Source organism: Falco biarmicus, chromosome 1, assembly GCF_023638135.1.
Source record: "Falco biarmicus isolate bFalBia1 chromosome 1, bFalBia1.pri, whole genome shotgun sequence".
NCBI classification, from domain to species: domain Eukaryota; kingdom Metazoa; phylum Chordata; class Aves; order Falconiformes; family Falconidae; genus Falco; species Falco biarmicus.
The window spans coordinates 87004133-87226130 of NC_079288.1; the positions used below are offsets into that span (position 1 = coordinate 87004133).

The window sequence follows — 221998 nt, forward strand, 5'->3', positions numbered from 1 at the left end:
CCCCCCTCGGGCGAGGAATGGGATCGCCCAGCTTATGCCCCTGCACACACACCCCCGGCTCAGCGACCGTTCTACTCCCCCCCCCCTCCCCGGGCCGCTCATGGGCGCGTCCAACCCCCAGCATCTTCCCCCCCAGGCCCTGGCGTGGGCTCGTCCAAGCACTGCAGCCCCATGGGGCGACGTGGCACGGAGCCCGTGGGACGGTGTGACACGGACCCCACGGAACCCCACAGGGAGGTGTGGCACGGAGCGCACGGGACGGTGTGACATGGACCCCACGGGAGCCCACGGGGCGATGTGACGACGACCCCACGGAATCCTGCAGAGAGGTGTGGCATAGACTCCAAGAACCCCCTGAGGCAGTGTGACACGGACTTCACAGACCCCACGGGGCGGTGTGACACAGACCCCACGGATCCCAGGGGCGATGTGCCCTGGCCTCCCCCGAAGTGCTGCCCCCATGGACATGTCTGAACCCATGGGCATGCCCCGGCCCCCCACGCCCCCACATTGCACCCCCGTGTCAACCCCTCCGGAACAGCCATTCCCTGCCCCGCCGCACCCCAGGACCGCGGCACCCCGGTCGGGCACCCCTTGGGGGGAGCCACCGGCACCCCCATCTCCCCCAGTCGCCCTCTTGTTACGCCCCCCCACATAACCCCCCCTCCGCCCAGCATCCATCTGCGCATTGCCGCATCCTGGTACCAGCACGGCCACCCTCACCACCCTTACGGGCACATTTTATTCGGTGTACACGCAAAATTCACAGCCCCCAGCCCCTCCCGCAGACCGAATTCTGCCTCCTCGGTCCTGGCTTGCCTTGCCCCACTGGGAGCTGCACCCCGACACCCCTGCCCCTTTATTTCCCCATTTTACTGTTACTACATCTTTCCCCGGCCCCTGGGGCTGTGTGTTGCATCACTGCACAAAACCAAACCAAACCAAACCAAACCACCAAAAACAACAACAACAAAAAGAACAAACGAAAGAAAATCAACTGTCTCCAAAAAAAGACAAAACAAAAAAAACCCAAAACCTCCCTTAAAAAAAAAAATCAAATCAAAACAAAACAAAAACAAAAGAAGCACACCCAGCTTCCAGCACCAGGATGCTGGAGCAGGGATTTTAGGTCCTACACACGAACACCTCCAAGTATCTCTAATTAAAGGGCGTGATGCAGGAAGGATCTGGAGCCAGGGTTTAATGCCACAGGGTTTGAAAGCTATTAACCGCACATCCTTCCGCTGCATCCTCCTGCCTCATCATGGCAGTGCGGGGAAGAAGGCAATAAGCCCCATGGCGTGGCACGCGCTTGAGTAAGCATTAAGGAAAACCCAGTTTGCTATTGCTGCTCTCACCCCCCCCCTCCATGATGCTCCCCCGCACCTGACGTCAATCTGTGCCAGCCAAGCTCCCTGAACCCATCACTGGCCCCGTTAACCACCCAGGCTCCTCATCCCTGGCAGAGAGCAAGATAGAACCACTTGTATACATCTTATTTTAATGACGCTGGTATTTGCCCAGAGTGGCATAAACCCGCAGCCTTTAGGTGGGATGGGGGCATGGGGGATGCCAGCAAACTCCAGTTTGCTTTGCAACGGACCCCAGAGCAAACTGGTGTGGGCACACGCAGGGGGTTCGAGAGCTCCCACACACATCTTGCTTTTAACCCGCTGCAGATGAGAATGCATTCCAAGTCTTATTTATTTCCCCCACACCCCCCACGCCCCCCACCCCCCCCACCCCACCCCCCAATCAAATTGGACTTTGCTCACTGCTGCAGAGCAGAGGAGACAAGGTAAATATGCTGGGCCATGACCCAGCTGCCCTGAAGCAACTGGGAATCATTTTAGCTGGCCTCATCGACAAAGCTCAGATGGGTTTGATGGGCAGGTGTCCCTAAGCCATGGGTTACACTACCCAGCCCTGTCCCATTGCTGCCGGGGAGCTGGCACCATGTCCATCCCCAGTTGTATTTGTTAAGCCCTTGACCATGCATTGAAATGAGCTTGCTAAGGCGGCATCAGCAGTGGGAACTGAAGCACCAAAAGGAAAAGTGGACGCCTTTGGTGTTTGTCAGCATTGCTAGAAACCCCTTGGCTTCCCTCCAGAAAGACCCTAAAATGCATGAGGGTGCTGAGTGGGACAGTCCCCTGCAGAGCTCCTGCCCGTTGCCCCCATCCCAGTCCGTGCACCACCAGCCTCCCAAAGGCTTTCGTGGAATCATAGACTCACAGAATGGTTTGGGTTGGAAGGGACCTTAAAGCCCACCCAGTCCCACCCCCTGCCACGGGCAGGGACACCTCCCACCAGCCCAGGTTGCTCCAAGCCCCGTCCAGCCTGGCCTGGGACACTGCCAGGGATGGGGCATCCACAGCTGCTCTGGGCAGCCCGTGCCAGCGCCTCGCCACCCTCACAGGGAAGAATGTCTTCATAGTGTCTAATCTAAATCTCCCCTCTTTCAAGTGTAAAGCCATCCTCCCTTGCCCTGTCCCTACACACCCTCGTGAAAAGCCCCCCTCCAGCTTTCTTGCAGCCCCTTTAGGCACTGGGAGGTGCGCTAAGGTCTCCCCGCAGCCTTCCCTTCTCCAGGCTGAACCCCCCCAACTCTCCCAGCCTGTCCCCACAGCACAGCTGCTCCAGCCTCTGACCATCCCCGTGGTCCCCTCTGGCCCTGCTCCAACAGCTCCACGTCTCCCCTGTGCTGAGGACCCCCGAGCTGGAGGCAGCGCTGCAGGGGGGTCTCACCAGAGCGGGGCAGAGGGGCAGAGCCCCCTCCCTCGCCCGGCTGGCCACGCTGCAGGGGATGCAGCCCAGGGCACGGGTGGCTCTCTGGGCTGCGAGTGCACAGTGCCGGGTCATGCCCAGCTCCTCATCCACCAGCACCCCCGGGTCCTTCTCAACAGGGCTGCTCTCCATCCATTCTCCACCCAGTGCTTGGGATTGCCATGACCCATGTGCAGGACCTTTCCCAGGCTCCCTCTGCACCTAGCACTCATGTAGGGAAGGGGATATGTCCTAACAGTATGTCCTTGTTGTTCTTCCCCCACAACAAGCAGTGTCCTTAACATCTGGGTGCTGGCTCCTTCCATCTTCTTTTTGGCATGCAACCAAGACCCTGATGGCCATGATTCACTGCCATCACGGTGTTCTGTGCCTTCCCAGGGGTGTGCAGAGCTCCAAAGACCCAGAAACCCAGCAAGGCTATGGTGAGAGAGGAGAGGGAAAAAGGATATTCCCGTGACAGGAGTTTGTGCAATTTTGCCCCCAAGGCTCTTCTTTCAGCCAATGATGGAAGATGTTTTACGCCCCTGGTGCATTGCATCAGGCTGTTACCTTCAGCCTTGCATTTCCCTTGGGTGCAGAACGATGGAAAAGCAGATCAACAGCCTGGAAAACACCCAACAGAGAGGTTAGACTTCCTGGAGAAGGGGGGATGGGGAAGGGGAAGGGGTGTCTGGCAGCACGGCTGGGAAAGGACACAGCAGCAACTATTGTTCCTGTTCCTCGGCTTCCTGAGCTTCACTGTCCCACTATTGTTCCACATTTTGAAGGCTGCAAAAGCTGAATAAAATCCGTAAGAATTGCCAAAGGAAGGAAAAGGAAAGCAGAGTGCTTTGGAATAGGAGGAGAGCTGCTGGTGGTGTTCCTTGGTGGGTCCTCCCGACCTAGATCTTGTCCAACAGTAAACCACCAAATCTGGGTTAAGTCTCTGTTTGTGTGACCTGATAGGGCTGGCTCTCGCGGTGCTTTCAGCATGGGTACCTCAACATTGGCATCGATGGAAACAGCTGCCTTCACACCCTCTCCCATGAATACCTGTTTATTTTTAGTAAATCCCTGCTGCACCAATGGAGAAAACAATGCTGGATAAACAGAGGCCAAAAATTGGCCCTGAGACATGCACCTAGAGAGGTCTTCCATTCCCCCACCCATGAGGAATGCCTAAACTTCTCACCTCTGGCTGGCAGCTGCTCAGGAGGCTGGAGGCTGCATTTTATTAAAAAAATAATGTATATATCCCACATTACTGGCATGTGCATGACTCCTCCCTGCAGAAGGCATGGGCAGCTGGGTTTGTTGGCTGTAGGAAGGCTTTGATGTCCCGGTGCATGCCGGGGAGCCATCCATGAGCCATCCCGGAGGACACACCAGGATGGTGGAACCCCAGGTTACCAACAGGAAGACCTGTCTCCATCCCTTGTATTCAACTGGGAAGAAGCAACCCCAGACCTAAAGCCAGAGGCCACAGCTCCAGCTCTGGCTCTCGCTGTGGTGCCAGGCACAGCTGAGATGCAGCTGGTAACTGGTAGCAGTGCCAGCACAACGCTGCAAATAAAAACAAACAGAAGAGCTTTATGGGGCACACAAATCCCCCTGTCAGCTTCCTGTGAGCCAAGGATCCATGTGTTGGGGCTTTCCATTTTTTGTTGTTCTTAGCCCCGTGTAGCATGAAGAGTACAAGGAGCCGTCTTCCCACCACAGCAGCACTTTTAAGGAAATAATTGAGACTTCTCAAAGAGAAAAAATGAAGCGTGCTGTACTTGCATGGTAAACCAACATAGTAGTCTCCTGCTGTGTTCCCTAAGAATTGTTTTTCCACCCTTCTGTTCAGATTTATGAGATCCTGTTGCATTTATGGGATCCCATAAATGTTTTAGCAGAGTCCGCCCTCCAGGCAGTGTCCTGAGAGCAGCGGATGTTCGTACCGCGGACAAACCTGCTGCCTACAGAGCTCTTCATGAAAAATGAATAGCACCAGGCACGGATAAAACAAGACTGTAACAAAAATTTCCCACTTTTCATCTTGGGAGGGAAAATTCAATAGTAAATTATAACGGCAACAAAAGAACTCCTACTCCATTTATCCAAGTTCTTCAGGCTAAAAAAAGATCTTAGCTCTTCTCAAGTGCTATTTTGGGAGGTGAGATATTAAGATTTCCTCTACCCTTAAATTGTTGGTTTATTATCGTTGCAAAAGGTAGCCAGATCGCTAAAGGCGAGTTCGTTCTCCAGCAAGCTGAGGTCTGCATGTCTATACCACCATGAATTTGGCACCGCACACCCATGAAGCGCAGGGTGGAGATGCAGGAGATGATGGAGACATGACACGCCAAGATTCTGCGAGCGCAGGAAACATATTGCAAAAATAGCAGTGCTGACCCAGAGTTACCCGGGCTTGCTTTCCTATAGCCACTGCTCTTTGTAAATGCAGAGTTTAGCTACAAGAGAGATGAAGTTGAGGATGGCTAGGAGCTGGAAGGGGTTTATGAGATGTTCTGTTTGCAATAGCTAACTCCATGCAAGTAGGGAGTTTGGAGCTCTCTCTGATCATTGCTGAAGTTGCCTTTGACTTCTTGACGGTGGTTGGAGCAAAGAAGTATTTGCTGCCAGATTGGGGAACCACCATCTCTAGGAATAATTTAGTGTCATGGCTTTTTAATTGCAACATGGTCTCGGACATCTTCAGGTGCTACAGTGTGATGCTCCTTGATAAAAAGAAATATTATTATTTCCTGGATTTCTCCCCAGCATCATTTTCGTGGAGTTACTCTGTCTGACTCCATGGAATAAAATTCAGATCTCACCTGCCCACTCCCTGTATGACCCTGGAGGTTAAAGGCAGCATTTCCTAAAGCTGTTTGGCAACACCAGATTTACCAGTGTGGGATTTTGTCTGAAAAAAGGCAGGAAATAGTCCTCTAGGGTGATGTGCTGGCTTCTTTCCCCTAACACCCTGGATGCTCTGGAAAGGCTCCGAAAAGGAGTAACAGTCTGGATTTGTCTTAGGATCACAGGGAGATTCAAGTTGGAAGGAACTTCAGAAGATCTCTGCTCCAACCTCCTCCAAGCAGGGCCAGCCTTGAGGTCAGCCCAGGTTGCTCAGGGCTGTGTTCAGTCTGCTTCTGACAGCCTCCAAGGATGGAGACAGTGCAACCTCCCTGGGCCCCATACCCCAAACCTCAAAGATTTCCATGGGACCTGCTTCCCTTCAAGGGCTTGCCCACTGCCACCACCTGCCGACCATCAGCACTACAGCTGTCCTCCCGTTGGGTGGCCACCAGCTCTGGGAGACACCCAGCCCTACACCCACCTTTTTTCCCTCCCTTTCATAATAGTTGTTTCAGCCTCAGATGAATGGTGGAAGCCACAACCTACAGCACTTGCTGTGTGGCCTCCCTGCATCTCCTTTATCTCCAGGAACAGCTTCCCACCTCTCCCATCCCGTTTCCTCAGGGGTTTGGATCCCTCTCCTCACTGTGCTTTGCCCTTCCAGGAGCCTCCTCTCCACACTGCCTGGGGTTACATTTCTTAAAACACGAATGAAGCCAACAGCTTCTGCTTTCACAACTCTCCAGCTCACTCTCAAGTCTCTGCCTGTTGGCCTCGACCATCCGGCTGGGGAGAGGCTGCAACTTCAGGCAACGCAATGTCTTCAAAAACTGGATGTGTAGGTGAAGCACATCTCTGAGCCTCTCCATGTTTGGCAGAGGTCCTCAGCCGGTGGTCCTGGAGAGCTCTGGGCTCCTCCCAAGGGGCCCACAGAAGGTGACTAAGAAAGTAAATTTGCCAGCATGCATATATTCACTTCAACTCCATTGCATCATACTGGAAACATTTTAGAGGCTCTATGAAGATAGGAATGAGCCATGCTGCGCTGGTGCACCTCCCCTCTCAGTTTTCCTCTCCTAAACAGCCTCCCAGAAGCTGTTTCTCGCTTGAGACTATTTCCCTCCATCTTCCGCCCACCACTTTTCCCAGAAAACAGCCAGAATTTCTCCTTGTCTGGAGTTTCACACTCTTGGACTCCCTGTTTCCAGCCTGCAATGGTTCCTGGCTCAGAAAGTTGTGAGCTGACATGGCCAGGGATGTCAGGAAGGGAAAATCAACCTAAGCTTTTCATCTCCTTTTGCCAACATTTCATTTAGGTGAGATATTCGTGCTGCCAATGCCAACATCTCCAATGGCCTCCCACCCACCTCCATGTTCAGTCCAGTGCTTCCCATCCCTTTGCAAAAGGAGGGAGCCACCAATGGTGCAGTGGGAGCTAACTCCTCTGACCCTCTTTCTCTCCTTTTTCTCTAAAAAATAACATTTATCTCCTCAGACTGCACCACTAATTTCCCTTCTGCAGCCACTGCTGCTTTCTCATCTCCTTTTGAACCTCTTTTATGGCAAAATGCAGCTCCCAACCAGGTTCCTCACAGAGTTTCCCAGATACCTGATGAAGCAGTCCCTTGCTGACCACTTTGCTGTGTGCTCTGTTTGTTGGATCCAGGGGAAGGAAACAGCAATGAGATCATTTGGAAAGCTATTTTTTTCCTGATTTGGCTTGCCCAGCGGAAAGCCAGGCGTCTGATCAGCAAACACTTAGCAGTGACTACCTTCACCCTCTTTGATAACTTAAATTAAACTCATTATCACTCATCCATGAAAACAAAAGTGATGACAATTAAAACCAGCAACACTCCATCCTCCTTTTTCATCCTTCTTTAGTCAGGAGGGAGGAAGGCTGAGCTCGCAAGCTCAGCCCTGTTTGGTGGAGGGGCCGTGGGAGCTGGCGGGGACCCACGGGTGGGACAAAGCCAGCAGCTGAAGCACCAGTCCAGGCTCAGCTCCCACGTTTTGTTCAATGACAGATAGGGATGAAAGCACTGTCCCCCCCCGAGCCGTTTAATTATGGATTTGATGCTCGGCATGGATCCTGGTGCTTTACCGGGCACGCGCCATAGGCAGGCTGGGATGCACTCAGCAAGCATCTCTGCGTGGCAGCATTCAGGGCTCGCCAGCCGCCGCATCCCTCTCTTACCAAGACAAATTAGAGGAATAAGGTTCATTTTATGGCTGGCTCGAACTGGGTCAGGTTTGAACCTACTAGCAAAAGGATCTGTTGTAATTCAAATACGCGATTAAGGAGATCTGGAAGGGAACGCGCAGGGAAAAATATTGTATTTGGTCAATTTGGTGCCATTCAGCGTGCAGTATTTTCCCATCTGCAAGCAAGAAAAACAAACCCACTCATTTACAAAACAATAAGCAGAGCCTAAACCCCAGCCTTGGGAAGGAAAGCTGCTGACAGCTTCCCTGTTCCCGATTACTCTTGTGAAATAAGCAGCTTGGGAAAGCACACAGCTGCAACCAGCCGTAAGTCTTGGTTTACTAATAAACTCGTCTCTCCCTACCTCTAGGACAGTTACAGCTGGAAAGTGAGACGCTACGGCCTGTTTCTTAACATGCTGGGGAAACCTCCACTGAAAATCAGAGCTGACATCAAAGAAACTCTATCCCAATGCCAGCGAGCAACCTTTAGTGTGCTTCATGAGCTAAAGAATCTTCAGAGTCTTAAGGGAAAGCATCTAGAAGCAAGACCCAGTCATGAAGAGCTCACAGGGGAGCCACAGCACTGACATTCCACACAGCCAGCTGTAGAGGCTCCCTGCAAGCTGTGCTTTGGAACCTCGTCTTAGGAAGCAGCAGCCCAAAATCTGCTTTTTGGCTGCTCTCTGCTGCAGGCCTGAACGCTGAGTGTTAGAGGGGTTGAGCTTTCCTGGAGCCAGCTTCTTCATGACCCGAGAAACTTTAGGTCTTGCATCACCCCAGCCTTTTTCAGCAGCTCCCATCAGTTTTCCTCCCGAATTACTGCAGAGAGAGCCATTGGTCCAGGCTGCAGGCAGGACAAGTGTGAAGCGCATGGGTGGAGGATTATTTCAGATTATTTCACCTTTGCCAACCTCACTGTTGTTGCACACACCATGGGTCAAGTTCAAAGATCAAACCCGTGTCTTTCACAAGACAATGAGACAGGGATGGCAGCCCTGGTTTCTCATCGCTGGGCATGGGGAGGAACTGTGTCGCTCCGACCTGGAGCACAAAAGCCTTTGTGGGCTCTTTATCCCTTGCACTAAACCGGCACCGGCCTCCACAAGACCGTGATTTACAACTTTCTATCTATCCCGTGGGCTGCCCCAGCCGGCACAACAGTGATTCGAGCAGGAGCAGCTTTCTCAGTGGGTGTTTGTAAAGCGCTAGACACAACAGAGTGACATTTCAGTGGGGAATCCCATAGACCTTAATTTATTTATTGTCATTAGGAGTAATAATACTAATGCAGCCGCAAAGAGATTAAAAGACGGGGTGTGCAGGCACAGAAATCTTGCCAGAGCTCAGTCAGCTGGCAAATGGCTAAAAAGTTTACTAGAAAGTGGTGCCACCAGTTCTTTAACCACAGAGTGACGTCTTTTTGTATTTCACCCCGAAGACAGCATCCATCTCATCGCCCACATGTGACCCGAAAGGGATGGTTAAATCCCACAGAGCCCATACGCCTGTCGCTGTCACCTAAGGTCACTGGGTTTGATGGGCGGCTGGCTTTCCTGTTCCCCAAGAAACGCAGCCGAGCCAGCTGGGCAGCCTCTTCCCAAGGGGTTTTCCCACCACTTCATTCACACTTGCCAGCTTTCCTTTGGGAAAGGGGCATTGTCAGCCCTTTCCTGGAAGTCATGTGTGACACTGGGTAGCAGCAGCTGGCTTATTTATGACGCTCTGCTGGTTGGCTGCAAATACAATGCACAAAATGGTCTCCAGTAGCTACTCGCACAGGGATGCAGGGCACACAAGCTAAACTGAAATCACAGCTCTCATTTAAGCAAAGTCTCTGCGTGCCTCTGACTACCAGGAGAGAAGAAAAAAAAAAACCTCTTTAAAAAAATCGTATGCTTTTCTTCTCAGTGTCTTATGAGCCTCCTTCAATGGGAGAGTGAAGCGAGTCAACTGCAGCTATTATAACTTTTCCTCATGCAAAACTTTTCATTCCTGCAGATATTTTAAATAAAACCCCAAAATTAATTTACCATTTTTTTTTCCCCCACCATCCAATCCAGCTGTACCTGAGGAGCAACATGTCAGCCTGTGTTCACCAGCTAAAAGCGGCGAAACACAGAACAGAGCCTTTATTGGTTATTTGAGGCTTGGAGCTGCCCATGCAAGTACCGAACATGTAAGGGAGATTTGTGGTGTGAAAGCACCTGCTGAGGTCACCTTGCAGTGCAAAACCTGGGCAGCATTCTGTGGACACATTAAAGTCAGGCTGGGAAGATAGAAAGGAGGGTGCCTGTGTGCCAGATCACAGATACAGGGTGGGTTGGGAAGCAAAAATCCATCACCACCAGCTCATGAGAGCACAGCAGGGATGTGAGACTCCTGATGCTCTTGTGCAAAAGACTCTGGATGCTCAGAGGGGCTGGTAGCAGATTTTAGGTGGGACATAGTACCACATACACTATGTTTCCCTGTTTGATCTCTGTGGTTTGCACCTTTGAGTCAAAATCAGCTTTTTGCAGCTGCCATCTTGCCAGGGGCAGTTCTGCTGCCAGTTCCCCCAGCCATGAAGCCTCCTGCCCATAGCCCTCAGCAGGCAGCGCAGAAGGGGTGTTTAGTCCGTAATTCTGTCAAATATGTAATGGAATTTCTTAGCCTTACTGTACAGTATTTTTTCTCCTACTTCACTCACAAAGAGCATGAGCCCTTTGTGAATGTTGGCTCTGAGACCCACAGGGAGGTTGGGCAGCAGCCGTAAGCCAGCGCACAGAGCTATTAGTAAGTGATGTTCCAGTCCCAGTTCTGAACTGGACTTCTTTGCTTTGGTGCTCACCACAAGACATGAATCACAGCCACGCAAACCAGCTGAGTCCCAGCACTTTAGGAAGGGATGATACTCAAAGCAGTGGGCTCAGCACCCCCAGTCCACAAAGAGCAACAGAGGAAAAGCCTTCCCCAAGAAATCAATTGCCCATTTTGGCTGTTACTGGCACTGCGGTGGCACTTAGAAGCCACAAGAGAGATGTGAGTCTGCAGCAGATGGATAAATATCTGTGCACATCGTGGTCAGTGTGATGATGCTCCTCCCTGTATCCCCAGCAATAAGCACAACGAAGGGGCTTAGCCAGGCAGGGATCTCAGCCAGGCTGGGGACCAGAGAGGTGATTTGAGACAGTGCCACGGCAAATTCCCGAAAAAGGAATGAATTAGCACCATCCAATGTCCAGGTCTCCATCCTGCCTTATGTGAACCCCCCAGCGCTTTGCTTGTGAGCTGCAAGCAGGCGGCACAGGCTGCATGAAATGTACGGGGGCAGAAAGGCAACCTCCAGTGCCACTAACGGTGAAAATAAATACATGCTAGGTGTCTCGCCTCTGCTGTCCAGTTTTATATCTGGAACTAATTTTGTTGCCATTCTGATGAGTGACGAGATAATTGCTGCAGCTGGGCTATTCAGACTGTTCCAAAGAAACTCTTTTTTTCATTAATTCAGGCGGTGATTACATACTCCAAGCCAAATTTCTTCTGCATGTAACCCCATTAAGGCAGCGCCTTTACCCTGGGGATGGGCTTAGCCCTCACTGTTTAAAGAGCGTGTTCACATTTCTTTGTTCTATGGGAGACAAAGGAAAAGCTTTTTTCCTAAATAGAAAAAAAATAAGGAGAACTGGTATCTTCCTGCACAAAACAGGACACTTCAGATGCAATCACAGGTTATTAGAAATGATCCGTTCGTGCCCCAGAGTCAGGAAAATTGCCAAATTATTGCTTTCAAAATACCTTTGAAATATTCTGTTTTCTAGAGAGCGCTTGGGCAAGGGGAAGGAGGAGCGTGCTGCTCGCCTGGCAGGGCACAGACACTGCCTTTGCATGACAGATCTGGGGACAATGATCAGAAACTATTCCTCAACCAGCTGGGAGAGATTTCCAGTCGAGGAGCGCTTTGTGCGGAGGAGGGGACTGCATAAAAGCGAGACAAGAGCTAAAAAGGGAGGAGGGGTGAAGCTGCCCGGGATAATCGCTGTGATAGCATCTGTAGAAACGTCTGCAAAGCCCTTCGTGTTGCTGCTCTGTGCTTTCGGCCACGCAACCAGCGTGATGCTCTTCCATGCTGTGCTGGCAATATAATGAAGCAAAAGAAGGTCTGAGGTCTGGTGATACAAAATGTGATTTCACCACTGCTCGTTTTCCTGACTGTAAAATAATAACATCAGGACATAGGATTGTACACTGAAGAGGGAGTATCTGCAAAATGCAAGAGGGTTTTGTGTGAATGGGATTCCTATTTAGCCAGCACGATAATATCCACTGTTTACTAGCTAAAAGGAAGCTAAAATTAGGATATAGAAGTGTCCTACACTGAGAGCGCAGAAATAAAATTGCCCTATTGTCAAGAGAAGGGTGTGGGGAATCTCCCATCTTTGACCTTGACTTTGACCTTGTCTGCCTTCTCCCTTGTGTTATCCGGAGCTTTTCATTTAGTCCTTTGCCTTGCTTGATCTTTAAAAAGGGAACAATAGGAACTGAGCTGTCAAGTTAAATGGCAATTTATAGCTGTTACCATATCAGAAACAAAGGAGTTGGGCTTTTACAGGACGGCCTCCTGGCAACACTAATTTCAAGGCAGCCCTTCAGCAAATTGCTCTCTTGCAGCCCATTAAATGAAAACGAACCACTGATCTCATTAGCAATCGCTGGTGAGGCATGGCTGCTGCTGGCACATGGCTTTGAGCCGTGCTGAAGGCAAAGGCTACCAAACCTTGCAAAGGACAAATATCCTTTTTTTTTTTTTTTTTTGTCAAAAGGGGTGTTTTTACAATCCGATGGCTTGCTGAAGACAGCTTGTGTCATCACAGAGCTGTGTATAGCCCCATGGGTGAGGAAGGGCAATGTTCACCTCACGCTGCTGTTTGGTGCAGAGGGACCTGCCTCTGCCCTGTCTCCATAGAGATTTTATGTCTACTTCCAGTGCAAATCACAGCATTTTTTCCCCCTTCCATTAAAACTGTGACAATGTCTTAGGAATCTGTGCTGAAATTCTAGCTTGCTACAAAACCCCAACATCTCAAAGCTTGCTATGAAGCCAAAAGCCCACAAAATGTACCTTCAGATAACAGCTTGGGAAAGAGGACATTCATGAAACTCATTTAATTTTTAACACACACCTTACACTTACCTCTGCAGCATCTCCATGAGCAGTAGAAGCAAGCTATGTGTCATCCCAAGTCTCCTTGTGACAATTAGAGCCAAGCAGGCTTTAGTGGTGGCTTTGGCAGTGCTGGGTTAACGGTGGGACTTGCCCATCTTAAAGGTCTTTTCCAACTTAAACGGTTCTATGATTCTATGTCATTGCAACTGACCTCCATGCAGGAGAGGACACGGCGTCCCTGTGTCCACAAAGGCTTTTGGCTGAGCTAGTTAGAACAAGTGAGGTCACTTGGTGTAAAAGCATCTGCTGACTTAGGAAACCCTTTGAGATTTCCAAAGCCTGGAGCTTTGCCTTTGTTGTGCCATCCTGGAAGAAGCCTCTGCCAGAGCTGATCAAGACAACTTTTTTATCATGGGTTTAAGAGATGAACCAGAAATATAAAATACATGGTTTCATAGAATCACAGATTCATGGCAAGGTTTGGGTTGGAAGGGGCCTTTAAAGGCCATCTAGTCCAACCCCCTGCCATAGGCAGGGACATCTGCAACCAGATCAGGTTGCTCAGAGCCCCATCCAGCCTGGCCTTGAATGTTTCCAGGGATGGGGCATCTCTCAGTTCTCGGGGCAACCTGTGCCAGTGTCTCACCACCCTCAGCATAAAATGTTTCTTCTTTATATCTAGTCTTTTTAGTTTCATGTAGGAAGCTCTCACTGCTAAGAGCTTAGGCAGAGGAGCAGGACTGAAGGTGTGGCATTTCACTCCTAACATCTCATTTCAGGGAAAAAGCCATGAAATTGCCACACCTCTTAGCCCATTGCAAAGAAGACGGTCAGCCTTTGTAAGGCTCTTGATGCAAATGAGTGAAACTATCCAAGGGCACACTGCTAGCATTGCAATTGCGTTGTAAACCTTCCCGCAATCAGTCACAAAGCGCATCCCTCAGTTCCTCCCGGTATTCAAAAGCAGTTAGAAAAACCTCCCTGGATTAGAAAAAAAAAAAAAAAAAAGGAAAAAACATGTAACACGTGAGGGTTTTCTTAGGAAGGAGTTCCAGGGGAAACCATGAACCACCTCCTGGCTGCAGAGAGCGGATAATGGCAGTGAGAGGTGAGGACAAGCTGGCGGCAGGATGGGGCATTCAAGAGCAGACACGGCGGGGGGCGTGGGGGTGGCAGATCCCTGGGGGAATCTGCTCCTCTCTATTTAACAGGAGACAAGATTTCTTTTATCCCTGAATTTCTATTTTCCTTTCTGCAGTGCGTTGAGTTTCTCTGTTAATTCCGCAGCAACACAACCCAACGAGCCAGAGCCCACCCGCAGAGCCGCTCACCGCTCCTCTCCAGCACAGACATAAATGTCAAGCACAAAGCCCACATTGCCGGGGGATGCGCCTTTGAAATATCCGGAGTTTTGAAGCTGGTGACCAGTCATTTCTCGACCATGTTTATGTTCTGAAGAAGATTCAGCCCAAGCACAGGAAAGGGCAGATGACTAGTCGGAAGGACAAGACTTGAGTGCCCACTGCATGTGCAAACCCCTCGCTTGAGCTGGGTGTATTTTCTCCCTAGACGGGCTAGAAAAGGCTTCTGGAATTAACACTCCTATTAACTTAAACACATCACATTGTTATTAACTTAAATAACACTTCAGAAATATTTACACACCTGAGAAAACTTTCCTTATATAGGAAATTCTCTGCACAGGGAAGGTTTTACCTCCCACTATCTGAATTTATAAAAAAATCCTTTCTGAGTAGGTGCACCTCTGTAGGTGGGTAAGCTCCATTTCTGAGACCCTCGCCAATGGATTCTGGCCCAGATTTCCTATCAAACAGCATAAAATACTTGAGGCAGGACATGTGCCTCTCTCCTTCACTGCCGTGGTGCCAGCACTGCGGGCACACAGAAGTGCTGCTCCAGCTTCTTGCTTTGCAGGCACCAGGAGGCAGCAAATACACAATAAAGGTGCAAAGCCAAAGTGAAAATAGATCCTGGCTGTTGCTTTGCCTCCTATTTCTATTGCTTAGCTGGGCAAGTAGCAAAATGTACCACGATGTTCCTGTTTCTAATTGCAGCAGCTTCTTCCTTCTGGGTCTGCAGAGTTTTGCTGGCTCACGACGTACCTTTCTTTTAACTCCAGGCAAAACCTGACATTTGCTTTCACCCCCAGCACAAGATGCAGCTGGATCCTGAAAGAAACCCTGTGCCACGGTGCCAAGGCTGGAAACTGCAGGAAACTCATTGCTCCTCCTTGCTTCTGAATGGACACAGAGCTTGCTTCTGGGGGTGGAAAATACAGCAGTTGTTGTGTCACTCAGTGCCTTAAATTTTGGTAATTTGGTGGAACGTGAGGTCTGTGATTTACTCCTAGGAATGCAAAAATGGCCGCGCTGGAGCAGAGGGCTGCCGTGAGCCTGTCACTGCAATGGGCACAGACCCAGTGCCCTTTCTCCAAAGACTTCCACGAGCAGGTGCTTGGACACTGGCTGAAGAGCTCTTTCTAGACTGAGAAGCCAAATATCGATGCCATCCTCAAAAAAACCCCCACAAAACCAACCAATGGTGGCAATCACAGCTGAGAAGCTTGCAAATTAAGTCATGGGATAAGAAGTCTGTGCAAAGGAATCACCACAGCCAGCAAAATATGGGTGCAGCAGGTCCCTGGGCCAAAATCACACTCCTGTGATGGTTACAGCCTCAAAGTGACACAGTCCTTTCTGGAAAACACCACCACTGAGGCCTTGCAGCAATGTGTGAGGACTCAGTGATTAATTTTCTCTGCTACATGCAAAAAGCATTTTTGCTTCTTCCCTCCTACACCAAAGAATCACCTGAAAGCCAAAAGGGTGAGTCTAACTTCAGATGGCAAAACAGGATTCTGGAGAGATTCCCATGGACAAGAGTGTACCCACCTACAGCAGAACAAACTCACGCCACCAGCTTATTTGCTTCAACATTTCCTCTGAAGCGATATAGATTTCGGTATGGCAGACAGTTCCTGCAGGCGTGCTGCAGCAGATTAAATGTATGAATTACCTGCACAGCAGATCTTTGATATTACATAGCTCCCCCATATGCCAGAGAAAGATACAACCAACACCCGATAGTCAGAGGTAACGAAGCAATATTTATATGGGAAATAAAAAGGGCTCTTGTCATACTTTTTAAACAGAAAGGGAGTTTTACTATGTGAACAGGTTGCTGAGGGGTAAGTGGGGATATTGCAGCACCGGTTTTGTTCACTGAGATGCCTCCAACCATAGGTGTGTGGTTCCACCATCAGTCTCCACACGGTGGAGGGCTGTTTGTCCCCCAACTCCAGGTCTGGCACAGAAGGTCACTGAGGTGCACACTGTGCTTGCAGCCTTGCAGCCTCTTCCCTTGTTGTCCAAGAAAACCTGCTGTGGGTATTGTGTAGCTTGGCTGGGTTTGAAAGTGATGCAGCAAAGCAGCTATTCCCCCTGAAATATCAAAATAAACCAGTTTATCTGTATTTTTATTGCTTTTCCAACATCCCTGTATGGTGTCATATCCCTTTAGACAGACCTCTGAAGGTGTCAGGGTTGACAAGGTTGAGACAGATTGTCCTCTGGCACAGTTAGACTTAAGTCCTAAAATTTGGTACTGGAATAGATATCACTAAGCCATTCCACTTGCCCAGCAAAATTCGGCATCACAACTTGGTGACCATCCTCTCCAGAAATGGTCACAGTGGCTTCTTAATCAGTGAGCAGACCATCTAGAATACGGACACACAATTCAGCCAGATGTCTAGAAATGTAGAGGAATTGTAGAAGACTGTATGAAAAGTTTATTTGTAAAAATGTTGTGATGATTGTTAAAAATATAAGGTATAAAATGCAAAGGAAAAAAAAGGGGAGGAATTGTAGAGGAATGAAGCTGGGTTAATTAACATTGATAATATACAGCTGTGGGCTGGCTTCAGGGGTGGTGGGTTGGCTGATGTAGATAAGGTGCAGCTGTTAAGTTCTGTTAAGTGGTGGAGCAGCCAAGAAAGAGAGAGGAGGAAGAAGCAGAGACAGAACACATGCTCTGGGTGGGGAGAGACTAGAAGAAGACGGCAGAGGGACTGGTATGAAGAGTATGATGGTATGAGATGGTAAAAGACCTTGTTGCAGCCAGCTAGTTTGGAGAGTGCTGTGACATAGAAACATGGTACTGGATGGACATGATCCATGTTTTTCGTATTTCTGGGCAGGAAACAGCTTGTCAGTGGTAAGGCAAAGAAACAAATGTGAAAGACCACCCTAGATTTGTAGGCAGGCATTACTGTAAGTTCAGCTTGACTTTCAAGGTTGGTCTGAACCACCAGTGAAATCTAGGACTTGGAAAAGGAGGTGGCTTCACCAAGTTTTGTTCCTGTATTTTTTTTTTGAGGTGCATATTTAGAGGAGGCTTTCTCTTCTGGACGGGCTGAGCATGTAGCAGAAGCTGTACAGTGATGCCTTGTGCCCGCAACATGAACTCTTACACTCTAGGTCCAGATATTAGGCTGAGTTCCCCTCGAGTGATCACAACATTAGGGACAGAGCTGCACGGAAACTGCAGGAGAAATAGCATTTTTCAACCAAAGTGGAGAGTCACAAACCTGGAGGAGAAGCTTTAAGTGCAGTTTCTAATGAGAAGGCGGCATCACTCCCTCATGGCCCACGGGACCAGTCCATTACACAGCTCTCAGTACCAGCCAGCAGATCTAAATAAATCACTGGTGATGCAAAGGGCATCGACCTGGTGGTTTTTTTTGGTTGGTTTTTTTTTTTCCCCTAGCTCAGGTACCTGGGGCCCCTCTCTGAAACATGTACAGCAAATACACACCCGAGATCTCTGGGTATTTGCAGTTCACAGTGCTGGGAGGTTTGCTCTGAGCAGAGGATGAAGCTCTTTCTCCATCTCTCTCTCTCAGGAGGTACCTTAACAGCTATCAACTTGGTAAAGCACAAAACGAACTAAACGGCAGCGCTGTGACATATTGGTTATTCCTCTATTTACTGTTTGGTCTCACTGTGGACCTTGAGCAATGCCAACTGCAAACAGCAGGATTGAAATAATGTTTGCTCGCTCCCCTAAGCTCTCTGCAGCATGTGCAAAAGCTCTGAGGACCCAATCCCATTTTTATTCCTGATTTATATTAGGAAAAAATTGTATTTCCACTTCCCCATGAAAATTATTACCCTTCCAGCCAAGAGCTGAGTGCAGCTCTAGGGATCCCATCAGGCCAGCTGAGTCCATGGCCGGAGTTAAGTGGGATGGAAATGCACAAACTCTTTAGGATTCTGTCCAAATTCTCCCACCATGTAATTCAGCTTGTCGGCACAGGGTAATATGAGCTTCACTAACTTGATGAATGTCTTAGATCATCTGCAGACTAAACAGATGCTGTGCTGAATAAATACACCTATAACTTACTCATTTTAGTGTGCTAAATGACATCCTTAGTGCAGCTAGGGAGGAGGAAAGTGGAGATACTTACCATAACAGGCTGCTTGAAGAGGACTGCCCTAATATTGATGCTGGATATTGAATCTAGAAAAAAAAAAAAAGTCATCAATATGCACCTAAGCTTTTAGGCCTGATACCTGTTGGGTTTTGGGTTGGGGTTTTTTTTGAGTATTTCAGCCATATTTCCAAAGCACAGCACCCCACTGGAATAAACCTCTGCAGGAGGCAGAACTGAAAACTAAAGGTGCAGTGAAGAGCAACTGGTATTTATGACTCTTTCGAATATTGCTGAGGACCTTGCAATGCATTGGATCTGTCTTCTCAACACAGATGTGGTAGAGATGCTGTCATCCCCACCTTACAGAACTGGCTCAAAGGTGTTAGAATCAAATACCAAATTTACTTAAGCTTCAATGTCTCATGAATTCCCTTGGAAATTTTGTACCCAAATGCTTTAAAGGATTAGTGCTGAGTGACCTGCTTCCCCTGGGTGGGAACTGAGCTTTCATTGCTACACTAGTTGGAAGCAAAAATCATCTGTGCTGGAGCCATACCTCTGCAGGAGCTTTGCAGGGATTGAAAATCCAATTTCAAGTTATTCAACCACTGCGAAGCCTTTAATGCTTGCAAAATTCAAGGTAAAGTGGAAAAACAAAAAGAAAGAAAGAAAAAGAAACGAGAACAACACATCATCAGCTTCTCTACTGGCATGACAGGATAAACAAATCCAACAAGGTAAAGTAATCAGGTACGTGTCTGACAGGCCACAGGGCACAGCATGTCAAAAAGACTCAGAAACTAACTTTTGGCATTGATCTTGTACAATTCCCTTGGGGTTAGAGAAGCTTTTTCCCATTCATGAATCACAAGCAGTGGCATGGACATGCTAGTGGGGTGCAGAGGAGGCGGGAACGCATTTTGCTCCAGGACAGCATAGCCCATGCTGCAAGACTGGGCAGGGATTTCACTTCTGAGGGGGAGATTTTCAGCTGCAGGAGCAAAGCAGAGAAGTAAGGACTCATTGTGCCCCACAGACACTGCAAATACCATGGGCTGGGCCAGAAGAGACATGCCCCAGGGGAGCCAGTTTGGGCTATCAAACCTGTAGGTGGTTGGGCTGGTTGGAAATACCATGGGCTTGCTCTTGAAATGCACCAGTTCACCTGAATGTTTTGTTCAGCTTTGCATCTGATGCCCACAATGAGCCTACCTCAAAGCTAAGGGCACCTCTCTGCAAGGAAAGACCAGGCTTTTGGGGAGGGTTCATGACAGCTGCCAAGTTTAGGGGCTTCTAGTTTTCCAAGGGAAAAGAAAGAGGAAGCAGTTAGTGGTTTGCAGTGAAAACTCAAAAAAAAAAAAAAAAGTTCTCTGCTTTCCCCAAAAACATCCACATCGCAGCCAGACCAACTAACTGATGTCAGCCTGGATCTTAGCTCTGCATGGATGTTCTTGCGTTGAAATGGCTCCTGTTGCTGGATGACAGGCAGAAGGCAAAGACCGACCTTTGCATCTGTCCACCACATTGTGGTGGCACCTCTGTGTGTGTGTGTGGACCTCTGTGGTGGCAGATCCAAGCTAGCCCGGTGACTCCAGCACATCCATCTCCAGACCAAATCAAGGCAGACATTGGAGCAGGAGAGTCTGCGCTGCATCCCTCCACTTGGCAATGCATTTCTGACGGGCCGTGCCATACAACAGCAGGACAACGGAGAAGACAGTTTTCTTCACTTTGGTTCACTGATACAGTTTGAAGACAATTTTGTTACAGCTCCTCCTGCAAAACAACAGGCAGATGCCTTGTCCCTGCCCTCAGCAACCCAGCCAGGAGGGACAGCCTGGCTCTGCCTTATCCCACAGCATCCCACAGACCATAATGAACTCTCATTCCCACCAAGACACGAAAAGGAAGCCTGGAAAGACAGTAGGAAATTTCTTCTGTGTACAGGTTAAGTAGTCCAGGATTTGGTTCTGAAGCTCTGCTTTTAACGGGACGTTGGATTCTTGCCTCATTTGCACTGGAGCTGGCAGCATTAACGTGGGTAATTCAGAGTCCCGCTGCACTGGCTGGTGGTCGTCTATGTGTTCCTCGCAGACACTGTCCTTTCTACCCTGACCCACGGCACTGCCTGGCTGTGAGAAAGGCAATGTTGTTTTGGGTTCAAATCACCTGATCCTGATGACACCCCAAGAGCTTGTGCACTGAGGTTTATTTTTCCTCCTTGACTTCAGCTCCCTTCATGCCATCTTTCTGTAGAGATTTGCTGGCTCTCAGCCTTAAACTACTTCCCTACAACGATGGTCCTGCAGAGAGCCCTGGGCTGGTGGCAAAGGTCGGGATAACGTGGAACAGCTCTGCCTTGAGTGGACAAGTTCAGACTTGAGTTTCTGAGGTTCCAGTCTCCTCCTGTCCCTGCTAACTGCACTACCCAGAGACTTTGCCAGGAAGCATGAGCACCCGAGCTGCACATGATCCATCACTGCATGGCCAATGCTTGGCCGGGGTCTTCAGTTTGATTTTGGATACCTGAAGGTGGAAACCAAAACCACCCTCAGCACAATGCAACGTCCGTTGATCCCTTCTTGCACTGCTGTGAGCTGGATCCATGTCCCAACCTGCAACTCCTTTTAGCCTCATCAGGGTGGATAATGAAGGCAACCGTCCTGGCTAGGTTGCCTCTTGTATGCTCCTCAGGCATCTCTGATTCCTATCTCACCACCAGGGTGCTTGACAAATCCTCATGTGCTCTTTGAAGTTTGATGGCAGGCTTGTGCGGGGATCTCAGCCATATCTTCTGCTCGGGATGGGGATATCAGGACCCTGAAGAAAGGCCTGGTCTCTGCTGGACCTGCAGAGAAGGGTTTCACCTTAACTGTTTCCTCTTGCAGGCTCAAACGTTTTTTCTGCTTGACTTTTGTCATCTGTCCATGCATTCCCTTTCTCCTCTGCTGCCAGGATCTGCACACCAATTACACACCAGCCGCTGTAGGCAGGGTTCATAACTGCCAAAACCAACGGAGGCTTCCTTTAGGAAAACAGAAGTCATTAAGATTTATAATAACCTGTCAGAAGCTCACGATACAGTGAATCAGCATTAAACCTCAGATCTCACTAGTCTCTCTGCAGCCTGGCCTTGCAGGGCTTTGAAGCTGGAAGAAACAAGTTTCAAGTAATTATGTGTTCATGCTTGAATTTTAATTATATCCACATGCAGACACCGTTTGACTTTTTTTGAGCATTTCTCTTAAAAGCACAAGTGTGGGATAACCACAGAATCCAAGGGAGGTAGGGAGTGATTTACACACTTCACTCCATCCATCCATCCACCCACCTACCCATCCACCCAGATATAAATTATGACCGAAAGTGATTTCAAGACCCTGTTTCTATCTTTATTAGAGCCAGCTCACCCCAGCCTAGTAAATCCTGCATAAAGGCAATGGGAGGAAAGCCAGCCCTGAACTGCAAGGTCTGTAACGCTCTCTCAGACAGCTGCTCTGTAAATCAGGGGACTTGTGTGATCCTGTAAATCACAACCCTGATTAGGGTCAGAGGCTGCACGTGCTACACAAAGCAATGCCCAGGACTCCTCGGATTGCCAGGCTTCTGTGGGGACAAAGCCAGCATTTCTCCCCACCGCAGATTGCAAATTGCTGGGCTTTGCAAAGTCCCTGTCTCACAGGAGTCCGGCACAGAAAAAATAAATCCTGGTCTTTTAGGGATTCTGCTCTCACCTGATCTAGACGTCTGCCTCTAGAGGAGGAAGAAAAAGAGTTGCATTGCCAGATTTAGTATCTTACAGTGGCTCCACTTGGAAGCTGCCCAGAGCTTTGCAATATAACAAGCAACCCTGGTGGAGATGGATTAGCAGTCAGAGCGCAGGTGAAGGGGGTCAGCCATGCAAAAGGAAAGTAGTTTATCCACATTTCTGCGGCCCAATAACTGCACAGAGCCATAAACTAGAACAGCTTCCATGCTAGTACCAGCCACCCGAGTGTCTCAGCATGCTTGACACATAGCACATCACTGACATGTGGCCCCCTCATCTGCCTGATAAAATTCACTTGGCTCGTTTAAGGCTAAGGAAATAGGAATGCTACAAGATTAAGCCAACTTCAGTCATGCTTTCACCTGCTCATCAGATAAACATGGCATTGCTTTCACGTCACCGTTTCTCCATAAGGCACCAAACACATCTGTGGACATCACCCATCTGATGGCACAGGGTGGTCACCAGCCACAACACAAGAGGACACAGACGACCAGAGATGCTGATGTTCCAGCAGACAAGGGAATATGCCAAGGGACTTGATTTATTTGCACAAACACTGAGCAGGCACAGCTGGTGCAGGTGTGTTTCTGGTAACTCATTTGCGGGGTTATCCTTGGGCCAGGCTCCATAGGCTATACGGGAACCAGAAACATGCTGCCTGTTTAATGTCATTACTTTCTTGTTTGTTCAACACTTTACCAGGAAGAGCTGCAATTCCCTACATTTAATGTTTGGCAGGTTACATCCTGCAGTGTAATTTCATTCGCTTCTCTGGATACGTGGAGCATGAATTTGATCGTTTCCAAGTTGTACTGTGTTCACCAGCCACATAAACAAGGAGGGAAAAATCGATCCATAAAGGTAGCAGCAGATTTGCTGTGGCTGAGTGCAAACTGACACAAACAGCCTCTTAATTAGCTAGAAAGATAATGAAATCACTTGCTCATGGAAGCATGAACACCTACACACAGAGACATATACACAAATCCTCTTTGAGGAGGTCTACCCCAGGCCACCAGCAAAAAACATGGGGTATCCTATGGATCTGCTCTATAGGTGGCTAATAATTTTGGAGGAAGGAAGATTCATTGGGGCTGCAGATGGCATTTAACCCTTTCCAGTGCTTCCTAGGTGCAGTCACTGAAGCACAGATCTTTAGTGAGCATCTGAGACCAAGCCAGAGATTTGCAGAAGACCTGAGAGCAGCAGGAACTTCATACAGAGTACCAGCACCTGCCTTGCTTGCGGGTGCTTACCCTCCCACCTCAGGCTTTCATTTTTCTGCTTATAGTTTAGGATCTGCCACTCCATGAGACAGCACCATATCCCTGCACATCTGAGCTGTAACCTAGTCTGTCCCATCTTGCCATCTGTCTCTCTTCTCCACCAGCCTCTCCCAGCCATGTCCATCTGGCAGCAGTGTAAGCTCTGAGCTAGTGGAAACAGCTCTTCCCCACACCCTCTAACCGCTGCCCAGCAGTTTTTGTGACAACATATATGACAATACATTTATATGCCAACTCTAAAGTCAAAGCTGAAATCCCCTACAACCATGTGGGTCAATCCCACAGGTGCAGCTTTCAGCCTTTTCATGCCCAGCCCTTGCCAAACATACTCCGCAACCCCAGCAGTGTGGCTCAGTGCAGCAGTGCAGGAACAGTGCAGGCAGACCTGAGCAGATATTTCACTTCAGAAAAGCTTTGCAAAACCGGCAGGGATCTTACACCGCTCCCCATCCGTGGGGCTGGGCTGGGAAAGGCTGGGCTGCTCTCCCTGGGGATGGGTGCATCCCACATCAGGTCCTGCTGGCACAGAGGCTGTCCCATAGTGATACAGAGCTCTTGGGTCTGCTAGTTGGGGGAGGCTGTTGAACCCTGCAAAACAAACCCTAGAGAACAAGCAGAACTACCTGATGTTCCGCCATGGACAATATATTCATCTTCTAATTAAGGTTAAGCATTGAGAAACTGGACTCACAGATGGATGCTTGCCTGGCAGATGAGAAGGCAAAGCACAGGCAGTGATAGGGATGTTATTCTTACTTTAACCTGTTGCATAAAGAGTTACCAACAACACAGTGGCATCACACAGCAGTAACCCCTTGTGATAGACATTGCAGGGTGTTATATTGTGGCATTAAGAAGGGACTCAGTGACTCAAGAGAAGAGGCAATGGGGCTTTCAGCTTCGTTTTGCCACTTTCAGAGCTCACTGGTGAGAAAATGAGAAAAGTGATGGTTGCACACAGCTTTTAAAGCAGGGAAATATCTAGCCAAGCTCAGCACACCCCACAGCTCCTGGGCTGGGAGGAAACTCCCACCATAGCACCAAGCTTGTCCAGTTGGTCCATCACCTCCTGCGTAGCTCACCCTGTACCTGCTCTGCTCTGCCCCATTCAAACATCCTGATGAAGGGAGTTAAAATCATCATCACACTTCGGATTTTCTACCACCAGTCTCACAAAATTCTTGAGCTGGGTGCCAGCCCGTAGAGGGCAATGAAGACTCCTCATTTATGATCATGGTGAGCTCAGGTGTTCCCAGCTGCAGGACATCTGCTTATGGCTGGAAAAATCAAGGGTTACAGGAGCTGCCGCACCAGCCCAGGTGCGTGGCTGTCGCCGTCCATACCTCTGTCATGCTGCACAAGAAGGGACAAAGTGCTTCTTCCAGCAAATTTGTTTGGTGGTGAGCCAGGAGTTTCTGCATCATCTTCCTTCCTGCTCAGCTTTGTGGAGCACCTAATCATTGGCCATCATTGGGAGGGAGACCAAAACGTGGAAGGACAGATCAGTGGTGATGATGAGCTGGCCCTAAGGGCAGCTCAGTATTAAAATCCCTTCTTGGCCTGAGGGACTTCAGCAACGTCCCTCATGGCATTTCACCAGAAGGGAATCCCAAAGTAGGGTAGAAATGACCACTACGTAGGAATCTGCTCCATCACCAGTGTTTTCAAAACTGCCTCCCTAAATCACAAAAACACAACCTCCTCTTGGGCAGGGCAGGTTTGGTACCAGCCAAAAACTGTTACACACTCATTCATGGTCACAATGTAGAGTACCATGTCCAAACCAAGCCACAAATACAATTTATATCAAAGCTTTTCAGGATCTAAAGTCTAAATTTAACATCTTAAATCAATACATTGGAGTCCCTGTGGTTTTCCAAGCTGAGATCTGACATTTCTCATCATCCTCAGCCGGACTCAGGTTATTCCAGTGCGGACAGCAGTAATCCCCAGGGCTGTGTTGCAGGGGGTTGGAGGAGGAGGAAGGATGGCAGCACACAAACTCTTCCCGGGAGGACAATGCATCGCTCATTGCAAATGCCTCACTACAAATGGTGACAGCACAGTCAAGTGAATGGGTGCTTTTACAAGACAAGAATTGCACGACAGGAAAAAATTTCATAAATGAGCAATTTTAAAGGAGAAGGCTTTTAGCAGGGTTTGTGGATGAAGCAGGAGTGGGTGCATGCACCATCTCTATGTCCCAAGCACAGAAGGGACACTGTGTGGTCCAGAACCCTTGGAGGTGGCCACCTATTAAAAAATATCAATAGTTCCCAAGGTTTCAGGTGATGGGATGCTTGCAGATCTCTCTGATATTACTCACAGCCCAGGTTTTGGTGTTCCACAGCTACTTCTTTCTTTAGGCAGAAAGGGAGCAAACCATGATGGGCTGCACCTCATCACTGCCCATGGAACGATTGTTAGATCCAATCTAACAGGGGACGGAGGAGAAGAACAGGTGAGGGAGGGGTTTTTGGAAGGCCTGACTCTTTGCCAAAAGCACCACAGGACCAGAGAAGTGAGTCAAATCTCCCTGCAAGCCCAGAGAAGTTTTAAAAACTTATTGTTTGGAGAGGAGAAAAAACATATTGTTTTGTTTGACTCACACCAGGACCATCTGCGATCTGATCACACCGCCCTGAACCACCACGCACTTCACATTGCCGGTGCCTACGGCTTTGTGAGATGCTCGGGTAGCTTTGGAGACAGGTTGTTCCCATGAGGCTAAAAGCACTGGCAAACTGGGACAGCAGCTGAGCAGCCAGCACCTCTGCTTCAGAGCAAAAAATAATCTGGAACAGGCACAGTCCTAACAGGGGATGAGAGAGGGAAATTAAATGGAAAAATGGCTTTTCCAGGCAGAGAAAGCAAATGGAGGTGGGCAGCATGCTGCTTTCCCAAAGGATGCTTGCAAAGGTCTTGCATACGACACTTACTCTCCTGCAGGATTATTTTTTTATCAATTTAAAACAAAAACTCCTCCTCAACACCTCTTTTCCGCTATTGCTCCTTCTGATACTTCAAAGCCCCTGTGCAATTTTATTGGATTTGCAACACCTTGTTCACTGAGGTCCAAGGAGGTCTGAGGGAGTGTGCAGTTCCTGGGCAGATTTAGTAAGGACCAGCTATTTATCATTGTCCTGGCTCCTATGGAATGCAGACCTCCACCCTCCAGTCAGCTTTATTTGTGGCCTTTTATGTTGCATTTGGGAACGTGTCCTTCTGTGTATTTTTGCAGGAACAAGAACAATCTTAAAGAAGCATTCAGTAATGAATTGCCCTAAATAATGGCCCTGCTGATACTACCAATGACTAGAAATCCTGTTGTCTTTGGTTAGGAGTACACAGGGTTTGCTTGTGGATGTTTTAAGCATGCATCAGCAAAACATCTGGAAGTTTAAGTCAGTGATTAAATTAACTGTTGTGCATCTTTTAGGGTGATAGTTTTAGAGAGTTACTGTTTTGGTAAATAACCCACAGACACAAAATAACGTTACATAAATAAACATACTTAATCTTTCATCTCCTATTTTTTATGCCTCTTCACTAGCTGGCACCTACAAAAGCAAAAGTGCAGGTTTTAATTCTCCTATTAATAACAGAGCATAGAACATAAAAGAAAAATAACCCCAGTACCAGCTGGGTATGAAGGGACTGATGCCAGTGTGGAATCTGGGTCGCTGTACGTATACTGAGACTTTCAAGTGAAAGATTAATTGGCTTGTTAATAACTCACTGAAAGCAGGGAGAGCTGGAGGTGTTACACTCCCCACACGAGAGCCAAGGGCTATTCTGCTCACCTGCTCGGATGCTTTCTGGGGTTGTCCCACCAGCTTTGAAGAAACGAAGGGGTTTCACATCACCTTCTGAGCTCATACCGCCTGGTTTCTCCCCAAGCCAGCTAGATTCAGGAGTGCTGCTGCTTCCAACAGCAAGCCCCCTCCCAAATAGTAGAGAATAAATGCTGGTTGCCATTATAAAAAGAAAACAGCACAGGAAACCAGTGAAGAAACTCTGAAATGAAAGTCTGAGTTATTTTTTTTATTTACATCTGCATAGGCCCAAAAAAATAATAATTGTGCCTGGTTAAAAATGTGTATATGAAGTTCCATCACAAAGCTGCTGTCATTAATTTGTGATGTTGAAATGCAGTTCAGATGATGACAGTAGCAAGATACATGGAACATAAATAATAATGTGTCCTATAAATAATCTGCAGGAAGGCCTGCTTCCCCACCTTCACGGGAGCTGCAGCAAGGAGATCTGTGCTGTAAGCATTAATCAAACCAAAGACCCAGGGAGACTGGTCTGGCTGGTGGAGTTGTTGGCTTGTGGTCCAGTGGGTGCCAACCCTGGCCATCATCCAAGGTAGATTTGGATGCAAGGTGGATTTTTGCAAGACAGGCATGGACAGGAGGTACAGGGGTGAGGTCTACTAGCCCCATGGTTCCTCTTTCCTATTCTGAGTAAATCACAGGGTGTCCCTTGCAGACAGTCTGGTGGCTTTTATGGAAAACAAGTGCTGACAGCTTTGCAGTGTAGTGTGACTGGCAACCACACTGATGAGGAACCACAGGAAAATAAAACAAGTCGGGAGTCTCTGGACTTCCAATTTAGTGTCTGGGATCTTCAGTTAGTTCAAGAGAAATGGGATGCAATTTTCTTCAGGTCCCTTGGTTTTGGCTGAGTCTCTGATTTCTGTTTATGGTGAAGCTCTACCAAATTTGTCTTCTGCCTCCCTGAGGGTGCTGAAGGAAAGAGGTGAGGGGACTGATCGCAGCAGAGCACAGTGGTGAGCCGTTAGCTGGGCCCTCCAAGGGGGGAGGCAGAAAGGCACACACAAGACACGGGCATTTCTTCTGCTGCAGTGCCTGTAGATACTAGCCTTTAGGCACCACTAAGCTGAAAATTTCCAGTCTTTATTGCATTGTCTCCAATGTATTCATTCCTTACTGCATGGTGATTTTTTGTCCACGTGAATCAACATCTTCTTCCAACCCTTTCTCTGACCTTTAGGTCCAGGAGATCCCTGACAACCTTCCCAGCCCTGTTTCTGAGCTGCCTCCCCACAGCTGATTTTCCCACCATTATCACGACAAAAGATCCCTGGCCATCTTCCCCATGCAATCATGCCTGCAAAAAAATCAGCTCCGTCTCTTTAATTTTCTTTGGTGTCAGCTCCACAGATTTCATTTTCTCTGAGAGATCAATATCTAAATGTCTGTGTGATTATTGCAGCTTCATGAGTCTATAGCTGGAGGTCACCTCCAGGCTTGTTCATAAATAAATCATAAAATGTTATTATTTATATAGTGTCAACAGTGTGATAAGTGCAACATAAGGCAAATTCACTGTGGCAGCCAACTTCCAATCTGTTTTTCTTCCTGCAGATTTCTGATCCAGCTAAATGGAGCACTCTCTGTGCAATTGCTCAGCTCCTCCAAGAAGTGAGATTTAACCCCCTTGTAATCAGCGGGCTCTCGACGTTGATTTCCAGCCCATACAGAATTCAGCCCTTGTGTCTCATCTCCCACGTGAAGGGGCTGAGAGCACCTTTGCAATCTCATTTTCCCCCCTTCAACCACCCAGCCTGAGTACTGATGCCTCCAATTGTGGTGTCGGCTGACAGTCAATTCGCCAGGCTCATAGACCCCCACGCCGCAGCCGTGAGGCTGTGTCACCGGTGGGAATCAGGGTGAGAAATAACCTTGAGACAAGAAAAGGCTTTCTATTTCTCGACAATCTGCTACAAAATGAAGGCTGCAGGCAGCTTCTTGCCTCTGGCATTGTATGGGAATGCCCAAACCCTCTGAGCCTGCACAGGCAACACAGCAACCCTGGAAAGCCAGGGTTCAAAAGAGTATTTTGCTCCCGCTGCATCACAAATATCAGGGCAAATAGAGGCTCCAATTAGGAAGAGCCTCAGCTGGCCAATTAGACAGACACTTCCAAGGAGTTTTTCCCACTGAATAAGTTCTTTCCGCTGCTGGGACAGTCTCCTGCGAGAGAGAACAACAGCAGATTGGTTATTTTAATTGCTTCATTTGGTCTGTGTAAATATTATCAGAAAGTGACCTTTATCATCTACCAGCATGGCATGAAATCCTTCCCTGCTCCAAAAAACATTTCACAGAGCCTCTGAACCATTTACCTTACATTTAAATCACCCAGGAGATATTTCACTCTGAAAGGGCAAACTGGGAGCTTCAAAATAACTCAGAAGCAAACCCGCAGTTTAGCTGGAGAGCCGGCAGTGCTTCTCCTCCGTGATGGCTTTGCACCAGGGAAGGATGAACCCAAAGAGCGGCTGCAGCCCAGATTTCACAACTCCGGCATCTCCCACGAGCAGATTGTCTCATAGCCCAGGGGACCACATGCTTCAACTCCCAGTCGATTAATATTGAGAGCTGCTCTTCCTCTGTGGCTGCCTGCATCCAGCTCTGCTTGTCCCCTTATACTGAAAGCAGCAGGCTGTGATCCAAAAGCACCAGGACTTGCAACCTCTAGCAAGATGAGAGCATCTCCAGAGCAGAGCTTGCTTTGGTCCTGTTGGCTTTGGAGGAAGTGCAGAGAAACTGTGCCTGCAGTGGCCTTTCCCTCAATTTGGAGGAATAAAAAAGCAGCCTAAATCTTCAGGATACAAGGGAAACCCTTCACATCCACATTTTCTACAGCTAGTAGTTCTTAGTGGACCAGATTGAAATATTTGCCGAGGCAAATCAAAAAGGTGAGTTTCCCTGAGACTGAAGATTTAATTAAAACACAGCTTGGGAGAAAAAAAAATATCTAAAAAGCTCACAAGTGGTTTAAAGGTATCAAACTAGAACATTTTAACATTCGAGAGTGAAGCCTTTTCATTTTCCATTTCAGAAGGGCTTTTTATTTCAGTGTCTTATGTACTGAAAAAGAAAACAGTCAAAATAGAAACAGAACATTTTGATTGACCAGAAGGTTTGGGGGATTTTCAGTGGTACTCTCCAGGAGGGGTTGCAATGTTTTCTCTGACTCAGAGCAAGAACCTCATTTGGAAGTGTGGCATCTTTTCATGCTGAAATTGTGCCCTCCCTGTAACTCACCGGTGATTAGAGATGATTTTCCTACTGGGCTTGAGCAAAACACAGTAGACGAACACCACCCAGCCATTCAGGGCAGGAAATAGAGAATATTTTATGCAATCTACACAATAGTGAGCTGGAAAATCAGGCTTCTCATCTCCAGCTTTCGGAAACAACATAGAGATCTGTCAGTGCTGTCAAGCTGTCGAGTCCCCAGCTTCATCTATATGCAGTGCATCCCACAGCGTCCCTTAACACAGCGCCCAGGCCATGGACCTTCCAGGGGTGCCCAGCGGCAGGACAAGGGGCAACGGGCACAAACTGCGACACAGGCAGTTCCATCTGCATGTGAGGAAGAACTAATTTACTGTGAGGGTGGCAGAGCCCTGGCACAGGCTGCCCAGAGAGGCTGTGGGGTCTCCTTCCCTGGAGACATTCAAACCCACCTGGACACGACTCTGTGCAGCTGGCTCGAGGGGAACCTGCTGTGGCAGGGGCTGGACTAGGTGATCTCCAGAGGTCCCTTCCAACCCCGACCAAACTGAGCTGTACAAGCTGAGGGGACACAGGGCAAAAAATCTGGTATCCCAGACTGGGTTAATGGGACAAGTTTTCTCCCCTCTTCCCTCCATTGACTTGCTCCTAGGGCTGCTGGCAGCCATGAGATGGTCCCTATTAATTTTCCTCCTATAAGACAGCTGGATAGAAAAACAATTCTACAGCACTGACATTTTTTCATTATTTTTTTTTAACAATCTCAATGCTACCTGCATTGCAGTCCTGCAAATTAATCTTGTGGATGCTCGCACACACACAGTCAGTATCGGTACAGCCTGCACATGAAAACAAACCTGCCATGCAGACGGCTTGAGTCACTGCCGGTCAAAAGGGAGGCTCGGGGGGGAGCAAAATACAGACAGGGAGATCAATATGTTTGAGTCGGTGTATCAAAAGTGCTGGAGACAATCCCATCAATAAAATATAAATCAACCCACAAAACACCTTTACCTCCTTCCTTCCCTCCCTCCCTCCTCAAACATTTGATCAGTGAATATAAAAGTACACAAAGGTCACGGGAAGAAAAGCAGCTGTAAAAGGTGTTTGGCATCTCTGTGGTGTTGCTAACAGGAAAGAGGAGCAGAGAAAGCAGCGACGGGGGAAGATGAGAGGGTTGTCAAAGAGCCTTCAGATAAAAGAGAACCTCCTTGGCATCCTTGATAATGAAGGATTACCGTTCACACTTGCAGGGACCTACACCTATGGATGTGAGCAGGCACCTTCATCGCTTGTGCTTCAGCTTTGTGGCTCCTGTTCAGCAGGGACATGATCTTTCCAAAATGCAGGGGGCCACAGAGGGGCCACAGACCTGGGGGCTGGGAAGGAAAAAGCGAGAGGTCCACTTTCTGGCCTAGAGGAGAGTAGGTGAGCATTTTTACAACCTCCTCATCTCGATCACCCAAGAGAACAGCTGGGTTGAAATCTGTAGAGTTGGCCCTGCCTATGGAGATGATTACAGCCAATACGAATTAAAATTCAATTACTTCCCATTGTTGATGCTGCTCATCTGCTGCTTGGCACGTCGTTCGGCAGAGACAGTGAAAAGACACAAGAGTTTTTGAGCCTTGTTGCCTCTTCATCAGTGCTACCAGGAGGTTTTCAGCCACAGACCTGACTCTGTTGGGATTTGGTTTAACGTGGAGGAGAGCTCTTGGATGTCGCAAACAATACTTACGTCAACCAAGACTGAAGAGGAATGATCTGAGAAGTGACAGGTGGCAAAGGAGTCCTGAAAGATTTGGTCCTGAAAGATGAGGAAGACACATGAAAAGTGATAAACAAGAAGCAAAAAGCTGATGAGCTGGGTGACATATTTGGGTGAAAACCACAGCGACAATCCCTGTCTGTATGTCAGGCAACTGACACTCTCTAGGTGAGAAAAAAGGGATTAAAATGGAATTTGAATCAAGTAACTGCATATTTTATCTCCTGTTTTCAGTTTTTCTTAGTTCAAAAGGAAAAAAACACCAAAAAGCAACAACCTCCTTTGCCTTACCATGCCAAATATTTTGCCTTCTCAAAGCAATGAAAATGGAATTCCTCTTTCTTCTTCAGTCCTCTACCAGCTATTTTGTGTCCTGTGCAATAAAGGGCTGTGAATACATTAACATATAGATGCATCTGATCACTGCCCAAGCTAAAGACAAGGAGCACCCTCCGGAGCAGGCTTCACTGTGCACCTGGAGCAATTAGCACTTCACCAGTCTTGGAGACAGTAAAATTGGTCTGGGACATAAAAAAAGGGAAAGGAAAAAAAAAGGAGATTAATGTCTTTGATTTAACTAGGTGACAGCTCTCAATTAACACAGAACAAAGGTTTCTTGCGATTTCAGCTTTATTCTCCACACCTCTCCAATGCAGAGAGTGAGCAGATCAGAAGAGAGAAATTCAAGACATGTACTTGTTGTTGTCCAGCTGTGTTTTGTTCTTCTTCAGTTCCTGGAACTGGGGTACTTTTTTAGCCAGGCAGTTAAGTGAGAACATCTCATGTTTGGTTGCATTTTATACAAAGATGCCTCATATCTGTGATAGCTCACCCTTTTCCTCATGGGACTGTCGTGGTAGCACCAAGGTTACATCAGCATCACAGATGCTATGCTAAGAGGTATTGACGCTTGGGCACTGCTCCAGCAGCTGGGCCCAGGGCTGGAGCCAGTAGCCCATAAAGTAGACATAATGATGATCTAATGATCTCGTACGCAAGGGAATGGACTTGAGCTGCAAAGTCAAGCGGACAGGAATGAAACCATCTTCGGCATCATCCCCTTGTGCATCCTGCCTGGACATCGAACGAGGGCTGTGGAATAGGTCTTTTTGCAAGATCCTTGTAGATTTTCTGATGGGTATTTTTTATTTGTTTGTTTCAGATGAATACAGGGAGTTGTACCAGGTGAGAAGAACCCACTGCCTTCTCACAGCCCTTGATGGCTGCAGGCTGTATGGTTGCTTTGGAGTGGGGGAAAGGCTTACCCCAGGGTCACTGGTCCATCTGAGACGCTCATCACTAACACAGGCACCAGCCTGGATGTATAAAGGCACCACAGATGAAGCTCTCTCCCTTCTCTTTTTGTGGGAATTTGGCAGCCTGAGTGGGATGCTAACCGCAGTATCTGTCACTGACTCATTGTTTATATCACTTAAAAGCCAATAAAGCTGCTACGCGGAGGGAAAGCCACCCCACGCACTGTCGGTGCCATGCGGCTCTTCAGCTGCATCCCGAGCCACAGCAGAGGGTGAATGCCTGCTGTCAGGGCCAGTGGCACAGGGAGGCAAGGGGACTTCATCCTGTCCCCCTGTCCCCACCCCATCCCTTCCCCTCCTTGGGCCATGAGGGCTTCTTCCATGGCCAGTGGTCCTGAGATGCTCTGGCATCCTCTTCACATCCTTGCTTGATAGGGGATTCAGCCTGAGCCTGCACTAGGGGTTCTCAAGAGAGAAAAAATCAGGAAAACCATGAAAATAAGTGGACAATGGTGGTTTTTACCCTTCATATACCAGCACGGTTAATGTGAAGGGAGTTTGCAGATCTGGACACAAAGAAGAAGGTTTAAATAAAGACTGAGCAGGAGGAACCTCTGTTTTAATGAACAGGTTTAAGAGATGCTGCAGAATCAGACTAATTAATCAAATTAATTAAATGACTGCAAGATAGACTAGTAGCACGGCTCGGTGAAACAAAGGGGAAGAGAAGAGAGACTGGAAATTGTCCTTTGTAGAAAGATGCTGAATGTAGTTTCCCATGCCTTGGTTCAGCCAGGCAGGTTTTAAATGCAACGTGCCCAGACCTGATGAGAAATCCCTGTTGTCATATAGACACAGCAGCCTATGTTTATTTATCCAGGATTTTTTATAATATACAGAGTTCTTGTATATTCTTTGGGCAAACCCTTCTTTAGGATTTAAGCTTAATTTTTAATGGATGTTTGAATGCATGCTGGAGAGATCTCACCCTGACTTTTCCCTTCCCTTGTGGAAACAAGAAAGGCACTGTGTCATAAATTAGTTAATTTTCCTTCACAAAGAGGACATTTACTATTAACTGTCCCTGTTAATATCTTGCACTGCCTGGTAATGAAATATTTAATGCCAAGGTCTTTATGCCACCCTTCAACTTGCCAAGGCCATGAGGATGTGAATGAGGATATTAATTGCAGTAGAAGAAAGAAAAAGCCCGAAGAGGTCAGGGAAGCGTCTCAGGAGGAGCCCAGAAGCAGCAACAGCAAAACATTTGTGATGAACATGCTATTTCCATGGAAATGAGGTGGGCCACTGGAATAATGAGCAGTTTCATAGCTCAGCTTTATCCACAAGCACTGGCCTTGCCCGGGAGGGGGGATGTGCTAAGACCTGGGGTCCTTGTCCATTCCTGGGGGACATTAGGGAGACACCTTCACAACCAGCTCAATGGCACCACTTGACGCGTGATGGCAATTTGGCCCCTTTTTTTTGCCCTCAAAATTCCTCTACATGGCAGTGTAAGGCTTCAAGTCAGTTTTTCCTGGCTCTGAAGGTAGCGCAGCCAAGGATGGGATGACCTCTCAGTCTTGCTCTGCCTCCCAGCATTTAGAGGATCTACTTGGGCAAGGCTACACTTAAACAGGTTGATACGTAGGTGCAAAGTCTAAGGATCTCTTTTCATACAGGTTTCTGCCCATGGAAGGAATGTTATTATTTTTTTCTGTTGATCTAATCCATCTGGTTTTCCCCTCAGTCAGCTGAGCTTGTGAGTCACTTGTAACTCAGCAAAGGCAGCTGTGGCAAGCCATGCCAACCCAAGCCCAGCTTCAAAATGAACCTGACCCAACCCTCCTCCCAGAGACTTCAACCCCCTTTCGTCAAAAGAAGCCTTGCTCTTTGCCTCCTCCACTGCCAAGTGGAACTAGGGGGAAAAAATCATCTTTTTTTACCCCTGTGTCCTGTCTAGTTTCATAAATTATTCATATAATTTCTGGCTTATTTGAGCTGAAGCAGTCTCAATTTAAAGCAGTTCTTATTCTCTGTGGGCCAGATCTTCCACAGATAAAAGAGTGGCTCTTGTTGGCTTTATTCACAGATTTTGAGGCTGAAAGGGATCATTGTGTTTGTGTAATTGGACCCCCAGAATAATTCAAACCATGGGATTTGGCTGAATTACTTTGCATTTCAAGCGTGGAGGTTTCAGAATGGAAGATCCTAAAAATGGCCATAGTGAATCAACTGAGTACTTCCCTTAGCCCCAGATCCTGGCTGCCCCTGGCTAACAGCAGAGTATCCCAGCAAGCGCAGAGCGGTCCTGGCCTGGACACTCCCCGGCCAGCAGCTCTCCATGGCTCAGTGGATGCCAAGGATAATCTGGATGGTCCTGTGTTTAAAAAAGAGTTGGCTGATCACTTTCTGAACCCATGGAAAGTGTAAGCTTCCATATTAACCTACAGAAAGTAACTGTACTGCTTAACCCTCTGTGCTGGTTTTGGACCAGTCAACCTATAAGCTGACTTGATGCCCCCAAACTGTGACACCACGACGATGTGGATGGCCGTTACCTGCTCCATGTGCCTCTTCTCAGGAGCACAGCCTTCAGGAAAAAAATGCCAGCCTTGACTTTGATCTTAGAGATGTCATCACACCTATGCTGAGATACAGCTGGTGGTCAGGGGAGACAGGTTCTTCCTCTCAACTGCAAACCTGGACCTATTCATGAACCCACTGCAGCCCCAGCCCTGGAGCAGTGGGGTCCATCCTGCCTGAGGCCTGATGTGGTCTCCTCCTCACTCTGTGGCCAGTCCTGCTCTGCTGCCTCCCTGAATAGTCACCAGCACATCCATGGGATCCCAAGCTTCTACCCCACTGGTGATGAGAGGGGTCCCTGGTGCACCTTATTCATGCCAGCTGCCATGCCCCTCCCCACCACTCCCAGAGCATCCCTTCCACAGTTCCTCCAGGCCAGGAGACCTCTTCAACCCTCAGCTTTGATCAAACTGGACAAAACGTGCTGGGGAAACCTGAGGGTCAGCATGGGAACTGCTCCCATCTCCCGGAATGGTGCTCAGCTTGGTCTTCCCCCAGCGTATTCACGAAGCCCTTGGCCTTCACAGCCCTTCCTGCTTCTCAATATTTTAAATTTCATTAATTTTCTCCCAAAAAGAGAAGGACAAAAGATCCCATTCCCCTGGCCAGCCCCACTCTGCACCTGCTTCTCCTGAGGGAAATGACAGATGCCAAACAGGACTTCACCAAACCACCAGTGCCCCCACAAAACCGGGTCTGCCAATCCCCTCTACGACGAGTGCTGCTGCAGCATCTCCAGCCAAGGCAGGATGACCGCTTACCCCAGGCACATTTGGGCCGAGTTCACTCCTTCACAGCAATATCCTGCTCTCCGCTTTACAACCAGGATAACATTTTTAGAGGAAATGCCTCCAATCATAATAAACCACAAAATGCAAATATAAGGTGCTCTAGGCTTCCTTGTAAGACACTTCTATTTTTCTCCCCACCTTTTCAGCCCAGTGTCTTCCCCTTCCACTCTTCCGTCCTTCTAGGAAAACTTTTCTTGGGTTATTTTGGCTGATCACCAGGTTTGTGGCTGTAAGTGTACAAGATCGTGTTGAAGAAACCAAATTCCTTCTTGCAGGAATTGCCTGTAAGGCACTGACATCCAAAGAGGCAACCCCGGACAGATGTCCAGCCTTCTCAGTGCCACAGAACGCAGGGCTTTGTAGCAAATGAGAGTCCTGCAGTGCTGCGCCGTGCAGTGTTTTGGGCTCTATTTCAGGAAATCACTTAGGTACATGCTTGGTTTTAAAGACATGCTTAACTCCTTCCCCTGAGCAGGTTTTCTTTCCCCAGCAAGAGGCGAGGCAAACACCATCTTTGATTTCCAGGGCATTCATCTGGAATTTTTCATAAGCCCTGAACTCGGTAAAAGTGCTTTTAATTTCTTACCAGCAAAAAAAGTTTCTTTGGTTAATAAAATATAACTCCACCTAGAAGGATTCAAGGCATCAGTTGATTTGTGCTCCATGAGCAGGAATCAAGCTGCCTTGAGTCGTCCTTGAAGAGGAGCAGTGGAAGGGGACAGAATAACTTTATACAGCTGCTGGCAATAAATTATTAAAACCTTTATGAATACAACACATTATCTGTCCCAGTGCCTTCAGGCGTTTTCTGTTCCTTTTGTGCTTTCAAAGCAATTAATCTTGCAACTGCTCATCACTTTCTGAGCCAGTCTTACAAGTCTGGAGAATGTGTGAAAATCGAAGAAATTGCAGACAGCAAGCAGTGGATGGGCTCAGGCAGCCGCCCTGCCCACCAGTGTGGGTTTGCAGGATGGGACCATCCTCAGCGGGACATTTTCTGGGGTTGTGCCTATCAGAAATTGCAAGTTCTGCATGCTGGGACTCTCATCCCTTTCTTGGAAAGCCACTCCTGGCTGCTAGAAGATGCATCTTCCTCACCAGTTTGTTCCTCCTTCTTATATTAATCACATTATTCCCAGCTCTCTCATCTGCGTGACCCTTGAATCACTTATTTCTTGTTGGCAGTCCCTGCCTACTTCCCATGTGCCAAATAGAAAATTGTGCTGTTTTTTTTTTTTATTATTATTTCTTGCCATAACCCCAAAAATCAAAATCTCCATTTATTTCTATGCTTGTCAGGAATGTTTCACTTGATGTAAAACCACATGGGCTCCTACACAGCACGCACAGAACTCAGGTCTTTGAAGTCTCCCTCTTTATGCAGCATCTCCCAGTGGGAGACATGGACCAGGGTGCTGCTCTAGAGCCCTGTCCAGGGAGATGCCCCAGCTCCCAGACAGCCACCGGAGCTGAGGGATGCTCTTCTCCATCTCTTCTGCTGATACGAGGCAATTTTGTGTGAGTAATGAAAGAGAAAAAAGAAGGATGCTTCAGTTGTCTCTGTTCTGGGAGAATGTCCTACACTATCATCGAGAGCTGTTCCTGGCATCACCTTGGTGAACACTTAAGTGCTTCACACTTGGCTGAATGGTTCAATCAGGACAGACCACGAAAGAGCCCTGATCCATGTCAAGGTACCAGTCAGCCTTGGTTTTATGGCACAGGAGAAGTGGTTTAAATTTAAGCACTGCTGCGTGGATTGTAGGGACCCTAAGACTGCCCCTTTAGACCGTAGCGTGGGGTTGAAGGTGTCCTACAGACCCACAGGGACAGGCTGGTGCAGCCACCACTGACTTTACCAGTAAAACAGAGCTCCAGCAACCTCTCTGCCCAGATTCTGCAGAGGTTTTGCCTGCCAAAAATAATTTGGCTCAAATGTGTAAAGAGTCTAAGAACCTAATTTTGGCAAATTTATTCTTGCTGAGAGAGCTTCTCCTGGCTACAGCACAGCTTGTGGAAGCTGGTCTCCTCCAAGTGCTGTCACAGTGGGTTGCAAAGCTTCCTTCCAGCAGCAGGGAGGACAGCCCACGCCTCGGCCAGGGCTTCTCACCAGGGGGAGGTTGGAGCCAAATGCCCTGGAGAGCTGAAGATCGGCTGAGCTGGAAGGTGCTACAAATCCAACCTGATGGGTGAAGTACGGGGGGATTATATCCAGCTCCGAAAGGTCAGAAGGGAATGAAATGGAGCCACTTGGTTTACAGCAGGAGCACGTCCTGGGGAAACCCCTGGCAACTGGGATGCGCTTTGACAGCTCTTTAGGAAAAAGACAGGCTGCAAAGCATGGCTGCATGCAGAGCGGAGAAGGTGGTGGCGGCAATGCCTGCCCGGCTGGTGCTGTCCTTGCTGGGAGCTGGACTGTGCGCAGCAGCAGGGCTGGGGGTGGTGGGGTTTGCAGAGCAACCAGGAGATGGAGCCCACATACAAGGCACCAGGGATGGAGCCTGATCTCACCCCTGCCAGCTCACGGTGAATGAAGACCAGCAGTGTGGTGGGATGCTCTGGTGAGAGCCGGCCCTGGGCATCCTCACATAAAGGGGGTTACAGAATGTCTTGTGCCACCTCCCCATCTTCTCAAGGGTCCCCCTGGTACGAGCAAAGAGCCACCGACGGCCTCTTCTTATTGATGGTCTCAACACCCCTGACTGTCATACGCATTGACCGACATAAGTGTAGCCCTTGCACACTGTCACAAGCACACACCAAGTCATGGATGGGGCTCAGCCTGCACGTCCGAGTGAAAGGAGAGATGGGCAGCTCCTGTGTCAAAGTAGAGGGTCCCTCATGTGTGGCCATGTCCCACTTGTCTTGTGACAAGAGGGCTGGCATTGGGGGTAGACTTTGTCATGAAATCAAGGGAAGAAGGAGGAAGAGCACCATTTTCCAGAGCCCCTTTGGGGTTTGTAGCCTCACGCTACAGGGTTTGTGGTCCAGCACAGCTAGAAGGTTCCCTGCTGCTGTCATCTCCATGGGTTGGCACTGGCCTGATTTTTCTTCCTGGTAGCTAAGTAGAAGGAGTGTCTCTGCCTCTGCTCTGAGTCTGGCTGCAGAAGCAGCAGTCCTGGCTGTGGTTGCCACATAAACTGACCTCCTCCTCCTCCTGAAAGGCTTGTTTGCTTGCACCACTGACAAGGTGATGTGTCCTTCCTGTGTGACAAGCACACAGACAGGATTTGGGAGCTTCCATGTCGTTACCTCCTGGCTCAACAAGACATCCCAAGATATGGAGACAGAAGAACAGCCCTGACTTTGAAACCATCTTTCCTAAGGAAACCTGTAGATGCTGGGTGACGCAGTTGTGCTATGTCAGCATCTCAAGGCAGCTGGTCCTCCAGCAAGAGAGCCAACAGTGGGAAACCATGTGTATAAGGCTGGGATGAAGCCATCTTTATTTTATTGTCTGTAACATACTCATGCCTTCCTCCAGAGAGTAGTAATTCTTGGCTATTAGACCTTACACATCTGTCAAGTGACCAGAGATAAGGAAAACCCTTTCCAGAGCCAAAGGACCTGATTTGGGGTTGGGGTACAACCACTAATATACCATTAAGCAACAAGGACTGGATTTCACCAGGTGGTCCTTTATGGTTTTCACAGGAAAGCAGGATTTTCTTGCTGTCAGACATCTATCTGAGCAGTGCTGCTCAGATGTTCTGCAGCAGAGCAGCCCAGGACCCAAACTCCTTCACCCCTATCTCAGCCATTACATGGTTATACTATGGTGGGTTTCAGTGAGGCTGTTCAAGTTGGATGGCCCAGATTGATCACTCAGCTTCACAAACAGCTTCTCTATTGACTGGGAGGATGTTCTGAGCAGGGAGGTGGCAGCAGTGGTCCCATCCCCAGCACATGGGAGCCTGGGTCCAGACCAGCTCCGGTATAAAACATCTCCTGGAGATTCCTGCTTCCCGCAGCTCCCTCTAGGGAGGACCGCCCCGGCACATCCCGCCCGCCCGTGGGGCCCCCCGCTCATAATGCCCTTTTATAAGGCTTCACAAAGCCCTTCTTGGTTCATATCCAGGCTGCTAAGAAAGGTTGCCAAGGGTGTCTCTGCAAACAATAAAGGGGCCTCTGTTTGTAAGGCGGCTGCAGTCACAAATGCTTTTTTTGTGACCTCCAAACGAAAATAGCTTCTTCTTTCCCAGCAGAACTCCTTCTTCTGTGTCTTCAAGTCACATCTGATTGCTGAAGCATACAAGGGCCTTTCTGCTAGCAATATGGCAGCAGCGATGCTGCTTGGGGGAAGCAAGCTCTCTCCCTTTGCTAACATCCTGGCCAGCCGAGTCCTTGTTGCAAGCTTTTTTTTTTTGCTTGTAGAGCCCAAGACCCTCAAAGCACGGTTGGCATCACCTGGCAACGCTCTTTGCAATGTAATTTTGTCAAGAGATTCAGCGAGCTAGATGGAAATCCTGCTGGACTCCTTGTGATACAGGTCCTCCCCAAGCACGCCACCAGACCAGGCTGCTGGTGTGCCAGGAGAGGCCCCAGATAACGGCTCTCAGAGGGCGTCCAAATACATCTCCCAGTTGAGGCCACTGCTGCACAGGCACGTGGCATGCTGCACTTCTGCTGGGTGCAGCTCCTAAAATCATTAAGGCACTCAGTTGCTGCAAATCAATGCCACCAAAGGGATACTGGGTCTCCGAGCTTCTGGAAGTGCTGAGAGGTGTCATAAGGCCCTTGCAAGGAGAGGATTCACTATGCAAATGGATTTTAATTATATTCAATAAATTAAAGATTTACTATGAAATTCTTCCCTGTGAGGGTGGCGAGGCGCTGGCACAGGCTGCCCAGAGCAGCTGTGGATGCCCCATCCCTGGCAGTGTCCAAGGCCAGGCTGGACGGGGCTTGGAGCAACCTGGTCTGGTGGGAGGTGTCCCTGCCCATGGCAGGGGGGTTGGACGAGATGATCTTTAAGGTCCCTTCCAACCCAAACCATACCACGCTATTATGATTCCACAAGCTCTGTCTCCCAGAGGCCAGTAGAAAAAGTCTTACGGAAGTCACATTTCTCCTTCCAACTCAAGCAGTTATGCATGGAGCAAATTCTGAAAACCCTTCATTACTTTTTAGTTTTTAATCTTAAAAAGCCCAAAGACACTTATGGGGTGGGGCATGAGGAGACTTGGTGTTGGACTAGACTTAAAAATCCTTACCATCACAGGCAGGCCACCTTAAGAGCACAGAGAGCCAGGGCGAAGCCTCCACAGACACAGATTCCTCTCTAACCACAGCCTGCAGAGTCTTCTCTGCCTAATCACTGCCCTGCTCAGAAGGTGGTTGTTAGTATCAAGCACCATCACGAAAACAGGTAGCTGAAACAATAGCTCCTTCCAAAGCTCAAAGCACACAGGCACATGTCCCTACAAAGTGAAGGTCTACATGTGTCCACCAAGGAAGTGGTAGAGAAAAATTTGTTGGAGTGGTTTGGGGTAGGGCCAGGCAAAAATATGAGGGATGTGTGGCTCCGTCAAGGAGCTGAAGAACATGGGGACAGTTTGTGTGCCCCAACATGGTGCCAAGGCTATGCTAATGCCTGGTGAGTATAACCCATCCCATGCATCCACAGGCTGGAGGGCATGGAGCAGTCCAAGTGGAGCATAGTCAGCTCATTCCCACAAAGCATGCTCTGGCTTCCCAGACATCCAGAATCCCAAATAAATGCCACAGCCTGAAGGTGACAGAGCAGAGAAACAGGCCTCAATATATAAAATGAATTTAAATAAAAACAGTTGCAAGACAGTTGCTACAGAATAAGAGAACCTCCTCAAAGGCTATATAGAGGGAGAGTTCCTCAGGACAAACTTGCCCCTCCTCTGTGCTACTTACCAGGAGCCAGCTAAGCTCTGCTCTTTCCCCAGTCATTCCTACATGGCCTGTGCATCAATTCTTTATTTTCAGGTCTCCAGATTGAAGATGGCCTTAGGTTAACACTGACAATTAAGAGGTGTCTAGAACCGGCTGCATACAAATACATTTTAAAGAGATCCTGTAAAGCCTTCTACTATGTTGGTGGTGGGGAGAATGACAAAGAGACAGACTTCCTAGAGATGCACAGCTGCATCTGTACAAGGCAAGATGCAAGCTGCAGAAAAAAGAAATGCAACTTGATTTAAAGAAGAAATAATGCACCATGATGGTGACTAATGACAGGAACAGGAGCACAGCAAGGTGCAATCACCATCTTCATGGGCAAAACCCTAACCCTGAGCTACCTGATTAGGCTTGGAAGTTGGCTCTGCTTTGGCCAGGGGTTAGACCAGGGACATCAGGGGTACCTTCCAGCCTTGGTTATTTGATGATTCTTTGTAACGAGATGAAACCACTGATCAGTGGTTTCAAGGTTAGTGCATTGAAGGCTTGACCCACCCTAATCAATAGCTCATCTTTGGTTATTTGCACAGGTGGCCTCAATCTGACAATATTACAACCTGTCTGATCATCAAGCCAGCAGATAAAAGCTTGACCAGTCTCTTTGCAGCCTTCTCGAAGTCACCCAAAGCTCATGCAGCACTTTTTGTTAATTTGCTAAATGGCTCCCCACAAGGTCTCTAGATAAGGCTGCAGTTTCCTGCCTGGTTGCAGAGAACCTTCCCATTAGGGTCACTTCTCTGAGTTGCCGTTGCCCTGTGGTCCATCAAAGACCATCTCAGAGGACAGCACCCCAACAACCTTTGGTGTGTGGGGACAGCAAATATCCTTTCCAACAGATAAAGCATGCTGTCAAAATCCCAGCTCTGCAGCAGGTATGAGTTTCCTGGGAAGAGGGAAAAGTTCCGCCCTTGGGCTTAGAGGGAAGGGTATCAAAGCTGCTCAGACATGGAGCATCACTCAGAACAGGAACACATGCAGCTACCTGCTACTCTTCAGCATCGACTTTCTGCCAACTCACAGGCTCAGGTGGTGGATCTGAGATATAAACTCAGGCTTTGGTTTCCTTGGTTGAACTGCTAAAGTTCAGACCGGGAGGGCTGAGAACACCACTGTGCAGACAGAGTAAAATTTATGAGCACGTGTTGCTGCACACTCATCTGACCGATACTTCTCAACCCAGTACGTGTTTTCCCATCTCGCTCCCTGAAGAGCAACATCCTCTATTAATTAACCTAAATGGCTGAACACATGCTTTCCTCTTAGTGAAAGATAAACAAAACCAGATGACCTGTGAATGAAAAATAAGGTGGTGACACACTCTGAGCAACACTGCTCCATGACAAAGAGATACCATCACAGCAGGAATGGATTGTCCCACGATAAAAAAATCAGGCCCAGGAGTGATGGACTTGGCTTGCAGACCTAGCTCTTGAGCAACCTTGATATGGGCTTAAATAAATCACTGCAAGAAAGCATCAGGGCTGAGAATGGACCAGAATCCACAATGGCTGGGCAGCAACTGAGCATCATTCCCACCAGGTGACAATTAGCTTTGTGTGATGAGTTTAGTGGCCTCCCTATGCTGGACAGGCTGCTTCAGCGAAGCTGTCATAATTACCTCTTTTCTTGGTAATATTGGGAGGATTTGGTGGTAAGAGACTGAACCCCTCTCTCCTCATGAAGCGCAGAGCCGTGTTAGAAAGGCCAGGTGTGGGATGAACTGCTCAGACAGAGACTTGTTCTCCTGGCGAGACCTCCAGGGACTCATCTATATATAACATAAACTCATTTGCATTCGGAATATTTTCTCCTGACCCACAGCAAGGGGTGAGTGGGTTTTGGCATGGAGAAGAGCACTGAGGTACAACAGCTCCGTGCAAACCCTGGGAGCTCAGATGCGCCATAAATTCATAACCCTCTACCTCGAGCCGGCCTGGCATGGAGAACTTGGAAAGGAATTGGAAAGATTTGTCTTCACATTGTGCTGAATCCATTTTACTCCCATTGCTTTGTTAATTGCTGTACCCAAAGATTGTGGAGGAAAAAGGAGCACCAGCATAAGGATTTATACTCCAGCACTGTGTGCAGACGTGCCAGTCCTTTCCTCTCTGCTCTCCGTAGTTACTTGAGGTATGAGTATTTTGCTCAGGGTTCATGATATGCCTTTGATAGTCAGCAAGGAGAGAGAGTGGGATGCTGCGACTGCTGGTCCTAAACTCTGAGCCATCTCTCACTCAGCTGGGAGGTCGTGGCTGACCACTGTGACCCAAAATGTGCAGCTTGCCTTACCAGCGCCTCTCTGACAGCTCCACGGAGGGACTACCCTCTTCAGAGTGGCACAGGCAGCTGTCCTCTGCGGTTGTCACCTTTGACACTGCTGCAAAGCCAAGCCAGTCAATATTATTAATATTACTAATAACTAGTAAGAGACATCAAGCCGCCCTCACAGAGAGAAATATCTTCTTCCAGGGTAAGTAACATTTCCCGGGGTGAATTATGACTATTTACTTGCATGCTGACAGTCTCCTCTGGCCATCTTGCTAGCAGAGGGTCTTTACCAACCCCCTGAAAATCTCAGCCCCCGACTCCTACATTGTTCTTTGCAGCTGTGTCCTAAACCTGGGCTCATCAGCCTGTGGTGGCCTGTGCAGCTCAGCTGGGAGGCAGGATAAATGCCCCGTCATTTCTATGACACTTCAGAGCCTCCCGGGCTGAGGCTGGGCTATTAGAAGACAACACTCGGAGATAGGAAGCAAGAGGAAAAATTGCTGCCACAGGGAGATACAGAAAGTAATGAGGGAAAATAGCGATACAGCCGAGGTGTCTGCAACACAGGGTCCTGCCGACATTGTCAGTCTAAATGTAGGCACAGATAACAGCCCTGTGCATGCTGGAGATGAATCCCCATCTGTGGGCTGCGTGGATGTGAGATGGGACATGGGCGCAAGGGCAGAAGCCAGGAACTGATCCTTTCAGCTGTGCCAGGACATTGGGCTAAATCCAATGTGCAAGAACATTTCCAGTAAGAAGTTGTAGGACGTCCCTCATCAGGACAATCCCTGGTATCATGTACCACCATCTGCTTTCAAACCAAAAGCCTGGGTTTTGAGCTTAGACAGGTCTATCAATATTTGTTCCCAGACACCAGGAAGGATGCTTTCTTCCATACAGCTCAGCAAGCCATAGGTGCCATCATTGCTACGTGGGTCTCCATCACAGGTCACTATACAGAATCACTTTCAGGCATTTCAGGCCCCAGGCATCACTGGCCCCCCTGCCCCCTGGGCACCTTGACACCGCCTCTTGCAAGACCTCCAGAATAACTGTGGGACGCCCCACAGTAACCACTGCTGCTCCATGGAGAAGACTCTCTGCCTGTGCTGTCATTGGGACAAATATCCCAGAAACCCATGACATTCTCACCAGTTTTCTTTCACCAAATGCATGTGAAATACACTCAATTCTGATGGCAAATGATGCCAAGGGTGGTGTGGGTGCCAGAGATGGGGAGGAGGATGGAGTCACCAGCACTTGCAGACATTCAGGGTTGGAAGAAACACATGAAGATCTCCAGGACAAGTAATTAAAACCCCCCCAAATGTACAGGTCTTGTATTAATCCTGCAGTTAAGCTTTGGAAATCCCTGCCTTCAGGGTAGGAGAGGGTTAAAAGAAAGCTCTGAGGCAGGCCTGCGCTCTCTGACTACATGGGATGCTCTGAAGGACAGCTGAAATCTCCCTGAAAGGCCTCCTACCCTTTTGATCAGTCTCGAAAGAGAATGTCTCTCATCATTTAAGTCAATTCTTCCAGGATGGCAAGGAGGGGTATTTTCATGGTTGATTAGCTTTGTAAAGCTCAGGCCAATTCAGCTGTTATGGAGAGATATACTGTGCTCCTGCCTGGCGTTTGCTGGAGCAGGCAATCAGCGGTGCTCACTGCGGTGCACGGAGCAGGAGCCACTGCACCAAAAATACCGCACTGGGGACCAAAGAATGTAACAAAGCTTCAAAGCTGGATTTGAAGCCCTGAAGTTTCTTGCTTGCTGTTCTGGCCATGGTTGTATGTTAGATGTCTATGTTCAACTAATGCTGAGGCCAGAGCCCAGTGAATGCTGTGGAATAGGACAGAGAAGTGAGGTACTAAGATGCTGTGCTCTGGGGAGCATACAATGACTTCAATAAGCTTTTCCTTTTCATTCCCTTCTTCTCCTCTTCCTTCCAGCTACGCCAGAAGGGAACCAAATCCCGTATGACACATTTCCACCGGCCTCCCCATCGCACCTCCCATTCAGAAGTGACTGAACTGCCGCTTTGGGGGAGACAAGGGCTCTGCCAGATGCTGGGAGTCTGTGAAGGCGGTGGGAGCTGATGCCTTTTTGAGGTTGTTTCCTGCTGCAAAAGGCTTTCTTCCCAGTTACTCATGCACTTGATTTAAACACTGCACAAAAAACCCCTCTCCTCCGGGAGATACAAAGAGAAACGGCTTGAACTTGTCTGTGGCTGGGGTCAGCTGGGGAAGGTTAAGTGCAAGGCACAGAGGGACAGATTCCTGGGTGCAAAATGGGAGATTTCTAGCTACTTGAGATGCTGTACTCTTGCTTCACGAAGCTGGAAAGGAGAGGAGGTCGCTGGGGCTGTAGGCAGCCTGTGCAAGCCGGAGTGGACTTCAGTGTGCTTCCACTGGCATCAGAGAGCTGGGATACATTGAGAGTAAGCAGGAGGAGACAGGAAAGCACAGGGCTTTATCCTGTCTCTGCAAGGCCTCTTTCATCTTAAAAATCAGACATGAGAAGCAGATTTATAAGAAAAGCCACAGGACTGCGACACACAATATGCTGTGCCAAGGCAGGTGAGCTGCGGCATTCCTGGAAAAGCTGCCTGTGGGACTGGTCCAGGCACTCAGTACAGAAACAGAGCAATGCTGGTGGGATGGAAAAGTCCTCTGGGTAATTACAGAAGATGTGAGGGACACAGAAAATGCCATGCAAATGCTGTTTGTGAATGCTGGGTGCTGGCAGAGCCACTGGGATGCTCCCTGTGTATCTGCTCATGTGCAAGCTTGGTTTAACTCAGCAGTGAAGAAGCTGGAAGGCAGAGAGCTTCAGAGGCCAGTTTCTGGCCACCTGCATGTTCGCGATCCCAGTTCTGCCACCCTATAGTAGGACAGGCCGAAGTGATGGTGGCCTGAACTGTGTCTGGGCTGAACTATCCCATCTCAGTGGCCTGTGTACAATGGCTTAAGGCAGCAAACACACATGTCAGGGTATCCCAGGCTGAGGATCTCAAGACTCACGTATTAGAAACAGGTCCTCTGCCCCAGCACTGATTTGCAGCCCCGGTGAGGAAGACCACTGGCACTGTAAAGAGCTTTTCCAGTCCATACTTCAAGCCTTCCCAACAAGTGGTTGTCAACCCTGTGCCTGGTCATCTCCAGTGACGTTGCTTTGGTGGCTTCGATATCAGAGCTTCGTTATCCTGACCATGTCCTAAGAAATACTCCTCCACTGACTAACTCCAATCTCATTCATTTCAGTTCAAGTCTGTTTGTTCTGTCAGCTGGGGCATGGAGGACAGTTTCTCCCTAAGGACAAGAGGTGGCCAATGATCCATGAAATCTCACGGCTTCTCATCCCAGGGACCTTGTCCACCACTGTCTCCTGAGTTTGGGCTCATGTAACAGAACTAAGTCCTGGATGACAGAGATTAAAATAAGTTAATTATCTCGGTGTCTACAGAGTTAATTTCCCTGAGAGAACCTGACTCCTGAGTCACCCTCATCCAGCCTCCTGCCTTGCCCCCTTATCAGCCATCAGTGCTTTCTAGGTAGATGGGTAACTTTTACAGCATCATCTCACACAAGGCAAATCCTCTAAAAACAGTCAGTGGAGCATTTAATCGCCATCTCCAAAGCAGTGCTCATCCAAACACAAGACAGGCTCCCCTCTCTAAGCCTTTTTAATCCTTATGCCTCTAAAGCAGAGATACCAGTCTGAGGAAAATAAAATCAGCAGTCCCAATTCTTGGATTAGGTGCTCCCCAGCAGCTTCTGAAACTTTTCTAACCATCAGCCAGGATTTTGTCATACTCTGTAGGCTTGTGCAGAAGAAGAAGGTATTTTCACACTAGGAGAAATAGAATATAGAAATGGGAACAATATATTAACATCCCTCACAGAACAGCTCTTGCAGAAATAACCACACTCCAGGGCAGAGGACTCCCTAAAATGATATCAGGAACACATCAATCACAGCATGGTACACATGGGCAAATTAAGGAGCTTGGGGTGTTAAAGATATGGCAAAAGATGTGGAAAAGAGGTTTGCATCTGGATATATGCTGTAAAATACTTCCTCTTCACCTCTGTGCTGACATTTTTATAAGACAATGTAAAAACTTTTATATCCAACAATGCCATTTGCTGTTTATTTAAGTAATAACAATCGAGCTTGCAGGCATTTCCTGGAGATAACCTTCTGGCGAGGAGCTTTCGTGTTGTAACTGCTCATTAATCCCCCAGTGAATATCCTGGTTTGACACCATTATCGAGACTGCTATATGATCACTGTGGAGACTATAATGTGATCAGTTAATGGTAGGCTGTTATTTTTCAGCACTTAATTATTGCAGGGTGCTTGTTGTCTGTCATTAAAATTACTCCACCGTAAAAATCCTTGTTCTTAACCCCCTGTTCCCACTCATAACTCCCCGTGTCGCCAGCTGAGTTATTTCCCCCTTGTCCTCCTCACTCCTTAGCTTGATATCTTATGCAGGCAAATTGTCTATTTTTTGCTATTTTTGCCCCAAAGGTAATGCATTCATTTCTGAGCAAAGGGAGAGCGAAAACGATAAAAAAATAAAATAATTCATAGGTCTTGTTATGAAAAAGAGCCACTTTACATGGTCATGAGGTTTCTGTGCAAGCCAAAGGGGTGAAAGCTGGCCTGAGGGGTAGGGTTATTTATGGCACCTCTCCACGAGCATGTTGGGACTCCATAAAGCATCACTGCTGGGATCATCTTCCCAGCTTATCCCTCAAACACATTGCCCTTGTGCCTTCATCCTCCCACTGCCTCACAGTCTGAGCCTACACCAAATAACAGCTCCTTCTTTTTTACTTTAACTCACTTCTCCGTGTAGCTGCACCCTTTTGCAAACCCCCAAAGTTTGACATTTTTGTCTGCTTTTTCCTTAGCTGTCTCCCCAGCCTTGCCCATGGAACTCCCTTCTGACACGTGGAAAGCCACTTCTTGCTGAAGTCTGCAAAACACAGGCTAAAAGTCACAGCTTTTCAATGGGATACTCATCATCCTGCTCACCCCCTTTGCTTGGCTCCTCCACTTGCTGAGTCCTGCTTGCCACTCAGTCATGAGCTTTCTGCAGAAGAGATGTTTTGCTTTGCTTAACATCCCACGTGCCAAACCTCTAATCCTCACCTGAGGCCCTGACAACATGTACAATATTCAATTGACACAGGAAAATAATATTTAGAATCAAAATGGAAGTGAAGAAGTAGTAATGGGAAAATGCTGAAATATCGGTATGGAAACATGAAAATGCAGCACATATTGTGTCTTTAGTCCAGAGAACGCTGGAGTGCTGGAGTATTTTGGTCACCAGATGTATGCATAAACCATGCTTGATAATGGAAAAATTAAACACTTTGTTTACTAATACATTCCAAATACATGTTGATCTTTTTGAAAATGCACATATTCTCATCATGGGATCTGATTCAATACTATTTTCAAGAAAACATGTAATTATTAGTCAGTGAAAGTTACACAGGAGGATCTGACGATATGTCAGACTGGCAGGCGCTGGTAGGGCACCTTTCTGTGTGGGGCTTCAGGCCAGTACCAGGACTGGTTGTAAGCATATGGAGCATGTGGTAGGTTAAAATATTCATGTACGTAATTCCACAACATGCTGAAGTGCAACGGTAAGCTCCACGCCTGAGAGACCACCACTGCCTGCTGGCATGGCAGCTCTAGCATCTCCCAGAGCTCCTTCTCAGGAGCAGCGGATGAGCCCCCTTCCCTAGCTCCACACAGCCATGTACAAGCCATCAAGAGCTACCTTGGCTTCTGTATCCCCCGTATGGGCTCACCTCCAGCTCAGACAGCAAGCAACATTTGCTTTCAGTGAGCAGTAATGGAGCAAACTGATGTGTCCCAGGTTTGCAACAGTGCAACAGCCTTGCCATGGGACAGAGGATGGGCTAGAGACCTCCCAACCCCCCTGACAACCATACAATTTTAAGATTGTGTCTTGGAGTTGCTGAGGAGCATATGCAGATCTACAGCAGTGATCTTGCTGTATAGGTAGAAGTAGTATTGGAGACAGCATGCCCAAGGGAGCATTCCTCAGAGTCCCCTGTTGCACCACCACAGTAGTGGGACGTTGCATGGCTAAAGCACCTGAGCAAAATCATCTGAACCCAAACCCACAGGAGTCTGCAGCAGCCGCTTTGAGGGTTGCAGAGACCAAGGTCCTCCAGCCACGAGGCCTAGTAGCCCAAGCAGTGCAGTGCTGAGACCTGAACCAGGAGCTCTGGAGCTTGGGCTGTGCTATGGGGCAGATGTAACAGGCTGCCCTCACACAGGAATGAGTGTCCCTGTATGAAAGCAAAACTCTGCCATGCTTCGGTCTGCAGATGACTGTGAGTGGGAGCCAGGTATCTGTCATGTTTAGGCAGCCTTTACGGTCCCAGGAGAGGGTATGTGCCACAGGGTAGACATCCGTGTAAAGCAGCTCAAGGAAAACCCATGCTGCAATGTCTACAGTTCTCTACTGACTGCAGAAAATACCTCTGGGACTAGCTCAGAAGGAGACATCTGTGCTGTCAGTGTCTTAGGCAGCTGAGATGAGTCCCACCCTTTGAGGCAGAGGCAGTGCTGCTAAAAAAATATCAAATAACCTGGAACCCATGCAGAACTTCTGGGCTAGAGCGAGGACAGCATTCATGGCTTCGCAAAGGCCATTACCGCCTACTCATCTCTGGAACACAGTTCAGCCAAGGAATGCGTTTTCTTGGCTCTCCCTAACTGTTAAGGGCTTAACCACAACAACTTCTTAATGCTGATCTCTGTGTGCCGTTAGCAAATGTGCTGGTCATATCGATTGCCTGAGCTGTTCCTTCGAGATGGGTATTATTCTATGTGCTTAAATAGCATATTTATCTTCTGGTACCAAACATAATCTGACTCACAGATCCCCAGATAATACCTCTATTTAATGTTGTTTCTAAAACACACAGTACTGCTATAAAGACACCTCTTGGGAGCATCTTGTTGCTGAAAAGCCCGCTCTATTTTCATCTGCATTCTCAAACACAACCGCAGCAGTGGCTACCTTTGCTGTGCTCAGAGTAGATCCTTTTAGCAAACAGTTGCTGCACAAGACAGTTCCACTCTTTCCAAACCAACATTTCTTGTTTTGGCAGGTGTCTCTTCGCCTCCCAATAGTCTTGAACATGCACTTGCACATCAAGGGGAATGTGGTGCCCATAAGCACCTCCAAGCCTGCTGCCTTTGCTGGCGAAGCATCCTTGCAGAATCCCTGTGCAGGGATGTGCAACAAGTAACGTGCTGAATCGGGGTTGTTTTTTTCTCATTCCTCTGCCCCTCACCTTTCCTCCTCTGCTGCCTTTGCTCAAGCTGAGCACTCATCAAGTAGTTATGCTGAGGAGAGCTCAAAACAGTGGGAAAAAAAGCTGAAAAGACTTTTAATATTATTTCTTTTCTATATCACAACACATTTTACATTTTAGTTATATTAATTAAAAATGGAAAAAAACACCAACCAACCAACCCCAGCCCCCGAGACTTTTCTGGATTGTAGTGAGACACTGTTTCCTCCCAAGAAGCCCCAGGGATTACAGAGCAATATTCTTCTTGAGCCAAACGTTATGCTTCCTTGAAAAGCTGCACAGGGCTCAAATTGCAGTGGCAATCGCCCCAAATTGTGCCACAGAGCTGAGCTTTTACAGCAACACCTGGAAGCCCAGAGATATGAGACCCTCTGGGGCTGCAGATGGGGTGGGAGTACAACTGGCACCCTGGGCAGGGGCAACAGGATGGAGCCAAACAGCCATAGATGCAGGAAGCCAGCCTTGATGGTTCCTCCTTGCCACTGAACCCATGAACCATCATAAATCCTACACAAAACAGATCCCTTTGGTCCCATCTGTTCCTTTTCTTTTCACCTGCCCTCTCCCTTCCTGCGTGACCCCTCTCCCCTCACACCCTGGATTTTGCAGCAACTCACCCCGCTGAGCAAAGGCTGTTGCAAGTCTGCTCCCAGAAGTTTATTCCTCTTCCCCATGCTGCCCAAAAACCATGCCCTGGTAATACTCCTCTTGACAGAGTTACACTAATTTAAACACGTGAGGAGTGAGCATTCTTCTTCCCAAGTTTCTTTCACACCTAAAATTGGTTTAATCCTTTGTTAAGCACTATAATATGTAGATATCTGTGGCTGTACTGGAGTTAAGTAGCATGAAACTATTAATCTTGCTTTAGTGGTCAGAGGTGTTGACTAGCCATTTATTTTCAAGCCCCAAATATTTCTCCTAGGTGGTTTGAGCTGCTTGGAGGAAGGGGGGAGGTTTGGACATGGTTTTTTCCAACCTAAGTTTTTATGTGATTCCACATCTCTCCTTGCTCTGTCCATAAGACAATTCATCTCTGCGTTTTGTGTGTGCTCCAGATGTAATTGTGCATTCCCCTCTTTTAGGCATTTCCTGCTCTCTAGTGCTGTTCATGCAACCTCTAGCAAAATACCTGTTCCGATGCTATTATTATCCTAGGCTTTATTATCCCAATTATACTTTGCACAACTATTTTGTTGCACTGAGGTGCAAGAGGCATTTGAAGAACTGGTTTCAGTTTAAAATCAGTAACTCCTTACTGGTTTGGCCTGTCACGATAGCAGGAAGCAAAATGTGTAGATGTAATCTAAAATCCAAGTTCCTTATGTGCTGTTTCAACAGGGCATGAGCAAGCCCATGGGGAAGTTTCACTCTCGTTAAGCTGCGAGCGCAAGTTTAACTACGTGTGCAGCCACTCCCACGGAAGTCAGCCTGACCATTCACCCTCTTAATTACAGGTCCATGTGTAAAAGTTTGGATGAAATGTAGTTTAATAAACTTTGTATAAATGCTAGGCTGTGGACCCCAGAGGAGCTATATTTGATAAAACCAAATTAGCCTGGGGTGGCTGCACAACAGGGTTTACATCTGTTCTGCAAACACAGTCCCCAGCTAAATATTAAATTGATTTAAACCAGCATAATCTCACCCAGAGAAGCCAGCAGCAGAGCCCATGTCATTATTAGGCACTGAATGCCGCCGCCCCAGTTCTTTTTGTTTACACTATGAAAAAACAGCAGTTCTCCTACGGCTGATGGTGTTAGACTGGTATGAAACAGGAGCTACCCTCAGGCAGGTTCTTCCAAAGCTTGGCAGGCGATGCTCCGAAGCCCAGTCTTCCCAGTGCCAGCGTGCTGTGCAGTCTGCACATCTCAAGGATGAGACCTACGAAACCCAAGACCACATAACTTAACACGTAACTCCATTCCTCAGCCCCAAAGGTACAGATTCAGTGCCCTTCTGCTACAACAGCCTCCGGTGTAAATCTGGCTGATGGTAAGCAAGGTGCATGAAACTTCAGGGACATTACCACTAAGAGAGTGGTATCAAAAAAAGATAGTAAGGCTCTGAGAAGAAAGGTGCTTCTGATGGAGAAGAGCCCAAATGCTAGTCTTGGGTGTTACTCTTCTTGTAAAAGTCGGGATGAGGGCATTTGTACTTTCAGAGACTTTTTTTTTTTAACGGTCTCTCTTTTCTCCGGCACAAAGCCAAGTTCCTAATAACTACTATCAGCTCTGCATGAGAGCTAATGGAGAGCTTGTGGATCAGCAGCCCAGCGCTGCACAGCAAGGTCCCCAGACTGAGTGCAGCAGAGCTGGCGATGTGGAGCCCCAGGACTGTTTTTGTCAGGAATACTTAGCTGTGGAAAGGCCCCACTGGCTTTTTAGCGGGGTGCTTTCATGTACAGCTGCATCAGGTCTTCAGCAGGAGTGGCTCTCCTGAGAGCTATTAACAAACGTGCAGGATCGTTAGCCTCAGTCAAGGGGCTGGTGCTTAAACAACCACAGCCAGCCCTGCTCCGTCCCCCTGGGAGCTTCAGCAGGGAGATGTGAGCATGCGAGGCTTGTACACTCCAGCGGTGATTTTTGACATGGGGTCAGCAAAACTGCCCTGAAGCCTAAGGCTGGTGTCTCCTGCCACTGCTGCTTTCCTGGCCATAGCCAGGGAAGGTGGTTAAGGCTTCAAGCAGCTGAGAAAATGGACATCAGCATCCTCTCCCAAACAGTGAATAACATTCAGTTGTCTTTCCCAAGAGCTACAAAGGAGTCAACCTGATGTGTGAGCCAGAGGAAGAAAGAGGGAGAACTGGTAGCAGAGCTAAGAGACATAAATAAACCTAAGCAGTGTCTACAGGTATGCTTATGCTTCAATCCCTCAGTTAATTACTGTCTGTTAGTGGAATTGCACCCAGCAGACCCGCACTGGGTCTGTCTGTGCAGCAGCCAGAAATGCACCTGCATCCCTGGAGCGGTGCCTGACCTTCCCGTAGTCCCTCTGATGGAGTGACTCCAGTTCCTGGGTGGTAAAAGCTACCATGGGGACAGCGGTGCCAGGGGCTGATTAGGGAAGGTGTTTCCATCCCGGGTATGTGAGTCAGCCAGAGGCAGCCTGCATGTCAAGGGCAGCAATTGCGTTTCCTTGTAGTAGTGTCAACGAGGGTTGGGCAGCACTGTTTGACTCCCTCCAGAAAGGGCAAAGGCAAGGAAGTGGTGCGCATGCAAAAGCCTCTGCAAATGAGCTGGGGAAGAGGAGAGGATGGGGAGGTCGAATGTGATAGCATCCCCTTCCCTTCCTCCTCTTCCTCGCAAATCTGATCTCTCTATGACAGGTGAGACCTCGTCAAACACACCCAGCACCATCTGCCTGCCTGCCTGCTGATGTGCCCTTGGGACAGTGGAGTTACTGTAAGAGTCTGGCACCCATAGCTGGTGAGGCTCTCACTCAATCAATCCCCCACGGGTGCCAGCTGCTCCTGCAGCCCCAGTGTCGGAGGAGAGAGTCGTCGAGGTCAGGCACAGCAGAGATGCTTCTCGTGGAGCATCTGGCACAGCCCCTAACAATATGCAGCCCATCTTTGCTGTTTTGTTCAGGTTTTTGTTTTGAACATACAAAACTGCCTTGCTTCCCTTTATTCCTACCAAGAATACCCTGCACAATGACGGCAGCTCCTCTCTTTTCAGCCCCTTCCCTCCAGCTGAATGTGCAGGGGGTCACATTATACTGGGCTTCGGCGGCGGCTCTGAATGCCTTTCGTTATCCTCTTGCCGGGCTCCGATTCGGAAGGAAGGAGGGAAGACAGAGCTATTTTTATTGCATCTAGGCTCTCCCCAGACTGCATCTAACTTGCTATTGTTGGTCAATGATCTTTCAATTACTTGCTACACTTGGGACTTTGCTCTGTTCTTGCAAAAAAGGGCTGATGTATTCAACACGCTCTTTCCAAAGAGCAGGCTGGAATTGGATGATTAAGCTATGCAGAAGAGTTGCTTGCAGACAAACCCTTTCTTTTTGTAAGTATCAGAGTTTGAAAATGCAGTTCGCTTTTTTTTTCTCTGCAGCAAGTTTACCAGCTTTTGGTAGTTTCCAAATAATATGTCAGAGGTGGTCCGCTGAAGTGATTTTTCTGGTCCCAAGAAGCGCAACTTACTTTCTTCTGACTTTTTTTCCCCTTTTTCCTCCTTACTCTTTACACAATACTCTGATTTTTGTTATGAAGCTGGAGGTTACCTCAAAATACACCAGGATTTCAGAGGACTGGCTTTACAGAGATTACGTCTCTGGGCTGGGAGCCACACTTTTTACAGGTTTAGACCTAATTTTAGTCCCTAGTCTACACAAATCAACATTTTCCTAAATAGACACTCTGTTTTCACAGCTACCCAACTTGAGGCAATCAGATGCTGGTCTTTTGAGCCTGCCCACCTTCCCACTAAAACCAGATGGAGATCTAAGGGTCAGATCTTTCCATAAAGCTCCTTCAAGACACGACCTGAAAATAGAAAATCTACAAGAAAAACAGAAGCGGAGCAGATATACAGCAAGTTAACTTGGCCACTGTGATGCTTTTTGCTGAACCCAGATCGATCCAGCAGCCTCTGTGGTGCTACAGGATTGTGCAGTATGAAATATGGTTTCTTTTGAATTAGATATAAAACCGAGGTCCTAACATTTGTAATCACTAGAGCTCTTGCAGGGTTCTGCACAGAGACAGATGATTTAACCCAGGTCCATGGGGGCTGTTCCTGTCTCACTAACCACCATTTCCACAACAGCTCTGGAAGGGTGCAATGTTCTTCATTTGCTCTCCTAATTTCTCCAGTTCAATGAAGTTTTATTACTAATTTCCCCCTATCCTGAAATTGAAAGATCTAGAGCTACTGTGCAGATGGGGAGGTATTTCTCAGCTATTCATCATTACCGTGCCTGCAAATCTATCAGACCTTTGTTCCTGGCAGCACTTCAGTTACTGTATTTCATTCCTTATTCAGTGTATTTTTGAAGGACCTTTGTTCATTACATCCACGTCTAAATGAAGGAAAAAGAGAGGTCAAACTAGACTTCTAGCAAACTCTGAGCTTATGCCCAAATGTGCTTAATAATTGGATGTGTGTTGTTAAACAGGCTCACGGCAGGATTTCCAGGTGGGTGGGTAGAAAATAGAAGGTTTCTGTGCTTACTCCTGCTGCTCTGACACTTGTATCAGCTGGAGACCTTCGGTGGAAAAGCACCTGATTTGCATGAGAGAAGGAGGACTTGTGCTAGTGTGAGGTCTGGGACATGATCAGAGAAACCAAAGGGAAACAAGGGTGAGTTGTTTGCAGGAAGTCTGAATTCTGCAGAGGAAAAAACCCCCAAAAAAATCCCAAAGCAAGCCCTTCAAACGACCCAGAGAGTGTTTTGAAGGAAGATCGCATGGCAGTTGTTAAGTGTGGGGCTGGCCCACACACCTCCCCAGACAGCGACGAGCATCTCAAGTGAATATATTTTGGTCTGGGTCTGACCCTGTTCAGACTCAGACTTCATGGGTGCTGAAGGAAGAGGAGCTTTGGGGAAAACAGGTTTTTGAGTCACCTCAGTTGCTCGGCCTGAAGTTGCATTTAATGAGAAGGGCTTTAGAGCTATGTGTGAGCTGCTCTTTGCAATAGCAAGAATTTCTTTCTTGCAGTTTTCTTCAGCCTGGAAAGGCGAGGAATTTCGAGTGGAGTGCAAGGGATGATGACAGTGCTGGATGGCAGGACATCCTTTTCCTTCTTCTTGCTGTTTTTAGATCATGGAGGAGTTTTTGGATAGGGAGCAAGGACATGCTGCTGGAGCCATATCATCTGGATACAACTAGGGCAGCTGGGAGTACCTTCAACAGAAGGGACAGGGCTGGGAGACACTAAGGAGTTGGGAACATGGGCAAAGGTTGCAGTGGGTGGAAACGGCAGGCTGGGTGTGGAACAGAAAAACTGGTGATGGTTATAAGCTAATTGGAAATGGCTGGTTCCAGGCCCTTGAGAAGGGAGTTACTTCAGGAGTTTAGGGCTCCTGTGAAACAGCTCATCTCAAGGGAAGGAAAAAAGCATGTACAATGCAGCATTATGGTTATGGCTTCAGTTGATTTTTGACCCCAGGTATCACCATGACTTAGCCATTTTGAGTTGTTTAGATAAACAGACTGAGCAACCAGCTTCCCAGGGCAGCTCCATTGTTAACACATCCGTGATATCCAGCTCAGCTGTGACTCAGACATCAGCAATGATGTTCTGACCTTATTAATATCAATGGGAGTCTTCTTAACGAGGACATAATTTCACCCCAGAGAGCAATTCATTAATTAGCATCTCTGGCTATCCTGTCATTTGGCATATGAAGTGGGCAGTAACTTATATACTAAGCAAACATGCGCTGAGTAAATATGCATTCAACTACACGTATAACGACAACATACAGGGTCATAAAAGTCTGGCAGCAAGAGTGAACAGAGGCAAGTGTAGCTCCTCACTCCAAACATAACTCAGTGTTGGTGGCACTTGCTCATTGTACAGCCTTGTCTAAAATCAATGTCCAAGGAAATGCTTGCTTAATTAGTTGTTGATTTCACGTGCTGCATGAAGTTGTGCAAGAATCACTCAAGTGCTGCTCTGATGGCATTATTTTTTTTCAGCCATGATAACTGGGACTCCTCCATCCCTCAATGCAATACCCTCACAACATGCGGTTTGCAAAAACACCATTGTCCTGCTGCGCCTGTTGCCAGGAAAGAGTGTTTTAATCATTCTAGTAAGTCTATTATGAAATATTTCTGTTTTCCAAAATAAAAATAGCCTAGCCTGCACTCTGGGCTAAACTAACTCCTCCCTTTACCAACTGCTTTTTCATGTTCAAAAGTTGTCATCTAATTAAAAAAAAAAAAAAAAAAGCAGCAGCATTTTTTAACATTCTTTGCATGTTAAAATTGAACAGATTAAACAATTTAACTATAATGATCTCCCACAGTTAATGTTTCGTGCAGACAGCGACAGGGTACAGTGTGATCACTAACAAGGTCAGGGAAGGATTTCTTCTATTGTGCAACACCCACAGATGTTAGTCGTCTCTGAAGTATTTGAGATTGGCCACTGACAGCTGTTAACTGGACTGTCGGCTTGTCATGATGTGAAAACTCTTTCCCTACTTTGATTTGCTGGATGATCTTTTCCAATTCTTCATTTAAGAGAGTTAAAGTTTGCTTGATGAAAAACAACCATCAGCCACTGCACAGATCTGATTATTTTAGTTATGTGCTAGAAAACATTTTCATTTACAAATTTTAAGGAACTACTATAGTAAAAAGGGTGGGGAGAGATACAAGGAAAGATGGCATCTTGTATTTTTTCACCTAGCTGGAAAAAAACCCACACAAATTGCTGAGCACACAAGCAGTTCTTCAAATCTGATGCCGATGCAGAGATGTTCAACTGAAGCCCAGGATGGGAACCATTTCTCAAAGTTTATTCTCACCAATGTTTTTACTTTCCATTTCTTGTGCAACACCTAGCTGTGCTTGGGAAGGAAGGGGGGAGCAGGTGTTGTGAAAATGTAAGTATTGTTATCTCTGATAACTGAAGCAAATACGAACATGTGGGGAGAGACAAAGCAGAGGACGGAGGCAGTATTTGAGAGCAGATGCCAACCCCAGGCCTGAGCTGGTAATACCAACACGCACCAGCAGTACAGAAGCCGGTCCAGAGGCGTTTCCACTGGTGGGAACCCTTTGGCTTCAGTTGGTGGGAGCAACCTGTGTGGGCAGCACCTGCGTGACCGTATGGGGCCTGCGTGGCCGGGGCCTGTCGTTGTGGGCTGCCGGGCGGCTCCTGTGAGCAGGTGCCAGCAGGTTCCCCCGTGCCCGATGGCGCCAACGCCAGCCGGCTCCCAGCCGGGCCCGCCGCTGGCCACGGCCCAGCCCAGCGGCCACGCTGGCACCGCCTGGGGGGCGCCGCTTACACCGGGGACAAGGGACAGATCCTGCGGCAGCGCCAGGCGCCGGAGCAGAGGTGCCCCCCACCCGCGGGGCAGCCCCCGGCCAGGCAGCCCGTGCCCCCCGGCCCGGCCCGGGGAGGTCCGCGGTGGAGCTGATCCCCAGCTGCAGCCCGTGGGAAGGACTCATGGCGGAGCAGCCCATGGAGGACTGTCTCCTGTGGGAAGGCCCCCGCGCTGGAGGGGGGAAGGGTGTGAGGGGGCAGCAGTGGCAGCGGCAGCAGCGGCGTGTGAGGGACTGACTGCAGCCCCCATTCCTCATCCCCCTGCACCACTGGTGGGAGACGGGAGAGAATTTGGGAGCAGAGTTCAGCACAGGAAGAAAGGAGGGGCGGGGGGAAGGTGTTTTAAGATTTGGGTTTATTTCTCATTACCCTGCTGTGATTTGATTGGTAATAAATGAAACTGTTTTCCCCAAACTGAGTCTGTTTTGCCCGTGATACTAACCGGGGAGTGATCTCCCTGCCTGTATCTGCACACTTTCGTCATATTTTCTCTCCTGGGTCTAGCTGAGGAGGGGAGTGATAGAATGGCTGGTGGGCACCTGGTGTCCAGGCAGTGTCAACCCACCCCAGTGACACACAAAGGATAATCCAGAGAGCAGCATCATGTGCTGGCTTTATCTTGAGCTGGGTGAGTCTCAGAGCCAGACTGGCTTTTGCTGGTAGCACCTTGGATAATGACAGCGGAGGGTACCTGAATCGGCAGATTCAGGGCATGCTGGCAGGTGTTTGTGTCCCAGGAACATGCACATATATAGAAATACACCCTCTCTGTGTCTCCAACTCTGCGTAGCCTAGAAGGTATTGGTAACCCATTTCTCACCTCTCGCATCTTTTTGGTTTTACATTTCCTTTGGATACCAGGCCAGGCCAGCCCCGCACAGCATTTTAAAAATGAAGTCAAGATTTCATTCTTCTTCTTGGGGCCTCAAGCAGAAGAGGCAAAATGCATAAACAATGATTTTGTTAGATTCTTGACTGACAAGAAGACAGAAACTGGTCTTTAGACTGTTTTCTTTCCTATCTGCTCAACACCCTTCATTATTCCAGGTAACTCACTTAGAAATCACCAAGGCTCCCCCTGAAGAAACCTCCTTCAGCTCAGACAGGTAACTAATATTTTGATTTCTAAATACAAATTAACTATTTAAATACGGTGAGTTGGCTATTTCCATCTAGTCTCTTGTCTGTCTTTGCATTACTGTACCTAAACCGCAGTCACCCTTTTATATAGGGAAAAATGTGAAAAGTGTATTTTTTTGCCTTTCATTTAAAACCTGAAAATTTCTCAGCTGTTGACATCCTTCCGCATTTCAAACAAGGAGTAATTCCAGACACAAACAGATCAATGGAGACAGACCAAAGGCAACATTTACCCAAGAACACTAACATCATCAACTTTCTCACTCTTTCACCCCACTGAAAATGAAAGGTCTGAGAATTCTGAACAGCATCTGTGTTTCTGCTCCACCCTTCCCGCCGCACATGACATCCTTGCTGGTGTGCATAGAAAACAGCCTGCTGCTTTGCCCGTGAACTCAGAAGAGGACCAATGGTGTAATTGCTTTGCTTCTTCCTCCCTCAGTCTTTGCTGTTACTGATTAAAGCCTAGAAGACCTCAGAGATCTTGTTTTCCAGGATGGGGAGGTATCCCTTTTTGCAGATCCCTGCTTTCTCACTTACACAACCAACTAGTAAGGCACATTCACCTTCCTAATTTTAAACAGGAAACCTTTACTACCCAGCGACGATAAACATGCCTCTGTAACTCTCGCATGAACTGCCTGCTTTGCTGGAGCCAGACCTGATGATGGCAGATCTCAGCACAGATCCAGCTCTCAGTCAGAAAACCCCGAAGCATAATCTGAGCGTGAACAACTCCAGCTTTAACTCCTCCTGTTTCCAGCCACAAAGACGTGGCATCCCTTCCCATCCCGTTGTCCCCATCGCCGCAGCATGCTGGGCCTCGCCGTCCATCCTGTAAATGGGGGAGGCTGCTCACCGCCTCAGTGCTGCGTGGGGATCCACAAGGCTGGTGCGAGGAGATGGTGGGTGGCATGAGGAGATGGCGGGTGGCAGAGCTGCAGGCCCTGGGTGAAAGCCCCTGCAGCAAACGAAGCAAACCCACCCCAAACTCGGTTTTTATTCAGTCTTTTCCCTCCTCTTCAACCTCGAGGCCTCCCACACACCTCAGTGCCACCCTCACCCGTGGCATGAGGGGCAGTCTGGGGGTGGCTGAGGTGTCAGGCCCTGAGGAGAGGGGTCAGGCCCTGAGGCAGGGGTCAGGCCCTGAAGGGGGGAGTCAGCCCTGACACTGGGGTGGGGGGGTAACCCCGGCGCTCTATGCTCCCTGGGCGGCAGAGGTGCCCGCAGCGCGGCCGCTCTGTCCGCCTCCCGCCGCCCCCACTCGGTGGCAGGAGGCGGGGGAACCCCGCTGCCCGTGGCCGGCGTGCGGGTGACGTCATCGGCCGCGGCCCGCCGGCGCCGCCTGGCTGCTGCGCGCCCGGCCCGCCGCCTTCCCGTCCCCCTCCCCGTCCCCTCCTCCCCGCTCCGCACCGACACCTCGCGGCCACCGTAGCGGCGGAAGCCCCCTCACCGGCCACCGTCCCGGGAGGCGCCGCGGCGGATGGTCCGCGTTGTCCCGCCGCCCCCCGGCCGCCCCTCACGGAGTCGGCGGCGTCGGCGTCGGCAAATGGAGCGGGCGGTGCGGCGGGGCCCGGGCTGGCGGGGCGGGAGGCCGCCTCGGAGGCTGCTCTTGGCGCTGCTGTTGTTGTTGATGCCGGCGCTGCCGGGGTTAGGGCCCGCCGCCGCCGCTGCCGCCGCCGCCGCTGCCGCTGAGGAGGCGGCGGCGAAGGAATGCGACAAGCCGTGCGCCAACGGCGGGCGGTGCCAGCCGGCCAGCGGGCAGTGCGAGTGCCAGCCCGGCTGGGTGGGCGACCAGTGCCAGCACTGCGGGGGGCGCTTCAGGTGAGTCCCCTAAGGGGAGGGGGGGGGTGGGGGGCTGAGGGTGTCGCCGGAGGGGGGCTTGGGGACAATATGGCCGTGGGGGTGAGCGGCTGGTTTCGGGTACGGGGGATAAGCAAGAGAGACAGACACAGCAGGGACTTGGTGGCCCTGGGTTAAGCTGGCCAAGGGGACGCCTGGAGGGAGGGGGATAAGGAGGTGGGGGGTGTGAGGGTGGTCTGGGGCCTCAGGAGGGGTGGGAGCCTCCGCCGTGGGCCCGAGGGGCAGATCAAGGTGCAGGTGGGAGGTGAGGAGGGAACAAGAGGGCCTTGGGTGTCCCTTGGTTGGGTCTGCGGAGGGACCATCCAGGGGACAGTAGGGGGGGTGGGTGTGAGGGGTTGATCCAGCGGGGTGTAAAGGTCGGGGTGGGAGCCGGGTGGGGGGACAACAGGGGTTTGGGTGCAGAGCAAGGGGTTCTGGGCGCATGTGGCTGTGTCTGGGGAGGCTTGAAGGGTGGCAGGAGCACGGGTGAGCGTGCCCGAGGCCAGGCCTGAGGGGCTGCAGGGGATGGCAGCGGTTGGGGCTGGGAGGCGGGGGGGGGGTGTCTGGGATTAATGGGGTGGAGGTGTCAGGTGCCCCTCAGAGCAGCACTTGGGAGAGTGGCGGTGGGTGCGTGCAGGGCGTTTGTAACGCAGAGAGGTGCCTCCGGGGGGGTGGAATTTTGGGTGTTGGTTGCTGGGCTGGCACAGGGGCAGCTGGGGAGCAGCTGGGGTGTGAGGGGCTGTGGGGCTGCAGGAGCAGCAGGGCGGGCGCAGGGCATTGTGTGGGTGGGATGTGGGCATGATGGGGTGCGCAGGGCCGAGCTTGGGAGGAGCTGGGCTGCAAATGCAGGTAACTGGGTTTATGAGAGAATGTAAGGCTGAGGGGGGGCTTTTGGGTAGGGGGACATGTTCATACAGCCCCCAAACCTACCCTTGCTTCCCTAAGTAGAAGTCTGAAGGATGGTGTGTGAATGGGGGATGGTTTTGTGGGTGGGGGTGGCTGGTGTTGGAGCAGTGGGGAGCAGGTGCTGTGGCTGGAGGACAGCCTGGGTGTGGGTCGAGTTCCTGGGTGGGGGCAGATACGGACTGACGTGGAGGTAAGGGACTGGATCTGGCTGGGAGCAGGTTGGAGTGGGAGAGGAAGGGCATATGAGCAGGTGTTAGGGCTGGGTGGAAGCAGTAGGGGTGTTTGGAGAGGGGGGGATGGGGTTTAAGCAAGCTCATCTTGGCAGATAGCTAAGCAGGTGTTGGTTTTGTTAAGGTTGAATTTGGGAACAATATGGGCGGGGGAGAGAAGCAGTGTCTTAAAGGGGGTAGCTGGCACGTGGGGAGGCTCAGCTCTTGGGCAGGGGAGCACGTGCGGGAGTGATGCTGGCTCTTGGGGAGGGACAGTGGGAATAATGGCCTGGTGGAAGGAAGCTCACATGTTTGCTGGGGGACAAGGCCAGCGCTGGACAGCTGGAGAGGATCAAACAGGACAAGGGGTGGTGTGAGGTTCCTTCTTCTGCGTGGGGTCCTTTTTTTTTTTGAGAAAAAAGGCTAAACTGTGTTCTGAGGGGGGGGGGGGGGAGATAGACACCCCCCCACCTTCCCCCGGCTCTGTGCTTGTCCAGGCCATGTGTATGTGTTTGTGAGGGATGGCTGTACAGGGGAAAGGTCATCTTTGGGCTGTGCGGTACTGGAAAGCATGTTGCCTGCAGTGCTGAGGCCAGTGCGGCTGGTGATGGGATCCTTAGTTGGGCTCTGTGTCTAAAGTCTATTCCATTGGATGAGAAATCTGAAATCTTCATGGGAACAGGCTGGAAAGGCACCCTGGCTTCTCTGCATAAACTTAAGTTTTCAGTGGAAGAGGTCTCTGTGAGATGGTTACCTGCTTTGGTTTCATCAGCAGTGGTAGCGATAGAGGCAGCATGTGTGTCTGCTTGCGTTAAGTGAATTCCCTGGCAGGGCTTATTCTTGGAAAAGAAGGAAATAAAAAAAGGATGGTCGTTCCAGGCAGCAATCGCTTTTTCAGGGAGCTTCTTGTGGAAAGTACCAACCACCCTTTGATGATGCTCCCTGTAGATCTGGGTGAAGGGAAGCTATTCATATAAGCTGAACTCATGGAGGAAAACCACTTTGTGTGCTTTAAGAGTTAATTTTGTATTTTTTTATTTGTGTTTTTTTGACAGTCTCATATATGGGTGTGTGATGCAACTAATCTGAAAATGGTTTTGTGTGGAAATGATGGCCAGGCTAGGCAAGCCCTGGAAGCTGAAAGCTTCCTTTGCAATGTTTTTTGCCTGTCCTGATAAGAATTTTTTTCTAGTTGAGAGAGTGTGTTGTGAAATAGCCACTTACCTGTTACTTTGCTCAAGTGGTTTATTGGTCATTTTTAAGAGGACTAGATTTGGGTAAAGGCAGAGGCTTCTTTTCCAAATGGCAAAACTGGTGCTGCTGAGTAAAAAAAAGAATTTGGATATATCCACTGCTAAGGGCCTTTTTTTTTTTAACCTCTTGTTTATTTTGATAAAGCTTTCTTCTTTTTCACACATAACTGATCTAAAATTTTGACTGAAAATATAGTGCATGGTTTTTTCTCTAGGTGTCTTATTTAGCTGTTTATTTATTAGCGACTTGAAGTTTCTAGTAATATTTTTTAAACTGAGTTCTGAGAAGTGCAAACAAGTGTTTTTAATGATATTTAGAGCTATGCAGTTGCAACTTTCACACGTCTTGAATTTGCTCTGTCTCCTGTCAGAAATGGCACTGCAGGGGTTTATTTATTTTTGTTTTTTTGCGTGGCTGTCAAGAGCTTGGCTTTAAAATACTCGACATGTTATTAGATGCTGTAGGTACAAATGGGAAGTAGAAGGGCAGGTGAAAATTATTTTGTAAGTGTGGTATATTCCACACTCTTATCTGCTTGACTGAGAGGTGTAATTAAATTTGGCATGTTAATCTTTCTGTCCTTATCTAGATGTATATGATGACTGTATTTGTGGCCTTGACTTCTTTGTTTATGTTGAACGCTGGGGTTGTCATGATAAAACTTGTGCTTCACTGACCTACTAATCCCTCACATCTTCCGGTGTTAGCAGTGAAGAACAAACATCGTAGCTTCATGTTGCAGTCCGCTAATATTCTACTTGCCTTCTTCATGGGGAAAGTCTGTTTATTTAGATTGTGGTTAGGCATGTAGGTAACAAACCTTGGGCGGATGATTTTCTTTCTTGTTTCACCCAAGCCACAAAAGGAGAGATGGTGTGCAGTGCGTTACCGTTCTAATGCGGATGTATGGGTTTTTTTTTAAGGATGGGTGGCGTGCTGTGTCTTCTGAAAGGAAAGGGCATAGTAGAAGTGTGCCTGTGTGTGGTGTTATTAGTAATCGTTCTTAGTTGTGGGATGGTTTCTGAGAAAAGGCCGATTTATGCACAGGTCACTGATGCTGTTGGGGTGTGTGTGGAAGACTGAGTTATGAAGGACTTCAAGTGACTCTTTTTTTTTTTTTTTTTTTTAAGATGTGGAACAAGCCACTTGAGTTCTTTAAAGATAAAGATCTTGGTTTTAAAGGAAGCTGAAATAGAAAATATAGGACGTGCCTGATGTGCCTGTGTTTTCTATTTCTGTACAAACCTCACTGGAGTCTGCTGCAGGCCAGTGGCTTCAAGCTGCCATAATTTGGGCAGGAGAGGACTACTGCTGTGAGGCTGTCTGCTGGGAGGGATGAGAAATCTCCCAGTCACAGAGGGCTGCAGCAGCATGCTGGAGGTAACGTTTTCAAGCAGTGGGAGCTCAGGAGCACCAAACTCTGGAGAGTGAACTCGCCAGCACTGGGCGTTGTACAGTCAAAAGGGTGCTGCAAGCTTTGGGACCAGATACTCTTCAAAGTGCTTCCTGGACCTCAGTGACACAACCTCTTGTCCTGCTTGAATTGAATTGTTTTAGCCAGCTGTCTGATAAGCAGACAGACAGGGGCTGATGGGGGAGGAAAAGCACAGGTTAAGAAAAGACCGCTATTGTACGTAGATTTTTTTGGACCAGAGATTGTGGAGGGTTGGTTTAACAAATCCAGGATGATGCTTGGCTTCTGGAACAGTAGTTGTCCAGGGATTGTGTATATAGGCACACTGATGGGCAATTTGATGTATGGTTGTAGCCTCAAATATGAACAATCTATATTTTGACTATATAATGAAATACCAAATCATTCCAGAAAACTAGGTTTTGTATGTAAATGCATTGGTTCTCTTTTCATGATAATGCTTTCCCTTCCCGCACCTCCCTTTTTTTTTTTTTTTGAGGTGGGAGATGGAAAATGCTGAGCAGTACTTAACAGTGCAACGTGACAGTTGGAGGAAAAAAAAGGAAAAGATTAGAGTGTATCTTTTAAACTACCTTTTTATTAATTTAATGGAGGCAGTTATGGGCTGCTCATTGAACATTATTAAGGAGTTGGTGGTAATACAGTGTCCTTGGCCAAAGAATATTACAGTGAAGAGGAATTTTATCTCTAGAAGATTTGGGTAAATTGTAACTTGAGAGAGTGGCTAGCTGGCAAAGAGCTATCACAGTTCCCATTCTTAAACAAACGGGAAATTTTGGTCAAAAGCTAGTATACAAAACCATTGTTTTTAAAATGCTACTTGAGGCAGTTTAAAGCTTTAGGAAAGTCAGGAGACTAGTTGATATATCTAAGGATGTTGGCAGTTTGAATCAAATCAGTTTAAGTGCTCAAATTAGATTTGGGTGCTGCATTTGTGCCTGATCCCATTCTGTTTCTCTCTTTTCATTAGTGCGTTACTGTGCTTTAAAATGATTTTCTCTTTCATGTTGCTGTGCGAGAGGCTCACTCAAATGTTTTGCACTGGTAATAAAAGAATAAGCTATTTTAAGTAGGAAATACTTAAGCATTATCAATTTTAAAGGATACACTGGGGGAAAAAAGAGCTTTTATGTGCTTTTATTTAGTTTTTGGAGGCATTATTTTCAGCTCTGGATTTATAACTTTGCTAGGAAGTGTGTGTGTATATCTGTCTACATATGCATATACATATCTATATTTCTGTCTATCTATACATGTATTTAAATGGCCTGTTCATTGAGAGATAAACTCATGGCTAATATTTCATCTGAATTCTCACTGTTTTATTGTTACTCTTGCTGTTTTATTGGACAGTCTGATGTTTTACTAGGGCTGTTTTAAGAACAGAAAATTCCTCTGTGAAATAATTCAGTATTTCTGAAATATCTGAGATGTTCTACGCTTTTTGCCTTGTACTGAACGGCCAGCATAAATATTTGACTTGTGTGAGGTTTTGTTAATGCTTGCAGTAAGCTCACTTCTTATCATTACTTTTCAGTCTGCTTTATAGCAAGGAGTCAATAGTGGAAAATTCAGAACAGTAAGACAATGCGGTACAGGCTAGATCCTACCTGTCATCTCTGCTTCGTGCGCATCAAACGCCTTCACCGTTGGAGCATTAGTTATTGGAATTACTGAACAGTTCATGGTTTTAACCTGCGAGAGAGAGGGGAGTAAGCAGTGTTCAGCTGCTGCCTTCCTGCTAAGCATGTCTGAGTGTTGAGACCTCCAGGAGTGGTGCAGGTAGAGCATAATGTTCTTCTGCTTGCCAATTCCAGGAACATACCACTGCCTCAGACTTGATTGCTAACGCCTCCTTTTCTGCAGTGGTCAACATGAAAGACATTTCTGTCTCATTTCTCTATGTCTGTTTGAATATCAGGGAATAGCTGCCTGAGTCAGCTTAGCAGAAGTTGTCTGACAGCGCTCTAGATTTTTCTGTTATTTCCCAGTCTCAGTTGCTTCTTTCATTATGGATCCAAAATAAGCTGATGTCCAACTGGGTGTTCGTTACCATCTTAGTCAATTTACATTTTACATAAATGACTTCTGTTGAAATACCAACAAATGACTGAGGTTAGCACTGTCTGAGGTTAGCACTGTTTTCACAGAAACTGGTTTTTTGTTTGTTTGTTTGGGTTTTTTTAATCGAGCTTTCAAAATAACCAGGACCCACAATGTTTTTATCATGTGTCCCGATAAAGTTAAATAACATTTGGAATGAATGTGATGGATTTTACTTTCCTGGCTTGTTCCTCTGAAGCTTTCATGAGCAATCAAATTTTAAACCATGAGCTTACTGTGACTAACGTGTCCATGAAGATCCATGCTGAAAACCCTTTGTATATTGAGATAATGCTGCTACTGACCAAACTGTTGTATATACTGCGTTAATTTATGATACCCTCGGGTGCTCTTCTCTTAAACAGCCAGTTTCCTTGAAGAATTTTTTTCCAATTTGAAATTCCAAGCACAGTGCCTGGAATTAGCTCCTTGGTCTGGTAGAGCTTTGCTTTCTTCCCTGCACTCAAAATGTTCTCAGCAAATACTTCTTTAGGAGCTCTTACATCACATGGTCTGAAGCATAGTGAAAAGATACATTAAGAAATACAGAAGGCAGGATTGAGAACTATGTGGTTTTGTAGGTAAAGTAATTGGGGTGGTGGCGGAGTGAGTTGCTATAAAGTGGAATTCACTCTACGAAGTACCACGATTTATTATTACAGTACTCTGTTCTTGAATAGCCGTGTGCTAACATCTGCCCATGTAACCATTGCAGTATCCTGAAAGCAGGGCAGGAAAATTTGATAATGAATTTTACAGCACAGAACAGAGATGATAATTTGCTTTTGTGTGTGGCTTTGAATTAAACACTCATTTAGTCACTAAAACACTGAACCAGTAATGATGTTTGCGTTTTGTTTCCTGCTTTTGTTCCCTTGCTTTGTTTGTGGCTGATCCACATGGAGTTCCTTTAGAGTCTACTTGAGACTAATGTCCTTCCCTCCCTTGCTTAAAATATTTATTTGATAGAGAGGCAGGTTGCTGTGAGGGTTTTGGTGGATGTGCTGCATGCATATGATTCAGGGCACAGTTTTGCCTTGTAGAGCCTTGAAATCCTTGGGGTTCTCAAAACGGAAGGGCTCTGTCCTGATTGTAGAATTGTGAAATCATTAGGGTTGGTAAGAGACTGTAATTGCACACAGAACAGTCTTCATGTGAAAATCTGAAAAGCTAAATTTGGTACATCAAAATAGTGGGGGATTTTTAGACTAACATTTTGAAGGAAATGGACTCAGTGTTCTGGGCTGATAGTAGCCTTTGTGCCTCTCACATGATGAAAAATTTAAATGTTTTAATGAATGGCTGAGCAGTATTCTGGCTAAAGAAGGGCAGCAGATCTCTAAATCAGATGGTATGAAATACTTCTAGGACACCCCAGGATCTAGTTATCGTTCCTGGTACTGGTTGTGACTTAATTTGGTAAAACAGGTTTCCTGTGGTATTGTCAGTTTCAGAATTTTCACTTCTCTGAAAATGCAGAAGTAGAATTAAGCTGGTCTAAGGGAGATCACGCTAGCTGAGGTGGTCTGGGCATTTGAACCAAGGGTTTTCCAATGTGTAAACTACCTTTTTTCCCCCTTGTTGTCATGCTTGCTGAGCTTGGTAGCCATAGAAGAAATAGCGTTGCTGTACACAACACTCATCTCAGACGTGCTTATTGCATGTTGCAAAAATTCAAATAAGGGCTGTTCCTTCATGTAGGTACAGGGTGTTACAAGTCCTGTTACGGGTGAAAATTATCTGTAATGACTTTTACCATTAGCCAGTGCCACTCAGCTTTTTGTAGAGACTAATGCAGGATGTATGAATGCATCTGTGAAGATCCCAGTTTTTCTGTTATTTATCTTCTTTTTCTATTCCCTGTTTTTCAGAAACCTTGGTTTTTTCTTTGCTTATTTCTGTAGTCGGAAAGGACACAAAATAAGGAAGGCTACATTAGGAAAACACCCCTTTGAAGACTTTCTTACTAGTGTTTGTATTGCATGAAAATTTAATACCCATCTCCAAGTGTAAGAAGCTTGATGAATTAGCATTTTTTGTAAACTCCTTTTATGAACTCAAATACAGAAGGTGAGAATGGTTTTTCCATTCAGAAAATTTAGGTTGGATTTAATATTATGTCATTATGAAGTGAAAGAACTGAGTCTTCAATGACCCTGCTTTTAAAGCTGTGGTAGTTTTCATCCCTGCTGTTTTTCAGTCATTAGTATTACTCTGAAAAAAAATTACACCTCTAGTGGATTTAGCTTTGGGGAGTTGCTACTGGTATAATGTGTAGCTATGTATTGACTGATTTTGGTTGTTCGCTCCCCTCACCCCCATCTTTGCGCATGTGTTGTTATAACCTTCCTTTTGAAGTTTTGTGTTGCTCTAAATATTGGTCTTGTGGCACTGTTGCCAGATACTTTGAATGTAATTGCCTTATCTGGAGAAAAATCTACTATTGAGGTTTACTCTGTGCACAATTTTTGGATTTCATGGCTTATCACAATCAAGAACATGTTTGAGTTCTTCTAAAATAAACTTTCCAAGATGGCTTTGTGAAGGTTTTTCGTAGCAGTGTGCAGCACGTTTCCTATCAAAGTTGTTCACCTGCCTTTTTAATGATTAATTTATACGACTGATACCCTATTAATGCAGAGTGGAGAGTGTCACATGAATTTTATAGTGATTTCAGAGCTTAGTATCTCCAATGCCTGCCTTTGTTACTTTGATCTTGAATATCAGCAAAGGCAATGCCAAGAAAAAACGTTCTGGCCAGTGTGAGACCTGAAACGCAAAGTAGTGTGGGACTGAAATGCTGACTGTGCGGGTCAGTGTTACAAGAAAGAAATCAGTGAAAGCTCCTGTGTTATTGCCCATCAAGGATTTCTGTGCTGCTAGAAAAAAATACTGTATCTGAATTGTGAGCAGACACTGAAATTGCTGGTCAGCTGATAGAAAAATATTGAAATCCAAATAATATACTGGGAGATAGTTACTGTTGAGGTCACTGGTGTTTCTGTGATTTTTTTATAAATGGAGAATAGGAACAGGCATGATTTTACAGTCAGTTGCTTTTATTTTTATTTTAAAATTTGGAACTGAATTTATTGTTGTACAAGATACACTGTATTTCCAGATGCATTTATTTATAGTTGCTGTCTGGTTGCTTGACAGAATGTTAGTGCACTTCTGTTAACTGATTGATTTATTGCATTCAAACATATAACAGGCAGATCTTTAAATTTGGGCAGTCAGTATCTGTTTCTCACAAGCACAGGTTGCAGCAGTTCTTTAAAGTCAGTGTTTTTCATTTTGGGAATGGTAATGGGTGTTTAAGTATGCCCTTGTTCAACTTTTGGAGTATGAATCATTTTGAGGAGGTGTTGAAGTGGTTCAAAGTCAGAAAGAGAACTTGACTTCCCGCCTATGCACATTTTTTATGAAACATCCATTCTAATGTTGCTGGAAACATATTTTTTTTTTTCTTAGGGATACTGCTGATACTCTGTTAACTTGTTTTATATGAATTTGTGGTGAGCCCAAAGAAAACTCGGAACTATGTAAAAACATAAAAATGTTAAAATATTAATTATTGGATCGTTTGCAGCTATTCTCAGTAACCTGAGCTGTTGAAGATTTCTGGGACAGCAGGCAAATGTTGTCTCAATACGTGCATAATTTCTTAACGCGAATGGCATAGGAATGATAGTTCCTATGCAGGTTTGGTGTTTGAATGTGAAAGGGTGGGGATTACATTGCTGGTGGAAAACGGGAATGTGTAATCCAGCGGTAAAAGCTGTAGTGACTTCATAGCCTGTAACTTTTCTAACAGCACCTAAGGAAAAATAGAAAGGGAATAAGGGGGCTTCTGTCCTAAAAAGGCAAAGGGAATGAATAAATGAGCTGCCCAAGGCTGGCATGCTGGCTGGTTTTATAAAATGTGCGAGTTGTTTCTTCTGAAATGTGTCTGAAGTTGAGGCTGCAGCAGGCTGGTTTGGGTTCTCCAATTCTGCTTTGAGCCCTGTCTCTGGGTGGCTGCGTGCATCCTTGGCCAGCAGACATGGGCAGCATTAGGATGTAGCGCTGGAACCAGAGCTGAATGGGAGAGGGAGAATGGTTGACAGTGTGCTTGTGCCAACTTGAGGAATGGTAGATGGCTGCACAAACTGAAATCTCTGCAGGGCTTTGGTTACTGTGAGCTGTAACAAGGCTTATGGATAAGAGAATGTGGGTTCCCTTGACTTAAATATTAGCTGGAAAGGAGGTGCAATGTGTTCTGGTAGCTTGGAGGTAGAGAGCAGCTTTTCTTCTTTGTCTGCATTTCCTGGTAGTGTCTTTTTAAGCAAAGAATCTCAGGTTTTGTATTGCTGTAAGTTCCGGGAGTTTCTCCTCTGAAAGAAGAGGTTGGTATCACAGCCCCGTGACCCCCCTCCCCCCCCCAGCCTCTGTAGTTCTGCCAGATCACCAAGTACCATCATATCAGGTATACCCTTAACATTGATCAGGTGCAATTCCCTTGAGAATAAATGACCACACAACCTACAACTTTAGGAATCAAATGGGAATATGGTCATCATCTAATCTTCCTGGTTTGGTTCCCCTATCTAAGAAACAAGGACAAGTTATTTATATGTTTTAAAGATGTTATGATGGTGATGCTATCCACATAGGAATTTGGAGGTTTAGAAACATATTTTAATGGCAGCTTTGCATGGCAACTGGTATCCAACTTGTCTGTTCTGAGACTAATACTGTCCTACAGGAGAAATGTGGTTAATGTTACTATAAATATGCCTAAATTATCTTCACTGAGGCTTATGAAAAAGGATATTGTGTGTTAAAAGTGATGAAGTTTAAATGTGATCTTAATTTCTCTATTCAGTGCTGACAGGAATTTGTCATGTGGAATTAAAAGGAAAAAAAAAATCACTGTGCAAAAATCATGTTACCTGATCACAGCTGGTCAAGGCGCCAGGATATCTTTTGTGCCTGAGATTTGCTTGTTTTCAATACAAGATGTGTATGTATGAGAGTATGCATGAGATGAGACATCGTGGTGAAGGAAGACATCTTTTGCCATTCTTCCAGCCTCCTACTGATTATTCAGCATTGCAAGGCAGCTAGAACAGAAACATGGTGAAATGTAACTGCAGACATGATAGTGTAGCGGCTTACCCTACAAAACTGTATACCTGGCCTCCTTAAGCGGTGAACCATGTAAGCTGTATTTTACCATGAAGTTCATCAAAGCTAATGAGATCTTGCAGGAGGGGTGGACTGCTGGTGATGCCAGCCTTACACACCCTCTGCTCTGGAGAGTAAGCAGTGTCCTCCAGAGCAAGTCTCTGTGGCTCAGCTGGAGGTTCTTCCAGGGAAGATGGAGGGAGATTTTTCCCTTTTTTTGTAGGTTGATGTAACTTCATGCATCTTGTTCTGGGGTACAAACATAACTACTAGGCTAAAACATGGGCTGTGCCATGGGACTGGGGGCGTGCTGTGGTCCAAATACATTTACTATTCCCATCTTCTTCTAACCTTTGTGTTCCTTCTCCATCTGTAGATCTTTTTCTATGTGCAGACTTTATGCAGCCTTTCAGGAAGGAGCTGGGTTTCTGTCATCTCTTGAAGGATTTGAGATCTTCCCTTTACGCCGTGTGTGAGGAGGAGGGAGGGATGCTCTGTCCCGTTGCTTTGCAGACACGTGCCAGTTCAGAAATGGTTGTATGAAGCGAGCTTCTGCCTCTTCTCTGTAGACCCTGATTCTGCAGCATTACCTAGAAAAGATTTATTTCTCCCTCTATTGAGACTGGAGAACAGAAGAAGGTAGTTTTTGCAAAGACATTCCTTGCTTTTACCAGTGGATCTGAAGGAGAAATTCTGTGGGAGACAACTGTGTATGTGTTCATTGATTTCTGTTTACAGTTTATTTTTTTATATGTTTCCTATTGCTTTAAAGTTGTGATGGAGTCATGGACATCAGCAAACTTGCAGAAGCCTGAGCACTTCATAGCTAGGCTTCGTGGTCTCCTCTTTGGGCATGAGGGCTGTCTTGCTTTTCTGTAGCCAGGTCAATAAATAGTAAGTGAACTGTCATTCACTGAAGGAAATCCTACTGTTCAGGTTTAGGAAGACTTATAGGATGCTGTAGACACAAGTGGAATTGCCAGTTCCTGTAGTGTCTTGTAGCGTAACGATTTTATGAATGGTGTGGCCAGAAGCAACAAATTCACACTGAAAATGTAAGAGTAGCTGGGTGAAGGCCACTGTCCCTTGATATTGGACGAGATAAATCACTATGATTTCTCTGGTATCTTTGTCATATCTGAAGAAAAAACCACTCATTTTGAGGCCAGAAAGTATTGTGGAGAATTTTTTAAGTTTTCCAAATTTGCACATATGATAAGGGTAGTACAAGGTGTCAGGCCTGATGACCAGACTCTGTCAGAAGCCCTTTGGGAGTCTGGGCTGTTGATGGGCTTGTGGTGGGCTGAAAATTAACAGCAGGTCAGGACTGTGATTTGTCACAAGATGCTTTCCCTTTATCTCCAATTAAATACAAACACACACCCCCCAGCTATAATTTTAATGGGGTTAAATATATATACACATACACATATCTCTGTCTCTTCACAGTGACTGTCTGGCATTTTGACAGAGGCTTTCCTTTCTTCCTTTCTGCTAATGACTTAGAGTGGAAATCACTCTTTAGCTAAGAGTCTTTTTATAAGCTTTTTCCCTTGGTCATACATGTTCATTAATAGCTATTGAATATATAGACAAAGTCTTTAAAAACAAACTCTGGAAAAATTTGGCCCTAATTAGTTTTCTGTTGCTGTAACTTCTGGGTGGCGTGAAAATAGTAGGAGCGGTAAGTTTCTAAATTTCCTTGTTGGGGTGTTCTTCTTTTGGCAGCTGCCTCTGTTCTTCTTAGGTGTAAAACACTTGTAGGTAAAGCTGTACAATTACTGAGGTGTGGAATCACTGTAATTATTGTGCAGGTCACTTTATGTTCCTTAATAGATAATATCCTCTTTAAGTGATGGAGCTGAGGAGGAAAAAAAGACCAGTTCAGCAATGTGAAATAGTTGTCCAAAGTAGTTTTGTTATATATAGTGTGAGCTATATTATGTGTCATCTCATCCTAATCTGGTTAAGAAAGGTCTTAGTGATTATTCAATAAAACATCTTAAAAGCACCTTTGCTGGCACTGATATAGTTTGAGATGTGTTTACATATAGAGTAAATGAAATCCAAACGTTTCATGTGTGGATTTTGAAATTAAGCCCTGCTTGGGATCTAAAAATGTAAGTAAAATGCTGTTATGAGTTGTCTTTTAAGGAACACTATCCATAGACTGCATGGGAGATGACCATGCTAACGTAGGCACTGGGTATTTTAGGTGACTGAAATTAGATGATGTCAGTGTGCCACCTTCAGCCTTATTCCAGGTCATCTTCTGAAATATTTCTGGGACTTACATGTGGAGATGAAGCTGAAGAGAGTACAGCATGCTCCTCTGCTGTCTTTGCTTCCCAGTGATATCAATAGCAAACTCAGGGCAGCAAATTGCAACAGAACTGAAAACGGGGAAAGGGAATTGCTGTGCATCACTTGGTCTGGTGGTTGGGGTTTTTTTTTGTTGTTTTTTTCCCTTGGTCCCCCTCCCTGTCCCCCCCTCCCAGAGTTGTAGTTTGTATCTTGACTTCTTCCCGGTGTTTTCAGTGAAGTTTCAGTTCAGAAGGGTGTAGCACACTTCCCTCTCTAAGTGAATTAATTCAGGATAGAATTACAGCATTGATTTATGAACTGGTTAACTGCTTTGATGCCTAATTGATTCAGTACAAGTAGGTACTTTGCAGCCCTTGGAGACTGAGGCTGGGGTGTTGTCAGACTTCTGATGCAAATCAGTCTTAGCTGTCAGTCTAAAATTGGTTTTAGAGAGCTGTTTTCCACACCAGAGTTTCAGAGAATGCAGAGTCCTTTCCCAAGTTGACTGTTAAACTGCAGAGCTCATCCTGAGTGCTGGAAATGAGAACGTGGTACATATGGATACATATCGTATTACTTATTTGTACTGAGGGAGTGTGTAGGAGTCCTAGTCATAACATTTGGATTGTGTTCCCCCTAAAATAGTCCACGTTGTACTCTGTCCTGATTATTTATACTGATGGGATTCATGTTCCTTGGTTCAAATAAAATTTTCTGCCGTTTTCATTGCTGCTCTTTTTATCTTAATGCTTTGGTTAGTTTTTTTCAGAAGTTGTGTTATAGTCTCTGTAACCCTAATTCACTTTTAAAATCTTTTCTCCATGTAATTATAATCGAATTTTGTTCTTGGGCAGGTGTACTCATAATCTTTTAAGAGCAGTTTTAAAAATAGTGAGGGTGAAGAGCTGGTCATAGAAAGTAACATAAGTTGAGCCTTTGGGCTGTGGAATACTGATGTGCAGTGTCTAGTTAAAAAAAAAAAAATTGTTGGAAAGATGATCTGTACATCTACAGACCTATCAATCTGACCTTGAGAGCTAATGGGGCTTTAGAGCATGTTAAAGGGAAGAATGACTGGAGGAAGAAATTGCCAGATAGGTTTGCCTTTGTAAATAACATTATTTTAAAACAAAATATATATTTGGCAAGAGTGATGTGAGATCCCACCTGCAGCACTGCGTCCAGCTCTGGGGCCCCCAACGTAAGGAGGCCATGGATCTGTTGGAGTGAGTCCAGAGGAGGCCATGGAGATGGTCAGAAGCTGGAGCAGCTCTGCTGTGGGGACAGGCTGGGAGATTGGGATTGTTCAGCCTGGAGAGGAGAAGGCTGCTGGGAGACCTTAGAGCAGCCTCCCGCTACTTAAAGGGGCCTCCAAAAAAGCTGGAGAGGGGCTTCTTACAAGGGCCTGTAGTGATAAAACAAGGGCAAATAGCTTTACACTGAAAGAGGGGAGATTTAGTATAGATACAAGGAAGAACTCTTCCCTGTGAGGGTGGCGAGGCGCTGGCACAGGCTGCCCAGAGCAGCTGTGGATGCCCCATCCCTGGCAGTGTCCCAGGCCAGGCTGGACGGGGCTTGGAGCAACCTGGGCTGGTGGGAGGTGTCCTTGCCCATGGCAGGGGGTTGGAACTGGGTGGGCTTTGAGGTCCCTTCCAACCCAAACCATTCTGTGATTGTGTGACTAATTCTGTGTGTGGGGGATGTTCTTTAAGCATTGTTTAGGATGAAGGATTCTGTAACAGATAAATGCTATATGGACTTCGGAAGTCCATTTGATTCTATGTCACCCAGAGTGTTATTGAACTAGAGAAGATGAGCTACACTACATGACGTATGAAGAACTTTTCACCTTTGTTGTGGTAACCAAGAAAACTGGAGTAAGCTGACAACGAAGTTTCTCTTCCATTCACTCTGTCATTTCTGTTGAGATAAAATTAATCAGGGTTCTCCTCAAATGATAGGTATGGAAGGGTAGCAGTTATGCAAATGATAGGTATGGAAGGGTAGCAGTTGATGAGGTGTTAAACAGGTGGAATTTAAAGGGGGAGTATTTGGTAAGAAGTTGGAGCTGGAACCTGATTTAACATTTTCATTCATGACCTAGGTAGAGTCCACAGATGTGCACTCATTACATCACTTTACGATGTCACTGGGGAGCCTGGGAACAGAGATCACGCTATCATCCAGGAAAAGCAGGGTGAATAAAATGACAGAATGGGGATGAACAGCCTTGTGCAGTGTGGTGTTGCGCTCATGGTGATTTGCAGATAAAGCCTGTTAAGATTAAGTTATACAAAAAAGACCCAGAAACAGTAATTAGTCTTTGGTTGTTATTTGTCAGCATGATGTATTTCAAAAGACAAAATAAAAAGGCAGTGAGGAGGAGGCAAAATGATATTATGGTTCGGAGCACTGGTAAGAGCATCTCCTGGGGAATATCACTCTGTGATCAGACGTTTTTTCTTTTAATCACCTGTTAGCAAAGAGGATTTTTAGGGGGTCTGGTTGTCATTTGTGCTTAAGTTCTTTATGTCTATTGATTAGCAAGTGCTCTTGCCTGCAGCTATTTTGTATCAGCATAAGAAACAGGTAGTATTCATTTAACAATACTTCATGGGTGCTAAACATAAACTATTACTTCTATTGCTGAAGGTGCACTTTGCCAAGGTGTAAGGCTTGTCCTGTAATTTTGAAAAATGGAACAAATAATGATTTTCAAAATTAAACAAGTCCTGATGTTTAATCTGGAGTGTTTCGTGATTCACTTCAGCACCAGTTGTTTGATGATCCTGTGCATCACTTGCTATGTAACCCAGGGTCATCTACTCGGGTGCATTACAAACTGGAAGCCAATAATTGTGAAACATTTTTGTCATGCAGTCTTTCCTTTTAAAACCTATTAAATTGTGTAACAAGTATTTTAATTTTTTATATATATTTACGTGTTGCTCTCCAGCTTACAGCTTAGACTGGGAGCAGATACAAATATTTTGTTTCCTAATCGTTACTATGTCAGTATTTTTCCAAATGGAAAAAATATTTTTATGTTACATTTTAACTATGTGAAAAGTTATATAAAGGTCTGTAACACTCTTAATATAGAACAGCAGCCTCAAATGGAAACAATTAAAACAAAATAATGTGTTTATGTTATTGTTCAGCATTGTTCAGCATGGTGAACTGACAGCAGAGCAGGCTGGGTGTTCTCACCCTGTACTTTCCATCCAAAGCTGAAGTTAACCCCCAAACCACTGTGCAACAGCAATTATATATGTTATAGTTTTTACATAAAATTTCATTACGGCATATTTGCAAATTACTCCCCCCCCCCCCCCCATGTATTTATAAAAATGATTTTGCATTTGTTGCAACTTAAGGTCAAAAAGTGATTGTTTTTAATATGATTCTGAAATGATATGTAACACTTCTCTACGTTGAGACTAATAAAATCCTCCTCTTGCCAATGCACCCATGTTTGGTAACTGGAAGTGTGACTAGGGTAGGCAGGATACTAAATGGTCTTCAGCAAATTAGTGGCCGGAAAAGGTTTTGGAGTATTGAGGCTCGTTTGACAGAGCAATATATGGTTGTTTACAAGCCACAGCGCTGCTCGTGTAGAAGTAATTCTGTCTCCAGAGAAAAAGAGGACAAAGAGCCATGGGAAAACGTCTGCTTTTCAGTTCAGTATTGAGCGGTGAGGATCACAGGCGAAAGAGAGCTCTGGACTAAACCCATAATAAATGAATCAGCTGTGACTTTTACTACCTGCTCTCCATGTGTAAATTACTTATTGATCATTATGCCAACCGACATTAACAGTATGAAATCCTCTGTGTCACTGAGGTAGTAAACCTGTCATGCAAATCGTAACTAAATTAATTTGGGTTTGGAAACAGCAGCAAACTCTGCTACATTTAACTCGCAGATTTTGTATGAGCTTGGTAAAAATGTCGTTTGCTCTCTGAAGTTAAAAGGTGCTGTTGTGAAAGGTCCTGTTCTGCATTGGATGGTTTAGTTTAATAATTGTCTTTGGCTGATGAGTCCAGTTTGCTTTCAAGGATTTTGTATGTTTGCTGTTCATGAAACACTTTCAGATTCTGCGTTAAAACTGTTGACCACAGATAGCAGAAAATGGTGGCTCAAGTCAAGCTTTTAACTTAATGGCCCAGCTCTTAAAAATGCTGAGTATTCAATATTTATCAGTTATTGCTTTTTCTGTCTTTAAAATACCTGCCCTTTCAGACAGTCATTGGGGGGGGGGGGGAGGGGGAAGAGAAAATGGTTACGTGATTTGTTATGTAGTTGATGGTAAAGATTGAAATGCTGCTGATCCTTACTGCTTTTGTGGTGTTATTACCCATTAACCTTCGTTTGAAATGGGTGGCAGTGCTAGGGCATGCTCTACCTAGGGCAGCTGCTGCTTTCTCACCTGTAATATTTAACTAATGCTGAGCAGTTAACATGCTTTAATTTTACAGGTAAAATTTAAATTTACTTATTTCCTGAGGAATAACATTTCATGGTTTGAGAATTGTCAAATGCTTCAAACTCTGCTTGTTAAACTTGCTGAGATGACAAATGCACACCCTAAGTAAAGAGTTACCCAGCTGGAGGATCTAACTGAATACTTCCACTCTCTCTAAAATGGGGATTGTAATTAGTGGAACAATTTGACTACAAGCCAGTTTGAACAGCCTGGCTTAATCTAAGTAAAGCCCAAATGCTTTGAGCAAGTTTTGTCTCCCTTTTCCCAAATCAGGCTTTAATAAATAAATTAAATAATGAGATGCAAAAAGCTCAAAATAGTACCGCAGCAGTCTTGGCAGGCGTGAAAGCATCTGTTTCTGCAGGCAGAATGAAGAGGAAAACCTGGTCACCTCTTATGACAAGGTGACCTGCTTAGTGGATGTGAAAGGCTGTGGCTGCTGTCTACCAGGACTTTGGCATCATCTCCCACAGCATCCCCTGGAGAAACCAGCTGCTTGTGGCTGGGACAGGTGTATTCTTTGCTGGGTAAAAACGTGGCTGCTAAGAAAACCCACAGCGCGGTGGGGAACGGAGTCCCATCCCGCTGGCACCGGGCACACGGGGAGTCCCCAGGGCTCAGCGCCGGGGCTGTTTAACGTCTTCACCGACGGCCCGGCCCAGGGGATGGAGCGGCCTCAGTCAGTCGCAGGGGGCACCAAGCCGGGGGGAGCGTGGCTGTGCCGGGGGCAGGGGGCTCTGCGGGGGGCTCCGGGCAGGCCGGGCCGAGGGGCCGGGGCCGGTGGTGTGGGGGTCCCCAGGGCCGAGTGCCGGGCCCTGCCCCTGGGTCACACCAGCCCCCGGCAGCTGCGGGCTGGGGGCTGGGAACTGCCCAGCGGGACAGGGCCCGGGGGGGCTGGGCGGCAGCGGCTGGGCATGAGCCCCCAGCGTGCCCAGGTGGCCCAGGAGGCCAGCAGCGTCCCGGCCGGTGTCCGAAACGGTGTGGCCGGCAGGGCCAGGGCAGCGCCCGTCCCCCTGCCCTGGGCACTGGTGGGGCCGCCCCGTGGGGCCTGGGCTCAGCGTTGGGCCCCTCACGGCCAGACAGACACTGAGGGGCTGGAGCGTGTCCAGAGCCGGGCAGGGGCTGGGGCACCAGCCTGGGGGGGCGGGGGGGTCAGCCTGGAGAGAAGGGGGCTGGGGGGGACCCGGTGGCTCTGCAACGGCCTGGCAGGAGGCTGTAGCCAGGGGGGTCGGTCTCTGCTCCCCAGGAACCAGCGACAGGACGAGAGCAAACGGCCTCACGTTGCGCCAGGGGAGGGTGAGATTGGGTGTGAGGGAACATTCTGCACCGAGAGGGCTGGCAGGCGCTGGCACAGGCTGCCCGGGGACGGGGGTGTCATCATCCCTGGGGGTGTTCAAAAACCATGTGGCTGCGGTGCTTGGGGACATGGTTCAGTGGTGGCCTTGGCAGTGCTGGGTTAACGGTTGGACTAGATGATCTTAAAAGTCTTTTCCAACCAAAGTGATTTCGTGAACAAGTTGGGTCTCCATCCTCTTGTTGCATGCCCTTGTGGCAGTCTGCCTTGATAGCTTTCCTGTGTCCCAGCTCTCATCCCAGCTAGTGATGCCCCTGAGAAGTGTACAGCACCTTTCTCTCTGCTTTCCTGTGAATCATATTTGATTTTTGAGATTGCAGCTCTGTGTATTCAAATATAAAAGGGCTCTGACATGACCTGGGCTATGGGAAGGAACCCCATTCACTGAAGTGCTCTATGGTCCTGGCACTTCGAGTGCTTGGAGGGGCTCTGAAATAGGGTGTGAGTTTTAAGATTTCTGAGGAAGCATTGTGCAGACATCATTTTTATGGTTTTTGTCTTTGAAACCACTGCATGTGAATCTTTTGAAGCCCATAGTTAAAAGAAGTCTGTAGAGTTCCACCACGGAACTTCTCTGCTGTGTTGCAGTCGTTGCAAGTCGGTTAGGTGTACCTGGCTGCTTTTAAACTGAAAAAGAGACCAGCAGCATGAGTTTTTGTTTATACCTTTGCATAGATAATTTTAGCACAAGATCAAACTGGTTCCTGAAAAATGTTGTCAGTGGATTAGTATCTTTGTATTTTTCATGTGTCAAAGAGGAATTTATTATCGTGATTGCTTTACTTCTTACTCCTTGTTCTGTAAGTTATCTCTGACAAATTTAATTGAAAGCACAGGGGATGAGAGGAAGTTCCTAACCTTGTGATGCATTGTTGTGTCTGTGGTTAGGTCTGGGAAACATTCAGCTTGAAATTTCCCCCTTTGAATAACCTGCAGTTTGGTATTTATTGGTATTAAATAGCAGAAAGGGGTACTAGGACACCAAGATCACCCTCAGTGCTATACCCATGCGCATTCATCAGCCCCACGGCAGGGCTGACAGCTGCTTTGGGCCATGAATAAAAGTGCAATCAAGAGGAAAACAGCCTTGTAGATGTGCAAGTTACACTGGCACCTTGAAATCCTTCCCACAAACACAGAGTGTGGCTGGACGGACAATGCAGCAGTGTTTGAGTGTGCTGGAGGGAAGCACTCGACTTGAAGTGGGTTATTGCTTTCTGCTCTGAAGGACTCTGCGTAAGTGGTTCTGCTAATCCTTCCTGATAGGGTACGTCAACGTATCACGTCTTAGTTTCAGCAATTTTAAGGCAGGAATGTTTTTTTTTTTTCTTACAGAGCTTAAGGGTGCTTACAGTAGGTGGTCGGTGTTTCTCTTATAAGTAGTGTTTTAAGACATCTTTGTTATGAGTAGAGGTAACTAAATGAAAATGTGAGAAGCTAACTGGGAAACTGAAACGAGGCAAAATCTTTTCCTGTCCTGTTTTTCTTAATCAACTAATGTGAACAGAGCAAAATTCTGCACAGAATTCCTTGTTAGTGCAAATGTGCTTTTCCTATGGCTTTTACTGGAGCAAGGAAAGAATTTGTGATGACAAATCCTAAATAAGATGGTAGGGTTTTTTTAGAGACAGTTAGCTGAGAGGTGGCCTGTAAATCATGCTCAGCGTGGTAGTGAAGTGAGGGGTTATTTCAAAACTTTGCATAAATAGTGTTGAGCCACCGTCTTTGTTTTTGTGGTTACAAATCTGTTGGGAGCAGATGGACTCTCATTTTTTCCCGCTGCTGTCCAAGAATAACTCGTTTCTAAGTCATTTCAGAGGCAATAGGAAAGGTGCATTATGGCAGAGGTGGAGATGGAAGCAATGATTTTTGCAGCTACGCCTTTCCTCGAGGAGTTTAGCTCTTTGCTGGGTGGCTGCAAGCTCTGCAGACCTGCCCCCCTGCACTTGAAGAACACCCACAATTGTGTTTTTTCTGGATTGACCCCAGTGTTCCTTAAACAGTTTGCCTGCTGGATTTGTTGTTTTGTGGGGTGTTTTTTGTAGTTTGGTTTTTTTTGTGTTTGTTTTTTAAGGGAGAGTTTCTTTGCTCTGTAGTGATTATTAAGAGAGCTGTATGTTAAGATGCTGCCTTACTACAAGAAAAGAAAAAAAAAAAAACCCCACATGTGTGCATATCCGCCTCTGCAACTGAGAAATCAGTAGGCTGGCGGTTGTGACCTTCCCTGCACTGCCAAACTATTTCATAGACACACACTCAAGAGCTGTGTATCGTGTAAAGAAATGCTAACAGATCTTGGATTATAAAGATATTGTAGCAAGGCTGTTGCTAAGGCTGCACTGACATAAACCATAAATTCTGTACTATGTGGCAATGAGTTTATTGTTTCCAAATTTTCAATATTTATTCCAAAAATAAAATGGTTTCTTATAGTCTTTGCTTGATTAAAATACACCCAAAAAGTCTGTGCTTTGGAAGGACTTTTTTCCTGCTGCTTCTTCCATCCCGGTAAGGAATCAAGGCTTGGTGTTTTAATAGCCAAGAATCTCTTTTGGTGGGTTAGGAAATATCTGGTATGGACTGTAAAATTTATTGTGCAGATGCATTTAATAAAGCATAGCAGTTTATAGTGGCTAAAACCACTCTTCTGATATTTAAAAATCACTGCCAGTTTTCACCTCCTTGAGTTTGGAACTGTTGAGTTTCTGGATGTCTTTCACATTTATTTTCTCAGGCTCTTAAATAAACTTTGTGGTGCTTTGAGTGGCATAGGTTTACTTCATTCTTGCAAGAAGCTGGTGGAAAAGCTTAGGCTAGGTAGTGGAGTAAGCTAAGTGCAGTTAAATCGATCTGTGCACTCATTAGAGAGTTTTCATTTAAGGAATTAAGGTGATTTACTTAAATCTACGTGAACTCTGGCCTTTTCTCCCTTTGCTAAGCCAGGCAACCAGCTGCCTATTTGTGTGTAAACTGGTACAGGGTGACTTCCTATCTCATGGGTGTGAACAGCATGATATCAAAAGCTGTTATTTCCTTACGGGAGCAACTAAATGAGGGATTTGTAGAAGATTCATGGAGTTGATCAAATTTGTTGACTCTTTCAGAGGAATTTCATCAGCCGTTTAACTTCCCCCAATAAAACTCTGTGTGCTGGAGGGTTTGCATAGATGGATTTTTTTATGCTTGCCAAATGTGTGGCTGTATTGCACTGACCTTATTAACCATGAGCATTTCTGGTGCTGAGTTGAACATACCAGGTTGGTGCTAATATATAGATGTGCTAGAGTTGTGTTTTGATAGCGTATTAATCCTTGAGGAGCCTTAGAGTTCAATATACTCTTCTTTTTTGGCCTTTTGTTTACCATTTTAATGTCAGATTTTTTCACGTTGGTATGTAACCTATTTTGGCAGCAGTGTGACTGGGTTTGGGGGCGTTTCGAGTAGATGAGCCCAGCATACTGCTGCAGCAGAAGCACAAGAGGAGTGAGAACACGTAGCTGTGTGAGCGCTTGGTATTTGCATTTTTAGTATGTAAATGTAGTCCTGCCTAAATTTGAGTCATCTGGATTATTTTTGAGTTTTGTTCTACTTAACAAAGGGGAACTTCTCCAGGAAGCTAACTCTGTACATCTGCCTTAATTAAATACTTGAAGTATTCAATATTTAGCTCCTTTTTTTCCTACTTGGTGTGAAATTGCTTTCATTAAAAATGAGTCAATTGAGGAAAATACTACTCATGCTTTTGTGCAAGGGGTTACAAATCATTCTTTTTCTCACTGTGATTAAGAATTTATCACAACAATCCATGGGATAGAGGAACAGCTGGCTTGAACTGGAAAATGTAAGGGAAGGGGAGAAGGACTGATATACTAAGTGTTTATGGAGGGTGGTTACAATTCTGTACCAATACATATATGGAAACGAGAAGTCTCTGTAAAAGCAGAAATTAGAAGACAGGTTTTTGTTCCCATCTTTCTTTCTCCTGGATATTGGCAATTGTAAGTTTTACGTGTTGGTTTTTTTACGTTACAAAGGTAGGTGCTCATTTCCAGTTGCTTCTGCAGGTGCTGAAAGATGTTCAGTGGGAGGGGGACAGAGCTGGAAACAAAACTAGACTGTAGTCAAGAATCAGCAGTGAGCTGGATTCACCTCCGTGAGCCAGCGGTCATTGTCCCTGGCTGAATGACAGTTCACAATCTTTCAGGTGTATGTGCTGGAGGGACTATTAGGAAAGAGAGCTTGTTTGGCTGGAGAGAATATGCCTGGGAGCAGAATTCACTGAAATGAGGTAAAAAATGGAATACTCTAATCAGATTTTAGAAGATTGTACTGACGCAAAAGGTTGGGTTATTTTATTATTGGTGCTCTGTGGACTTCTCCATCTCCCCTTAGTTAACAACTTGTCTGTCCCCTCCTTAAAGCCAAATAATATTTACATGCTTTTCAATTCTTTACAGTAATGCACGTGAGGAAAAGGACATTTTTGGGACAGACAGGATATCCTTGTATGATTTAAACATATATACTTCTAGGGGACCACACTTTCCTCATCCTCTCAAGTTTAATGTTCAGTGCTTACAAGGGCTTCTATGGATATTCTATTATTTGTATTATTCATGGTGTCCTTGAGAACAGTTTCCTTATTAGCATGTTTATCAAGGTATAATTAGATTACTGTCTTGCCTGAAAATTTGTTTCATTAATAAATAGGCTATCTTCTTCCAGGGTTTTTTTGGAACGCTTAGTTGTCATATGCTACATGGACATGTCACTGGTGTCAAGAAGCAGAAGAAAAAAATGTGCCACTTGTTGCATTTTATTGGGTGTAGGAGCTCTTGTGTATATTCAGTAAAAACTGTTGCAGCAACAAATTGATATGCACAAACCCAGGCTGCCCCAGACACACGTTCCAGCCTGGTTTCCTCTTTGACTATCGATTCCCTGCTCTTTGCATGACCTTCTCCGTGTCGCTTGAGTCAGAAACTTGCTTTAAAAAGTTAGAGGCTGCCCTTCTGTAGGTTCACAAAACTCTGTTGGGATCATAGGACACATTTTTACTATTTTAGTGAGCTACACTTGAGGGTCTGTGCCCAAACCTTTACACCAAGTTGTTTTCTAACTTTTTTTTTTTTTTGGAACAATTTTCCCAGCAGGTAGCACTGATATGTAGTAGCTTAGAAATTTTTGAATGTCAGGCAGGAAATAAAAGGAATTATTTCTATCCCTCTTAGGAAAGTGGGTCAGGCTGTGATAGGATGTCTCAATATTTTAATTTTCCTTTTTTTGCTACAAAAATGACTGGTCTTTGACTTGAGCTTTTCTGTAAATGCTACTACCAGGTACTGTGCTCTGCGTTTGGCCTAGAAATCAGCAGTGATGGAGGGGCACAAATCTGCAGCTAAAACAGACTTTAAGCATACTTCTTGAGGGTTCAAATGGAGAATTTTGGGGTGCAGTACCTAGGAAGAACTGGGCAGCAGTTTCACACGTAGCATTGGGAAGGGATTACTGCTGATGATTTTACTTTTCTTGTAGGGACTTGGGTTTTTGCATGTGTCTTAGCAAAGTGCAGCAGGATGATGGTCCTCTGCTCCATGGGGATGGTCTTAAACTCCATTTATTTCTGATTTCTGTTGGCTGAAAGGTTAAGTCAGCAGCTCAACCCCATTTTATTGGCAATGGAACACACATCCCAACAATGAATGCTTCTGCCTGGATATAAATGTAGGACTGGTAACTTGAAAGCTTGTCAAAGTAAATGCTCTTCAACTGGAGGAGAATATTGATGTGTCTGTCAATTCTGAGCATGGGTGCTTTACAAATTTTAATTATGATGCCTTATTTATGAGGTACACAGGTGTGGTGTACTGTAGTTTAAATGCTTGTACATGTGCTTAAAATACATTTTTGACTAATTGAGTGCTTCTAATTTTGGAAAGGTGCTGAAAAATCAGCTGACAAACTTTGTGTGCTAGTTGCAACTGAGTGTCAATCACAATTAACTTTTGAAACGGAAGGGTAAAATAACAAGTGAAAAGATGTTGACTGCTAAGAAAATGGATTCAAACTGGTAGAATTGAAGTGCATCTTGAAATGATCTGTAATAGCTTGTGTTAAATAATTTTTTGATAGATTCTTAAGCCTTTAAGCTAACAGCATCTTGAAAAAATTTGGCTAGGTATGTGTTAAGTTGGTTTAAGGTTTTGCATGTGTAGACTCTTCCGTTACAGTTACACTGATTGTATTTTATCCTAAAATGACTTGGAAATCTTTCACATATGAATATAGATGATACCAGCAGAAATTACTAAATAAGAATGTTTTGTAGAATTTGTTATATTTTTAGCTTCTAACCAGAATTTAAGTAGTGGAACACTTTATTTTTTTAAAAAGTTACTCTGACTCTCCAGAAAGGGATGATGAATTTAAATGATAAAAGATTCTGCCCTACTCCACTCTAGAAACGTAAACAAAACTTAATGATTGGAGCTAAGGTTTGTTAAATGCAAACTGGAATGTGGACACAGATTAAGAGAAAATAAATAAATGAGATAAATTTTTTTTAATGCTTCCGGGTATATTCTGAACCATTATTTTTTCTTAGAAGAAATACTGTATTTAAGCATAGGTTATAGTGTATGTCTTGTGTATTACTTGAAGTCAGGCTCAATCATCTTACGCAATGAATTTTTTTTTGATCTTCCAGTGGTAGACATTGATGGGACCTGTCTGGCTCTGGAGATCTTTCATCATTAGCCTTTGACGATCAAATAATATGCTTTCTCCTTACTTTCATCTTGCAGGGTGTTCAGTTTTGGGTGATGCTGAGGCAATTTGTGTGGGGTTAAATTTGCAAGGGATCTTGGCCAAAGGTTGTAAGGATTCATTGTGTGCAAGGGTAAGAGAGGGGTTGATATATTCCTTTTTTTTTGCTGCGAAGTTTGATGGTTTATGATATGCAAACTATTTGCTTCTGCTCTGCACTGTTGTCTCCTGCCTGGTGTGAAGCAGACAGCTTACTGCTGTAAACTCCAGCAGCTTTTCAGGACCACCAGTGAAGGATGAGATAGAGTTTTTCTAGGCATTACAAATGCTTCCAGCTGAATTATCTTTATTTCAGAGAACTAGGCCAAGATCCAATAAATCGATTTGTGAACAGATGGGGAAAGCATAATGCAACTGTTAGATTAGCTTAATAGACAACTGTTGTAGTGTACACCATTGGCGTGGCCGTTGTCTCAGGTACGGGTGTTGGATAAAGGCAGGCTTCAAGGGGACATCATGAAGTGGCCTTTTGCCATGGTAGTGTTTCTGCATGTAATAGAGGCATTGGGGAAAGTGTTTCGAAGAAAAAGAGGCGGATAATCAAGGTTGGAGTTGGTGCAGTATGGAGACAGAGATTTATGATAATATAGAGATAGTAGAGCAAAGCCACAGAAATCTGCACTCGCAAAATACTGCTTGTGTGAAGAAGATGCTCCTGTGGTGCATTGCTAATGATGATATCTTTTATTCTTTGTTTTCCCCAGTAAATATGAATGGGGGGAAGAATTTGCAGTCGTCATGGTAATACACAGTAATGTTTACATCTACACTGCAGCTTGGCTGTTTAGTTCGACAGAGATAAAGCTGAGGTTACATGGTGAACAGTGCTGTTTTGTGGTCTTTGAGATGTGGCTAGAAATAAAGAAGTAGGAGGATAGACAGGGATCTAAATCTGGGCTATTTTCAGTTTGAATTTAATAGCTGGAGAACCATAAGGACAAGAACATCAGGTGGAGCTACAGTGTGTTTCTGGGGCGTCCAAACAGGGATGTTATTAAGAAGGCAGTGTCTCTAACTGGTGCTTGTGAAACAGAGGTGAAATGCTGGTGTCTTTTGGGATCCAGCACAGGTTTTTGGGCTTTTTTCAGTGCTTCTGACATCAGGAAGTGGGGTTGGAAGAGGGAAATCAGCTTATTCTTCAGTGTTTCTGTTGTCTGCGTGTTGAGGTGGAGTAATTTGGTGTCTTGTGAAAAGATGTCTCCCTGGATATAATTTGCTTACTTGCAACTTTTGGATTTGTAGTGCAGGAGAGAGAGCAAACTTCTTCCATAAAGAGGAGCTGAAATGCATTTTTAGATTAAATGTCTTTGAAATTCCTCTCCTTCCCTAGCAGGAGAGCTGGTTGGGCAAGTGAAACTTTAAAGGAATAACTCCGGGAGGAGCTCCAGGCGTGACTCGGTTTATGTAAGCTGAGGAGGGGACGCATTTCAAGATCAGTGCTGCTGCTGATGCTGGAAGCAGCTGGCAGCTCCAGTGGGATAATGGCAGAGGCACCAGCCAGCCCTGAAAGCGACGACTTCAGTGGCATTCGTTTTCGGTGTCAGCAGAAGAGTGGGAGCTGGGACAGTGTGTCAAGATAGGGAACGTGATGGAGGTACTGGTGGCCAGCTGGAGAGGGGCAGTGTTTGAAAATACTTAGTTTCTAGCTTGTTGACTTAATGATTTTTAAGTCTGTAGCAGCATTTGCTCCTTCTGATCTCTCTCAGGCTGCCTGTGGTGGTTCAGTCTTCTTCAGAGCGCAGTGGCTTGTCAGATCAAGGCGCCTTTCAGGAGGAAAGAGGGATTTAGCAGGTTTGCCAGTATTAGTGCTGCAAGGAGTGACTCAGACAGGAGAGGCTGCGTTGATAAGTTTTTACCTGCTGAAATTTCTCTGAGCATCCTTTCTCAGATCTCGAAGGGCTTTCCAAGCTCTGCCCTTATCTCTGATCAGCAGCCAGGAAATCACTTTCCATATTTTTACATATCTCCCAGAGACGGGCAAAGCCAATCTTTTCCTTTGAAGAAACAGTGTTTCCCATATCAAATTAACTGTGTCAGTCATTCAATTTATTTAATTTTTTTAAAGTAAGGCAGCTCATTATCATCATTTCAACTGTACCATGGAAAATGGGATGAAAACAGAAGATAACTGAGCATAGAGAGTGATTGGCACTCTTTGACCTCTGTGCCACGGTGAGATTGGCACAGTGGTGCAGAGTGACCTTGAAATAACCTGATCCTCTCCGGGAGGAAAACCCTGATGAAGGCAATGCAGAGGATGGTTATGTGAGCATTGGAATAGCGGCACATTGCTGTGAGAATGGTTGAAGATGCTCTTTGCTTGCAAAGCCATCCGGTTTTCTAGGGATTTCATGGCTGTGTGCCATTCTGTTGAGGAGCATGGCAGTAAGTGGTGTTACTGTGGGAGTTCTGAGCTCTCGCTTTCCCAACTGAGTGTTTACATCAGCCGGGATTGTAGCAAACCCCTGGAGGCACCTTAGCCTGCACTTCGTGCAGCTTGTAGTAGGATGGGAATTGCTTGAGTGCTGTTTGCTGGAACTGTTGAGAGGCATCCCTGTGGGGGTTGGGACCTTCCTTCAGATCCTGTGTCAACCCACCACCACCCGAGGAGGAGCTGTGTTCCTTCTTGAAGGAGGAGAGCTGCACCATTCAGAAGCTCTTACGCCAGAGTTTTGGAGATCATGAAGCTGTCTTCAAGCCAATGCAGAAACTAGCATGATAGCACTATGGGGGAGTAACTGCAAAAAGCATTAGGGTGAACGAGGAGTGACTTTGCACCCTTAATTGTAGAGTTAAGGTGATCAGATATGACAATTCAGGGATTATGGTGGCAGTGGTGCCTTTTGCATGAGACTGCTCATCTTGAGGACTTGCTCATCTTGGTTGTGCTGGAGGCTTTTGGACATGGGAGGGAGTCCTTCTAGACACTCAGGTTAGTTCATAGTCTTTGGTTAGGTACCTATTGCTGCATAGGTTAAGTCCTTATCAAACATGCTTTTGCATTAATGTCATTACTTTCATCCGTGTGAGACCTGGCATGTAATTAATTATATCTTCCCAGCTGTACCTGTGGTGTGGCACCTAGCTGGCAGAAGAGGGGATTTAGCTGTTACACATTAGAAATTCATGAAATAGATGAAGAGATGTTGTTTATCTGCATCTGTCACCCCCTATGTGGCTGATCACTATTCCATGCCTATAAATTAAGGCATTTGCTTATAGCAAACCCTAGAAGGATATATCCTTTAAACTCAGTGCATTTATTGAGAAAATGAATAAAGCTAAATTGTTAATCAATTTAGGCTAGAATGCCATTGTTCTGGTAATAGGCTGTAACAGCCCTTTCTTTATTGGCTTCAACTTCAAATTTACCCGAAACAATGGCTTTTAATTGTGGTGTGCTTGAGGCAGTGCAGCAACACTTGGGAAGGAAGGCTAGAGAGGAGGAAAACTCGTTGTTTGCATCAGTCTCTAGCTTTAGCAACTTCAAAATTAGGATGAGCGACTAGGTTTTGGGTTTGTTTGGGGTTTTGTGTTTTGTTTTGTTTTCTCCTTCTTTTCTTGTTTTTGGTGCTTGTTTATTTTTAGTGGAAAGGCTGTGCTAAATCTCTCCAGACAATATGCTGATAAGTCTTCTGTAGCATTATGTCACTGCAGTCTTACTGAAAGCAAAGCAAACCAATTTTGAGATCCATTGATGACCTCTCAGAGGTGAAGATTGAATGTATTTTATAAACCAAACCAGCCTGCTTGCCTTTTCTGGTGAGTAATGAAGAAAAGGCAATCTGCATTTTCTCTTTTGTACTTCCTCTGATGAAAAGAAAAATATTCAACATGCCATTGCCAGCTTATAGTGTACCTTTAATGTTGCAAAGATTTGGAAGTAAGTGCTGCAAAATAATGTAGTGCTTAGTTGTAAGCTTTGTGACTTCTTGTACTCGGCTATTAGCAAGAGAATTGCTTTAAATTTGTTTGATGGTAATTAGGTAACAGCTTTTAGTCTTTGCCTAGTTGTGCAGTTCATGTCTCTGTAGGAACTTTGTCAGTGTATACTAATTTGTATTTGAAATATATACACTGTTAGTGTTACTTGTGTTATTTTAAAACACATGGATTTATCTGGTAATTTCCAGTACTTGGATTTGAGTTTTTACCCACGAGATACTGTTGCTTGCTGTCTGATTTTTCTTGTGTTAGTGTTGTGCTTTTTTAGAAGGGCTCCCAGAACTAGCAGGGAGTAGCTAAATACACAGAATTCTTTGGCCTAAAATATTTCTCTTTGAAGCTCTCCTTTGCGAGATCTTCATCCTTTTTACTGCTTCCCTTTTGTCATTGGACTACAGAGAGCTGAAATAGGCAGCATTCAGGGTTGGAGCCCTTTGAATATATTTGCTGTAGATTCAGCCCAGTAACTCCCCCTTTCCCCCCGTTTGACTCTTAGGTGCCACAGCACACTTGAAAATCAGTGAAAATTTCACAACAGCTATACATAACACTGTTGCCACCTGGTAAAGTTTGAAACAAGCCTGAAGTACTGTATGTATGTACATGAGTATATGTATATATTTTTAAATCTGAGTTTTGTAAACAGATCCTTGCAATTATTTTTCCACTCCTGAGGCTTTAAGTCAGCGTTATAGCTTTTTAGGTGCTAATTGCATTACCTATGCTTTGTGTATATTTTTCTACCTCTGTGTGTGTGTTTATGTGTCACAGAATACTTAAAGAACCTTGCTTTTTTTGTGGGTTTTTTTTTTTTTTAGGGTGTAGCAACTGCTTCTTGCAAAGTAGGAAATGTAACACCGAAGTAGTACAGAAGTGCTTCTTGTAGAGTAGCATGGTGTACTACCAAGTTAGCAAAGGCAAAAGGAATTGATACCTTTCCATACTTTCTGGTGTCTGATTTTTGCATCTGAGTGATGAAATTATAAATATGCACAAAGTGTTTCGTAGGGCAAAAGACCTCAGAGCCTGATGGCATTGGTAGCAGGTTACCTAGGGGTAGGAGTCTTCAGAGACACAGACTCACAGACTGGTCGGTGTTGGAAGAGGCCTCTGGAGATCACCTAGTCCAGCTCTGCCAGAGCAGGTTCCCCTCCAGCCAGCTGCACAGTCACATCCAGGCGGGTTTGAATGTCTCCAGGGAAGGAGACCCCACAGCCTCTCTGGGCAGCCTGTGCCAGGGCTCTGCCACCCTCAGGGTAAAGAAGTTCTCCCTCACATTCAGATGGAACTGCCTGTGTCACAGTCTGTGCCTGTTGCCCCTTGTCCTGCCGCTGGGCACCACTGGGAAGAGCCTGGCTCCGTCCTGACACTGGCTCTTAAGGTATTTGTAGACTCAGTCCTGTCTTCTCCAGGCTAAACGGGCTGGCTTTCAGCCTTTCCTCATAAGGGAGATGCTCCAGTCCCCTGATCACCTTTGTAGCCTCTGCTGGACCCTCTCCAGCAGTTCCCTGGCTCCCTTCTAGTGTACATCATGAAAATAGGCCTGAAGTATAGCCCTGTGTATGTGAAGAACATGTCCCGCATTTTTTTTCCTCCTTGAGTTACTTGTTCCTTCCTGAGCCTTTGCTCACAGCCAAAGCCGAACTATTGTGTAAACTCTGTCCTAGTCACCAGTACCACTGTCACCTGTTGCACAGACAGCAGCAGGCTGGAAGGAGCAAGGGAGTTTGTTTGCTTTTTTTACTAGAGCTGGGAGATTAGTTTAGCTTTCTCTGTTAAATGTAAAGATAAAATTCCAGCTTCGGTTTGTTTTTAGTGCTTAGTATTTATTTCTGTCTGTCTTGGAGCATGTCTGTGGGAGAGGTTTACAGGGTAACGCTGATCTGCTAATGCCCTGCTCATGCAAGGCAGTATGTGGGCTGAGAACTTTGTTCCTATTTTTCGCTTTCAGAGATGTGAAATCTGATTTATTATTTTTTTAATATCCTTTATTTGTTGGTAATGGCAGCAGCTTCTAAAGCATGGTAAGGAGTCAGAGTAACTTACAGATAAGTATTTAGCTAATAGCATATCAAAGAAGTTTGACTTTTGTTATTTTTTTAAAAAACTATATCCCATGTTTTCTTTTTACATTGCTGAAATACAATTAAATTTTGTTGATGTTGAAATGCTCTTTCCTCCCTGCTTGGAGATATGACATGGCTAGGGTTACAGTACTAATAGGATTATTATTTTTTTCCTCTCCATTGCTCTTGTTAGCATTTTGTGATGAATGATTTAGTAATTGTTTCCTGAGAAAATTGTTCAAAGAGTTTTCTGAGCAGAGGCTCGCTGAGAGCTTGGCAGATTGCATAAGGTTGTTTTTAGCTTGTGAGACTTGCTCAGGTTTCCAGAGTCTGTTTACTCTTGGTTGCATGCAAAGTGCTGTCAGTGTTGAAGTGTTGATACAGTCTGATTCCTAGCTTTTCCACAGATATTTTTAGAAAGGAAATGTTTAGAAAGGAAGAGTATAGATATTATTGGTACATCTTGGAATTTGCATCTGCTTTTGTGAATTCCTGATCAGTAGATAAGTAATTTGAATTTTCAGAGATGTTGAAGCCTTAAAATATATATGAAACTGTGTGTGTGTATATATTTATTTGTCTACATCTGTCTGTGTCTCCATAGACAATACAGATGCTTCCTGTGCTCCTGAAAACTGGAGTTGTTTCTTCACATGCTTAAGTATAGATCTCTTGCAGAACTTCAGTAACTGGCTTTTAAAAATCTTAAGCTAAATTTCTGAGGTTGAAAAGTATTATAACAAATTAAAGTGGAGGAAGAGGAAGGTGGTTTCCAAAATATGTAGGTTTTTGCCTTTTAGTTTGGATCAGTGATGAACCTTTAAATGCTTTATGGAACAGATTCTGGAAAATCATTTTGACTCAGTCAAGATATTTAAAAAAGATGAGCTGATAACATTAACAGATCACTAGGAAAAGATACAGCAAAAGGTTCTAAGATATGGTTTTATGAACTTGTGATCTTGTTTCCTTCTCTTTTCTGCCAAATTTGCTTTTGCAGAGTATTTTTGCGTTACTCTGTTTTAAGTAGGACCATTTAATTTTCCCAGAAGGCTGTGATTTGCTCCAGTCATGTGCTGACGATGGAGTTTATAACCTTTCTAGGTAGGAATCCTGTTTCAGGTGCCAGTATTTGCTCTACCAGAAAGTCGTGTTTGGGCATCTTTAGGTACTGCCTATATTTGATGTCATCCTTCCCTGGTAATTTATTTTCAATTGTTTCTGCTATACTTCAGTTATTTGTTAAAACCAATCTGGGATATTTTGACTAATGCATATGAGGAGGGAGTGTGTATCCCAATGGTTGGGCCCTTGGTTTTGTCTTCTGCCTGTGTGTGCTCCTACAAGTCTCTATGCTAAGGCAGAAGATGCAGAATTTCGGTGCCTCTTTTTTGGGAGACCAAGTAATGTATCAGATTTGCTGTTCCAGACTCTTGCTAGATCCTTCTCTCTCAGCCTTGATGAAGTGTGATTGTCTTCTCTGTTGTTCATGGTCTTTGGAGAAGACATACCTTAGTAAAATCTATGCAAAGGAGAAGTTACAGCTGCAGCCAGTAGACAGATACCTTCATTTTGTCATACAGTGTGGATGTATTTGGTTGTCACATTTCAAGTAGGAGTAATGGAAATGTGAAAGCAGGTTTTGCACGGATTTGCTCATTCTTCCCTTTGCTTGTATTCATGCTCATTACAAGTAATGAGCGTTTCAGCTAATGAGAATGAGTGTCAGTTTCCTTCGTACCACAACAAAGGGTTAAGTGTAGTTTTGAAATCAGTTGTCAACTTCTCATGAGAACACTCTTCTGAGCTCCAGACTGGGTTTGCTACTGCATGTTTGACATCCCTGCAAGCAGTGTCTAGGCAAATGCAGTAGCCTAGAATTTGCACTGTGCAGTGGTTTACAGATGTTGACAAAAATGAGTTCTTTGCTGGCTTTGATCCCTTCTCTCTTTCAGTGGCATCTTAAGTTTTTAATGGTTTTTAAGTGCTGGTGTTCAGTGAGCATCCTGGAATGAGTGATTGCAACTGTACTTTCTGCTGGTCATAGCATCATAGAACCATTTAGGTTGGGAAAGACCTTTAAGATCGTAGAGTTTAACTGTTAACCCAGGACTGCCAAGGCCACCACTAAACCCCATGCCTCTCGGCACCACATCTACACATTTTTTTGAACACTTCCAGGAATGGTGATTATACCACATCCCTGGGCAGTCTGTTCCAATGTTTGACCACTTTTTTGAGTGTTTTGCTACTGTCAAGTTGTCACCAAGTAATTATAGGCGCAAATGGGAAGGGATGTTCATAGGGTAGTCCTGGTACTGTCCCAGCAGTGGGGGCAACACAGCTCTTTGTCAGCAGTCACGTAAAATGGGATGAAATGGGTGTGGGAACATGCTACCGAAGGTGGGGGATGCCTGGAACAGCCATGCTCTGACATTGTTCTGAGTTATGTAGCCCTTGATGCATGAGGAATTAAGGTCTTATTTTGCACTAGAGGGTTATGGGGGCCAATCCTCCTTTCAGGAGGTTGTCCAGGACTTTTTGAAGAGTCAAATAGAGAATGGGTGAGAGGTCTCACCATGGATTTTATCTGAATGTCATGCAAAAATATTGTAGTTTGTCTAAATATATTTTAGGAATAATTTTAGCTTTTATTTAGGAAATTACTTTTGCTGGTTATATGATATATACATATATATGAAATATGATTTGAAACCATACCATCAATTTGATAGAGAAACCGTTATCTTGGCTGTTGTTCTTTAAAGACGGTTATCAGAAAGCACATACAGAGAGCTTAACAGGAGAATCCCAATTGCCTGATTGGTTTTTGTTGCATTGTTGTTTTGTTTGTAGTGGCTCTTAAGTAAATTACAATCTGACCATGGCCTTCTGAATTTAGGAAATCCTTCATGAATGTTTAATACCATTAGAGACCAATGTTTGTCTTTTTTATTTACAGACTCACTGGACCTTCAGGGTATGTCACGGATGGGCCTGGAAATTACAAATACAAAACAAAATGCACCTGGCTCATTGAGGGAAGGTGAGTGTAGTAAGCATCTTGGGTTTTAGTGTTGCTTATTGTGACTTCTAGGTGACGATTATCTCATTAATATTAAACTATAGTAATAAATATCTCATTAATTTATCATTGAGTATTTTTAGATCTTAAGATTCTTTTTTGCTGTTCTTAGAACTAGATAGGGCAACACTTAGTTCATAAAAATCACAGAATCATAGAATGGTTTGGATTGGAAGGGACCTTAAAAATCACCTAGTTCCAACCCCCTGCCGTGGGCAGAGACACCTTCCACTAGACCCAGTTGCTCCAAGCCCCGTCCAGCCTGGCTTTGCACACTAGTTTTTCATGGTAAATAAGGTTTTGGTTTTTTGTGCAACTGAGACCTGCAGATTGACTTCTGAATTAGAGGTTTGCTGTGTAAAATACCCTTCACGTTGAAAATGCATGTGGAAAATAAAAATAATTGCATTTGTGTAAATAAATGAAGAATTACGGATTATTTAATTGTTATCTTAGTGAGCCATTCAGATGTTGTCGTTCACTATGCATGAGACTTTTTGGCCATATGAAAAAAATAGAGAAAACTCCATTAAAGCCCTTATTCATGAAGAATCAGTTTCTATAATGATGCACTTCAGATGCTTATTTACTCACTAGGCCATGAGGACTTCAGAGAGACCATTGGCCTTTTTCGCAGAGGTATTCTATACTGCAAGAAGTCCCTCAGACCTTTTCCCCTCATTTCCCTACCCTTTCTGTATTTGATCCTTATATTGCTTATAGTAATTTCGTACAGAGATTTTTAGCAGTAGCATATTTAGTGCATATTTTCTGACTGTCAGCTGACTGATGATACAGCAGTTCAGAGCATCTGACTTGTTACAATATGTTTTTCATAGTACCAAGCTGACGCCAGGACTGTAAAATCAATTTGTTTAGTCTCTAAAACTTTACATGGTCAGTTATGAAGTTGTGTGTTAACAGCTATGTGTTGTCACATTCCATACTGTTCCCTGAATCTCTAAGCAAAGAGGTTTGTGAATTGGAACAAGTCATGTGAGAGCATGAACTTGCATTGAATGCCTGTAAGATGAGGTCTCTTGGCATCTTGGAGGATCAGAACTTGCTAAAAGCCCAGACTACGCTTTTCTTTAGTCTTCTCTGTATTTTGGTGAGGTCTGAATAGCAGGGGGGGAATTGGTATTCACTTCATCTCCTTCAGACATTTATTTTGGAGGAGTAAGTTAAATGCCTAAGCTCCCACGATACTCAAAGGTGAGGGCTAAGCTGTTCCAGAGAGCTGTCTAGAACACTGAAACTGGGAGCCTAACACTCACTGTTAACTATGTAGGCAGCCCAGTTCTTTAATGTGGTTAAGATCAGAAGTTAGATGCTGTAAGTGGCAACACTTCTTCATTTTTGTAGGTAATAAAAATACAACTGCAGACAGTTTGGAATTACAAATAATTAAAAAATGTTTTGCAAGAGTGTTATTACAGTCAAACCAGCCTCAGCCGTTCCAGTACAGCCAGTTTAACCCTCATAACTCCTTTTCCTAAAGGATAATGTGACTCATATTTTTATCAGAAGTGAACTTCTGCTTGTGGGTCCCTGATAATGCCACCATAACTGCCCTTCAGCCTTTGTTTGCTAGTGCTGAGAGGCTTCCTATAGGACTATCACTTTGTGGGGTTTGAAGTGAGCTCTTACTTGCTGTAAAGAGATGTGCAAAACCGTTCCTCCTCTGTTCATAGGCAGGCGTTTAAGTCTGTGTCCTTTTCCTGCTTCTGGTTGTTTGTACCCTGCTGTCAGAGAATGGTGGTAGCAGAAAGGAGATAATCACGGCAATTAAAACAGCTGAAATATGCGCCCTTGTGAAAATAGCCTAAGCTTTCTGCCAAAAGGGAAATTCCCAGAGAGATTTTGACTTGGAAAACAGCATCTGCAAAGCTGTTAAATTCTGCAGAGTGCCTTCACCTTGTGGCTAGCATACTGGTAGGTGGGGCTTTTGAGGTTTGCAAGTAAAGGTACAATCCAAATGTGCAATTGAAGGTGCTAGGTAAATTCAGATGTAAAATAAGTCATGTGTTCTACCCTGTACTCATTTCCTTTTTGCACCATTCCTGATGCTCCTTGGCTGGTCTATGCTGTGTCCTCATCTCAGGGGTGTCTTTTTCGTTTTTTCCAGGAGCATGAGACAAGGTAGTTGAGATACGTCCAGCCTGAGGAGCCTATTGGAGGCAGAATCTGTAGCCATGTCGATTCTGCAAATGAGTGCTGTCTGCTAATGAGTTGTTAGATGTAGCAAAAATAAGCTCGCTCTTTTTGTTCTTGGTCTAAAGCTTTTATTGATTAAGTATTTCTTTCTGCACTACAGCTGTCAGGCCGTTAAAATAAAAGCAAACCCCCTAGAATTCCATAGGCTGCTCAGTTTTGAAATGAGTACTCTTTGTACCTTTTCTTTAAGCGAGACATTGTCCTTGAGTTACACCTGCTGCTCTTTTCCAAAGACCTGGAGTAGAGACCATTATGCCTATCAAAAATATTCTTTTGCAGAATAACTCCGAAGAATTCCCCTTCTGTGGGAATTGCGGGCTCTATGGCAAGCTGACATTTTATTAATTTATTTGATTTGGATGAACAAGGATTTCATCTGAACCCAAGGGCAATGCTGTTGAGATCCTAATCACTTGCATCTATCCTTTCAACACCTACAGCTGTGGGTAGGAAAAAGCAGTGCAGCTATAGATTCTTTTTATCTCAGGGTCCAAGCAGAATGTTAGTGGTGTTTTCATCCTGCTTGAGCCTGAGTCCTAAACTAGATACCTGCTGTGGCTTCTGCATCGTTCTCTTTGCATGTATCTTTGCATATTCATGGAACTAATGGTATCTAAATGTATGTTATTTGGTTATGGCTTAGGGGGCATCTTTTGTATACGGAGTGATGGAAACACTGACCAGTTTTGGTGTCTGAACTACTGTTTCTGTCTCCGCATCAAGGAAATAAAACCTTTGTCCTGCTGATATATCTCAGAAGATCAGGCCCCTTGATGGTCGTCTTGTGACTTAGGAAGTCAACAGAGTAGATGCTTCCTGAAGGGTAGCATTAACATTGGGGTGTGCTGGGCCCACTTTATTCAGGTGGGAGGTAGCAAGTCTCTTCCCAGGACTTCCAACTTGTTCATTCTCAACTGGTCCCAATATTTTTGCATCTGCAGAAGAAAAGCAAGCACCCTTATTAGTGTTTGTAAGGAATGAGGGGCAGTGAGTAGTTAGTGCATCTTGACAGCTAGGTAAGAACTGCCTTTTGGCAGAAGTTAAAGCCTCAGGGCCTCCCGTCCTGTAAAAGATGGGTCTCCCTTGCATTCTCTTGATCTATTTATTCCAGCTCCCAGAAGGGTGCAGAGCAAGTAATTCCTTTGTTCCTTTGGTTAGCATCCACCAAAGTCGTTCCTCGCCCCCCCCCCCCCCCCCCTTTGGAGAGGCTTCCCTCAGGAGGGCCATCTGTACTGCAGAAGTAGTAAAGTAATAGAAGGATTTCTGCCAGCTTCTGGGCAAATAAATAATCTCAGGCCATCATAATCATGTCAATCTGCAGAAAATCCCTTGAACAAGAAAAAGAGCTCTGGTAAGCTCCCTGATGGTGGTTGTGATTCTTCAAATATATTGTCCATGTAGATTTTCGTTGCTTACCCTTGCAAAGCCCTATCATTAGGGGATTCAGTACCAGTGAAGAGCAGAGGACTGGCTGCACCTACTCTTCAATTTCTGCCATTGGTGGAGGGGAGAGGTTTAAGAACACAGTATTTCTGACCATAAAGAATCTGTTGCTTAACACCAGGGGAGCATGCACACCAAAAAAGAAAGCTGCAGCATGTTTGATGCTTCTACAGTTACAGTAAGTCACTCAGTTTAAGTTGTTTAGAGGAGAAGAGGAGAGCTTCACACCGGAGGAGTTTGTTGGAAGGACTTTGCCGTTTGTTGAGCGGCTAATTACAAAATTTTAATTATTTTTTTTTATAGGCCAAACACAATCCTCAGGCTTCGATTCAATCACTTTGCCACAGAGTGCAGTTGGGACCACTTGTATGTGTATGATGGAGATTCAATTTACGCGCCCTTACTGGCAGCTTTTAGGTAAGTTCCCCTTGGTAAGAATCTAGGTGTACGCAATGATATTTCTTTAACTTGGAGCCTGGATCAAATGTAGCTTCTAGCAATATAAATATGTTCCAGTAATTGAAATATTTAATACTGCAAATACAGCACATATAGCAAGTATCCTTTTGTGCAGTCATCATCAGCATAAACAATTAAGGAGTTGTTTTTGCTTTTACAATGAACAAATGATGTTTCTACACTGTAATGTGTAAGCATTATGTTTTCATTTCCAAATCCTGATTATTTGAGAGACAAAAAAATTTTTGTTATCTGGTTGAGCTTGAGATGATTTGGTATGCAGGCTCCTTCTAAAGTAGAAAACTGCCCCATTTATTAGGCTTAAACATGACTTAAGTTCAACTTGTAGTATGTCAATACTGACAGAAGGCAAAAGCCAATCAACATTGCAGGCATACAGCTCTTTTAGAGCTATGTATATCCTTATATACCTTAAACTTTACATTTTTAAACTATTTGGAACGTGTTTAGAAACAATGATGGGTCAAACAACCTTATAAAAGCACGTGTAAAAATATCTGTTCTTCTAATGGATGACTGAGTTTTGCCTCATCAGGCTGCAGTGGGAGGCCACAATTTGTGGATACTGGTTAACAGTCAACGTTTCATGAAGAACCATAGAATCATTTATGTTGGAAAAGACCTTTGAGATCATAAAGTCCAGCCTAAAAGTAACTTGTGCATTTATGTTCTTTAGTCTTGCAGTGACAAGCACCACCTTACGTTTTGTATTCTTTTAGCTGAAATTAGAAAAATAATCCCAAGTTGTGTATGGAAAAACTAATGGTTCCCTTTGGACTCTACTTGTTCCAAGTGGCTGATTAACTATCTCCAAAATTAACCTTCTGCTGTGCTTCCTTTCATTTGTGAAATGAAGTTCTAAAAATACTTTGTTTGTTGTAAAAAATCTTTGTAATCTCTATGAGAGAAGAACAGCATGGGAACAACAAGTTGATAAAAAGAAATTGAAAACACCACATGTTTTTTCTGTTCTTCAGCTGAAAATGCAGAGTAGTTTTGTAGTGTAAGAATGCTTCCTGTAAACCTTCAGACTCACCTAAGGTCAAAACAGGACACAAATGAATTTATTATGTTACTCTCACTGCATCTGGAGAAGAAACCTTCTCTCTTCTAAAAACCTCCAAAAACCTGTGAGTGTAGCTTGGAAGCCCTCTCCTGGTATCATGTACTGAATTGATATGCAGGAAGAGAAAGAAATGTCATCTTCGCTCACAATCATTTTGCTCTAATCGAGCTAATTTTTAATATACTGTTGAAAAGGTGAAATGATCATGATTTGTGCCTGCAGTTTCTTGTGTGTTTTCCAAAAATTAATAGGCTTTTTAAATTGAGGTTATAAGTAGTTCACAGCATTAACAATTACGGTTCAGATTTTAAAATCATCTGTAAATCACTAGGAAGTCTGTGCCTGAGGACAAGCAAGCATGAGCTTAATACAATAACATTTTTGAGGTAGGAAAATTATTTTTTTAATTGCTTCTTTATATGACATTTGAATTTCATCTTCATTAGTAGTGAGCTGTTGTGTTCAGTAAACCAAGTTCAGGAAACAGCAGATGCTTGTAATTTTGATGAAGTGCAAAAAAGCACCTGTTGAAAAATACCTTTCTCTGATACAAATGCACTAGAAATTTTCAAGAGCAGTGTTCATGTTTTATCTCTTTTCTTGGCTTATGTTAAGTTTTAATATTAACTGTAACTGTATTTTACTGTTCACTATTTTTGCACCATGCCAGGGGATTTGCAAGATTGAGTTTTGTATGGTTGGACACTAAACTTTCCGAGTTTGTTGATAAACACTGTAAATTCTTTCCTCCCTAAAGCTCAGGTTTTGTTGTGTCCCTGTCTTTTTACAGCAGTTGCCTGAGCCCTCACTTCCTTCACTGCTTTCCTCTTGTTTTCTTGACCTTCTGATGCTTGCTTATGTTTGTTTACAGTATGGTATTTACCCTGAATATAAGATGATCTTGGAAATCCTCAGTGCTGGACTATGGAGAAACTTTAAATTGGTTTTATCAATTTTTAACTGCGATAAATATTTGCATAATGCAAACATTTACACAGTCCAAGTGTCTTCATAAACTGTTTACTAAACTCCTCATAGTCTGAGTGCCCCTGGGGCAGTGTGGTCCTGTACATGAAGCTTTTTTTTCTGCTAAGCGGGGTTAAAAATATTTTTGCTGGTTTATATCTGTGATCATAGGCAATGTGAGACTGTAAATGTGCCACTTCAAAAATGAGATAAACACATGTGGAGGAAATGGAAATCGAGCGCATTTGTCTCCACAGAATGAAGAAATCTGAAGCAGACAAACTACACTCATCATCTGTAAACTTTGTTGGTTTTGTTTTATACTTTACTCTATGTTAAACATTTACTGGAGCTGCTTTTCCACCTTTATTTTCATTTTGCACTCGTCGGGGCAGGGTGGTTTCCTTTTCTAAACCAGTCGTTCTTGTGCAAGACCTTTGGCTGTGGCCCCACACTTGGGCTCTGGGGGCTGAGACTGCTCAGAAGCGCCCCATAGTTGCTATTGGGTTGGCTGATTTTGGCTGGGATAGAGTTAACTTTCTTCGTAGCAGCTGGCACAAGGCTGTGTGGTGCTTAGTTGCAGGCTGGGGTTAAACCATGACACGGGTGCCAGATGGTGCTTGCTGTGCTGTCTGCTCTGTCATGCCTCCATGTGAGCTCTTGTACCCTCAGAAAACAGGAGCAGCTCACCTTCCTTTCACTGTTTGCAGGTAAGCATGACACTTGTATACCCAGATTTGAGCTAGGCACAGGATGTGGGGTGAGTTGCATTGGAAGGGACCCTGGTCTGATTCCTCACTCACAGCAGGGCCAGCTTCAGAGTGGGATCAGGCCCTTGCTCAAGACTTTGCCCAGTCAAGTTGTGAATTTCTCTTTAAGGAAGGAGATCTTGTTGATCCTCTGGGCCAGTAGTCCAGTGTTTGGCCACACTCACGTTAAAAAATAACAATAATAATAAATGAATCTTGAACTAATACCTAATCAGAATTGCCTTTGCTTTAACCGGTGTCTGTTGCCACGTGTCCTTTTTCTGTAAACCTCTAGTGCTATTTCCTCTGTAATCTCTCCGTAGGTAATCAGAAAATCGTTTAGGTTGGAAAAGACCTTTAAGATCAAATCCTGTTGTTAACCCAGCACTGCCAAGGCCACCACTGAACCATGTCCCTGAGTGCCACAGCTACATGTCTTTCAAATATCCCCAGGGATGGTGACTCCGCCCCGTTCCTGGGCAGCCTGTTCCAGTGCTTGACATCCCTTTTGTTAAAGATGTTTTTCCTAATATCCAGTGTAAACCTCCCCTGGCGGAACATGAGGCTGTTTCCTCTCATCCTATTGCTTGTTACTTGGGAGAAGAGACCAAATAGATTTCACCCCATCTTCAGCCATCTCTCCTCCAGGCTAAACAAAGCTCACTCCTGCCTCTCCTCATCTGTCATATGGTTGTCCCCCTTCTGTTTTTTTTTCTTTGATCCCTCAATTCTTTGCCAGAAATTGTCACCCACAATGCTGCCATGGACACAGGCAGAGACTGTCTCTTTCTTCTGCTTCATGCTCCGTGTCCTTCCTGAACTAACCTGCAAACCCTGCTTACTCCTCATGATCAACTTGTCTTATATTGCGTAGAGCAAATGATCAACTGATAACAGCAGGGGGGATGCTAATAAGGATTAATTATAGTGTGAAAGGTACAAAAAACATGTTGCATTGGTACTATTTGTGTTACAAGTAAATCCAGAGGAGCTAATCAATTACAGGTGATCTTATACAGACCTACAGGAAGAAGTGGCCCTTGCCTCTGACAGGTATATGCAGAGAAAGAGGTGCAGGTGTACATGCTGTTGGTAAAGAAGATGAAGGGACCGTTTAATGCTTAAGGCTTACTGCTCTGTTTGCTTCAGGGTATGCGTTGGGTGTGCTTTGCTGATGCGTGTAACCATGTTTTTCCTCTGTCAGTGTTCTTACCCTCCTGTGATGGAGCCGGCACTCAGCACATCATCAGCCATCACCTCCCAAATCAGTTTTTATTCCACTTCCAAGGATAGGGGATATATTATATTACAACCCAGTGCTGGACTGTGTTGCAATACGGTCATCATGCACACATGCTCAGTTCAGTTGACTTTTTGTCCTCTAAGTATTTATTATTTTGCTCTATTTGTTTTCTTTGCATCCACAATAACTTCTAGAGCATTTTTTTTTAAAAAAAAGGGATTGGTATAAGGTGAAGAGCAAATGTATTTGGGGTTTTCCTAGAAATGTGTCTACTGAATGATGTTCTCTTGTTCACATTCACTCTGTGACCCCATCAGTGAGCCAGCTGATCCTTGGACTGTGTGAGAATTGATTAATCAAAATGTCTTTGTGATTAAAAGTCAGATTTCTTAGGGAAATGTAAATTAATTGTATCAAAACTGCTTTTGTTTGCTAAACCTGTAATCCCCTTCAAAAACACCACATCAATGTGACAAGGTGGACAAAGAGAGTTTCAGTGTAGAGTTTTAAAAAGATAAATCCTCTGAGTTAATTCAAGGCCTATAAAGGAAGCTTAGAGCAGAAAGTTTTTTCAGTTCTTCACTTTCTGGGTTCTTAAACTGTTTCTGATGGACAGAAGAATGTTATTTTTCTCTTTAGTTCAAGTATCTTGTACTGAGCTTCCTGGGTGTTGAGTGATAACAACAGTCTTAGGTTTTAAAAAAAGAAAAAGTATTTTCACCATGGCTGATAGCATGGTCTGTCTCTCCAGGACTAGATACTAAAATAACGTTTGAACTTTCAGAGTGCTTCTTCACGGTAATGGAAAAAAAAAGTTATTACTTCTTTTGAGGCTTCTCAGTCCATATTCTTTTACAGTCACACTCATCATGTGGCATAATGATTAAAATTACTGAGTGGCTAATGAAACACCTTTTAATATGTGTATGGTTTGTCCTTGTTCTACTGTCTCTGGAAGGAAGAGTATCATCTGAGATTTGAGGAGGTTTTTAGGGCAAGCCCCCTTGATCTGGAGGGCTCTGCGGGCAGGGAGCCTTCCCCTGTGCTGGGGCTGCAGCACCTGGGTCTGCCAGTAGTGCATCAAGGGGAGATGGCGTCAAAAAAGCTTGTACTTCGGGATGTTGCCAGCTCTCAATGATGAGTCTTCTTTTTTTATTATTATTTATTTATTTAAATAAGTGTCATTGTAATTGCTTTGTTTCCTTAAAAATCCATGTTTAGGAGCCATCTTGCTGCACAAGAATCACAGCTTTTCCTTTAAGGGATTATATTTGAGATGTCTCCTTATACCCCGCTCCACTCCCCCCCCCCCCCCCCCCGTCCTCCCCCCCCCCCCTTTTCTTTTTTGGCATTGATTGATTTTTAGTCTCTTGTAATTTCTGTGTTTTGGTTTGTCTTTATTCTTGTAGTTGTGAATATAGGTGAGGTACATGGACTGTTTTTTAATAAGGGATAAATGATGTTATTTTGCATACATGTGTGTCTAGATGGATGAAAATATTTAAAAATTTGAGGAGAATTGTTTTGCATTGTATTTTGATATATTGGGAAGCCAATGTACTACGGATTTTTCAGTATCACCTTTATCCTTTCACTTCTCTGTGATCTGCACTCTGTATTTTCACCCTTGCCTTTTGTGGCTCCCATCTTCTTTCTTTTTGATTGTTTTCTGCTCAGTAAAGCTTCTTAGGCTTTTGATCTCTGGCACACTAGCAGGTTGTGTCTAGGGAGAAAATAATGAATACACCATTACTATGATGCTTGCATAGCAAATCAAGGAAAAGTAATAGAGGAGATACCCTTTGTTTTAAATAATTCCCATTTTTACATGGTGTAGGGGAGAGAGCAAGGCAGGCGGTGTGTGCAGGGTGATAGAGGAGTTGGGTCTCCTGGATATTGTTTTTTACTCTGCCACTGACACTACAAATCCAGCACACAGAAAACAGAATTTGTTTCAGGGAAAAACAGAGGTTTGCCTTTCAGTGTCTAAGAAATTGTTATTGGACAGCTTAGGTGAGTAGGAGTATTTATTTACTTTGGAGTAGTGATGATTGCAAAATGTTTTGAAACTTTATAAAAAAGAAATAGAAGCAGTACCTTGTGAAATAGGCTAATCTTGGCCAGAGCAGAGTCTCTGAGAGATTCTGGTTTGTAGTTTAAAGGAAGGTTTGCATAATCCTTTATCATTCTGATTCTGCCTATTGGATTTTTTTTTCATGGCAGATAAAGTAAATTCTGTTTGTGCTGGTTTATTCAAAATGATGCTGTGCACACTGATTTATTCATGGGTTTCGAGGTTCAGCCTTTCAAGGACCTGATTGTTATTGTTGCGTTGTGTTCTCTTAATGGTTTTCTCTGGAAGAAGTGACAGTCTGTCTGTTATCAGGCTGTTTTAAATTTGTGTAGGTAGGATAATTTAGTATATTTAATATATAATTAATTAAATTAGTGTATTTATGTAGGAGTTATCAGAAAAACATGGAAGGAAAAGAGCAAATGTGAAAAGTGGTGAGAGCATCCACTGCGGGGGTACCTGCCTTCTTCCCAAACAAATCCCAAAATCAAGACTTCTAAGAGAAAACAAATCATTGTCCTCTGCTAGTCCTTAAATAAGCAAAGGTTATTGGGGGGGATTTTTGTCTTCTCTCACTACTGCTATTCACTCTGTACTTTCATTCTGTGCTGCCATTATTCTCCCCTCCAGGGCCTTCCAGTTAGATTGCCCTGTAATATCAGTGATAAGTGCTGCAAGAACAAGCCTGAAGAAGAATAAACCAGAACAAAGGAAATTTCTCTTGTCCCTGAGCTGTAGTTTGCCTTACCCTGAATTATATTCACATGTCTGTTTTCCTGTGGCAGAGATGTACCGTCCTACAGTTCGCATTACAAAGGAAAATTATAAACCAAATAGCAAAGAGAAGTTTATGAGACTTTTTGTCCTCTGGTGTTGCGTGAGATGGTCTTTTGGGAGAGGTAATCTGAAGTCTCAAATTTCAGCATGAAACAAGCACCTCTTACACGTGGAGAAAAAAGCAGTGTGGATTTTGCCTTTTAATCGCATATCCTTGACATCTGAAAGAGGAAAAAAAATTGGCTTTCTCACAGGGAAATATTTATTGAGCTACGTATCAGCAAATGTGCTGGAGTTGTTTAGCCAAATCATGGGGTCATGTTACTGGGTTTTTATGGCATGTTGGTAAACTGAAGTATATCTTTTTGTCCACAGTAAGACTTACTGTGCAGGAAGGGCCACTCACTGTACAGTTCATCTGTTACTCCTGGTACAAACACCCTCAACTTTTACAGCAAAAGCTTTTGGAAAGGATTGCTGGGTGTGTCTGTTATTCTTTGAGCACACCATTGTATTGCATCGTGGAGACAGAAAAATTCAGGTCACAAAGAATTGCTTTACAGGCGATGTGAATTGGGTTGCTGTGGATATCTGTGTTTTCCTTCAGTGTAGAAACTCGTTTACCGTGTCCTAGGGAGCTGTCTTCAAACATATGCTCATGCTCTTTCTGTTCTGAATAGATCTGAAAAGAGGAAAAGTTAAGTTCTTTTCAGGGGGAAAAATTATTTTCATCACTGCTTGTTGGTTGATGGTGCCCTCAGATATTCAGAAGTCACAGGACACGAAACCAGTCCCGGCTGCTTTCCCAGGGGAGCTGCTGCCTGCCTGCAGTCCTGGAGCTGACTTTGGTTCCCTGCCCAACACACTCTGCTCTGGGATTTGGAGTCTGTCAGAAAGCTTCGACTCAACCTTTGAAAATAGGACTGAGGCTGGGGGAAAGCTGGTTCTGTACAAGAAACCAGCTATTCACTGACTATGAATAGGTGGTGACAGACAATGCATTTTGTGTAGGTAAAGGCTTTCAAAAAAATAAATTTGATAGACTTCAAGTTTATATCTGCTCTTACATCTTTTGTATGAGGGAGGAATTGACTGTTTTGTTGTTGTCAGGCTTCTGTTAAAAGAAGAATAAACATTCCCTTTCAGATAGAAGCTATTTTGTGCAATAGGTAAATAGGTAGTAGTTACTCTTTCAAGAGACATTTAGTCTCCTTGTTGGCTTACCCCAGTTATTTTGGCAAACCATTCTATAAATCTGTACTGTGGCTGATCTCGAACACTGTAAACAGTCTTGTCCACCATCCTCGCTTCTCTCTGCTGACCCTGGAAAACTGAAAGGCAGGAGGATCTTGCAGAACCTGGAAGGGTGTAGAGGAACAGCCAGAGGTGTTCAGAAGTATGAGGCAGTGAAAGAGGTGGGAATAGTGAGTGTGACAGCCCTTTAGGGTAGAAAAGACACCAAATGTGGATGTGATGAGTCAGATGGAGCTTTATGAAAGAGTGGGTGGCCGGAAGGTGATGAGTAAATGCGATTGTACTTACAGAGGAGGAGCCCAAGAAGCAGTGGTGAGGACCCCGCAACACATGTAAAGCGAGGGGAAGAAGTCCTTTGTCATTGTGGAGTTAAACCGTGACCAGCCTTGTGCAGATTTTCCAGGTGAAAAGGATGTAAGCTGTTGAGAAGGGAAATAGAAGTATCGATGAATAGTTTATTTAAATGTGCGGACTTGGATGCATTCTCCAGGTCAAAGCACCTGAACTGTGGGTTTCTGGAAGCTGGATAACACATCACCAAAATGCTCTGTACTTGCTTTATTTGTCAGAGTCTTTCCCAAGCATTTGCTATGGCCCATACTCAGGAGGAGATACAGGTCTTAGCAGACCTTTAGTTTGGCTTGGTACAGCAAGTTTTATGCCTTTTGGACACGCTAATTTCTGTTTCCAAACATGCCACCTTGTTTTAGGAGTGGGTCCTGTTTAAATCACAGCAGAATAGGAAGGGAGGAAAAGTAGGTGTTTGGTAAGAATGAATAGAATTCTAGACAATTTCAGGTTTACTCAGGTTAAATACTTTCAGTATACATTTATCTTACAGAAAAGCCAAGTTCAGTACTTCAGGGTTTTCTGTCTGCTTTTCTTTTTGCAACCATTCCTTCTTTTAGACCAGTCATGCATGTTGCAATGCTACTCTTGATAGCCTCCACATCCCAATTTGTCTGTGCTCCTGGGTCAGTAACATGGCCACTGTATTGCAGATAATTAAGCCAAGCAAGAGAGCTTACTGAACTGGTCCTTGGAGAATGCTCTTTTATCTTTGAGAGTGTTTTGAGGGTTCTTACGCCTTTGAGAATGGGCTTGTTTCGAGGGTTGGTTGACTATCCGTACTCACAATGTAAAGACATTTTCTTTTGAATATTTAATGAGTTTTGCTGAAGAAGAACAATCTGATGACACTGCTCTATGACAATGATGATTACTTTATGCAAATGCATTACACTTCAAATAGATGCTAATAAATACCTTGAGTTTCAATTATTTTATTAATACAGGTGTATTTACTATTGTTGCTTTGCTCCCTTTTGTTTTACTTCTAACATAATTTTGTTTTTTTTCTGTTTTTTTTTCTTTTTCAGTGGTCTTATTGTTCCTGAGAAAGATAGCAACGAAACAGTACCAGAAGTTGTAGCTACTTCTGGATATGCTCTTCTGCATTTCTTCAGTGACGCTGCCTATAATTTAACAGGGTTTAACATCACATATAAGTAAGTAATACCACTCCAGAGTGATGTTGCAGGTTGAGCAAGAGGAGGTTTCCTCTTTTCTCAGTTTTGTCTTGAAATAAGCAATTGCTGTCGAAGCATGTAATTATGAGTAGATACTTTGAATTTAGATTTTTATCTTTATTATACCCTTGCAATGGCTAATAACTGTAATGTGTTCAACATCATGTTCAGTTGTCAATTGTAAGCGTAGGCAAACGTTTGCTCAAAAAGACATCATATTATTTATTTTATGTTAGATGTGATTGATAGTATTCCGTCAGCCAGAAGTGATGTGTGTTGTGCATGTGTGTGCTCTTATGCAGTCTGCGAGGTACTTCTGCATAAGCACACATTTCACTTGGGATGCTGGGCTGCACTTACTCTTGAGGAACCTCTAGCGATTTTGTTTGGGATGCTCTTTCTTAGTCCTTGGATTGCATCGCTTAATCTGGCTTCTTTTTAGTCTGGAAGGGTTTTGTTACGTTCTTTGGTTTGTACTTTAAATTTTATAGGTCCTCATTGGTAAGCTTTTTCGAAATAATTCTAGGGTACTCCCTAATTCACCTACAGCTCTTAAGAAGGGTTTTGTTTTGAAGTAAATGATCTCAGTGTGGACATAAAAGCAGAGATGGTATTTCTTGCTTCTGGTGGGGATCATAGGCTTTACATTTTTTGCTCCTATAGATAGAAAGTATGTTTGCACTGCACTGGGAGATTTTAATTTGGGTGTAACTTGCAGAAGTTCTCACCTCTCTTTAAAAAAAAATAGCTGCAAAATCCTTGGACATAACTGACTTTTTGCTAAAAATTGAGTTTTCCTTAAAATTAGGTGCTTAGTTTTTAAATATCAGTCTCGGTGCTTTCATCCTTATTAAGCACATAAATATACAGTGGATTCTTTGAAAAATGTGGGGCATCCAGCACCCCTTGAAAACTCCAGAGGAAAATGAAGAGCCTTTGCAAAGTTACTTGAAACCTAGCAGCTGAAGCAGTTATCACTTTCAGTCTGGCTGATACCATAAACCATGACACCATCTACCACCAGCTGTGGGTATTGCACCATTGCAATACAATAGAGACACTCTCTTAAGGAATAACCTGCTGTTTCTAAGTTCCTTTAAGAGATTTTAATATTACTTTATATCTTCACTGTCTTATCATTTCAAACCATTTTTAAGTGCTGTTTTGTGGGTTTTTTTTTTTTCTTCTATGTGTTCTGGTCATTAGGTTTCCTCCTAATATTTTTTTAGAAAGTAGATAAAAGGGTGTATTTATTTCTATTCAGTTTAACAGTCTTTATAGTTTCTACTGGACATAGGTACTTCACAAGCACTTGTGAAATTATGATCTTGGAGGCAGTGACTCCACCTGTCACATGACAGTGAGAATATTGGGTAGTAATCCCCATCTGTGAGTTACACTGGTTGATACACTGGCAAAAACTGAAATTTGGAACTGAATAGGGTCTTTGAATTTGGATTCTCACCAAATACAAAGGATGTATCTGGTTTTGCCTCAGCTCATTCCAGATTGTATGAAGTCAGAAATTATTCAAAACAGGCACATCTTTGGCTTGGGATTCATCTCAAGTGTGTTCCCTTAGTAAGCAGATCCCAGAATAGCACCTAATTGTGAGTAGTTTAAGTATAAATTGCACAGACACCACAAAAGCCTTATGCGCTGATTAAGTTCTTCACTTACTGTTGGAGTGTTTTAAGGCAATTCATTTGCATTACAAATGGCTAAAAATCATACTGAAAATTTTTCAGAGGAGTTTTAAGTTTAACTCGTTAACTGAGGCAGCTCTGATAAGAGAACAAATCTCTACAGATCCATCACGTCAGGTTCTAGATGAGTGACTCTCGTTGGTTTGCATGTTAACAGACAGCTGTATTAACTTCTGTTCGACATCACTTTTGTATTCATTAATAAGAGGTACAGCTTGGGCATCTGTTTCATTACTGACAAACCTTCTTTCTCTGATGTTCACAGTTTCAATATGTGTCCCAATAATTGCTCCGGCCGAGGAGAGTGCAGGCTTAATAACAGCAGCAATGCTCTGGAATGTGAATGTGCCAAATACTGGAAGGGAGAAGCTTGTGATATTCCCTACTGCACAGATGATTGTGGGGCGCCTGAGAGGGGGCGTTGCAACTTTAATGATACTAAGGCATGTTTGTGCTTTGCAGGTTGGCAAGGTAAGTCTTCTGATTAACATAGAGAAGCTCTTGGATGCCTTTTCTGTGTATGGCTCTTGCAGTTTAATTGGGAGCATTTGAGGATGTTCTCCTTGAGAAGTATTAGAATTTGGCTAGGAACATAGAGTATCTACCTTTTTCTATCAAAAGATCATACTTAATTTGTAACAAATGCTTTTAAAAGCAACTATGCTACCATACAAAGGCATCACACAAAAACTTTGAACTTTGTTCCTGTGCACCTAAGGCAAATTTTGAGCCTGGTGGCAGTAGTTAACCTGTTTGAACACACAAAATGCCTTTTTCTCATGTCTGGCTATACTGGTCAGCCATGCCAGTCTTGGCAACAGTTTGTACCAAACAGGTGTTTCCTTTACAAAGATATACTGACAGGCAAGAATTGGTCTCATATGAAATGCAACCAGCTACAACACTGGCAGCACCTGCTACCAGTACTCAGCTATGCTGCAAAAACAGACTGTGTGGAAAGAACCCAGGTTAGTAAAATGAGCATCCTAAGGAGAATGCACCCAGTACTGAGGCTAGCACATACTCTTTCAGGTATAAAACCAGCTGCAGGTAATATACTTCAGGGCTTGTACTCAGCTGGAAGACCACATCCCTTTTTGCAGTGTAGCATCTCCTGATGCTTTTCTGGAGTCTGGTTGTGACAGCATGGACAATTCCATGGGGAACTGTGAAGGGAAACCTGGCAGTGAAGAAGCTGGTTTTAAGAGCAGCAGAAATATAGGAAAAAGTGAGAAGTGAGCAGTTCACAAAAACATATTGCTGGGAAGGAAAGGAATGAAAAGAGGGAAAGATAGCTGTGGACCCTTGGGGTTTTTATAGCATGCTGCTTAGCAGGTCTCCTGAAGCTTTTGCAGGTTGTGTTGCAGCTTCTGTGGGCACACGGTAGCTAGATAAATGCGGGAAGATAGCCTCTTAGCGTGGAGTGGGGAGGGGTCTGCACTGTGCCCCCCTGTAATCGTGGAGGGGGAGAACAGAGCAGAGTGTCAGCTTTGCTGCATCCCTGAACCGCATAGTCTGGAAACAATTTTTAATTCTGAAGACAATTTAGACTTCGAAGTAGGTGCTTATGTTTGGGAAATCACACACCAGGTCCATTGCAGATTGCTGGTGTGAGCAAGGAAACAAAGATCAGAGCATCCACCTATTACCTGTCTGTATACCATCTTTGTCACTTGTGGTGCAGGGTACTGACCTCAGCTGAAATACAGGCTTTGGAAAGAATCAATTTAATTTTTAAACTTTATTTTCCCAGGTCCTGGCTGTTCAATTCCTGTTCCTGCAAACCAGTTGTTTTGGACCCGGGAGGAATACTCTCTTCCAAAACTTCCAAGAGCATCTCACAAAACCATAATCCATGACAATAAAATGTGGATTGTTGGAGGCTATGTCTTCAATCATTCTGACTCTCAGAAGGTTTTAGCGTGAGTATAAACCTAGATAATAATGTCTAAGTAGAGGAACTTAGATTTGAGAATTATTTTTAGAAAAAGCCATCTGACATGCTGTGCTTTGGCCTATGCTCCATCTCCAGGGGAAAACAGCAGTAATAAAAACTTAGACTCACATTTAAGATGTGGAAAAATGCTGTTAAGGCCAGCTTCTAAATTGTATCTGGCCTTGTATTCAAAGAGGGTAGTTCTGTTTCAGTGTTACTAGCCCTTCCTTGTATTACATCTGTGTGACTTGAGAGTGTTCGGCTCCTTAATTAATACATACTGATTATTGTGGATGTTTATGCATCGTGGATGGGGTACCAAACCTCTAAATACCATAGAGGATGATGACATTTATGCAGTTAGTTTTGGAGATTTAACAGTAACTAAGATATCAAATAATAATTGTGTACCTCATGGAAATCCCCCATAAAAACCCCAACATTTCAGGCTTCCTCTTGAGCTTGATAGTGTTTGGGCAGATCTGGGCAAATGCTGGATTTTTTCTTCTCCAGGGATACCTATATACCTCACTTTAATGGACCTAAGTGCAAGCTGTTGTTCTGCACTCATGTCCAAAGGTAATGGTTCTTGTAGGGGAAGTTAAAGAGGAGCTGAAAATGCACACATTTAGTTGCAGAATAGCTGTTGATCACATCCACAATTTACTCTTTCAAAGTCATGCCTGATTTTTCAACAGATACCTTGTGGCTTCATTGAACACTTTCTCAGAGATCATTTTATCTTATAAAGCTGTAAGCCTGTCAGGTATACGTCATTCTTTTATCTAAAAAGCCACAGGCCATTTTCAGGGCAGAGGGTTTATCTTGTTTCAGGTTCACAGGAAAAATATGCTTGAGTGACAAAGACATAATTAAAAAGTGCCTTTTAAACACTGGCAGGTTTTTTTTTCATCAAGTACTTGGAACTTATTTGAGCTTAGAGTAAAGTTGGTTTTTTTTTTTCTACTTTTCTGGGTGGATCATGTGGTGTAAGTTGTCACAGCTTAATAGACAATGCGTTAGCTGTTGGGTTTGCATGGGAAAGAAAACGCAGGGAAAAGCAAATCAATATGTGGACGTTAAGTAACAGCAGACTGGACTGGATTTTTTTAATCCATAAGTAGTCTCTGTGGGCTTTGTGCATACTGAAATCTTGGTAGGACTTTTGGTAAATGATTTCCCACAAATCCTGCAAAGGACAAGCAATAATTTATTCAATTTTAATGTCTACTTCTCAGAAAATTAATTCCATTGTTATTATATAGGTATGATCTTATTTCTGAAGAGTGGCTTCCACTGGACAACACCGTGAACTCAGTAGAGATGAGATACGGTCATTCGTTGGCATTATATAAGGTAAGTTCAGTGCTGCAGACTCGCCTCCCAGCTGATTTCCCCTTCTTCTCCCCCCCTACCCAAACCCTCTGACAGATCAGTCTTGCTTTGGGAGAAGCGTTTGTCATTCAGAGGCTTGTCCATGGTTATACCAGTCTGTTTCCTTGTACTCCAGGGCATCCTTGCACTGCTGTCCTAGGAAGTCTGTAGTGCTTTTGCTTGTGTGTTCCTTCTTTGCCCTTTTCTCAGAGACTTTAAGGCTGACTGAGGTCAGTGAGTTCATTATTTCCTTATTACTGTCTGTGTTTGCAAGAAATGCCTGATGGCTAGAGTTTGCTGGAGTTCAGCTGGTTCCTCAAATGCCGTTTGCGTAGACCACATAAATATTTTTATGAGCTCTGTTCTCCACGGCAGCAAAGCAGAGCATGTGAATTAGGGATTTTTGGAGCCTGCTGTGCTTCTGCAGTAGATAGGTGAATCTATTCTTCTGGCATCTGAAATGGCAAGTGGATTTGTCTCACGTTTCTTACCTCAGTTCTCGCCTGCATGCCCTGCTGTGGGAGCAGGCCACGTGAGAGCAGTACGGCCAAGTCTTTGAAAAGGAAATGAGCTAATCCTTTACTGACCTTTGGTTTTTGAATGTTAATTAGCTCATCACAGTGCAAGCCTATAATAAAGCACAATTATAAACCCTTGAAAAACTCCACACAGCAACGTTCACAAATAGACCACTTGAAGAACCTGAAAGGATGGAAATTCCTACCTGTGAAGGCTCAATGTGCATTCTACAAATAACTGTTCAGAAGCAGGGCACAGCAGTGGGTTTACAATCACTGATGGACAGTGGTTCTCAGGAATTTCCCAAGAAGCACCAGCTGTAGTAGAGAATTTCCCTTTCAAACGTTGGCACCTTGTCAGGAGGGAAACAGGGCTGCACTACACACTTCGGTGGATCAATGACTGACTCTGAGATGCTTGGAGAAACTCACAAAGGAACCTGGATACTTTATGGAACTTAGCTCTTACAGGATGATTACTAAAACCCTAACAGTCCTGGCTCACTTCTTTCCAATATTTTTTCAGTGCATTAACTTTGAAGGCAAAACTTTTAGTGTATGGACACAGAGGAGTTTCCCTCATAACTGCATTTCTTACCAGCTACCTTCTGCTGTTTGGATTTGCAAGCTGTGGGAGGGATTCAGGTTGCTTATTAAATTACCTGACTTAAGGTGCCCAACTTTGGGTGCCTTTGGGAGCCTCTGAGCTCCATTTGTAGGGAAAACAGACATAGTCAGTACAGGTAGTGAAATCTGGAGAGCAAGTCAGCTTACCCAAAAGTAGGCACACCATCCCTGCTTTTGATCAGTTGAATTATTCTCCAGGCTCCACTATATTTTATATAGGTATTTAGACACTCAGCTAGCATTACTGGCACCTAAATTTTGATGTCTGTCATCTGGAGGTCACTGCTGCCCTCACATGCCTTCCCCTCCATACACAGCTGTAGGGTGAATTGTGTGTGTTGAAGATATTCTGAAATTACAGACTTGGGTACGTACCCTGGCAGTCATGGTTGCTTCAATGTGCATTCAATATCAAATTCATTCAATATCAAAATATTTTCAAAATATGATCAAAATATCAAAAAAATTGCATTCAATATCAAATGTGACTGGTGAAGGAGATATGTTTCTCCTTGAGAAAAACTTAGGCTGAGAGAATATAAAGTATAATAACTTCATTATTTACCTATTAGCCGTTTCCTAAATGCAAAACTCGGCCTCACTTTAAATCAAACTTCTTTCAGGATGATATATACATGTATGGTGGAAAAATAGATGCGACGGGGAATGTGACCAGCCAACTGTGGGTGTTCCACATTCCCACCCAGACCTGGGTTCAAGCGACGCCAAAAGCCAAGGAGCAGTACGCTGTTGTTGGCCACTCGGCACACATCGTCACCCTGCAAGACGGCAGCGCCGTCATGCTTGTCATCTTTGGGCACTGTCCTCTTTACGGGTATATCAGCAATGTCCAGGAATACAACCTGGGTGAGTGGGGCCCTACCTACCAGTCGCTTCGATTTTAACAGTCAGTTTGAAAATTATTTAAATTATCCATATTCAGATAGCAAAACAAAGACAGATATGTTCTTCTCATTCTATTTATATTTACAAGAAATTCAATCTTAACTTTCATTGTTTGTGCAGCACAAACAGTGAGTAGACAGCCACGTGCCTCCAGCTTTTTACAGCTTGTTAGGTCCCAAAGACAAAAAAGCTGTAATTGAGAGACAAAGCAAGATAACTGTGGGACAATTTAGATGAATTTTCCTCTCTCCCTCTGACAAAGCAAACACTTTTGAAATTATTTTTGTATCCTGCGAATACAAGAATGGCTGAAACAATTCAGACCAAGTGTCTGCTTAGCCCGATACCTGTGTCCCCAATAGTGAATGCTTAGGGGAAGAGGCAGTGAATTTCCAGAGTCCCAGATCTCTGGTATAATCTGGTCCCTGTATCTGGGAATAGTCCACACTCTGATTTTTAAGATTCAGAGATTTCTAGTACCACCAGTGGAGAAGCTTAGGAAGCTCTCCAGATGAACTGAGCTCCTCCCTAAATTAGGTGATCTGAAATGGCTCTCTGGAGGCATGTCCCTTGCTCCGCTGACAAGGTGGAGAACATAGTTAAGCACAGGAGGTTCACAATGTGAATATGCTGATTACTGTCAGAAGTAGTGGCTCTGTCTGCACTTTCGACCTGTTATCCTTGTCCTTCAGTCATCCTGATCCAGAGGATCTACTGGAGCCAGGATCGCTGGTGTCCACATGAGCGAGCTTTCTTCCTCTAGGAGAAAGCTAGAGAAAACCAGGATGTGTGGGGCAGTGATTTGTTTTTCTACTGTTCTGGTTTTCCCATGTGTGATGTTGCAGACTGTTCAGTTCCTTTGCCTTTTGTGTGCCTGATCTCCCTGGAGTTAGGAAGCCTGTGTAGGGTTTCATTCTGCGCTTGCTACAGAGATTTGCTGTGTAATTTGGCATTTTTGTTTCAGTTGCCATTATATTATGTCTGCAATGCTTCAAATCAGTGTTATTTTAGCGAGTGAGATATAGGACCATTAATCACACGTTAGTTTTCAACTGCAGTGTTTTTAACAGTCATACTTGGCTTCAGCACTGTCTGGCTTTATATATATATATATATATATATATATATGTAAAATAAAAGTGCTCTTGGGTACTGTTCCAAATCAAGCCACAGTGCTGGCATTTTCATGTCATTGAATTACAATATATTATCCCTATACTTTTTATCTCTCATTTATTTAGCTTGTCTACAAAATGTAATAAATGACTGTAGAAGAGATATTTCTGGTCTAATTAAAAACACTTGACAACATTCTTGACAACAAACTCCTTGAAGGAGAATATTTTTGGATAAGAAGTGATAGAGGCAGTGTCTAGATCTGAGTCAAGGGAAACCCAATTTGTTTTACCATGAGATTTGTTGGTAAGTTTTTAATGGAGAGAAAATAACCATGTTTTGTCACTCACATTTTTCATTTCTCAGCCACAAATACATGGAACATTTTACAGACGAGTGGAGCTTTGGTGCAAGGAGGGTATGGTCACAGTAGTGTTTATGATCCAAATACAAGATCAGTTTATATCCATGGAGGTTACAAAGCGTTCAGTGCCAACAAATACAGGCTAGCAGATGATTTGTACAAATATGAAGTTGATTCCCGTATGTGGTAAGTAGTTCTTCTTCCTGTATACTGCCCTGTCATTTTTGTTTGTAGTGGACAAGAGGATGGTGTATTTGATAAAGACACAGTAGTACGTCGATACCTGCATTCAGGATAGATAGTGTGCTCTTTTATCTATTATTTTTATGTCCTGTTATGAATAGAGAATCATATAATGACAAATAATCAAGTCTATGAACAAGCCAAGAAATGCATTTTAATCTTTTATTGTATTAAAGCTGAAAAGAAAAATATTTGATGGGATTTTCTTGCCAGCAGTACAGACTGTGCATATGAGTGCACTTACTGCAGTCAAATGAGTGATAATTCATTCTGCAGTTAAGACCACAAAAGAATTTCTATTATAACCCCATTTTCTTCTGGCTCTGTAACTGCTTGAAATGTTCATTTCTTAAGCTGAAATCTTCTGTGATTTGTTTCTGCCCAGAGGTGAGTTGTATTAAAAAGCTATAGCAAAACTTCACAACTTTGAGCTATAGAGGTGAAACACATTTACCTCAATTTTGTGTTTTTCTTAAAGTTGTTTTTAAAGGCTTCTGACAAAAAGGAGACTATGTTTTGAATCAACGCATGTGAATTTGAATCACTATATATCTTTTTTTTGAGGGTTTAAAACAGCTTGTATTTCTGCAACAACTGTTTGTGAGTCTATACCAATGAGGAAAGTAACTAGTAACTAATTTCCAAAACCCTTCCTTCCTGCTGCCCCACTGTACAGGCAGCAATAGCCACACTTCCTTTCTTGGTTCATTTGATCCTCTGCTTTGGCCACGGTGTGGGCAAGTCTGGCTGAATCGTCAGAAAATTTCACAGATGTGACTGTATTCTTCCAAGCTGTGGCAGCACCACCTTCCTTTGGTCACGTTTATTTTGTCAGTCTCGTGAGGGCTGTTGGAACAGGCAAGCAGTTGCCTTGCAGCAAGACGTGTAGGGTTGTCTGCTCTTCTTTATCTAGATGGGGGGTGGGTGTGTGTGTCATTGATGACTCCTTTTATTCTTCAGTAATTTAGGCCCTCTCTCCCTCTTGAGATTTCATGGAAAGGCAAAAACACAGTCCCCTGATCTTTATTTTGGCAAATGTGTTTCTCCCCATGTTCCCTTGGGTGATTTGACTGGCAGCTTCGCAGTCAAACACTGTAGCGTTGGCAAGTACAGAGAGATACTCAGAAAGCCCCAGTGTGCTGTGATGCCACTGCTTCTGCATTAGAAACAGGTTGCTGGTCCTGGTCCTTGATCTACCATTTGCTGAATATTTTCTTGTGGAAGTCTGGGCTTCAGCACGAGCTGTGTTTGGCGTGCTGCAGTTCTGCAGAACTGGTGTGACAGCCTGCAAGCAGTGACACCCTGCCTGCAACACAGACACAACCACATCAGGATTTTCCTGCGATCCCACCCTCTCAAAATAGTAGGGAAATTTTACAAAGTGTGACCTTTTGCGCTGAGTGCCGTTAATCATGCTGATTAAAGATGAGGTCAGTGGTGAGTTTGATTAATGCTTCCCGTGATATAGTCATGGTTGAGGTGTTGAGTTTTGCAGGTATTAAGCTGCAGAGCTCCATTATCAGCAGCTGCGTAGATTTCCTTAAAATAGGTTTTTAGGGTTTGAGCAACAGCTCATGCCCAGTTTGAAAGAATTCTTTAGATTACTATAAAAGTAGAGTTGCTGTAAAATATTGGAGTCCTCCCAGGCAGCATCCATATCAGCAGGTTTAGCTGACTGTGCTCAAAAGCCCAGTTAGTGTGAAAACTTGATAATCCCTAGGGGCGGAATTGATGATTTTAAGATCCATAGCTTTGGAAAGAGGCTTTCATAGATATATTTCTCCTGCAAATTGGCAAGCAGATGGGAAGATGAGAGAATGAAATTACACAAGGAATTGAACAGTGTAAGTTGTTAAATACCTCATTAGGAAAAGCAGCTTAAATACTATCCCCAGACTCCCTCCTGCACCCCAAAACCTTCTGCAACTTGGATTTACAGTTTGTTTTGGTTTTGCCAGTTACTAATAATTTTCATTAATACATATATTTTTATTTCTGAAGGACTATTCTTAAAGACAGTAGATTTTTTCGCTATTTGCACACGGCTGTGATAGTGAGTGGAACCATGCTGGTGTTTGGAGGAAACACGCACAATGACACCTCCATGAGCCATGGCGCAAAGTGCTTTTCTTCGGATTTTATGGCATATGATATTGGTAAGTTCTTGCAGAAATAATAATAATAAAAAATCTTGGATATTCAAAAAGAGCTGTCTTCAGAATGACTAATTTACATGCTGGGTATATTATTCCAAATGCTACTAAGTGTACTGCAGAAGAATGTGTAATCAGGAGAGGCTCATTTAGATTTCTACACATTACCAAGCAAATGAGCTGGTGCAGTGATTTCTAGGCAAATACAGCAGCAGTTATTTGGTCAACAGTTTATACATAACCCTGGGCATTAAAAAATTATTTCTTAAATAGGAAGCATATTGTTCTAGCATCTCAGCCATAAAGCTGTCCTGATATTATGAGTGCATTTTAATCTCTGATTTATCAAAAATGCAGGCTGTTAGGTCAGTTACAAGCACTAGGCCCTGCTGACACTCAACTTGTACATTGCATGCTCTTTTTTTAACTACAGGCTGGCTGGCTTGTTTGGCTGTGCTGGTTGTAATGTCAGTTTGTTTATATGTATGCTTTATAAGCATAAATATCCCCATAAGCACTATTTAACAATAAAGCAAACAATTAGATTTTATTTGGAAGGATTGGGTTTTGTTGAGTTTGAGCAGCCAGGAGAGGGCAGCATTTATTTGTGAATTTGAAGTCTAGTGGTCCTGCATTTCAGAAGAAAAGAAGAGATGAAATTATATAAAATAAGTTGCATGAACATCCAGATAATTCACACTGGAGAAAAGCACCATTCTCTACTTGTATCATATTCTGCCTTCTGCTTTCAGAATTCCTGATATATGGGCTTTCGTGATTGATTCCCTGAAATAATCATGTAAACCTGAATTCCGTGAGTGATGGTGCACTGAGATGTCACTCTTGGTTTGTGAAAGGAATATGCAAGCAAATGGATTACTTTCAGCAGCAGGGTTTGGCATCCTTGTGCCGTTTTGCTGTCTGTTACAGGGATCATTCCCTTCTGCTTCCTGTGACTTCAAATCCTATTCCTGTGGAATATATTGTGTGCTCCTAGCTAGCTTTATTTTGAGGTTTTTCTTGAAGAATTAAAACGAGGTCTTTCGGTCTCTCAACAGTCATTTTTTAAATTTAATTGAAATTAGTTTTTAAATTAAAAGTAATTTTTTAAAAATGTTGATAGCAATCATCATAGCAAAATAGCAAGAAAAATTGTATCTTCCCTGACACATTGAAGTGTCTATTCGGTGTAAAACAAAAATTGTATTCATTTAACAAGATATGCCAATAATGATCACAGAATCATAGCATGGTTTTGGTTGGAAGGGACCTTCAAGATCACTTAGTTCCAACCCCCTGCTGCAGCCAGGGACACCTTCTGCTAGCCCAGGTTGCTCCAAGCCCCGTCCAGCCTTGCCTTGGACATTGCCAGGGATGGGGCATCCACAGCTGCTCTGTGCCACCTGGTCCAGTGCCTCACCACCTTCACAGTAAAGAATTCCTTCCTGATATCTAATCTAAATCTGCTTTCTTATAGTTTAAAACCATTCCTCCATGTCCTGTTGCTACAGGCCCTACTAGCGTGTCTGTCCTTATCTTTCTTATAAGCCCCCTTGATTCAGTTTAGTTAAGAGGCAGGTTCCTGTTACATGAAATAAGTGTTGCCGTCAACTTGCCCAGTCCTTACCAGTGTTACACTGAGAATTAGAGCTTGCATTGGTTGCACTTCACATGACAGGGATGAGAAGTGTTCTGGTGCTTGTGGGTACCCTCATTCTTTAGGGCAAACTCTCAGCTTAGAAAGAGCCGCTTTTTTTCAGAAAAAAAGACTACTTTTTCTATTCTTCTCGTGGCAGGACACCTTCTGCATGATTTGCCTATTCCCATTGGACCAGGAGCACTACTAGGAATACGTTAGGGTGCTGGCTGATCAGTAGTGTCACAGCAGAGGTACCTACTTGGTGGTTCTTTGTGCATGATCTCTTCAGTAATTATATTGATCATGTTCGTATTGGTCTCCATGGGAATAAACCTACATACTTGTGGGGAAGCATTGTAAAATAACAAAGATTGTTGTGGCCATGCCACCATAGATGGATATAGCTTTCACATCTTTAATAGTAATGTGCTTATGTGTGTGTTGTCCTTTCCTTGATTGTCCTCAAGGGTCAGGCTTCCCAGGAGAAAACCAAGCAGCAAGGTCAATTGATGCTGAGAGGCTTTGTAATGGGCTATCTTACTCCCTACTTTTATAGTGTGCTGTCTGGCTAGTTTGCTTATTTTTGACATCTTGTTGATGAAGGTAGTACCTTAGTGATTGTAGTGATGGTTGGAAGACTGGAGAAAACTGAAATTAAAATGCAGCCTTAAAACAAAGGCTTCAAAACCAGATCTTTTCTTTTAACTTTTGCCATTAAAACTTACTTCTACATCTTTATTTACCTCGTCAATTCTTTCTGGTTTTCTGTCCTCAGATTTCTAAGTAATGAGACCACATGCATTGAATGTGTTGAGGACATACGATTTTTTTTTTGTGTGTGTGTGGGGTATAAACAGATGTCACTGAGATGTGTGCTGAGATTCTTGGGGGTGTTTAGCAGATTAGGTAGGTCTGAGAACACATTAATGCTTCTTATCTTTTTATCCACCACGATATATCGGTCGAAATTACCAGGTAGTGTCTGGCTTCAGGATAGCAATCCAACTGTCTGTGTGCATGTGCATTTCTTGTTGCTTCTCAGGACAAGCTTTCAGATTGTGTTGACGTTGAAGCTGGGTGAGCACTTGGATAGAGCAGTCTCACAGTATTTTTCCTGTTCTGCACACTGCAGTGACTAGCACTTCCTATCCCCAAAATTTTGGTCTCTCTGGTCTCCGTAGAAGAGTTTCCTGCTCTGCAGCAGTTGTCTCTGGGTGAACAAATACCTCGCTCAATCCTCTGCTGCCTCCTGTCAACAACTTTTAGCAGCAGAGGAGCTGAGGGAGAGTTGCAGCACTTACGTCGCTCCATGTTCATCTCCAGGAGAGAAAAGGCAAGGGTTCTGCTTTCTCAAGGGTCACATCCCTTGCCTATGGGATGTGTGTAATAAAACAAGAATAGAACCTTCACAGTCAGATTGTCTCAAAATCCAGTTACTGTGGATTAAGTAACTGTTGTTTTCAATTTCTAAATAAGTTTTGACTTTGTGGTGTGGTTTGTTTTTTTTTTTTTTTTTTAAACTGAGCATGAAGTATTCATGTAAAGGCTATACTTATACAATGATCTTTTCTCCCCACAGGAGAGAAATTTACGATCCGCTATTTACCCTATCAAAAATTCAGTTCTGATGACAAACATAGAAAGAGGCTAGATGTTTTCATAACACATGTGTTCTATTTGAATAGTATATTTAATAAATCCTGTGCATTGTAAGTTTTAGGCTTGGCTTACCTCATAAGTCAGGAAGGAGAGGATTCTTTGTCATTTCAGAATTACTCATTTTTTCCAATACTTGGTCTTCAGTTAAAGATGGGAAAGAAGCTTAGAAAGCAAAACATTCCAGGCCTTCTATTAATCTAGAAAAATATGTTTCTTGGCCTCACATAACTCAAAACTTGATGGATAAAAAATTGCAAATTGCTGTCCAATTTTGCTGAAGTCTCCTGTTAAAAATTGGAACCATGCATGCTTGTCTCAAGAGTGATGCTGGTCTAGGTTAAATTCTTTGAAAATTGAGCAAATGACATTTAAAAATAAACTTCAAAATAATTTATCAAAGCATTAAATCCAAGCAGCTGGGTCTTATGTCTTTTATTTATCAGCACTCTTGGACAAAAGTTTCTGCTGGAGCAGAAGTTGGTTGGTTTACCCAACAATTCTCCAATTAAATTTGGTTAAAAATTAATATGGTTGTTTTTCTTTGCCCTCTCAGTTTATCTGCGTACTAGTTTGGGTTTGTGGGCTTTGTTTTTCAGAGGTTAAGTCCATGGCCCAACAGTTTTATCTTGTATTAAAGAATCTTTGTGTATCTGAGGGCTCTGTAGATTTTTACAGCAGATTGACTTTTCTACCTGAATTGCTTAAATTGCATGCATCTGCCTCTGGTTAACCCCCAAGGTGATCCCATTTACTTTACAAAGTTTAAGTGATATGAATTGGACTAACTTTTCCTGCTTTTGTTCCTTCGATTGCTCAGTGGGTTATATGTTTCTTTGGTTGGGTTTTTTCATGGTGCCTAAAGGAAGAAATTACCTGAGAAACAGAGTAAAAAATGAAGCAGAACTTATAAATGTTATGCTAATAGAAAAAGATGGAATAATCTCACATTATATTAAAGGAGAAAAACAACCACAAATCCTTAAGCTATGATGAGTGAAAAATATTTCTAAAAGTGTGGATATCTACCCTCTAGGAACATAATTGCAATGGGGGGCGGGGAGCGAAGATAAGTTTCTGTTCTCAGAGATACTAGTTTGGGGCAAAACTGCAAGTAATTCACACATAAACAGATAAAACCTGAACTTGTTACACAGTGAAAAATTCCACTGGTAAAGGAGAAAAAGCAACTAAAGCCACCGCCATTTAATTACATGGGATTGCCAAAAAACTAATAACCCCTTCCAAATGCAATGTCATGAAACTTTACTGTTTTAATGAACTATTTAGATGATAGAGCAGAGCTGTTAAATTCCTCCGTTCCCTGTCACATCGTGGCAGCTGGCATAAAGGCTAACTCTTGCATTGCAGAAGAAGATAAAGCAATGCTTGTGTAAACTGACCTGTTTCACTCAAGATTTGCATTTGGTAGTGGGTTGAATGGCCTCTCTATACAGTTCTTAAAGCAGAATCATAGAATTGTTTAGGTTGGAAAAGACCTTAAAGTTAATCATCTAGTCCAACCATTAACCAGCACTGCCAAGGCCACCACTGAACCATGTCCCCAGGCACTACAGCCACATGGTTTTTGAACACCCCCAGGGATGATGACACCCCCGTCCCCGGGCAGCCTGTGCCAGCGCCTGCCAGCCCTCTCGGTGCAGAATGCTCCCTCACACCCAATCTCACCCTCCCCTGGCGCAACGTGAGGCCGTTTGCTCTCGTCCTGTCGCTGGTTCCTGGGGAGCAGGGACCGACCCCCCCTGGCTACAGCCTCCTGCCAGGCCGTTGCAGAGCCACCGGGTCCCCCCCAGCCCCCTTCTCTCCAGGCTGACCCCCCCCGCCCCCCCAGGCTGGTGCCCCAGCCCCTGCCCCAGCCCCTGCCCGGCTCTGGACACGCTCCAGCCCCTCAGTGTCTGTCTGGCCGTGAGGGGCCCAACGCTGAGCCCAGGCCCCGCGGGGCGGCCCCACCAGTGCCCAGGGCAGGGGGACGGGCGCTGCCCCGGCCCTGCCGGCCACACCGTTTGGGACACCGGCCGGGATGCTGCTGGCCTCCTGGGCCACCTGGGCACGCTGGGGGCTCATGCCCAGCCGCTGCCGCCCAGCCCCCCCGGGCCCTGTCCCGCCGGGCAGTTCCCAGCCCCCTGCCCCCAGCCCGCAGCTGCTGGGGGCTGGTGTGACCCAGGGGCAGAAGATCCCAAGTACTGTGGGATATTTCAGGAAGAAATGTACTCTGTAAGTTGAGTTATTAATTAGACTAGACAAACTTTTCTGAAATGATCTTTTCTTAATCTTAGCTTGTGATCGGTGGTCTGTTCTTCCTCGCCCGGGTCTCCATCACGACGTGAACAGGTTTGGACATTCTGCTGTGCTGTACAACAGGTAAGGTCACAAATATGCCGGGGAGTGTTGGCATTTTTCATATTTCAATAAATGTATACATGTATATCACTAACACTGAGACCAGAGGGTTGAGGATCAGTTGCAAAACTCTCACAGTTCTCAGATCTTCACTTTTTTGTAATGTCTTCAGTATCCACCTGCTCCTGTTAGCCTTTCTTCCCTCAACTAAACTTTCTCAGCTCACTTCTTTAAAAGAATTGATTTTTTGATATTTCTATTCCTTTTCCTTTTGTATATATGTATATCTGTATTTCTCCAAACCATACTTTCCGTCATGGTTTCTCTGTCCATGTTCCAGTTTACATAGCTGATCCTGTGTGGCTGCTCTTTCCCAGTCACACAATGTATATTATTCAGGTGAGGTGATAGGTGAGATTCCTGGTGTGAAGCATTACATCACTGTATGAATGACTGTGCTTTCAGGTGAATATCTGTTGTTGTAGTTGAGTCTGCGGAACCAAGTTTGAGAAATTATATTCCTTACAAGTCTTTCATTCTGATTCCTTTATCCTCCGAGGATACTTTCTGTAAATCAGTAACATTATTTAAAGCTCAGTTTAAGCCAGGCAGATAACTGTCAGTGCCTTGAAAAGGAAGGTGTGCTTCTAGATATTCTTTTCGTCTCTTAAACTCACTCACCACCTACTTGTTTCAGTGTCTACTGAATACCAGCCATGCGTTTGCTTCCATGAAGGACGCCTAAGTGTGCATTAGTTCTTCTTTTCATCTTTAAATAGGATGAAAATCGTATTAAAAATATTCAGCCAGAACTTTTATTTTCAGTTGCATTGACTCTTCTTCACTGTCTTTTAAAATGCACATTTACAAACATGGATGCACAGGGGTTTTTGGGTGACATTTTTGTGCAAGTAATGAAATTTGATGTTTTGCCTGAAGCAGTTGCGATACTGAAGAAGGTTTAAAAAAACCACCTTCCACCTGCAAAAACTATTATTTTGTTTTGGGGTTTGGTTTTTTTGTTTGTTTTTTATTTCTTTAGGTTGACAATGACTGCTCATTTGCTAAAAGCCATGGAAATAAGTGTTTTTTTCACAGCAGCGTAGCAAGATGTGACAACACTGAATTGTTTTGTTGTAGTTTCTGAACACTGGTTTAATGCTGTGATACCGTCTCCCCAATTTTTAGCCTTCCTCCTTCTCTTGCCGCTGTCCTTTACAGGAGGACCCGCATTTCTGCAGCATTTCATGTACAGTCATGTTGATAGGTGTCACCAGCGTTCTGGCTGAAGCTGAAGGTCAGTATATGACCTTGGATAGGTTTGATTCTTCTCAACACCCATGTGTTGAGACTTTCTGGCTTCTTTGAAATGGTGGAACTTGACTGACCTTTTCTTTAGTGCCTTCCTTAACCAAGAGCTATTTCTTTGGATTTATACATGCTGGAATGTAATAAAACACTTTGCTCACATCTTAAATCATTTTGACCTGGAGCAGTGTGTGGTCTATAAACACAGGTGCAAGTTTTTACCTGTTCACTTCCATTTTGTCTAGCACTATGTATGTATTTGGAGGCTTCAACAGCCTCCTCCTCAGTGACATACTGAAGTACACACCCGAGAGATGTGAAGCTTTTGACAATGAAACGGCCTGCTTGCGAGCGGGTCCTGGCATCAGATGCGTGTGGGCTACTGCCTCTTCTCGCTGCGTCCCCTGGGAAATGGCGACAGAGAAGCAGCAGCAAAAGATATTTGAAGATTGTCCTCCTAAGCCAGGTATGTGTCACATTCTTTCCATTTCCCTTTCCAAAAGGCATGTAGGGTCTTTTTCTTTTCCACATTCTGTCTTGCCATTACCAGATCAAGTTAAAGGTGGGGGGCTGTAGCTGTGCTTCCACACGTGTCCTGGGAGACCTTCCTCTGACCAAGTGGCTGCAGCCACGTGGAGACGTTTTCATCTCTCACTCCCCCTGAAGCTGCTTGCTCATTAGATTTTTTTTTTTGCTGCTATACAGCTTGTACTTACTTTCCTATCCCAAAGAGACCCCATCAGTCAGGAATCAGGTCTGGACCATTGCTCTGTAGATGTTTACTCCAAGAACTGACCTTTTGAGAGCCGGCAATTTGCTGATGAGCACTGCAGGGCAAGGGAGTGGGATTGGGGTCCTGCAGCGTTATACTGTGCTCTTCGAGAGAGACAGCAGGAATAGTGTTTTAAGAAAAGTTACTTTATTTTTCCTTCTATGGTATTATATGGATAGGGGCATACAAAAAAAACATTTGAGGTCTGATTCCTGTGTTCTCCCTTACGATAATTTTTAAACAACTTTTCAATGCTTTATCCTGATGTATTCGTTGCTCTGAATTGAATTATGCGAACTTTGATTCTGTAATAGATGGCAGCCTTTAATTATTTAATAGAAATTGATGTAAAGGGACATTGCTTTGATGGGCTCTGAATGTACAATAAATTTTCACAAAACACAGGCGATAAGCAATTGGAAAGATGAAGTGGAAAGTTGAAGCTTTGCATGAAAATGCTGCACGTAATTGAAGGCCAGGCTTGCAGTGAAATGGGCCTGCAGTGGGAGAAGTTCACTGTCCTTGTGAAATGTCCTCTAGCATCATTTGCATGGGCATTGACTGAACATGCGTCTTGTCTTAGTTCATGCGCTTCTATGTCTTGGTGCATTTTCTGGTGGTGTGTTTTATGGCTCCTTGGGCACTAAAAATGATTGATGCTGCAAATGAATGCAATTTTCTATCAGTTCAATCCCGTGAAAATATCTGATTCACTAAGTAGTTGATAACGGAAAATCTACAGGCCCTACTGTTTGGTTGTATCTTTTGCTATATATAATCAAGTTCTTAGAGCTCTGTCAGGAAATGCCTGTTTTTGGTCATGCAGGTTTTTTTCTTTAATAGCTGTAGACAATGAAAAATGTGATCAGATTACAGACTGCTATAGCTGTACAGCAAATACAAACAACTGTCAATGGTGCACTGACCAGTGTATCTCAATACATAACAACTGCACAGAGGAACAGGTAAAGTCTCTCTAATACTTCTGTAGTTTAAATTTAGTCTTTGAAATAGCAAATGTCCAGATGGCTTCATCTGTCACTATTATTGACCCTAGTTGTTTCATTATTTCCAGTGCATGTCTAGCTCTAAACTGCTAACATGCTTGAATATTTTTTTTCAAGTTTGTCCAAGGGCTTTTCATGGGACTCTCCACTTAAGTTATGAGGATGGCTATGGGCAGAGGAAGAGGTGGAGGTTTCCTGATGGTGTGATTATTCAGTAAGGCACATAGCCATTTGGGTTTGTTCCCAATAGGGCCTTCCCTAGAAAAAAACCTTTTGTAAAAGCTCTAGTAAGGAAAATGTGTCAGATGGTGGCTTGGGGGAGTACCTTGAATATACAGTGCAAGCTATGTTTAGTGTCACAGATTTTGAATTTATCAGTTGTTTTGTAGGTCTGAACTGTGGAGTTTAGTGTGATAGGCATTGCTCTTACAAACCGACATTGGGTGGATGGGAAAAAACCTAATCTGTGCTATTTATTTTAGGTTCCTGTTACTCTGTATGACAACTGTCCTAAGGATAACCCTGCTTATTACTGTAACAAAAAGACAAGTTGCAAAAGCTGTGCCATGGATCAAAACTGTCAGTGGGAACCTAGGAATCAGGAGTGCATTGCTTTACCAGGTGGGTGTTGGTTATATTTGTGCAAATAAAAAAAAAAAGGAAAGAAATTCACCCAGTCCAAAAGTTGTGGGGATTTTTTTGTTTGGTTTTGGTTTTTAACCCCCAAATCTGTAATCTTTTAGTGCTAAAATGGAATAAATAATGTTGTTTAATCATCCCGGCTTTGGTATAAAACTTTTTCTAGTAAATTCAAAAAGTCTGATGAGGTATTTTTCAATCCTGATTGTCTGAAGAGGAGTATGATCATTTGTATAATTATTAGGCGCTCTCTCCATTTGATAAAAGCAATACTGTTGCTATAATAGGTTTCTGCAAGATATTAGATTTAATAATGCATGCTATTTAATTTTAGAAACTAGAATTGTGCAAAAGTGTAATGGCACATACTGGACAAATTAGGCAAATAACACGTGAAGTGTGTAAGGAAAATTCTCTTATTAGTGTTTCCAGTGGGAGCTCATAGGAGTTGATTATTAGTCCCCCTGCAGCAACTTTTTTTCCCAGTGACTGGGAGAGAAATATAGCATCTTCAGTGATTAACATTTGCAGTTAATAAAATATAGAGAAAGGGGAAAAAAGCAACCCAGAGACGACCTTTTAATAGGTATGGAAAGTCTTCCCCTAATAACTCTGATAGGTCTGGATGTGTCCAAGTCTGGCGTTTGCTAGTCTGGAAGAGTGGAAAAATTAAGAGACTTTGGAGAAGAGCCATGAGAGTGAGAAAAACTTCTTTTAATGAGATAGATAAAGAGCTTGGTCTGTTTAATTTGTTGTAGAAAAGAGGGTGACTTGACCATATGTGTAAAAAGCCTATCTAAAAATTTAACACTTGAGAGCTTCTCAATCTGTTAGATAAATCTGAACCAAGACGTTGGAGCTAGACATCAGCTGTGCAGAAATTCACACTGAAAATGCCCATTGGTGGTGGGGTTGTTTTGAGGGAAATAATTAACCACAGAATATAAAGAGTTCTTCAGTAGTGGGCATGGCTGTTCTCAAGATAAAACAGGGTTTAATCCTGGAAGTTTGGTACTGTGAGTGGGATTAGCCCAACCAGCCTCTTCTGTCGAAAGGTATCCTAACAACTGTTGTTGAATAAGTGGCTTTAAGCCAGGGGTCCTCAAACTACGGCCCCTCAGGGTCCTCAATCCAGCCCCCGGTATTTACAGAACCCCCCCGCGCCACCCCCCCACCCCCCGCCGGGGTTTGGGGGGGGAACCAAGCAGCCACAGATGACTGCCTGCCACTTCATCCGCGCACCGGCCCCCCGTTTAAAAAGTTTAAGGACCCCTACTCTAAGCCATCAGCAAGATAGTAATTTACTTTCCATTTCTCATTCTTCTACAGTAATTTTACTATTCCATGTAATAAGTGCTTTGACTACCTAGTGCAGTTAACTAAATGCTGATGATGCGCTTCAGCTCCCCTAAACAGCTTTCCTATTCCTCCAGTATTTTGTACATAGATACTTCTGAGCCTGCCAGTAAGTCATGCTGGTTTGGGATGGGACAGTAGGTTTTATTTTGGTGAAAAGGTTCTTTCACCTCTTTGAACATTGTGAAGGTTGCTTACATATCTGGGTTTATTTTCTTTTTTCCCCTCCCAGAAAATATCTGTGGAACAAACTGGCATTTGGTAGGGAACTCCTGCTTGAAAATTACAAACGCAAAGGAGAACTATGATCATGCCAAACTGTCCTGCAGATCCAACGGTGCATTGCTGGCTTCTCTCACGACCCAGAAAAAGGTAGAATTTGTTCTAAAGGAGCTGCAGAAGATGCAGTCTTCGGTGAGTGCTTCTCTTTTATGTCCCCTGAGTAATTAAGCTCTGACTGTGGAAAAGTCCTTGCTGTGGTATTGTATGCTTTGTACAGAATAGACATGCCTCTTAACTGAAAAGGACTGATTTTTCTTTTGAAATTCAGCATACCCGATGGGTGCTTTTGAACTGAAATTGTAGAGAATGTAAATGGGAAAGATAAATATAAACATACACGGTGCCTCAAAGCTATCGCTTCCTATAATGAAATCCCACATGATTTCTCTTGTGGGATACATGACTGCATCAGGAGTCCTCTCGTGACTTGTACACAATATTTTATAAATAAAGGTCCCTTTGGGGCACCGGAGTTGTTTAATATAAAGCATTTAAAGTTATTTTTTCTGTTCAGGAAAGTGGCTGTTTAAAATGTCGGCTTTTTGCTCCTCAGAGCTGCTTGGCTTATTTGGAGTTATTTATGTTTGATCTAGTGGCAGGTGCTTTTCTGTCAGAGCCAGTGAGAAGTGAATTGGAATCTGTCCCTCTTCATGCATCAATAAAATAAATATATATTTTTTCCCAGTCCCTGGCAGAAGTGCAGAGGTATTCAGGGCAGGTTGTGTAGGTGGTGCTAAAGCCCTAACAAAGAAAAAGATGTTGTGCAGCTTTGCTGAAATCCTAGTTTAGGCAGCAGAGCTACCGTGGCTTGATGGCACATTGGAGTAACTCTTCTTGGGTCCCAGAGGCCACTGTGGGCAGGGCTGGCAATCAAGAGGAGTTTTATATAGGAAAAATTAGATTGGAGGCAGTAGGATTGCTGCTTTTCAAGAGAAGAATGTACTTCAGTACTAGAGAGACGTATTTCCCTGTTGAAATGAGAACATTCCTGCTTTGATTCCCTTTGTAATTTTGAAATGCCATTTTAACAATTACAGTGTTTTAGAGGGGATTCAATTTAGCTAAGAAAAGGTAAAGTGCAGTTCAAGCAAGATTGTTTGTTAAATCTTTTGTAAAGAGTGGAAGCCAAGCCTGTGATATTGTAAAAGTACATGGTCTAACACCTCCAGGTGTTGCTGGATATCCCAGTAGTTAAGTGCAGTGTAAATTCCTAAAGCCACATGGCAACCCTTTCCTGATAGTGTTTAAACCCTGACACTGGGGAGAAAAAAATTGTTAATTTATGGCTTTTATTTCACCGATAGTGTCCTTTAAAAAGTAAGCTTTAGAAATCTAAAGAGATTGTTAACCCTTTTTAGTGGATATTAGTATTGAGTTCTTATAATGTGGGAAAATACCTTCACTAAAAAGCCAAGCTGTGTCTGGTACTTGAACTTCTGCCATTCAGTGGCACGCTGCTGCTGTGTTGGGGGAGGCTGTACTTTACAGTTGGTCCTTTTTTAAATAAGCTGTGTATAGGTGTTTTTTAATAATAAGAAAATGTGTTGGTGTTGGCACGTAATGCTGTGTAACCCTGTTGCTGTTAAAAGTTGCAGCTCTAAGGTTTAAGGGTGCATAAAATCAGTTTGAAGTAGGTGATGGTTATATATAGCAGTAAGGGAAGACGTGTTGTCTAAAGCCTTCCCAGGACAGCTGTGCCACCAAAGTGCTTTGATGGAGAAAAGGTTTTAACAGTAAAATAAAATGTTGTACTAAGACAGTTAAAAAGCCTCTCCCCGGAATAAAAATGTATAAAAAAATAAATGGCCAGTAGAAATATTTGTTATGGGTTCTTGATATTGAGAATTTTATTGCCAACGATACTAATTTAGATTTGACCTGCTCTGTGTCTCTACCTGTCTGTATATACACACACTCTTCAGTAGTAGAAGTCTCCTAGTCAGACTGTATAGTAGTAGGTAAGTGGATTGTATCATTTAAATTGTAGAGGGCACTGCTAGTTTTCATTCTCATGTTAAACTGTAGATCCAGATTTTTTTTTCCTGTGTCTATGCATTTGTAGGAGTCGCAAACATATAAAAAGCAACTTGCAGTTAATTTCATTGTCAGCCAGTGTGAATGTTTGACTTGTTCTCTTGGTTTAGGAAACTAGAAATGTAGTTTGAAAAAAAAATAAAATAAAAATTGGTGTTTTCTGAAGGGTTTCTCTATCTCTGTGGCATTTAATTCTGGTAGCACTGAGAAACACGTATTTTCCTTACTATGTTTTTGCAACACGTAACCTGGCAAAGTTGCTACGAGCGTTATATGATGATGTGTGTTTTCTTTTAATGCCTAAGGTAATAAAACTGGGTATTATATCTACCATTTTCCTTTATTTCTAGCCCAAATCTTTGACTCCATGGGTTGGACTGAGGAAAATCAATGTGTCGTATTGGTGCTGGGAAGACATGTCTCCCTTCACCAACACCCTCCTCCAGTGGCTGCCAGATGAACCAAGCGATGCTGGATTTTGTGGTTATTTAGCTGAGCCTTTCCAGCAGGGACTGAAGGCAGCAACATGTATCAATGAAGTCAATGGCAGTGTCTGTGAAAGGCCAGGTAACAATATCTGACTTGTGTGTCTCATGGGCAGCAGGCTGACTGATGAGCATTTGTATTTTTATATTTTTGTATTTACTGTAAATGTGGCAAGATACTGGCACAGGCTGCCCAGAGCAGCTGTGGATGCCCCATCCCTGGCAGTGTCCCAGGCCAGGCTGGACAGGGCTTGGAGCAACCTGGGCTGGTGGAAGGTGTCCCTGCCCGTGGCAGGGGGTGCAACTAGATCATCTTCATGGTCCCTTCCAACCCAAACTGTGCTGTGATTCTATGGTTTCTTAGAGAGTAAAGAGGATCCCGTTCATTAAATTTACAACTAGCTGTGTCACGACTTTGCCAAAGAAAAGTAGTTCTGAAAGTGTCTTGTGTAGGAGTTTCATGCAGGAATCGGACTTTTCAAGAATAGCTCTACATTTACACTGTTAACTGTAACATGCTTGAAGTACATTATAGTTTAATTATTTTTCTCTAAATTGCATACCTGAATGTGACATTTAGGTTAATTATGGTATGAAGCAATCTCTCATTTAAAAAAAAATAAAATAAAAGCTACTTTCCAATTGAACTCCCTTTTCTCCCCTCCCCTGTTCCGTAGCCAGAGGAGGATTTTATCAAAGTTTGAAATTAATTGGGCAAGACACTTTAGAGATATGAGAACTTTGAAAAAGAAGCTATTTGCTTTTGGGAAAAGTCTTCTAGCTTTGTTGGAACTGCGTATCTTTTGAAATGGCTTGGTCTGTTAACTTTCTATTATAGCTGATTATTTCTGAATACCAATTAGTGCCTCTTTAAGTTTTAAGAAAGTTGGCTGATTACATAAAATTTCTAAGTAAGCTACACCACTTGAAATCATTCTTTGTGTAAGTGCAGGATACATATCCTGAATGTGGAACTTCAACTCAAAATTTTAAATATTTTAACTTCAGCACTTTGAATTGGTTTAAGCTTTAATTTGTTTTTTTATGGTCTGATAACAGACACTAGAAATAGATGGTAAAGTCTTGGCCTGCACCAGGAACTTCTGAGTTAGTTCTGCTTTCAGTACTCATTTTATGTATGGAACTGATGAAATAACTTAAAACACATCCCAGTGTTTTATATAACATATAAATATGACTAAAACACAAAACATGAGGTTTCTTCCCAACACTTTGCTTGGGAGGATAGCTAAGGAATGCATCAACAGACCTACAGAGCGATAATGACCACATTCATAACACCATTTAAATTGTTTTCTGTCCACCTTAAAAAGCTTTAACGCTCGTGGAGGAAACATAGTAAGAGAGGTTTTTTTGCAATACTTACTGCATTTCTCATTCACGTTTATGTAAGATATCTCCAGCTCCATCCAGCACCACCACACCACAAATGAAGTGTTTCAGGTCTGTGATATTGAACTGTTTTTCAGCCTGAATAATAGACAGGGCTTTTTGTCTTCTGTCTTTCGGCTCATACGTATTTCTTTCTGGAAGAAAGTTGACTCTTGTCCTCCTGCCCACAGCTAACCACAGCGCCAAGCAGTGCCGCACGCCCTGCGCCCTGCGGACCATGTGTGGGGAGTGCACGAGTGGCAGCTCTGAATGCATGTGGTGCAGCAACATGAAACAGTGTGTGGACTCCAATGCTTATGTGGCCTCCTTCCCCTACGGGCAGTGCATGGAGTGGTACACCATGAGCAGTTGTCCACGTGAGTAATTGCTTCTGCATCTTGACGTGTGGGCTGGAATCTTGTAGTTGCTGACATTCGCTACGATAAGGCATCAAACTGTGCATCAGCTATACTGAATATCTTCTGGACAAAGGTAACAAGTACCTGACCCCCGTGTCTGCAGTTCGGTCCTGCATCACGTAAAGCATTAAACAGAATTAGGTCCCAGTTACGGGAACTATCAATTAAGCTAAATGGCAGATAGTGAAGGCTTTCAAGTGAGATGATGAAATCTCCACTTTTTTTTGCAACAGAGAAGTACTTGTTTCGTTATTTGAATTCCTATCCTTCAAGTTAATTGTTACATAATTTCATGTGATTAACTTCTTTTTGCCTCTCTTTTATATCTCTTTTATTCACATATGGAGCAATGTAATTTAATATTAGATTGTCTTGTGTAAACCGTAATTTGGATTTGATAGGCTGTTTTATTCTGAAGTATTGTCTGCATGTAGCCCACAGTAGGCATTTCTAACTTATTTTGAATAAGTGGTATTTTTTTTTCCCCCATTTAGGTAGATGTGAGCAAACTGCAAAAGATTTATGGTGCTTTGGAATATTACTTTTTGTTTTCAGAATGGGTTGAAATACTCTAGAAATTTAAAAAGTCATCAAACAGTTTTAGAAATTATTTTTATTAATGTTGAATTCTTTAGGAGCCAAGTGTGGACAGGGGAGTTGGGAAGGCCAGGGCTCTTGGGGTAGCAGAGGGGGAGGAGTGCATATTTTCCCCAGGAGGGAAGGTGGGCAGTTTGAGTTGCTGCAGTTGCTCTAGGAACTTTCAGAAGCTGATGATAATAAGCCTGAGTGGCTGCAGGTGTTGCAGAATAAGACATGGAGGAAATGAGTTTCAGGTAATAGTCAAACATGAGTGTGAACTTCCCATACTGCCAGAGGTCAAAAGTTGGAGGAAGCATCAGGCAGGAGATGAGTAGGCTGAAATAATGGGAAACAATATTTTTCTACTACTTTTGGGTGTTGTGTTTTTTTTTTTTTTTTAAAAAGGCAAATATTGTCATGGTAAAACATCAAGATAGAAAGTCTGCTCGTCTTGTAACATCAAGAATCTACAAAATATTTTTTAAGATGGTATGCAGAAAGGAATGGAAGAACTTTCCTGTATGTAAAGTGTTTGTCACCCCTGAAATAGGGTCCCATTTGAGAAAGGAACAGTTAAAGCATGGCGATAGTATTTTGGGTTTTTTTCCCCCCTGATTTAGCTGATTTCTGGGGCCAGGGGATCTGCATGTGGCACTGTGAGCATCCTAAGAAGACTCATTTTATTCTAGATTTGTATTCTATGCTTTTTGACTCAGATAAATGCTTGAAATAGTGGTGTGTGATATTCTAACATGTGGTAAGAAGAGACTCAAAAGCGAGCGAACAAACTGGTTTTTATCCTTTGCTTCTGGGTGGCTCATTTTATCATATGATCTGTTGTAAATCAGTTGGAGATATTTTGTAGTTGGGAAAGTTAATGTCTGATTTTAGTGGGTGATGCGTAATGGTTAGAAAAATCTTACATGTGTATTGTGAGTTATGAAACAATGCTTACTGATTAATGCAACCTTTGTTATAGCTGTCTTAGATTCTAGAATAAGTAGGCTGATAGGAAATAATATCTATGTGTTACGTGACTATCAGAATAAATATTTACAGATCTGGTGAGATAAATACTTAAGGTTAGAAAAGGTGTACAAGCCTTTCTGTGTTTGCTGTTTCCCATGTTTTGGGACAGTGATTTAATCTACAATTTGATGTTTGGGTCTTTTTTTTTTATAGCTGAAAACTGTTCAGGCTACTGTACGTGTGCTCACTGTTTGGAGCAGCCCGGATGTGGGTGGTGCACAGATCCGAGCAACACCGGCAAGGGGAAGTGCATCGAGGGCTCTTACAGAGGTCCAGTCAAGATGCCAACCCCATCTGCAATGGGGAAACACAGCTTGGAGCCCGTCCTTAATGTCAGCATGTGTCCGGTGGAGAATAACTATAACTGGTCCTTTATCCAGTGTCCAGGTAAATGAGCAACATGGAATTGTTCAAATGTTTCAGCTGTAGCAACAGTTAAATGCAAGGGGAGAGACTTTTTAAGACTGTGGTGATGTCTGTGTTCCCTCCTGTTAACGGAGGGAGGAAAAGGCCTTGGAAGACAATAAATAACACGTTTTGAGATGGAAAGAGTTATGTGGGTATCCGCAGAGGTTTGCTGTCTGAAGACTTACCTATGCATTATTTACTCCAGTGAAATTTTCCCTTTCTATCTGAACCTTTGCTAAGTTTTTAACTTTTGTTTGTTTATTCATTTTAGGGTTGCTTGAAAGAAAGGCAGTTCTTTCTTTGAAGGTTCATTTAACTGTTAGTAACACTCAGTGACTCTGAAGTAATGTTTTTGACACCAAACATATAGAATAAAATTACTCGGACTGCTGCTAAACCATTTCTTTCCTATTCCTCCCTGTAAATCCATCCCACCAGTTGCATCCAGTCCTGTCTAATATGCATGTAATGTTTTGGAATTCGGTTTCCATGTGTTGCTTTAAATTTCACATTTTTGATACACACCCCCTTTAAGTTCATGTACCACTAGCAGGACTGTGAGAACCTCTTTGGAAGGTGCATGAAATGGTTTCATTCAGCCTCTGCGGAACACAGGCTTCTGAGGCTCTATGTGAAGTGCTATATTTGAGCATAAATACTTGTCCTTTTCTGTTTTCTTCAGCCTGCCAGTGTAATGGGCACAGTAAGTGTGTAAATGAAAGCATCTGTGAGAAGTGTGAAAACCTGACAACTGGCAAACACTGTGAAACTTGCATCTCAGGCTACTACGGTGATCCTACTAATGGAGGAACATGTCAGCGTAAGTGATGCCTTAAGACTTCCTGCGTTGAAGTCTCTGATGTTTTTCACTTCTTACTCATTCCTTTGCTATCTTAACTGAAATTACATCCTGATAATACATTTTTTTTCTTTCCTGTAAGCAAGGCACCATCCTTGTTTTTCCAGATTTAATATAGAGAAACTGCTTGATGAAATTCTTTGACTTTTATTGCTAAAGATAAAGATGATTTTTTTTTTACCTCTGTAAACTTTAAATGACCACAGTGAAAAATGTGTGCATTTTAGTGTTTGACGATCCTGGGTTTTTTTTTTTTAAAAAAATTAATAGTGTTAATCCCAATGTCCTCAACAATTTTCTGCTTATCTAAATTCCATTTTCTATTACATTTATTTAATGCAGGGATCCTCAAACTTTTTAACCAGGGGGCCGGCGCGTGGATGCAGTGGCAGGCAGTCATCTGTGGCTGCTTGGTTTCCCCCCCCAACCCCCGGCGGGGGGGGGGGTGGGGTGGGTGGGGCAGGGGGTTCTGTAAATACCAGGGACCAGATTGAAGACCTTGGGGGGCCATAGTTTGAGGACCCCTGGTTTAATGTATTGTGTGTTTATTGTTACAATTGTCTGCTTCCTAAAAGGCTTGCCATATTTCACTGAGGAGTTGCCTGGATTTCAGTTGAGGATTAGGTGATCCCTGTTAAAATTGCATTTTAAGTTTATATAGTGCTTTGGGACTCTTTGTCACAAATAACTTTTTTGGTTGTGCAAGATCCAGTTATCAAACTGGGAAAAAAATCTTTTTTGAAGGACCAATACAGGTAATACTGAAAAAGGAACATGTAAGATATGGTGTTTTGCCCTTGAATCGTGCAACATTATTTTGAAGTACTGTGTATTTCGTAGTGTTGTAGCATGGGGAGACCCACTGTAAACCAGAGTCCAGTTGTGATAGGTGATATGCAGGTGTGAGGGAGGGTGCTTCATGTTCTGAAGAGCTTTAGTGGGGTATAGTTAGGGGGAGTGATATAATTAGGTACAGTGATGGAAAAGGTTAGAACAGAAATAACATAGTTCAGTGTCAGAGTAGTACCAGTACTTCAATGAAGTGAGTGTGGATGGTTTGTAGGCATTCCAGAAGAAATAGGTGAAGGCGATGAATGAGGGGACATTGATGACTGAGTTGCTCCTTCCAAGTATGGTGACAATCCAGTAGAAAATATTTGGAAAGTCATTTAGTATGTTTACTGCAATCATCGACCTTTTGGATGGAGAAGAGTCAGTTGCTGGAGCATGAACATCCTGTTTCCTAAAGCAAGAGCAAGTGGGTGACGTTTGAGGCTATGAAGAAGAACCTCCCAGCAGACAGGTTCGAGGAAGGGTGTGAAAAGATTACAGATGGGGACAGGGCTGCCTTAAAAAAAACGGTGTTGCAGTGGCTGGGATATGAAATTATGACAGCACAACGGCATGGGTACAAAGGAGAAGGTGCATCTCTGACACTTTATTTCAGAACATTATCTGAGAGATTAAATAGCACTGATACTTGTAAACTCATTTCATGTAAAGATAATTTGAAGTGCAGGAATGAATAAATTGAGGCTGAATTGGCCTGAAAAAATACATAAGTCTACTCTGAGCATTCAGGTTTAATCACTGGATCACAATGTGCCTTTTGATATTTGTTGCTTTTCTGTGCATGTGGAAATTGAGGGTAAGTTACTTTGGACTCTTTCGCATGAGGATTGTCCAAAAATAGTTTGTTGTTGAGATAATGAATGATAGACTAAAGTCATCCAGATGCCTGAAAAAGAAATCAGAAAATGTGTTGAGAGGCTGTGGAACAGCATTCATTCATTATCTGATGAAACCAGTAGCTCATGTCAAAAGTGCTTTGCTCTCAAGTGCTTTGGGCCCAGGTTTTTAATTTGCTGTGATTTAACGCCATTTACTGTGAAGGTGAAAGAATGAGGAAAACAGGAAGCTGGGCAGAAAGACCGAGGTGGATCGGAAGAGGGACAGCAAGAGGAAATGCTATCTGATGCAGCCAGAGCGACTGCCAGCCATTAGTAATTTTTGCTCAGTGAAAAGGTTTCCAGAGGGGAATTCTTCAGATAAGGATTGGCTGATGAGCCACAGAGCCAGCTGATGAGCCAGAGAGCCAGCTCCTGCTTTTTCCCTTCTCTGAGCCATGGTCCCTCCTTCCTTTCCCATTAATGATGCGCTGATTCCACTCTTTTTGTGCGTTTAGGTGTAATGTTGTGTTCCGCACTGTTTATAGAGCCTGCAGTCACATCCGTGCTGGAGATGGTTGTTGGTACACTCCATCCTGAGACAGAAACATCCGTGTGTTTGTGCACTTAGTGCCGAGTGCGAGTCCTTGTGCAGATCTAGTGTTAGCCCAATGACCTTGGCAGTGTGGGGACCATAAATATCCTCAAAATCACAAATATTCAGTGCTGGAAAAAGTGTTAGTGTTTGGTGTTTTCCATTCTGCAGAGCCAACAGGAGTTTGAGCAGCACTGATAGCAGTAGTGGTTCAAACAAGTAAGGCTATACAGAGCTGGAAATTGTAGCGCTGGGGTTCAAAAGCCAGTGAAGAATAAGAAGAGTGGATGGAATAAGATGCCTTTTCCTGCTGCTCTGTGCCAGCAGGGCAGGTGAACACTGCTATATTGCTGGCGTTGAAAAAATTTTGACAAACTGCAGTTCTTTCTCTGAAAGAATTGTTTGCATATCATCATAGGCATTGGTGTTTGCAGAGCTAGGCAGATATTAACTAAATGGTAGCTAAATTACTCCTCAGCAGTTGCTTTTAGGAAGTGTCCAATGTAGAGAGCTGTTAATCGGGAAGGGCAGGAAATGCAGCACATCAAATGTAAAAATAGCTGCAAGGTGCTTTCTCTGCATTCAGGTTTTTTTGAGTTTTCTGATTGAGGTTTCACATGAAAATATGCTAGCGGTAGATAAGAAAGTTATTTGCAAGAGAACGGAAGGCACTATTATGCCTGAAATCAGATTGCTGCTGTGGCAGTGCTTCTGAACACCTCTGTGGAGCATTTGCTGGTGGCCCACGATGAGCTGCTGGGGCCGTGGTCCTGCCTGCTCTCCCCTCCCAGGGCCGCACGGGCACCTTGGCAGGCAGTTAAAGCACTTGGCATGGAAAAAAGGTGCTGGGCAGGTGGGTGATGCAGTTGCCGTTGAGAAGCCAGACTGGTACAAATGCAGGAAGAGGAGCAATGATCCAGGCCTGTGACCGTCTCTGAATGAGTCTGTGACCCATGGTTTGTAAAGAAGGAGTCTCGCTGTAAGGTGGTTCGTTGTCAGACTGTTACCATGCTTCACAGTCACAAAGCCATTTTCAACAATTTTGGCTTTCTGCTCTAGCGTCAGACTGGAGGAGAATTTTTGGTTTTAGACTCCAGCAAGGGTGTCTTGTTAATACTTTGTTTCCAAACTTCATAGCTGTTTGAAAAGCAATGAGAAAATTTCTCTTTGTGCATATTCCAGTCCTTTAGTGAATGATCTCCAGTTATGGGGCTGATAGGAAAATGAACAAATAAATAGATTTGGTTGATTTAAATAGAGATATTTGAGTGTTCAGTCTTCTTAATAAGCATGTGGCTAAAGGGCAGGATGAGGAAGCATTAATGTTGGTGCTCAAGATACTGTTATCTGCATCTAAACAACATGAAATTTGAAATTTCTCCTAATTTTTATGTATGGTAATTTTGAATATTGATCAAATTTCATTCTGCTAACCTTTTGCAAAGCATAAGGAAGGAAGTACAGGACATTCTCAATAGTATTAAAAATTCTTTTTTTAAATTGCCACTAATAAGAAGGGTGTTTGCTTCACAGAATATAATTATTTTGTCAAATCTTCATTTAGTCTACTTGTTCCCACAATAGGCCTTTATGCTTCTTCGTATTTTGTTCCGTGTTGCTGCTAGGAAACCACTCATCCACATCAGAGAAGCACAATTAAGTGTCCCTGATACAATATAGCTTCCATTACATGCCAATATAAAGAAGACATCAAAAGGTTTCATAAAATAAGGTCCAAGGTTGGCAAGGATATTCAGGATGGGGACTTCATGTCTAAGAATCTGCTGGTATGTTGAGTAGCATATGCCATCTTAATGAGAAGACGTATATCTTCTTAATGACAAGGCACCAGCTTTTAAAGCATACTATTTCCAGAAAGCTCAGGGACCACAAATGAGGGATCTTCTCTTGGTGTACTTTTTCCAGTTTTATATTGTACACTCTTCCATGCACAGCTCCAGATGAATGCGCCTTCCCATTCATCGGTAGAAATTCTAAAAAGCATCTACCTTCTGGGAAAAGTTATTATATCCATTCTTTTAGTTATAGTGAACATTATATCAAAGGTAACTGCTTGTGTTGGTTTTGTTGTTTGTTGGTTTGGGTTTGGTTGGTTTTTTTTTTTGCAAGTACCTTCTCTACTTCTTTATGAATAAAGGTCTCAAAGTGTGTCAACATTAGCGTTTTAATTTGAATCGGGAACATTCTTTTGAAGCAAATCTCATGTGTGTTCCCCAATGTCATAACTTGGTTTGCATCTCGAGCAAGCTCAGAGTATATAAGCTGGCCTGGTTTTGGGCATACCATAAACCTGGTGTTGTCTAGGGGTGTGCTGATTTGCTTCAACCACGACTCGGTGGCATTCAGCTTATGAGACCAAGCTAAAGGTATTCTAAAGTATATTGGGGCACATGCTCCAAACCACTTACGGTATGGGCATGGTATTCTTAGCACCAGTCATTTTACACTGCAGATACACTGACATTGTTGCTAATGACACCATTTTCTCAAAAGCCTATTTATTTCTAGAAAAAGCCCTAAAAGCATCATGAGCTTTGCTTGATTTGGAAAAATAGTTTTCTCTCAAAGAGTTTTGAGTTTGACTGAAATGTGTTAGCAAGCCCAAAACTGTCTCAAATGTTGTCATTTTCTTACCAGTTATGACATCCCTAGTGCTGTCTAACGAGAGGAAGTTAAACAAATTGTTGAAGCTAAAAGGCACAGTCTGATCATGATTTCATACAAAACATCAGTCCTGGAGCTGCACTCACTCAGTTTTGACACATGGTTCTATTTTTGGCTGCCTTCTGTATCACAAAGAAACCAAAGAGTACCAAATGGGTTTTCATATGCACTTTAATTGTTGATGTGTCTCAGTTTGGCAACTAAGGGACTTAATTGCTATCGAATCTGTTTCTCTTGCTTCATTCAGCATTGCATTTTTTTCCCCCTCTGCTCAACAGCTTGCAAGTGCAACGGCCACGCGTCTGTCTGCAACACAAATACAGGGAAATGTTTCTGCACCACCAAGGGAATAAAAGGAGACGAGTGTCAACTGTGAGTTCATTTGACTTTGTTATTTGAAATCAAAGGGCCATGCACATACCAGCATGCAACCCCTACATTTGTTAATAATTGTATTTATGAAGTCTCTGCTCACCTCTTCCTGCTGACAGTTGACTAACTCATTGACGGTGCAGCTGACTGTGCTTCCCTTGGGGGGAGTAACATGAACAAACTGATTTCCTGAAGATTTCCATTTTTAAGAACATTTCAACTGGGAATGTCATGCAGAAGGGATGGGGTGAAAAAATAATGTCCCCGCCCCCCAAACTGTACATACCACTTTGCTTTATCCCTCAATAGTTTCATTTTAATTGGTAGATTTTTACTGTCTGTGTGCTCTGATGCTCTTCTGGGGGAGTGTAAATATATCTGAAATAAGTCTTGGACATTCAAGCATTTTAATGGAGCAGTTTCAGAGCAACAAATTTGCTGGAGGTTTCTCTGTAACATAACAGAAATGCTTTTAGTGTAATGTTAGTGGAAATAATTTCATTCCAAATCATTTCATTGCCAGGTTTATTTTTCAAGTGTTGCTTACATGAGTAAATGTTTATAGGGCTAGATCCTGGAATAGCCATAAATGTAAATGGAAACTTTAGTTTTTGATTGTAGTAATCCAGTTCTGTACATTGTGCAGAGCTAATAAATACATTCAAAGTGGTTGCAAAGGTTAATATCCAGAATTTTATATTTCTTTTTTACTTGATACTACTTTGACTTGTGGGAATTGTGGAATTTCTTTAGCAGCCCAGTATAGCTCAGACATGCATTTTTTATTTTTAATTCTGTACTGTTATCGGCACAGGTGGTGTTTTCTGATTTTTAGTACCTGGGAATAAATAGAACTGAAAAAAATAACCATTTTTTAAAAAAATATGTATTCTTTTTAGGTGTGAAGTCGAAAATAGATACCAGGGAAATCCACTTAAAGGAACGTGTTACTGTGAGTACTCTAGGGATTTTGTTTGGAGATAAAAAATGTGTTTGAAGTTTAAAACACCTTATTTAAAACCAGTTTTAGTTGCATCAGCATCTGTTTAAAATACAGGGGATTAAGGGAAGGACTAAAAAATAGTTTTAAACAACTTCACAAAAGTATTGTTTAAAGGGAATGAAAATACGGTTCTTGATAAGGTACGTGTGATGATTGATGATTGGATCTTTCAGCACAAACTTTGTTTTTCACATGACTTTGAAATGAATTCTGGTCTTCTGGAGAATACTCTAAAATACATACCTAATAAGTCAAAACCAAAGCATGTCTTCAGAGTTTTTGTAAGTGCAAAATACTGTTGTTTTTTAAAAAAAAAAATCCATGCCATGTTAGAATGGGTAAGGTTTCAAAGTTTCCATGTTTCCTCTGAAATGAACAGTTGGATTCCCATGCAATTTGAGAGGATACTTTGCCAAGATTCAGATTACTTAATGGAAACTCTCCAGCTTCTGTTTGCAAATATTAGCAATCAGCACACTGGCAGGCATGGATAGATTTAATCTTAAATTAGATAAAGATGCAAGTCTCAAGTAGTACTTTTGTGCAACACAGAGATTATGAGCATGCTGCTGTGTTTAGCAAATTTGAATTCTGCTAGCCTAACCAAACAAGGACACTAATGGCTTCTCCTGAATCTCTTTGCAAGGATGACCTAATTCATTGCTGCTAATGGCAGGGGTGGTTAAGTGGGCAAAAAGGGGAAAAAGACAGAATTTTACAACTCTTACAGGAACAACCTCATGCTATACAGATTCACTCACTTGATTTTCTTCCTTGAAAATTTCTTAGTGCTTCATAGGAGTTGTGGGTAGACGTCAGAAGGCTGGCTGGCTTGTGTCTATCCAACAAGTGATCTCCAGGAGGCGATAAGAGAAAAATTAACACCTGGTCTATAGATTTGTATTTATTATTGCTTGGAATATCTCTTGATAGCTTTGAGAATATATACAAGTTGTAGAAACATTTAGGTTGGACAAGACCTTTAAGATTGTCGAGTCCAAATGTTAACCCAGTCCAGTGCTTTGACAACCCTTTTGGTGAAAACATTTTTCCTAATATCCAATCTAAACCTCCTCTGGCACAATGTGAGGGTGTTTTCTCTTGTCCTGTTGCTTATTGCTTGGGAGAAGAGACTATTACGCGTACTTGTTCTCTTTTCCAAACCAGTAAGGATCAACTTTTGATTAATGAAAGGATACTGAGACTGGTGGATGTCTCTCAGAAACTGGTTGTGCACTGTTGATTAACAGAGAGATGACACCCCAGCCCTAGGCAGACATGAGCATAGGAGGGCACACAGGCAGACCAAAAACTGGTCTGGGCATGATGTGTTTCAGAGTGAGATGGCAGTTGGGTTCATTAACAAGCAGCTGCTCTGTAGAAATTCTCCCTGTAAAGTCCCGTGTTGTACAGAAGCTTAGAATATGTGGAAGTTTGTCCCTCTCAAATTTTTCTGGTATTCTTTTAGAACACAGAGGTATTGCAGTATGGAAAAAGAAAACGTCTTGGCATGTTTTTTACAATGTGTAGGTATGAACATTCATTTAGGTTAAGTCTGGAGTCTGTTGCCTGGAAAATTGAAGCTGCCTCTTTTGCCCCTCAGGCTCAACTTAAAAAGAGGGGTTTCTGCCCCTTTTACGTTGGTGTCATTCATAACAGTGTGGTGACTCCTAGTTGTGCTCTCAGTTGCAAGAAACACTTCAGCATCATCATGCCTTGCTTTGCAGAAGTTTATTTCAAAGCATGGAATAACTTTCTCTCCTCATTCCTTACAGATACTCTTCTCATTGACTATCAGTTTACCTTCAGCCTTTCTCAAGAGGATGATCGCTATTACACAGCCATCAACTTCGTAGCAACACCCGAAGAGGTAAATTCCCTACTTTTCCTTTAAACTTCATCCTTTGGGTCTATGTTTGTCTTCTCTTGGCCATGGAGATAATGAATTGTTACAGTTCTGTGAATCTCCAGACGTAGCCTCATAATGTGGCATGTGTGTCGAGTTCCATAAAACAACCAGAACTTTTTGCCCCGAGCTTGGCCATGCAGTTTCAAATCTTCGTGGTAAAATTTCATAAGGAACCACAGCTGATTGTTTACAGTTGTTGGAACAACCTCTGAGCTACTCTAGATTTGCTTATTGTTCACCCCATACTTTGTGTCTCAATTCTTCTGTTCTATTCAATGCATGTGACTTGTTTTATTCTTTATTACACTTTACTTGGGGAGGAGAATAAAGAAAATGTAAATAATATTTTTCTTGATTTATTTTCTTCGTGTAAATAACAAATGCCAAGATATTTTTTTTAGTGAAGATTTGCTAGGAAACGCTAAAATTGGTTGTCCTACAAATGGGTTGTGTTTTGTTCTTTCCTCCCGCCCCAGCAAAACAGAGACCTGGACATGTTTATCAATGCATCTAAAAACTTCAACCTCAACATTACTTGGTCCACAAGTTTTGCAGGTAAAATGAGTATAAACTAAGTTGCTTGGTAGCTTGTTTCAGTTAACAGTTTCTGACAAATGCAAATTTAGTTGGGGAAACATTTGTGTTTTTTTTTTAAACTATGAACTTGTTAGGTAATATTCTTAAATGTTGAGCCTGGGGGCAGAGGTAAAATGCTAAAAAGAACTATGTTTTTACATCTTAATAGTGTATTCTGGGAACATTGAAGGTGCAGATTTTATTTTTATAACGTAATATTTTGGCATACAGTGATTTTGATAGTGCAATGCAACTTAAAATAGTAGTGTTCGAATGAATAGTTACTTTTATAACCTTAGAATTCAGGGTGCTTTTCCCTTTTGTTTGCCATTTAAAATGCGCATTGAAACATTTTTTTCTTGCTACTTTTTAACATTTGAAAACAGCTGGCACACAGGCTGGGGAGGAAATTCCAGTTGTTTCAAGAACCAATATAAAAGAATACAAGGACAGTTTCTCCAACGAGAAATTTGATTTTCGCAACAATCCAAACATCACTTTCTTCGTTTACGTCAGCAATTTCACGTGGCCGATAAAAATACAGGTAGGAACTGTTAAAGTGTGTATAATTATTTAAAGTATTTTTTTCTCAAGCAATGTGGCAGTTAGGTGTGCTTTGTGTTGTCCCAGCTGAACCAGGTCTCAATATAATCCTGCAGCAGACAAAAGGTTTGATGTTCCTGCTTAAGAGCAAGAAGGTGCATCATCTTCTGATGTTGCCTCAGCCTAGTGGATCTAAAAATGTGCTGTGAAATGAAGTGGGATGCTTGCTTATTAACAGGACTGTGTGCTAATGAGGTCTCTGACCTTAAATGTGTATATATTGATGTTGAAGAAAACAAAGATACAGCCAAAAACCAAGCCTGGAATAAGAAAACAGAGGAAATGTTCTCAGTGTCTCTTTTTTACATCTTATTCTGAAAAAGCACAGCCTGAGGACCACCCTCCTTTCTCGTTGTGCTGCCCAAGACTGGTAGTACCTGCAGAATAAGCTGAAGCTCATTCTTTCCCTTAATGCAGTGCAGTCAGTTACACACATTGCCTGGGGAGTCACACTGACTGTGATGATAAGGCCAGTGCTGAAGAAGGAGTGGATGAAGCTTGGTGGATCAGGAAAACACTCATAGATCACAGGCTGCAATCACAGAGACTCTGCAACTGCTGCTGCAGCTAATAATTCAGAGAAGCCTTGGCCACCTTCTTGCTCTGGGCTAAGTCAAGTATCAAGCTGCAGTGTACTCGAGAGTGATAACAGGAGCCTTTTGAAGGACAAAAGTACTTCTGGGTCTGGAACAGAGCTCAAATGAGGCTCTGTATATTTAAATTCTACCTTTTTTAAGAAGCTTGGTCAAATGTGGGAACCTGAATTCTTCCATCTTCACCCTTACTCAGTCAATTATTATCTGAAAGCTCACAACTTCGCATTAATTCACTTGATACTTCAGACATATCAGTCACACAGACTCACCGTAGGGGTCATTTCCAGCAGACATAATGCGTGTGATAATACTGAGCAGGGAAATGAGGTCCACCTGGAGAAAAGGTCCTTAAGCTATAGGGTTATTTTTTGAGGTATTTCCTGAACTTTTTTTTAAAAAAACTGGAATATTTTTTAAATGTCTGTGCGTCACCTTCTGGTAAAGGTGGTGGGTTTCAAGTACTTGGGAAACTTTGTCTTGTTCATTGCAGGTTGGTGGATTTGATAAGCTGACTTTGGACTGCATTTTGTTCTTTTTAATACCATTTAAAATACTGGTAATCATTTCGGTAATCATTTCCCAGCTAGAGAGTTCTTATTTTACAAGTTGGTAAAGTCTTAGTTCATTGTCAAGTCCTAATTTTTAGATATGGGAAAGTCTGCAAGAGCTGCAAGGTAAAACCTTTATGTCATTGGATACTCAAGCAGCAAGTAGTAAGCCTCATTGTTTTCATTTAAGATAAGTACTGCTTTTGGGAGAGAAAGTAACGTCCTGCGTACAAAGGTGGGCAGTTGTCAGTGATTTCTTTAAATATTCAGGCTTCTCTTTTATCAAATTGGTAATCATGGGAGTAAAAAAAATAATTACATTTTAACTTACAGGTTGTGTTGGCGGATAGTCTACTTTCCATAATCAGTGCTGGCCTGTACCTTACTCTGGTGTATTTATTTGGTATTTTTTGACACAGAACTTTGTGTTAAGACTTTGTAGATGTTTAAGAACAGTGATGTCTCCTGTCGCTTAAGCTCTCCTGTGTTTATTCTAGTCTCTACCCTACCTGTGCTTACAGTGAATTTCTGCTAGCTTTTCCTATGCGAGCGTTATCATTGAGTTTAACTGTCCCCTCCATCTCTTGTTTGGCAGCTAGGTCTCCTGCTTTCCCTGGATGAATTTGGGCAAGTCATAACCTCTCTCAGCCTTTAGTGTGTATTTGTTTGCTTAAGCAAGACAAACCCTCATCATCTTGTCCTATGAAACAGGTTTTTCAGGTTCAGTTGCCTCATTTGTTTTTCCCCTGCACTCTCTTGTATTAATCTGGCCTGTACAGTTTTGTGCGGCCATGCATAAGGTCATGGAGATCAAGTCTCGCCATTGCTTTGTACAGCGGTATTTCTAGCTTCTTTATAGAACTTTCTAGGTCCTTTTGTGGCAGTATTATAGTTTGCTCATAGTCATAGCCACAGCAATCAATAGTCCTTATTCATTTTAATATGGACTATACACCCTGTTCTTTCACATCCTTGGTTTCCAACTGATGAGATCCCAGTCTTGATAGCAAACGTTCTTCTCAGTCCCTAACGGCATCATAAAATGTTGTCTCACTGCTGTTACTGGATGATATTGCCAGTCCTGAAGGTCATCTAGCTGTTCTCCTGTGTGGTTCTTTTTTCCATGTTTTTATTAATGATCCCCTTGAACATTGTCAGCAGATTGTGATGTTAGCACACTTCCTTTTTGGGCCTGTGTCACTAAGAAATATATCAAAGTCTGTCCAAATGCCATCTTTGAACCAACTTCTGTCCTCTTTAATCACTACGATTCTTGAAATAATCTCTGCCATCTTTATCTTGCCCAGGAATTTCCAGTGTATTGATATCCATAATGAAATTTTGATTAGCTCAGCTTTGCTGCCTGGGTCTATATAATTAATAATTTTTGCATACATAAAATAGAATCATAGAATCATTTAGGTTGGAAAGGACCTTCAAGATTATCAAGTCCAACCATTAACCCAGCACTGCCAAGTCCAGCGCTAAACCATGTCCCTAAACACCGCATCTACATCCTTTTTAAACATTTCCAGGGATGGCGACTTCACCACATCCCTGGGCAACCTGTTCCAGTGCTTGACCACCATTGCAGTGAATAAATTCTTCCTTATTTCCAATCTAAATCTCCCCTGCTGCAGCTTGAGTGTGTATCCTCTGTACTATTGCATGTTGCTTGGGAGAAGAGACCAAACCCCATCTTGCTACAGCATCCTGTCAGGTGGTGGGCTGGTGTAGCACAGACTACTGTTGTACACTCTATTGCTTGTTGATTTCAGTTTTTAATTTACTACTTCAATTCTTTTATTCAAAGCTTGTCCCAAAACTTTGCATACTGTTGAGGTCCTGGGAGCATGAATATCTAGATTCTCCCTTCTCCTCTAAATACGAGTTCTAATTTTTCCGTAATGCCATGCTCAGCTGGTAGATTGGTTTAACAGCCTTGCTACCACAGGTGTTACTTCATGTGCCATTTCTTTTGGAGTGCTGGGATGCACGCTGACTGCTTTCACTGACTTTGAACACATTGAAGCATTTGAGTTCTGTCTCCACCTTGGTTATATATCTTTCTATAACCTCATTCCCATTAGACACTTCGCCTTGCACCTGTGTTCAGTGTCCCTGTCATTAATGAAAACTCCAGATTAGTTTTAGGAATGAAGCTGATTAATTTAATTTCTTGCCTATCCTTACAGTATACGATCTTCCCTTTCCCTTTCTGGTCATCTTTACTCTTATGGCTGAAATGGCTCTTGCTGTTTTGTTTATCAATTGCTGAGGTCTAGCACAGCTTGAAATTTGGCAGTTCTTTTATCTCTGTGCTACTGGTTGGCTTCTAAGACATTGCTAATGAATCCTTTCCTCTTTGTAATACGTGGAGCCTTTAATTGTTCCTAATGTCCTTTTCGGGGTTAGTTCTGAGGATGCAGCTTTCAAATAGTTTTGCATCTTTGACCTGAGAGATAGACTTAGATGGCTGCTTTCCCATTCCTTATCTCCTTAGTCCACTTGATTTTACTGTCTTATTTAAGTTATTATTTATTCATTTAATTCATTTTATTTATTTAATTATTTAATAAAATTAAAATTAATTAATTACATTTATTTATTATTTAATAAAAGCTAAAGAGTGAACTTTTAATAAAAGCTAAAGTGTGAACTTTGTTTCTTTTACAACACTTATGTTGTTTTAGCCTTAATTTAATATGAATGTGCTTGTGTGCACTCAATCCAAGGTAATTTTATATCACCAGCTCTTTTTAATGTCAAATTATTTCTTTGCCAAAACAAAGTCTAAAATAGCATCAGCTCTTACTGGTTCAGAGACCCTTTTTGTGAAGAAGTCTGGCAGCAATTTTATATCCAGGAATACGTGTTCCTTATGATTTCTATTAGTCTGCTCTTCAGTTCATAGCTAAGAAACTTTTTTCCCCAAATTGATGTTTTTCTGTCATTTTCCTCTGAATACCTATTTCATGTTTAATGTCTCGGTCCTTTCTCATGTTTGCAATAGCAGTTCTTTGTTACTTTGCTGCAGCTTTGTCATTCTTCTCCAGGAAGCCCACCTGCACGTCCTTTTGCTGGAGATATTTTTGTAGCTCAGCATATGCATGCTTTCCTCCTTTCTCACAGGAGCCTAGCAGTGTTGTTCGTTTGAGTGTGAGATAAAACCAGTTTTCTTCTGCATTCATTAACAACTGTTGGAGACCTGTCTGCATTTTGCATTCCTGAATGTAACAAACGGTGTGGTCTGCTTCACAGAATCCCAGAGAGGTTGAGGTTAGAAGGGGGACCTCTGGAGGTCATCTGTTCCAGCATCCTGCTCAAACAGGGACCCACTTGCCAAGGGACTTGAACAGGCAGTTTTTTAAGATGTCCAATGGTGGAGAATCGACAACCTCCCTGGGCAACCTGTGTGAGTGCTTGGTCACCCTCACAGTAAAAAAGTGTTTCTTGGTGTTCAGAGGGACCCTCCTGTGTTTATGCACAGTGCCTCTGGTCCTGTCACTGGGCACCACTGGCAAGAGCCTGGCTCTGTTCTCTTTGCATCTTCCCTTCAGGTGTTTATATACATTGAGATGTACCCTGAGCCTTCTTTTCTCCAGGCTGAGCAGTCCCAGCTCTCTCAGCCTTCCTTCACAGCAGAGATGGTCAAGTCCCTTCATCATCTTTGTGGCCCTTTGTTGGACACTGTCATAGAATCATCCTGTATGTCCATGTCTCTCTTGTACTGGAGAGTGTAGAACTGGACCCAGTACTCCAGATGTGGTCTTGCCAGTGCTGAGTAGATGAGAAAGGACCACCTGCCTCACCCTGCTGGCAATACTCCATGCATGGTAAGCAAGTACCATTGACAGTCTTTGCAGCAAGGGCATGTGTCTGGCTCATGTTCAATTTGGTGTTCACCAGGACTCCCAGGGCATTTCCTGCCAAGCTGTTTCTCAGCTGGGTGGCCCCCAGCACATGCTGGTGCTGAGGTTATTACTCCACAGGGGCAGAACTTTGCACTTCCCCTTGTTGAACTTTACAGGGTTCCTGTTGGCCCATTTCTCCAGCCTGCCAAGGTCCCAATGGATGGCAGCATGACCCTCTGGTAATCAGCCACTCCTGCCAGTTTGATGTCATCTGCAAACTTGCTGGGGGTACACAGCTTCATCATCCAGATCATTAATGAAGATGTTAAATAGCATCAGACCCAATATTGATTCTTGGGGTACACCACTAGCTATTGGCCTCCAACTAGACTTCATGCCACTGGCCACTACCCCCTGGATCCCTCACCTTTCCATCCCACTTCACTGTATCCTCATCCTGGCCCATATTTGCTAGGTCTGCCCTTGTGAGGGGTGTCCTGTCTTCTTCATAAGGTGCCTGTAACCATATAGATCTGCTTTTGGCTGGTATCACACTGTACTTGCAGTCCATTCACCATCTGGTGTAACAGCTGTCAGATTTGATACCCCATGAAAGCTTTTCCACACTGGATGCTAAGACTCTACAGTTGAACATTACGCTTCTCACACCACCCAGGTGTACTGCTTTAACTAATTTCTTTTCCCTTGCCATTCTGATGATGTTTTTCAGAGCAGGTGATGAGTAGGAGATTGTATTACAAAAAGTAATGGTTCCATAGAGGAAAAAACTAGGCAAAAGTCAGTAAAAAACGTATTACTGGTCTCTAGGAGTCACTGTGTCCTTTCAGGTCTTGTGCAATCTGCCATGGTGGATTGAGCTGCCCTCAATTGCCCTTAATTGCAGTCTGTGTTCCTACCTCTCCTTTCTGTACCTCTTCCCTATTTGCTTTCTCTGTTTTTCTTTCCTTTTTTGTAAAGTCTTGGCTCTCTGTAGAAGTTTATCTTCAATAAGGTAAAATAGAAGATGAATCATGGTGTGGATTTTTGGGACAAAGACTTCCTAGCAGTGAATCCTTGACTGGGGTTCACTACAAGTTTTAAAATAGAGCCATGGGGTGACTTCTCACTTCTTGACCTCTCTGCTTTCCTGACTGCTTTCTTCAGCACTTATCTCATGCTGTTTCTTCTCAGGAATAGTTTTTACTTCGACCTTTCCCATATTTCCTCTCTTCTTTTTCTAAGTGATGTCCCTTATTTCACTGCATAAAATAAACCCAACTGCACTTGGGTTTAGTCCCTCAGGGCAAGCTGACTCATTAATTAAAACTACATGTTGCAGTATGGCTGGGATGCAGACTGGGTTTTTTATCTCAGAGACTGCATCCCACAGTTTTGCTCATTGCAGTTACACTATTAAATTTCTTGCAGCTACAGAACATGTTTCAGTTTTCCTTTTGAAGTCAGAGTGGTTTTAATATAAGTATGATGAAGTCAGTGAAACTTCGCTACTGCCAGACTGTTGGAAAATGTTCTCTCCTTGTGTGTGTGTGCGCACATGTCACCTTGCAGCTTACACATGTGTGTGGTCTTTTCCTGTGCAGTGGAGCATGTCCAGCTGGTGTTTTGGGGTTGGTTTGTTTGACTATCGTAAGCAATCATTGTAGGTACACTCATTTATCCTGGCTTATTTTCAACTTAGATACAGTTGATGTATCTAACCAGAAATGTTTGCGTATATACAAAATCTTACAACGGAAAACTTTAGAAATGCACAGTCTTTACTGCAGGGCAATTATTCTACTGTCCACTTTATATTATTTTTAAATATTAGAAACTTTGTTCTGAAGTCCTTGATTTAAATCTGTCTTGGTTTCCCTCTCTTCTTGCCTGTTAAAATCTTGACTTGGAGAGTATAAATGCTCTTTTGTGTCAGAGATAGCTGTGTCCCTGCCAGCGATGGATTCTGACATTTTTTCCCCCCCCTTGCTCCACCTCTCTTCAAAACCACTTCAAGTTGTTGGGGATTTTTTTCCTTAAGTATATTGGTTTAGGATGTCTTCCCTTGCCTGCTTTAATAACTTGAAATGATTATTTTGTAAAATAACTAAAGCTGCAAAATACAGAAAGCCTTCAAAGTACAGCACTCTGCTTCCTAATACCTCCTATCTGTGTGGTTTCTGAGTATGAAAGCTACGTTGTGGAGTTCACTTAAAACCTTAGCTTGCCAAGCTTTTTTGAAAACCCAGGTAAGGTCTTGTTGAAAAAGTCTTATTTCCATTCTGTGTTTCTTGCAGCTCCTCTCTGCTAACAAACTTTGCCTGGTGTGGCCACAGTGACTTTTAAGTGTTGTGCAAACCACAGCTGTTCACCTTTCTCTCTTGTGCTTGGAAAGTGCTGCTCTAAATACACTTTATCTTCCACCAAACTGAGAGTGCACCCTTTAGAAAAGGGTATTAGTGCATGTTGCTAGGATTGATGTTTTTCTGTAGTCATGTAAATGTAATGTGATCTTTTTCCCCACATTTTTTTCTGTTTTCTTAAACTTTGTTGCAAGTTTGCTTTGTTAGTCTTTCAAAATACATCTCAGATTAGAGAAGAGCTATAGAATACAAATAATTAGCTGTACAATATTACACTAAGAAGCAAGGAAATTCCATGCAGAAACTTTCAGAGCACTTCTCTTCATGGGTTGCAATCCAGCCAAAAGTCAGCTCATGCAGGGGTGAAACTTCAGTTCTGGAGCTGACAAGCAGTAAATGGTGAGAATTTGAAACTCCCTTTGATACTAGTGTAAATGTCAGCAGTTTTTAACAATGTTTAAACTAGCATGGATTTACCTGGAGAAGATCACAGTGAGCCACTCTGCTGAATGCACAGGGGGTGAAAATTAAGAGTTGCTAAGAAAGCTAATAACTTCAGCCCAGTTTTAATGGCTGTAAGCTTTCTGCTCCATTACAGATTAGTGTTGATGGTGTTTTCTACCACACACTAAATACAAACTTGTGTTCTTGACTTTTTCATACCCAAACTATTGTTTTCATTACCATTCTATCCCGTTTGATTTTAGATTCTCTTCTCCCAGATTCAGAGCCCTCGCAATGAAGCCTTTTGAATTGATCTCTGCGTTCTGAGTATATGTAAGACGCCTAGGAGCTGATTAAGGAAAAACCACAGTTTGTAATTGTATCATTAACTGGCAATTGCCTCCTCTCTTTCCCTCGCGTTGGTTGAAGTATTTTAATTTGAATGTGCTTAAACGTTAATTATGAGCCAAATGCTTCAAGGAACAAAAAGAGGCGAATGGATTTTGCAGCCTTCTGCATACAAAATATACCATTCACAAAATCTCACTAGATATTCACTATGTATTGTTTGCTTGGCAATTCATCATCATGTTGGGCTTCAAAAAAGTGTCACCGTGACTACGTAGCATTGCTGCACATGCTGCTTGGTGGAGAGTGGCAATGGCATTAGACAGCTTACGCTGTTTGAGGACTGGAAGTAATTGATAACTGTTGGGAAGTTTTTAAGTGACTTAAATTGTTGCCTTCCACTCTGATTTTGTGAAGATTGTAGTGGAAAAATAGCTAAAATTGCCTCTGCCGTCTACATTTTTTAGTTTCTCAAACTTCTGCATGGGCTGTTGAAGCTTTTTTTTGGGTTCGTCCAGCTGATTTATTTCAGGACTGTGGGTCTATACAGTCTCTTCTAAAGCTTTATTCCTTTCTAGGTGGAAAGCAAATGCACTGTGGATAGCTTAATTCAGTCACATAATGTGTTGCCATAACTATTCTTGATATTTCAATATACGCTGTTTACCATGATAGGAAAATATTTCTGAACCCACTCAAAATGTTGAATTGCTGTCTAGTTCATCTGCTGAATTTGTGAATGGTGAACCGAAAGGTGGAAACGATTCATCTCCCTGAAACTGATCGCTGCTTTCCAAGGAGCTGCCAAAAGTTCAAGCACAGAAGCTATAACAAATGGGATACCTGAAAACTGAGGACAGCCTCAAATGTGCTGTAATTAAATCAGCCTTTCGTTTGCAGCACTTTCTGTCAGTGACGGGCCTGGGTGAGTGTCACTAACCTGTGTGTATACACTGGCACATCGGTGGGTTACACAGTGTGCCTGCTGCTGTGTGTGCAGGAACCATAGTTTGCGTGGTCCCAAAGAATGAGATGTAAACAGTTACGTGCAAACCTCTTGGTTCATGTATCTTTAATGAACTACCTTTCATTGGGGCCCTCCCATCACTGCCTTATATTGCTTTTGTTGTCTTACTGTTGGCACAGACATTGCCAGGATGCCTGCGTCCAGGTTTTGAAGCAAAATCTACGTTTTAGTGTTCCAGTTAAGAGCTGCACTACTGTGATTGAATAAGATTTCAAATAGATAAGGGAGTACAATTCTGCTCTGAATAAAGCTTTCAGAAATGACACTTTCTTGGATTCAGGTGCTTTGTATATTAGACCTGTGACTACTGATTTTGATACATTTTTATGACCTTTTCTTCTTTCCTTAGTTGTTAGTCTAAGGGAACAGCCTAAGCTCTGTTTATTCCCATGCATCAGAAGACTTCTGCTCTGCCTCTCGTTGCAACTAAAGTGTTTGCTCTGGGATTGTATTATGTTCACTAATGGCCGCCTTTGACCTTTAAAACAGTTCCCACTGGTTTACAGTGATACACTGAAATTGTATGTAGGAATGTAAGTGAGCAGATTCTCTTCACATCTATTTGGCTTTGCAGAGCTGGCAGTAATGTTGTAAATGTGTCTTTTTTTTAAGCCAGTAGATATTTCCTGTGGTAGTATGTAGGCAAAGTTCACGAGGAGCCATATGCTGCTGGTGTCAGCTAGATTTCAGAGTAGAGATGAATTATAAACTAGACTGAGATTCTTCTAAGGAATGGCTCTGCGGCTGATTAAAGCACGCTCATTTTCTCTTATGCTGAATGTAGCTGTTTAAGTGGGAAATAGTAGCCTGTATTTCATAAAGTGCCAGGAATTACATTCCTAAAAAGACTTCACAGTCCTCAGACAAAGCTCTTACTCTGATCTTTATCATTGTTATCTTAATGTTTCATGGTTCTCGTGTCTAGCAGTATGCAAATATTGAAGTCTTCCCAAGTTCTTATTTTTCAAAGGAGATCTCCTTCATTAAAGCAGCTTTGCATTAAATTTCTTCTTCTGATACTCTTTGCCTGTCCTGCGGTTTTTATTGGCAATGTTACTCATAAAACAGGTGGTCTCCATTAGCATGAATCTTAATACCAGTTTCAATTAAGCTTTAATTTTACTTGCCATTCGGTGTTTAATGTGGTTCAGGAAGCATTTGTTTTCTTACAGAGCTAAATGATGGGTGACACTTTGCTACAGCCAAGGAAAGCTTTAGGGTACCCTTAGCTCCTGGCAGGTGAGGAAGGCAGTACCCCTAGCTCAAAAACAGAGCTGGAGGAATGCTGGATCCCACGCTTCCACCTACCTTTTATTTTCAGCTTTCAACCTCTTTAAAGTGACATGAATGTTGCCAGCAGTGATGCTCTCTAGGGTTACCTCTTTGAGGTTTACAACCTAACTAAAAAGGCTTTGATAATGCACATGATAGGATAGGGTGAAGAAACTGTACCGCGGTTAAAAAGCAGGGTCTTTAACTGACTCTGATACCCTGATTTGTCTCTGGAGGAAACACTGGGTATGTGATACAGGGCATAAATATCCCTGAGGACTGGACGTGGCCCATGGAGGTTTCCAGCCTTTCTCTAAATTAATGTTGTTCTGTAATCAAAAGCCACAGGCTAATTGAATGAAAGCTCTCAGTAAGGGTAAAGGGAAAGGAAAAAATGGCTTTGTTGTTGGCCAAAGAGAACAAAATACATATAGATAGCTAGTTATTGCTTTGATAAAATAATTGTCAGCTTGAAACTGTACTGAGGATGATGATCTTGATAGTTTTCCTGCCAGGTCCTCAGTGTGCCTCATGCACCTTTAATGAGGGATAGATGTAGGTGCGGAGATATAATCATCTGTGGCTCTCTGGGACCTTTCTGTTCCAAAAATGTTCTTTTTCTTTTGTTTCTGAAAGCACTGGAATGCCAAAGTTGTTTGCTAATGATGTCCCTTGCCTTTATTTAGATATAACTGCAGGTGCTTTTGAGCCTCTTTTGCTGCATCTCTCTTGCTGAGGCGAGAGGTTTACTTGAAACTGAACAATGAAACGTAAATCAATTTGTTAATCTGATGAAATTTGCGGTTGAATGTAATTACTTTTGGAGACATGCAATTACACGCTGATTTTTCAGAACAGGCAAACTGACATCTTCTGCTGGGGACGGAAAGATTTAAAACAGAACGGTTAAATGATACTTTAAAACATGAAACAGCTGCTTCCTTTTTATCTGCTCCTGCCTTCTTATTTTTGGCATCAAGCGATGACATTTTTCTCCTTTTAGAAGTTGTTCCCTTTCATATTAAGTAGTACTTTTGTTAACAGCTTCTGAAATCCTTAAAAATGAGGGTTTCTCTCAAAGGCAGTTAACTCTTGCTACAATGTGTTGCAACTTCAGTCCTTTTTACTGGCGGTGATGACTTCAGCAACCTTGAAAATTGCACGTTAAACTTTGCCCATGTGCTGCATTGGTGCATGGGATGTTTATCCTTTTACCCAGCCATTGAAGTTGTGGGGGTTTATATCTACAACTTGAGCTCTCCAGGGATGAACTGTAGGAATTCACGTATCTTTGTTTGTGAGGTGTATTGTCATATCTTCACACAGCATTGGAAGTCTGCTCGTGTGGCTGTTGCAAAACTTTAGCTGCATAAATGAGAAAAGTTATAGGGAGAACGGAGAGACATAGACTGAGATTCAGATTTAATAATACCAGGAGGATTTTTTAGGATGGGGTTTTTTTTAGATATGAGAGTAAGATATGTATGGATTGTCTTAGCTTTAAGGAAACTCATCTTTTTTTTTTTTTTTTTTTTTTCTTTCCTTTTAAGATGCAGGGCTGGAAAGCATAATATAAAAAAAGAAATGCAGAATTAACTTTCTATGGAAGCAAAGTCTGCGGTAGGCAATTAGTTTCTCCTGGGTGAGGCCTAGAGTGATGATGTGCTGTTTGCTTGCAGTTGCTTTACTTCTGTGCTGAATAGCTCTTGAAAATACAGTATGCCACTGCTGAATGTAAATGTAAACCCTCAAGTTCAAATATATTTCAGAAAACAAGCAATGTGGGCCATTGCTGGGAAGCTTTTACAGCTACCAAAAGAGCTAGTTATATTTCCTTATACGAAAGCTTACTTAAAAGAGTCACAAGAATAATAAGCAGAGCTAATGAAGAGGAGGAAAGTGCACTGCCAATAAAATACAAGAAGCCAGCATACTCAAATGCAACAGTAGATATAGCCTGGCTGGAACCATGGGGGAAAAATATATGCTGTACTAACATGGGGTGACAAAACCAAAAAGCCTCTGGCTTGTTTAGCTAACAGACATGAAGATGCAGCCACCAGCACTCAAGTGACAGTTCTCAGATGGCTCTGCAGGGCTGCTTTTGTTGAAAACAAACCATTCCTGGAATGCGGCTAAAACTTTTTCTCCTCTCGCTTAGTTTCATGACTTTGGATTATTAAGATTTTCTTTTCCTTTTTTTTTTTTTTAATTTTCTTTTTATCATATTTGCAAATCTTGCTCACAGCAGTTTTGGCAAGCATGGCAAGCAGTGTGGAGAGCTGGGGTCAGGGTGGTGTAGTACTATCACAGCCCTCTATAATAATGAATTTATGGGATGACTGGAGTTTTTTGTTGTTTGGGGTTTTTTTCGAAATTTTTTTTTTCTTAATTAAGAGTGTCATGTATAGTTATTTCTTAAAACAGCATTTTGCATGCAAGACTAGCACCATCCTGGTTCCTACACCTGCTCCCAAAGTATCTTTAAATTATATTAATAATTTTACTATGGAGATTGAAATAAATCACAGTAGATTGATTTGTCAGTTCAGTGTTTTACTGGGAAGTTCTTAATGACAAAATGGTGAAATACATGTTCTAGAAAGCCTTTAGTGATAGATAATAACTACCTGTCCTTTTTTGATGCTAATATAAGTGCTTATATATATGTATATACACACACACTCTTATAGGTTGCTAATTTCTCCCTACCTATCAGTATGCGGTTTTTTTCATGTTAAGATTTTTGTAATACAAATTCATAGCCGAGGCTCTCAACAAATAAAACCTTGATGAGTAAAACAGCCCAGCCTGTGATTTCTGACTTCATAACTCTTTCAAAACTGTTACTGATACTGTGTGACGAGGCAGCCCTTTGATCACAGCCCTTACACCAGCTCACATACTCTGCACTCCACAGCATCAAGCTTCCTTCCAAAGTACCTGATGTTTTTTCTTTGGTTTTATGTTGGAAAAATAGATCAGGCTGCTAGTCCTGCAGCTGATGGGTCTGCAGTGAGAAGAACTGTGTTCATTAAAGCTCCCAGCATTTCGTTTCATAACTAGGCTAGTGCATCATTTAAAAAATCCTAAAATGGGTTGAACTTCGAGTTATTGTGCATATCTTTGGGTTTTCTGTCTTCTTGTTTGTTGAAACTAAGTTTGTTGGGTTTTTTGTTATTGCCGTTTCATGTAGTAATGAGACATCAGGTTTGAAACAGCGTGTGGCTTTGGTATTGCATAATAATGTGAGAAATGTTGGTACTAAAAGGTGTTTTTATTTAGTTATTTATATAAATATGAACTTATTTTACTTTGAAGAATATATATAGTTTATATAATATATAAAAATATAAGTACTTATTACTACTTATATAGACTTATTGCTACTTTGTTAAGGATGTAAAATCCTTAGAATTTCTGTCTGCAGCTGGCATATCGTAAACATTTCACGATGCAGATTGATAAATGTTTTAAACCTCGTATCCCTTATGATCCTTAAAAGAAGTCACTGCTTCCTTGGAGAAGGAGGCAGCACTTTTTTTTTTCACTAATACCACTGCAACAGCAAGCTCTGTCTTGCATGTATTTCCAGTGTTTTGTCTGGTCAGAAGTGATGCAAGACATAAGATTTTGCCCATTTCCATCTGTCAGCTATTTTGCAGCCTAAAAAAAATTTAGAAATTGCTAATATGTATTTAGTGGCTTTACTCTTCTTTCTGTTCTTGGTTCCCTCGTGTACTTACATTGCAAACTCTTTAGGAAAACAAGTTTTATTGCTTGTACACATTTGGCACGCAAGTAATGGTAGACTGTAAAGCTCATCTTTTTGCTGGAGTTTCAGGATCTGAGGCAGTGTTTTGAGCTGTGTGCGGAAGTTTTAATTTTTTCCATGTTGAAACTCTCTAGAAGTAGTCGGTATGCTGACAAACATAACTTATCCTGCACGCAGATGGTGTCAGAGCTCTGCTCAGCATGAAGCCATAGAACTGGATCTTTCACAAATGCATCCACACAGCAGCTTCTGATACTGGAGGGAGCTACTTGAAGACCTTGCAACTGGGAAGAGTGGAGTGTTTTAATACTAGCAACTCGCTTTCTATGTCTAGTTGTGGCATTTTTATTTTTCACAGTTTTTTTCAAAGTAGCTCAAAACTGCCTTGTCTCCAGAATAACTGCTGCAGTTGCGTATAAATCAAAATCCATCTAGGAGTACAGCAGCATTTTCCTCTTAAAAGATTTCTAAAGCAACAAGAAAGCTCACTCTAACTGAAAAGTTACTTGCTGCTGCAAATTATAACCTCTTTTCTTCTTTCTGTGGTATGAGCAAACTGCTTGGTGCTTTGTGAGTAAGCTGAGCCTTGCTGCTGGGACTTGTCTCGGGGCGCCGGGCTGAGCTTGCAGTACCTGCTTCCCCTGCCAGCCACCCGCCAGCTCTCAGGCACTCAGGCTAACACGAGTGCAGTATTCCTGCTGCCAAGTTCAAGATAACTCGAAACAGCTTTGCAGCGTAAACACATCTGAGGTCCAGTATAAGGGTTGATACTTTATATAGGTTTTCAGAAAGTCTCCTCTTTGGGAACTTCAAACCAAGCAGTGGAAAATGTGCACTTTTTTCCTTTTTTTTTAATGAGGGATTTTATTGCATTGTTTTTCTCAGCTGAATTCCTCTTAAAGGAGTGAATTCCTTACCTGCATTTCATTTAATAAGCAAGACCTTTTAGCAGAAAGGGGTTTTTTTCCCCTCTAATTAAACATTTAAAGTAGAAATGGCACAAAGTTTTTGTGCAGGGGTTGAGAAGGTGCTGTTGCTTAGACATCGTAGAATTAAAACAGGCAATGTATAGAATTGGTCCAAGAATCCCTTTTCAGGTGACTTCTACCAAACCTGTAGGTCAGTCTTCAAGGTTAGGTGTGGACAAGGGTTTGTAAGCAACGAGAAATCCCTTCTTAGACAAAAAGGAGCACTCTGGTAGTGAGTTCTTTGGGGGCAGAAGCAATGTGACAACATCTCTCTTCTATACTTTTTTTTTTTACCCTTTTCCTTTTGAATTCCAGTCATAAAATTTGCATTCAAAGGTATTCAGCTGGACACCGTACCACTGCCTAGCTTTTGAGAGGCTAATGGTAAGTAAAGATTTTTGTCCACCAGCAGCATGTGAGGTTGGGAGTCTTGACCATTTGATTGTTTCCAAGCCCTTGAAATAAGTTAAAGGAGTTTCTTTTCTGTAACTGAAGTCTGTTTACTGCTAGCAGTGATTAATGTTGTTAGTCTGTGTCTCCACTTGATGATAGTAATTTGCCTGAACTTAATTGCTGTTATTATGGAATACATGATTTTTAGCTTAGTCTTAAGAGTGAGTTAGTATGTAAAAATTCACCAGATTTCAACAGGTTGAAACAATGAACAACAGTTCAGTTGTTTGCAAGAACCCAAATGAGAAGGGATTATTTGTGTGCTGTGCTCTTTGCTTTGGGGAGGGATTGCACCTGAAGCTTGGGGGAGTTGAAGTGCACCTTAGGGAGATCTTCCCCATGGAAATCTACCTTACTGAGAATTTAATTATAACTTGGCCATCTCAGCTCATTGGATGTACTACTCACCCTCTTAACTGTTGGAAGTTCTCTCAAACTTTACAAAGCCAATGGGTTTTTTTGCTGAGGTTATTTTAGCAGTGGCTACCTGAATTTTCAGCTTCACCTTGGCTGCTGTGCCTACAGAGTCGCCTGCAAGAATGGCCTCCTTGCTGCAGGGCAACACACAGGACTTTGGAGGAAAGCTACCATCTTGTAGATCAGCCTGGGAAGTTGCACTTTGCATTTCTGGGGCAGAACTATAGGTGTGAATTCCTTCTTTAACCCTCCTTAGAGGCTACTTAACTCCTGGTTGAAATTAATAGTTGGGTCAGTACCTCTTCACCCGTTGCAGTGAGGTTTATCAGAAATTCTTTCACAATTGTTAAAATCCAGCCACAAGTGTGCCGCTGTTCACAGCAGGCACAAGAGCAGGAGCTCTCAGGAAGCAGCACCCAGCGACTGACCCCAAACTCCAGTGTCAAAAGCGAGTTTACAGGGCTGTGAATTCTTGCTTCTATTTTCCTACAGCTTAACACCACCACTGGTGCCTGCACAACCTGCGGCATTCGCTACCACTGCAGTGCTACCTTTGTTGTTAACTTCAGCTGCTCCCTCTTGTTGCCATATAGGGCCTTTTGTTTTGTATTTATTTTTAGCTTCTTTTTATTTTTCTCTCCTGCAAAATTGCTACAGTAACCTCCAGCTACCTTACCACTCTTCTCTTGCATGACCATTTCCACCTTCAGCATGTGGACAGGATGGAGTGTGAATGCAGCAGAGGTCTGCGGGAATGCATGGTCTTTGGTTTTAAGGTATTTTCCTGGCATTTAGGGGAACTGGAGTTTTTTCTGTCCCTGCCTCAGGTTTCTTGTGGCATTTGGTAGTGTGTTATTGTGACGAGTAGGTTGCGGGATCTGGTCTGAGATGGCTGTTCCATTTATGGGACTTCCCAGGATATTGTTTGCTAGTGCACTTTAAATTCAGGTGGGCGTCACTGTTCAACACCTGCCTGCTTATTGAACAAATACTTCCCGTTTGTGAGATTTGTGTGGTAATTTTTCTGATGCAGAGCAGTGGGGGACTAAATCTTAAGCACTATTTTTAATTTAGAGACAGCTATGCCTGTGTTTGCTCTGCACAGCAATTCGAGAGGTCGCATGGGGAGACAAAGCATATGTAATTGGCATTTCTGAGCCAACTTCTGACTGCAGCCAATTAGCTGAGAAGTGACAATTTGTGACTACTGCAGTAAGGCAGCACAGTATTGCAATATAAATCGATTTCCATCTCGGTGTAAGTTCAGAAGTGAACTAGTTTTTATATTTGCACAGTATCAAGTGTTTGTGCCATAAAGCTCAATAGCTTAGTTAATATTGCAGCAAATGAGAAGTCATTTATCTCTTTCATTGGTCATTCATACAGGAGCAACGTGGCTCATAGTAGTAGGTTTGAAAATGAAATTTTAGTGGAGATTTTATTTTTACTTGTTGTAGAACTTAAATCTGAGCGTGTGAACCTCTTCAGCACCAAGTTGGCCAGAAGTTTTTCTTCTACGAATATAGAGCAGCAGTCTGTTGAGTGTGCTTGGATGCAGATTATTTTTTGAGCTTCTGATGAGCAATGAGCAAGTCTTTTAATGCAAGCAGGAACAGATTGATCTAGATTTAATGTCTGTGACCTTTTTGCTTTCTTTGATCTTCCTCTCCTGGACCTTTAGCTGTCAGATCAGCTGGTGTTGTGGCTGTGGATGGTTACCCCTTACTCATATTTGTCAGCTTTCAACTGAGCATCACAGGTCCTCCTGACATCCACACCTACACCATCAGGTCTATTACAAATACGCTGGGATCTCCCACCTCTGATTCATGCTCTGCTACAACTTGTTGAGTGTCACAGTTTTTCAAGTTACAAATAATTGCTGTAAGACCCTTCCTTCTCTCAAACTTACAGTTTCACTTTTCTATCTAGAGAATCTTTCCCTGCAAACAGGTTGTTCTTGCAGCTTTTGAGGACTTACAGTGCTCGTCAGCTTAAATATTCTTCCTAACCTCAAAATTTGGATGTAGTCTTGCTGTTTGCTTAAAATAGATCCATGATGCCTCTGAATGTCCTGCATCTGTTGTGTGGCATCACATTGCACAGGGGTGCAGTGGCTGTGACCAGGGTACGGATCCACCTGAAAGCTGGCTTAGCAAAGAGTAGTTTTCAGCTGCATTGGGTTGTGTGACCTGATTGACTATACAGCTGCAAATATACTGTGCACACTTGCTGGGTCATGGGAAATAAGGGAAGAAACGGTTAAAAGGAGAGTATGGGTACACACGTGGGCACCAGCAGCACTTATGGAAGGCTTAAAATGCTGGTGAAATCATGGTCTATAATAAGCTTTGCTTTGTTGCCTTAGGGATGCAAGTATCTTGTATTTTTTCAGAGTAGATGTCTTGTTCTGCACTTAACATAAACGCTGCACAGGGGCACAGAGTTGTAATGCTTCTCCTCCCTTTTGGAGGTTCAGCAGACACATTTTGCTTCCAAATTTCTTCATTCACTGACATTTGTATTCTGTTATCCATTTATTAAATTGCCAAACTGTACTTGGTACAGCCAAATTCAGATGGTTTGGGTTTAGATTAAGGTGGGGTGTAATGCTAATCATCCCTTTTCCAGGTGAAGGTGGACCAAGGGCAACTGATGCCCTTGCATCCAAAAAGAAACTGTCTCTTAGGATGCTGTGGCATAAGGCTCCCAAAAGAAAACTGGTATATGTTCTCCTTCTAGACCAGCAACAATCAGAACAAGGTTTGTTATGGTATTTTAAGAAGATCATGGTTTCTTTCAGCAATTGATCATCCTATGGCATTTGCCTGTTACCTTTTGTACCTAGATTGCTAATATAATGTTTTTAACATTTTGTGACGTGTTAGCCCACATTGATTGTCCCTAGGATCCACCATCATGAAAAGAAGTAAAGAAACAGCAGGTGTTAATGAGCTTATTGTTTCCAGGGGTGATACACAACATTAACGCAGGGGATGGGTAGTCCTGACTTAGCCTGCTTTTTTGTATTTTGTGGTTCACTCCACAGTCTGATCTGAAAGGTACAATTATAATAATGACACATTCCCTCTGTACCTATATTGTAGTGGTGGGGCACGTTGGTCAGGTCTCTGACTTGATTTGGTTGCCTTTCTAGATTCCTACAGATGAATTTATCCGATTCATCTTAGTCAAGTTTGTGGATTTGTATTTTGGGGTGGGGAGAACGGGGATGCAGACTGTTAAACCTGCTTATCAGGGTTATAGCATGAGCTTTTCCTGCGCTTTGCCACTCTGCATGAGACTTAAAAAAATTAAAGTCTACTTTTAAGCTTACCACCACATCAAAGAGGTTTGCAAGAGGGAGGCAAAGTGGTTCTTGTAAGCGCGAATCCTGGATTTTAATTTTTTCCATTCAGGGACGTTCTTCTTCCATCATTTTCCTTGAATCATCTGAGCTTTTAACACTGGGGTGTACTGACCCAGTTCCAGTCTCTGTTTCTTGACACTGAAAGCAGTTTTAGTAAATCAGTAGCCACTTCCTTTTTGTTGCTCAACATCTGGTCCAACATCCGTGTGTCTTACCAGAAACATAGCTGCATTTGGTCCAGCAGTGTGCCGTGATGCTCAATGCCTAAACATGGCCCCACAGTGCCATGCGGATGGCAGATGGGATGTAGGACCTATCTCTAGGGGCCCACATCCTTCTGGAGCAGCAGCTGGGGGCCAGGTGAGGTGTCCCAGGGCAGTTGAATGGCAATAGGTTATCCCTGTTTGGGTAATGAATGGAGCTTACAATGGAGCATCTATGAAACCAAGGGCAAGGATGCACTGTGGAAATTTGAACCATCTAAATGTAGGGGTCTACAAATAGGTGTTTTCATGGGCCAGAAGTGTTTAAGGTCCCGTTATAGATGGAGACTTAGATACAGAACTGTTCAGGTAATCGTGTACTAGACACGTACGCTGGCCAGCTGAATCACAGGTGAGATCTCCATTGAGTGTAAAAGGATGATAGGCATATCCTTCTGAGTTCCTCTATTTAGATGTCTTAAACTGTGTCTGAATCCCATAAATCTCATCTCTAGAGGTGAAGAGATACTTCCTTCTGAAAAGGTGTCCTGGGAGCTCACATCTCTGAGACAATTTGAGAGCCACCTGTCCAAACAGGGTCATCTTTCCCTGCTCCTCCCTTGGGTCGCTGCTGAGTTTGCCTCATCCCTCCATGAGCAGTCAGCTCAAAAATACCAGCCAAAAGCTGTGCATTCCTATGGTTAGCTCTTGGCTGGCTTAATGACTTGCCTTGGCTCATTACGGATGTTCACAGAACACATGAAGCAGCAGCAGCAGCATGTGGCAGAGCCGAGACCACCTTTTAGGTGGTGGAGCTGGATTGCTGGGTTGGCTGGGTTCTCCTGAAACCTCATCGCCGAGGCTGTTGGAGTTGGCTCGCTGCTGCTGTTGAGGAGAGAGCACCACCAACAATACGGGTTTTCTGCCATGTGTTTCACTGGAGCACATAGTACTTGTTTTTAAAGGAGAACTGAAAGAGGGAATGGTGTTTCTCTTAAGCAGAAGAGCAGTATTTCCCCCCCTTGCTATCATAGAGGGCAAAATTAATGTTTTGATGACTTTGACATCAGTCAAGAACACTTAAAAACCATTTGTTTTTCAGCAGGTCCTTTGACAGAAGCGCAGGCACTCAGCATTCAGGCCACACGGCTCCCTCTTACTGTTGTCTGTATTCTCCAAGGTCAGATTGAATTCTTGCCTCTAACCGTTAAAAAAAAAAAAAAAAAAAAAAAAAAAGGCAGAGGCAGTGGAGGTGCAGAGGAAGAAACAGAGGAAGATGTACATAAATGTCACCTGCAGCTTGTTTGGCAGTTGGCTTTCTCTCTTTGGAAGCCCATGGAGTTCCCAGCCTTTCAACCTTACGTGCTGCTGCTTTGTTTGTTAACTTTGCCGCTGGAGCTATATTGAAATAAAAAGCAAAGCAGCCTGAAATCTCTGAATTTCTGTGGGTTTCAGTGCTGTGTGGTCCCGCAGATTTTCAAAACACAAGTGCTGGTGCATTCTCCCACCTGCTAGGTGAGGTTAATGGATCTAGCAGTAGGGACCTTTTGATATCTTCTGAATTCACAGCAAGCACCACACTCCAGTAGCCTTCCTCACGTTGTGCCTTCTCTGTTGTACTTCTCTGGTTTCATAAGTTAATTAGACTTTTCTTTTTCTCTCCTTTAAATTCTATTCTAGGAGTATGTCCTGTTCAAAACACCATTTCCCGTTTCCCTTTTTCTCATCCGTAACATTGAAGTAGGGTTGAAAAGAAAGGCAGCACTGAAGTGAATTGAGTCACTTAAGTGGAGAAGGGCAAAAATACAGCATGTGAATAGTCCTGAATTGTTAGCAGGGAAAGAAAAGCTGTAGAAACAAAGTTTTTTGTGTTTTCACAAGCATTTAGATACCCAAAATGTACCAAATTATGGCATGAAAACGCCATACTTGAAATGTTCTTCAGTACATTGGCAGTTCTTCAGTTAACAAGTTTAGATTAGGAGTACTAATGTTATGTATAATATTGGAAATTATTTGGGTTTGGAGAGAGATTTGCCCCATCCCCATTGTGGGTTATAGTTTGGCTTCTTTTTCTGTAAAACAACAGTAACTTTCAGCACAAGTAAAAACAGTTTTGTTGTGATGATTTGTCTGTAAATCTGCTTGTTACAGGTAAGCGAGAGGAATTACTCATATTTGTTTCTTGCTGTATTTAATGAAAAAAAATATTCTGTGGAATTTCTCTTTGAGTCAGTGATAGTAATTTTTGTTAGTGCTGTGTGAAATTCAAGTACTTTTTAATCAGTTCAAAGCACTTGTAAATGAAGAGAATGGAGGCTTAAATAACTTCAGCTATGGTCGCCCTTACAGGCTTAAAGTGAACCTGTTTCGAAATAAGAAGTTGAGCAAGAGTCAGGTGGACCTATTTTTGTATAAAATTTTTCTCAAGTTTCTCTCCTCTTGAAGCGTAGACTTGGGTACTAATGCAAACCAGTTCCTGGTGTGTAATCGTCCCAATTTGTTTGTCAAAATTTATATCGGTCATAGGCTGTAGTTTAACACCCAGAAGCATTTTGAGTTTGAAATACCAACTGGTACTGCAGTGTCAATTGGGATCCAGCTGCGTTTCCTTTACTCAGAATATTTTGTGGCCAAGCGCTTTACCGTTAACTCCTTTGAAATGTATGCATACGGATTTCAAAAATAGTGCACTTCTTGATGTTGGTGGCTAGTTAGAGGTAGCTGAATTTTCTTCTTGGCTTAATATTTTATGCTAATCAAATGATAAAGAAGGCAAAGCTCTTAATTATACATTTTGTCAGTCCAGATAGCCAGCTATTTTTGTTCATCTGGAAAGTAGCCCAATTTATTTGGTACTTCAAATGATGTGGCCTTAAAAAAACGTGATAGGCTGGTAAGATTTTTCAGATCCCTTTTCAGAACAGATAAACACAAGCTTTATAATCTTCTCTGGAATTCATGTAATTAATTTTCTAATCTGTTTTGGTCTTAACTACTGAATGATTATTCCTAAAAACACACTATAAAACATCCTGGAACGGTCACGAATGTTACACGAGGTACACGCCAGTTTCACACAGTTATGCTGCTTATTCCTTTGGTACAAAATTAGGTTTTTGAGAACGGATAAATGAATCTTCTACTGTCATATAAACTTAATTAAAAATCCATACCGCTAAGAAATTTGCGCCATATTTTTCCTATATCAGAATGAACAGTCTAATTTTAACAGCTATTTCTAACCAAACTTTCTATGTAACTGAATTAATTAAGTCTTAGGAACAGATTATATTAGGGGAAATTAAGCTCTAAGTAAGCAAACCATTAACAATTATGGTACTAAATTGCCTGTGACACAGATTGGTCAGGTTTAATAGCATAAAGTGTTTTCAGCTTGTGAGAAGTAAATTGAAGAAACCAACCTACGCTTTTTTTTTTAATCCATGTATGAGGTGAAGATCCTCAGTTGGTCTTTGCAAGAGAAGAGCTTCATCAGATAGGTAAAAAACCCACCACTGGTAAAGCATTTCTAGTGCTTCTGTGTGAAGCAAACCCAAATTTTCCTTCTCTGTTTTATTTATTTCCTGCAATTGTGTTCTCAAAAACTGAGAAGCCCTTCCCTGGTGGCTGTTTAGAGATGAGTCTCATGAATCTTTCATGGAATCTGTCCTTTTTTAAAATCAGCAGATACTTGTTTCTTCTTCCAATTGGAGCAAGCTTTGGCTTCCACCACAGAATCTGGTCCTAACAAACATCTGCAGAGGACAGGCCCGTTGTGGATTTCTTTGTGCTTTTAATTTTCTTTTTCTACAAAGGGATTTTTAAATATAAGTTGTTGATACATAATAAGGTCTTTGTTTTGAAATGCATCTTTTATAGTCAGGCAGCATCACAGTTATTGTCAGATCATAATTCTATATACTGGATATATTACAAGTTTGTATTTGGGGATGTGCTCTTTTAGTAAGGAAATTCTTTGCCTTAAAGAAATGCCAGAATAGTTAGGCGAATATAAAACCACCTCAGTTACCATGCAGTGAATTAGAAAATAAAAAGTGAAATCATACTTACTCTCGTTTTTCTAATGAGAAAGCTGTGGGGAAGCACTTTATAAGGAAAAAAATCAGCAAGAAACTGTCTTTTCTTGTCTTTTGCAGGCAGTAATATTTAGGTCACAAGCATCTGGTCTGCAGGTTTCAAGTCAGCTTTCCAGCAAAACCAAAGTTGTACACTGTAAAGGAGCTTTCAGATCAAGAGCATTTCAATATATTTATAAGAAAATTATTTTGGTCAGCTTCCATATCCCAAGTTACAATGGATATTTAAAGCAAATATGATGATAGAAGGTGTTCTAGAGCAACAGAAGTCCAAGTGATAACTGATTTTGTATATAGTAATTATTTTTGGAATGTGACTGTTGCTGGGTGGAGAGATTTATATTTATGCTAATGGTACCATTTTATTTGGGGGTGGGGGGCGTGGAAGGAAATAACAAATGACACCCTAAATGAATTTAATATCCATGGAAGAATCACAGATTCATAGAAAAAATAAATCGAGCTTTCCCTAGAAAGCTTTTGTAAGTGCAGATTTCAGTTTAGTTTTGCTAGAAATTCAGTTACTTCATGAAAGAGTTAATGTCCTGTTGTGGTGCTGAGATTGATAGTCAGAGGAAATAGGAGGTACCTGGAAAGAACTTCTGATTCCTAATATTGCAGAAGTTGCCTTTCTGTTGGTTTGCCTCCCCTCTGCTTTGTTATTTTTAACCGGGCTCCCTAATCTTTCCTTTTGCCTCTAACCACCTCCCAATTTCCTGCTCACTTCTTCCCTCTGTGTTTTGTCCAAAATATTCGGTTGTTTTCCACTTTTCTTTGCAGTTTGAGTGGATTGCAGGAAAGTGAGTTAAGATGAATGCCATAGCTGTTTTTACAGTATCTATTATCTTCTGTGTTTCATGCCTTTTTGCTGCTCTCTGTGTAAGTTATTTATTCAAGTAGATTTTTATGTATTAATAGTTTGAATAGGAGCCTGTGTTTTGTATTTCTAAATGTTGTGCTTTGGGTTGCTGTGTATACAATAATTAAAGGTGCTCTGTATTTAGCTCTATGAAACTTCTGTATTTGAACTTTTTGGACTAGTGTTTCCTCCAAGGCAGTTAATGTGCACTGAAGACTGTTCCTTAAACATTGCCAGGAGAGAGAGGTGTTACTTGTTTAGGTTCATTTTTTGGATAAATGATTTCAAAGTAATGCTGTTAGTTTACTTCTTTTCCCTTAGAATATTTCACTGCTCTTTCAAAACAGTGATCAAAAATGTTAATTGATTTAACTAAAGACATATTTCATTGTAATTTTTTTATTTCAGCAACAATGCATCTGAAATATGAATTTTCTTTTCACGAAGTAATAGAAAGCATTTACTTTTCTTTTGCAGATTGCATTCTCACAACACAGCAACTTTATGGACCTGGTACAGTTCTTTGTGACATTTTTCAGGTACTTTTCATTTAAGACAGCTAAATATTTCTTCTCTAGGAAAGATGTTTGGGTTTTGTTTTTCAGTGTAGTGTTTGGTGTTTTGTTTTGTTTTTTTTACTTAAATATTCTGCTTATGTTGCAGCCTTGAAAATGGAAATCTCTACTGTATTTGAAGTATTTAATTGGGAAATACGTCAAGAAAATTGTCTGCCTGTCTTGGCAAATACATCCCGTCCCTATGCATGCAGGGAGAGGGAGATTTGGGGGTGGGGGAGGTATTTGAAATGGAGAAGTTACTTTTAAAATGGTATAGAAGGCATCTTCTGAGTTACCACATCACACAAATAATGTATAACTTACAGAAATTGCATATCTTCACATATTGTCAGGCACAAACCATAAATTAAGGAAGTGATAATGCGAAGAGTTAAGCCTGGACTAATTTCAAACTCTTTAGGTAGCACCTTTTGATTTTTAAACTGAACTCTGAAAAGATGTCAAGTTAAATACCCTTCTGTCCTTTATTAACTGCTTGGTAAAGTGCATTTCTTGGTGTAAAGCAAACTGATAATTCCCTAGGAGTTGGAGCCAACAGAAGCTATTTCAATATTTGTTTCTTCTTCCATCCTCCAAAAAAAGTATAGCACTAACAAAGGGGTTAGATGTCTCCCGAAGCAGAACAGGCCATCCCTTTAAGGTTTCAAAATCAAATGTGTTAGCCTCTATTTTAGGAACTGTTAATATTCCACAAATATAAAGCAGTACTTGATCAATAAGGAGAAGTCCCTCAGGAGGGATATACATGGAGTAAACAGTACTCCAGATCTTACAACCTGTTTTAAAGTAGGCAATATTATGCCCATTGTAAAATGAGCAGCAGGAATGATATCTTGCTTTAGATTCCATATTAAATTTAATTAAAGGACGGAGCACCAGATGGGTCCTTCAGACAAGTGGTTTATAATTTATTTTTTTTTTTACTATGTAGCTTTTACAGAGTTGAGTGTGCTTTAATACAATCCCAGATAAACAGCAGGCTTGAACCACCACCTTGTTTGCATTGATATGGTGTAAGCGTTAACGACTGGATCAGACTTAAGCGTTTGTTCTGCTGAATACATCATGGTAAAGGTCTTCCCTAAAAGTCTTTGTGGCAGAGTTAATTACTTACAAGGAGAATGAATAGGGAAGCAGTTTCTTTTTAGTGGCATAAGATCAATCCAAACTTAAAAGGTATCCATTAGGTTTTTACAGCCCCAGATCCACCTGTGTATGAGAGTTTGAAACTCTTCAATAGGAGTGATTTCTCCAGTTCCATTATTGGAAGAAAATCACAGTTTGAAGCAGGAGATATGTGTGTTGTATCTCAACAAGCACATGCAGCTGCGAGTGTGTGTCCAAAAGTTAGGTAGATTTAAGAGTCAGCAGTGGTTCTCCTTCCCTCCCTCAGTGCTGTCACATGGATCTTGAGAAGTAATGTTGCAGTATTATTTAGCATCCCAACATGCCAGACGAATAAGAACGTGTATACTTGGGAGAAGACAGTTTATTGGTATTTTCCAGCCAAGCATTTATAATGCATTAAAAATTCTTCGATTCTTTAACTGTAACTACTGCTAAGTTCCTCTCACAGCATTTTATTTTACAGTTGCTATAACTTGCTAAACAACCAGCATATTAGAACAGCATGATTCATCTCTGCTGTTTGTAGGGGAAACTCTGGAAATGCTTGCATTTTTAATGCTCTTGGGTGCGTTTCATAATTACAGTTGAATCCAAGTTAGACCATAAATAAGTAATATCTGATAGCCCCCTGTGATGTTAATGAGATAGAATTGGCTGAAAATTTGCACACTAAGTAGAGGCAATGAAAATGCTTTCTGCAAAGCCTAAAGACAGTTGGCAAAACCCCCTTTGAGCTGTAGGCCACCCCTAACTCGAAAACTGAGGTACCTGTAAACTCTTTGAGTATAATGGACACAAAAAGAGTCTTTGTCCTAGGAAATGGATGTTTAGAATGACTTTCTATTAGCACATTCAGAGGTCTTTATTTTGCTATTCTGCAGGGAATTTTGACATTTTTTTCTGTGCTGGTCATGTGGCACATTTCCATCTCCTAGAAGCCACCTTCTCCACTTCATTGTAACCTAAACATGCTCTTCTGCCATGCAGCTGGAAGAAACAGCTGTGCTTTGAGTTGCACAGAGAACCACCCAGGGAAACGGGGGTGGGTGGGTGTTAGATTTTCAGTTGCGTTGCTGACATTTGTGATGATTTAGGTCAAGCTGGTCGTTCCAATGGGCACTGGAATGCAAGCTGGATTGCCAGACTCCAGCACTGCTGAATTTATGGAGTATCACAGGCACTGGCTGGACTGACTCTGGGAAGCACACAGCATCACAGAGAAGCCAGGAGCCTGGCCGTGTGTTTAAACAACATCAGGCAGTGCGGAGCAGGACGAAACATGACTGCTGGATTTGGTTGCCATTTAATTTAAGAGCTGGGTGGGCTACTGTGGGTCAGAGACAGGGTGCCTCACATTTAGAGGTGCTGTTAGGCTCTGGGAGCTCCTTCAGGAGCTGGTATTCTGCTTGAAGCCAGGCATGTGGCTGTATGTTACCATTATTTTATTTTGCAACACGTTAACGTTTTATTTTAAGCAAAGAAAATGTCAGTGGATAAAGGTTGAGTAGAATGGTGAAGTTATGGGGTCATTAATATTGCATTATAATTGGAGCCACAGGCAAAATGATACTCTAACCGTTGTTAACCTTTGCAAAGCTAAATGAGATTCAAGCAAACTATTTTTTTCTGTTTCCTCCTCTCTGCTTTTCATAACACAGGTCTTTAATTTACAAATTTTGCTGTTGTTTTTCAGCAGATAGTTTGAGCTGTTTTGACAGTCTCTAGTAAACATTGTTCTTAGTATCTGTGGTTCCTTATCTTCCAAAAAATCTGTGTAAGCCACCACACCTATCTATAATACGTATTTCTTACCAGTGTACTTTTACATACACGAGGTGTAAAAATATTTGTGGCCTTCTAAACTCATACTGCTGCCCAGTGATCCTTCTCCCCCCCCCCCTTTTTTTTTTTTTACAAAAACCAAATGCATCTATATTTGTTCTGTGCTCCTGTGCTTTCTTGGCCAGTTCTGTAGAGGCTTACAAGAGGAGTATTAAGAACAGTTTGAATGAAATAAGGATGTGTAAGCACTGCAAGAACCAGCAGAACAGGAGTTGAAAGCACAGCTGTATTCTAGCTGGTGACACAGCTGGCTGTGAAGCAGTCAAGGATCACGCTGGTAACCTTGCAGCTAGGCAGGAGGACAGCTCTTGCACCAAAACTAGGAAGGTGGCAGCAAGGTCACAGCATGTCACTACTGCCATTCCTTTTCCTAGTGTAGCAGCCCTAAGAAACTCAAAATGAGGAGGTATTGACTAACAGACTTGCCTAGAGGGTCGGAAGTGTGAACAAAACTGAAAACATTGGGTCCTGCCAAAGAAGCTGGTGAGCCCTATGTGGTATAAAAGATCTATAAACCCCAGAAACCAGGCTTGCTGTCTCCAGGAATGAAGCCAGGAGATGTGGTGAGGACCTGCCAGCCAGAATCCCTTGTCCTTTTTGAGGAACGGAAGCAATGTTGGCCAGACCAGCTGGGCAATACATTTGGCATTCACGAGTGTGAGAGTGTGAATCAGTATAATCATTTTTTCTCTGAGATTTTGTTAAATCTAATCACCTTCAGCCTGGAGAAGGCTCTGGGGAGACCTTATTGTGGTCTTTAAATGCTTAAAGGGGGCTTATATGAAAGGTGGAGATAGACTACTCAGTAGGGCCTCTAGCGATAGGACAAGGGGTAACAGTTACAAACTAAAAGAGGGTAGCTTCGGACTAGATGTAAGGAAGAAATTTTAAAAAACTAGGGTGCTGAGACACTGGCACAGGCTGCCCAGAGAGGTGGGAGATGCCCCATCCCTGGAAACATTCAAGGCCAAGTTGGACAGGGCTTTTGAGCAACCTGATCTGGTTGCAGATGTCCCTGTTCATGGCAGGGGGTTGGATTAGATGACTTTTGCCAGTCCTTTCCAACCCAAACCATTCTATGATTCTGCAGTCTCATCCTGAGCTTTGTTACACTGATTTACCATATACCTCTGGTGTCTTCTACTGTGCTTCTGTTTTGTGTCCTCACATGCACCATTCATCCTATTTCTTGACTGGAGTATGTCTTGTCTTTCCTATCTACCTTTGAAACGTCCTTCTAGGGGGGTTCAGTGCTGACTCTTTCTGGTCCCACCGTGGTGTTACAATGTCTTAGAGAAATGGGTGTATTTCACAAATGGAACAAAAGTCGCCAGTTTTGTGTTTTCACGGTAGCACATCAAACCTCACGTGCCTCTACTAAGGTCTGAATATCAAATACTGTAATTTTAGTTTGGTACAAATAATTGGACCTGTTCCTCAGAAAAACTTTAGAGGCAGTGGTATTTGTCTCCGTGCAACAGTCAGGCAGATGGTTTAATGTGCCATGTATTATTTTTCTTGGCTGTAAGCATTCGCCCGGTGTTTTCAATAAGTGGGAATGGCTTGTTGCAATAATTCAAATCTGGAGTTGTGCTGCAGATTTTTTACTTTTTGTTTACTAAACAATTTATTATTGCAGCACAAGTGGCATCATTACTAAATATGTGCCTAAAATATAGTCGGAATCCTTTAATCCTTTCCCCTCCCCGCCCCCCCCCCCCCCCATACAGACACGCACACTGCCTCCAAGGAAGAGTTTGGCACTATCTTAGCATTGTTTCTAACAAGGTGAAGAAGCTTAACACCTCAGCATCCATGACTTCCTTCTTTCCATGTTGTCCTAATCACTCTTTACATTGTTGTCCACAGTAGTCACACGCGGACTAGAGCATTGAGGCCATTTGGTCTCTCCTCCATTAATTAGTCCTGTCATTATCTGTGCCTGTTATTCTTTTGGCTTCTCAAGTCTCTTATGGGAACATAGTGGTTTGGGCTGTGATGTAAGGACTTTGGGTTTTTAAACCTTTATAGCATGGGATTTAGTTTATAGCTTTGACACCTTAATTTAGGTTTCTGTGTGTGTTGTGTCAAAGCTCTTCTTCCAGCCAGTGCAGCTGGTAGGCACCAGAGCAGTTCAGTTGCCAGACGTAAGTGTCCACTTCAGGGTGAGCTGCATAGCTCCTCACAGACCGCTGACTGTAATTCATTTTGGTATTTCTCATGAGGTAAGTTGACAAGATGACCAGGGTAGTGCAGAGTATACAGAAGAGAACTAGGAATGGAAGGAATCTACAGGGCCAGCGCCATGCTTGGTCCCCAGTCCCACTCATAGCTACAGCCTGCTCAGGCATCCCTGCCTTTGGAGTAGCTTCTTCTCCTGCCTGAAAATAGTGTGAGGGAAACCCCCACAAAATACAGGTCAAAATAACACTGGTTTCATTCTAATTTCATCATGTGTCCCATGATTTTTGGTGTGTTTATTTAAAGCTCCGTATTCTAGACCTGCAAGATGACTTTTTGCCTTTATGTAATGTTATGCCCTTTGTGATAGCATAGGAGGACTTGCAAATCTGAACCCTGGAAAGCAAAACAAAAGCAAGTTAAAAAAAAAACACAGAACAAGCAAAAAAACCCAGACAGACTCATAACTGCTTTCCCAAAAGACCTCAAACCTCTAGTTAGGCTGATTTTCTGTTGATGGAAGCTGCCGCCGTTTTACAGGGTGTCAGGTTGGTTGTGCTAGTCAATAAGTAGAATTTTTTAACAGACATGAAAGAAAAATAATATCCTCTGCTGCAAAGAAGGTGGGTTGTGGCTTGTTAAACCTTGGTGCCATCTTCAGCAGAAAGATAAGGTCATTAATCTGTAGATTGGATCTGTTAGTTTGCTGTTGGCTGTAGATAGCTCTTTGGCAAAGGCCAACTGTGCAAACCATTTGCACTCCTTCTGCATTATGTACTTGTTCCAATTATTTCGAGGTTTAATGCATCGAGTATGTAAAATGTGTCCTGTAACTCTCCGGCATATTAAAATTTACTTTTAAATAGCACTTAAATAGCTTCCAATTCATCAAAATAATTTGGGGTGTGTTTTAGTAATCATTGCGGTGCTCCTTGAAATTATTAAGTGACCTATATATGTTAAAGCATATTAGTATTGAAGCTGCTGTATATTTTGGCATTTAAAACTGCCAGTTTTTTACTAGCAGTTCTGATGTTGATAAATATTGTAGGAGAGTTTAATAATTGAGCCCTAATATGCCAGATGGATTTTCTTCTCTCCTTGTGAGAATGCATCATATCAAAGTGCTGATGAAGTTTTCCAGCCATTTAAAAATGAAAGCATACTTGTTTGAAGAGCTTTAAGGATACCTGGAGTGGAGACAATGCCATCTCTGCTATGAAAAGGAGCTTAGAGTGCAGGATAAAACCAGAAAGGGTGTTTTAAGTTCAGATTTTTGTGTCAGTGGGAATACCCCATGGTATAAGGAGCGCTGAAGGCTTATCAACTAACAATTAATGCGGTTGTTGAGGACAACTGAGGGGAAGTTACTGATAACCATGTGGGTTATTTATTGTACATAAGTGATCTATTTATCAAATAGAATATTGTCCATAAAATGTAAATGTAACTTGTCCCTGTATTGCAGTATTAATACATAAACTTTTATAACTTGTATAGGCCAAGCATAGAATCACAGAATGGTTTGGCTTGGAAGGGACCTTGAAGGCCATCTGGTTCCAACTCCCTGCCATGGACAGGGACACTTTTCACTAGCCCAGGTTGCTCCAAGCCCTGTCCAACCTGACTGTATTTGGTAGAACCTGACCCAAATGATGAGTCATGTTCAAATTTCCTTGGGTTGAAAAATTCTGCAGGAGTGTTAGATGTCTCTAGATGTCTTTCTCCTTCTAATCTGAGTTTTTCTGGTTGCGTCTTTTTTTGATTGGAAAAATTGAACTTCTCTCAAACTGGACTCATCCGTGGCCTTAGGAAAATAGAAATCCAACAGCTGATAGTTCAGGTGCAGCTGGATGTGCTGCTTCACCTGTGTGTGACATTTGCAGGACTGCATACGGGCTGTGCTGGGACATATACAAGCCCAAGAACATTTCCATCCCCTTTCCCTTCTTTGCAGAGAGATGGGTGAGGAGAAATGATGCAGAAGTGTTGTTTGAGATGGGGAGAGGCATAGAGGGAAGACTTGAATGAACAGTGGATTTCGGGGATGAAGGAGGCTCTGGGTAGGCTATTACTTTTGGAGGAGAAAGAAGCAGAAGGAAGAGGGTAAAGCAAATTCTGCAGCGAAGGTTTATTTGTAAAGCCATTTGGAAATGGGTGGATGCTTATAGCTGGCAGAGGGATCACTGAAGCTGTTCAGGAAAAAGCAGGGCAGAGCATGCTGTTGGACCAGGACTCTGCCAGCTCTAGGCTTTCACTCCAAATCATTTCCCAACACGGCTCTCGTTCCATGCAGGTGTTTCTTTCCACTGGTTCCGTATTTACACAGTTGCTTTCCAAAAGAAGCTACGGGGGAAAGAAAAGCTTCTTTAAAGCCGCTGATGTGAGGACAGGTCTTTTTAACTTATTTCAGGATGGTTTAGGCTGAGTAAACCCAGCAGATAGATCTTGACTTCACTCTACCCTTGGGGCGCTTCCAGCCAGTGATGGACGGCAGCCCAGCAAGCAGGCACTACCTTTTATTCCTCCCCTAGTGCTGCCAAGGGGAGGTAGTGCAAGGGGGGAAATATATTTTCTTAGTGATTTTATAGCTTTTGTGGGTATTTGCTGCCTCCTTGTGACAGCATATAGATGTATGGTGCTGTTCCTCTGAAATACGGGGTACTGTGGTGAGTGTTTTAGAAAGGGGTTTTATTAGCCCTTAATTGTTAATTCCTCTCTCTGTTTTCTTCAGAAAGTCTTCGCTGTGGTGCCAGAAGTGAGGCAGGAAAGAGAAACCCATGAAAGACTGGCACGTACAGTGGGGACATACAAAGGGGATTTAATGTAAGGATAAAGGCCATCCTCTTAGTTCTCCACTCTAGCTTTCTTCTCCAAGGGAGTAAGTGAACGTGTAGGGAGACGCTGTGTTCGAATCAACCAAAAATATGTCCATCCCTGATGTTTACAACTTGCTGAGGTCACGTTTTCCCCAAAACAGAGCCATCTTCGTAGGAGTTCAGCATGTTTTGACGTGTATCTTCAGTTTGGCATGTATGTTTCTGGTGCTGTCTGATAGATAAAAGTGAATGGACCATGTATGTCTTGTAAGGGTCACCTACAGAAAGGTGGAGATCTCTTTGACTTTGCTGGCTGTGCGTGGCACAACACAGGTTCATCTGTATGCTTGACCTCCTGAGAACCTCCTGCTGAAGATAAATCTCTCTGAAATGGGTCTTTTTAGCGCAGAGGTACTGGAGATTGATGAAGCATCTGGCCTTCTTCCTCTGCCCTTTGGTCTTCCATCTCCTTTCCCCAATATCTCCAAATAAAGCGATATCAAGGAGGTGGACTTGGATAAGCCATGGCAGTAGCTGTTGCCCATAAGCTGCATCTAAAATGCTTTATCCTGAGGTGAAACATCTTGTTGGAGTCACAACATGAACATGATTGCCTGGCAGGCGTTGTGCTTTAACAGCCTGTCCTGAGGACTCCTGCAGACAATTTGAATGTTGTTGTTTTCATGGTTAAATTAAATGGTTAAATTAGATGTGGAGCCAGGAACACTTTTCCCTGCTGCCTTGAAGATTTTTGTTGTATTTCCACCCTCCATTTGTATAACAATGTTAAAATGTTACCAAACACAAAGCAGACCAAAGATTTTTAGCTCCTGGTCTGTGCTGGCTTTGCATGGATACATTTTGGATTTTTCCTCTTCAGGGAGCACTGTCCTCCTTGGGCCTCAGAGGTAAGGCAAATGTTGTACCTTAGCGAGACTTGAAGTTTCTTTGAGGAAAGCGGAGCTTAAAAGAAGAAAAAAGCTTACCAAAGATGTTGAGTAAGTGTGGTGGCTTTCACGCTGTGGGGAGCTAACAGGAGTCCCAAGACAAATGCGAGCATTCAGAAATTTTGCTGGTCCATCATTCACTGATGCTTGTTCAAGTGTGACATAAGTGAAAATCCATCTAGTCCCAACATGACCTTGTCCAGGAGAGAAATACTGTTTCCAGGTGGTATGGATAGTCTGCTGTCGTGCTTAATACAGCAGCAGGGAGCTTCAGGAAAGAAAGGGAAAGCTGAAGGCATGAAATTCTCAATCATCAATAGTGCATGTTAGATTCTTTACCAAAATAGCAAACAATTTAATGCATATGCTTTACTAGTTAATGGGGGCACATTGTTTTTTACTGCACAACTCAGTAGTAATCCAGTATCTCTCAAAAAGGAAATAAAATAGCCATTAAAAATGCTCGTCTAAACTATTTGTGTTTGCAGAAAAATGGCTAGGCTTTTACAGTGAAATCATGTTAGATTTTAATATTTAGAGGAAATGTGGGGGAAGCGATTTGGAATACATACCTTTTAAAATGAAAAAAAGGCCTAACAAATCTCTCCATGATCCTGCTTAAATTTATAAAGAAACAGGCACTGTAGGAGTCTTTCAAAGCCATGCAGATGTTTTAATGCTGAAGTCACACAAGCACCGATTTTTAATACCATATACTATGTGACAGTAAAACACATTCCTGTGCATATCTAAGCCTGAAAAATATAATCACGTTACCTACTGGCTGCCCCTTGCATGTTTGGTGCTTGATCAGATGCACTTTTCATAATACATAGGCTGTGGATAGTGAGATGTAATCAGGAACAGGCTCTTCTCCTTTTGCCTCTTGGGGAACAGTTCCTGCTGTCTGTCCTTTTTTTAATGATAAATACTTCCAAGTCTTTGCACTACTCTCTGCGAAAGAATTTGCCATTGTAGAGTGGGACTCCCAGTTGCTGAAGGACAAAATATTCAGTCCTTGCAGCTCATATAAGGCAAATGAGCAGGAACAGCAAGGAACTGGTTGGGATGAGGTGCCATCAATCATCATAAGCTGTGGGTCTTTCATCAGCCGTGCAGCTGTGGCTTCATGTCCAAGTAGAAGTCATCATCATCATCACTGGGGTCATGGACGTTTGTGTGAGGAGGGTGGGAAAGCACAGTGGAAACTGCAGCGTTGTTTGGAAAGTAGGAACTTTGGGGATTTGTGAAAAGGATTGATTTTTGGAAGCAGTGCTGAATTTGTTTTTGAGAGCAGGGAGTATTGAGCAGTTGTGGTCTTTCTCCCACCACAGTCTTTCCTGTGTGGCTGTGGGTCCATTGGGAGCCCTGGCACGGCAAGAACTGAGCCATGTCCAGAGGCCAGGAGGGGGGCACGCCAGTTCCCTTCCCCCTTCAACAGAAATCCCTGTCCATGCCTGTGGAGCACAGTGGTCAGCGTAAATAGTGCACTTCAGGAAATAAGTAATCTATTCTGGTTAATTTTCCTTTAAGCACTCTCTTTAAATACATGCTTGACCATGGGGAAGGCAGTTTGGAGACATTTTCTCTTGCCTGTCAGTGCGGTACTTGAGAAGAGAGGGTTTCACTGGAGTTCAGGTATATAAAAGGAAAAACAGTAATCTTAGAAAGCTTGTGTACCTTGAAGTTGCTCATTAAGTATTCAGTGTGGTAAGATCGTAACTGTCAATAAAGTTGACTTGTATTATTCTTATTATAACTGCTTTTTGTTAAATCTGCTTCTTTGCATTTGCCTAGAAGTTGATAAATCTGTTCATCCTTTTCTCTATTTAGATGTAAGAAAAGCAATATAGATTTGGGGAAATCCAGAAGTGCCTGTAGTTCTACAACAGCCAGTTAAAAAGAATCCAACTCCTGTACACTTTATCTTATTTTTGTAAATTGGGAAAGAAAAAATAATTTGTTCTCTCTGCTTTTTTTCAAGGCTTTTCTGTTTTGGGTTGTCCTCTCACTTTAAATATCACCAAAGATAGTCAATACTGACTTTTTCCAATTTAATTAAATCCTTTGGCCTTCCTGTTGTGATTTTCTGGTGAAAATCGATGGGTGTTGTGTAAGGAGGTCAAATAGGTAACTTTGGAACAACAGTTTTCTCTGAAAATAGATGTACATCGTTCTGGTGTCATGAGCACTGAACTGTGCAAAACACTTTGCACTGATGTGTTGTCTTTCATCAAAGTACCTCTAAGTATTATATGATCTTTTAGTCTAGATTTTTTGAGTTGCTAGAGTTTTTCAACTGCTGTTATGTTATGAACAAGGACAATAAGACTTTTTTTTTTCCCCTTTACAGTTGTTTCCTGTCTTTGCTCCTGGTGGCAGCTGTGGTTTGGAAGATCAAACAAAGTTGCTGGGCATCACGACGAAGAGAGGTTGAACTGACAAAATTGAATACTATCTCTTAAATGACTTTTTTATAGTTGTTCTCTCTTGTATTTATTCAGATATGCATAGCATTAACCTTCAGTTAAGGATAAGCTCCACTAATCTAGAAATGCTTCTGTTTAGGGATTTATAATAGTGTACTTTCGATTACAGTTTCAGTGACAAATGGTGCTATTTTAGTATCCTGATGCTGCAGTTTCTGTGCAGCACAAAAAACCAGGGGTGAATGTCCTGAGTTCCCAGAACTCATGTTCTAGACAGCATAAATATAAAACCACTGCAAATTAGAAGATTCTTTACATCTGTTTCAAAAGACGAAGTTTCTGCGCTGAGCCTCTGAACCACATTAGCTGCTGCCTTAATCTGTTAAAAAAGCAGCTGTTAAAAAAAAAGGCTAATCCCCATTTTCAAATTTAAAGCTTATCTAAATGTTTTGGGGTGAGTGGGTGCTTTTTTCCCTGGAACATAGTAGCCTAAGAGAAAGGTGAGAGAAGCCACCTACGATTTGGAAAGCAATAGTATACTTCTTAAAAAGGCAACTTCTAGTGCCTGAGCTTTCTCCTCTTCACCTACCCACGGACCATATCAGCTTCCCAACATTTTCTTGTGTGCAGCACCTTTACACCCCTCAAAATATGGTTTCTCCTTGTTTACCCGTGATGCATTTGGTGATTATGGGGTTTCTTTTCCACCACCCTTTTTTCCTGCTCCTCAATTGAAGCCAATTTCATGTTACACCCAAAGCACTCAGGGTGACTGAGGTAGGATGGCCTATATGTTGTCGCTCAGTAGTGTCCACGTTTCTCGGTTTTAAGCACAAATGCAGAATGTATAGTAGAGCTGTGTTTGTAGAGAAGCAAGTCCTGTGTGCCACAAGCATGACTGCACGTTTCTGGGGTTTTCTTGCTGTGATTAGTGCTAAAACCATGGAAGGACGAGCCATGTATAACGTACAAATATAGCAGAGGCTATAGCTGGGCTGCGCCTGGGACTACTTTTAGGAGCTTTGCCTTGTGCAATCTGTTTACTTGCATACAAAATGAGAGAAGCCAGACTTTATTCAAGTGAGTCCATGTGCACATTCTAGATGTAAGTGTCTATACATTGTCACTCGAGACCAGGTATCTTTTTTTAAGGAGCAAGGTGTGTTTCTCCCCTGCTTTGGGATTTTAGGGTGAAATCTGCCCATTCCCACAGATTTTTCTCCCAGCTGTCCTGTCAGGATGGAGCTCTTCGCAGCTGCAGGCACCTAGCCATGTAACTGTTCTGTTCAAGGGTGTTTTATTCGTACGTAGTAGTTGATCAAGAGTATTCTGGGGATTAATTTTTACAGTGCTTAAATTCTGTGCAAGTGCCCGTTTCTTGCATATCTTCAAAAATCTGTATCTGGTTGTACTTCCCAGTGCAGTAGTGTGGGAATAATATAAATTTATTCAATTGGAGGATCTCCTTTCTTATAATGAAGCAGGACTGTGTCTGATAACTCTTCTTCTTTCTGCTTCAGATGTTTTTGCTTATACTAGTGAACTCAAATGCATAGTATAATCAGTGGTTTTCAAACAGATAACCCTTAATCTTTGAAATAATTTAAGTCTTTGAGGTTTTCTATATTCTCTGAAGGTAGATAAATTTTTACTAGGGTGGCTGATTTTTCCCATCTCACTTTCTTGGCAGGAAGGTAAGCTGGAGTCAGCATAACATTCCCAGGAGCCATCCTGGGGTTAAATGTTATCTAGGAACGTATAAGGAATACAGACTGAAAAGTAAATACTGTGGTTTGGAGCCCAGTTAAAATATTTTAGCAGTAGCCTAAAAGAAAAATGTCTCTATAAATTAAGTTAGTTTCAGTCTACTGCATGTTTTAAGGAAAAAAGCTGGAGTGCTAGCAACATATTGGCATGTTTTAGTCTAAATCCAATTTACATGTGTGGCTATTTGACAGGCAGTTCATCAGTGTGTTCTGTTCCTGGCAGATTCCTGTCTTTCACTGTTACTTGTCTTGCTCCTTCTTTTCATCTAGTGACTCTTATCTTGTAGTTCATAGATCTCTGCTATTGCATTCATCTTTCACTAAAAATACTTGTGAATCCTGAGGCAACTGTTTGAAATGTTTGCCATGCCGTTATTAGATATAATAATCAAGATTGTATCCAGAAACAAAAGTCCACCCAGAAACACTTTGACCTTTTGGTGTTATCTAAGATGATTTTACTGCTTGCAGGGGTTTACTTACATGGACTCCCAGTAAATCCTGGCAAGGCTCTCTTTAAACATTAATGCTTAAAATAATGATTAGTAGCAGTTTGCTACACTGCAAATTTTAAGTGTACAGAAGTTCCCCCTCTGTTCTGGGGATGTTTCTGAAGCATGTGATTTTTAGATTTGCCATTCTTCTTTCCTTTGGAGGTGGCTGTTCTCTTTGGTTTTCCTCAGTACCCTTACAGGAGTCTTGGGTCACAAAGTTTGCAGGTTGGATTGGGAAAAACAGATTTTGTTTTACCACTCCCCCCCCCCCCCCCCCCCCTATAAACTACTGACACACTGATGGAGATCACCTCCTCCACCTCTTCCCACCATCTTGCAAATCAGAGGCTGTGTGAAAGGAAATCCGATTAAGCAGCAGTTGCAAGACACCCAATTCAGACAGCATATTGTAAACTTTAATATATGCTGCAGCCCTGGAGGAAGATATTTCTCTGGTTTGGGCTATATTTTTAGAAGTAGTCAAGTTACAGTCACCTGTCTCCCATGGGTTGTGCTGTAGTAATTCTGTGCTTATTCTCTAATCTGAACCCAAAAGTAAGTAAAATATAATGTAGTCTGCAGGTAATTTCCCAGCTATCAATCACTCCTGCTTCCAATATGGGCGTTGCAAGTGCCTAACTTCTTGTCGCAGTGCAGAGTGAAAAGTAGATAGCTGAAGCTTAATCTGAAGTATGCATAGGACAGAAAAGGGACTGTGTTGGAAGGTCTAGTAGTCAAAATTATTCAGACGGTATTACTTGGAAAATGTGCTGGGAGAAGTTGTACAGCTGTGCTTGGTGTACCAGGTTAGTGGAACAGATTTGGCTGAAACTAAGTTTGCATTGCTCCTTACTGAGAAAGCAGCGTACTACAAATCCAGAATCCACATCGGGATCTTGTAAAATATGTAGGATTCTCTGGACATTGGGTTTTTTTTCATTTCTGTAGCTAATTCTCTTTGACCAGCTGCTTGCACGTGTCAGTGCTGATGTTCCTCAGTCTTCTGGCTGAAGGGTCTTTTGGGTATGCAAAGATGGCGCAGCAAATGTATAGTTGTAGGCGAATGAGTTTGGAGGATAGAGCAAAGGTTCAGGCCTTGCAGAGTGTAAAACTTGACCTGAAGTAAAAATGGGAACAATTTGTGTTATATTAGGTGTGGAAGAGATGGGATTGTAAATTGTGTGTTTATTCCCTCTCCAGTGAGCACCAAGTTTAAGTATCTTCAGATGTCTTGAAGAGGGAAAATGGAAGTAAAAAGGCAGCTTTTATTAGGAGGCTTAGGATGAGGTGAATGACATCAAGAAACAGGATTAGGAAAACTTTCTGTCTTGCCTCTAGAAAATGACACATTACATGCATCAAGGTGGTAATAGAGAATAATGCACAAAATATGAGTGGTGTTAGAAATTTAATATGCTCATTTGCTGTTGTGAATTTTCTGTCCTGTTATTTTATTTTAGCGTCCAAATCCTGTTCCCTTCACCCTCAGTCTGCTTTGTCTCCTCCACTTTGAGCAAGAAATAGCTCTTCTTAACATTTCCAGCAAATGTAGCATGCATGGTGATTTGGCCAACCCAATGTAACTGTCTGCACGAGGGTCAGCTGGGTTGTTGTCCATGCCCCGTTGGGATGTGTTGGGAGCGTCAATGCCAAGCATGTACAGACATAACTATAAATTTGGGTGTCTAGAGCTGAACTGCACCCTTAACATACATAAAATTGTCTACATTTTGCCTCCTTTCTTGCCAAGACTATCCAGGACTGAACATTTTTACTTTGTGCACTGCCCAAGTTGTTCAGGATGGGTTTTGTGTATTGATTTACTGCAGGGATTATCCTCCTTCTTCTTGACCTCATTGCTGAAACCTTTGTCCCTCTCAAGTGTATTCAAAATGTAGCAGCACTTCTTTTTTCGCTGACATCCTCCGCTGTAACATCCATGAACACTGAATGCCATTTAAGCAGGTGGATTTCTGTGTTCATTTTTACAGTGAAGACTTTCCAAGGGATGTGTGCTTTGTATTATTTATTGCCCTGCCTTCATTTTCTTCCCCCTTCCTGCTGTCACCTGTTATTATTTCATTCTTCTCATATCTTCTCTCTTAGACTGTGATTTAGGGTATCCTTTGTCAAAGAAAAGGATTCAAGATTGGAATATTTTCAAACAGTAACTGTAAATCAGGATCTTCATTGCTGTCTAGAGTCCCCAGTGGTGTTTTGGAAGGATATGGTATCAGCCTTATGCTGGAACGTTAAAAGGTCAAGTTACAAAAGTCCCTAGATCTGGGCAGTCCCAGATGCTTTGGAGGGCTTGTAAGAAATGAGATGCACTGGTGCTGAAATGTGTTGCTGTATTCTCCAAGCTCCCAGCAGTCATTTGGCATGTAGACCTTCTTGTTCGGTAGTACTGACAGCGCTGTTCAGTGTCTGTCAGCAGAGAAGAGAATATTAACTTGTTGTTGGTATAGTTTGTAGACGAAACACGAATTGGAGGAGTGAAAAATCATGGCAAGCAGATAACTTCTAAGGAGATCTATATTACATGGTTAGCATACTCAGCTGTCTCATTACAGTGTGAAACGTAAACCTGTTTGTATTATTTTAAACAGTTAAAGTGGGTTTACTTATCAGAATACCTATTCCCTGGACAATACCCCAGAATGATGGTGGCTGTGGTGATGTAATAACTGTATGTTAATTCCCAGTTCCTGCATTTATAAGTAGAGTAATAAAGTATAAAATGTAAGTAGAGCATAGTGTTAGTATTAATCTGTAACCAGTTGTTGGAGTACTGGGTCCACTCTGATCTCAGCAGTGTCTTGGGTGTTGCAGATGGTACAGAACAACACTGCAAGATTAATTTGTTATCTGGAAGATAAGCAAGAGAGTACAGCATCACAAATTACTCATTTTATCCAAGGAAGAACATATTGAAATTTGATGATGTGAGTCAGTGTCTGTGAAAAGGAATCATAGAAGATTCATGACGGGATGAAGGTCTGCTAAATGATCAGCCAAAGGCATAACACCCAGTGTCTGCAACTGGGGGTAAAAAAGTCAAAAGCAGTTTTGTTTTTCTCCTCCCTTTAATGGTGAGAGTAGCAATGCCAACAACTGTTGTTTTTTTTTTTTTTAGAAACAAGTCTCTCAGAATATGACTGCTTTTGGAGGGATCTTTTCTAGGTCAATCACATGGTGTGATTTGGTGCCTTATACAGTGCAGGAGGTCAGATCAAATAATCATAACTTCTTGCTATTCCTAAATTTAAAATCTGTGAATGGGAACCAACTCATAGAGCCTGTAGGCTTTTTCCAAAATACAAACATCGTGTGCTCTCTGTGGTGATTTATGTGGCTTTGGTCACCAAGAGAAGGAAATTGTAGCAGAAATAAGAGATGCCCCAAAGAGGAATAACATCCCAAAATATTAACGTTGACAAGAGATTCAAGCTTAGGGGAAAACTGATGGTCCGTTTTTGTTTGAACACACTACTGTCACTTCTGTGCCTAATTGAGCTCATCTCTGGTTGAACTTGCAGATGGCCAGTTACAGCTGACTGTTTGTGGCTTTAATATGTCCATGTAGGACACCGTCATATCAGGTTGGCAATTGCATACACAGAGTGGCATCCAGCTGAGCTCTTCTCACATAGTCTTTAGTGGTGTTGCTGCTAGAGAATTAAGTTGGCTTTAGTATATCCCAAAAAAGAACTGTTGGCCAGTGTTTGTGATGATGAAGCTCGACTATCAAGTCTAGCACTAGGGGAGTTCAGCCTCGTTTAAAAAAATCCCACAACAGTGTTTGTGTTGAAGCTGTTGCCTTTTCAGACTCTTAGATCTCTCTCTGATGATAGAAGGCAGTGGTACAGGTATCTAATTTAGCAATTTGGAAAAATCAGGGAGAGAAGCAGTGTTATGTAATTATGCTAGAAGAGCTGTAGTCAATCAAAGGTGCGCTCTGCTGTTGTGTAATTATCTGGTATTGTGTGTGGTTTAGTCTGCATGGACTATATACTTCTGGTCCTTTAAAAAGAAGTGATATCTTACTCTTCTTATTAAAGGTCAGGTTTTCTGTGCCCTCCTACTGGGCATAATTATGATGAATAACTTACTTATCTTAATCAGCCCTGAATTAAATATCTTCTGTCATTTCAGCATGAGGCAACTTCCCAGCAGCTTTGCTTTCTGGTTTGTTATAGTTCTCAAGTGTGGAAATGCCTGTTGAGAAGCATTTGAACATTAATTCTCTCCTCCTCTCTCTTTCAACATAGCCTGCAAAGTCAGTTACAAAACTAATTAGCTAACATTAATATGTGCACTGCTCTAGGGGCTTAAAAACTTAATTTTCAGTGATGATGGAAGCGTCAGAGAAAATTGTTTGTTTGTTGACTTACATGGTAGTTAATGTAATTGTCGCTAAATGCTTTAAATCACTTATTTCTGAGACAATGTGGCTTATCTTTATGCAATATTTGTATCTTGTATGTTTATTTCTTTGCTGATGCCCCATTTTATTTTGTAGGTCTTACTGTCTTCCCCTCCTTTCTCCCGAGGTCACCAAGTGACTATAATGTAAAGCAAAGGTTCCCACAGCAGGATATGTGTGTTACCTCAAAGTAATGCACAGCGATGCCTCAGTTCAGTGCTGGCCATGTAAACACACAGCTCCATCTGGCTGCCACTGCCACAGGGAAGGACACCTTTTCCAAAGGCCCTTGGGTGATGTCCCCTTCCCACACTGGCTGTCAGCAGCCTTTGAGCTGTGCCTTGGGCAGATCTTCTGGGACAGGCTCTCCGGACAAGGTTTTCTTAGTTATGCCTGGAAAACAGGTAGTTGATAATTTCTGTGAATACACAAATACGTATTAGTGCACGCATGGGATGAGCTGCCTTCTGAATTCAAATGAAACCCTTGGAGCAACCCAGGATGTGCAGGAATAAGCTCAAAATGCCTGTCTACAAGTGCAACCGCTCTACCCAGTATGTTTTGGAAGGGTAGGAGTGCTCTCCATCCTCTGACCTCAGCAAAGTCGCTGTGACTCCAGTTAGCAAGTGGCCAGATCAGAACTAATAAGCTTTGCTGGGTGAATTTTGTTACCCTTTGCTTTGTGTATGCAGTGAGACCTTTAGGTATTTGATTAAATTGTGTGTTTTATGCACCTTGGAGGGAACTTGTAAAAGGACTGACACACATTAATAACTTCGCAGAACTGGTTAGGAGGAAGGAGATATCTTTGTTCTGATTCTGTACACCCTCTGTAGCCTTGGGGTGGGGTAGGGGTGGGGCTGTCCAAGGTTGCTGAATCTGTGTTGGAGAATCTTTAGTGCTCTGTGTGGTAGGAGCTGCATGCTTGATACAGGAAAATCCCAAATACTCTCTTCTGTCCCCCAATATTATTTTTTTTTCAGAATGTCTTAAATTGATTTGTACTCTGGTTGTTGTTTCCTTATCTTCTTTATCCTTCTTCTCTTTCCATGACACTGGAGCTATTGCTACTTTCTTTAGGCTTGCTGCTGTTTGTGAGATCCCTGGGTTTGGCCCATTGGACCAGTTTATCTTTGCAATACAGGTAGGGTAGTGGTTCAGAAACACACAGCTGATTTCACAGTCTCCTGGGTTTTCAAGTTGGTTGTGGACAGCGTGGAGAACACAGGTAGTGATTTTTCTTGCTCATAAGAGAGTGAACCTTGATTTTTCTGTGGTGGTACAGAAATAAGACAGTAGAGAACCAGGTCAATCAGGGGGTTGATCGTAGCTTTAGCTTTGGAGCACCAACTCAAATCCATTTCAGCCTCAAAGGTTGCAATAGGAATCCTCGAGGGATGGCCTTTAAGCCTACTTGTCTCATCAAAGGAAAGGAATGTGTTCTTCTAAATCCAAAATGTTGTCTCCCAAGTAGCTACTCCCCAGAGGTATACTTCTAAAAACAACAAGCTATGGGTCCAGAAAGACCTGAATTTCAGAAGTACCTTGAAGGATTAGATCTACAGATTTCCAGGGGAAAAAACCCCTGTTGATAAGACTATTGCTCTTTTCTGGCTTCCCTTATTAAAGTTTACTTCCTTTTGACCGTAGGCTGGTGTAATGGTACCAGAGGTTCGTGCTGATACCCTGCCTGAACATGTCCTGTCTGCTGGAAGTAACTTGGATGCCTTTCCTGGGGGGTCCTACTTGCTTTGCTTTTAGTCTGCCTTAAAGTGGAAGCTCATCCGTGCCCATTATTCACTTAGCACACCCATGGTTTTCTCCTCCTTGGGTTCCTACTTTTTTCCTTCTCACCACTGTTGAAAATTAAGTGGAAATACTCATGTAAAAACTTGAGTTCGTTATAAGCTCTAGATAGCTCTTGTGTTTAGCTTTTTTTAAAGCCATTCTTTATAAAGAGCAAATAAAATCCAAAACATGTAGCATTCTTCTGGAAAAATCAGCATCCTTACATGGCTGAAAATATCTGAGCCCCATCCGGAAAGCTGCCATAGCCCTGTGCTCATAAAAGAGGCTCTGCAGGGGGCAATTGCCGAGATGGATGGCAGCGGGATGGTTATACAGAGGCTGGTGACTGCTTTATTATTGTGAATAAAATGTTCGGGCTTTTCTTGTCAGAAAACACAGCATAGGTTATATTAGTCAATTAACCTGGTAACCTGAATAGCTGTTTTTCTTTTGCGTGAGAGCCTGTGCTAGTGCATGAAAAGGGTTTCCTCAATTCCTCTGGCAGTTTTTCTCCCATCAGTAACACACTATTCATTTTGGATTATCCATTCCTCATACATGTATGAATTTAAAGAATCAAGGGTATGAAACACTGCATCTCTGCGCCGTTCGCTTCTGGATCTGCACCTGCAGTCCTGAGCCAGCTTGGCTGATCTTTTTCTCTTCCACTGTAGACTGCTGAGTTTGTTTGTTGTCAGGTTCTCTTAGTGTCTGGTTGCACCAAAACCTTCAGGCATTGTTTCAAAACTTCCCATTCTGTGATTGCTGTAACTTTTGGGGTTTTTTGGATGGAGTTTTTCTACTGATAGTGAGGGAAAAATAATAAAAGAAAATCAATGCAAATGAAAGTTGTGCAGATTCTCATAGTTTGTGGTTACTTAAATATTAAAGGCCAGTGGTGTGTTCCTGTACACGCTTTTTGATGTGTTTTTATTGTAAGCCTGTCAAATGTTTTGCCTTTAAAATCCTCTTCAGACCAAAGTGATTTAAAATATTCCCAGGTTGTCCTATTAGTTGTGTGATCTACAAACCAAAGGTTTGCTTTGAAAGAGTTTTGAGGTTCGTTATATTAAATCTCAGCAAGCCAATCATTAGGAATGAGGGTAAGCCAGGTTCTGGTGTATCGTGATGTTAACTGCTGCTGATTTCTAATGCCATGCTCAACGTCTTGGCTAGGGAAATGCCACAATTTCTCCCTTGCAACGTAATAAAGCCTTTTAATTAAAAATTTGACACACCAAACAAATATTGAAGGATAGATACGCACACAGGTTAAACATGCACAGTGCATGCCTTGGGGGAAGGAGTGACATTCTGGTCACAGAACAATTATTTCTCAAATTTATTCTTAATTTGGGGGCGCGGGTTTTGTAATGTGACTTGTGCTACGGCAGAAACTGGTGTTAGGGAAAGGATGCTTCCTTGGGCATTTGCTGCTTTGGTTGCCATGGACCTTTGGTTTTACCTGGTTTGGCCACTGTGACAGCTTTGGGACAGCCCCGAAAGCGATGGCTTTCCATGGCCAGTTCAGAAAAAGAAGACAATAACATCGCTGTCAGCATTGCTTTTCCCACTGCTTGCGTTATCACACATCTCTGCCTTCGCAGCGCCGCTTGGGGTTTTATTTCTTGAAGCTACTATTGACTTCAGTAGGAGTCATGTTGCCAAATTGCACATTTTCTTTAGCAAACTCAACTTCCTTCAAAGAGCTAATAGCTTTTCGTTCGTAAGTCTTTTGGACATCTTCATCAGGACAGCTTGTTCTTTGATTTTATAGCCACTAAACAAAGCGCTTTATGATAGCTGAAGGGGACAATTGCAGGAACAACCACCCAGCAATCTGTTTCACACTTGCTTTAGTCTGCAATCTGCTGGTGTGCTTTAAATATTCGAAAACTCCTTGTGTTCTTTTACCCAAGTATGAGTTACGAACAAGTTTGTTTGCAAATGCTTAGTGCAGCTCCATTTGTGTGAATTCATCGCAGTTTTAGCTTTGTGACAGTATCTACAATCTGCTTTGAAATGCCCTTTTTTGCTTCCCCCCCCCCTTCCTTTTACCCCCCGCCCCCTTCCTTTTATGGCCATGAAATTGTATATTTTTAAAATGAACTGAGAATCATAGAGGCTTATAGACATGCCCCCCCAGCTTGGTTGCACTAACTTCATCATGCCTTCCTGCCACCTCGCCTGAGCCCCAGGCCTACAGAGAGTCTTCCAGTTTTCCGCACAAAAAATCCCAAGCACCAAACCAAAAGCTGGCATGGCAAAGAAAAGACCACAGCAGGTTTACAAGTTCAAGAAAATGGTGATTTAATTATTTTGTCTGAACGAGTTGCATGGTGGATAGCAGCATCTTCCTTTCGCCTGTGTGCTTTGTCCCTTCTGCTGTGCTGGACGAGGGCTATTTTGGGGCATGAGGCATTTTGTGGCATTTAGCACTTTTTCAGTGCTTTAAATGATCTGTTAGTGCTCAGAGCATCAAATTGCCTAGAATTAATGGAGAAATGGTAATGGCAGGTGGTGATGGTGGAAAGTAGAGAGGGCATTTCGTGGTGCCCCAATCTAGCTTAAAAATAGGGTATAACTGCAATTGCTGCAGCGAGGTAGTAATGGTAAACATGTAAAGCTGTGCACAACAAGTGGGTTTTTAGGCAGTTGCTGCATTTAAGGATAAGGCTGCTGGTTTTTTATACACTGTACAAAGTATATGCCTCTTCCCTTACTAAATACAGGCACCGAGTCACATCAGACCCATTGCTTCTGGGAATTAGGGTTATGACTTCTGCATCCACTTACAGATTGTGTAGGTTGCCATCAGTATTAGAGATTAGCTGCCAAAGCCAAAAAGAAGCGTGTCCACAGCTCAGCTAAAATTGAAATGCTGTTTCCAGCCCAGCTATATAAGAAGTGCCTTTTTTGTGTGTCAAAAAAAAGGGAGCTGCATCGTAATGCTTAAAATTGCTTAAGAGTACAATAAAAAGATGTCTTGCGTTATGAAGGCTTGCAGAGATTTACCCTGGAAAAGGTTTTCTATTTTAATAAAACATATTGCAACAAGGACACGCTTGCTGTTTGATACATTTGCTGCATTCAGAAAGGAAGCAAACAATAAAAAACGATGATTATTCACTAGACGCCTGACAGCATTTTGCTAGTGCTTTTATAAAAAATAGCAAATTCTTCCTGACAGTAGTTACAAACTGCTGCTAGTTTGATTTTAAAATGGTTCCCACAAATCCCTATGGAGTCCTGTCATGCCCCAGACAGGTGATGACAACCAACTAGGGTATCACAGCTTAAAAAGTAACTAACTTCTTTATGGAGGCTTAAGCAGATGCATCTTCCCTCAGAAATGAGGCAGGCTAAGACTGTGCGTGTAGCTTTACTTGCAATAACCTGTTAAGTTGCAATAATGTGAATATTTACAATTATCTATCTGTACCCCTAAGCCTGTTAAAACACCAGGAGGCTATTTTTCCATAGCGATTGGTATCGCTTCGTATTGGGTGAAACCTCCCAGATGCGTGGTTTTTTCATCTTTGTGTTGGAACAATATGATAATAATAATTTTCTGTTTATTAAATTAGCAACTACTCCGTGAGATGCAACAGATGGCAAGTCGCCCCTTCGCCTCCATCAACGTTGCCTTAGAAACAGATGAAGAGCCGCCAGATCTCATTGGGGGAAGCATAAAGGTGAGAGATGGTGCTTCAGGATGGTCCTCACCACAATTAATCATGAATGCTTGTTTTAAACTTTGGTTAAAACAATAATTCCAAATCCTCTATTTGTTATATACCTGCAAGAAACTGTAAATCCAGGAGGACCAACAAATACCATTTTCATGTGCTTGTATCCCTGTAGGTATGCAATTACAACTTTTGGGCTGCGTTAGATAAAAGTTACACTATTTGTAGAGTGTGAGATTTTGTTTGCCTTGTTAGTTTTTATGCCTTGCAATAGAGAAGAATGCAGCTTTACACAGTAGAACATTTGGTTAGAAATAGCTATAGGTGCTGCAAATAGAAACTATTCTTCTGTGATAACTCAAAGGAAACAGAAATATAATCATGTTTGTGTACTGTAATAGCGTTAACCCATTTCTGATGATAAATATGTTCAAATATACCTTGTGATGCGCAAATAGGTGTGTGGAGGAATCATTGTCTTGTACCAGGCTGGCATGTTCTGAGGCGCAATGCATTATATTTTTAGGAAAAGTATATTTTAGAAGAGACTAATGAGTTAAAAGATATTTTTGATGTGATGCTCTGACTAGCAGACTTGTATACAATGGGAAAACATTAAGGGCTTGAGAACACTAATGATTTTTTTTTTCCAGTCTAAGGTAGCTCTCTCGTTTAATTTATATAGACTTCATTTTTTTGGAAGTCATCCACATTAGTCCAGGCACTAGGTTTCTCACTTTCTATTACTGTGGCAAGAGAGCAAGTTCGGCTTTTCAATAAAAAAATGTGTGTGTTTTAATTATTGTAAAGCACATGAAAACAACCTGACCCAAGAACTTCTGTTTGCTGAGTAATAATATTTAAGTCTTGGCCTTAGTATTAGAAAATGCCACAATTAACGTTGACTTGTATAGGTTTAGCTTTCCTTTATTTATGTGTGAATATAGTCTTTCATGGCAAGTTGTAGTACTTTTTCCAGCTGATTGGTGTCCTGCACTGTGTTCTGGATGGACACTATGTAGAAAAAGCTTTTCAACATGTTTTCTTAGTTTCATTATTTGTTCTGGTTATTTTACCATGTTCCTTCCAAGCATTTAGTCACAAGCTTGAATGATTCCTATGATCACCCCATATCTGAATGCTTCCTGAATGAATTATTACCTTTCTCTGAAGTGAGGGATTATTGTCCTTGTTTTGTAGAGATGAAGCTTGGAGCGTAGTGAAAATAAAGGAAAATTTGCAAAGGTACTCAGTAATTTGGGGTAATTGACTGATGGGGCAGCTAAGCTGACCTGTCTCTGGGGCCTCTCCTTGGAGGCTGTGAGTGGTTCTGCTCCCTGCTGACTTTCATTTGACTCCAGATCAGTCAGTTTTTCTAAGTTTTTATCATTTCTCTACTTCTGTTAGAAGGATGGTAGGCACTGGAAGTCATTAGCCACTAATAGCTCACCAAGACTTTGAAATACATGCTTGTGAAATTGGATTGTCACTCAGCAAATTAGAATGAGCCTATTTTTCATTGCCTCATTGAAGGTGGTGTGGGATGTGTGTGGATGTGCCCGTCGGGCTGGAGGCAGGCTTGTGAGGCTGTTGCCTGGCTGCAGATGCTTTTGGGTTGCAGTCTGCCTGGTCTGGGGGCACTTCTCTGCCCCTCTTTGCATTTTCTGAAAATGAGCTAACTAGAAGCACCTCTTCTGTAGGATCAGGCCAGACCAAAGCTGTCCCGAACTTTTTGATCTCTCTGACAAGTTTGTCTGCACTCAAGGACTACAGAGAAGACAATAAACTTTGGATCTCTTACATTCTGATTAGTGTGTTATCCCTCCTTCTGTTCAGCTGGCAGTGCTTTTGCCTTTTTCATTTGGGCGTTGTTGTTTGATTTCTCCTCCGCACTGTTCTGCTTCATGTTTTCTTCTCAGTTTCTTCTTTGTTTATAGGAATCTTCTCTTTTGAAGTGATTCTACAGACAGGATTTCATCTTTCTCTCACTCGCAACTAAGCTTCCTTGCTTTCCCGTGCCTGCTGTCATCTTCCCTATCTCACTTGTCTGACCTTCTTGGGTTACTCAAGAACGGATGGAGAAGCCAGTTTGAAGCATAATAAATAAGACTGTGGACAGATGTCCTGGTTTAGACCCAGAAATTGTTACCAACTGCTAATTGCCCTCTGTGCCGATAACTCACAAATGTTTCTTAATCAACTTCAGGCATAAATGAGATGGTCCAATTCAGGCAAATGGTGCAAACCTTGTACCATAACCTGAAGCCAAGTAGGGAGCATGGACAGTTGTGCCAGCAGGCAGCTTCATCTGCTGGAAGATCTGGGTGCAGAATGAGGATGCTTTTCCATTACAAGGAAACTTACTAAATTTGGGGAGGTGTTATATAGGGTTTTTTATCATCTTAGAGAGTTTGGATGGGGAATATAAAAGTATGCACAAAAGTCTGGAGTGTTTCAGCAAAGTTGAAATCACATGGAGAAGAGACGAGGTTCAAGAAGCTCGTGGGTTGTGAGCAACTTGGGGAATGACACTTCTGAGATGGTCTGGCCTGTTGGATGTCACATATAAATGAATTCAAATAGAAATGAGGAAGCAGTCTCTGTTTGTGGGGATCGGCTTCGGGTTTTCCCCTCATCCCTTTTGCACCTGCTTGGGAAAAAAAGCTCCTAGCAGGAGGGAGCTGCAGAAGGACAGGCTGGGACAATACAGAATCGTAGAACTGCATTTTTCTTTGTGTTTTGTATGTTCCTTAGTTATTAGCCAAGAAAGTGAAACATTGTGGTGATGTTGGACTGTAACCCATTCTCCAGTTACTCTGTCATTCACTGTGTCAAAATTTGAAAGCCTTCGTTTTAATGTAAGAAATCCAGACTAGCGTTATCATAAATGCATTGGTGTTTTTCCTTCCCCATGTGAATCAAAGCTTTTGGTTAATAATGAGTTTATTTGCGGGGTTACAAAGGAGAAGTGGAAAATGGGACGTCTTGTCTGCAAGAGATTAATTTTCTTTTCCATTGTGCGTAGCCAGTTGGCACCCAGTGTCAAGCTAGTTCCATCCTAAGCTAATGCTTTCCAGCTGGACAGTATTAGAACCGTGTTTTCAATTAGTATTTTTCCTGGGGTACTTAGAAGTAATAGAAAGTGATTTACCTGCAGGGAAACTATTCATATTACAGTCTGCAGCTAGGCAACACGTAACTAGCTGCTTTGGTTTATTTCGCACTCAACAAATACGTACTCGATTGCAAATCTACCACAAAATTTGCTTAGTTATTACAAAATCCATTGGCTTTTCTCTGCAGCTTTTTTGTGCATTCAGAGGTGCTGTGTATTGCAGATTTTTTCTAAGAGTATTTAACATCCCTGAGTATTTGGGACTCGTCCAAGTGTCTGAACTGGTATAGCTGTAACTCAGGCTTTTTTAAGTCTTGTTATCTAATTAATCTTAAGTCCTGTAGTCCTCTGCAGCCATTTTTAGAAGAAACTTTCCTGCAAGAATTAGAAAAGTTTGTAATTGTGACATTGATTTCCAGCTGTTTTGAAGGTGGTAAGGGCATGAAGTTAACGCTTGTAAATTCTTGGGAAAAACACATGCACAGCATAGCAAGCAAATGCTTAGCTTGAGCAAAACACCTACAGGTTCAACAAGAAAATTGTTGCATTAGAAAAAAATTATCCTTAAGTTGGAAAAAAATTGTCTTGGAAGCTTTTAGAGGATTTGAAAAACACTCTTGTAAAACAGAGCATTTGCCTGGTAGAGCAGGTTCGTAGAGTAACTTTTGCTGTGTTGTGTTTAGGGATCCAATGTGCGAAGCCAGCACTAAGAAGTGATTATTTTTGCATCTGTGATCGACAGGCTGTCGGTCAAAATCCTTGCGAAGTTCATTCTGTATCTTCATGCCGACGTGCACTTAATTCTGCTGTGTTAGGCTTCTGAGGGCAAAACAGCTTCGCTGCAAATCCTTAATCAGACGTCAGCTCACCAAGCTGGCTGATTCCTTAAAAATAGCAGAAAAAAATGATGGAAAATAGCATCTTACTTTAGTAATTAGTTCGCTTTGTTATGGAAGAAAGTTCTGTTGAGTGGTTTAAAGACTGCCAGAAGATCCCATCTGTTCAAGAAGTAAGTACAGACATGAAGTGGTGGGCTGACTGAGGAATGGGCAAGGGATACCACAGATTTATATTTTCAGTCTACATGTATTTTGCATCTGAGTTGTGCCCTTGTTAAATTCCTTTTACACTGTAATGAAGTTACAACCATCAGTAAGGAGTAGAAGAATGAGTAGTCCTGTGCTACAGGGCAGTGGGTTTGGGGAAGCTGCAGGGGTACCAGTGCAGCGAGGAGTGGTTTGAAATGAAACATTGTCCGGCTCCAGCAACTTCATCTTAATTTTTGCATGTACCCCTATGTTGGGCTGTTCCATTCAATGAGAGAAGTTCAATGAAGAACAACTAAGGGCCAAGGAATTGATGGGGTTTACATCTCTGATCCTATTCTGGTTGTCAGCCTTGATGACTCACTTCCCCCCTTACTTCATATGTTACTGACCTGCTATTAGTCCCTCAAATTTGCTGGGGGACCAGCTTCTGTGACCCCCTTCCAGCCCACCTCATTTACAATGAGCCAGATTAGCGTAAGCGCAGTGAGCACGAAGTCTCCTACGTGCCACCGAGCTGAGACTGGGGGTCCTCATGCAAGCAGGCAGTTTTGGAAGGATGGCAGGCTTGAGCTGTGATATATGAAAGTATTCTTAAATAGAAGTGGCCAGGCTATCGATATGCATTGGAGGGGGACAGAGCAGGTTAGGGTTTTTAAAGATATAAATAAGCTGAAAGGAAGAGTCATTCATTATCCTCAGAAGGATAACGGCTGGAAGAAAAGGATGAAATTGAGAGTGGAAAACATAAACTGAATAATCTTAATCTGATGTGGTAGTTGCTGGGGATGGTTGACACGCAGCCTTCGAGGCCGGAAAGGCTGGTTTTATTTCGCCTGACTTGTCTAAGGCAGGCTGCTCGGGCTTGTTAGCTTACCTTTTGAAATGCAATGTAATTTCTAAAGTACTATTTCTGGGGTTTCTAGCATCTGCTGGTTCTAGGAGCTTTTCCTTGCATTAACGCTAAGGTGTTCAAAGCATGTCAATGTGTAGCTGTCTCCTTGTCTTTAGCAAAAGCACTTCCACTCATTAGACTCATTAGGTCAGTGCATGCAAGCGGGTGGCAGGAGCCCTCCCGTTGCATCAGGGTGACGAGGGACGCACAACAAGAACCGACATCCCAGCTTGTACTTCATATTTGGTGTTAATTCTTCTTATGCTGGCCCACTTTCTAATTCACGGAGAAGTGGATGATCCCTTTTGAAGGAGCGCCGTGCTAGATGGAGTTGCCAGTGGTAAGATGGGAGTGTTAGCTGGGCGGCTGAGGTGTGTAAAACAGATTAGCTGCACTAGAATGGCATGTAGCCTGGCTGCAATCCGTACTGCCAAAACAACAACGGGAGTACCTGATAAAACCTTCACCTAATGAATTATTTCCAGTTAACTAGTGCCGGGTATCTTGTTTTGGTTTCTCTTGCAAAATTAGCGGGGGCAACTTTTGCTGCTTCCATAATATAATATGGAATATAAATACTTGGAAGGGAGCTATCGTGAGATCAACAGGGACATCTGTTAAGCCTGCCTTGTATTTAGGGACTGTTTGGCTGATAATTGAGATTTAACTAGTTTTAGATTTGAAGACTGGAAATTTTTCAGCAGGATGGACCCTGATTTTAGCTGATAATGAGGAATTTGCTGGAGGGAGAGGAAGGAGCATGAAGCTTCCCACAGAAGAGGGTTTTTCTAAGCTCTTTTTTCCCTCTAGTGCAAACAAGTGTCTCTTCTGATTGAAGTACTAATAACACCAGCAGCTTCTCAAAAAACATTATTGGGGATCTATTTGCATTGCTTTATGCCAAGTAGTTGTTTTGTGTCTTGTGTTTGCAGTCTTCATTCGTCTGATTTCATTGGGGTTTTTTCCTTATACTTTTTAATGTGCAAAAACCAGCCAAGTGGTTGAAAAAAGGCAGAAAAATCTTGCCTCTTCACCCGTACAAAATCAAAATAAATATCCACTGTTGGCTGTATATATTTTGCCCAGATTTGCTACCCATGGCCTCGTCCATCCCGTCCCCTCCCCGGGGCATCAGCAGGGAATTGAAAAAGAAAGACGAGTGTTGGCTTACATGAATGGCAATGCTCAAAGCTGTGACATGAGATTTTGTCATTTCAGGGTGACTGCTTTTGAAATACAAACTTGCCCAGTGAAATCCTTTCCTTCACCAAGAGCTCATGTCTGTGTTTTGCTGGATTAACAGTGTGCATTTTCAAAGAGAAAGCAGTTGTTAAATGTAGTGGGAGAAAACTCTTGTCCCCTGTGGAGGTCGGTTTGCTTATATGCTCCCATTTATTGGTAACTTAGGATGTTCAGACCTGTATTTTCAATTTCAGACTGTTAGCATTCATCTAAGGGTTTGAAGATGATTTTTATTTAGCTCCTCACATGCAGGAACCCAAGTGTTGGGGCTGAGTTGCGAGCAATTCATTGCCTAGCCCCTGTGTTGCTTCCAAGGTAGAAATCGGGACAAGGTAAATGTAAATTTTTAATCTAGACTCATTTACTGCAAATTATTGCTGGAAATTCATTCATCTCTATCTTGGAGGACATACATATTACCCTGACAATTTGATTTTAAAAACTTAATACTCTATTTTTTCATAGAAAATTGCTTGTAACTTATTTTACAAATGTTCACTCAGCTTTTAATGGCACAATTTAAAAACTTGCAAATGGAATTTGACCCTTTTTCTACAGAGTGAAATCATATGAAGAAGTGGAATCAAATAATAAAGTTGAACTGTTTCAGTGATGTTCCTCTTCTCTTCCCCCACCATAAGACTTTTCTTTTATTTTAATTTCCTTACTGGAAATTGAAAACCATGTAAGAGTTATTTGATCAAACCATAGAAATATGCTTTCTTGTTAAGGAAAAAAAATTCTCTACAGTATTTTTTTAAATAAATTCTGAAAAACAATATGCTGGCAGTGTATTATAGAACCTAAATAAAATTGATGCTGTGTTTTTTAAATTACACAGAATATTTATTGTTCTAGCCATTAGTTTTATGTGACATATTATTAACCTTTTGAATTTGTCAGATATAAACAGCGTAAATAGAAATAATGAGATGAAATAAAAAAGAAATGTTTAGGTTGAACATCACGCAATTCAACTTGATTGCGGAAAGCATTTGGCTGTGAAATTGTCTCCCAAGGGAACTGGTGGTGCACTCCACACCTGGGTCACCTAGAAATAGCCTGGAAAAAGTCCTGGAAAATGCCTTGTTTGTGTAAAAAAAAAAAAAAAAAAAAAAAAAAAAAATCCTGCTGGAGAAGCTGGACTAATTAGATGACCTAATAGGTCTCTTGCTGCATTTAACTTCCATAATTGTTCAAGGTTTACGCATATTAAGTACATATCAAAACTCATAAACAACTGAAATTGCTTGGCTTTTTGTGCTGGTTTTAGCCAGTAAAGTCATCTGTGGAAAACAGCTGAGAACAGATTTTGCTGCCTCCAGGAACAATGCGGTTGTGTCACTGCTTAGTAAAATACCATTAACTTTATATTTGCATCCAGAAAGGGGTGGTCATTGTTTCCAAGTGCTGCCTAACACAAAGCATGTGAGAGCACTTCCCGGTTAAAAGCCAGATGCTGCAGGTGCACCTTCCTGACAGCGCATGCTGCCCAGCAAAGCGTGTTTCCATCCGTGCGCCAGGCTGACAGGTCTTTGTTGTTTTTTCTGTCTCTGTTTGACATTTGTACTATCCTCATTGCTAGTTGTTGGGGTTTCTTCCTGCTGTTTTCCATTGATCGTAACTTTGCTGGTGTGGAGGAGCAGACAAAGTCCATTGCTGGAGAAAGATTCAGGCTATTTGTGGCCGGCCGGGCAAGGGAGGGGGCTCTGCCCCTCTGCCCTGCTCTGGTGAGACCCCCCTGCAGCGCTGCCTCCAGCTCGGGGGTCCTCAGCACAGGAGAGATGCGGAGCTGTTGGAGCGGGGCCAGAGGGGACCACGGGGATGGTCAGAGGCTGGAGCAGCTCTGCTGTGGGGACAGGCTGGGAGAGTTGGGGGGGTTCAGCCTGGAGAAGGGAAGGCTCCAGGGGGACCTTAGAGCAGCCTCCCAGTGCCTGAAGGGGGGTTCTAAGAAAGATGGGGACAAACTTTTTACTATAGCCTGTTGTGATAGGACAAGGGGTAAGGGTTTTAAACTGAAAGATACATTTAGATTAGGTATAAAGAATATTTTTCTTACAATGAGAGTGGTGAGACACTGGCACAGGCTGCCCAGAGAGGTGGGAGATGCCCCATCCTGGAAACATTCAAGGCCAGGCTGGACGGGGCTCTGAGCAACCTGATCTGGTTGCAGATGTCCCTGCCCCTGGCAGGGGGTTGGACTAGATGGCCTTTAAAGGTGCCTTCCAGCCCATACTATGAGTCTATGATCAGTTGCATGAAGTTGTCACTCCAGTGCACTCACAGTATTTCTGTGAGGACAAAGAGTAGCTGCAGGGCAGGGTGCCTGGCCGGTAGACCAGCTACAGTTGTCTGTTCATAGCACAGATAGAACCCAGGCAGCACAGCATCCCCTTTGCTGACCACCATCCTAGTTGCAGCCAGAAGGGAGATAGTCTCCTGGCTACACGTTTCTTTACTGCTGCCGTGGTGCAGGCATGCTCTGTGTTCTGTCAAAGGTACGGCTCCTTTCTGATGGGCTGTTGGATGGCAGTTTGGCTCATATGCGGGTTGACCCAGTCCACTGAAGGTGAGATCTTCTTACCCCATGAGCTGTGGTCTTTGTGCACCCACTCCAGCAGCTGGGCTCCGCACTCCCCTCTGCCCCTCTCCAGGTGTAGGGCTCTGCTGTTCAGGCACCGATCAAAGCAGTCATCACGTGCCAAGCGGCTGAGGGATGCACCTTATTTGCATAGATTTGAATAATGTCTACTTTATTGTGCCATTAAGCCTTCAATAAAAAGGAATTGCCTCTATAATTCAACAGTGGGTTTATCAAAACACTGTAAATGGAAGTCTCTGGCAGAGGCTGGTTTTAACCATCTGATGAAAGGTGTTACAAAGTTTGGAGATCTGCGTATTCTATATTTATTTTTTTTTAGGGACCATTAAAAGCCACCTGTCAAACTGAAGCACAAGCATTTATAATGACCTGATCTCTGGTTTCCAAGTCCACTCCTAACCTTCTTACAGAAAAGCAGCTTGGATCTGCATCAAGAGCATTCAGAAACCACACGGGAGGCAGACATGCCGCAGAGGTGGGAAAGGAGAGGAGATACGAGCACTTCTTAGGTCTCCCCACAGAAGTTCAGCTTGACAAAGCCAACCAGCTTCTCCTTGGCTGCTTTGTGCTATGGCAGCACCTACATAGGTCATGTCTAAACACTAGCAGGCTCACAGCAAGATCAGCTGTGGGCAAGAGCTGGAATTAAGATAGTTGTTAAGTTGGCAGTCGAGTTATTCCATGTGTTTTCCTCCCTGTCTGCAGAATACAGTCCCTGGGCTCCACCGCTGGGTTGCTGTGTATCTCGCAGAGGGCACAGTATGCCCTTCACTCCCAGCTGACCTCTTGCTTGCATCAAATTCATCATTCCCGTCACTTGGCATGTGAGTCATTTCATCAGGCTGCGCTTTGTCTCTTGGCCTGGCGAGCACACACTTGGAGATGAAATGCAGTATGAGTCACAGTTCAAAAAGCAGGTGCCTGAACTGGTGCTGTCAAAAATAAATTTGCAGGACTTGATTCTTTATGCTGGTTTTTGCTGTTATTAACTGCAGCTTGTCTCAGGAAAATGGCTGGTCTTGATGGACAATAAACCATTTTTTCCTCTTTTAGATTTGAGATTGAGATTAGCTGCAGCAAGATGATCTCGTGCTTAATTCCTTCCAAATTAGTTTGCAACTGCCTGACAGATTTTGGATGCATCAGTATAGAAAATATACTTCCTTGCTTTGCATGGTTAATAGAAACAAAGTTCCCCCTGCGGTAACATATTACCAATTTTTTACTAATACTTAGCTTTTCAGAGCAGGTTGGCAAGGGAAGGAAGGAGGCTCAGAGGTATTTCCTCTTCCCCCAACTATCTGTAGTATATCAAACAGACTAAAAAATACTGCAGCATGAGGGTCAGACTCATCCCTGTGAAATAACACTGAATTTTAGGTATCGGCATGGCCGGGGTCTGCTGCTGCTCATTAGGGGACAGTGCTGGCTGCCTGTCTGGGGCTTTTTCAGTGCCAGTGACACCTGTGTAGGAGCTGCTTATGGTTCAGAGTGGGATCAGGAGAGCAAAGAGGAGGAAGGGGTGTGTGACTCTGAGAAACAAAATAAAAAACCCATGGAAAGGGAAAGATCGTGCCCACAGGGACTTGTAATGGGAGTTCCTGCTGTATGCTCGGGGTTTGTTAGTTGGAAGGGGCAGAGGAGGAGAAAGGGTCCTGCTTGGGGCCAAGAGATGAGCTAAATTATCCTCAAAAGTCCCTTCAGCTCTGTGACTGAGAATTGTATTATGAATAACTTCTATCCTTTACCATTTTATGATGTGCAGGAGAATCAGAGTGGTTTTGATACCATTCCAGGGGCCTGAAACACCTCTCAGGTCACCTGTGGTCTAGAACAGCAGCCAAGGTGCAGAGAGGGACTGTTGGGAGAGCTGGAGAAAGAATTGTTCCTTCAGAGAAGGAATTCAGAGTGTTGCTCTTTCAGATGAGCCAAATGAAGGCTGAGATGTATAATAAGGTAAAGCCCAGGGAGAGGGTTAAGGCACAAAAAAACATCAGATGGATGAATAAATTCAGTTGGGAAAGAATTGAGGTTAAAAAGAAAGTTTCTGGTGTTGGAGCGGTGAGATCCGGGAGCAGGGAGCCTCTGGAGAGGTCACACAGATGTTATGGCACAGGCTGAAAGTGTAAATACTTTTAAAGCAGAGCATTGCACTTTTATGTGCAGCCACCTGCATTAGTGAAGGGCTGGATTCGGTGACCGTGAGAAGTATTTTCCAGCCTCCTGTTTCTGCATATTGGCTGGAGGATGATGAGTGTGCTTCTGAGCATCCCCATGACATTACAAAGCATGCTGGAGTAGAGTTGCACTGAACAGTTTATGCTGGGGAAGGAACAGAGCTGCAGAAGCATTTGGATTAGAATCAGAGAATGATTTGGGTTGGAAGGGACCTTTGAAGGCCATCTAGTCCAACCCCCTGCCATGGACAGGGGCATCTGCAACCAAATCAGGTTGCTCAGAGCTCCATCCAACCTGACCTTGAATGTTTCCAGAGGTGGGGTGCCTACCACCTCTCTGGGCAACCTGTGCCAGGGTTTCACAACCCTCATTAATAAAACATTTCTTCCTTATATCTAGTCTGAATCTGCCCTCCTTTAGTCCTTACCCCTTGTCCTATCACAACAGGCCCTACTAAAATGTTTGTCCCCATCTTTTATAGAACCCCCTTTCAGGCGCTGGGAGGCTCCTCTAAGGTCTCCCCGCAGCCTTCTCCTCTGCAGGCTGAACCCCCCCAACTCTCCCAGCCTGTCTTCCTATGAGATGTGCCTCAGCCCTCTGATCATCTTCATGGCCATTAATTCAGTAGGTGTTAAAAGCAAATACATTAAAAAGATATTAGAAACGATAATCTCTTCTTGGCTTGTTCAGTTGCTCCTTCATCCTTCTCTTCCCCCCGCTACTACTTCTCCCCTTGGTCTTTGCCGCTCACTCTGCTCAACACCGTGGATGAGTGTGAGTGCTTCTGTAACACCCAAGCACCGTGCTCCAGCCTCTGGGATTCACCAGGACTGTACTATTAACAGCGGAATAAGTAAGGTACTTGGCTGTCTCCAAGAAGAAATAAACTTTGTGCTTGGTGCATGCTCCCACTCACAAGGCAGAAGTCCGTGGGCTGTATTTCTGCAGTTGCCTTTTTTGTGCTCTCTCCATTACCTCTGGTAATTGAGTTGCCTGTGGGATATAGCACCAGGGTATGCTTGGTTGCTTTGTGGGAAAAGCATTATTTTGAGTTTGATCCCTTTTTTGGGGGTGGGGAGAAAATGAAGAAATCTGCAGTCATAAAGCAGGCAGACGGCAGCTTACGTTGTTACAGAATACGTATTTATCTACCTTGCACAGACTAACAAATTGTTGTTGCAATCATTACAGTAAATATGAGATATGAAAACAGTTTTAAGTTTCATTTTGCTTGCTGTCATCTCTTTTTTTCTTTCTTATTGAGCAGCAGTTATTTTATAGCATTGTTTGACTCCTGTTCGTGTTTTTTCAGTCTTGCATTGTATTGAGTTTCTGGTGAACGTTTAAGCACAGTAGTACAATTTTATGCCTAATGGAAAAAGCAATAATTATTTCATTAATACCAGGGTTGAATGTGTCCATTACTAAGCAAGAAATCAGAAAGCATGGAGTGTATCAGGTAAAACAGTGTTTCTCAGCATTTTTTGCTTATGTGGATCAAAAGAAGGGTCTCTCTTGTACCTGTACTCGTGGGTGTAGACTTGTATCCTCATCCCACTGTTGTGCCATCCCACAGTAACGCTGACCGCAATTTACTGTGTATGTTATCAGGGCCTGGCTCAGGTGAGAACATATTTTCATTTCTGGGCTCTGCTGTCACATTTTGTCTTTCTAATGGCATGTTGAAATTAGCTGTTGATCATTCAAATAAAATCTTTACAATAGTACAGTAGGAGGGTGATGTTCAAAGACACTGAGGGTCAGCTAGGGATCTAGTCTCCTGCTCCTCTAGGTGGGAGAAAGCTAGCTGCCCATTATATCTTCGTAGTTATCAATTCACATTTTATCTGCAAACTTTATTTCACATCCATGTTTGTAATGCAAGTGTGAAATATTCGTATTCAAAGTAAACAGGCTTCAGTAAAGCATGATAAGAGGAGTCCGTCTTAGGATACGACAGGTCACTGAAACGGAGAGCCAGGATCACAAACGGGTCCTCTGCTCTACTGAGTCCTCTGCTTTTCAGTTTAAAACTGGACATTACAATCCAGTAGACAGTTCCAAAGCACTTCCAGCTCCCAGAGCAACCACCTACCCAGGAGCATAGTCCAGAGTGGTCCAGAAGACCACTGGAAAATGAGCATGACCTCTTGGGAAAGAACAGAAATGAAAGACCAAATTGGGGGAACAGAGCCTAAAGCAAACACCAGTAAAATGGAGAGTGGTTTGAGGTAAATGTTCTTTATCATGTTAATGTATACGGTCCTGTGGAGGTGTTCCGTGGAGTTAAACCCTGGAAATAGAAGTTGAATGGCCAAATTGCAGTAGTCAGACATGCTGACAGGTTCAAAGGAAAAAAAAAAACCGAACCTCAGTCCTGTTGTTTAGCATAAGCTGCTCCTTTGTTACTGAATTTAGGGAGAAATACAAACCTTGTGCAGTGCTTGACTTTTTACTAGCTAGTTTTTTATTAAGTAAATGTGTTTTTTGTGATGACTAGGGTTTTGATTGTTACTGACATTGGGTTTAGCTTTGCTAGCTACGTACTGGAAATTTGCCAAGTGTAGAAACATGGTTCATGCCCTGAAGCTTGTACAATCTGAAAAAGACGACGCTGGGGGAAGAGGGAGGGTGTAACACACTGTATAACATTTGTTTTCTTCTCTTCCTTCCCTTGCTGCAGACTGTACCAAAGCCAATAGCGCTGGAGCCCTGCTTTGGAAACAAAGCAGCTGTTCTCTCTGTATTTGTGAGGTTGCCTCGAGGACTTGGGGGTATACCACCACCAGGACAGTCAGGTGAGGAGTCTCGTTGCCTCTTCTGACTTGCTATTAACTCTGTGCTCGTTCCCCAGCTTTACAGATTCACCTTACAGTCTCAGACTTGATCCCGCAGTAATTGCTGTACCCACACCCCAGCTGAGGATGTGCTCAGGTTATTTTAAGTTAGCTTGGGCCCTCCTAGCTTCCCACCTGAGGCTGGATTCAATTTCTTAGGTCACTTGATGGATGAACATTTGATATTTGGATTACACTTCAGTTTATGGCTGGGGAAGAAGGGGATCTGGTAGAGAGAGTTTTGCAGTAGTTACTTACAAAGTAACTTACCTCCTAGCCTATTCCCCTTCATTCCCAGCTCCATTTGTAGAGAGACATCAAGTCCTTTCAGAGCATCCATGCCCTCCTCTTAGCAGCTCTGGACAAATAAGTTTTTTCCAGCCAGCTTAAGGTTTCCTTCTTCTCGTTCCCTTCACACTTCAACACGGTGTCAGGGCACCGAGACCTCATCTCCTGGGCAGTTTGTGATTTAACAGGGGTTTCTCCAGTGCCCGGTGAGCATGGTGAAGAGAGGATTTTAGAAGAATATTTGCTGGGTTTGAGATGGGATGGTTTGGTTACAAGCTGCATTGAGCTAAATACCAGATGGGCCAGTGGTGGTTTGTCTGGGGATCCACTGCAAGGAGGTTGCAGAGATGGTGGATGCCCAGGTGGTGCAGGGAAACCTCCGTGCACATGTGCTTTCAGGGTTTGTTCTAGCACATCTGCTGGTGCAGCAAAAGACACCTCCCTTCAATGTTACAGGTTTCACATCCGTTAATACCCACGCTTCTTATTGCCAGCTTTTTCTGCTGCAGTTGCTTTCAATAAAACATGCAGTATTTAAAAGCTTATTTCAGAATAGCCGCTAGAGTTTAATCTCTTAAGCCAAAATGCTTTTTTAGTTTTCTTTTTTTCTTTTTTTTTTTTTTTTTTTTTTTTTAAGTAGAACTCGGAAAATGATATTCATTTTGTGGCTTGGAGGGTTTTTCTCAGCCGTGGCAGAAGGATTTGTTTCTGTGACTGTTTTGTTTTGTTGCCTCAGGTCTTGCAGTGGCCAGTGCACTGGTGGACATTTCACAACAGATGCCAATTGCCTACAAAGAGAAATCGGGTGCAATACGAAATCGGAAACAGCAGCCCCCTGCACAGCCAGGAACCTGTATTTGATGCATGGACATCAGAAACTGTATACGGTTTTAAACAAAACAGAAAAGTAATACCTAGGAGGAGGAGGAGAAAGATTTCCAAGTTGTGTCACAAGAGACTAGAAGCACTCAGAAAAACACAGCTTCCTTGAATCCAACTTTTTCTCCCATCTACGTGATAGTTGGCTTTATTTGACAACTGCTCCACTTAAGTTTTACTGACACGTGGCTTCCGATTGCTCCTTTGTTTTCTTCAAGTTTAAAGTAAAATAATTTTATTGCAGGTCCAGTAACATCCGATCGTCACCATTCATGGTCAGTGTAAATAGAACAGTAGTCCAATATGAATGACACTCAGGTTTATACATGGAAAGTGCTTTGTAGTTCATGTATTTATCAAACTGTACAAAAAGAAAAAGATGCAGTGTTTACAGGTGTCAGCTCTCAACACATAAACACTACTATTAATCTTCAAAGCATCTTCATCCTTTGTTTTCATTTAATATTCTATTCCCTCATTATTTCAGTGGGACTCTCTTCCAGATACAGCATTTTTGTAGTCATCATGGTCCAGAACATCAGGAATGCAAAAGCTGGGATGGTTTAAAGGTTGATGTCGCGTGTTGCTCAGACCGCATGCAATACCTGGAGAAGCTGAATGTGGCTTTTGAAGGACTCAGTGTTTACATAGTCTTAAACTGCTTGGAGTACACCACACACAAGTGCCTAGACTTGAACAGATCTAGGGAGTGAGGAGACTGCTGCACACGTTGCTTTTTAACATAATTGTATTCCTTTTAAATATACATATACACACACGTATATATAGTCACCCAAGGCAATCTGTGTTCTTTGTAATATATCATGTGCAGTCAGGGGAAAATGGCATTTTCCTGACCAACAAACTGCTCAACCAGATGGAAATATCTGGAGGGAAAGTAAAGTTTCAGTATCTCATCAGAAAACTCCTGGTTTCACCAGCGCTTTTAATAGAAGCATTTTGTGTTCCAGGTCAGATACGTTATGTTTCTTCTGATTTTTCTCTTCTCGTTTGGCCCCTTTCTCTCCCCCTTCCCTCCTGGCTTTCTTCTGGATGAGAGCTGAGCTGTGCTGGGGCTCAGAGGCATCACTCCTCAGCAGTAGGATTTGCTCCATCTCCTTACAGGGTACAAAAAGCAACACTTCAGGTGCCAGATCATTTGAGGATGAAGTAAAAAACGAACTTTAAATAAAAAGCAAGCAGGGCAGCTTTTTTTGGCCACAGGTTTGAGTTCTACGTGATCAGTTACTGGTATTTCCTGTTGTGGTTGAACTCTCATAGGTGTTGAAGAAGGTGGCTTGTTGGTGAAAGGAAGGGACATGGGAACAGCAGAGAGAAGGCTCAGCTTTTGGAGGATGTATCAAACCATCTAAAGTGCTCTGATTAGTTGGGCTTATGTTTTGAGGTTCAAGGTTGAACTTAGCCCATCAGTCCATGCATGCTAGTGCCCCGTGTCTCCCGTGGTTCTGGACTGTGGTGCGGCGCTGGCGCCATGCGAAGTTGTGGTGTTGAAGCTGGTAGGAAGGTGTTCCATGAAGGTGCCAAATGAGGCGTGTAATTGTTGCCTAATCCCAGTCAGCGCGGGTTCATTCAGGTCACTGAGTCGCTGGTTTCTGATGAGGACGTCTAGTGCTCATGAAAACGGGGAAGTACCAGATCAAGGGCAGTGAAGGAAAGTGCTCTTGACTCATCTGGCCAGGTAGCACCCTTCGCCAAAACGAAACCCAAGTAACTGCGTCTGGTTTTGTGCGTGTTTTGGTGATCGATCACATATCAGCCACTCATTTTGGTTGTGTTGGGGGTTTTTGTTTGGGTTTTTTTTTTTTCTTTTTTAACCATGTATTTTGAAGAAGCTTTTCAGAGCATGGTGGGATCGCAATAAAGATGTGCATTGCTGTACGTGTCCAGAGAGCAGTGATGGGGGACAGCCTGCCGGTTTAAAGACCGTGGTGGATTATAATGTTGATTTAACGTGTCATTTAACAAATACAACAGGACTGCAGAAAAAATACTGTGGAAAACAATGCATTTTTGAGATAGAGATATATATATATATACACACACACACGTGTGTGTGTGTGTGTGTGTGTGTGTGTATATATATATATGAAAAATGCATCTGTTTCTGAACTAGAAGTTTAAATGCCCTCTGGGGAAAAGAAATTATGGGAGGGAAAGGGGTGAGCTTTGTCTTTTAGAATGAAGTGGGTTAGGCAATTTAAGTTTTAACTGATGCACAGATTACCTCAGACAGATTCATCTCCTGAAAATACTTTCTAACTTCCTGTGTGTATAGGGCTAACCTAAACTAGAGAAATAATACTGGACTAAGATCCCTCCCCCGTTATTACTTCACATGTTTTCAGTCATGGTGCACATCCTCAGCGTTGAGAGATGTCATCATCTTGCTTCTCCAACACTTCTTTGGGAGGAGAACTGCCAGCCCAGTTTGAGAAGGCTCTTGTGCTTAAGTCTCCATATTCAGGACAGCACTTAAGCAGGTGCTTAAAGTTGTTGCTTAGGTTTTCCTGAACAGAAACAGCTTTCAGAACAGTAGGCCTGGAGGGGTGATACATTTTTACATTAACAAAAAGGCATAAATGTGTTTTTTGGGGTTGTTTTTTTCCCCGCCCCAGAGAGCTGAGTTGTCTGGTCTCAAAAGCTTACTTGGGAGTGTGCCCACAGGTGTAGCCACAAAGTTAGGTGTTGGGTATTGGAAAGACAAGCAAAAATGATCAAATTTTGAGGTTTAGCAGAACCAAAAAAATGTAAATAGAGGAACAAGACTTATTTATATAAATAAAATGAAACAGCTCCTTTAGGATGTAGCTCTGCTCTGCATCTTATCTCCATACTGATGAGGGAAAAAGATAAGTCTCATACATATCTCTGCTGCAAACAGTTTCATCCCAACGGAAAGGTAAAATAGAGATGAAGGTGGGAATGGATGGGGGAAAGAAGAGTTGCCGTGATTTATCACCAGGCCATTATCAGCAGTGAAGGATTTGGGGGTTTATTTCTTTTGGAGCTGGGGGGGAGGGGGGGGGAAAGAGCGACCTTATTTCATGGGAGAATCTGTAAATAAATTAAAAATAACACTGATTTTGCACTTGTACATAAACTATACAGTAGCGTGCAGAACATTGAAAGATTTAAAGTGTATATAAACCAGAAAAAATATTGAATGTATTTTTGATGCATTTTAAATGATGTATGAGTTTTGTCTTAATAACTTCTTCATATGATGAGTATTAGATAACTTTCCAGAGCTTTAAAGAAACATCAAATTATATTCGTGATATCTTGCAATATAAAGCAGGGAGGCATAACTTGACTTTTATGTATTCAAATGCATTTCACTTAAATGTATAAGCAACGTAAAATACGGCTCTTCCATTTGAAAGGGGAAAAAACCCAATGCTTGAAGACAAGTAATAAATGTACTTAAAGTAGTCGTTACCTGGAGGATTAAGTCAGCAGTTTAAGCCTCTACTATTAAGATTGTGCCAGTGATTTCCATTCAAAATCACTATTTTCAAGCGTTTATAACAGTCTGAAATTCAGCGTTCAAGGTCTCAACCCTCAGAACATTTTTATTCTTTGAGAGTAGCTTTTAAAAAAAAAGAGTTAATACTAAGTCAGAAGTGTTTTAGCCCTTTTATTCTGGAAAACAATGGTGCCATTGGATCTCCAGATAACATACTTCTTTTTCTGTCGCTGTTTTCCACTTTTTTTTAACCCAGCATTTTCACTGGACTGTTGTAGCATGAGTGACGGGAGACCCTGCTGTGGTATGGGTCAGTATGTTGGATGCAAGAAGATTTGTGCAACAGCTTTTGAGTTATTGCCACTCTCCCTGGGCTTAAAATGCACTGTATTTAAATTGCCAAAATAAAGCTATACATGATGGGGTAATGCCTGTGATTAGCATAAAGTCATAGCGTATAATGTACCAAAATTCGATGATATGGTACCATAAAAGCATGACAGCCTCTGTTGGCAGATGCACACTTCCTTAGGGGTAGTTTGTATACTAAATATTGCTCAGAAACATCACTTTCTCTGCAGTAAATGCTTACCAAAATACATAGTCACTGGGTTTATAGTATGGTTTTAAAATGGCAGCTCAGCTTGCTTGTCCCTAAATAAGCTGAAATGAGGTTTTGATGAAAGACCCTCACTCGAGAGGCTGAAATAAAACTTTAGGCGTTTCCCATAACCTGCTGAAAGTCCAGTGCCACAAAACCGAGGCTGATTCTCCCACCTTAACTGCTCCCCATGTTAGAAGCTGCCTTTTCTTTTCTGTGAGACCCTGAGTTAGGGACAGAGCAGCAGCTGCATCTCTGAGCCCGTAAAACCCCTCTCCCTGCAAATGGGGATTTGCCGGCACTGAGCTTGCGAGAAAGCCACGAGTGGACCCTGCGTGCCAGGAGCGACTTAAACTCATCCATCCAACTCACAGTAAGCTGCCGATGTCTCCTCTTTTCTTCTTTTCTTTTTATCTTTGTTTGGGAATACCGTAGGGGAAGGGGAGGGAGGGGGGTGGGTTTTCAGATCCTCCGGAGCTGAGCTGCAAGGGCAGGTTGGGAGAGGGAGTCGTGCGGGATTGCAGTGGGAAGGTGCATGCGCGAGCGCTGGGGTTTGGGAGCAAAAGGGAGTGGGGTAGGTGTGTGTTTCTCCGTTTTGGACGTGGTGGTGGCTGTTTGAGTCAAATTCATGCAGATTCTGTTGATAGCTGCTTAAATTAGAGGAGTTTCCCATGCTAGGAATACTACAATAAGGTGTATATGCTGTTTTTTTCTGCTTCTGCGTCAGGGCAGGTTTTGTTCAGTCTGTTATTTAGTTCTAACACTACACAGAGACTATTTTTGTGCGTCTTCCAGGTACTATAGGTCTTTAGACATTTCCTCTACATCTATCATTGATTCTACAAAACTCACCAGAAGAAAGAAAAAAAAAAAAATAATTGTGGAGGAGTGTAACATATGTCAGTCCATTATTTTATTTTTTTTAAAAAAAAAAAAGCAAAAAGAACATAAAAAGAGAGTTTTATATTACTCTGAAATTTGTGCACAAAAAGTGTTCTTTACGCTAAGATCCTTGAATTAATTGTAGTCTGGATTTTTTTTTTTTCTTCTGTAATTATTTACGATTATCTGTGTTCAGACTTGAGCTTAGTTTGTTAATATGTATAATTTAGCATTTATTGCATTCATATGTAAATACAAGCAAGTATTGTAAACTATTTCATTGCTGGGGATTGTGGGTGTTATACATACACACATTTAGGACTGCAGTTTTTGGTATAATTTTTTGTATTGTAAAATAACAGCTAATTTAAAGCAGGAACGAGAAAATTATTGGGAGGTCTGTGCATTTTAAATACAAATGTGAAGTACATGTACATAAACAAAAGTAAATAATGCAAATCTTTCCTCTGAAATAAAAAGTAGATGATCTGGTTAAAATGTCTCTCCCCACACACAAACTTTTTCAGCCTTTTTTTCCCCTCTTTCTTAAAATAGGGGGAAGAAATAACTCGCAATGTTTTTAAAGACTTTGGGCTGGGCTGAGGGTGAGTTTCTGCCACAGTGCTGGTGGGTCTCAAGGTGTTTGTGTCTCCCTGTGTCCACCCTGTGCTAGGTGCTGAATTTATGAGGAGGGAAGGAGGGATGAGCTCTCCACAAACCCCGGGGGTGGCCGCTGTGTCTGCACACTGCCTTGCAATCCCCCCGACCCCTCCCCTTGCCCCCATCTTCCCTAAGGTGCCTTAGGGAAGCGCTTGGTCCCTGATCTCCACAGCTGTTTCTGAAGGGTGGTGGAAGGGAGGGAGCATCTTAGAGGTCTCCAAGTCTTCAGCATGGAGATAAAGGGGCTTATCCTCCGTGCAGGTCATCTGGAATGGTCAGGGCTGAAGAGGGAATTGATTTGCTCCAACCTCCTCAGCACTGGGGTCATCAACCATGACAGAACTGGTCCTTCTCTGGTTTGGCAACTCTACTGCTGTCCCAAAGCTCAGGGCTTCTGCATTTGGGGTTTAAATACACCCAAGAGCAGTAAGAGATCTCAGCCCCGTCCCTTTCTTACTCTTCATTTTCCCACTAAACTGCTCATTCCTTTGAATCCAAAGAGGAAAAAATCTGACATCCCTGGAGACTTTTATCACCAAAGAATTTCACTAATGATTTTGCAACCTTACCAAATGTCGGTGCCAGCTGGTGTTGCAATGCACACAAAAGCTAGGAGAGCGAAGTCGGAGGTGACCTCTCATCTCCCACCCCTTGAAAGCCCGCGTGCAGCATGCCACAGCATCCAGAAACGGATTCCTGCCGAGACGCAATCCGTTGTTCTCCATTTATTTTTATGTCGCTCTTCAGCTTTGAAATTAAGCACTGCTGAGATGAAGCAGAGTTGAACCTGGCATTTATGAGCCATGAAGGTTTCAGTCACCGCCGTCTCCAAAGACCATTGTGCTACTTCATCCCATAGCATTAAACTTGGATGCAGAAGTCCAATTCTCAGAAATTGCTGCCGAGCAGAGCGAAGCATGCCAGCCTGAAAGCACAGCGTGGTGTGTCCAGACTTGAAATGAAGTGGGGAGGGGGTAGTGGTTTTAAAGCTAGTTGAAGCTCATTTTGGACAGCAGGATAAAACGTAGAGGTAAGGGGCCATATTTCATCCCTGCTCTGTTTTTTCTTGTAGCAAAGAAAAAAGGTTTGTGGGGAAGGAATAGAAGAGAGTATGGAGGCTCTCCAAGGCTCTGCGTACGTCTGGGACAATGCTCTTTGCTGTCACCTGTCATTAATGCACGCAGCTGGGTAAGGAGCCACAGAGGAGTTTGCCATGCAGCTTTTCTTCCTACAAGGTTTAAGTATCAATCATCTGCAGACAGAGGCGGGGTAGTTTAAAGTCTTTTTACAATGCAACCGATTTAAGTCAACCACCTGACAGAAAGCCTGGGCTGGAGACTGGGTGGTGTTCCTCCTTGCTCAAGCAAAAGGTGGGGTTTGGGACAACTCATGGCTGGCTTACATGCCACAGGTTAGTAGTAAAATCATCTATTGGTATGGCGAAAGCACCAGCGTTTGCTTTTTTGCCCCGTTAAGGGGAAAAGAGGAGAAGACAGAGGTGTACAAATGAGCCAGAGCTCCATAGCTAACACAGCCTACCATGCAGGCAAAAACAATTTGCAGAGGTTCTTCTGTTTCTCTCGGG

General features: G+C 43.2%; 1 protein-coding gene across 2 annotated transcripts; it reads left to right on the top strand.

The window, feature by feature from the left end:
* The first annotated feature begins 63020 nt into the window (after positions 1–63020).
* ATRN (attractin) lies at positions 63021–219791 on the top strand. Of its 2 annotated transcripts, XM_056344292.1 has the most exons (29): positions 63023–63485; positions 98522–98605; positions 102608–102721; positions 112293–112421; positions 114414–114619; positions 115902–116070; positions 117350–117440; positions 119227–119470; positions 120992–121175; positions 123234–123388; positions 128978–129062; positions 130595–130815; positions 131965–132086; positions 132611–132749; positions 134356–134537; positions 136790–137006; positions 138508–138693; positions 140497–140730; positions 141434–141571; positions 146836–146929; positions 147829–147881; positions 149708–149802; positions 150318–150396; positions 150804–150961; positions 176092–176153; positions 187463–187541; positions 199600–199707; positions 213463–213577; positions 214641–219791. In XM_056344292.1, the coding sequence occupies exons 1-29, from the start codon at positions 63145–63147 to the stop codon at positions 214763–214765; spliced, it is 4209 nt and encodes a 1402-aa protein (XP_056200267.1). In that variant the 5' UTR covers positions 63023–63144; the 3' UTR covers positions 214766–219791. The 2 variants fall into 2 exon arrangements, 1 of the variants encoding a protein (XP_056200267.1); XR_008822673.1 differs by lacking the exons at positions 187463–187541; positions 199600–199707; positions 213463–213577; positions 214641–219791 and adding an exon at positions 159086–160095 and having other exon boundaries at positions 63021–63485.
* The last annotated feature ends 2207 nt before the right edge of the window (positions 219792–221998 follow it).

Coding starts and splice junctions, on each gene's coding strand:
- ATRN (XM_056344292.1), top strand. CDS start 63,145: ATGGTCCGCGTTGTCCCGCCGCCCCCCGGCCGCCCCTCACGGAGTCGG. Junction 123,389..128,977: donor TTTTATGGCATATGATATTG/GTAAGTTCTTGC, acceptor TCTTAATCTTAG/CTTGTGATCGGTGGTCTGTT. Junction 130,816..131,964: donor AGATTGTCCTCCTAAGCCAG/GTATGTGTCACA, acceptor TTTCTTTAATAG/CTGTAGACAATGAAAAATGT.